Raw genomic sequence first — 288,358 nt, forward strand, 5'->3', positions numbered from 1 at the left:
ATGGCGGGCAGCACACCAGTTGGGGCCTGTGGTCACCAGCAACAATACAGTTTATTCGAAACTATGCTCAGCACCCTGAAGTGTCGCGCACTTACAAATACTGTTTCTGCACAACTGACAGCCCTCACAGGACCGGTGGCGCGGCACTGCTTTCAGCACCGCAGAAGGACAAAACCCCGTCCTAGCTCATTCCCGCCCATATTATCTGGAGGAAGTGGCCTTTTATTTATTTATTTATTGCCTGATTAATTTACTTCTCACTTCCTTCCCACTCAGAGGTGGTATTTAGGCTATCCTGGGTTGACCAGCTGTCTTGGGTACGAAAGTATTTCCTCATTCATTAATTCAATTGACTGTCACTCCCAGTGAAATGGGCTTCATTGCCCCCACTATAAAGATGGAGAAACTGAGAATCTTCAAGAACACATAGCAGGGACTTCCCTGGTGGTCTAGTGGTAGAGAATCTGCCTTACAATTCAGGGAACACGGGTTTGATCCCTGGTCAGGGAACTAAGATCCCACAGGCAGCAGGGCAACTAAGGCCACCTGCCACAACTACTGAGCTCGCCTGCCTCAACTAGAACCCGCGCCACAAACTACAGAGCCCACGCACTCTGGAACCCACGTGCCACAGCTACAGAGCGCATGCGCCCTGGAGCCTGCGCACAACAACCAGAGAGAGAAAACCCGCATGCCACAACAAGAGAGAAGCCTGCACGCCACAACCAAAGATCCCGCATGCCTCAACGAAGGTCCCACGTGCTGCAGCTAAGACCCGACACAGCCAAAAATTTTAAAAATAAATAATAAATAAATAAATCTTAAAAAAAAAATTGATCACATAACAGCACCGAGAGTGGAACCCAGGATTCTTTCAATCCCAGGCTGAAGCCTCTCCAGGAGAATGTAATGGCAGAAATGGGGCCCAAACCCAGGGCTTTCTCCTCTTAAACCTCAGATTGGAGGGAAGGGGGCAAAGGCAAGGGGACAGGGAGAGATCGGAGACTAGAAGAGACAGGAGAAAACAAGAGACTCTGCTTGCGGGCTGCAGAGGAACAAGGTCAGGGTGGGACAGCAGCTCTGCCACTAACCCACTGACTGACCTTGAGGAATCCTTTTTTCTTATAGTCTGGGACAGGGTTAAACCCTGTAACCTCTGAGGTTCCTTCAAGGACAGACCTCCAGGGATTTAATGAGTTTGAAAAGGCTCATGCTGTAATAGCTCTGCTCAAAACCCTCTAATGGCCTTGTTTATCACAGAAATCTTGACGTCTCTGGTTTGCATTCAAGGTCCCAGCCTCACCTCCTGCACATGCCAGACATCATTCGCCCCATGTCCTCTCCCTGAACATGCCCTAGCTTCATCCCGTCCTTACCCTTCCCAGTGCTTCCCCCTCCAGATGCATGCCTTCCCCTTTGTCTAGCTGAGTCTTCCATTGGCCAAGGTCCAGTCTGCATCCCCCACAGGAAGAAATGCCTGCTGCCTTCTCCCGATCTCTGAGCCTCTGTTGGCCCATTACTGTCTACCCAGCGCTGTGCTAAGAACTTTACTTATCCCACTTAATCCTCAGAACTACCAAGCCGTATAGGGTAGAATAGTGTTGTTATAAGTATGGGCTCTCATTTTGAATCCTGCCAACTGCTAGCTGTGTGACCTTAGATAAGTTACTTAACTTTTCTGTGCCTGAGCTTCCTTATCTGTAAACTAAAGATAATACCTCCATCACAAGATTATTGTGAGGATTAAATGACTTGCTACACGGAAATCACTTAGAACATTGCCTGGCACATAGTAAATAGTAATACACAGTAAATACATAGCCATATACATGTTGGCTATTATTATTACTGTTATTATTATTTACAGATAAGTAAACAGATGCTCTGAGAGGTTAAGTATCTTCCCCACTGTCTCACAAGACAGTGGTAGAGCCGTGATACGTTTGACTCCAGAGCCGATGCTCTTGGCATAATACCTAAGCACATCTAGTTCAACCCACCCAGCTTAGGAAACTAAGACCCAGAGAGGATGAGTGAATTCCTCAGTCACAGAGCCAACCATGACAGAACTAGATCCAGGACCTCTGACTCCCAGCTCAGGGCTCTCCCCAAATACCAGACTGTCCCATTTGTATTTCTTACATCACTTAAAATGTACTTTACAGTTTATGAATCCCATTTACATCCATGTCTCATATAATTCACGCAACAACCCCTGAGGCCGCTATTATTTTTTATTTATTTATTTTATTTCTGGCTGCATTGGGTCTTCCTTCCTGTGTGCGTGTTTTCTCTAGTTGCAGCGAGCGGGGGCTACTCTTCTTTGTGGTGCATGGGCCTCTCATTACGGCTTCTCTTGTTGTGGAGCACAGGCTCTAGGTGCTTTGCGGGCTCAGTAGTTGTGGCTTGTGGGCTCTAGAGCACAGGCTCAGTAGTTGTGGTACACGGGCTTAGTTGCTCCACAGCATGCGGAATCTTCCTGGACCGGGGCTTAGAACCCGTGTCCCCTGCATTGGCAGGCGGATTCGTAACCACTGAGCCACCAGGGAAGCTCGAGGCCACTATTATTACCTTCCTTCTTTTACACATAGGAAACTGAAGCTCACAGAGATGAAGTAACCTGTTCAACATGGCACAGGGAAGCAGGGCAAACGCTGGATGTGAAAGCGCGAATCCTCAGCCCATATTTCTCCTCTGTGTAATTCTGCCTCTTTTCTGCTTTGCGATCCAAGTGCAAACAGCAGACACTGTGGAAGCTAAGAGCTTAGTGGAGGCACAAGGTAAACGAAAACTATTCCAGGAAATAGTCTCTAGGAATTCACCAGGGCGGGTGGCTGCTGTCACTCACTTCACTCCGGGGAACGCTCTAGGAGATAGTGAGCTTCCCATCCCTGGAGGCAATTAAACAAGCATCTAGTGATCACGTGGTTGCCAAGAGGCAAATATCACTGTTATTTCCATGGCCCAAATGAGGCTCAGAAGGTGAACGTCATGTTAAGGATTTCAGTCAAGAAAGACGACCTTTTAAAAGTTCCCCCCAAGCAGGGGATCTCACACTGTCCCCTGCCTCTGACCCAAGCTCCCTGGAGAGTCCCCAGCCTCCCCTTGACCCAGGGAGGCCAGCCTCCCTTTCCTCCTTGAGAGGTGTCACTTGAGCACCATGGCTCTGTCAGTGGTAACAGCCATAAGATTTGTCCTTTTAATCCAGAATCAATAACAAATTTCATTTAAAAATAAATTAAACCAGGCATTGGGAATCACTCACCACGTGGGCCAGGGCGCTATATAGCGTCGTCTAAATGGCCCCCTTCTGCTCATCTATCATGCCAAGAGGGGGGAAATACCTAAGCTGCCTGATTCATGGAGAAACTACCTGAATGTATCATCTCCTAACAATGAGCAATTGAGCCCCGAGTTGCCCCTTTTAACACACCAATAACATGTGCAGCGCGGCTGCATGAGAGCTTATCGGAGACCCCACGGTCGCTGGCTGGGAGGGAGCCCATTTATACGGGGGAACAATGGCTTCAGTATGTAACCGCCTAATTTCCAGAATGCATTACTGAGCTCAGAGGAGCAATGGAATTCTATTAAACTCTTATCTGTCATGGGAGGGTATGAAACCTGCGGGGAAATCCAGACTTAGCAGAGACATGCCCGGAAAGGACTAGGGCTGACCCTGGGAGGGGGTGAGCAAACCCAGAGGGGAAGAGGGGGCAGGCGGGGCCCTGCATGGGTAAAAATATGTGCGTTAATAGAGCTCTGGTTTCCAGCGATTATGTTTACATCAGCGAATAAAACTTGGCAATAAAACATCGGAGCTGTGTCTCAGACAGCACTTCCTTTAACAGCCTGGTGTATTTCACTCATTATAACAGGAGGCAAGGAGCTTGAGGTGTCCCGATTTCTCCCCCTTTAATTAAATTTCCTAAATTACTGCCCAAAATTTGGATAAAGCAAAAGACTTACAGCTCTCCTAATCTCCATCACGGCTCCCATCCCATCATTGTGGTGGCCCTGACTGTACCAAGATCCAATATTATTAAACTGAAATACTGTGGGCATTGCCTGCCTGGGCTCTGGTTTGTAAAAGGAGATGCAGCCTCAGGAGAAAAATTGGCCCAGGCTCAGAAAAGAGGCCTGGGTTCTGGGACCGACTTTGCTATCATCTTGCTGTGTGACCTTGGGCAAGTTACTTCCCCTCTTTGAGCTCGATGAGTTCCCTTTTTCTGCAAACATTCATCTGGAGGCTTTTAGAGTTGATTGGGGTCTGGGGTACCCTTTTGAATGCACACTGGGGTGACTTAGGGAGCTTTAAAAAAATAATAATGTTCAGACCACACCCCAGAGATTCTGACCCAACTGCTTTGGGTGAGGCTAGGCCTGGTATCAGGCTTTTTCAAAATTTCCCAGGTGATCCCAGCGCACAGCTGGGGTTGAGCACCACTGGCCTAGACACAGAGTTATGAGATGTTAGTGGACTTCAGATTCTCTGGGGAGGCTGGTTGTGTCTGCAGAGTCCCAGGCCCCACTCCTGGGGGTTCTCTTCCAGTATGGCTGGGGGAGATATCAGGGAATCTGCCGGCTTACCAAGCTCTCAGGTGTACCTCGTGTAGGGATCCAGTGGGCCACAGTGAGGACCCCGACAGGATGGGAGGACAGGGGCTCCTCCTCTTCTGGTCCTTGAATTGGGTCCAGCCAGCCTCTTGGGGCAAGAAGGCCACCTGCCCCAGCTCTCATGTGCAGGGCAGCACAGGGGGCCGAGCTGTGACCCCCTCCCATCCAGGTCTGGGACGCTCTTCTCCTCTGATGACTGATTTCTTTATCCGTTCTCCCACAAGCTGGGCAGGAGCCGTGAGTGCCCTCTACAGTCAGGCCATGTCTCTGTCACATGAGCCTCCAGGTTTCCTTCTGCCCAGGTGGCTCACCCATGATGCAGACCCAGATCCTCCCATCTTCGTGGATTCTGAAACTTCATCTGCACTCTGCCTCCCTCAGAACTCATGGGCCAATTAGGAAGCCCCTAGCTAGGCTGAGGGCCATGCCTGGGCCAGAAGCCAGAGACAGGGGGAGGTCTTCCAGGCTGGCCCCTGTCCCTTCTAGGCTGAGTAACCCCGTGAAGACCTGCGGGGCCACTCGGAGGTTTTCTTTCTGGATTGCAGCCTGGGTGGACCACGTAGAGTGAAGACATCATCTAAAACCTAGAATTTAAAATAACTCTATTTTTTAACAGAGAAGGGTCATCAAGGATCAACCACGGTTGCCCCATTGTATAGATGGGGAAACTGAGGCCCAGAGAGGGGTAAGGACAAGCCTAGGGTCTCACAGGGAGGAAATGACAGAGCCAGGCCAAGGGCCCAGGTCTCCTGACTCCAGCTGGAGTCTTTCCTCCACATGTCATGAGGAGAGCAGACAGAACCCATCATCAACTTTGCAGCCAGGCAGCTACTCCAGAGGCATCCCACTCTGGGGTTTCCCAAAGGGGACACCTCTCTGAGGTCCAGAGAACCCCCCTAGGCCTTGGCTCTCAGGTTTGAACCCAAGCCCATAAATTGCACTCTACCAAGGCCAGTGAAACGTGCACGAGCTGTGTATCTGTGCTGTCCCAGCAAGGGGCCTAATGATAAGCCCCATCAAGGGCAATTAACTGCATCCGAAAGACGGGGTTCCTAGGGCCCTTCACCCTGCCAACTGGGTGCTTAGTAAACACGACAGGACAGCAGGGTCTCTGCCAATTTCGAGGCTCTGCTGTGGGAGTGTTTTTAAAATCCTAAAATGACGTTAATGGTGTGGTTAATGCCAGTCTAAATATTCCATGGCTGTGAGTAATTAGCTAGACCAACACTGTCCAGTAGAAATCAAATGCGAGCCTGCATGTGTAATTTAAATTTTTCGGGAATTCCCTGGTGGCCCAGTGGCTAGGATTCCTCGCTTTCACTGCCGAGGGCCCGGTTCAATCCCTGGTTGGGGAACTAGGATTCTGTAAGCCGCGTGGCGCAGCCAAAAAAATAAATAAATAAAAATAGCTTCTAGGGGCTTCCCTGGTGGAGCAGTGGTTGAGAGTCCGCCTGCCAATGCAGGGGACACGGGTTCGTGCCCCGGTCCGGGAAGATCCCACATGCCGCGGAGCGGCTGGGCCCGTGAGCCATGGCCGCTGAGCCTGCGCGTCCGGAGCCTGTGCTCCGCAACGGGAGAGGCCACAGCAATGAGAGGCCCGCGTACAGCGAAGGAAAAAAAAAAAAAAAGCTTCTAGTAGCCACAATAAAGAAATGTAAAAAGAAACAGGTGAAGTTAATTTAATAATATATTTGATGTAACACCCAAATATTGTCATTTCAACACATGATCAATATAAAACATTATTCATGAGCTATTTTACATTCCTTTTGCGTATAAGTCATCAGAATCTGGTGCGTATCTCACACTGATGGCACATCTCAATTCGGACTGGCCGCATGTCCGGTGTTCGGTAGCCACATGTGGTTCTTGACTACCCTAGCAGACAACAAAGAGCTGAACCACTCCAGGGGGAGGCTGGGGTGTCTCCACAGACCCCACACAGAGGGAGGGAACAGGAACCTAGTGAGCACATACTATATGCCAGGCACTGGGACTGATGTCACTAAATCCCCACGACGAATCTGAAATGCAGGTGGTGTTCACCCTGTCTTATAGCTGGGACAACTGAGGCTCAGAGAGGTGAAGTGACTGGGCTGAAGTCACACAGGGGCTGGGACCAAGGTCCGCTGCCCGAGACTTCTGCTGAGGCTCAGCGAGGTGGCCTTACATGAGCCTGAATCCTCAGGAGTTATTTCCCTCTCGTTTCCCCCTCAGACATCTTTTTGAGATTTCTGGCTGCCGAGCAAAGGGAGCCTGTGGAAGGGGTTTGGCCAGCCTCGTCCTGAGCTTTGGAGAGGGAGCAGGGCACCAGCGCCAGGGTGGCAGCAACGACAGAACCCGTATCACGATTTTAATTAACTAATTAGTTGTACAACTAGCTGTTTAGTGTCTGTCTCCCCTCCTCGACTGTGAGCTCTTATAAGGAAAAAACAGTGTGATCTTTATTCCCCACTACATCCTCAAGGCCAAACAGCCTGCCCCAGCCAGCTGCACCTGGTAGGTTCTGAGGTCGCTTCTTCTGCAACCTCCTCCATCACAAGGAGCTCCAGAGGAGGCTCCTTCCACCTCTGAAGGGCATGATCTGTTTGAAAAGGCAGCCCCAGGCCTGGGCTCAAGCTCCTGCTGGGCCATTTACTTACATGTGGCTTTGGACAAGTCACTTAAACCTCCTGAATCTCAATTTCCTCACCTGTAAAATGGGAATAAAAGAGCCCATTTCATGGGTTGTTTTAGGACCAGAGGGAAAGGCACATGGGACGCACTTTGTTCTCTGCTGTGTCTGTGTCAGTTACCACTGGTGCCTTTATTAATATCATGGGACTTAAGTCACAACCACAGGTGGGCCCTCGGTGGACCCTCTGGGCCAGAGAAGAGGGCTCTGTGCCTCTTAGATGTTTGAAGACAGGGACCAGGCCCGCATGTTTTCTTGTCTGTGCCCAGGTGTCCCCAGCCCACTCTACCGCCTGAGTGCCTTTGCTTGTTTTCTTTCCTTCTTTCCTTTCAAGCGTGTCTGGAGTGCCTGCCATGTGTTCTGCACCAGAGCCAGACCTGAGGGGTCCTGAGGCTGCTGACTCTCTTCACAGTGCTCATCTTGTCACTCAGGCCGAGACCGGGTGCTCACCACACCTCACAGGACCCACCATGATCTGGGCCTGTCACTCGTCACCTCTCTGCCCTTATCTTCCTTGGTGTCCCCTCGCCTCCCCTGCTCTAGTCACACTGGCCTCCTTGCTGCTCCTCAAATATTCCTGGAACACTCCTGCCTCAGGACCTTTGCATTTGATGTTCGTGTTCCGCGGAACACGGTCCTTTCAGACCCCCAGCCTCTGATCAAATGTTGTCCTGACCATGTAATATAAAACTGCGGTCCCTGCCCCTCTGAAGCCCCTTACATTTCTGTTTTTCTGAACTCTGACCATTATCTGCCGCATTACATGTTTATTTCTTGACTCTCTGTTGCCCTCACTACAATGGAAACCTCATGAGAACAAGGGCAGTGGCTGTCTTGTTCTCCAGCCTGGATCCTGGCACAGAGTGGGTGTTCAAGAACTAACTATTGAATGAACACACAAATGTGGTTTTTGAAACTTGTTTGTGCCGGTCTCCCCCAGGGACTGGGATGTCCTCGAGGGAGGGGCCGAGCTGGTTTTGCTCATCACTTTGTTCCTGCAGGGCCAAGCACACAGTGGGCCCTCAGTTGCTACCGGCCGTGTGGAACTGGACACACCACACTCCGGGAAGGGTTATGACTTCTGTGTTACCATGACTGGCAGCCGTCGTTTGCTGAGGGTCTAGAATGTGCCAGGTCATACGTCAAGCGCTTACCTGTTTTTTCATTAAATCCTCACAATACTGAAAGGTAGATATTTCATGCCCATTTTACAGATGAGGAAACTGAGTCCCGAGAGGTACCCAAGGTCTTCTAGCTGGCAAGTGCAGATCCGGGGTCCAGCTTGGCTCTTCCTGACTCCAAATAGGAAATAACACTCCCTGCGTTGGCCCCTCTGGGCACTGAGCTGAGTGCGATGTTCACTGTCCTCCTCGCAGCCACAGTGGCCCCGTGAGGTCCCACCACTGACATCCTTGTGTAATGATGAGCAGCCTGAGACTTTGAGGGATCAGACGTGTGCTGAAGATGACACAGCTTGTGGCCACCGGGTGACCTGTCTCTAGGGCCTGAGCTCTTAATCGCAAGAAGGGTGTTGTTTGGGGCCAAAATCTCTGTTGACTGGAGGGGAGAGGGTCAGCCTGGCCCACTCCTGATGATGTTGGGATTTTGTCCCCCATCAGGTGGACCTGGGAGTCCGGCACACCAGGCCCTAATCAGGCCCTCTTCCCCTGCATTCTAAGTCACCCCTAGTAGCCATCCTCTCTCTGCACTACAGCTTTTCCCATCTCGAAAATGGGAGGGTATAGCTTGATCATCACTGCAGAGCCCTTCCAGCTCAATACCATAGAAGGAAATGAGGGATAATGACTTGACCAAGATATACAAGGTTTCCAACATAGATCTTTAGACACCTGGGCCATTGTTCTCTGCCCTGAAGAAAATGCCCTTTAAAGCCAGAGCTGTAGTGTTAAACCAAAGGAATGACATTCTAATGGTGAAATTTCAGGCAAGGTTGGGGGTAGGGACAAGTCTTGACCAACTTGACCCAAGCTGCTGGGCCTGGGTGGGGGGAGAGTGTTTTCCCCAGGGGTCCCTGCTGAAGTGAACACATCATCGGGCATCCTGGGTCTCTCATATTAATGATCTATTGGGAGAATCCGGATGGAGGTGCCGGGTAATTATATTTAAACAGCTGGAACTTGCTCCAGAGTTTCATGCCACTTGCCAAGGCCTGTAAATCATGCCACAGCAGCTCAGGGAGGGGATAAATTCCCCTCTAATTCAGGAACACCTCCAGCTGTGATCTTGAACGCAGCACAGCACCTTGCGGCGGGGGTGGCTCTCAGAGCCTCCCCACCCCCAGGGGAAGGCAGCCTTCCAGGAGCAGAAGTAGGCGAGGGACACAGGAGGCTGAGCAGAAGCCCATGATCCTGGAGGTGCAGCCCTCCTACCCCCCAGGAGAAACCTGGTTAAGAGCCACAAGGCAGCTTCAGAGGCTCTGAAGAGTTCCCAGGACTATGGGCATGTTTTCATTTTTCTGTCCATCCATCCATCCATCCAATTTTGATCATCCATCCAACATCTCCTCTTTGCTAGTGCGGTGTGTGCAGTAGTGAAAGGTCACCCACTGGCTTCAAATCCTACCCTGTGTGACCTTGGGAGGGTCTCTTCACCTCTCTGAGCCTCAGTTTCCTCGTCTGTGTACCTCCCCTCCCCCAACCGTAGGGCTGTTGCAAGAGCAGATGAGACAGAATCTCAGCATTCATTTTACCAACAGGCACTGTGCCTATGGCTTTAAATATATCATCGCATTTAAACCACCCAGGGAGGGAGGCCAGGATTACCCCCATTTCACGATGGAGAAACGGAGACTGGAGGGGGTAAAGAAACTTGCCCAGAGCCACACGCTGACTTATTCTCGCTAACTTCTACCCACGTTCACCGCACTTTTCTTTCCATACTCCCGTCCACCCCTTTCCCCCAAACCCCACCTGTTTCAACACCCTTGAGGGTGGAGGTCCGAAGGGACATACACTCACAACCCACGTGCAGGGCTGTGTGCAGTAGAACAAACACTGGCCTCGTTTGAAGCCAGACAGAGGCAGGCTTGAAGTTGGTCTCACCCCATCCCAGCTGTGTGATCCTGAGAAAGCTACTCAACCTCTCTGAGCCTCAGTTTCCTGATCTCTAGAGTGGAGATAGTGATCCCTATCTTACTGGGTTTCATAAAAATTAAGTGAGATAAGCATGAAAAGCCCTTCTTCAGCACACAGTAGAGGCGCAATAAATGTTAGCTCTTGATTTGTCTGTCCTCACTCTCTCTAGGATAATCTATAGCTGTCAGGGTCTCTGGATGTCATCTTATTGCCCTACTTCATTGTACAGGTGGGGAAACTGAGGCCCAGGGAAGGGCAGAGACTTCTGAGACCACACATCCCATGAATAGGGAGAAAGAGGCCTGCATCCGGGGCGCCACCCCACTCCATCACAATCCTCCACCCTGTGCCCCACTGGCCACTCATGCCCGGAGGAAGCAGAAGCCCCAGCACTGAGCAGGCTGGAAGGCCTGTGTCCTCAAGGAGGCCACCTCCGGCCACGGGTCAAGTGTGTGTCCTTTGGGCCCCTGTTCCACCTTGGTCTCAGTGTCCAATATTCAATTGCTGTTCCTGCTTCCCTGGTCCCTAGAAAGGTAGTTTCTAAAGGTCACTGTTCTTTTCTCCCGTGCTCCTTTCCCCTCAACCAGATGTGGTATGCAAGGCCCCACTACCTCTAAGCAGGGGCTCTGTCCCACTCCCCACACCCACCCCGATGAGGCTGGGAAGGCCCCGTTGATCTCTCAAGAGGCAGCTGGCTCTGGGTTTGGATCCCGACTCTGCCTCTTCTGGGCTGTGTGACCTTGGGCCCTTTCCCTCTCTGAGCCTCTGTTTCCTCATCTGTAAAATGGGAATAAAAACCAAGCTTAGCACATAGGATCGTTGTCTAGCTAAACACCCATCACTCACTGCAGCACCTGGTGGATGGTGGCTCAGGCTCAGGAAAGGTGGCTGTGAGGCCTGACTGCCCGTGTTGCTGGTCTGGTTCAGTGGACGTTCTCCCGATGGGCTCAGCTCGGGTCTGGAGGAGTCTGAGGAATGAGGAAAGCTGACAGTCAGGCCTCAAGGCCCTCGGGAGGCTTCCAGCTCCACTGACACCAGTAGGGTGAGGCCAGTGACCAGGCCACGTGGCCACTGGTAGCATTGACAGGAGGGTACAGCCAAGGGAAGGGATGGCCTGCCCTGCTCTGTCCAGCCCTGGTCTCCCCCCACCCTCCCCCAACCCTCCCACCCCTTTTAAGAGGGACACTGACCCACTGGCAGGGAAGGAGGTGTCAGGACCGGGCGGGCCTGCAGACCACATATTTTCACCTGGGTGAGTTCATCAGCCTCTGGGGGACTCAAGTCTGGCTCTGGTTCTGGTCAGCCCTCCGGTATTCCCCTGCCTAGAGCCCATCTCCTCTTGAATGGCTCTTCAAACCCAACATGCCCCATCCCCACCCGAAGTTCTATCTTTCCCCTCCAGCCTGGCCCTCATCTGGGCTTCCCATCTCAGGAGCGGCCCCCGTCCATCCACCTATCCTGTCCCTGAGATGGGATCCATGCCCAAGCCCCCTGTCCCGCCCCACCCCGGAGTGAACATCTCCTGATCAGCCTCAGCTTAGCACGTAGGGGGGCCTCGGTGAATCTCGCTGACTGAATGAGCGAGGGAAATAATGGATAAATAAATGAAGAGCTGACTCTTCAGCCTGGGGAGCAAAAGATGTGGGGCACGGGGTGGGGGATGGCATTGCAGCCACAGGGGAGCCCGGGCCCTGCACTGACACCCCCTCCCTGTGTCACTCTGGGGTTTTGCTCTCTACGCCTCAGTTTCCCCAGAAGAATGAGGCAGTTGGGTGAGGTGACGTCTAACGTGGAGGGTAGCAGGGGGTTATGAAGGAAGTGGGCAAGTGGCCGAGCTGGGACCTGGAGGTAGGACTGGAGGGAGTTTGACCAGGTCCACATAAGGACAAATGTTCCCACAGTCAGAGCTGTCCTGCTGCTGGACCGGCTGCCTCATGAGGAAGTGAGCTCACCATTGCTGGAGGTATGTAAGCAGGAGGTGCTGTGGGGAAAGACCCCCGCACTGCCTGGGCAGTTGGACACATGACCAGGCACACAGCCTGGAATTGGGAAAGACACAGACTCTAGAGGTCAGTCTCAGCTCCATCCTTATTAGCCGTGTGACCTTGGGCAAGCTGGTTTAGCTCTGAATCTCCAAGGGCACCTAATCTAGACAACAGAGATACAGCCTTGACCTTGCAAGGTTTTGAGAAGCTGCACAGGGCCTGGAGTCATGTAAGTGTTTGGAAAGTGCCGGCATCTTCCCCAGCCCAGCCTGCACATCGAGGATGCAACTTCTGGCCGTTCACAGGACAAACTAGCTGCTTCATTCCAAGCCCAGCAAGGGCCTGGGCCCCATTTACAGGGTCTCACGGAGTGCTCACCTGGGCCCTCGTGCCCAGGTGGCCCTGGCCTTGACCCTGGAGCCTAGGAGAAAGGGCAGCCTTGAGTGGGCCCCTCACCACGCTGGGTGCCCCCTCCAGGTCCATGGGCCTGTGAATTTTTTCCTCTACCCGCCTCTCCCGTCGCCTCCGTGCAGGGAGGCCCTACCTTTCCACGCCTCCCAATCACGGCAAACTGCCTCATCAATCATGTTCTCTCTAATTAACTTCTAATTTACCTCTTTAGTCAAATCTGTTTACAATCAGAGACAAGAAAACATGCAGCAGCTCCAGGTGCGGACGTGGGACCAGCTCCAGAGAGGCAGAGGATCAATCGGCCCTTGACCGGGGTGGGAGCCCAATAAGGGGTCTACAAGGCAGGGTCAGGGGTACCACTTGGCCCAGTGCCCTGGCCCCCAGCAGCCTGGCATCCAACACCAGCCCCGCATCCCCCAGAGGGCTTTCCTGCTGGGGCCCCCAGCCGCAGATCGCCAGCCGCCACCTGCCCTCCCCACCCTTGTGTTCCCCTCTCTCTGGTTTTTCTGCCTCACTAGGTGGGGAGCGCCCCATGGGCATGCATCCTGCCCCTCACTGGCTGTGTGGCCTCAGAGGATGACTGGACAACTCTGAGCTTCTGTTTCCAGGTTTGCAAAGTGAGGGGTAAAGTCACATCACCCAACTTGCTGGCGGCAGCCTGGCCAGCCGTGCCTAGACACTGAGCTCCGGGTGGAAGGAACACAGGCCTTGTTTGTTTGGTTTTTGTTTCTGTATTTTGGATGTTTTAAATTTAAAAAAATTTGAACTAATGTCCAACTTACAGAAAAGTTGCAAGCATGGTATGTGATATGCTATTACCTCCAAATTTCAGTGTGCATTTTCTAAAACAAAGACGTATTCTTACATAACCACAATATAACCACAGGGATAGGGACATTTGTGTGGAAACATCACTGTGTCTAATCTCAGCCAGGGCCTGAGTTTTAAACCCACTGCATCACTTGCTGGCTGTGTGACTCTGGCCAAGCCACAGGGCCCCTCCTAGGCCCCGCTTCCACATCTAAAGCAGGCGGTCAAGGTAACAATCTTATCTCTATCTTGCAGGGTTGCTGTCGGTGTGGATACAACGAGCCGCTGGGTGATGGGTGGGAAGCAATGTGGTAGAGGGGGTGCAGGTACTGCCCCCCCCCCCCGTGTTCAAGGCAGAAAGGGAGGCTAAGGGGGACCTGTAACCTGTTCTAGGTCACACGACATGAAGGCCAGAGTCAGAGCCCTGGAAGAGCCTGGCCTGGAAGAGGCCGAACCCTGGGATGGGGGACCCAAGACTCAGACAGCCCAGTGACTTAGGCCCTTTGACCTACGTTAAGGTGGAAAGTAGGGAATTCCCTGGTGGTCCAGTGGCTAGGACTCGGCGCTTTCCCTGCTGGGGCTCGGGTTCCATCCCTGATCGGGGAACTAAGCTCCCACAAGCCACATGGCACAGCCAGAAATAAAGGTAGAATGTGAACATCAGGGAGGCAGTTGAGGGCTGATGATTATTAATGGTGCACCAATAATACCAACAGTAACCAATGAACAAGTCACCTTGGAGGAGGCCTCTCACGGGGGCTGCGGGAGATGGAGGGCGGGGCGAGGATGCCCTGACGGTGCACCAGGCCAGTACATGGGACTCTCGGAGAGGCCTGGGAGCCATCGAGGATGCGGGGCCTGATGGGGGGACACCTGCTTGGCCCTGGCTCCCAGCCTGTCCTCTCACAGGAGACCCCCTCCTCCTCATTCACATGTACACCCACTCAGGGGTTCATTCTGTTCACACTCGCTGTTCTCTCTGACTGGAACATTCCTCCAGCTCTGCCCTTGGCTGCCCTGCTCACCTTTCACGTCTCAGCTGGAACATCACCTCCTATGAAAGGCCCTCCAGAACCATCTTATCTCAAGTAGAACCTCGCCACTCCCATACAACACACTCTCTAATTTGCTCTTTTTTTTTTTTTTTTTTTGCGGTACGTGGGCCTCTCACTGTTGTGGCCTCTCCCGTTGTGGAGCACAGGCTCCGGACGCACAGGCTCAGTGGCCATGGCTCACGGGCCCAGCCGCTCTGCAGCATGTGGGATCCTCCCAGACCGGGGCACGAACCCGTGTCCCCTGCATCAGCAGGCAGACTCTCAACCACTGTGACACCAGGGAAGCCCTGCTCTTTTTTTTTTTTTTTTTTTTTTTTACGGTACGCGGGCCTCTCACTGTTGTGGCCTCTCCCGTTGCGGAGCACAGGCTCCGGACGCACAGGCTCAGTGGCCACGGCTCGCGGGCCCAGCCGCTCCGCGGCATGTGGGATCCTCCCGGACCAGGGCACGAACCCACGTCCCCTGCATCGGCAGGCGGACTCTCAACAACTGCGCCACCAGGGAAGCCCCCTGCTCTTTTTTAAAAAAAATAAATTTATTTATTTATTTTTGACGGCGTTGGGTCTTCGTTGCTGCACGCGGACTTTCTCTAGTTGTGGCGAGCGGGGGCTACTCTTCGTTGCGGTGTGCGGGCTTCTCACTGCGGTCGCTTCTCTTGCTGCAGAGCATGGGCTCTAGGCGTGCGGGCTTCAGTAGTTGTGGCACTCGGGCTCAGTAGTTATGGCTCACGGGCTCTAGAGCACAGGCTCAGTAGTTGTGGCGCATGGGCTTAGTTGCTCCACGGCATGTGGGATCTTCCTGGACCAGGGCTCGAACCCGTGTCCCCTGCATTGACAGGCAGATTCTTAACCACTGTGCCACCAGGGAAGTCCCTCTAATTTGCTCTTTACCTCATTACCTTATTTTCTTCATCTCACCTATTTCTATCTGAAATCGTATCATTTCATTCTTCTTCTTTTGATTGGTTTAGCTTGCTCTGTGCCTGTCTCCTTCCACTCATGAGTTCCTTGACAGCAGGGATCTTTGGGCTTCCCTGGTGGTCCAGTGGTTAAGACTTTCCGCTTCGACTGCAGGAGGCACAGATTCGGTCCCTGGTTGAAGAATTAAGATCCCACATGCTGTGTGGCCAAAAAGAAATAAAGAGTAGAGAGCTTTGTTTTGCTCCTTTCCATCTCCCCAGAGTGCGGCAGAAACACAAAGCTCAACAAATATGGTGGAATGAACTTTGAATTCACCTGTTCGTTAGTATCCGCCTTGTGCCTGTCCATGTGGGGGATGCAGAAATGGAATTAGACCGATGTTCTGCCCTCACATGCTCACAATCCTGCCCAGTATGTAAACGCAGGATCTCAGCAAAGCCCAGCCCCCTGTACCTAACACTACTGACGGGATAAAACCTCCTGGGGCAGCCCTCTTGGGGGGGTTGGCCAGATGAGGGGCAGTGCGCCTGGGGCAGCATCCAGACAGAGCCCTGGGTCCTGTCTAGGTCAGAGCACTGGGGCCAGGCCAGTGTGGGCTCCAGCCCAGCTCTGCCCAATCTCACCCGGCCCCGATGGCCCTGGCTGGAGACCTGAAATGACACCGGCTGTCTGTGAGGCTCTGGAGGAAGCTCTGAGAGGGGGAACGGCTCCAGTCCAGCGTGCACAAGCTCCAGTTTGTCTCTTTGTCTTTTGGGGTGTGTGTGTGTGAACCCCGGCTGGGGAGCCCCTTCCTCGGGAGCAGGCATCTTATTCAAGGACTGGGAGATGCTTCCTGTCTGGAAGCCTCAGGGATATGATGGCTTCAGGTGACGGAGAGGGCACCTCAGCTGTCTCCCTGCACTGTTTGTTCATATTTCTATTCCCTGCCTGTGTTCCTCGTTTCCGCCCATGTAAGTAGGTGTCCAGGGGTGTCTCTGATTCTGCTCCGATAGAATTTGCCTTGTTTAATCAGTAACAGGATGGCTGCCTCTGACAGCTGTTTTTCCCAGAAAAAACAATGCTATTAGGGATGGGGTGAGTTAGGAAGCAGCAAGAATGGGGCCTCTTGGCTTAAGTTCACCTTAGCCACAGATTTGTGGGCGACCCCGGTGCCTGTCACTTCCTGTCCCTGGACCTCAGTCTGCCCATCTGTAAAACGAGGGGAGTCAGACTCTGTGACCCCTCAGCGGGGACTTTGAGATGCAAGGGCTGGAGGTGGTGCCACAGTGGAGGGTGGGCTGAGTTCGTGGAGCATCCCTCACTCAGATGCCGGAGGAGAAGAGGCATTTAAACCCAAGGTGGCATTTTTATCGCTGTGTTCTTAATTGTAATTGCCATTTAATTAGATTAATGATAATTAATAATACTAATAATGTACTGTCCTTAGTCTGGGACAATGACATTGCAGACCCACCGTCCCAAAGTGGAGCTGGACTGCATTGAACCTTTCTCCTCCTCTTCTCTCCCCCCCAACCCTCTTTCTCCAACTTTGTCTCCCTTTTCACCCGTGCTCGGCACACTGGGTTGTGACCATCGCTTGTCACGATGGTCTCCCTATTAGACCACGAAGTGCTCCAGAGAGCTGGGGACCGGTCCAGGCATCTCATGCCCTGCTCCACCCCGCAAAACATAGAGGAATCCTCCCAGAGAGGGGACTGATACCTACTCGATGGCAGGAAGGGTAAGTGGGCGGGTGTGTGGATGGATGGTTGGAAAGATGGATAAATGCATTAATGAATGGCTTTAGTCTCGGGCCAGGGAGGTGACAGTGCTATCCGACCCCCAGAGGGGACCCACCTCTGCTCTCAGCCCCCTTCTCCCTGACCGAGCCCGGCCCGCTAGAACTCCATAATAGCTCTCAGATACATCTCCTCCTCTCCATCCTCAAGGTCATGGCCCGGCTGAAGCCACCAGCACGCTTGCCTAGACAGCAGTACCAGCCGCTGCCTGGCTCTCACAGCCTCCTGATCTACCCCTTTCTATCCATTATGTGCAAGAACGGAGCATCCTTCAGACTCATATACATATGTGACCTGCCTCTCTCTGGTTCAGAACACTTCCAGGGCCCCTCTGGGCCTTCCGAAAAGAGTACAAACGCTTGGCCTTGGCATTGGAGCATTCCTAATCTGGCTCCTGCCCACCTCCCTGTCGCCGTCTCTACTACTGCCCCGCCCGCCTCCCTGCCCGCTGCTCTGGCCACCCTGGAGCGGGCACACTTCCTCCAACACGCTTTCCCTCTCTGGGCCTTTGCCATGCTCTTCCCTTGGCAACCTCTCCCCTCCTGCCCCGCTCCCTCCTCTCCACCCAATTCTCCACCCTTCACAGTTGAATTCAGATGCCACCTCCTCCACGAAGCCCTCCATGATGCCCCAGGGAGAATGAGCTACTCTGCTTGCCCACAAGTGTTTTTGTGGGTCTTTGACAGTATCCTCCCCCTACTCCCCACTTGCTTTCCAGGTAGAATCCCCATTTCCCACAAGAATGTGGAGATGTATTTTATTAACCCTTCTTGGGTTTTGAGTTCAAGTCTCAGCTCTCACCCGCAATAGCCTGTGACCGTCCAGCCTCTTCCTCTTTCTGACATTTGATTTTCCCATCTATAAAACGGGGACAGCAGCTTGCCCTTCACAGGGCTGTGGTGACAACTAACTGGATTTGGGTCTGTAAGGTCCCCAGCTCAGAGCTGGACTCTTTCCTGCCTCCCCGCCTCTGCCTGCTCATTTCTGTTCCTGGAAGCCCCTCCTGTCTTCTTACCTGCGGAATTTCCACTCTCCCTTTTATTCCTGGGCCAGAGCAGCCTCCTCCAGGAAGTGGCGGGGACCTTCCCAGACATAATTCAGTTCAGATGTTCCCACTGCTTCCCACCCTGACTCAAGACGCTTTTGTGGCTGCCGCTCTGACCACTGTGAGCCCAGGCTGGGCGCTGGCCCCTCCCGACAGTGGGCCAGAGGGACAGGAGGGGAACAGATCCTGTCCCACACGGTGGCGCTTCCTCCATGCAGGCGGCCAGAGTCTCAGTCTCCACCCTTCCCTCCATCATTCATCCTCTCATCCTCCCTCCCCTCAACCATTCCCTCCCTCCCTCCTTGACTCAGTCATCATACTCCACGCATGTCTCTTCTCTGCGTAAAATCCTCCGATGGCTTCCCGTTGCATGTGGGAGACAATCCAAACTCCTTACTGTGGCTGGCAAGGCCCTGTACGGTCTGCTCCCAGCCCCACTCTGCAAACTCATCTCCTCTCACTCTCCTCCTCATTCTCATGGCGCATCTGGCCGTTCCTCAATAGGTGAACCACACTCCTGCCCCACGGCCTTTGCGCTTGCTACTTCCTCTGTCGAGAATCTTATTCCCAATTCCCCCCGGCAGCTGCTCTGTTCAGCAGTCCTGTCTCAACTCCAACATTACCTCCTCAGAAAGGCTGACCATCCAGACCAGAGTAGCTACCCTTCCTTCCAGTCACTCTTTTATTTTCTTTATAGCTCCTAAGCACCATCTCAGGCTGCCTTGCTGGTTTATATCTTGCTGTTTACTTCTGTCTCCCCTGCTTGGAAGGCAGCAGGGCAAGGAGCATGTCTGCCTGTTTGCTCTCTATTCCCACGGGGTCCAGCACAGAGAAAGTGCTCAGAAATTATTTGCTGAAGAAATGTTGCAGGAGCACCACCTGGGTGGCAGGCCCTGCGCTGGGCACAGCAGAGCGGAAATGGATGAAACGCGGCTCCCACCCTCAGTCAGTTCATAGGGCAGGTGGGGAGAAGTGGGCTCAGGGAAAGCTCACTGGGGGTCTGGGGAGAGCAGAGAGGGGGTGGAAGAGGCGCTGGGGGGGCTCAGGGCTGAGGGCAGAGTGTGTGGGGTTCTCGGCACCTCTGCTTATCACGCTCTGGCTGATGGGGTTATATCTGCCTCTGTCTCTCCCGTGAGGCTGGGAGCCCCCCAAGGGCAGGACTTATGCTCCTGCTTCCCAGATAGGGAGCCAGTCTCAAGGAATGAGTAGGGTCAACAGGGGTTTGGGGAAGTGGGAAGTGGGGCAGGTTACAGAGAAGGAAGGGCGTGGACAAGGGCCTGGGGTCGGGGACATCAGTGTGGGCTGTAAGCAGTGGCTGGACAGTAGCTCAGGCCCACGCATGGCACTCCGGTTCAATTCCCCAATCCCTTAAAGAGCACTTGTTGGGACTTCCCTGGTGGCGCAGTGGTTAAGAATCCACCTGCCAACCTAGAAAAATGGTACAGATGAACCGGTTTGCAGGACAGAAATAGAGACGCAGATGTAGAGAACAAACGTATGGACACCAAGGGGGGGAAGTGGTGGGTGGTGGTGGTGGGATGAATTGGGAGATTGGGATTGACATATATACACCAGTATGTATAAAATAGACTACTAATAAGAACCTGCTGTATAAAAAATAAATTAAATTAAATTAAAAAAAAAATCCGTCTGCCAATGCAGGGGACATGGGTTCGAGCCCTGGTCCAGGAAGATCCCACATGTTGCAGAGCAACCAAGCCCGTGCGCCACAGCTACTGAGCCTGCACTCTAGAGCCCGCAAGCCACAACTACTGAAGCCTATGCACCTAGAGCCCGTGCTCCGCAACAAGAGAAGCCACCGCAAGGAGAAGCTCACACGTGGAAATGAAGAGTAGCCCCCGCTTGCCGCAACTAGAGAAAGTCTGCAAGCAGAAATGAAGACCCAAAGCAGCCAAAAAAAAAGCACTTGTATAAAATACATTGCTCACTCTTTGTTCCTAAAGGACCTTGGCTTGGGTGTTTGCTGATGGATGGATTGATGCCCTCATGGGTTTTCTCCTTCATTCTGGAAGGTGTAAACAAAGATGAGTCAGCTCCCAGTCCAGTGGGGAAGGTGAACAAGAACATCCAATAAGATAAGGGTATCAAGGAGGATGATATGACCACTGATCAGCACATTATAGGTGCTCAAGCGCTTCTTGTGTATCAGCTTGTTGCTGGTCTAGACAGTGAGTAGTATTGTATAGTATGATCGCCCCATTTTATAGATGAGGAAACTGAGTTAGGCAGGTGAAGTGACTCACCCAGGGTCACACAGCTGGGGAGAAGCAGGATTAAATTTGAACCCAGGTAGCCTGTCTCCAGCATCCATGCCCTGTGTTCACTGGCCTTGTGGGTCCACGAAGCCAGCCTGCTGAAATTTGTTTGTGCATCTTTTAATCTTTCCCAATTACAGAGAGACTTTTGCTTGCAGCTGCTAAAAGCAAGAACCTGTCCTCAGGCCTTGCTCCCGAGAGGGCTGGAGCAAGGTTGGGGGTAGGGGAAGGCAGCTGGCACAGGCCGTGTCCTGCCATGGCCACTTAACGAGCTTAACTGAAACCACAGGCCCGGGCAGGCTGCCGGCTGGGTCTGTTCATTTGGCCAGGCTTCCTGGCCTTACACCCACTGGCTGGGGGAGGGTGGCACTGGGGCCAAAGGAGGGGCCTGAGGATCTCCAGTTGTTTAAGTGCTGGCAGCCATGGCCAGCATCAGTGACACGGTTGTGTGACCTTGGGCAAATTCCTTGATCTCTCTGTACTTCCTTTTCTTATTTGTAAAATGGAGGTGAGCGTGGCACCTAGGAGGATGCTACAGGGATGCAGCAAGGTGCTGGGGACAGTGGCCTTCAGTTCAGAGACCACCCGGCATGTAGTAGGCACTCAGCAAAATTTCCACCCCAGTCCTTCAAAGGCCTCAAGAAAACAATTTCAGCCCTACCATGCTTGAATAAAGCAGAAAAAGCCTGCGGTGAGAGGCTGGAGAACTGGACTCTCATCTGGCTGTCTCTAACTGAAGGGGTGACCTGGACCCTAGCTCTCTCTGGGCCTCAGTGTTCTCATCTGCAAAATGGTATAACGATAGTCTCCACATCGCACGAATGTGGGGAGGATTCGAGGAGGCAGGCATTTCGTTGGCGCTATCGTGGAGCTGGCACTAGGGTGGTTTTGGATGGCTGGATCTGCAGATCCTGTGTGATTTTAGGACAGTCACCTACTTTCTTGGTGCCTCTGTTCTCTCATTTGTAAAACATCTGACCCCAAGTTCTGCTTCCCCCCAGCTCTGTCGTTCCAGGAGTTCAGCAGTGTTGATCACTGCTTCCTCTGAAACCCACCTAATCTGCTTTAGATGAGGAGAGAGTAAAGTCCTCGTGTCCAGGGGAGGGGGGAAAAGTGGGGGCCAGAATTTTTGTGCCCATTTCCCAGCTAAGGAGAGTGAAGCCCCTGGATTTTAACGGCAAGATACATGTCCCTGCCCACTGCTCCCTCTTGCCTGTTCGAGCTGTGGGGCTGGCGCAGGGAAGGACAAGACTCCATGGGCCCCAGGAAGGCCTGGGGAGAGGGTTCTGGGTCTGGATTCTCCAGGGCGTGGAGCTGCGTCCGCTCAGAGTGGAGGCAGGGCCTGAGGGTGGGTGGGCACGTTGATTGCAGTCATTCCTCTCTCCCTGCAGCGCCTGCTTCTGATGAAGTTTTACGGCAGGTGGAAATGATATGACTCCGCAAGCCCTAAAAGCACTTCTATTTATTCATTAGAGATATTTGTTACTGAGCAGCCCTGTGGTGGCCCCACCTGACTCCTGCCGGGCCGTGAACTTGCTCCCACTCCTCAGTGCTGGGGGAAGCCTCCACAGGGCAGGGGGCCCCTCCCTATAGAGTGACCGGCTGGCTCTGCCTCAGCCGCATCCCTAACCCCCTGTCTCTAACCCACTACCTCTTCCCGGTCCAAAGCGCCAGTATCTCCTCTTCTTGGGTCTCCTGCTTCCATGCTGGGCTCCGCAGTGTGAGCTCCATCAAGCCATCAAAGGGATCTTTTCAAAACCAGATCACAACCCTTCCATGCTCAAAACCCCTCAGTGGCCCTCCAGGCCCGGCAAGACCTGGCCCCTGCCCACCTCTCTGGCCTTATCCTCCACCAGCCCTGCCTCACGCATGGGTCCACAGTGGCTTCTTTCGGCTATTTTCTGGAGAATGACGGTGCTCTCTCTCTGCCTCAGGACCTTTGCACCCGTGCCTTTGCTTAGAACCCTCTTCCCAGCTCTTGGGCTGCCCAGCTCCTTGACATCATTCAGAGCTTAGCTCAAAGGCACCTCATTGAGGAGGACTTCGCAGACCACCCATCCTCAGGGTCCCCCATTAACTAGTCTCTATCACTTTGCACTGAGTTCGCTCCTTGACAGGAATCACTCTACGTATTTGTTTACTTGTTTATTGTCCTTCAGTCTGTCCCACTAGGAAGAGGACGTGAGCTCCTGGAGAGCAGGGACAATGTCTGTTTTGTTTCCAGCTCTGGTGGGTGTTCAGTAAATGGTGCGGGGGAGGTGGGTGATGAACTCCCAGGCACCATGAGCTGGTCACAGGTGTGGAGTTCCCCGGGCTGGGCCCTCAGAGACCCTGTCAGTCCCCAGATGAAGGAGAGCTGAGATTCCGAGAGGGTGAGGCTCATGTCTCACAGAGGGTGGGCTGGGGGCTCCTGCCCCTTGTCCCCTGCCGTCCTCCATCTGGGTGTTTCCTGGGTGGGCGGGCTTGCTGAGGCCTCAGGGGCTGGAGCTGGGCTGGAACCTTCCTCAGCTGTGGCCAGACCACGGCCTGGTTTCTGAAGACCCGCCTCTGGTGATTCTTCCCCAGCTGCTCTCTAGGGCTTTAGAGCAGAGCCTCTTCCCAGGGGCTGTGGGAAGCCTCCTCCCGCTGCCTTAGGGGTGGTGGCCTTGCTCCTTGCTCAGCTAATATCAGTGTATCTGGGTCCTGGGCACTTTCTGCATGACCTGCGAGGCCGGATCTTGCTTGAGGGGTCAGAACGGAGGCTTCATCACCATCCAATGGGATCTGTTTCTCCATCACTCAGGGACTGTGGAGATTTAACTAGAACAAGCTGTGACTCTGGACAAACGTGACCCCCGAACTCCTAGGAAATCACCACGTATGTAGTTCTGTCAGGTTCTGCCACAGCCAGAAGCTCACTCAGCCCCGGCCTCGCTGACCTCAGGGTAGCCAGGGCCTATCCAGCGAGGTAACTGTGAAAACCCCCTCATCTCCAAAGGCCCCCTGCATTGTCATGGCCCCGTTCCTTTACCTGCGCAGCTCCCTCTGCCTCGAATGACTTTCTATTGATGCCTCTTGGGTGTTGAGACTCACGGCCATCCTAAGGACCCCGTGAAAGTCACTCAAGACACAGTTATGGTGCTGGGTCCCGTCTCTCCCAATCTCTCCTGCTAGGTTTGGGGGCCCCTCTCTGCCCCTCACCTCTGTTGAAGCCCATCATCGCTCTCTCGTGACACCCTGTTCGGCTACTGTGGGGGGTGGTTCACACTGCCTTTCAATCTAGGGGGCACAGTTCCAGAGCCCAGAATGGGGCCTGGCACAGAGTGGGCGCTCAGCAAACGCTTCCCGGGAGGTGAATGGCAGGAGGCAACGTGGGACGCGGAGCGAGGAGCAGGGAGGTGCTGCGTGAGGGGTGTGAACTGGTGGGTGGGCAGAGGAGGCGATGATGCGAACGGCAGGCAAGGAGCCTCGCTCCAAGCGTGCCTGTAAGTGGCTTCTCCTCCTCGCTGCTGCGGTGGGAAAGCCTAACCTTCTTCCAGGGAAGAGCAGCCAGGGAGCCTGGCCCCGGGGCCCTCACGCAGGTGAGTGTTGCAGCCACTGCTCAGATGTGGCGTGAGAGACACAGGGAGAAAGCAGGGACCCTGCAGGGCCGCTGGGGGCTTCAGTCATGAGGCTGAGCCGGCTGCTTCTCGGGGGCTTCTGCTTCCAGTGCGATAGGGCGGAGCCCCTCCTCTGCCACGTAGTTGGGGGACAGTGTGGCTCTGGGATCAAGAGTGTGGGCTTTGAAACCACTTTGCTGTTCCCCTCCCAGCTCCGTCACTTTGTAAGCCACTGACCCTCTCGATCTGCTTTCCTCATCTGTGAAATGGATTGATAATAAAAGTACCTACACCTCACGAACGAGGGTTAAATGTGCTAATTTGACGAGCTTATAGCAAGAGCTTCAATGAGTATCAGCTAATATGGCACACACTCAATAAATCCATTCTTCCGAAACACCGAATGACTTCACTCATAAGAGAAATGCAAATTAAGACAGTAAACTCCATTCCCCGATCACAGAGGCAGAGATGAAGACGGCTAACACGGCCACGGAGGGTGTGGGGCAGCCCTCACATACACCACTGATGGAAGGAGGGCAACGTGACAATATGCATCACGGTGAAAATTGCACATCCCCTCTGACTTAGCAATTCTGCTTGGGAATTTAAACTCACACATGTGTGAAATGACGTTCTGTACAAGGATGTTCACTGCGGCATTGTAATAGCCAAAGATCGAAGACAACCTAAATGTCCATTAACGGGATTAACTGAATTATGGTACCGCTCTGCAATGGAGCTCGGCTATTAAAGGAGTAGGGGGGGGACTCTGTGCGTTGGGTAGATGTAGAGTGAAAAGCAAGGTGCAGACCAGAGACCAGCAGATGCCACCGTTTGTATTGACTATATCTTATTCACTTGAAGACACTGAAGACTGCCTCCGAAAGGATACTCCAGCTCATTAGCACTGGCTGCTTCTGGGGAGGGGCCTGGGTGGACCGGAGACGCAGCTGGCAGGGAGACTTATGCACTGAATCTCCTTATGTACCTTCTGAAGTTTATGCCAAGGGCACGTGTTATCTTACAAGGGAAAGGGGACTGGAGGAGCGCTTGCCATTTTCTCGGCACAGATAACGAAGGCCCACCTCTGTGATACCAACCACTCTCCACGTGTACCGGGGAGCAAGACAGATTGAAAAATGTGGCTCCACTTTTATCTCTACTGTGGAGTAAGAAAATCTAATCAAGAAGTTTTTGCCTTTAGGAAAGCGAGTCTGGTCTCCCTGTTGGCACTAAATTGACGCTTTGGTAATGGCAGGAGATGCCACCTGGGCACTGGTGCTGCTGTGAGGGTGACTGAAGGTTGCCTTCCAGCTTCCCTGACGATGCATTTCCCCCAGATAAAGAAGGAATGCAGCCTGCATGCAAATCTCTCTAAATTAGACACGGCCCATCTTGACGCCGCTGAACTCAGGCCGACCGCCGCGAGCGGAGCAGCAAGCCGCAGAGGAGGAGGAAGATGAAACCCTCATTTCCCGCAGGAAGGAATTCTGGCTAACAGTGCTGAAAGGCTATTTTAGTGCCGTGTTTACATAGGAAAAGGAACACCACCTGGCTGGGGTGCCATGTCCCGGACTCAGCTATGGACACAAGGGTGGACACGAAGGGGCTTTGTTTGAAGGGGAGAGCTTGGGAAGCCCATGAGTGGCAGAGGCAGAAGTCGCGTTCAGAACCACAGGGCAAATGGGGCCTTTATTCGAGCCCAAGAAGTCCTCCTGGAGGGGTGGGGCTGCTTGGTGAGGCAGAATCTCAGTCATGAGCAGACGCAAGAGGTAGGACCACACCCCTCGAGCCTGAGGGTGAGCAAGATTGATGATGAGGATCCTTCCCTTGTTCTTAAAGCTTTCTCAGCCTTGAGTGGCGGGTTGTTAAAGTTAGCTGAGTTTAGAGATTTCTCCTCGTCCCGTCTCCTTGGTCTCCCAACCCCTGGAACCGTACACTCTTTCTGAATCCTAAGGGATTGTACCTCACATTCCCCCCAAACCCTCCCATCACAAAACTGATGGAAAAGGGGACCTCATCCTCATTTGAAAGTGAAGGTGTGAGTTCAAACTTGCTTTTAGTACAGGGATTTATTGGAAAAACAAACTCTAAGGAGGCATCTAACATAGGAAGCAGGGCAAAGTGGGGAGGGGTGGCGCAGTGGTTGGGAATCTGCCTGCCAATGCAGGGGACACGGGTTCGAGCCCTGGTCTGGGAAGATCCCACATGCCACGGAGCAACTAGGCCCATGAGCCACAACTACTGAGCCTGCGCGTCTGGAGCCTGTGCTCCGCAACAAGAGAGGCCGCGACAGTGAGAGGCCCGTGCACCGCGATGAAGAGTGGCCCCCGCTTGCCACAACTAGAGAAAGCCCTCGCACAGAAACGAAGACCCAACACAGCAAAAATAAATAAATTAATTCATACTATATTGCTTGCAATTATATAATACTATCTTGTCTCACATTTTGAAAAAACAAAAAACAAAAAAAACAAAGTGGAGGGGACTGTAGCTGAGGGGGTCAGTGGCCTGAAGCCCTACCCACCTTCTCCTCTATGTTGGCTTCTGATGCACTTGTGGGAAGCCTGGGGCTCAGGTAGAACACAGCTGGGAAACTGCTGGACAGAACTTCTCTGGATGGATAATCAGGTGACAGCAGTTGCTTCCGGGTGGGAGATGGGAAGGGAGACTCCTCTCTGCATACCTATTGTTAAAATTTGAACTTCTGTACCATGTACAAGCATTACCTGGGTAAAAACAAAATTTAAAAAGAAAATAAAGCTGAAGGACTAATGATCTAAGTACAAACCTTAATTCAAAAAATTTAAGATTCTGAACTTATTTATGAAACAGAAACGGACTCATAGACATAGAGAACAGACTTGTCGTTGCCGAGGGGGAGGAGGGGTGGGGGAGGGATGGGTTGGGAGTTGGGGATTAGCAGAAGCTCACTATTATATATAGGATGGATAAACAAGGTCCGACTGTATAGCACAGGGAACAATCATTTTGCTGTACACCAGAAACTAACACAACATTGTAAATCAACTATATTTCAATAAAAATAAATTTAAAAAAATTTAAGATTCTATAGGTTACATTTGTTGTGAATTCATTAAATCCTATATGAACAGTGGAACAGATCGAAGTGGACTGTATCAGTCAGGGACCTGTGATTGTCTCCTGAACAGAGGCAGCTCAAGGGAGAGCAGAGCACGGGCTCTGGAGTCAGACCTCGCTTTGAATGCCGGCTCCATGCGTACTGGTCCCAGGGTCTTGCACAAGTTACTAACTCTCTGGGACCTCTCTTTCGGCTTCAATAAACCGGGGATAATGATGCCAGCAGGGCTGCTGTGCAGGTTAGAGAGAACGGACGTAAAGTGAGTAGCACATAGCAGGTGTTTGATACATGGTCGCTATTATAATTACAGAAAAGTGAAATTAAAAAATAACTAAATCCATATGTGACTGTAGGGCAACTCTGACTCTGTAATGGGCCCTGGAGCAGGCTCAAGATGCCTCCCTGGGGAGTGCTTACCTCATGGTAATAACAGGCACACTGTCCATCTTCCCGCCAGGCTGGACGTGAGCACCGAGAGGGTAGGGCCTGCCTCACTCACTGCTCCATCACCAGCCCAATCCGGGGTGATACAGGTGCCATCTTATTACGAGTCCCCTTGGGGGGCTGCCTGGGATGGCGAACAGTTTCTCCTGGCATGTCAACTCTGGCCAGATGGTAGTGGCCGCCTGGAGCCCTGTCCCTGGGGGCTCACTGAGCAGCCAGAGCTGCTCTGACTGAATGGTGGCCACGGGCACAGCACAGAGCATGCGGTGTCCCTCGCAGCTGGCCTGCTGACCCTGGCTAAACACTTCATTCTAAGTCGGTTGCCCTCCCACTCCTCACTCAACGAGGACTCTATGCTCTGTGACAGAATAAAAACACGCTAAAGGACGCTGACTTCTGTAGACGAGGAGACCAGCTTTCTCACAGTCCCTGTAAAAGGGGTGAGACTGCAATTCTGAAGCCACAGACATGTGAGGGAAGGACAAAAGAAATCACCAAATGGGTATTATTACCCCCACTCTGCAGATGAAGGAAGTGAGGTTCAAGAAGGTGAAGTCACTTATCCAAACCGCCACAGCTGGTTAACAATGCAGCTGGATTTGGACGCCCTGTCTGCTCTAAAGTGGTAGCTCTCACCCTGACGCTAGGAACCACCTGGGCGCTTAGGACAGTTCCAGGGCCTGGGCCTCACTGGACATTCCGATTTCATCATTCTGGGGCAGGGCTCAACACTGATATGTATTTTTAAGCCCCCTTCCAACCAGAGTGACTCGGACATGTGCCCGGGGTTCAGACCGCTGCTCTGAGGACTGTGTGCTCTGCGGGCGGCCTTGCAGTGCCAGGAAGCCCTCCCTAGGGTGCTTCTGCACGAGCCATGTACCTCGTGTTACACGCCAGGCTCTTCGTGTCAGGGCTGGAAGCCCCAGAGAGGTCCCCAGTCCATGCCTTCCCCTTCCCAGCTGCAGATGGGCAGCCTCACCGCAACCCCCAGGGCAGCCACAGTGGCCACTTTATCACTCATCTGCTCTCAGAGCCTCAGTTTCCTCACTGGAAGGGGGAGGCCAACCACTAAGCTTCCTCAGACGCGTTCCGTGAGCACTGCTGGGAAAGGTGTTGGGTAAAGGTTAGAAGGTACAGAGAACACCAGCCCAGGAATACCAAAACTAGCTTTTATTTGTCCAAAAGTCACATCGAGCTCCGTAAAAACTGTTTCTGGGGGAGGCCCAGAGAGAGTCCCTGCTGCCCAGGGCCAGGGGCCGCTAGAAGTTCTCCAGCAAGCCCAGGATGCGCTTCTGCTCGCTGTCCCGGAACTCCGGGCTCCGGCCATCCCCGATGTTCTCCGCATACTCTGGGGAGACAAAGGCAGGGTTAGGCATGAATCTGAGGCGTGGGGTCCTTCGTGGCCGGGTCACATCATGCCTCTCCCTGAACCCCAGCTCCCGTGGGGTGTGTGCTGCTCTAATGCCTCCAGTGGCAGCCACGGTGGCAGTTGTGTGCAAACTCCTTGGTCTTGCATTCAAGGCCCACGGGGGAAAGGGCCCAACTCCCCTGTCCCTGCCTGCATTCCCCTCCTAGCTGCAGCCTTTCTTCACTTAACACACACAGTGGATGCTATTATGGGCAGGTGCTGCCCAGACCCAGTGGTTCTCAGAGCGGGAACCCCAACCAACAGCAGCAACATCACGCAGGAACTTGTTAGAAATGCACATCTGGGGACTTCCCTGGCGGTGCAGTGGTGAGAACTTGGCACTTTCACTGCCGGGGCCTGGGTTCAATCCCTGGTCGGGGAACTAAGATCTCACAAGCTGCGTGGCGCAGCCAAAAAAAAAGAAATGTAGAGTTGGGTCCAATTCAGACCTACTTATTAGGAAGCCCTGAGGACGGGGCCCAGCAGTCTGTGAACAAGCCCTCCAGGCGGTGCTCATGCTGCTCACATTTGAGAACCACTATCTGAGGCAACGGGGATAAAGTCCTGATCAAAACAGGACAGGTGAAAATCTCTGCACTTGTGGAGCCTACTTTCTAGTGGGGGAGACAAACCGAAAGGTAAATAAAATATATAGGGTGGCTGTCAGAAGGCCTCAGAGATGGGGGATTTGATTAAAGACCTGAAGCAGGTGTGTGGGGGAATATCTGGGAGCGAGTGGCAGAGGGGCAAGCAGAGCAGGGGCTGAGAGGGGAGCATGCCTGGACCCTCTGCGGTGAGCAAGGAGCTCAGAGCCGGGGAGGGGCGGGGCACAGGTCGTGTCGGGCCACCGTAAGGACTTTGGACTTTCCCCTGAGATGAGAAGTTATAAGAGCGTTTTAAGCAGAGGAATGACATGATTTGACTTTAGCCAGCTCACTCTAGCTGCTGTGTGGAAGACACCCTTAAGGTGGCAAGGGCAGAAGGAAGGAGATGTGATTTGACTGGTGGTTTGATCCAAGGAGGTCATGGTAGAGGTGAGAAGTCTTCAGATTTTAGATGTATTCTGAAGGTGGATCCAGCAGGATTTACTGAGAGACTGGAAATGGGGCGTGAGAGAAAGAGATGTGGATAGTGAAGTTGCTAAGAAATACGACAGGGTAGTGGAGAGGGTGACAGGGAGCTTGGAATTCCTCCAGGGAATAAGGGGAACAGGTGTCTGCACCACGAAGGGGGGGGCTGGGGTACAGTCCACTGACATGAGATTGAAACAAATGGGTGTTTTTTGGAAAGAGGGAGGGAGAAAGAATGGTCTAGAGACGCCCAGGAGGAGCGTGGAAGGCCCCTCCTCCGTCTCCAGTGGTAAAAGGCATGTGGCAGAAAGTAGGTATCACTTGAGAGGACCCATCCCCGGTAGAGACAGTTTTAGTTAGAGCAGGAAGACAAAGGAAATACGCCTAAAGAGGATGGGAATACAGGACATGATGTTGATGACAGAACATAATCAAAGAGTTGTAAGGTGGGTAAACATATGGTCCCGTTTCCCCTGTTATCCCAACAGAGTACTTAACACACCTCCATTTTATTCTCAAAAGTGTCCTGGCCCCCCCAGATTATGTGGTCAGCTGGTTTTAGGAGGCGGGAAGGGGTGCGATATGGCACAGAAACGATGTGTGGAGCTTAGGGATGAGAGTGCAGGGCCTGTGTGGTGAGGGGGGCCCTGGGTTTCCTGTGGTGGCTCCCAGAGCACCGTGGACGGGGACGGGGGACGGAGAGCCAAATCCTCTGTGCGCTGACCGTGCCCTGCCCCCGCCCTCAGACAGGAGATGGTGCAACACTGTGGGCTGTGTTTGTATCCTGACTCTGACTCACAATCCTAGGTGGCCTTGCGTGGTCTCCCCCTCAGCAAATGCATGTAAAGAGCCTATAATAACAGATGTTCAAGATACGCTAGCTCCCTCCCTGAGCCTGCTTTGCTCAGGCCAGCAACATCTCTCTCGGGGAAACACCACACATCCTTCAAGGACACCTTCTCCGCAAAGCCCCGCCCGCTCACCTCTGACTCCTGTTCCTGTCCTCAGGCCTCTGTCTCCACCGCAGGCCTGACTTCTAGATCATCTTCTACTTGTCCCCTCTCTCCCTCTAGACTGACAGCTTCATGAAGGTAGGGGCTTTCGCCTTACTTTCAGCTAAATTCCCAGCAGAGCTTGGCTGAGAGCCAACTACCAGTCTGGTGCTGTGAATAAGCTCTCAAAGCAGTGGCTCAGGAATGAGTGCCTGCGGGTCTGCCCCCAGCTCCCTGCCTGGGGTGGCCTGAAATGGAACAACAGAAAACTCTCTCGCAAGAGGCTTCTGCATAATAAAACATCTGCTCATCCAAATCAGACAAAGAGTGGGGAAAGGGAAGAAAGACTGCAAACCCTCCCCTACCTCCCATCCCCCACCATGATGGAGAAATACCTTGCCCCTGCCACTTCTTCATTTTTCCTCCATCCTCTTTATTACTTTGGACATGTGCCGGAAAACGGGACTTGGGATTCAGACATGTGCCAGTTGTGTGTCTCCCCCTGGAGATCATCCTCTTCTGTTAGGCCCATCCATCACCTCCAACAGCAAACGGCTGTGATCCCTTCTATTAAGTCTCCTTAAAGGGAGGGCTGGGGTGATGGGAGAACAGAAACTGGGCTGCGGGAGAAGGCTAGGGGCTGTATGTAAGTGGTATCTCTTACTCACATGTGAATGATCTAGTCGCTGCCCCAGGAGAGAGAGAAATGACCATTATAGCATTTAATACCCTCAGAGGCATGGTCTGAAAGCAAGAGTCTTAATGGACTGAACTAACACTTTGTTCTCCTAATGTATTCTCAGACCCAGGAGAGAGGGAAGTGGAGAAACAGTCTGATCCTTTGGGGCAGTGATTTTTTTCCAAGTAAAGCCAACCTCCCTGGAGGGACCTAATCTCTTTCTAGGGATGCGCAGAATAGAGGCCCAAAGTTTGTATCAATCCCCTGCTGAATCACCCCTCCAAAGGCCTTAGAAAAACACATGCCACCGCTGTACACAGAGCACCCACCCAATGGACATGTCTCCTCTGTTGCTCCACATGCGGGGAAGGAGGAAACAGTCAGATTACCTGCTCTCTGGAGATGGGCTGTGAAGGAAGTTAGTAGGATCTGGAAGAGGGGCTATTCTATACAGAGTGGAATGGGACCTCACATGTGGTGAACACTGTTTACGTGCCAGACATTTATCTATATTGTCTCATATAATCTTTGCAGCAATCCTATAAGGCAAAGAGCACCATCTCTGTTTAGAGATGAGGAAACTGAGGCATATTAGAGAACTGAAGCAACCTGCCCAAGTCTAGGATGGTAGTGGAACTGATATTCAAACCAAGAACATGTGTCAGAAGTGAAAAAGGCACGTCAAAAGCCATGGGGGTGGGGCTGGGGAGCCGGTCCCCAAAGTGGCATCCTCTTACCTAGGCAGTTATCTTACCCTGCCTGTTCCCCATCCTTTGGGGAAAAAATCTCCAAAGCAGCCCAGCCGTGGCAGGGCGTCTGGCTACAACGTCCTCACGAAAGGTAAGGCTCTTCAGCGCTTTGTGACCACCTAGAGGGGTGGGATAGGGAGGGTGAGAGGGAGACGCAAGAGGGAGGAGATATGCGGATATATGTATATGTATAGCTGATTCACTTTGTTATAAAGCAGAAACTAACACACCATTGTAAAGCAATTATACTCCAATAAAGATGTTAAAAAAAAAAAAAAAGGTAAGGCTCTGGAGAGAATGTCCTGGAGTGAAGGGGCCTCAGCAGCCAGAACAGATGTGGAGTGGGCTGCTGGGGCCATGCTCCCTCATGCCAGGTCACTGAGTGTCAGGGCTGGCAGGCCTCTCAGAAATGTACTGCAACTGGATGGACAGGTGACCGGCCAGGGTCCCGCAGCAAGCCAGCCACAGGGCCAGGCCCACCGGGTGCTCTCCCACTGGCCGTGGCAGCTGGTACCAACAGTGTGTACCTCACCTCTCACCCTCTACCCCCTACCCCAACTCATTCTTTGTTTCCAGAGTAGAATCCTATTTGGAGCAAACCTTGGTGGTGCCAGCTTCCTCTGGTTATTAAAGCTGCTGCAGCAGTTTATAAATATTGAACAGATTCCTCCCAGAGGTCTCGGGAAAGAGTCCTCTTTGCTCTGTGCGCACGCGCGCGCACGTGCGTGTGTGTGTGTGTGTGTGTGTGTGTGTGTGTGTGTGTGTAAGAAAGGGAGAGAATGCAGGAAAAAGAGAGACGCTAGATGAAGGGAGAACTTCAGGGTAGGGGAGAGGGAGAGGGGAGACAGGAAGAGCGTGAGTCGGGCTGGAGAGTGAGAAAGACGGTGTACACATAGACTCCCTTCTCGACTTCCCGAGCATTTTCAAATGCTCTTACAATAAAGGCTTTGATGGAGATCAAAAACAGGCAGCAGTGCTGAACGCATAAATATCAAAGCAAACTTTAGACAGCAGGATTACTATTCAGACATGGAATGCAAGCTGTTTTGTTTTTGGTAAGAGGAAGAGGGAGGGACACCCGGGCTGGCGGATGGGGAAGGACTGTCTCTGAGGACGGAGACTGGGACCAGCGCTCACAAGCCTGGTTCAGATCCCTGGACCTTAAGCCTTAAACACTCACCCTTGAAAAAGTGCAGGAGGAAGGGTGAGTGGGGAGAAGAGGAACGCCAATATTTTTACACTGAAAACGCTTGAAGACATAGAAATAATCACAAAATAGAAACTGGGAAAGTAAAATCCTTGAGGTCTAACAGAGAGTCCTTAACAACAAGGATGAGTGTGGAGGGACTAATGTCACTTCTCTAGGAGGAGGATGTTGTGCTGGGGCTGCAACTGGGGATATAAGCTTCATCAGGGATCTGATTAAAAGGAAACCTACTTAAAGGAGGAGGAGAAGGAAACTTACCCTTTGCTTACAGCGCTAACAGGGTCACATCCCTATAGACCATTTTCCCACAGACCTTTCAGCTGCTTGAAAAAGCACCACCTACCCCTTCCAACCCCACCAGGCCCTGAGGAGTATGGCCTGGGTGCTGGTCCATGGGCTTTCCTGCCAGCACTGGTGAAAGGATTAGGCCAAGGAAGGGAAGAAAGGAACCTGCATTTACTGAGCAAGTATTCTGTCCCAGGCCCCCAACTGCATCTCAACCTCAGCCTTCCTTGGGGCAGTATTCACTTTCGGTTTGTTTCTTACAGAGGAGTAAAGGAAGGCTCAAAAAACCGGTTATCTACTAACTTACCCCAAGTTACAGAGAGCCAGAATTCTTGCTGGCCTGTACTTCTCAGCTCTGCTTATTCCTGCGTGAGCTGGGATGTGAATCACAACGGTGACGGTAGCTACCATTATCAGGCACTTATTACGTGCCAACATGTAGGCACTTTACCTGCAGCACCTCATCTAATTCCCACAGCAACCTTTTGAGGCAGATTACCCTCATCTTATAGACACTGTGGCTTAGGGAGACGGCAAGTAGCTGCCTAAGGTTAAACAGCCCCTCCGGGGTCCCTTCCTGCCTCCCAACCCTAGAGGCCACAGCAGCCATGGCCTGGTGCAAGTCACACACATCAACGTGTCACCGGAAGAGAAACTCTATCAGCTTCTGCAGCTTTCAAATCACAGAGGCAAAGCCCAGGTTACCAAGAGCTGAAATCAATATGGAAATACGTGTTTATGAGCTTCTGAGAGAAGACTTCAAGCCATAAAGAACACAAGCAAATCAAAGGGCCGGGAGCCAATCTCTGAAAGCGTTCTGAAGTCTTTGGCTCAGTCTTTTCGCCACCAGTGACAAGAGTTTTGAGTCAGTAATCCTCTAAGCTTTCCTCTGCCAAACAGCCCAGCACCACCTGATCTTCCAACAACTTTCACCAGTGACTAAAACATCCAGGAGACTCACCAGAGGCTTCCATGCTAACCCCTGGCACAAGTATTTATACGAAGAAGTACTCCCAGGTCACAGTGCCTACTCCATATCCAAGGAGAGGACCACTCAGTGCACATCTGCATCTGCATATGGAGGTCCTTCACGGGCTTCAGGAAGCCATCTCCCTACTTACAGTCATCAACCTCCCAGGAATGGAATATACAAGGGTGGCTGCCAGGGGCTGGGGGAGGAGGGAATGGGGAGTAAGTGTTTCATGGGTACAGAGTTTCGGTTTTGCAGGATGAAAATAAGTTCTATGGACAGGGGGTGGTGATAGCTGCAATGGTTAAAATGGTGACTCCTATGCATATTTTAGCACAATTAAAAAAAAACACCCCAAGCACCTCCTCCTCTGTGCAGCCTCTCTGGATCTTCAAGCTCCTTTTTAATCTCCAGCAGAATTAACTGTGCTTTCTTGAGTCTCACTCCATACCTTAGCACTGACTTCAATCTGCTTTGTGTTGTGCTTATTTATTTCACATGTGACGGCACTGAATTGCCCTGGGGACAGGGCCTCCTAAGTGTCTCACTCATCTAAGGAGCCCACCTAGTGCCCTGTGATGCCAGTGGGTACTCTGTAAAGGTGGATGCCCTGAATTTTCTTTCTTAAAATGCAGTAGGAGTGTATCAGCCAATTGGTACAGTTAGAGCTCTCCTTTCTGCCAGATGGAAGACCGACTGAGTCTGGATCCAGTTTCCAGCACTAATAGTGACTTGGGTAACATCCCTTAACCTTAACCACAAGTCTTGGTTACCTTATCTGCAAAATGGAGACTGTAATCCTGCTTTTAGGACCGTCGTGAGAACCAGAGAACATACATTAAAAGCCTGGCACAGAGGACGTGCTCAGGAGAGACCACTCTACCTACTGGTCCCGGATTTCTGGAACAGCACAAAGAAGCCTGAAGCACCACCTCAGCAGTACCCTCAATAAGCATTAGCTGAGCCCCTTCTCTGCGCCAGGCGTGGGCCAGGCACCAGAAGGGAAAAGCCAGGACGACCGTCACTGCCCTTTCAGAGCGCGTGGTCCTTCTCTGGCACAGAGACCACCGTCCCCTAGGCGGGCACCAGAGGCCTTAGGCCAGAGCTGCTGCGAGTTCAGGGAAAGCTGGACTTTGGGAGCACTGAGTAAGCAGTCTGCAAACCAAGGGACTTTAGTGAGCCATCAATTTTCCCCAGCTCTCTTGGCACCCCCAACAGAAAAGGAGGGAGGAAGATCGTGAGAAAGGGGACTGAAATATAACGGGAAGAGTCCCCTGCTGGGCTTGCCTCATCAGCGTTTTCCTGAGACCTCAAGGGATACATCAGCTGTCATCCTGCCAGCAAAACTTAGGAAATATATAGGACATAAAATCAAAGAAAGAAGCTTGCATCTAATTAGCACGTTAAAAAAAAAAAAAAAAGGAAGCAACCCAAACTGAAAAACAAAATTAAAATCAAAGAGGACAGACTGATGAGCTGGCTTTCTTTGTGAGGCTTTGTTTTTTCGTGCATTGTGATGGAACGAAGGGTGGAGGCAGGAGGGGGAGGGCGCGAAGGCTTTTAAGAGGTGGGCCTGAACAGAGCCCAGATGCCACCCCTATCCAGCCCTGCGGTAGCCTCACCCCTTTGCAACCCCAGCACTGCTCGGAGCTTGTTCACTGCACCACTTTCAGGGGCTGCTGAGAGGCAGCCTGTGGCACAGCTCCACCGCCCAACACCGCAGGCAGATGGGCTTCCTGGGGCCAGCGTGAGCCCTTTATTATAACCTTAACCTTCCATCTGGAGAGAACACTTTCTTTTGTTTGTTTTCAGTGGTCAGCGTCCTGTGAGGACTTCTTTGACCTGGGCAATGAATGACATCTAATCTCCTGGCTTTATATATCACCTCCATACTACTGACTTCAAATTGTCCAAACAAGCACCTCTCCCGCCCCAATGAGAATGTCTACTCTCTGCTGGCCAACAAAGGGATGCAGGAGCTACCCGTAACCCAAACTCACCATGTACCCAACAGAACTCGAGAGACTTGCCCAGCAATACTCCCAATCCCACCCAATGCTCCAGCCTCCCTCACCCCTGCTTGGCCTCCACTGATGTGGCAGAGTCCGTATGAAGGCCACTGATGTCCTGTGTTGGACGTTTGCTCCTTCTGCCTGGGACATGCCTTTCCCTCTGGGACACCATTCCCAGTCCTGGGACCAGCCGCTCCTCCCCTGGGATTCCTTGGTATGGCCTGTGCCTCCATTACTGCCCCCTTATCACTCCCTTAACGCTGTTCACAACTTTAACACAGCACCTAGCACATCATAGTTAGTTTTGAGTGTCTCTCCCAGCTAGACCATGAACCCTCAAGAATAGGGATCTTGCTTATTTATTCTTCCTTGTATCTCTAGTACTGGATACAGAGCTTGGCACCCAGCAATGCCAGCTGAGTAGTTGTTGGAGTGTGTATTTCACTTAGCTTGATTATGGTTGGTCATTTCTACATCTATGTTCCCCAGAAGACTATAAGCTCCATGAGGGCAGGTGCTGTGTGACACCTTAGTAGCACAGTATTAGCACTGTGCCGAGCCCTGAGGAGAGTCGCAGTAAACGTTTGCCAATTTAAATTCATGCAAGAGTAGGGTTTAATTCAACAATGTTTAAAATATTCACCGGATGTCCATTATGTGCCTGGCATTGCTCTAGGTGCTGAGGAGACACAGAGAACGAGCCAATGTCCCTACGTCACGGAGCTTACATTTTAATGTATGAGACACACAAACCAAGGAAACAAAGACATAAATAAAAGTAATTACAGACTGTGATAAGGGCTAGGAAGGAAATAAACTGGGTGCTATGATGGGAAATAACACATGGAGAGAAGTGGATTGATTCAGGATGGAGACTGGAGGCAGACGTGGCAGCTTTACTAATGGATTGGCTGTGAAGGGTGATGGCGAGAGAGCTGAAGGGCCGGACCTGGGTCTGGGAGGAGGGATCTGAGAGTCTGAACAGAGCGGGAAAAGAAAGCAACAGGGGAGAGGAACAAGAGTGGTGGGAATGAACGCAGCATCTGTGCAGGCTGCTCACCTGCTCACCTGCCCAGACAATCAACAAATGTCTGTTCAGCACCCAGTATGCGCCCAGTGCTTTAACAGGTACTTGGGGAATAAACTGGGATCTGAGGGAGACAGAGCCTGGCTCACAGCAACTGGAAATCCTGAATAACCTCAGGTATATGTGTTAGGATCTCTGAAAGAAAAGCATCCACCTACTATGTGTCAGCACCTGTTAAAAACACTTTTCCTTTCTCAGATCACTGTTTTGATCCCAGGAATGGAGGTGCAGGGAGAAGCCTAAATGCAGGGGAGTAGAGCTGAGAGTAATAAAAAGTTCTAATTGAACATGTGGGCGTTGAAAGTAAATGCCATTTAAAGGCTGGGGTTGCAAATCACCACAGCTGCACATTAGGGAGGAGGTGGCATGACACTCTGAGCAGTAACTCATGTGAATGTGACACTGAGAAAGAGGGAGCACCCATGATGCCACTGTGGAAGATGCTAGGCCCAGGCTCATGAACAATTTCCCCCTTTCCTCTTTCTGAGGGAGAAGACAATAAATTCCAATGCCTTGAAGGCTCCATCTACAAAATGGGCACGACGGATTTACCATCCCCACCCTCCTGGGAGGGCTGTGCTGATCATGTGATTTCCAGTCCTATGCTTTCACTCACACTGTTCCTTTGTTTTGGAATGTCTAAGACCCAGCTCAATGTTACTATTCCCACAAGGCTTCCCAAGGGGCTTTAGCCGTGCCTCACTTATAATGCTGCTAATGATAATCATCATCATAATAGTTCATAATACTCATAATAGCTAACATTTGCCAAGAACTTATTAACTTGAGATATTTTCCATATATCATCTCATTTAATCCTTTTACCTAATCTATGAGGTCCCAGAGCAGTTGGATACCTTGCCCAAGGTATCACAGTAAACAGCAGAGCCAGGATTCTGTTTCAGGAGCCAGATCCCAGAGCCCATGGCTCTTAACTTCTCTTCACTTTATTATATGTATCATTTATCTCCACATTTCATCTCCCACATGTAACAGGAGTTATAAGCCACTTACAGGCAAACCCTCTGAGTAAATCTAGCCTAATCTCTCATCTTAGAAGTGGGCAGGACAAGGGTCAGAGAGAGAGAGATGATGTGCCTGCAGTTACGTCCATCACGACTCTCTCTCTGAACTCTGGCATTATCAGTACTATAAAAGCCAATATAGGCTTCTAGCCGCCATGTGTGTTAGTCTGTGCTAAGTGGCTCGAGGGTGGAACTGCACCACTGAGCTGATTGAGAGCATGCTCACCGACTGGAGGCCCCTTGGGAGCCACTCCAGCTGAGTCGGGCCCAGCCAAAGATACAACAGCATTTGAGAGACCCGTTGGGGTAGGTGAAGGAAATTCGCCCAAGCACTTTCTGTGTGCCAGGCACTACACTGGATGGATCATGTAAGTATCTTGTGAACCTTTGCAAAATTTCTTCTAGATCATGCTCACACAGCTGGCGGAAGGCAGCGCTAGCACTGGAAAGCAGGCATGCTTTTTCTACTACACCACACTGCCTCAGATTCACTTCCTTCTGCCTTAATTCCAGGTAGTTCTTGTTAGTTCCTTGTTTTTTTCCCCTAAGAAAGCAATTTCCTTCCACTACATGCAGCTTGGAACTAGATTTTTTTGTTTATTTCTTGTTTGGTGTTTTTTTGTTTTGTTTTTAAATTTCCAACACCTAGTGCTCCTTGTTTGTTACGTGTTTTTAAAATTCTGGAACTAGAGGGTTAGAGGCAGAGAATAACTAGGTTAGTCTTGGGTATTCTGACAAGATGACCTGGACACACACTGAACTGGACAACACACTTAAGCCTTCAGTGCAGAGAATGTTATGCACCAAATTCCAGGGATATTGACAGAGACAGAAAGCATCGTCTAATTTCCCTGGAGCCGCAGACACAAGCAACGTGCAACTCACCCTTGATGATGTGCCTGACAATTTTGATGGAGCTTCCACGCATATTTAGGATTTGGTGAACCCTCTGGCGAATCTAATAAGGAAGGGGAAGAGTGGAAAGAGAAAGAAAAAGCATCATTTGCCCTGGTAGACATCAGAATACGTCATATTGAAAGTATTCACCTCACCCCCTAAAAGAGAGGGCCCACATAGAGTGAAGGAATTCAAGGAGAGTGTGATTCGCTCCATTCTACCTAAGCAGGTGGCAAGCAAGGAGTCAGGGAAGGAAGGGCCCATCCAGGGGCAGCCCCCTCCTACCTGGGGCACGTTGGCATTGCAGATCTCTGCCATGATGTAGCAGATGTGCTGGAGAACAAAAAGTCCTGCATCCAAGCGCCGGAGGTAGAACTCATCCTCAATGTCATTGTCTATGATTTCTCCACGCCGGACCATGTCCTAGAAATGAATGAACGTTTGGGAATAAAAGCCACACAGTGAGTGAAGGAGGAAAGAATAGGTTTCCAGTCCACCCATAATACACAGAAGAGTAGTAATTACAACTACAACAACAAAAGAAAACCACTCTGCCTCGATTTGCCTCCTGCTTCTCCCATTACTCTAAAGTATCTTATGTTCTCTTGTTGGCCCAGGGAGTCAAGATTAAAGTCCATTTTTCCTATACAGTTACTCAGGGCCAAAATGATCTCATCAACATATTCAACCTGAAAAAATAAGCTGATGGGGACACAAATCTATTCATCTGCTTCTACTCATTCTTTATTCTTTCGTTCCAGCCTCCATAAATAACCTCTCTACAGATATACTTAACTCTCCTTCCCTTCCAAATCAAGTTAACCTAGGGAAGAGAGCTGCTTTCTCTACGATTCTGTCTTGGTATCTTGGTGATGGCACAGGTACCCAATCTGTGTGTCCCTTTTGGCTTACATTTTGTTAGATGCAAAATGCTGCCCATCTTTCCATTTCATTCCACAAGTTCAATACTCCCTCAAGGCCAAAGTCCTAATGAGTGATGTGAGTCTCTTTCCTAAACTTTTGTAACCCCAGACCTATCAGACTTGCTGTCCCCAGATCTATTCCTCTCTAGTAGATTCTTTAAAAAAAACAAAAACAGCTTTATTGAGATACAATTGACATACCATACAATTAGTATAGTCAGAGTTGTGTAACCACCATCACAATCATTGTAGAGTATTTTCATTCCCCTCCACCTCCAAAGTCCCTCATCCAGTGGATTACCACCACCTTTGCCAAGAGGGCTCTTCTTCCCAACTCAGGGACTTTAGGGCCTTCCTTCCTAGGGATTCTGGGGTATCTCTCAAGCCAACGCTATTTTTAAGCTACCTCTCCTACAGAGCCTTAAAGCTAAAAACTCCTCCTTTCCAAAATTCCTGACAGCACCCTTGCAGGTCACTCCACGACACGACCTCTTCTGGCACGTCATATTCACACTGATTTCAGTTATCATCAGCTCCCTGTTTCTATAACTCCCTTTATTTCATGAGGGTGAACTGTGAGCTCTGTGAAAGTGGGGACTGAATTTTGTCTTTACACCCCCAGCTCAGTAAACATCCATGCAGTGAATGAAAGGAAAAAGACATCTCCGTTTTAGGCTGTCATCTCTCAGGGGTCAGAACTGGAGGAGGGACTCATTCTACACGACTAGCGACTGGTCTAAGAAGACAGGTGCTTGAATACATGCTTTTGATGACGACAATCCATTTCTTAATTCCGTCAGTGTTTTATGGCCATGGTTCCCTCTGCCAACTCAGGCTCCTGTCACTGACAGAAGCCCTTGGGACCCTGCTTTCCACTCTCCCAAACTCGAAGGACTTACCACTGTGGTCATCAATCTCCAACCAGCATCCTTCAGAGACTATTTAGATGCAGATAACATGCTTCTTTATTTGCCCAGGGGGCCAGCCTGCAGCTACACAAGGCTACTTTTCATCTCACTCCCAAAGGCCTCTGTCTGAGAGGCAATAGAGGGTTCTAGATTTGCCAGGCCTTGTACTGCTCAGTAAATCACCACCACTAATTCATAGCTTTGTTTAGTAGCAAATTCCTTGGTAATCTGGTAATAGTGCTAACGTTCATGAGGTAGTCATGGAGCACTGGACTGACGTCCAAGGAGTTTACAAGTAGAAGGGCCTCTTTAGTTTCTCATTTGCTCATAATCATAACTTCCTGCTCCGGAACTCCTAAGTGTTCAGAAGCTGGGGGCCCAGGAAGGAAAATTACTCTTGACTTTCACTCATGCAAAAAGCATTTGCTGTTAATACTTCACATTTCTATAATGCTGCAGAGTTTAAAGTGTTATTATGTATATGGTCCTTATTACCAAATTTAAAGAGAGCAGGGAAGGGATTATTAATCCCACTGTACAAATTAGAATCCAAGGCACACAGAGGTTAAGTAAGTTGCTCATAATTACCAGTTACTAGAATATGGACTCCCCGGGGGCAGGAATCCTGTCTAATTCACCTCTGAGGTGGAAATGAGTAACATGAAGCACAGTGTTCAGATCTGGACCCTGCTAAGTGCCTAGTGGCAAGAACACCTTCCTAAGCATTGAGTTAAGGCAGAAAAGGAATGAAAATGGAGGTAAGGGGATGCCCTGGTCTTAGTCACCAAGAAGCTGACTGTCTATCCGGGAAGGTCACAGTAACACAGAAAATGACCAAAAAGTAAAGGGATACAGCGCACCCACAAATTTAAAGTAATTACAAGTGGTGGGTGCTAATCAGGGCTGGTTAAGATGTTAGGGCATTGGGAAGAAGTGACTTAGGTAAGGTTTCAAGGATCCTGACTGGCAGACATAGCAGGATGAATGCCTTAAGAATGAAGGCCTTCCTGTGGTCCGAAGCCTTATGCAAATGCCTTATGCAGTTCATACTTTCTGCTCACTAGCCCCCGACCCATACACACAGCACAAACAGGCCTGCCCTCCCTTTTCTGGCCCCTTCACTTTTGCTTGTAATGTTGGTACTCTTCCCAATCCCCAATCTCTATCATAATGTATTTAAAGTCTAAAACATGATACTCCTTACAAAACTTCTCCTGAGAGCTTTAAAAACGTCTCAGTGTTTTCTAACTTGCTGTGATTTTTCAATCCTCAAACCCCCCAAGTTTTGGATTTGTACCTCTTTTATGGCACCTCCCATGCCCTGTCCTGCAATAGTTATTCAGACGTGTGCCTCTTTCCCGTGTAGGTTCCTTGAAAGCAAGAGTTGTAAAGTTTTAAATCATCTTTGTACCCTAGAAAGCACCTTGCATGGTACTTTTTTGCATAGCAGACTCTTGAAAAGCATTTGTGAAACAGGATTGGAAAAATGCAGGTAGAAGTTCAGCTGTATTAATGAGCTGTGTGTGCTAAGACTTCTGTGGATGGGGTAGGAGGGGAAACATTAGGAAATGGGGAGGGACAGTGCCTTGGAGGGCTAGCTGGTGGGAGGCTTGAATGTTGGCCAGAGAAGTGAGATATGATGAGCTGCTGACTACACTGTGCAGGAAAGTGAATGAGAATGTGCCAACACCTCTATGATGGACACATCGGCTTAAAGTGTTGAGAGGCAGGCAGAGTGTACAGCTCGGAGGCCACAGTATCAGCCTATGTGAGAAGTATATCAGATGGGGAAGAGAAGAGGGGAGGGGAGGGGAGCAGAGGAGAGGACAGAGACCAAACCCTTAGAGGTTTCCAAACATGGGAACTTGGAGAGAAACATATTCATTCATCTACCTGGTAAAGATTGCCTGAACACCTAACTATGGGCCAGGTATTACATGACGTACCAGGGGCGGCAAAGATAAATAAGACAGTCTACATAATCAAGGAGATTAAAGTCTAATGAGGTTAACAAATATGAACAAACTTCTTTTTAAAATGTAGTGATGGCTATTATGAAGGACCTCTCAAACTGTACTGAGTGCCATGGGACTCCAGAAGAAGGACAGACTAAGTTTGTTTTGAGGAGTCAGGAGAGTTCAAGGGAAATCTAACATTTGAGCTGGATTCTGAAGGAATTTGACAAGCTGGAAAGAACATTCTAAACAGAGGGAACAATAGCATGGGTCAACTCGGCTAGGGTGGAAGAGAACAAGAGCGGAATATCACTGCCATTAAGAGAGAGAAAGAAGAGAAAGAAGGGAGTGTTTCTTTGCTTATTAGATCCTAGCTACCGGCAGATCATAGTTTTTGATTGATTACTACATACCAGGCGTTGTGTGACGCAGTCTAAATAATAGCCATTGCTACCACCATCTACCCACCTTGGAGGAGCAGCTAATGTTTACTGGGGGCTTATTATAGTGCCAAGCGCTTTACCTATACTGATTCCTTTACTTCTCACAAATATTACGCGGTAGGGATTGTTACCCCCATTTCAGATGAGGAAACTGACTCAGGCAGAGCAACCTGCCTAAGGCTAGTGGGTAGGAGAACTGGGATTCAAATCCAAGAATGTGCTCTTTTCCTACTACCATGGTTGTGTAGGTATACGTTTTAGAGCTGTTTGGAGAACAAAGGAAGATACTAAATAACAGAAAGGCTTAAGAAATAGAGTTTAGCAAAATTAAATTTCTCCAATTACATCAGAAGTGCCCCTGGCGATTTTTTCTTTTTCATACTCTTCCCCACAATCTGATCTTCTTTTAACCAGACATAATGTACCTTCCCATTTCTCTAAATACTGTCATGTGGAAAGGATTGGACCCAAGAGAACATTGACAAATTCTATTTTTTCCTCTTTCCTCAGAACTTCAAGACTCTAACAACGTTCAATTCGACATTCTACTTTTAGACACAAGGCCACATGATTTGAAAGTGAAATTTTCCAATGTAGATCTGAGATATGATTACAGTTCATCTCCAAGAGAGGCATCACCATCACCGCACTGAACAGGCACAAAGATGAAACACAGACTGGCTTCTAAGACAAAGTTTGTGCCCTGACAGATTTAGAAGCATCACAGAAACCAGCACACAGGGAAGGTGACTGCTGTCAGGATAGTCCCTAATCTAGCCTGTTACAACTCTGTGGCATGGAATATTTACTGCTGAGTGGATTCACGGAAGCTGAGCACAAATGTTTACTCCATGTTTAAAGGGAAATTTAAAAAAGCAGGGTGATTATGTATTATTCTGATGGAAAATAAGGAAGTTTGCGTACAGTTCTTTTAGGCTTCTCAAGTTCTGGTCTGTTTTAGAAAGAAGTAGGATGGTATGTCACCTTTATTATCCACCCGTCTCACAATGTGTGAACAGAGTCAACTTCTTATAAATGGATTAATGCATTTTTGGCTCTTTTTCTCCGTTTCTAAGACACTAGATAAAAATTTGATCTTGAGATAAGGACTTGATATGGTTCTTTGGATTTCTGTGCGTGAGGAAGACCTAGACATCTTAAAGAACTAAGCAAATGGGATCAGATCCCAACTCTAATACTAACTTACTAGTGTCTGTAGGCAAGTCATTTAATTTTTCTTGGCTTTGCCTTCTTTGCTTGGAAATTAGAAGCCTAAGCTGGATCAGGGAAGGGAAATAGGGTTCCTGAGTGCCAACTCTACTTCACTGTCATGGCTGTAGATTACCATATTGGAAAAGCGTTGTGCAGCCAAGTTGGAGCTTAGTAGAGGAAGAACACTGCAATCAGTCAGCACTGTTTACACCAATCACAGGTTGGAGAGTGTAGGGGTGCTGACCTCTGTCTTCCCTGATCAGGCCTTCTTGAAGGTTCCTTTTAGCTTTGATAACCTGTGGCAAATCTAGGACTGAAGCACCTTCATAACCAGATGCAGTGAGTTTCTGCCTGCATATGGGTAAATGGACAGACGGGAGCTGTTGACTGACAGTGCTCCTAGACAGTCAGAAGAGCCACTGGAGACATGCCTCAAGTAGAAGACACAAACTGGCACCTCAACAGGACATGTTTAGTACTGACAATTAGCTCGTCCTCTCATCAATAAATTAAACTTCCCTATAAGAAAGAGACAACCCCTGGATCTGCTATTATATTAGACAGGCTATTTTAAAACAATTTGGGCAGGCAAATCAAGTGCTCTTAAAATGGGAATATGGGAGAGGATTGGGAAGATGGCGGAAGAGTAAGACGTGGAGATCACCTTTCTCCCCACAGATACATCAGAAATACATCTACACGTGGAACAACTCCTACAGAACACCTACTGAACGCGGGCAGAAGACCTCAGACCTCCCAAAAGGCAAGAAACTCCCCACGTACCTGGGTAGGGCAAAAGAAAAAAGAATAAACGGAGACAAAAGGATAGAGACGGGACCTGCACCAGTGGGAGGGAGCCGTGAAGGAGGAAAGGTTTCCACACACTAGAAGCCCCTTCGCGGGCGGAGACTGCGGGTGGCGGAGGGGAGAAACTTCGGCGCTGCGGAGGAGAGTGCAGCCACAGGGGTGCAGAGGGCAAAGCGGAGAGATTCCCGCACAGAGGATCGGTGCCGACCGGCACTCACCAGCCCGAGAGGCTTGTCTGCTCACCCGCCGGGGCAGGCGGGGCTGGGAGCTGAGGCTCGGGCTTCGGTAGGTCGGGGTCAGAGCGCAGGGAGAGGACTGGCGGCGTGAACACAGCCTGAAGGGGTTAGTGCACCACGGCTAGCCGGGAGGGAGTCCGGGAAAAAGTCTGGACCTGCCGAAGAGGCAAGAGACTTTTTCTTCCCTCTCTGTTTCCTGGTGCACGAGGAGAGGGGATTATGAGCGCTGCTTAAAGGAGCTCCAGAGACGGGCTCGAGCCGCGGTTATCAGCGCGGACCCCAGAGACGGGCAGGAGACACTAAGGCTGCTGCTGCCACCAAGAAGCCTGTGTGCGAGCACAGGTCACTCTCCACACCCCGCTTCCGGGGAGCCTATGCAGCCCGCCACTGCCAAGGTCCCGGGATCCAAGGACAACTTTCCCAGGAATTCACCTCAGGCTGGTGCAACGTCATGCCGGCCTCTGTCGCCCGCAGGCTCGCCCCGCACTCCGTACCCCTCCCTCCCCCGCGCCTGAGTGAGCCAGAGCCCCGGAATCAGCTGCTCCTTTAACCCCGTCCTGTCTGAGCGAAGAACAGATGCCCTCCAGCGACCTACACGCAGAGGTGGGGCCAAATCCAAAGCTGAACCCCGGGAGCTGTGTGAACAAAGAAGAGAAAGGGAAATTTCTCCCAGCAGCCTCAGAAGCAGCGGATTAAAGCTCCACAGTCAACTTGATGTACCTTGCATCTGTGGAATACATGAATAGACAAGGAATCATCCCAAATGGAGGAGGTGGATTTTGGGAGCAAGATATATTATTTTTTCCCCTTTTCCTCTTTTTGTCAGTGTGTATTGTGTATGCTTCTGTGTGAGATTTTGTCTGTATAGCTTTGCTTTCACCATTTGTCCTAGGGTTCTGTCTGTCTGCTTTTTTTTTTTTTACTTTAAACAAAAATTTTTTTCTTAAAATTTTTTTTTATTTTAATAACTTTATTTTATTTTACCTTACTTTATTTTATCCTCTTTCTTTCTTTCTTTCTACTTTTTCTCCCTTTTATTCTGAGCCGTGTGGATGAAAGGCTCTTGGTGCTGCAGCCAGGAGTCAGTGCTGTGCCTCTGAGGTGGGAGAGCCAACTTCAGGACACTGGTCCACAAGAGACCTGCCAGCTCCACGTAATATCAAACGGCAAAAATCTCCTAGAGATCTCCATCTCAACACCAACACCCAGCTTCACTCAACAACAAGCAAGCTACAGTGCTGGACACAATATGACAAACAACTAGCAAGACAGGAACACAACCCCACCAATTAGCAGAGGGGCTGCCTAAAATCATAATAAGTCCACAGACACCCCAAAAAACACCACCAGACGTGGACCGCCCACCAGAAAGACAAGAAAAGATCCAGCCTCATCCACTGGAACACAGGCACTAGTCCCCTCCACCAGGAAGCCTACACAACCCACTGAACCAACTTTAGCCACTGGGGACAGACACCAAAAACAATGGGAACTACCAACCTGTAGCCTGCAAAAAGGAGACCCCAAACACAGTAAGATAAGCAAAATGAGAAGACAGAAAAACACACAGCAGATGAAGGAGCAAGATAAAAACGTACCAGACCTAACAAATGAAGAGGAAATAGGCAGTGTACCTGAAAAAGAATTCAGAATAATGATAGTAAAGATGATCCAAAATCTTGGAAATAGAATGGAGAAAATACAAGAAACATTTAACAAGGACCTAGAAGAACTAAAGATGAAACAAGCAACGATGAACAACACAATAAATGAAATTAAAAATACTCTAGATGGGATCAATAGCAGAATAACTGAGGCAGAAGAACGGAGAAGTGACCTGGAAGATAAAATAGTGGAAATAACTACTGCAGAGCAGAATAAAGAAAAAAGAATGAAAAGAACTGAGGACAGTCTCAGAGATCTCTGGGACAACATTAAACACACCAACATTTGAATTATAGGGGTTCCAGAAGAAGAAGAGAAAAAGAAAGGGACTGAGAAAATATTTGAAGAGATTATAGTTGAAAACTTCCCTAATATGGGAAAGGAAATAGTTAATCAAGTCCAGGAAGCACAGAGAGTCCCATACAGGATAAATCCAAGGAGAAACACGCCAAGACACATATTAATCAAACTGTCAAAAATTAAATACAAAGAAAACATATTAAAAGCAGCAAGGGAAAAACAACAAATAACACACAAGGGAATCCCCATAAGGTTAACACCTGATCTTTCGGCAGAAACTCTGCAAGCCAGAAGGGACTGGCAGGACATATTTAAAGTGATGAAGGAGAAAAACCTACAACCAAGATTACTCTACCCAGCAAGGATCTCATTCAGATTTGATGGAGAAATTAAAACCTTTACAGACAAGCAAAAGCTGAGAGAGTTCAGCACCATCAAACCAGCTTTACAACAAACTAAAGGATCTTCTCTAGGCAAGAAACACAAGAGAAGGAAAAGACCTACAATAACAAACCCAAAACAATTAAGAAAATGGGAATAGGAACATCCATATCGATAATTACCTTAAACGTAAATGGATTAAATGCTCCCACCAAAAGACACAGACTGGCTGAATGGATACAAAAACAAGACCCATATATATGCTGTCTACAAGAGATCCACTTCAGACCTAGAGACACATACAGACTGAAAGTGAGGGGATGGAAAAAGATATTCCATGCAAATGGAAACCAAAAGAAAGCTGGAGTAGCAATTCTCATATCAGACAAAATAGGCTTTAAAATAAAGACTATTAGAAGAGACAAAGAAGGACAATACATAATGATCAATGGATTGATCCAAGAAGAAGATATAACAATTGTAAATATTTATGCACCCAACATAGGAGCACCTCAATACATAAGGCAAATACTAACAGCCATAAAAGGGGAAATCGACAGTAACACATTCATAGTAGGGGACTTTAACACCCCACTTTCACCAATGGACAGATCATCCAAAATGAAAATAAATAAGGAAACACAAGCTTTAAATGATACATTAAACAAGATGGACTTAATTGATATTTATAGGAAATTCCATCCAAAAACAACAGAATACACATTTTTCTCAGGTGCTCATGGAACATTCTCCAGGATAGATCATATCTTAGGTGACAAATCAAGCCTTGGTAAATTTAAGAAAATTGAAATTGTATCAAGTATCTTTTCCGACCACAATGCTATGAGACTAGATATCAACTACGGGAAAAGATCTGTAAAAAATACAAACACATGGAAGCTAAACAATACACTACTTAATAACAAAGTGATCCCTGAAGAAATCAAAGAGGAAATCAAAAAATACCTAGAAACAAATGATAATGGAGACACGATGACCCAAAACCTATGGGATGCAGCAAAAGCAGTTCTAAGAGGGAAGTTTATAGCAATACAATCCTACCTTAAGAAACAGGAAACATCTCGAATAAACAACCTAACCTTGCACCTAAAGCAATTAGAGAAAGAAGAACAAAAAAACCCCGAAGTTAGGAGAAGGAAAGAAATCATAAAAATCAGATCAGAAATAAATGAAAAAGAAATGAAGGAAACGATAGCAAAGAGCTATAAAACTAAAAGCTGGTTCTTTGAGAAGATAAACAAAATTGATAAACCATTAGCCAGACTCATCAAGAAAAAAAGGGAGTAGACTCAAATCAATAGAATTAGAAATGAAAAAGAAGTAACAACTGACACTGCAGAAATACAAAAGATCATGAGAGATTACTACAAGCAACTCTATGCCAATAAAATGGAAAACCTGGAAGAAATGGACAAATTCTTACAAATGCACAACCTGCCAAGACTGAATCAGGAAGAAATAGAAAATATGAACAGATGAATCACAAGCACTGAAATTGAAACTGTGATTTAACATCTTCCAACAAACAAAAGGCCAGGCCCAAATGGATTCACAGGCGAATTCTATCAAACATTTAGAGAAGAGCTAATACCTGTCCTTCTCAAACTCTTCCAAAATATAGCAGAGGGAGGAACACTCCCAAACTCATTCTACGAGGCCACCATCACCCTGATACCAAAACCAGATAAGGATGTCACAAAGATGAACAAGGATGTTCACTGATGAACATAGATGCAAAAATCCTCAACAAAATACTAGCAAACAGAATCCAACAGCACATTAAAAGGATCATACACCATGATCAAGTGGGGTTTATTCCAGGAATGCAAGGATTCTTCAATATACGCGAATCAATCAACATGATACACCATATTAACAAATTGAAGGAGAAAAACCATACGATCATCTCAATAGATGCAGAGAAAGCTTTCGAGAAAATTCAACACCAATTTATGATAAAAACCCTCCAGAAAGTAGGCATAGAGGGAACTTTCCTCAACATAATAAAGGCCATATATGACAAACCCACAGCCAACATCATCCTCAATGGTGAAAAACTGAAAGCATTTCCACTAAGATCAGGAACAAGACAAGGTTGCCCACTCTCACCACTCTTATTCAACATAGTTTTGGAAGTTTTAGCCACAGCAATCAGAGAAGAAAAGGAAATAAAAGGAATCCAAATCGGACAAGAAGTAAAGCTGTCACTGTTTGCAGATGACATGATACTATACATAGAGAATCCTAAAGATGCTACCAGAAAACTACTAGAGCTAATCAATGAATTTGGTAAAGTAGCAGGATACAAAATTAATGCACAGAAATCTCTGGCATTCCTATACACTAATGATGAAAAATCTGAAAGTGAAATCAAGAAAACACTCCCATTTACCACTGCAACAAAAAGAATAAAATATCTAGGAATAAACCTAGCTAAGGAGACAAAAGGCCTCTATGCAGAAAATTATAAGACACTGATGAAAGAAATTAAAGATGATACAAATAGATGGAGAGATATACCATGTTCTTGGATTGGAAGAATCAACATTGTGAAAATGACTCTACTACCCAAAGCAATCTACAGATTCAATGCAATCCCTATCAAACTACCACTGGCATTTTTCACAGAACTAGAACAAAAAATTTCACAATTTGTATGGAAACACAAAAGACCCCGAGTAGCCAAAGCAATCTTGAGAACGAAAAATGGAGCTGGAGGAATCAGGCTCCCTGACTTCAGACTATACTACAAAGCTACAGTAATCAAGACAGTATGGTACTGGCACAAAAAGAGAAATATAGATCAATGGAACAGGATAGAAAGGCCAGAGATAAACCCACACACATATGGTCACCTTATCTTTGATAAGGGAGGCAGGAATGTACAGTGGAGAAAGGACAGCCTCTTCAATAAGTGATGCTGGGAAAACTGGACAGGTACATATAAAAGTATGAGATTAGATCACTCCTTAACACCATACACAAAAATAAGCTCAAAATGGATTAGAGACCTAAATGTAAGGCCAGAAACTATCAAACTCTTAGAGGAAAACATAGGCAGAACACTCTATGACATAAATCACAGCAAGATCCTTTTTGACTCACCTCCTAGAGAAATGGAAATAAAACCAAAAATAAACAAACGGTACCTAATGAAACTTCAAAGCTTTTGCACAGCAAAGGAAACCATAAACAAGACCAAAAGACAACCCTCAGAATGGGAGAAAATATTTGCAAATGAAGCAACTGACAAAGGATTAATCTCCAAAATTTACAAGCAGCTCGTGCAGCTCAATAACAAAAAAACAAACAACCCAATCCAAAAATGGGCAGAAGACCTAAATAGACATTTCTCCAAAGAAGATATACAGGTTGCCAACAAACACATGGAAGAATGCTCAACATCATTAATCATAGAGAAATGCAAATCAAAACTACAGTGAGATATCATCTCACACCAGTCAGAATGGCCATAAGCAAAAAATCTAGCAACAATAAATGCTGGAGAGGGTGTGCAGAAAAGGGAACACTCTTGCACTGCTGGTGGGAATGTGAATTGGTACAGCCACTATGGAGAACAGTATGGAGGTTCCTTAAAAAACTACAAATAGAACTACCATATGACCCAGCAATCCCACTACTGGGCATATACCCTGAGAAAACCATAATTCAAAAAGAGTCATGTACCAAAATGTTCATTGCAGCTCTACTTACAATAGCCCGGAGATGGAAACAACCTAAGTGTCCATCATCGGATGAATAGATAAAGAAGATGTGGCACATATATACAATGGAATATTACTCAGCCATAAAAATAAATGAAATTGAGCCATTTGTAACGAGGTGGATGGACCTAGAGTCTGTCATACAGAGTGAAGTAAGTCAGAAAGAGAAAGAGAAATACCGTATGCTAACACATATATACGGAATTTAAGGAAAAAAATGTCATGAAGAACCTAGGGGTAAGACAGGAATAAAGACACAGACCACAAGAATAAAAACACAGTCCACAAGAATGGACTTGAGGATTTGGGGAGGGGGAAGGGTAAGCTGGGACAAAGTGAGAGAGTGGCATGGACATATATACACATATATACATATATATTTTACCAAATGTAAAATAGATAGCTAGTGGGAAGCAGCCGCATAGCACAGGGAGATCAGCTCGGTGCTTTGTGACCGCCTAGAGGGGTGGGACAGGGAGGGTGGGAGGAAGGGAGATGCAAGAGGGAAGAGATATGGGAACATATGTATATGTATAACTGATTATAAAGCAGAAACTAACACACCATTGTAAAGCAATTATACTCCAATAAAGATGTAAAAGAAAATGGGAATATGATTAATAGAGATTAAAGAGAAATTCCAAAAAATCAGTAACCTCCTTAAGTATTGTAAAGATATCGTATTTTACAAAATTTCAAAGTGAAAATCTATATATACATTGAATTGTATTTGAAATACGACAATTTCAAATACAAGAGAGTTAAGATTTAAAGGATGTCTTCCACAAATTAATTCATTCAACTCTCACATTTGAGAAGAGTGAAGGTGACCGTTTTCTCTGTGAAGCAATGACAACTCAACATCCACACACAGCATTTTTTACTTTTCAAAGCTGCGGATCTGCATTAACCTCACTTGTTGTATATGCCTGGTGTTGGGTATGTACAGCAAACACCATTTTCAGATCTCACAGATGGAAAAATTGAGATAGATGCCAAATGACTGTCACTGAGTTTCGGTTAGAGACTTGACTGGAACATGATTTCCTACTCCAAAACCTTTTTCTGTTAGTCCTTTCAGTCTGACAAGGGATGGGCAGCAAAAATTGAATAATAACAGCACAATTTCCTGAGTCCTTACTGTCTGCCAGGCACTGTGCTAATAAGCACTTTCATGGATTTCTCATTTTTCCTTAAACCCCAAGAGGTAAGAATCATTACTGTTTTCACTTTCAAATGAGAAACTGAGGCTTAGAAGAGTTGGAGAACTCTCCAAAGGTCACAACGCTCAGAGCTGAGTTAAGTGCTGGAGACAGGATAAAAACCCACACACGTCTGGCTCCAATCCTGTGAGCACTTCCATAGTTCAAAGAAGGAAAAAGTCTTTGTTTTATAGACTTTTTCTGGTATTAGCATATGAGCATATGAGTTCTTTATGCCATATCTGGGAACTACTGCAAACCAGCAGCATTAAATGTAAGGTCATCTGGCTCCTTTGCCTGTCTTTTCCTTATAAATTGAAGAAACTTTAAAAAAAAAAAGAGGGGGTGGGAATCTATAGCTAGACCAGCAAATTCCACATGCAACTTGGGAGAGTTAAACCAAAAAAAAAAGACACTCTGAAAGGTTTTATTTTGTTCATTCCATAAGAGAGGGCTAGAATAAAAAACTTAGATGGTAATTCAGTGAATAGCTCATTAAATAGAACAGATTGCAATTCACAGCAGCATAAGCCTGTTTGGGGGCTGCTAAAATAAACAGCTTCGTCTCCAAAGACACACAAGGAGGTGGTACGTGTGGCATCAAGGTGCCATTTCTGCAGGGCTGTGTGTGTGTGTTCTAACCCTCCTCCAGCCACATCCTCACTTTAAATGTTCATCTGTCTTCGGGAGCACTACCAAATCACTACCTTTCCAGGTGCCTCTCTCTCTCTCCGCAGGCAAGTCGCAAGCCTCCAAATGAGCATGTGGATGCTACTCCTAATCTGCCCCTGACAGGCAGCGAGCTGCCCCTCGCTGATGGAAGGAGACAGTCATAAAAGAAGCTGCTATGAAGCCAACAGGAATCCCTCTTTTCTTAATAAGAGAGGACATGACTCAGAAACCCAGCAGGGGTCACAGTTACTGTCTGTAGTCATGGGCAGGAATTGCCCCACCATTGAGAAAAGGCCAATTTCCTTTTTTCTTCCAAAGCAAAGGGAGAGATAGGTATGTGGAGTTGGGGGAGGCACAAGCAACAGCAAAACAGAATCTTCCTCCAAGAGCTTCTGAAATAGGGCAGACTGTTAGAGAAGGATCCTAGGACTGCAGGTCACTTTCAGCAGGGGAAACAGAGGCTGGAGAATTAGTAAAAGGGATTTTTTTTTGAGAATATACAGCTAACTGATAGCAGTTCTAATAAGAATCCAAGGATATCAGGCCAGAGTTTGCCCACAAAGGGAAAACTATGTGTTAGGCCACAGCCTTAACACATGAGCATGTGCCAGGTTTTTACAAACTATCTCATAATCTTCAAAATGACCCTCTAATAAAACTATCATGAAAACTAATACACATACACACACAGGGCAAGGCATTTCCCCAAAGAACAGAATTTATGTGTGGCAGAGCTGGGATTTAACCTTTGGCTGTATGACCCCTGGGTTCATGTTCCTTCTATGGTACCATGATGCCTCCATCACAGGTAGGCCATCCATTTCCAAATTCACTAAAAATAAACAAACAAACAACTAGACTATTAGACTATTCATCTGAATTTTCACAACATATAAGCCAGCCTTGAGAGAACCAGGGCTTCTGTGAAGTTGGGAGACTGTGGACCCCACTGAGAGAGGACAGAGAGGATGAGAAAAGCAAAACAGAGTGCTCAAGGCTACACTGCAAGGTAAGAGTCAGAGGTGGGGGGCCAGAACTTCTCCTCCAATGGTAGGAAGGATGACTGTGATCGGGCAGGGCACGGGCAGGGAGGCAGGAGAGAGCGGGTGAAGGGGCATATGGCTAAATCTGCATCTAGGAAACAGGCAAGCAGGACAGGGAAAAACACCATAGCATCCCCTGCCCCACACCTCTGGCTTCTACTGACTGTCAGCTGTCTTCTGCCAAGTTCATAGACTGAGAAGTTTGGGAACCACTGTTTCAAGAACAGCTGAGAGGAACTCTCAGCAGGACTCCCTTTTCTTAGGCTTGCCCAGGAGCTTCCAGCAGTTAGCAGAAGACTTGACAGCAGTCTCACACTTCCACTGTCTACACACCTACCAGTGCTTTACGATCACCAATCCCACTCATTCATTCCTGCGCTTTACCCCCTTTGTACAAATCCTTAAATGAGTTTCAAATGCTAAGGAAATAGTCAAAGTCTGTTTCAGACATCACGGCCTGTGGATACTGTTTCATTACAAGGAGTCCCTCTTTCTCTTTCCAGGATAAAGCCTGGGATGATTTAACTGTGGCAAAATTAGCATAGAATTTGTAAGTCATTATGGTGCAAAGTATGTGGCGAGAACACTTTATTGAATAAACGTGCTGAGAATAATTTTCCTAGGAACTAAAAAAAGGAAAACCTCTCTTCAAGGCTCTCCTCCTTCTTTTAAAATCCCTGCCAGTATCTATATAATTATGTCTTACTTCTGACACTCAGAAGCCTGGCATTTCTGTACATTTAACCAACAGAAGCCAGAAGGAACCCATGAGAAGTCAGGATATCTTCCCAACAACAGGGACCTTGGCATTTTCTGGGCTTTTTTTTGCTTGGGGAGTCAGGTGAAATCTGCTGAGACAAGCACCCTGGGTATTTATAGATCACAGAGAACTGCTGCTCACTAGAAGAGTCTTAAGAATTACATGACCTTTAAAAGGTTAACCAGGAAGCCCAAGGGTATGTTCAGATACACTGTGGCCCTGAAGTCACATGGACACTGAATATAACGTGAAAGCATTGGGCGACTGCCCAAGACGTGAAACTCTTTCCTAGTTACAGATTATTGTAGGTAATGCGACTTGAACTGAGTAGGTATACAATTATCAGTTTGTCCTGTAGACTCTTCTAAATAGGAGTATCTTTCTGTGTTTAATATAGCTACAGGTATGCCACAGAATTTACAGTTGTAAAAAATATTTTTTTGATGATGGGGCTATTCAGAGAAAACAAAAATTAGGGTTAAAATGAGAGTTTAGATGTAATGTAGAAAACTCAGGACCCTCTATCTTCCTTAATACCCATGGACAAATATTAATTTTATTTCATGAGTAGTTGTCCTTCATTTACTGCATGTTAATCACTATGTAGGTCCTAAGAATATGATGAACAAGAGATTAGAGTCGTAGAGACAGAGAGTAAACAAACATATAAAATAATTACAGGTTACGAAGAAGCACTGGCATGGGGACACTACTTTACATACGGGTGTCACTGAAAAGCTCTCTGAGGGGGTGACATTTAGGCTGAGACCTGAAAGTAGAAGGAGGCACCAGCGTGAGAAGAGGCAGGACAGGGGGAGAAGCAAATGCAAAGGCTATACAGCTGGAAGTTAACGCACAGCAGCAGGAGAGGAAGTGGGAGAAGTAGAGGGGACTCAGATCACACAAAATCTTGCAGCATTAGGGAAGGAAGAAAATCATGTGTGCAGAGAGGTGGTGGTAGAAACAGTGCTCACAGAGAAAAGAAAACTAAAGGTTCTCTGGCCACCTCTACAGGCCAGGACCTGTGGAATCAGCTTTCACGTGTGTTATAGCTATGTCACCAAATTCCTAAATATGTAATTCCTCACAGACCCACAGGTTGGGACGTATACCTCAAAAACAAAACACCAGAAAGGAAGAAAATAAAGCTGGGGAAGTTAGGCTATTTGTCCGCAGTTGGAGAACCAGAAGAAGCCTGGCTCTAAAGCCCATGCTCCCCCCTCACACCTTCTGCCCTGGAGTATAACTTATCACTCGCCCCAAAACTTAACTTGGCTTCCCACTGCCCTTCCTTTGCTCCTGTTCGTCTCTAGTCTGGAAATGGCTTATATGTCTCCTCCGTTTAAGGTTCAGCTTGAATTCTGCCTCATCCACAAAACTGTCAGGGGTGACTCGAGGTGCAGATGGCTTCCCCCCTGCTCCTTGGATTCTTCCAGCCCTCAGCAGCAGCAGCAGTACTCCTGGGGCCCATTCTTCTTTTGACACTTCCACCTGTGTTCACCCCAGCCAGTGCCTAGCTTACTGCCTTGCACAGAGCAGGTGCCTGTCATCTGCCAAATGACTGGATTCTTTTCAGTGAATTTTGGTCAGCTGCAAACCATGGACACTTGCACCGCGCCCGTGGGAATCTGAAGTTTGCAGGGAAGATGGTGGCTCCGAGACACTAAAAATGTCAATACTTGATCCCCCTTCTCTTGGTCAATACCTGACCCTGTTATTTAAGGTGTTTTTTGTTGCAGACTTGGCAGAGTATATGAGATATTTATTCATTATGGATATGACAGTCAACGTTATCAAATGCCTGAGAAAAAAGTATTCAATTCAGGTCAACAAATATTTGCTGAATTCCCAGTAGGTGTAGGACATCCAAGTTTAATGGGGGTGGGTGGGGTGAGGCAACAAATCGTTTAAGAGAGACTTAAGAGAGTAGGCTGCATGAAGGAGAGACGAAATGAGGTGGTTTGTTCCAGGTCACTTCATACCTGTGAGGCGGCTTCATCTGGCAGGATGAGCCTGAGTGCTGGCAGAGAGCGCTGCTCACAAACACGTCCCTCCCCCCCGCACCCCGCCACGACTCTCCCAGCAACACTGAGGCTGCTGAGCACTAATAGCGTTGGAACGTTTGCCAGTGCCCAGCAAAACAGCCTTGGCATCAAGGAGACAGGTGTTTGTCAGGGAATGGCGGGGCCCTGCGCCTGTGCAGACAGAAGCCCCGTGAATGCTGGCGAGAGTGGCTGCAGCCATTACTCTCCGTCAGTGCTAATCAATTTCACACCCTCTTCAATGCTGGTAATAGATAATCTTGTAGGAAGCAGCCCAAGTTTCTTCTTTTTCTTTTTTTTTTTAACATCTTTATTGAAGTATAATTGCTTTACAATGGTGTGTTAGTTTCTGCTTTATAACAAAGTGAATCAGCTATACATATACATATATCCCCCTATCTCCTCCCTCTTGCGTCTCCCTCCCTCCCACCCTCCCTATCCCACCCTTCTAGGTGGTCACAAATCACCGAGCTGATCTCCCTGTGCTATGCGGCTGCTTCCCACTAGCTATCTATTTTACGTTTGGTAGTGTATATATGTCCATGCCACTCTCTCACTTTGTCCCAGCTTACCCTTCCCCCTCCCCGTATCCTCAAGTCCATTCTGTAGTAGGTCTGTGTCTTTATTCCCGTCTTACCCCTAGGTTCTTCCTGACCTTTTTTTTTTTTCTTAGATTCCTGCTCCCTGATGCCCAACAGCTTCCTCTGGTCTCTCTCAAAAAACAAAACAAAAGAAAACAACACCCTCCCCCCCCCCAAAAAAAACAAACAAAAACCAAAGTCTATTCCAGGTTCACCTCAGATGAAGCATCTGATGGTGCCAATGCTCTGGTCTGCTAGGACAACTCCTTCTGGGTTATCTGGTAAGGAGGATGCTCTTAGGAAAAGGACTGCCTGGCATACTTAAAAGTTACATGGGAATTCCAAAAGAAGCTAGGAAAATCTAACAACAGCAGTAGCTTTTACTTATTGAGCAAAGTAAATACATAGTTTATGCTTAGTCTTCATGATAGCACTGAAAGGGAGGTGTTATGGCCATTTTACAGATGAGAAAATCCCAGCTCGGAGAGGTCAACTCATTTGCCCAAGGTCTCAGAGCTAGGAAGCAGCAGAGCTCAAATTCAAATCCAGGCTTATCTGACCCCCTACCTCATGCGCACCTTTCTACTAGGCTGCTGCTGGCATTCCATGAAGACAGTCGCTGATCAACCTCTCATTGTGCTTTTAACCCATTTCATTTTCAAAAAATGGCAGTTACCAAAGTATGCTCACCTGAATCTGAGGGAAAACGTTAAGTTGGAGGGGATTTGAGAGACCGCCTTTGCTGATGCCACATTATGGCTAAGAATCTGGGGCTACACAAGGCGCAGTGACAAGGTGTGGCGAGGCAGTGATTGTGAGGTGCATGCCCGCACTAAAATCCTAGCCCTCGGACTCCCAGGTGCGCCTTCAACCAGCCCTAAAAATCTCCTTCAGCAGATAACTTGGGGAATTCCGTCAGCAGGAGTTCTAATTGTCCCATGGCTGTTTCCCTACAAAAGTCTAGGGAAAGTTCAATTTGTTTCTGATTATCATTCAGTCAAAGATGAAGAATATATACTTTGGCACTTTAACAATCACTAAGTGTCGACCATGTACAAGTTACTGTGAATGGAGGAAAAAAGGGAAGAGGAAAGTTTAATCAAAGAATAAAATAAAGGGGGTGAGGTGTGTGGAATGAAGGGACTGTGTGTGGAACATGCTGGTATCTGAAGTCCAGCCTCAGAATTCAGAGTCTCTGCCATTTACCCTGTAATAGTATCACCACATTAAAGAAGAAAGTCCCAGTCAATCAATTCAATCAATCAACAAACATCTGAGGACTTACTAGGTTTAGAGAGCACAGGGAAATCACAAGAATGATACATATGGTTACCTATCTACTGGTATTCATAAATGAAGGTATAGTTTGTGAAAGGGAATGGGTGGCTTAGAAGGGCACAGACAACAAGGTCACTGTTTTCTCCAAGCTCTAGTCTCTCACCCTGGCCTGAGGCACAACTTGAGGGAAGATGCTAGTATAATTCCCAATGTACACAGCTCTGCCTCATGGCTGGCCTGCCCCAACACAGACGGGAGGGGTGCTGAAGCAGGTTCTCCCACCAGTGAGGCTCAAAAGCCTCCAGTGTGTCTTTAAGGCAAGAAGAGTGAAAAGAAAATAGAGTGATATAGCAAATCCAGATCACGAAGAAAATGGGCTCTACTACAGACTTTGAAAAAAGCAAAAAAAGGATCACTGTGCAACATGACCATAGACTGAGGGTACTTCCCTGGTGGTGCAGTGGTTAAGAATCTGCCTGCCAATGCAGGGGACATGGGTTTGATCCCTGGTCCGGGAAGATCCCACATGCCATAGAGCAACTAAGCCCGTGCACCACAACTACTGAGCCTGTGCTCTAGAGCCCACGAGCCACAACTACTGAGCCTGTGTGCCACAACTACTGAGCCCGAGTGCCCTAGAGCCCACGTGCTGCAACTACTGAGCCCACGTGCTGCAACTACTGAAGCCCGTGCTCCTCCACAAGAGAAGCCACCGCAATGAGAAGCCCGCGCACCACAACGAAGAGTAGCCCCTGCTCGCCGCAAGTAGAGAAAGCCCACACGCAGCAACAAAGACCCAACGCAGCCAAAAACAAAAAGAGAGAATACAAATCAGACATTAACCAATATGAAAACCTGCCCCGATTAAAGGGACAGATGAGAAATCAACTGAGGACAGAGATAGCAGAGAACAAAAAGAAGCAGATGAAAAATACAGGAGGTAGGATAACACCCTAGGTAAGTATGGCTTGTCAAGAAAAAACATCTAGCAGGTTTCATCTCCCTCAGCAACCACCTCATCAGACAATGCGGCTCAGTCACTCTGACCTGGTTTGCAGGCCGTGCTGCAGAGCTTTGAGCTCCCTTCTCTAGGTCTCCAGGTTTCATCCGCAAATGCGGGAACTGTATTCAATGACCTCACAGTTTCCTTCCAGTGCCTCCCTATGACTACAGAAGCCAGCAAGTGTGTGTGCCAGGACACCCTCTGCCACTGTGGTACCACGTCACAGCACTGTGCTTTGGTCAGATTTTCGAAGAGAAGCTCTTATCAAGGGTACTTGTGCTACCACCCAGACTCCCAGGTCAGACCGGGATCAATTGTACACATCCATCCTCTTCAGGGACTTCACTCCTGTTAAAAGGGCAGTGATAACCACTGGCGGACTGTCATCTGCTCAGCTCTTACGACATGTTAGGTAGCACAGAAAGGTAGATGGCACCTTTGCCCTTGCCTGTCCTGTGGGGAGATACGAGGTGCACAAGGGACCCAATGGAGTGCAAGTCAATAGCTGGCAAAAGACAGGCAGGGATACATACGTGTTTTTCCCCTTCAATCTTCTTGTCGGCCACCTGCATTGCATCCAGATATTTAAAATGCAATTCCATCAGCCTGTCAACCTGAAAGAGAGATACTTCACAGGCATGAGTGAGAAAGAAAGAGTATACCAAGGCAAGAGAACACGGGAGCTCCTATTCGTCTTACTGTCACTCCCCACAAAGGGAGAGCCACTCTACCACTTCTCACTCTGGATATGAGCTTTGCTGTGGAACACATCAGGAAGGGATCAAACGGCTCGGGCAGAACAAAGCAAACACTTAGCATGGATGCAGTTTGAACACAGGCCATTCCCGAAGGACACTATGCATTCCCAGCCCTTCTAGGTCTCCCCTGAATTCACGTTGTTAAAAACAAACAAATAAATAAAAATTCAAGTCCCATCTTGCACAGAGAAGAAGCATGAAGTTACATACTTGATATTCACTTAGAACTATACAGAAATTTCTTTTTTCAAACTGAAACCTTTCATGTTCAGATTCTGCCCCAGAGCTGATCTTTTTTTAAAAACGGTCTAAGTAAAATCTCTTTAGTTGCTTTTCAGTCAGAAGAGAGTGCAAGAAAAACTCCTTCACAACTTAAAAAAAGCCCCTGACTTTTGCTTAGCAATAACCTAAAAATCAGTTTCAAACTTAGCAAAAGTCATGCTTCAAACATGGCCTGAGGAATACTGAGTGGGCTTGAAAGTTTCATTTTTTTCCCTAAGACTTCCAAAAGATTGAAGGAACACTGTGAAGCCAGCCTAAACTTCTAACCTCTCTTTTTACTGGGTTGGCACCACTATGGTTCTTGGCAACCCTGGTATTTACCCAGGAGCTTGTATTGATTAATAGTAGATGTTGCTTCAACACAGCATCAGACAGTCAGGAAGACTGTGCCCAAACCTTCCCTGGTTAACAATGATGACCCTAAGATCTTATATATTTCAGTTTACAAAGTATTCTCATATCCACTATTTCCTTAAACATTAGGAAAACCTGATAAGGCAGGCAGGGAAGATAGAGAGCAGCCCTAATTTTAAAGATGAGGAAGCTGATGCACAGACATTAGATAATGTCACCAGGGTGACATGATTGCTAAGATGTTCTGTGTCCTAACCCAATGGCCTCTTCTTCCTTTTTTTTCTTTTTTTGCAAACAACAATTGCACTTATTTGTATTACTTACATGGTAACAAATGGTTTCATTGCATATTAAGAATTTTTAAAGCACTGACCTAATCTTTTCCTCCTCATCTTAATGATCCATAATGGTACACTGTTGCGTACAGAAATGGTTTCAAAATACTTGGGGTCAAGGGTGATGCATTAGGAGATGAGAGGCAGAAAAACCTTTGAGATCCAAACCAATGGAGCCCAGATGCTGGAGAAGATATTTTAGGGCAGGAACACTTAACCCAGCACTCCTCAGATCGCATCAGGGAGATAGTGATTCTATTCCCGCTGGTCCCAGTCCCATCTTTACAGTCCAACAAGCACCCACCTTCTCACTGTCATTTTCAGTGAATTTATTCAGAAGCCGGGTCCGCTGCTGTCCTCTCAGGTTCCGCAGGAGGGAAGCCAGGATCGAACAGACATGCTCTGTGTTGGGAAGGAGAAAAGAGAACATGCTGTGATCAGAGCAGTAATTATTACCTCTCTTCAAGCCTGGTCTGGTTCTATTGAAGGAGGAATAAGTAGGTCTTCCCTGACTGCTGCTATTGCTTAATAAGACAAGAACCTAAATTGTGTCAATGGAAAACTGAACTGATTTTCACATACGGTGCAAGAAACATATTCAAAAGGGATTATATCCCCAAAGACAACTTGAGCAAGTGAATGAAAACTAAGTTAGAATTTCTGTTCTGCCTATAATTAATTGAGTTTTATTGTCTGCAACAGAACCTCAAACTAATCCCCCCATTTACAGAAATAACCGGTAAATAGAGTATGAATACTAACCATGAGGTGAGCACATAACGAACAAATAAGACATGTTCTACCATATTCTCAAATTACCTTATAACTTCCCCAGGTAAATATCTGAGAATTAAATAAGAAATACGAAAGGGTCCCAGTGCTATCACTTACATTCTGGTGCACCTAAAATCCCTACCTCAAGTTTAAAGACAGCAGGACAGTAAGGACTTCAAAAGGATAACAATGTTTTTTCAGTCCACATAACCTATAGGCTTTTATTATGAGATACTATTCTTCTAGCCAGGGAAGAAAAGGGTAATTGAAGGGTATATCATAGGCTTCAGCTGTAAAGAGGTTCTTTTCTTTAAAAAGGATTTTTAAAAACCAAGGATAATGACGTTGAAAAGGAGATGGCAGAGTAAAGTTTGTTTTGAAATAAAATGCTCACAGTGTGGGCAACAAATATTCTGTTTGAAAACTGACTGAACATCTTCATATGCCAAAGTTTGAGTTCTCAAAAAGTCATTTTCCTCACTTGTATCAGAGAAGCATTCCTCACTACTTCATTTCCCCAATCTCTTAATGCTAGAGTTATTCAGTCTTTAGACTTCTATTTCTACCTCCTACTCCTTCTTCTATCTACTTTCACCTCCCTGGGGATCTCATCTAGTCCCACAGCTTTAAAGACCATTTACGTGCTGACAACTCCCAAACTTGTGTCTATAGGCCAGTCCTGTTTTCTGAACACAGGCTCATGAATTCACCTGTCTACCTGCTCTCTCCACTTGGTTGTCTAGCAGGACTGAACATGGTTTTGGAACCAAGCTCCTGACCTCCCTCCTCAGGCCTGTCCCCAGTTTGTTCCACTGAGTTAATGGCAACAAGGTCCTCCAGTTTCTCAAGCCAAAAACAGTGGCGATATCCTTGATTCTCTTCTTTCTCACATGTCCCACAGAAACCTTATCAGCTGTAGTTTCAAATTACACCCAGGACTCCATGTCTTCTTCCTGCTACCCCCACTGCCATTACACTGGTCCACAGCACCATCACCTCTTGCTTGGAATACTCAGCAGCCTGCTTGTGGGGCTCTCTGCTTCCACCCTTGCTGGCTTTGGCCTGATCTCCATAGAGCAGTCAGAATGATCCTTTAGGTTAAAACCTAAGTCAGACCCTATCATTCTTCTGTGTAAAACCCTCTAATGGCTCCCCACTCACTCAGACTAAATGCTGTTTCTAACGTCAGACAGGCTTCTGCCCTGGGGCCTCTGTACTTACTGTTTTCCTTGCCTGAGATGCTCCTCACCAGACTATCTGCATGGCTCAATCCTCAAATCTAGCTTTACTCAACTGTCATCTTCTCAATGAGGCTTTTTCTTGACCACACTATTTAAAAATGCAGTGCTCCAACACCACCGATTTCCAAGTCTTAACTGCTTTATTTTTCTCTTCAGCATGCATTATCTTCTAAAATACTGTATAATTAATTATTTGTTTTGTTCACTGCCACCCTTCAATTAGAATATAAGCTCCTTGAAGGAAGGGATTTTAGTTTGCTTTGTTCATTGGTATATCCCTGGTCCCACAACAATGTCTAGCACATAGTAGGTGCTTTAGAAATACCTGCTGAACAAATGGGAAGAAAGCAGGCTCTCAATACAAGTTTTTGGTGGTGGTGGTGGTGGTGGTGGGACCAGACAAACAAATCACTCTTGAACTCTGGGTATTTTTCAAATGCCTTTGAATAGCTTTCACCTTTTGTATATAGTGCCTATCCCAAGTTCAGAGTAATAGCACCCTTGCATTGGTAATATGCTCTCAAACCATCAGTTACAAAACGGTCCTTAAAGATATTTTGCATTTGGGAGTAAGTGGATGACTTTTTCTTAGGGAGCCATCAGTTTGAATAAAATATCTCTAGTCAGTAGATTCACTTTTTTAAGTATAAATTTTTTCTTAAAATATGCTGTGGAGAGAGGTATTATACCTTCTCAAGACCCCAAGTTCTCCCCAATATCTTTCTTCTAACTTCCGATGTAAAGCTGGGATTGAGCTGGTATAAGCTCCACCTTGATAAAAAGGAAGGGGCACGGAACAGGAGTAGGGTGAGATGAGGGCAGAAAGTGGCGAGTGGACAGCATGGGACCTGTCTTCACAGGAAGGCAAAAACCATCATGAACCTAGGGTAAGGAACCAAGACAGCTCAGCTCAGGGTGACAAAGTATAATAAGAAGGGACGTCTTTGGAGGCTCACATCAGGCAAAAACAACAAAAAAAACAAACTTCTGTGTATGTCAAGGAGAGAAGATTAGAGGAAGGAAGAGTGGGGGACATAATCAGTTCTGCAATCTTGGGCCAAGCAACTGGATGTGGCTCTGATCTCTTCAAGCTGGTGAACAGGCCATAAAAAATGCAGTGAATTTTAACAGGCTTAGTTTTGAAACTTTGAAATTACTCAGCATGACAACTGCTAACAACTTCCATGTATATATGAGACAATCTGACAACCATAGAGAAAGAAAAAAAAAAATCAGCCAGAGAGTTCTCATAGATTATCTAGGCCAAATCTCTTATTGTACCTATAGAAAAATCAAGGCCCGGAGAGAAGTGACTTGTCCACACAGCTAATGGGTGAAAGAGGTAGAACCCAAATTTCAGATTACTCACTCAATCATTCACTGACCGCTTACCTCTGTGCCTGGCAAGCACTTGGTTATCAGGGCCTCCAAACAACATAGTATCCCTAACCTTAAGGAGCTCTGTGTTTAGTGGGGAAAACAAAACAATAATTACAGTGCAGTGTGACAAGTTCCATCACTGAGGTAGGCAGAGGGGATCTGGGGAGCACAGACAAGGTATAGCTGACCTAGAGGAATTCCCACTGGAGCTAACAAACAACTGAAAATCTTAAAACAAAACGAAACTAAAAAGCCATGGCTGACAACTAGATAGAGAAGATAGAGCACTCCAGGCAGAAGGAACAATATATGCAAAGGCCGGTTTGGATGGCGTATCACATACACATGCAGGAGGAGAGGCCAGTCAGGTGGGGAAAGGCTGGAGAAAAAAGCGACAAGTTTCCACCAATGAATTTTAAGCTGTAGACAGATAAGACTAGATATGAGTTTAGACCAATCCTTGGCTGCTAGATTCCTTTTAGAGATCAAGATAATGTTTCTCTTTCCTGATAAATTTTTTGTGCTTTTTACCTGAGTTACCTCTTTGCCTTGGCTGTTAAGAAGCTCAAAGGTGAGTCCATGCTCAACCACAGGAGTCAATTTCTTTCACTACTTTATTATTGACTCTCTCCATCCTCCACCAATGGATTTTAAAATAAAAGGAATGGATGCATATGGTAAAAACCAAACTATACAAAAAGATATGAATGTCCTCAACAAATATTTATTGAGCACGTACTAATATTTTTCTTTTCCCATACTCCTCTCACTACCCTGTTCATCTCTCCCAAAGGACAAAAAACTACTAGTATCTTGTGTACACCTACAGGAGGGGAAAAAAATATATATACATACATACACACATGTATGTATATATACATACATGTGTGTAAATATACACACACATATATTCTCTACTATATTTTTCCATATCAGCACATACTTTTTTTTTAATGGCGGTCAGGAATTCCACTGAACTTATTTATCATAATTTAACTAATGCCCCAGTCATGGATATTAGGTGGGTTCCAGTTTTGGGTTGTTTGTTGTTTTTGCTATTAGAAACAATGCTGCAATGAACGTCCATGTATACGTATTCTGGCACGTACACCTTTATTTCTGGCATGGATACACTTTTGCACATATATTCTTATGGCAAATTCCTAGAAGTGGAAGTGGTGAGTCAAAAGCTATTGACATATAAAATGTTGAAAGACAATGACAAATTGTCTTCCAATAAGGTTGTACCAATTAACTTCCACTCTCAGTATGTGTATGTGTGTGTATCTATGTGTTTTGTACATACAAAAAGCTTTGATGATTACCTTTTACATGTGGGAAGCATGTAACTTAGTAGGAAAAGCTTACATTTTGGAGTCAGACAACATAGGTTCAAATCTAAGCTCCTACCACTTGCTTAAGGGCATGTCCTTAGGTAAATTAACCAGAATGTGCTGGGAAATACCTACATGCACATACACATATATCATACATACACACTGAGAGTGGAAGTATAATTTTACATACATAGTGTAAAAGAATATCTGTTTTCCCATATCCTCACTCAGATTGGATATTATCCAACTTAGAAATTATGACAACCTTGTAGGTGAAAAATGGGATCTTCTTTCGATTAGCATGTCCTTATTTTTATTATGAATAAGGTCAAACACCTTTTCTGATGTTTACTGACCATTTGTATTGCTCTCTGTGTGAACTGCCCGGCCTTATCCTTTGCCCATTTTGATTTCTATGAACTCTTTGTAAATTAAGAATATTACCCTTTTGTCTTCTACACTGCAAATATTTCCCCCAGTTTGACATCTGTCTTTTGACAAATTCTTACTCAAAGCTAAGATTTAGTATCACCATATTGTTTTGCTGTAAGTTGCTTCAAATTCCGGTATGCAAGTAAGCAGGGTACAATAATAACTGTCACCAATTTATTGTGTATCAATAACAGTAGGCTTGAGTCTGTACACAATTTTCTCATTGAATCTTCACTACTAAGCTATGCAAAAGGTACTATTCTCATTTCTGATTTATTATGCAGAATCCAAGTGTCACAGAGGTTAATCAATTTACTTAGTAGGTCATGTCCTTGAGAGAGTGATGGGAACTTAGGTTTGAACCCATGTTGTCTGGCTCCAAAATGGAAGCTTTTCCTGCTAGGTTACAGGCTCCCACATATAAAAGGTAACCATCAAAGCTTTTAAAGAAGAAACTTTTATGATAAAAGAGATCAGAAACTAAACCATGTAAAACCTGAAAATGTGCTTCATGGGGGGGCTCACTGTGTCCAAAAGACAGGCACTATGTAAATGTGGATTAACAAAAAAGTCAATAGTTTTAACGAGAGGAAAGTGAAGCGAAAGGCCATATGGAGGTAAGACATGAATAACACCCTTCTTTTCTCTCTTACTGAATTACCCTTTCCAGAAGCAATTTCTAGCAGAGTCCAAATAAAGAAGTGACTTTGAGTTCTGGGCAGTTCCACAAATACTAAACCAAAACTTCTCAATAATTCTCCCACTTAATCTTCCTGATTAAAATGGATGAGGAGTTGCAAGAGAATGTTCTTTTATTTTTTTGGGGGGGTGGGGGGGCCACGCTGCGCGGCTTGCGCAATCTTAGTTCCCCGACCAAGGATTGAACCCAGGCCCTGGCAGTGAGAGCGCAGAGTCCAAACCACTGGACCGTCAGGGAATTCCCAAGAGAATGTTCTTTATATACCTCAACAAGATGGGATGTGGGGTGCTGGTGGCACAGAGAGAGTGTCAGGAGCTGTAATTTTCAAAGAGGAAAATATAATATAGAGGAAACTCATTTTTTCTGGAACTAGATCATATTAGCATGTATTTCCACAGCTCATCCCAGCCTGGAACAGGAGACACCTTGATCAATTGCAGTGGTATACTAAGAACAAATGACATATACCTATTAGTTTGGGATTTTAAGTAAAGGACAGGTTGTCATAGGCAGACCTGAATCTGCCTATATTCTTTGCATCTCTCTCTCTGGGTGCTGTGGCTGGTCGTAGGTCACTGGTGCCTGCCAGATAGGATAACACTTCATTCACCCTAAGTTTTGCACATACACATGAGTGCAAACACACACACACACACACACACACTTTCATTAGCCACTAATAAATGTAGCTTCCCTAGGAACAGATTTCAGCCCAAGGTGGTGTCAATTTCTCACGCACCAGGAGATGGGGAGAGCTACTGGCACAGAGAGCAGGGGAGACAACAGGTTTATCTGCTGGCCAACACCACTCAGCTGCTCTGTCATTTCGACAGGCTAAAATGGAGGTGAAGGATGGCTATGGAGCTGTCAATATAGACAGGGTGGATGTGGTGGCCCCACTGCAGAGAACAACCTCTAAGGCAGGACCCAGGAAGAGCAGAACATACGCACGCACACGCACACACATTAAAGGAATCCACAAGGCGCAGGGAGGGGAAGGTCACGCAAATCTACACTTTGAAGTCACTAGGTAAGGAGGCAGGGGTCTTGGTGGAGAATTAGAGAGCCAGTATTGAAACTGTCTGCCAGTGTGAGTCCTTTCCTGCTGGGTGCCTTGCTCAACAGTCAGACAACTGACTGCCTCAGACACTAAGTAGTGAAACTGCCTAGAGGAGTGGTTCTGGCCCATTCTTCCCCCAGCTCAAATCCCTTCAGGGCCTCTCCACAGTGATTAGCAATGGGTTAGACCCCCCTGGATATATGCAATGGGGGCTAAAACTTTGATTCTCTAGAGTCAATCAGAATTCTGTAATTTTCAGAGCTGAAAGGAGAATTAGAAATCTTTGTTTCAACTCCTCTGAGATTTCGAGTACAGAAACAAAAGCCCTGATAAAGGATGTGATTTGCTGCTTCCAGTCAAAAGTACCCTTCTAGGCCACTGAAATCTAGATCTGCAATTTGTCCCCCCACTCCTTATTTTTTCCTTCTTAAAATCATGACAAACACTTTTGAGAATCTGATGAACCCTTATGCATGCCATTCCCTCCCGTATATATAGATACAAATGCCACATTTCCATGAAGTTTCAGAGCGTTCCCATCTCTTAGGGATGGCCAAGATCTAGTATACCCAGATCAGAGGTCTTTCCAGAATGGCACAACCAGACTGTGGCAATCACTCTAACCAGCCTCCTGCAGTATGTGCCACTTTTGTAAAGAATGAGATGGAAGTGCATTTCCCATCCTCATCCTTAAAAAAGTATGGTCCAAATCCCAATAGGCTAACGTCACCTCTCTCTGTGAGGAGAGTTATTCATCCAGACGGGCCTATAAACAACTAGGCCCATCAGTGTCCTACTGCTGAGAGGTACACTGAGAGGACTAACTCCAGGGACCTCCTCCAGAAGCGCTAAGTGAATTAATTGATTATGTGGGGTTTCAGGATCAGACAGACTTGGATTCAAATCTTGCCTCTGACACTCACTAGCTGGTTAAACTAAACCACTGGCATACTGTTTAATCTCTGAGCCTCAGTTCTCTTATTTGTAAAATGCAGCTGTCCCTTCTATTAAATCCATTGCATCAAATGAGATATGTACACAGTAGGCACTCAACAGACATTAGTTTGAGATCTGCTGCATTGAAAAAGAGCATCACAAGAGATTCTCTCACTGAGGCACCTGCCAGAGATCACCTTCCGCACTGCATCCTGATCACATGTTGGCAACTGAACATGTTTCAGTCGGCCTGGGCTAGTCTAACTAGCCCCTGCTGAGATAAATAGGAACTTAGATGGCTTGACTTTCTCAGCTGGTAGGGCTATTTTCTACAACTCGAGATTTGTTCTAACTCTAAAATGGAACAAGGCCAACTTCACTCAGAATCTTTAATCCCACAATAAATTAAAATAAAGACCTTATGTGTGGTTGCCTATAAAGCCAAATAATACAAGATTCTGGGAGACCTGCAAACAGCCCTGAGGTGGGCAGTGGCTATTTATCAGTAAGCTGAAGGACACAGCACATCTAAGCAGAGATGGTCCTTGCCTTTTGATCTTGCTGCAAGAACTGAAAACACAACACATGATCTGCAGAGGAAATGAAAAAGACACTCTCCTTTATGAGTTTTATAACCACAGGACAAGTAATTACAGGGCACCAAGTGGTACATACACCAGCCATTCCTTTACTCAAACTTCTGAGTACCTACTGTGTGCCAGGCAATGTACTAAGTACTGGGACCGTAGAGATGAAAGAAGATGGCCCACTCTAGAGAAGCTCATCCTCATTATCTTATGGGCAAGGCTGGAGGTGTTACACTGGCAAGTAAAATGTCTGTGAGCTCACAACCCCAAGTTTTCTATGGCAAAGCTGGTAGACAGAAGCTAGAATTTTGGGTTCTAGGAGCACATTTAATTCTTGAAGCACATATTTGGACCACATTCTCGAATCCTGGGACAAATGGACTACTATTTATATTAGCAAGTCTCCCAAGGTGAGGACTGGGGTGGAGGTAGGGAACAGAGGGAAGATGGTGACAAGGTGCACAGTAATAATTCCCAAATGTGACTTCCTCATCCTTCTGTGCCTCTGGATTTCAGAGGTGTCCCACTTGCATCTCTGTTGGAGTTTTGGTCCCACGAGGCAGGGGAAGATTATATTTACCAGAAAGGAAAAGGAGGCATTAACCAGCTGAGCTGGGCCACAGGACTATCTTTGGGACAGGAACTGACACTGATTTATTCATTTATTCATAAGATAGAATCCTACAACATATAAGATACAGTGTTTGGGGACTGAGACAATCAGACAATCCTGCCCGCTAGGTGACTGAGGTATACTATGTCTAAAATTACTTGACAGAAAGTGATAGTGAGTGGGGAAGGGGCAGAAACTACTAATGAGGCAAATACTCTTCCAGTGAGGATATCTGGGAAGGCTGGTAGGCAAGATGGCCCTTGAGCGGAGCCTTGAAGAACAGAAGCAGGTAAGAGAAGAGCCTCGGCAGGAGAAGGGGCAATGGGAACAACATTATTCCAAACAGATGGACAAGCGTGAAGCAAAGGCATTAAGTTGAAACGTACAGGGTACAGGCAATGAACTGGGAGGAGACCAGTGTGGTGGGAGGGAAGGGGGACAAAAGGTGATTAGGTTGGAAAGGTGGGGAAGGGGTACAGATAATGGATAAATGTACATGCTGGACTATGGAAAGTGGACCCTAACCAACACCCCAATGGCCTGGCATTTAAATACTGGCCCAGCATGGCTCATTGGGGAATGAATTCAGGGCTGATCTGCCCACCCAGCTTCAGAGCCTGCACCTCCTTCCAGCAGCCCAAATGGTTAAGAAAGATATGGGTCAGCCAGAGTTCTATTCTTAGGATGGAATGGTCCCTGTACTTCAACCAGCAGGCCCATGTCATGGCAAGATCTTGCAGGGCCACTTTAAAATTCAAGGCCATGCTGAAGAGCTGCCTTTGTTTAAGGCCATTAGCTCTTTTGTTTTAATGAAATCACACAGAAGTGATCTTCCCTCATTTCTAAAATGAAAGCCATCTCTGTTTTATTGCTGAACCTTGCTGCCCACCTCCCCCTGAGCTCCCCCAGATGGAGAGACATCCTGCTTTCTGGTAAGACTCTAGATGCAAACAGGATGTTTAAAATACCCTAATTAGATCGATCTTGACTTCAGCACTGGTGTGTTGGAATACAGATTAATCTGTTCCATGCCTGGCACTGGCAGCTGAAGCAGCAGGAGGCCCTGTCAAATAAAGCCATAACATCACACTGCTCTGCCTTTATTATTATTTTTTCCCTTTTTACATTTCATTATAATGGACATCTGCCTAGCAGGGGATGTGGTAACCCAAGAAGAGTCATGCATGTGCACTCAGCCACTCCAGGTGAATACTGATGCAAGTCAAACACTCTTTTCAAGACAGATGGATCTGTGTTAAGCATCTATATATAGTCCCTTTTAACACATACACAAAATACATATATGCCTATTCTTCACAAACATTTACTGAACCCTGGCAGGCACTGGGCTAGAGACTGGAGACATAAAGAGGCAAAATTTATTGTAAACCTATTATGTGCCTATGTGTGCTCTGCATGTATTACTTTATTTAATTCTCACAACAATCCTCTGAACCATGTTTATTATCCTCCCCATTTTACAGATAAGAGACTAGAGACTCAGCTAGGAAAAGAACTTTGCCTCCCAGGGTTTCACAGCTAATTAGAAAGTAACCTCATTAGTTCCACTATAATAAAACTTGATTATTTTCCTCAAGAGTTAAAAAATACCCAATAAGCATATTAAAAAAGCATTCAGCCTCAGTAGTAATACAAATAAAATCATGAGATAGTTTCATTTGATAAAAGTTTTCAAAATACCTGACGCCTGGAAGGCTGTGGGGAGCTCCCGTAAACTCTCCTACACTGCTGGCCCTGTGAGTACTGATGACGCAGTACTGAAACCGCTTTTGCTATGTGAACCTCCCCAACAGATGGTAAGCTCCTCCAAGGCATGGTCCATCTTATTCACTGACACACCTCAGTGTCTAGCCTTGTGCCAGACATTCAACTAATACTGAATTTGACATCCTAACTAAACAGCGTGGTAAGCGAGATGTGAACTTGGAATACAAATGATGAGACTCCTGAAGGCCATTTTTCCAAAAAGTAGTTTTTAGTATGTTTGTTGTTTGCAATTTTGAATGCATTTTCCATTGAAACAGGCCCACTGAAACCCATTTAACCTGAAATACAGCCAAAATTAATTCAGTATTCTCATTTTTCAGTTGCAGTGAGATTCTACAAAGTGTCTAAGCATCTACTGGGTACAAAGCAATATGACAGGTGTTGCTTTTTAAAAATTTAGTTCCACTTCCCCATGGAATTTCTTTCCTTCCTTTCAGAGTTCCAGTAGCACTATGGATTTAAGAAAGTGTTTAAGTGCTAGCTTAACTAATTTACGGATTTGAATCTGTGGGAAAATGGGCCTTACAGCAAGAAAGGGAGATGTATGCCCAAGAAATGCTTCTTTCTGCTACACAATTATTCTCCAAGAACTCAGAGTGAAACAAAAACAAAAACAGAGGGATGTGGCATCTAATTCTCCCAACTCAGGGCTTGAGCTGAAAGCATGAAGTTCCCTAGAAGTCTAATGTTCATATATCAGGGAAGGCCCATATCTTAGATGGGCTGAAGGAGAGGTCCATGGAACTCTAAGTGTCTGCCACGTGCGTACGCAACTGTCTCCTTGGAAAATGATTCCAATCTGTAGTTTTCTATGGCTCCTACAAGGTGCTTTGTCAGTGAAACCAACCCTATCACTCCAGCAGAGGCAGTGTGGATTGGGGAATGATACTGGTTCTGGGGAGTACCACTCTGAGATGGCCTAGACAAGCGCTGCCCAAGAAAGGTGTTCTATACCAAGTGGCAGCATCCTGACTGGTAGAGACTGCCAGCTACCTACCCAATTTCTCTTCTTATTTCTTACTAATAGAACCTATATTTACTTGGTAATATGCCCAGCTTAAAAAAACAAACAATAACAAACAAACCACCACTTCCCTTATAGCTAGGTATGACTGTGTGACTAACTTTGGGTCAAGACTTAAGATGAACTGGTATTTGGGACTTCCAGGAACGGCCACGACCCCTTCTGCCCTGCTCCCTTCCCCTTTTGCTCTTCTGTGGATTCGAATGTAGACATAGTAACTAAAACTCTAGGAACCACCTAAGACCATGAGGCAATCCTGAAAACGGAAGCCAGGCATTTTATAGGTGCCTGGGGCGCATTAACAAGCAAGCAAACATCCCTGGCCCTGTGATAAGGAAGAGAATGACAGAAGGAAGCTGGGCTCGGCCGACACTGTGAAAGTGCCAGTCCAGTCCTGCTGACCTCGGGGCTGACTTTACATGCGACAGAAATAAACCTCAATGTGTTCTATTTTGTTTAAACCACTGTGATTTCGAGTCTCTGTTACTAGCAACCAACTGCAATTCCTAACTGATATACTAATTCAGTAAGTTCTTTTCCAGGAAGTCCAAAGACAGACTGCATCCTGAGAGTCAGGTATTTACCCCAAGAAAGCTGAGTGTGCAGTCTCACTCATTTTTGGAACCAGCCACACATCCCAGTGGGGAAAATCCTAGAACCAGGAGTAACTGCTGGTGAAAGGTACATTCCCCTCTTTTCATCTGTCTTGAAGGATCTCCTCAGGACACTTTTCCATTATATTCTGGAGAACCTGGCTGGAAGGACTGATACAACTTTTTTTTTTTTTTAATTAAAAAAGTTAACCCTCATCCTTGTAATGGCAGAAACGCATGCCTGGAGTTTCAGCACCTTTGTTTCCTCTCTGCATTCCCAGCAATACTCACATAAGCAGCACTCACACCCAGCAGTATTTTGAAGAACTGGTATGAGACGGCTCAGATGCGTGGTTTCTGACTCACCAGCCAGAGTCCTTTAGTGAGCCCCCCTGATGAAGCCACCTGAATGTCAGGTGTGGCTGGTTAGAGTTTACTTTCCTTTAGCACATCACTTAGGAATATTTCATCTAAATTAAACTGACTCTGTGGCCTAGAAGCTCTTTCAGGTTTAAAAAGGTAAATTATACAGTTACCACTCCTCTCCCCACCCACGCCCTACAAAAAACATTAAAAAATCTTTAGATCCTAAAATGAGACAATCACTATGAGTATTTGTAATGTGGCTTTATTTTTTTAAAGAGTCCTTTTCAATGGTTAGCTTACTGTATTCTCAAATAAGCCTAAAAGGTTAGGAAAGCACAGCAGAACCCTGTCATAACATGGATTTGGATATACTTGAGGTTAAACCTAAGTGCCAGAATTCTCCCACATTCTCCCCTTCCTCAGTGATTTCTTCGCTATTCCAATTTCCCACTTTCCAAGTATCAACCTGCCTTGGCTCAGGAGAGCTGATCATCACAGCCCCAAAGCAAGGGAGGTATTTTCACACTCCTCTGAAAGCCATCCCTGGATGCCTGCTTCAGATCAGAAATTCAGTTTAGGGGGAACAAAAAAGAAAGAAAGAAAAACCTGTTTCCAGGGCCTTCAGGGAATGATCTAAACCTACCTCTGCACGACTTTCATCTTATTCACCAGTCCTGCCTTTGCACTCTTCAAACAGCCACCGCTCCAACTCCTATTCTTCCCACATTTAGCAGTAAAGTCCTCTTTTAAGCTGCTGCAGCCTCACCAACTGTTGGGCTCCACACACTCTTCCTTCAGACTCCAGGGCTTCGCTGATTTCCACAGAAACCAGAAAAACCTGCTCGCAGACCCAAGGTGGCCTTATGTTCATTTTCTTGAAGTCTGACTTCTTAACCCTTTTTCCATCAGCCAGTAATACAGCAGTGAAAGTACAGAAGGAATTTCAGTGCTGCACTAACACAGTTCTTTCATTTCCATTGTGAGACTAATGAACTAAACCATTCTATAATCTTGCACACACAAAAACTACCGGGAAAACACGCAGTCATCTCTGCGAAGTTGCTTCAGGATCATATTCTAACACGTATTAGACTCATAATAGGGAGGAGATAAAGGAACCTGGCTAATCCTAAAAAACACACGGCATCTGGGAAGACAGAGTCCATATTGTGTTTTACGAACAAGATATAATCAACAATTAGCAGATATACGGAGTACTTTGCCATCATCATTTTCTCACAAGCTAATTTTTCCATATACTCAGTGCAACCATTTTACAGTTGTACAAATAAAGAACTAAGGGTCTGAGAGATTTACGTGCCTTTCCCGACGGGTCTTCCTCCCTTCTTCCCTCCCTCCCTTCCTTTCTTCCTTCCTCCCCTCCCTCCCTTCCTTCCTTTCTTCCTTCCTTTCTCTCTCTTTCTCTCTTCTTTTTTGCCTGCTCAGCTTGTGGGATCTCAGTTCCCGAACCAGGGACTGAACCCGGGCCACGGCAGTGAAACCCGAAGTCCTAACCACTAGGCCACAAGGGAACTCCCCAATGGGTCTTTCTTAAGAGGAAAAAAACCATTTATTAGTGTTACATGCCAGGTTACTGTGCTAGGTGCTTCACATACTCTTTCTCATTCTATGTTCATGACCACACTTGGAGTGAATTATTCTCCCCATTTTACAGATGAGAAAAAGTAAGGCCCAGAGAGGTTATATGTTTTATCCAAGTTCTCAGAGCAAGTAAGAGCCAGAGGCTGATCTGACCAGTTTTCTCTCCACTGCCCCAAATCTGCCTTTTTAGTGGTAAACTAAATTTACTAGCACCCAAATTTCTGGGGTACTTCTTAGAAAACTGAGCTGTAAAAAATAAGCAGGGAGCCCATTTTGAACATAGCTATAAATTGAATGTCAATGTCGCTTGCTTTATACAAAGCAGATGGTTTCTGGAAAAAACTGACTTCGAAGTAATTTCTCTGAAACAAATCCTACTTGTTTACCACTGTGGAATCCAAGATGCATTCCCAAAGAAAGAATTCCCCAGCCTGCTTCATCATCACTGTCCCTGCTGGCAGTGGTATCCCAGAACTCCCCTCAGCCTGGCTTCTTGCTTTCCCTTGCTCAGTGAGACACCCCCACGAGGACTACAGGAAGTCTTCCTGCTCCTGGAAAGCCTCTGACCTCACCCTGGTAGCTCCTGGAAACTGTGTGTAAGATAGTAGCACACATGTTGGCACAGGGATTGGAAAACTGAGATTTTATTCTCCAGCATGACATGAATAAGTACAGTAATAATCAGAAAGGCACTCTTCCTTTCTGGCACCATTAGGTATTCAACAAATAATGGCTGAAGAAAACTTTAGAGTGAATGAACTCATGGAAGACGTCAGTCGAGGATTTCTTTGAAAGGCCACCTTACAAAGGTTTTCACAGACTTCCTAAATGACTCCTAGCTCTGGGCAAACACCTCAAGATGACCTCCTAAGTCATCAAGCTATGCTCAGATGTGGGCACCTCTCATTTTAAAGCTTAATCCTGAATTTACTACTTGCAAAATGTCTTCTGTAGCCTGGAACTTTGACAGAGATAAGACATGCTGGGAATACACATTTCCAGAATTACTTCTTAAATAAAGGCCATGTTGGAAGGAGAAGGGAAGAGGGCTAACATTTGTTAAGCACCTACTATATGCCACAATGAATCTGAGAGATAACTTACTGAGCTCACTGGGCAGGATGTGGGTCTCCTTCTACCACTGTTTTATTGCTTCAGGGCACGTCTCATGCTTCTGTTGCACAGTTTTGTTGCTAAGCAAACCTGCTTTCTTGAGTGATCAAGGGGTCGCCTATACTTTTTCTCTACTTACAGTCCCCTAGTGGGATTAACTATTTAATCACCTCCTTTGTCCCTTCACCCTGTCCCTTTCAGTTTTATAGATCCCTGCTACTCAGTGTGGTCAGAGGACCAGCAGCAGCGGCACCACCTGGGGCTGGTTATCAACACACAACTTCAGGCCTCACCCTAGACCTACTGGAGCAGACTGTGTTTTTAAAAGATCCCCAGGTAATCTGTTGGCAATATAAACACTGAGAAGCACTGTTGAAGATGCAGTATATCTGAGATCAATGAAGTTAATTAATGTGCCTAATGTGATATTGTGATTTATAATGAGAACTATTATATTTGCTCCTTGTCTCCATTTCTGGCAAAGAGCTCCTAAAACCCGTGGAATTTTCTAAGTGATGAAAGCTACAACGGTGTCTCTTGTTATGTTAATGTTATGTTGCTAGGAGAACCAACCAAGAGATTAGAGTGATTGGAGGATTGCAACTTTCAGTCCCAACCCCAGATCTGGGAGGGGAGAGGGGCTAATAGATCGAATCAATCACTAATGGCCAATGATTTAATCAATCACGCCTATGTAATGAAGGCTCCATAAAAACCCCAAAAGGATGGGGTGTGGAGAGCTATCGAGGTGCTGGGAGAGCGGCGTGCCTACAGGGGGGGCATGGAGGTTCTGCACCCTATCCCCATGCCTTGCCCTATTCATATCTTACATTTGGCTGTTCCTGAGTTATATCTTTTTATAATATACCGGTAAGTAAAGTGTTTCTCTGAGTTCTGTGAGCTGCACAGAACCCAAGGAGCAGGTCTTGGAAACTTCTGGTTTATAACCAATTAATTGATCAGAAGTACTGATAACAACCTGGGCTTTCGAATGGTGTCCAAAAGGAGTGGGAGTGGGGCAGTTGTAGGACTGAGCCCTCAACCTGTGGAAAATGCTCCTTTCTCCAGGTCTATAATGTCAGAATTGTACTGAATTCTAAGACAGCCTGCTGATGTTCGAGAACTATTTGTTGGTATGCAGAAACCACCCTCACCTTCACGTTGGAAACTGAGTCTCAGAACACCTAATTTAGTTACACAACTGGTATAAGCTGGGATTTGAACTCCAGTCTGCATGTTCTACACGATTTTCCCCCTACGCTATTAAGAACTATGCAAAGCTTACAGCTTAGAAAAACACATCTAACTTAGTATAAAACATATAGAAAAAACTTTATAACAAGATTCATTATTTCAAAAATTTAGGTTGATGTTATAAAAAATGTTCACATCCCACATTACAAATATGCCCCCCCCCGCCAAATTCACATCTTACATAATACAAAAAAACTTGGTAATAGAGCTTTTCTGCCCTGCCTTGCCAGTATTATAAAATTTCCTGTTTTATTTCTAGAAATAACTAAAGGTTGCTTTGGTGATGATTAAAAGTCATTTAACTCTGGTTTTCAGTTGTCTCTTTAAGAGACTAAAGCATAGGATCAAGAACATAGGCTTTAGGTTCTAGCAGACATTAATTTAACCTGTGCACGATTTGAGAAAGTGCTTAACTTCTTGGGGGCTGTTTCCTCAGTAATAAACCAGGCTAATGATACTCCACAAAGGGCTGATGTTAGGGATAATGACATCATGGATATATTGGAACCCAGCAAATACTCAATAAATGTGAGACACCACCACAGCCATCATTGTCAACAGTAACCTCAGACTGGCTGGCACATCATCAGGAAAATCAGCCTGCTAACGAGAAAAGCAAACACTGTTATCCCACGAGTTTGCCAGCCAGCAGGCATACTTAACAGAGACATGACTTATTAGTAATCGATACTTTTAAGAAAGTTGTAGGCATGTTTTTAGTGATCATCAAAATGATACGCTTAATTTATTTTATGGTAACCCTGCAGCAAATATGGAACAAATTAACCATCATTTCTTTCTACGTTGGAGCCAGAGACAAGGAAGAAAAGTGTTACAAGGAAACAATTGTAAGGAATGTAGAAGAGACAAGGGAAAAACACTAAATGTAATACACACCACAACCATATTGTACGTATGCATAATCTTATAGTATATAAAAACACTTCCCCATACACCATCTTATCCAATTCTCACACACTGTGAAATATTATTATCTCCCTCTTTAAGGGTGGGGAAACTGAGGTTCGGAGAGTAAATGACTTACCGAAGTCACAGAGCCTATGGTAGAAACACAAATCCAAACCTTCTGAACCCAGCCCAGGGCTCCTTTCTAATAGGCTACTTAAGGGATTTAAAGCTACTACTGGCAAACAGAGGTGCTCAGCTGCAGAAAATCACCCCATGATGGTTACAGCAAGGTTCTCCAACTGCATCCCCAGGGTGACCTCCCCAGCTCAACACATAGATCCTTTAATAAACCTGAATCTTAAAGAGAAAAGAGATGCTTCACTTTAACCTGATACCTGAGAATAATTTGTTTGGGGATCCTTTGTTTGGCTACCAGAAAAGAGTAGTCAACATCTTTTCAACCTCCTTCTTATGCTAATTATATTTCATCAGCATCTGGACACCCATAAGCAAAATCAATCTGACTATAAAAGCAAGCCAAAGACATTTTCTTACCATAAGAGAAACAAACAAGTAAGATTGCAACATGATTAAATACACAGAGCACTTCCCCAGCAACCTGCAAGCTGCTGTGTATAAAAATCACATCCAATATCACAAAAGTCCAGGAAGGTGGACACTAACAAATATCTCACACATGTAACTGTATTCTTTATGAGCAGTGAAATGTATACAGGTTTATTTTCAGTTTATCTCCTTCTACCTTATATCTACTGTTAGATGCCAACATGTCTAACACATTAAAATATTCACACATTAAAAAAAAAATTTGAAAGGCATCTTCACTTCCCTTATACTATAACCAAGTGAACTCAGACATATTAGCCTTCAGTCCACACCTCCTTTCCTTACCATCCTGAAGTCCTAGCACATTAACAATACTTGGAAGAGGCAACATCACCATCCAAGTGCAGCTTACCTTTCCAAACTGCTATCACCTCTACAACCTAATCATTTAACCTGAAATCTATCCTGCCTTCTAAAAATATACAGTCCAGTTTCCTAATTGTATTGAAAGACTCATCCCTGTCAAATATGCCCAAGACACACTGAGTAAAAACAGCAGGTTACAAAACAGCATATACACCATGGATCCACTTATACAAAATTATATGCACATATATCCAACCCCCACCCATAACACAGATGTTTGAATGGGTAGTGTCCACGATGTTTCTAGTCATTAACTCTGGGTGGTGAGATTGGGGGTGATTTTAACCTTCCCACCCTTCTTTTCCACAATGCTTGACTTTTCTACATTAGGTTAATTATTCACACTCAGAAAAAGCAATAAAGATATTTTTAACAAGCCTTCCCCTAAGACCCGCCATGTCAACAATCTTCTCTTGGCCCAGAGAGAAAGTAAAAAGTATGCTTGCCAAGGCTTATGCTCTGAGCATTCTGGCTAGTGGGTCTCAGCACTAGCTGAGCAACAGGCTCTGGAGCTTTTAAAAAATACAGATGTTTGGCGTTCCGATGCTCAGAATTCCTGGAGGTGGGGCCCAGGCATGGGTATTCTGTCAAAGCTCTTCAACTGATAATCATCAGTGAGGGTTGAAAACTATGGATTCATGTCTCATTCTCAAGGGGGCCAACAGAGGGAGAAAATAGGCCAGAGTGCTGAGTAAAGTGTTTAAAGGCAGGCAACTGCAAAGTAAGCAGATGGGAATGTTTAGGAACAGAAATTGAAGCCTGAAGCAGTGCTGAGCTTCAGGCCTGAGAGGCCACTGAGAAGAGAGTAGACTATCAGTGGACAGATACACCCTAAAGTCGGAAGCCAAGAAGAGGTGAACAAAGTGTGGCAGGGCAAAATGTTTGGAATTGAGAGAGTTTATGCAGTACTGGGTGCAGGACTACCGATGACTTAAAAGAAATCAAATACGAAAAGACACCAAGCAGTTTAAATTAGGCCCACTACTACTAAGCAACACTGATTTATGATTAAAAGAAGAATTAGAAGAGTGCTGCATATGATTTAATTTTCAGAAACCTTGGAAAAATCTTAGCTTAAAATCCTAGTAAGGCCATGCACTAGCTGTGTCTTCAGAAAATGACAATTTCTTTATACCTCAGTGTTCTCACCTGTAAAATGTAGGTAATAATCCATGGCTCACAGGGTTCTTGTGAGGATTAGGTGAAATGATATAGTGAATGCTTTCACCTGATAGGTTTTTGCTTATCAGAGTACTCAACAAAAAGGCCCCCAGTGGTAACATTAGGAAGCATATCATAGTAAAGATTACGTGTTGAATTTTAATAAACCAGGTTATTATAAACCAGGTTTAATAAACCAGTTAATTACTGCCTAGCCCCTAAGTTACTTCCCCATTTTGGCACCACCTAATGCTACAGAAATAACCTAAAAAGGTTTGGCTATTTCTCAACTGCTGCTTCAACATTCCTGGTATTTGTTTTACTTCTGTAAAGGAGATACACTGCACACTAAACTATTTCTATAAAACTTAATCAAGATTATAAATGAAAACTAACAGAGTTATATTGACAAAATAATAAATGTAACAGTGGAAAACTCTATATCCAAAACAAGAATTCAGCTAATGCTACCACTAAAGAACTAAGTTTCTACCTGGAAAAATGAAAAACGCAAAAGAAAAACCGTGATAGATGTTTCTCCTTCATCCTTTCCACCCAGGCCTTCAATATCAAAATTGAGTTTGTGCTAAATTAGCTGAAATAGTCAAAATAATTAAAATTATTACTCTACCTATGATCTATAAAAATTTGGGGGAGTCCTTTTTTTACTATAACACAATAAAATAACTGTAAGAACAGCAATAACTATTAACATTAATGAATGCTTACCATGTACTAGGTACTGCCCTAAGCACTGTACATATATTAACTCAGTCAATCCTCACAACAGCTCCTCAGGGTCCTTCAAGGTCTGGCTCCTGCTTAACTAATCTAATCTTCTGGCTCCATGCTCTTTTTACCAAGGGCTGGTGCCAGACTGGTCTCAGAGGGTACTCACGGCAAGCTTAATAAAACTACATATCCACCAGCATTATGCAGACTGGTGGAACCAGAAACTCTGAGAACATGTCCCAGAAGGCTCCATTTTAAACGAATTCCCAGATGGTTCTGAGGGGCAGCTAGTTTGAGGCTCACTGTGGTCTGTGCCTCCCACCTTTTATTTTATACACGCTGCTTTTTTCACTTGATATTCCTTCACGTGGCTAACTCACACTTAAGGTTTCGCTCAAGAGCCACATTTCTAAGGTGGAGTTGTTTCTAACCTCCACCTGTTCTCTCACCACCTAGGTTAGATTAGGAGCCCCTGCTCCGTGCTCTCTTCTACCACTTTACCTTGTAATATAAATACAGGTTTCCATGTCTCCCTAGCTGCACTGTGAGCTTGTTCACCTTCCGTCTACAACACCAAGCCTGGCACAAAGAAGGGGCTAGTGGTCTGTTTAATGAAAGAATGAATGAAGCCTCACTGACCTACCTTTAGGGCTCTTATCCATAGGAACAGACCCTCTGCAAGAGCATCAAACTGAAATAGAAGGGTATAGGACCTCACTCAAGGTGATGAATTTTGACAGGACCAGCACAATCAGGATTATAACTGAGGGTCCAGATTAGTAGGCCATCATGATAAACTGGCTGTCCCATCTCTTGGAAGCTCCTGTTATGACCCAGCCTCTCCACATATGCAGTCCTGGTGCACAACTGGGCTTCACACCCATGAAAGCCAAGGAGTTTTGCTCCCTACACATAAACATGAAAACTGAGAGAGGTAAGGATGACTATTTTTGAAAGGAGGCTGACATGCAGCAACTATTTTACCATTTATTAAATGTCCACTTGCTAGAGACTATGTAGGATGCTCATGATCATTATTCTTCACACAACAATTTGAGAAAGGCTTTACCTGCCTTGTTGATTGAAGAGGAATTCAAAGTCCAGAAAGAATAACTTGTCTAAGGCCACCAGCTATTTTGGGGGTAGAGCTGGGATTGAAGCCAGGTTTGTCTCCTACAAAGACAATCCTCCTCCCCCTACACTGTGCTGCCTCTGGATACCAACCAGAAGACCACTGGAGCCACCCTGGTGTTAGAAGAAGCTTTAGAAGCAAACCTAGGCTCAAATTCTGCTTTTGTCACTCACTTGCTAGAAGGTATTTGGTAATTAACAAACTCTTTGAGACTCATCTATAAAAAAATGATAGAAATGCCTAATTCATAAAGTATATACACCTGTAAAGCCCTCAGTATACTCGTAGATGCTCAATAAAATGTGAGTTGGCCACTAACCTCCTCCCACAAAAGAGAAGAGCAGTTTTCCAGGATGGTAAATACATCCTTTGTTTCACCATCTTCCTCAGTGGCAAACAACTATGCTGTGCTCTACTTGGGAAAGGCCCGTGGGTTAATCCTTATATGACTGGAACCAGTTAGCAAACCAGATGTGTAACACTCAAAATCATCCCCTCAAGCCTGATGAGAGGAACCCTAAGTCCAAACACATTGCTTATTTCAGCATCCTTATATTTTGTCATCTGAGGTCAGGAATGAGACAAGCAGCTGGAGGGAGAAAAAAGAAATTGATCCAGGAACTATTCAGTTATAAGGTTTTCAGATAGCGACAAAAAACAACAGCCAGACATTTCCATCCTTGTTTAACATAAAGTCCCTGGTAGCAGATGGCTTAATGCTACTCTTAAAATTAAATACCATTTACTCTTCACTTGTTCATTATTCTGAGCACTACAGCCAACTCTTTGGGATTTTTAAGATTGGGGAATACAAAAGGAGGGAGCGAAATCTTTGAATTCTCTGTTTACATGATGTAGAGAAGTGGGGACCTGGGGATCCCTAGTACATCCTCTATGGGAGAGGTTTTTGTCTTACATTCCACATAATACTGGCATGTTTACGGTCTACCCCTATGAATGGCAGATCCAGGGAGAAAAAGGATTTTTTTCTGTGGGTACTTCGAAAATTACCAATAAAGTAGAAGGAAGAGGAACACAAAAGGGAAATCTATCCTCAACCCAGCCACTAATATTAATGAAGCAGGCACTATGCTAATCATTTGATCTGCTTTATTTCATTTAATCCTCGCATAGCAGCCTTATGAAATAGATTCCAATATTATCCCAAATTTACAATTGAGGAAATACAGGCTCAGGGAGGTTAAGCTACTTTTCCAAAGTCATAGAGCTAGTAAATGGCAGAACCAAGACACCAACCCAAGTCTTGTCCTGTGCATGTGGGGAATATTAGAGTTAAGCATGGTGTGTTGATTTCTGCCTTGGGTGCCATTTACCAGGACAGGAAAAGCAGAAGAGACTTGGGTGATGAAGGAATGAGTAAAGTTTTGAATGAGCTGAATTTGAGTATCCGGTGCAGTTGTCTTCTGGTTAATTAGTTGTGCTGATTAGAGCTTGTACGAGAGACAAGGCTGAAGAGTTGGGAATCAGTGGCAAAGAGATAGAGGTTAAAGCTACAGGTAGTAGATGAGATCAAGGAGAGTATGGGGAGTAAAAAAAAGAACTGGGGGAAGACACCGCCAATCCAGACAGACAAAGATGAATGCTTGAGGGACAGGCTGAGGCAAAGGATCTGGAGATTCGGAACACTGGGAAAGAGCAGCTCCCCCCAGGACAGGCATTCAGTTTTATTCCTGTCACATGTTAGGTCTGTTAAATTTTGAACATAGTAGGAGCCCCAGTAAAAGTTGGCCCCAAACGATGCCATGTCATTACCACAGCCCACCATGGACACATTAAAAATATTTCTTTTTTGCTTATGTTGGCTAAACTCCCTTCTTTTCTGACTGCAGGAAAGGTTTTGCTATTTCCCTCTCCTAAGCCTGGTAGGTGGTGGGAGCTCTGGTCTGCAATTCCTCAGTTAGGAGTCCAAGAAGCACCAGGCAACTGTATACCTCCTGACTTGAGGAGTCCACGAGAATCACCTACAATTGTCTGCAGATGACAGAAAAGTATTCTTTAAAGCAGTGACCTGTTATCAACTGCTGTCACTGTTGATGAGGTAAAATGTGTGCATATGCCTAGCATGCACACACACACCTACACACTGCTTGGTAGCTCACCCCCTTAAAGCTCATAATAGCCTCTAGGGGAACCATGCTGAAACAGTGCAATTAACTAGAACTGCTATAAACTCAGTAACTCACCTACCTAATGAAGCAATACAAGGAAAATTGGACCTATTTTAATAAGAATTTTTAAAAGAGACAAGAAGTAAAGGTCAAATGCCACTTCTGGATCCCAGCTCTTTTCTTCCTCCCTCATATTCTGAAGCAGTTAATTCCAAGGAGACAATATATACTGTGCTATTCTTTATAAAACCAAGGAGGCAGCCAATCATGCTACTGCACCCAAGGGCAAATTTTTTCCTTCTAACCCATCCCCCAAGCTAAGTGCCTCCCCTGATCTATTTCAGAAGGTTTTATTATGCAAAACTGAATGGATTTCAATTTTAATTCTTTTCCTTCTCCACCCCAACTCACAAAAGAAGAACTACATTACCCACAACTCTAGGTTATAAGGGTGGTTTCTGCTTCTTCCCTCCTCTCTAGAGTCAGCTTAATCTAGAGACTGTCCTCTCTCAAAGCTCTTTTCTTGGCTTTAGGAACACGTTGTTTTTATGCCGCTCCACTATTTAGCATATCATGACTCCTGACATTCCCGTCAAGAATGAGTTTGCCCATTCTCATGCAGCAATCATACAGCGATTAGATCGATTAGACCGCAGGCCAATAAAACCCACACTCTCCCAAGCCTCCCATACCCAAGGTGTAGGCAGTCTCTTTGCCTGGCTTCCCAGTGACGTCTTAGAAGAACGGGTATGTGTGACTAAGGTCAGGGTGGGCAGAACTGGAGACAGATTTAGTAGAGGAGAGAACTTACACTTCTTGAAGTGCCTACTCCATTCTAGAGTCTGCGCTAAGTTAATATCTGTCACCTCACCTGACCCTCACAACCACCCTATGTGGTAGATCTAGCATTTTACCTAAGGCTCAAGTAAGGCTCGGAGAGCTTAAGAATTAACCCAAGATCACGTGGTTGACAAGCAGTGGATCATTCTGTACCACACCAGGCTATACTGCTACCATCGGAGTTTGGGGAAGATTCTAAGAGATGACAGGGGCTGAGACTGGACCAGGATGAACTTAACCCTGATATGTGACAAGCCCCTGAATCTGACAAGAAAGGGAAGCTTACAGGGCAGCCCTCCAGAGGTTCTGGATGGGCAAGCTGATTCCCAGCCCATAGTCCTTTATTAGGAGTTGCTGGATTACCAAAAGAAGCTTGTCACAGGGTGGCCTCACCTATAAGGAAGTTCCATCCATAACATGTCTCCTAAAGGCACAGCTCTAAAGGAGGGGGGAGGAGTTCTGCCATAATTTCTAAGCCCATGAGACAAGGAAAAACTTAAGGCTAGGAACCCACTTGTTTTGCTTCCAGACAAGCTGGTCACCCCAGGTGTACGACCAACAACTGTCAACTGTATTGACTCAACCTTGCAAGGTTCTGGGGAGAGCCCCAAATCCATGTCTGTCTTTAATGAGCAGTCTTTTAGGGAAGCAGTTATCCATTCATGCAGTCAGTAAATATACACTGTGTATCCACCACATGCCAAGCACGGGACTAGGCCCTGGGACGCAGAGGTGACAAGACTATTGGTTCTATAATCTTAAGGGCTATGAAGTCAAAGTCCTGGGTCCAAGAGTCCACTTAATAGGAGGTTCTATTCAAGCCTAGGAGCTCATGTTAAGTTTCCCTGAGAAAGTGACATCAAAACTAAGGACTAGGGCTTCCCTGGTGGTGCAGTGGTTGAGAGTCCGCCTGCCGATGCAGGGGACACGGGTTCGTGCCCCGGTCCAGGAGGATCCCACATGCCGCGGAGCGGCTGGGCCCGTGAGCCATGGCTGCTGGGCCTGTGCGTCCGGAGCCTGTGCTCCGCAACGGGAGAGGCCACAACAGTGAGAGGCCTGCGTACTGCAAAAAAAAAAACAAACACTAAGGACTTGAAGGATGACTATAAGGCAGGCGAGCAGACAGGTCAGAGAAAATTGTTACAGATGGAGGCAAGAGCATGGTAGAAACCTGGGGCTGGGCATGTTTGCAAATACTTCTGATGGTCTGAGCTACCGTGCTCTAGCTTACCACTCAAACCTGGTCTACTTCCTTCAGAAAGGTCAGCACATGGACAGCAACCCAGAAGACAGGACAAAGAAACCTTGCACAAGGTGCCCCTGCTTTGCCCTGCCTCCATCCTCACCCCACCACCATGGCCAGGAGCAGAAGCTGGGGTGGGAGAAGGGCCGGGACTGTGTTTTCTCCTTGGGGGTTACTCTTTGGGTGCCGCTGTATTCAGGATGCAGAGCTCATCCTCACCAGCCATTACAGTCCAAACGTGCCTTCCAGGAGCTGTCTTCCCAATCCACTGCCCTCACTAATATAATGTTATCAAATTCCTAATGTGGGTACTCTAAAGCAAATGTACTGCTACCAGCATGCCACCAGGCACATTTTTCAGAAGGAAAACAGCTACTCACTGAATCTGTCATTTCTCTTCTCAGCGCCATGCACACAGAGCAAGAGCCTGCTAAGGGCTGTTTCCCTCCACTTTCTTCAAGCATGCTCAAAATGTACCATCAAGCCTCTCAATACAACCCAGCAGGTCAGCCACCCACAGTCCTCAAGGAGTTTCCTGGATTATAGGACAAAGCCTTGACAACTAGGGCCTGTGCCTCAGGATCTTAAGGTACAGATATCAGAGCTTCTAATTCACTAGTCTAGTTTCCGCATCTTACAGAGCAGGAAGGAAAACGCAGTTGAGAGAAGTTAAGCAAAGGGTCTAAAGTCACACAGCTATTTAGCTGTAGAACCGCAGCTTGGTTCCTTTCTTAGCTGACTTCCTTATCTTAAAAAACAAGGATACCACCATCTACTTCATGGGTAAGGCCCAACTAAGATAGCATATAATGCAGCAGCACTAGGAATGTGGCAGGTTTTCAATGAATAGTGACTGTCTCCAAAATTTTATCTCCTCGATCTCCAATACCACCCATTCCCTCTCCCATGGCCTCATTTTGCTGAATTTCCATTGAGGAAAGAAAAAAGATCAGCAGTAGGCTTAACATGTTCAGAGCTGGTGTTTGGTCAGTATCTGGTTTGAGGTGAACTGAACTCTCTACGTGTTCTCACATCTCTAGTCCATAGTTCTTCCCCTGCCAGACTTCCTGCTGTCTCTGGAGAGCTGCTTTCATCAGAGAAGATATCACTGGAGGTGACCACTGAAGGCATCACCTTCACCTTTAGCCACTCCAAGTTGGTACAGACTAAGTCAAGTCAATTTGAGAAGTGATAGACAGGAACTCCCAGACTTTTACCTAGGAGGGTAAGGAATGAAAAAGATCCTGCAGATACCTATGCCGTTCTACTAATCATGATGAAAAAAAATCAAAACATGGGATAGATGTTAACTTCTGACAAGACAACCAAATTAGCCAGCCAATCAGCCCAGGTCCTCATCCTTCACACACACCACCTCCTCGTCCCCCTCTTAGCACCCTCCCCATACTTTAAAATAACCACCCAACCATGTAAATTCCCTGGTGCAAGTATCTGTTAACCTCCAACAGAACTGTCAGTGCTCATAAATCCAGGGCCTTCCAGATTGCACTGCGGCTATTTACTGGGGAGAGAGATGCAGCAGGCCACTAGACAACAGCAGGAAGAGAATGGCCTAGCAGTAACTACTCTGCTTACAGCACCGCAAGTCATGGCATTTTGCTGGGAGTATGCACCATCAGGGAGGAGAAACATAAAAAGGGGAACCTGGGCTGTAAATAGTTTATTTTGGCAATTCCTAATGGTGGCTGAATCACACTTTAATACAGAAATACATGAAAGCACTACTCTGGCGGTGACATGTGTTACCACCTCATTACTCTTTTCAAAAGGGTCTTCCATCAGAGAGACTCCTCGCTACAAATTATAGTGAAGAAAACAAAACCTTCACACACAGACTTATTCACAGGCCAGAAGGGAATGGAACCACTAGGATTCAAACAAGCAGAGAACCAGTGCAACAAAGGCCATCAGTGATCAGGGGTCTCTGGGTTGCTTTTCCATGCATAGAAAATAAGCAAATAAAAAAGAAAAAGTTAGCACACTTCCGCCTAAGAGTCAACTCCTCAGCTGCATGACAGAGTTTTTCAAAGTAGCTCTCATTGCCCCCCATTTCTCCTAATGTATCTTCATTAGGCTGACTTCTCCAGTGAACCTTACCTTCATGCTCCTTCTCAGTGGTTCCCACTTTCTTGATCTTCCTGGGAGATTTCATAAAAAGGGGAAAGATGGTTCGTAAGCCAAGAATATCAACAAACTTATGGCAATTGTCTGTGCCCTCGGGTCCAATCATGGCATGGTCCAGCACTTTCAGGGCACTGCTCCGGGAGATCTTCTTTTCTCTGGGAACAAAAGAGGTTTTCATGAGTGTGTTCTAGTCTTAAAAAAAAAAAAAAAAAGTGTATTTACTGCAATACTCATTACAACGGAAAGAAGAAAAATAAAAACAAAACAATGTCCACCAGTAAAAAAATTATTACATTATAGTATATCTACATGGAATATTACACACTTTGTTAACAATTAGGAGAGTATGTGGTAGAATGAACAAGTTCTTACGGTCAGAATGATAAGCACAAAAGATAATATTCAAAATTCTGTATGAAGCATTATCTCAATTATGTAAAATATATGCATTAAAGGAGACTGGAAAGAAATAGATCAAGATACGAACATGTTCAAGGTGGTAGGATTATGGATCACCTATTCTTCCTTTTTCTTTCTTTTTAACAGCTTTATCAAGATATAATTCACATACCATACAACACACCCATTTAAAATGTACAATTCAATGAATTCTAGAATATTCACAGATATGTGCCACCATCACCATAGTCAACTATAGAACATTTTCATCACCCTGACAAGAGATCCTCTACCCTTAAGCTACCATCCCTCTACCTTCCCCATTCCATCCTAGCCCTAAACAATCACTGATCTACTTTCTGTCTCTATGGATTTGCCTACTCTGGACTTTTCAATTTAAATGGTATCATACAATACTTAGTCTTTTGTGACTGACTTCTTTCACCTAGTATAATGTTTTCAAGGTTCATCTATGTTGTAGCATGTATCAGTAGTTCATTCTTTTCTATGCTTGAATAATAGTCCACTGTATGGAAATGTCACCATTTATCTATCCATTCATCCATCATGGACATTTGGCGTGTTTTTACCTTTTGGCTAGTATGAATAATGCTGCTATCAACATTCATGCACGTGTTTTTGTATGGATATATGTTTTCATTTCTCTTTGGTATATGTATACCTAGGAGTGAAACTGCTAGGGAATATGGTACGCTATGTTTAAACCTGTTGAGGAACCATCAGACTTTTCCAAAGTGGGGCTACATCATTTAAAATTCCCATTGGCAGCATATAAGTGTTCTGATTTCTCCACATCTTTATCAACACTTATCATCTGACTTTTTGGTTCTAGACACCCTAGTGGGTGTGAAATGGTATCTCACTCTGGTTTTAATTTGCATTTCCCTGATAACTAATGATGTCAAGCACCTTTTCATGTACTTATTGGCCATTCGTATATCCTCTTTGAAAAAATGTCTATTCAGATACTTTGCCCATTTTTAAATTAGCTTAACTATCTTTATTATTGAGTTGTATGAGTTCTTTATTCTGGATACAAGTCCCTTAACAGGTAAATGATTTGTAAATACTTTCTTCCATTCTAGGCGATATCTTTTCACTTTCTTGACAGTGCCCTTTGAGGCACAAAACTTATTTTTTTCTTCTGCTGTTTGTGCTTTTGGTGTCATAGCTAAGAAACAATTGCCAGGGAATTCCCTGGTGGTCCAGTGGTTAGGACTTGGTGCTTTCACTGCAGTGGCCTGGGTTCAATCCCTGGTCGGGGAACTAAGATCCTGGAAGCCATGTTGTGCAGTCAGAAAAAAGGAAACCACTGCCAAACCCAGTGTCATGACGATTGACACCTATGTTTTCTTCTAAGAGTTTACTAGTTTTAGTTCTTACATTTGGATCTTTATTTATTTTAATTTTTGTATGCACTATTAAAGTGTTAATGATGACAAAGCATGCTATCCTGGGTCAGAATAGCCAGCCAGGATTGGGTCCCAGTGAGCGGAGGAAAGGAGAGTAGATAAAAAGCTTGCTGACAGTGCCCTTTGGTGCTAGACCATACTGGTATACCTGAGACTGTTCCATTTTTAGCACTGAAAAGAAAGTACAACATCCTGGGAAACCCCTCAGTCCTGGGCAAACTGAGATAGTTGGCCATCCTACTTGGTGTCAACCTCAAAAGATCAAGGATGTATTGTGAATATTCCTACCTTTATTCCCCTTGCTATGGGGGATAAACAAATCAATCAAAACAATCCAAGATACTCACAAATGACATTCAACCCAACTACTGAGTTTAACAGAAAAAAAAAAAAAGGCTTGTACTAAGCACTTGCCTCCATACAGCAGGCACTACACTAGCTGCTAGGAATTATAAGCTCCCTGTCTTTAGCCGATTTAAGAACAGGTAAATAAAAATAATTTCAAGAGCCCAAAGCTGGGGCTTCCCTGGTGGCGCAGTGGTTGAGAGTCCGCCTGCTGATGCAGGGGACACGGGTTCGTGCCCCGGTCTGGGAAGATCCCACATGCCGTGGAGCGACTGGGCCCGTGAGCCATGGCCGCTGAGCCTGCGCGTCCACAGCCTGTGCTCTGCAACGGGAGATGCCACAACAGTGAGAAGCCCGCGTACCGCAAAAAAAAAAAAAAAAAAAAAAAGCCCAAAGCAATGGAAATTTAACTCCAAGGAGGTGAGAGGTAGAGATAATTAACTTTATCAAAGAGAAATCTGTGAAGGTGTCAAATGAAAGGTGACATCTGAACTGAGTCTGAAATATGAGTGTTTGTCAGGCAGAGAAGGGAGAGCCATGACATTGGTGGCAGTGGTGGGTAAGCGACCCAAAGGTATAGGAGGCCTGTAAGAACATGCCACTTGGGGTAACTGGAAGTAGCTCTCAATGACCAGGGGTTGGGCTTCCCTGGTGGCGCAGTGGTTGAGAGTCCGCCTGCCGATGCAGGGGACACGGGTTCGTGCCCTGGTCCGGAAGGATCCCACATGCCGCGGAGCGGCTGGGCCCGTGAGCTATGGCTTCTAAGCCTGCGCATCCGGAGTCTGTGCTCCGCAACGGAAGAGGCCACAACAGTGAGAGGCCCGCGTACGGCAAAAAAAAAAAAAAAAAAAAAAAAAAAAAAAAAGACCAGGGGTTAAGAAGATGACTAAGGGGAGGTGGGCAGGAACAGGTCATGACAGGCCCTAGATGTGCTGCCAGGGAACCTGGGCTCCATGCTGTTGACATTGAGAAGCCATGAAATGTTCAAGAAAAGGAGGACTCTACACAGATAGATTTTAGAAAGCTTAACCTGGCAGTAGTGTGATGAAGGGACTGGAGTGACAGAGCTTGGGGTCAGTAAGCATATATAAGAGAATATGACAAGAGCGTAAGTGAAAACGACAGAGTTCTGATAACTGCAGTGGTGTGAGAAAGGCATATTTGTGAGACATGAAACCTTAAATATCTGGAGCAGGGTAAATAAATTTCTAAATTCAATAGGAAGGGTATTTTTTGCACCAAGATGAAATTCTAAAAGGAGAGTAGACAAATAATATATATGTTTTCACTGCAGCTGGACTTGAGCACCCTACTCTACAAACTTAAATTTACAAAGGTTATGGCTAGGGCAGATAACCATGTGAGCAGAAATTAGGAAACTGAAATACAATATCCTTACTGTTTAGTCACTCAGAAAAAGTCCTCTTGAAATGAATTACAGTCATGTAACAGGGCACCTTCCGTTACCATGCAGCATACATTCAAACATTTCACATATAACAGAATTGTTTGAAATGCTAAAGGTAAATGATGCTGGTTTCGCCAAGTCTCTTTTTTTCCCTGCCTAAGCAAATTCAACAAACAAAAGATCTTAAAAGTAAAACCCTTCTTCAGGTAAGCAGTGTAAGACACGTTTAAAGGGGGCAGTAATTGCATATTGATCAGGCAAGCTGGATGGAGGTGAAGGTTGGAATACTCACTGGGCTCAAGTTCAGGCTTTTAGCAATCAATAGCTGTTTGGCCTTTCTTGGGTTGACTTTATTTGAAATATTTATTCTACTCGAGGACAAGCAGTTTATCTTAGTCTTGGCTGGGTTCATCAGGTTGTTGATCATGCCAGGACCAATGTGAACGCTGGCCTCTATAACATGGGTGGTTGTGGGAAATGACTGAGTCACCTACTGCTCCCTCTTCTGCCCAGGTGAGCCTTCTGATGAGAAGGGAAGGTGAGGAGTGGGAAGTTTCCGTTGTTGCTTTAATTAGCTTATTCTTCTTTATTTTACAGAAATACTTTTGTAATGAACATGCATTCTGAGTATAATTTTTTTGCTCTTTCATCAAATATAATATTTATGAGGCATCTAATAGGTGCCAGTTATTAAGCTGAGGATGTAGAGAGAGGCACAGCTCATGCTTCTGAGGAGCTCAGTTCACAGGGGAGACAGACGTGCAGACAATGAAGAGCCAAGTACTACAATGGAGGTGTACACAAAGTAGAACATGAATGCAGGAAGGAGGGCTGACTATGATTCAGGGAGGCTTCACAAAGCAGATGATGCCTGAACCAAGCTTCACTGGATGTCTTTCCCAGACAGGCAAAAAAGATAAGCGTATTTCAAGCAGAAGGAAACAGCAGCACATGCAAAGGCATGAGTAAGCATGGAACATTCAGGGAAGTGGTGCATGGTACTGCTAGAATATAAAGAGCACGAGGGGCAGCAGCAAAAAATGAAGCCTGCTGGGCTTCCATGGTGGCGCAGTGGTTGAGAGTCCACCTGCCGATGCAGGGGACACGGGTTCATGCCCCAGTCTGGGAAGATCCCACATGCCGCAGAGCGGCTGGGCCCGTGAGCCATGGCCGCTGAGCCTGTGGGTCCGGAGCCTGTGCTCCACAATGGGAGATGCCACAACAGTGAGAGGCCCGCGTACCGCAAAAAAAAAAAAAAAAAAAAGAATCCTGCTGATTTTGTGTATTGGAAAGATCACACTTGCCACAGTGGGTTGGACAGTATGGGGGGAGGAGAGGGGGGGAAGAAGCAGAAGAAAGAGGGGAAATGCATTAGAGGTAGAGACACTGATAAGAAAGGCAAAGTAACAGACTATGAGTGAAAAGAGTTGAGTTAGAGTGAACCTGAGGTGCCTGTGAGACATGGCAGTGATGTTCAGCTTAGACTTGTGGGTCTGAAGTCCAGGAATGAGATTAAAAACAGAAGGAAATATATAAGAATAATTATATCTATGGTTAGTAATTGAACCTATGATGTGAAGATTACCCTGAGAGGGGGCAGAAAATATGCAGAAAAGAGGGATTAAACCTTGGGGAAAACTTATTTGAAGGACAAGTAAAAGAGGTAAAGTCTACTCCCTCCCCGGCCAAAAGAGACTGAGGGATTAAGGAGGGAAAAAAAGTGACAGGCATTCTTTAAAAAATACTGTGAACCATAAACTTATTCTGGTAAAAAATTTGGATAATGACATATGAGATCATTTTTGTTTGCTTTACAATGTACATGATTAAGTTCCTTTTAGCTCCCAAAATATAATATCACTTTCCGGGGTCCAGGACTTCTATGAATTTGGCAGTAAGATCAATATGACTAAGTTCATAGCTGCTCTCAAACTACAGTGCCAAAGAACACTGGTGCTATGGCAGTGCTAAGAGATATTCCACCACTAAAATAGAATAATGGTGGTCTTCTATATTGCTTGATACATTTTTTCAATTGTTATTCCTATCCATTTTTTATAAACTACTGGTACCAACCATTACTTGACTGCCTATGCCAGAAAACGAAACAAATATGTAGAAAACAGAGGTAAGATTTTTGTTTCTGCACTACAGTGAGCTAGATATGCAGAGAAACCTCACACAGAATGGCTGAGCAGACAGTGAAGTAAGATAAATAATCAGTGACCAAAAAACCAAGACTCTAGAGAGCACACGCTGGCAGGTTGGCAAATTTTATGAAAAGGGTCAGACAGAAAATATTTTAGGTTTCACGGGCCACGTATGGTCTCTGTGGCATCTTTGTGTTTGTGTTAAAATATTTATAACGCTTTTAAGGTATAAAAACCAGCTTACTGGCCATAAAAAAACAGGTCTCAGCCAGATTTGGTCTACAGGTCTTTAGTTGCCAAACTCTAATAAAGAGGATCAACAAAGTCCAATCTGGTTCTTTAGAAAGACCAATAAAATTGACAAACCTCTAGCAAGAATGATCAAGAAAAAAAGAAAAAGCACAAAAAAACAATAATGGTAATCAATAGAAAGGGAGAAAACTACAGATACAGCAGACATTAAGAACAACAGAACAAAGGAATAATTCTATGCCATAAACTTGGAAAACAGGTGAGATGGACAATTCCTAGGAAAATATATTTTCCCCAGCTCAAGAAAAACAAAAAAATCTGAATGGAGAGCTAGTTAAAAATCTCCCAAAGAAAACTCAAGGTCCAGAAGGTATCACTATCAAGTTATACTAAGCATTCAAGAGCAAAATAGTTCCAATTTTACTTAAACTCATATAGAAAACAGAAAAATAAGGAAAATTATTCAACTCATTTAATAAGGCTAAAACAAACAATTAACAACCTCTGACAGCAAAACTTTTCTGAGAGAGTAAAATTACAGGCCAAGCTCATTCATACATATAGGTATAATATTCATAAATAATATACAGAATCCTAGAAAACATAAAAAAGATGGGCTCATTCCAGGAATGCAAGGTTAGTTCAATATCAGAATATTCATTAATGCAATTTTCACTATATTAATATTAAAAGATTATTTCAATAAATGTAGGAAAAGCATTTGATAAAATTGATTGATCAATTATGTGAAATCTGTGACAATTAGAGAAGCTTCCTTAATCTGATAAATGCTATCTCCAAAAAACTTAGAGCAAATATTATACTCAATGGCAAAATGCATTTCCTTTAACAACAGGAACAAGACAAGTTTGCCCTTTATCACTACTCATACTCAATGCTACACTAGAGGTCATAGCTAGTAAAATTTAAACACACACACACACACACACACACACAAGTTAACAAATTACTAAAAAGAAATATGATAGAAAATAATCTTGTTTCCAACTATTAACCACTACTCTCTAAAAGAGGCATATACCCAGTGGTTTGAAACTAAAAGTTCAGCTAGCTCTCCAGAAAAAAAGTGCTGATTTGTTGTGTTTGCCAATTTACGTGGCAAACATCCCATCATAGTATATTTCAAGTCACCAACATGATCACTAAACACAGTGTTGGAAAGAGAGGTGTACAAGCAGCTTTCACGAGCCTATATGAGCCAGCTCTAACACATCACTGCTTATACACCCTCCTCCCACCACAGACATCAGGTTTGGCCATGTGACTTTTAATGGCCAATTAGATGTGAGTGTAAGTAATATATGTGTCTTTAGAGAAGTTTTCAGATTTATTGCATTATCCAGTCTTTTCCCTCTGCCATGAGAGAGTCATGTCCCATTAAACACTGCTCCTTCAGCCTGAATCCTGAAATAAAGATGTGAAGCAGAGCTTCGGATGGCCAGTGATAGATGTATCAGGAGTAAAAAACAAACATTTGCCATTGAGAGTCCCTGAGATTTGGGGATTGTTATTGCAACAAAAGCTGACCAATACATGACACAGCAAAGTTGTTAATAAAAGATCAAAACACAAAAGTTAACTGCATTACTATCTACCAGCAATAAATGGTAAGAAAATATAGTTTAGAATGTATTTTTTTTTCAGTATATAATATACTGTTAGACTTCCACTTTGGGTCAAGATGGAGTAACAGGGACTGGATTTACATCCCCTCCCATGCCTAAAACAAAAAAAATGAAAGGATAAAATATGCAAAACAATGGTTTTCAGATACTTTACATCAGGTAGCACAGGAAGTAATCCCTGAGAGAGGGAAACACATGCAATGAGCCCAGTTGGCTGGTAGGAGAGAATTTCTATGCCTCAGGGCAGGGAGGAGGCACAGTGAGGAGTCTGGGGAGACCACTGTGGCTGGAGTTCACAGAGCAGGGTACCAGAAACAAGAGCTGCACAGAGATCTGCAGAGGGTTGCCGCTGAGTCTTCAGTTCAGTATTGATTAGAATATGCATGAGGAAACTAACCAAAGCTGTAGAAAAGAAGCACCTTAAAGAAGAAGGGGGAAACAATCCCTAGAGCTCACAGGGGCCAGGAATAGTTTGTGTTCCCACCAGTTGCCGTGGAAAAGCTTGGTGAATTCCCAGTGCAGCAGATAAAGTACTCAGAAGGGTACTGCTTTAGTAATGAGTTAAATTTGCCATAGACGAAATGCTAGTCTGGTCCCACCTCATAGTAAGCTTAAAAGTAAGCCTCAAAAGGAACAACTATTTCCAATTAATTTAACTAGAACCTAGAACAAAGTTCAAGAATATTTACTAATAACACTGTAAATCAATTATACTCCAATAAAATTTAAAAATAAAATAAAAATAAAGAAGCACACACATACACCAACACACCCACACAGGAATATTTATAAGTATACCAAAAAGAAATCCAAATTCACAAAATCTAAATTTCAGTAAAAAAAAATTAAGCATTCAGACATTCAAAGAGATAGGAAAACATTAACCATAAAGAGAAAAAAAAATCATTAGTAAAAATAATAGAAATGACAGAATTAGAAGACAAGGACGTTAAAACAGTTATTATAACTACATATGATATGTTCAAGAAGATAGAGAAAAGCTTAAGCATGTTAACTAGAAACAGGGAAGATATAAAAAAGGCCTAAGCTGAACATCTAGAGAAGAAAAATACAACGTCTGATGAAAAACACACTGGATGAGATTAACTGCAGATTACACACTGTAGAAGAGTAAGCTCAAATACATAACATTAGAAACTATCTAAAAGAAAACAGAAAGAAAAAAAAGACTGAAAAAATGAATAGATCACCAGTGAGCTATACTTAGCCTAATATACAGTTCACCCTTGAACAACATGGGGATTGGGACACCAACCCTGTGCACAGTCAAAAATCTACGTATCTTATACTTGGCCCCCCATAGCTGTGGTTCCTCCACATACACAGTTCCTCTGTATCCACAGACTCAACCAACAGTAGATTATGTAGTACTGTAGTATTTACTATTGAAAAAAAATCTGTGTATAAGTCGATCCATGTAGTTCAAACGTGTGCTGTTCAAGGGCCAACTGTACATGTAACTGGAGTTCCTGAAAGGAGGATGGGGGCAAAAAAAACTATTTGAAAGTATGATGATTGAAAATTTTCCATATTTGATGAAAACTATAAACTCACAGATCCAAGAAGCTCAATGAACACCAAACACAAGAGACATGAAGAAAACAACACCAAGGGACATCATAAATTATTCAAAATCAATGATAAAGAGAAAATCCTATAAACATCCAGAAAAAAAGACACATTACATACAGAAGAACATATAAGAATGAAAGCAGACCTCTCATTGCAAACTAAGCAATCCAGAAGACAGTGCAGCAACACTCAGAGTACTGAAAGAAAAAAAAAAAGCCTATTAACCTAGAATGCTATATCTGGTGAAAATATCATTAAAGGTGAAGGCAAGTAATTTTTCAGACATACACAAGTTGACAGAAATCATCAACAATAGACCAGCACTACAAGAGATGTTGAAGGAAATCATTTGGGAAGAAAAAAACTGATACAAGATGGAAATCTGGATCTACACAATGGAATGAAGAGCCCTGGCAATGGCAAATATGTGGGTAGATACAAAAGACTTTCTTCTTACTTTAAAAAAAATCTCTTTAAAAGATAATTGACCACTTCCGGACTTCCCTGGTGATCCAGTGGTTAAGAATCTGCCTTCCAATGCAGGGGACATGGGTTCGATCTCTGGTTGGAGAACTAAGATCCCACATGCCGCGGGGCAACTAAGCCCGTGTGTTGCACCTATGGAGCCCGTGCACTCTGGAGCCTGTGCACCACAATTAGAGAGAAGCCTGTGAGCCACAATGAAAGATCCCGCGTGCTGCAATGAAGATCCCACATGCCACAGCCTAATTAATTAATTAACTAATTAAAAAAAAAACCCAAGGGACTTCCCTGGTGGCGCAGTGGTTAAGAATCCGCCTGCCAATGCAGGGGACATGGGTTCAAGCCCTGGTCCGGGAAGATCCCACATGCCTCGGAGCAATTAAGCCCATGTGCCACAACTACTGAGCCCACGTGCTGCAACTACCAAAGCCCACGTGCCTAGAGCCAATGCTCCACAACAAGAGAAGCCACCACAATGAGAAGCCCGTGCACCGCAACAAAGAGTAGCCCCCACTCGCCGCAACTAGAGAAAGCCCGCGCGTAGCAACGAAGACCCAATGCAGCCAAGAATAAAAAAAAAAAAAAAAAAAACCCAAAAGATAATTGACCACTTAAAGAAAAAGAGCAACAGTATATAATGGGGTTTATACCATATGTAGAAGTAAAACGTGTGACAACAGGAGCACAAAAATCAGGAGGGAGAAATGGAAACGTAGAGTTGTAAGGTTCTTACACTATAGCTGAAATGATATAACACTACTTGAAGACAGACTGTGAAGAGTTAAAGATGTACCCTATAAACCATAAAACAACCATTATAAAGGCAAAGAGGAAGAGCTAATAAGCCACGTAAGAAAATAGTATGGAATAATAAAAAAATACCGTGAATCTAAAAGAAGGCAGACAAAGCAAAAATGGGAACCAGAAAAAGAGATGGGAAAAATAAAAACAACCCACAAGATTTAAACTTAACTATAAACCACCACGTTAACAATCACATTAAAAGATATACTATACCAACACTAATTAAGAGAAAGCTGTGGTGGCTATATTAATAGCAAAGTAAATGTCCACCCAAAGATTTGTACATGAATATTAATAGTAGCTTTGTTCTTAAAAGCAAAAAAACTGAAAATCTAAATGGCCATCAACAACTGAATAAACAAACTGTGATATATTCAGAAAATGGAATACTACCCAACAAAGAAATAGGGACAAACTATTGATACACATGGCAGAATCTCAAAATAATTATAGTGAGTTAAACAGGCCCAACTAAAAAAAGAGTAAATACTATAATTCCATTCACACAAAATTCTAGAAAATGCAAACTAACCTATAATGGACAGAAAGCAAATCAATAGTTGCCTGAAAACACTGAAATAGGGGAGAGGGGTTATGGGTTACTAAGGGGCACAAGGAAACATTCGGATATGATAAATATGTTTGTTATCATGCTTGTGATGATGGCAGGATGAGTCTAAGCTGATGGAAGGGCTCAAAGATAGGTCCTACACCATTTCCTGCCAGGTAATCTTGGTTCAGTTTAATCTGCCTTCTCTGCCACAGCACTTTCCCATTTATAGAGGTAACACCAGCCTGGAGGGCTGCTGGAACCATTACTTTGTACTTTTGAAGCATCTTTCTGATTCCTAGAGATCAGGTACAGACTCCTATTACTCATCTAAGTGAGAATGGCAATATTCAGTGAGTGGGGAAAGGGATGTTTGCTGGACAAACAACAGCAAGATCTGTGTGTGCAACTTGGAGCAAAAACTGGCTACAGCCCCATTAGGAAGCACAGCTGAATTCTAAAAGATCTGCATTATCATTTTGCTCTTGCAGTTGAATCTGGAGACTGAAGGTCAGAAGAAAAGGTTCTAGAATTTAAAGGCACCACCACCACCGCCACAGCAACAACAAAACCTTTTGTAAAAGATCACAAGAATAAAACTGCGATAGAGTTTGGATCTTCACATGTTCATTAGGAACAAAACCAATAAAGAACAAAACCAAGGGAATAAAATTTCAAGGTTAAAAACAATTCCCCAGGCTGGCCTACCTACCTATATGCTTTGGTACAAACTTACAGCCCAGAATTGGGCCTGCAAAGACTTACTTTGCAAATGGTATACCATCACCACTTTATTTGTTTTCTTTGTCAGAGACAATTTTCTTTAGATTAAGGAAAATCTTACTAAAAAAAAAAACTCATAGGAAAAAAGAATTGATGGCTTCTGAAATGGATGTATCTATGTACCCTTCTCTTTCCTTTCCTTTTTTTTTTTTTGCCTATACAGTTAATAACCAGAATGGGTTCACTGTATTTCTGTTACACAACCCCAAGCTGCAATTGTACACACCCCTTGGGATCACGGTGGTCTCTTCTTTTTCTAAATGGAACAGGGTTTTACAAGAGAAGTAATAAGCTTCATGTCAACATTTCCAAGGAAACTGACAATGTAGTTTTTCTGTCTCCCACTGGCTTTGTTGTTTCTTAAAGAACACTGAACCATTTGATACAAGGACATACTGTTAAAAAGTGGTTTGTGGAGGCAAGAAGCAAACATTTGGAGTACAGTCTATAATTAAGCCCAGTATACTGAAATCTTCTATTTGTAGGAAAATCTTACCAAAGATAGGCATCTGTAACCAAGTACAAAGAAATGGCAAACCAGTCCCCATCCAGGGGCAATGAGGGCATTTTTTTTTTTTGCATTCTTTTTTTTTTAACATCTTTATTGGGGTATAATTGCTTTACAATGGTGTGTTAGTTTCTGCTTTATAACAAAGTGAATCAGTTATACATATACATATGTTCCCATATCTCTTCCCTCTTGCGTCTCCCTCCCTCCCACCCTCCCTATCCCACCCCTCCAGGCTGTCACAAAGCACCGAGCCAATATCCCTGTGCCATGCGGCTGCTTCAATGAGGGCATTTTTATAGCTCTACCCTCATTTCCTGCCAAATTCTAAAATGGCTATACCCCCATAGGTATAATCTAGTCTTATTAATACCACTTGGTTCATGTTCATATCTGAACTCTCCTGCTGCTAGCCAAAGATCAGCCAAATATCCTCTCTGTACCCTAACTCTTGACTACCAAACGAAAAGAATGAGACCAAAATGCCTGACACACACAGGGACTCTGGCTCTCCCTTTCAGTACACAGTTCTCCACTGCCTAAGAGGCCCTGCAGGTCCCACCCTCACCTCATCTTTTCTCTTTCCTTATCAAAACGCTACAGCCAAATGAGAGATCTTTTTTTTTTTTGAGTTCCTATACTCTAGGACGGCTACCTGCTGCTTTTTCCACAGCATGAGTTCCATTTTAAAATATCACCTCAGCAATCTTTTCTCTTTTTCCAAAATGTCTTCATCTATCCTTTGGCAGAGAGAGAGAAAAAAACAAACAAAAAAAATAGCCCTTTTTTCCTTATTGATTCTGTCAGGCACTGTGAAATCCAGGCACTCTTAACACAGGAATGAAAAGAAGTCACCTGACAACTAAACTGACACTGGGGTGGAAGGGTAAACCAGAGGGGAAAAGCTTGTGAGGTAAGGGGTACTAGACCTCTGAACAGTCCCCAGAAACAAAAGCTGAAACTCAACTACAAATCTACATGAAGGACTTCTTTGAAACTTGAGTAGAAAGGTTATAAGAAATGAATAACCAAACCATAACCCTGAAACACCTAGGAGTATGATGGAAGAAGAGTTGAAAGGGTGAAGTATTCCCAAGGGGGATAAACTGAAGTGCGGGCACTTGAGTTGGCTTCTGCTCTGAAGCCCAGCATGGCCACAGGCCAAAGAGGGCAGTGAGCCCAGGCCTAGAGCTGATGCCTGGCTTCCCTGGAACCTTGAAGATCAGGCTCACAACCATCGTGTAGACTGTTTTATGTTCTTCACACACTAAAAAATTTCACATGGGAAAATAGGACTAAATATCTCTTGGCAGAAAATTGTGTTCTCAGCGACATGACTTTTAATAAGTCACTCCTCATTCTTTGGGCCTATCTATGGGGTCTGCCAGCAATTCTATGACCCAATGACTCTAAACAGCAAAAATATTTCTCAGATTTTTCTTATTCATTTAGAAAATATTTACTGGGAGCCTAATGTATACTGTTGCTAGATTCTGGGGATATAAAATGGAAAACCTGGTCTCTGCTCTCAAGAGTCTTATAGTGGGCTTCCCTGGTGGCACAGTGGTTAAGAAGCCACCTGCCAATGCAGGGGACATGGGTTCAAGCCCTGGTCCAGGAAGATCCCACATGCCGGGGAGCAGCTAAGCCCGTGAGCCACAACTACTGAGCCTGCATGCTACAACTACTGAAGCCCGTGCACCTAGAGCCTGTGCTCAGCAGCAAGAGAAGCCACTGCAATGAGAAGCCTGTGCACTGCAACAAAGAGTAGCCCCTGCTCGCCGCAACTAGAGAAAGCCCACGTGCAGCAGCGAAAACCCAATGCAGCCAAGAATAAATGATATATATATAAATAAATTTATATAAATAAATTTATATATAAATTTAAATTTATTTATATAAAAATAAATATATATATAAATATATATAAATAAATTTATATATAAAATAAATATAAAATATATATTTATTTTATATAAATATAAAAATATATAAATATAAATTTATACAAATTTATATAATATAAATATATAAAATTTATATTATATAAATATAAATTTATAAATATAAATTTACATAAATATAAAATAAAAATAAAAAATATATATATAAAATAAATTTATATATATATATAAAAAAGTCTTATAGTACAGCCAGAGACAAACAGATGTTACACACAGTGGTAAGTGCTCCCACAGAGGTACGCAAGGGATACCACAACCTAATCTCTACAATCTAGAGGGTGAGTAGGGGTGTAAGGACAGGCCTAGGAGAAGTGATACAGGGGCAGAAGCTTCTTAAAGAAGTTTAGCCTAAACATCAAGGGTGAATCACCCAGAGAATACAGCAATGTGTTAAGGAATCTAAAGTAGTTTGGTTTAGACAGTAGAATGTAAATGTGTGGAAAAGGGAGAATGAGAAGACATGGTCACAGGAGAATTAGGCAGAGACCAGATCCTGAAGGGACTTGGTAGCATTTCGAACGTTCATAAACAAATAAATAAAGCTTCACTTTTTAAAAAGTAAATTTCACTAACAGAAAAGAAATAGAATAATTTCCACATTTTCACAGAAGAAGGAAAAGGATGAAAGAACTAAAAGACAAGACAAAATAAAATAAAACCATGAAGGAAATCATCAGAACAAAATAAACAGAAGAGGGACTTCCCTGGTGGCACAGTGGTTAAGAATCTGCCTGCCAGTGCAGGGACACGGGTTTGATCCCACACACCGCAGAGCAACTAAGCCCGTGCGCAACAACTACTGAGCCTGTGCTCTAGAGCCTGTCACAACTACTGAGCCTGTGCACCACAACTACTGAAGCCTGCATGCCCTAGAGCCTGCAAGCCACAGCTACTGAGCCCACACGCTCTTGGGTCCATGCGCCACAACTACTGAGCCTGTGTGCCACAACTACTGAAGCCCATGTGCCTAGAGCTTGTGCGCCGCAACAAGAGAAGCCACTGCAATGAGAAGCCTGCGCACCGCAACAAAAGAGTAGCCCCCACTCGCAGCAACTAGAGAAAGCCTGCGCACAGCAATGAAGACCCAACACAGCCAAAAAACGCCACTATGTTTAAAAATAAATAAATAAACACACAAACAGAAGAAAAGGGCCAAACATAATAGTCATTGTAATAGAAACAAGTACATCAAATTCATCTACTTAAAAAAAAACTCCCGCATTGGACTAAAAAACCAAGAAACAGCTATATGCTCTTAACAAGAGTCACATATAATATAAAATGACATAAAAAGTTAAAGAGGACCTTCTCACGCCTGTGGCCAGGGCTAAGAAAAGCTCCCTCCAGGGCTGACCTTCTCATGCCAGCTGCCAGGCGCTAAAGCTGGATCTATCACTCCCGTGGCCTCTGGCTTTCCCATGCACCTGTCGCCACCAGAGCCCTTGTGACCCAGGCAGTCATGCCACCTCCGCACACTGTCCTCACCAGGGCAGACCCAAGTGCTCCAGGGCAGCCTCAGGAGCAGACTCCTGTGGGTGGCTCACATGCAGAGGTGAGGCTAAAACCACAGTTGAGCCCCAGGGCAGGGCGACTAAGGAAGAGGAACAAAAGTCTTCCTGTGAAGCTGCACAAGCCTCAGATTAAGTCCTCGTGATCAGCTTGGTAAACCCTGCATCTACAGAATACCTGGATGGACAATGAGTGTTCCCACAAATGAAACCGGTCTAGCTCTAGCAGCTGCAGACTAGTACGTACAGGAGGTGGGCCAGGTCAGAGCCTGAGCTGCCCCCAGAGTGCCCACAGTGGGACCAGAGACCTAACTAGAGGTTGTGGAGGGCCTCCTGGGGAGCCAAGTGCTGGCTGTGACTCATGGTGGGGGGCAAGGATGCTGAAAGCTGAGACCCAGGAAAATATAATGATTACTATTTTTTAAAATGTTTTGGTCTGTTGTTTTATTATTATTGTTTTTATTTTTATTTGAGTTTTTAAAAACTTCTAAAATATATTTTAATTTTTTAATATTTCTTTCTACATTACTTTTTGTTCTGTGTTTTTTCCTTTTCTTTTTTTTCCCTTTGTTCTGTTTTGTTTAAATCTTTTTTGCTTTGTTCTATTTGTTCTTATCTTTATCTTTTAAAAATTAACTTTGTGTGCTTGTTTTGTTTTCTTTGCTTTTTCCTTCAGTTTGCATTCTGCTCTTGTTTGGTTTTTATTTTTTTGTCAATTTTGTTTTTAATTGTTTGATTTCATTTTGGGGTTCTTTTGTTTGTCTGCTTGTTCTCTTGTTTTTTGTTTACCGTGTTTTTGTTTCTTTTTTTGTACGTTTTGTGTTTGTTTCTTTGTTTTTGTTTGGTTCTGCTTTTACCATCTGTCTGGGGCTTTGTCTGTTTCTTCATTTGTTTGTTTGTTCTTAGTTGTTGTTGTTGTTTGCTTGTTTTTATCTTTGCTCTGTCTTTAGTTTTCATTTGTGTTCTTCCTGCCCTTTTTTTTTTCCCCACCCTATTACTGCCAAGCCATGTGGCTTGTGGGGTCTTGGTTCCCAGGCCAGGTTTGGGGCCTGAGCCTCTGGTGTGGGAGCGCTGAGTCCAGTACACTGGAATGCCAGAGAATTCCCAGTCCCAGGCAATATTAAATGGCAAGAGGTCTCCTGGAGGTCTACATCTCAACTCCAAGACCCAGCTGCACCCAAATGCCTGCAGGCTCCAGTGCTGAATGCCCCACACCAAACAAGCAAGACAGGAACACAAACCCATGCATCAGCAGACAGGCTGCGTAAAGTCGTACTAAGCCCACAGACACCCCAAGGACACACCAAGTGATGTGGCCCTGCCCATCTGCGTGATGAGATCCAGCTCCACCCACCAGAACGAAGGCACCAGTTCCTCCCACAAGGAAGCCTACACAAACCACTGAACCAACTTCGCCCACTGGGGGCAGACACCAGAAGCAAGAGGAACTACGACCCTGCAACCTGCAGAAAGGAGACCCCAAACACAGTAAGTTAGACAAAATAAGAAGACAGAGAAATATATTGCAGATGAAGGAGCAAGATAAAAACCCACAAGACAAAAGAAATGAAGAGGAAATAGGCAAGCTACCTGAAAAAGAATTCAGAGTAGTGACAGTAAAGATAATCCAAAATCTCAGAAAGAGAATGGACAAAATACAAGAAACATTTAATAAGGACCCAGAAGAACTAAAGAACAAACAAACAGTGATGAACAACACAATAACTGAAATTAAAAATACACTAGAAGGAATCAATTGCAGAATAACTGAGGCACAAGAATGGATAAGTGAGCTGGAAGAAAGAATGGTGCAAACAACTGCTGCAGAGCAGAATAAAGAAAAGAGAATGAAAAGAATTGAAGACAGTCTCAGAGACCTCTGGGACAACATTAAACGTTCCAACATTCAAATTATAGGGGACTCAGAAGAAGGAGACAAAGAGAACGGGTCTGAGAAAATATGTGAAGAGACTGTAGTCAAAAACTTCCCTAACATGGGAAAGGAAATAGTCAATCAAGTCCAGGAAGCTCAGAGAAACAGGAAATATGAATAGACCAATCACAAGTAATGAAATTGAAACTATGATTTAAAATCTTCCAACAAACAAAAGTTCAGGACCAGAGGACTTCACAGGAGAATTCTATCAAACATTTAGAAAAGAGCTAACACCAATCTTTCACAAACTCTTCCGAAATATTAGAGGGAGGAACACTCCCAAACTCATCTATGAGGCCACCATCACCCTAATAGCAAAACCAGACAATTTATCACAAAAAAAGAAAATTACAGGCCAATATCACCAATGAACATAGAGGCAAAAATCAGGCAAACCGAATCCAACAACACATTAAAAAATCATACACCATGATCAAGTGTGATTTTTCCCAGGGATGCAAGGATTCTTCAATATATGCAAATCAATCAATGTGATACACCATATTAACAAATTGAAGAATAAAAACCATACAATCATCTCAATAGATGCAGAAAAGGTTTTCAACAAAATTCAACACCGATTTATGATAAAAACTCTCCAGAAAGTGGGCATAGAGGGACCCTACCTCAAAATAATAAAGGCCATATACGACAAACCCACAGCAAACATCATTCTCAATGGTGAAAAACTGAAAGTGTTTCCTCTAAAATCAGGAACAAGACAAGGGTGCCCACTCTCGCTACTATTATTTAACATAGTTTTGGAGCCTTAGCCACAGCAATCAGAGAAAAAAAGAAATAAAAGGAATCCAAATTGGCAAAGAAGAAGAAAAACTGTCACTGTTTTCAGATGACATGATACTATACATAGAAAATCCTAAAGATGCTACCAGAGGGCTTCCCTGGTGGCGCAGTGGTTGAGAGTCCACCTGCCGATGCAGGCGACACAGGTTCATGCCCCGGTCCGGGAAGATCCCACATGCCACGGAGCGGCTAGGCCCATGAGCCATGGCGGCTGGGCCTGCGTGTCCGGAGCCTGTGCTCCACAACGGGAGAGGCAACAACAGTGAGAGGCCCGCATACCACAAAAAAAAAAAAAAAAAAGATGCTACCAGAAAACTACAAGAGATAATCAATGAATTTAGTAAAGTCGTAGGATACAAAATTAAGGCACAGAAATCTCTTCATTCCTATACACTAACAACAAAAGATCAGAAAGAGAAATTAAGGAAACAATTCCATTTACCACTGCAACAAAAAGAATAAAATACCTAGGAATAAACCTACCTAAGGAGGCAAAAGACCTGTACACAGAAAACTATACAACAGTGACAAGCCTCTTAGATAGCCTCATCCACCAGATGGCAGACAGCAGAAGCAAGAAGAACTACAATTCTGCAGCCTGGGGAAGGAAAACTACATTCACAGAAAGATAGACAAAATGAAAAGGCAGAGGACTTTGTACCAGATGAAGGAACAAGATAAAACCCCAGAAAAACAACTAAATAACGTGGAGATAGGCAACCTTCCAGAAAAAGAATTCAGAGTAGTGATAGTGAAGATGATCCAGGACCTTGGAAAAAGAATGGAGGCAAAGATCGAGAAGATGCAAGAAATGTTTAACAAAGATCTAGAAGAATTAAAGAACAAACAAACAGAGATGAACAACACAATAACTGAAATGAAAAATACACCAGAAGGAATCAGTAGCAGAAAAACTGAGGCAGAAGAATGGATAAATGACCTGGAAGACAGAATGGTGGAATTCACTGCTGTGGAACAGAATAAAGAAAAAACAATGAAAAGAAATGAAGACAGCCTAAGAGACCTCTGGGACAACATTAAACCCAACAACATTCACATTATAGGGGTCCAGAAGGAAAAGAGAGAGAGAAAGGACCCGAGAAAATATTTGAAGAGATTATAGTCGAAAACTTCCCTAACATGGGAAAGGAGATTGCCACCCAAGTCCAGGAAGTGCAGAGAGTCCCATACAGGATAAACCCAAGGAGAAACATGCGGAGACACACAGTAATCAAATTGGCAAAAACTGAAGACAAAGAAAAATTACTGAAAGCAGCAACGGATAAACAACAAATAACATACAAGGGAACCCCCATAAGGTTAGCACTTGATTTCTCAGCAGAAACTCTACAAGCCAGAATGGAGTGGCAGGATATATTTAAAGTGATGAAAGGGAATAACCTACAACCAAGAGTACTCTACCCGGCAAAGATCTCATTCAGATTTGATGGAGAAATCAAAAGCTTTACAGAGAAGCAAAAGCTAAGAGAATTCAGGACCAGCAAACCAGCTCTACAACAAATGCTAAAGGAATTTCTCTAAGTGGGAAACACAAGTGAAGGAAAGGACCTACAAAAACAAACCCATAACAATTAAGAAAATGGTAATAGGAACATATATATCAATAATTACCTTAAATGTGAATGGATTAAATACTCCAACCAAAAGACACAGGCTCACTGAATGGATACAAAAACAAGACCCATATATATGTTGTCTACAAGAGACCCATTTCAGACCTATGGACACATACAGACTGAAAGTGAGGGGATGGAAAAAGATATTCCATGCAAATGGAAATCAAATGAAAGCTGGAGTAGCAATACTCATATGAGATGAAATAGACTTTAAATAAAGAATGTTACAAGAGACAAAGAAGGACACTACATAATGATCAAGTGATCAATCCAAGAAGAAGATATAACAATTATAAATATATACGTACCCAACATAGGAGGACCTCAATATATAAGGCAACTGCTAACAGCTATAAAAGAGGAAATAGACAGTAACACAATAATAGTGGGGGACTTTAACACCTCACTAACACCAATGGACAGATCATCCAAAGAGAAAAGTAATAAGGAAACACAAGCTTTAAATCACAAAATAGACCAGATAGATTTAATTGACATTTATAGGACACTCCATCCAAAAACAGCAGATTACACTTTCTTCTCAAGTACACATGGAACAGTCTCCAGGATAGATCACATCCTGGGTCACAATTCAAGCCTCAGTAAATTTAAGAAAATTGAAATCACATCAAGCATCTTTTCTGACCACAACAATAAGAGATCAGAAATCAATTACAGGGAAAAAAACGTAAAAAACACAAACACATGAAGGCTAAACAATATGTTACTAAATAACCAAGAGATCACTGAAGAAATCAAAACATACCTAGAGATAAATTACAACAAAAACATGACAATCCAAAATCTATGGGATGCAGCAAAAGCAGCTGCAAGAGGGCAGTTTATAGCAATACAAGCCTACCTCAAGAAACAAGAAAAATCTCAAATAAACAATCTAACATCCTAAAGGAACTAGAGGAAGAAGAACAAACAAAACCCAAAGTTAGTAGAAGGAAAGAAATCATAAAGATCAGAGCAGAAATAAATGAAATAGAAACAAAGAAAACAACAGTAAAGATCAATAAAACTAAAAGCTGGTTCTTTGAGAAGATAAAATTGATAAAGCATTAGCCAGACTCATCAAGAAAAAGAGGGAGAGGACTCAAATCAATAAAATTAGAAATGAGGGCTTCCCTGGTGGCGCAGTGGTTAAGAGTCCACCTGTCGATACAGGGGACGCAGGTTCGTGCCCCGGTCTGGGAGAATCCCACATGCCATGGAGCGGCTGGGCCTGTGACCTATGGCCGCTGAGCCTGCGCGTCCAGAGCCTGTGCTCTGCAATGGGAGAGGCCACAACAGTGAGAGGCCCACGTACCGCAAAAAAAAAAAAAAAAAAAAAAAATAGAAATGAAGAAGGAGAAGTTACAACAGACACCACAGAAATTCAAAGCATCTTAAGACACTACTAAAAAAAACTCTATGCCAATAAAATGGACAACCTGGAAGAAATGGACACATTCTTAGAAAGGTATAACCTTCCAAGACTGAACCAGGAAGAAATAGAAAATATGAACAGACCAATCACAAGTAATGAAATTGAAACTCTGATTTAAAATCTGCCAACAAACAGAAGTCCAGGACCAGATGGCTTCACAGATGAATTCTATCAAACATTTAGAGAAGAGTTAACACCCATCCTTCTCAAACTCTTCCAAAAAATGGCAGAGAAAGGAACACTCCCAAACTCATTCTATGAGGCCACCATCACCCTGACACCAAAACCAGACAAACATACTAAAAAAAAAGAAAACTACAGACCAATATCACTGATGAATACAGATGCAAAAATCCTCAACAAATATTAGCAAATAGACTCCAACAACACATTAAAAGGATCATACACCATGATCAAGTGGGATTTATCCCAGGGATGCAAGCATTCTGCAGTATATGCAAATCAATCAATGTGATACACCATATTAACAAACTGAAGAATAAAAACCATATGATCATCTCAATAGATGCAGAAAAAGCTTTTGACAAAATTCAACACCCATTTATGATAAAAAACTCTCCAGAAAGTGGGCACAGAGGGACTTACCTCAACATAATAAAGGTCATATACAACAATGCCACAGCAAACATTATTCTCAATGGTGAAAAACTGAAAGCATTTCCTCTAAGATCAGGAACAAGACAAGGATGTCCGCTTTCGCCACTATTATTCAACAGTTTTTGAAGTCCTAACCACAGCGATCAGAGAAGAAAAAGGAATACAATTTGGAAAAGAAGTAAAACTGTCACTGTTTGCAGATGACATGATACTATACATAGAGAATCCTAAAGATGCCACCAGAAAACTACTAGAGCTAATCAATGAATTTGGTAAAGTTACAGGATACAAAATTAATGCACATAAATCTCTTGCATTCCTTACAGTAATGATGAAAAGCCGGAAAGAGAAATTAAAGGAACACTCCCATTTACCATGACAACAAAAAGAATAAAATACCTAGGAATAAACCTACCTAGGAAGAAAAAAGACCTGTATGCAGAAAACTGTAAGACACTGTTGAAAGAAATTAAAGATGATACCAACAGATGGAGAGATATACCATGTTCTTGGATTGGAAGAATCAATATTGTGAAAAAGACAATACTACCCAAAGCAATCTACAGATTCAATGCAATCCCTATCAAATTACCAATGGCGTTTTTTACAGAACTAGAAAAAAAAATCTTAAAATTTGTATGCAGACACAAAAGACCCTGAATAGCCAAAGCAGTCATGAGGGAAAAATATGGAGCTGGAGGAATCAGACTCCCTGACTTCGGGCTATACTACAAAGTTACAGTAATCAAGACAGTATGGTACTGGCACAAAAACAGAAATATAGATCAATGGAACAGGATAGAAAGCCCAGAGATAAACCCATGCACCTATGCTCAAGTAATCTATGACAAAGGAGGCAAGGATATATAATGGAGGAAAGACAGTCTCTTCAATAAGAGATGCTGGGAAAACTGGACAGCTACATGTAAAAGAATGAAATTAGAACACTCCCTAACACCATACACAAAAATAAACTCAAAATGGATCAGAGGCCTAAATGTAAGACCAGACACTATAAAACTCTTAGAGGAAAACAAAGGAAGAACACTGTGACATAAATCACAGCAAGATCTTTTTTGATCCACCTCCTAGAGGAATGGAAATAAAACCAAAAATAAACAAATGGGACCCACTGAAACTTAAAAGCTTTTGCAAAGCAAAGGAAACTACAAACAAGACGAAAAGACAACCCTGAGAATGGGAGTAAATATTTGCAAACGAATCAATGGACGAAGGATTAATCTCCAAAATATATAAACAGCTCATGCAGCTCAATATTAGAAAAACAAACAACCCAATCAGAAAAATGGGCAGAAGACCTAAATATAGACATTTCTCCAAAGAAGACATGCAAATGGCCAAGAATCACATGAAAAGCTGCTCAACATCACTAATTATTAGAGAAATGCAAATCAAAACTACAGTGAGGTATCACCTCACACCATTTAGAATGGGCATCTGGGGATGGTGGTGTGCTGAACTGGGTGACTGGGATTGACATGTATACACTGATGTGTATAAAATTGATGACTAATAAGAACCTGCTGTATAAAAAAATAAATAAAATAAAATTCAAAAATTTTAAAAGAATAAATAAATAAAGAATGGGCATCATTAGAAAATCTACAAACAAGAAATGCTGGAGAGGGTGTGGAGAAAAGGGAACCCTCTTGCACTGTTGGTGGGAATGTAAATTGATACAGCCACTATGGAGAACAGTATGGAGGTTCCTTAAAAAACTAAAAACAGAATTACCATATGACCCAGCAAACCCATTACTGGGCATATACCCAGAGAAAACCATAATTCAAAAAGACACATGCACCCCAATGTTCACTGCAGCACTATTTACAATAGCCAAGTCATGGAAGCACCCTAAATGCCCATCGACAGGCGAATGGATAAAGAAGATGTGGTACATATATACAATGGAATATTACTCAGCCATAAAAAGGAACAAAATTGGGTCATTTGTAGAGATGTGGATGAATCTAGAGACTGTCATACAGAGTGAAGTAAGTAAGACAGAGAAAAACAAATACTGCATATTAACGCATATTTGTGGAACTTAGAAAAATGGTACAGATGAACTGGTTTACAGGGCAGAAATTGAGACACAGATGTAGAGAACAAATGTATGGACACCGAGGGGGGGAAAGCAGCGGCGGGTCGGGGTGGTGGTGTGATGAATTGGGAGATTGGGATTGACATGTATACACTGATGTGTATAAAATGGATAACTAATATGAACCTGCTGTATAAAAAAATTAAATTAAATTAAAAAATTAAAAAAAAAACTATAAGATACTGATGAACAAAATGAAAGATGACATAAACAGATGGAGAGATATACCATGTTCTTGGATTGGAAGAATCAATACTGTGAAAATGACTATACTACCCAAAGCAATCTACAGATTCAATGCAATCCCTATCAACTTATCAATGGCATTTTTCACAGAACTAGAACAAAAAATTTTACAATTTGTATGGAAACACAAAAGACATCGAATAGCAAAAGCAATCTTGAGAAACAAAAATGGAGCTGGAGGAATCAGGCTCCCTGACTTCGGACTATACTACAAAGCTATAGTAGTCAAGACAGTATAGTACTGGCACAGAAAAAGAACTATAGACCAATGGAACAGGATAGAAAGTCCAGAGATAAACCCACACACCTGTGGTCACCTAATCTATGACAAAGAAAGCCAGAATATACAATGGAGCAAAGACAGCCTCTTCAATAAGTGGTGCTGGGAAAACTGGACAGCTACATGTAAAAGAATGAAATTAGAACACTCCCTAACACTATACACAAAAGTAAACTCAAAATGGATTAAAGACCTAAATGTAAGGCCAAACACTATAAAACTCTTAGGGGAAAATATAGGCAGAACACTCCTTGACATAAATCGCAGCAAGATCTTTTTTGACCCACCTCCTAGAGTAATGAGAATAAAAATAGAAATAAACAAATGGGACCTCATTAAACTTAAAAGCTTTTGCACAGTGAAGGAAATCATAAACAATACAAAAAGACAACCCTCAGAATGGGAGAAAATATTTGCAAATGAATCAACTGACAAAGGATTAATGTCCAAAATACACAAACAGCTCACGCAGCTCAATATCAAAAAAATAAATAACCCAGTTAAAAAATGGGCAGAAGACCTAAAGAGACATTTCTCCAAAGAAGACATACAGATGGCCAACAAACACATGAAAAGATGCGCAACATCAGTAATTATTAGAGAAATGCAAATCAAAACTACAATGAGGTATCCCTCACACCTGTCAGAATGGCCACCATCAAAAAATCTACAAACAATAAATGCTGGAGAGGGTGTGGAGAAAAGGGAACCCTCATGCATTGTTGGTGGGAATGCAAATTGATACAGCCACTATGGAGAATAGTATGGAGATTCCTTAAAAAACTAAAAATAGAACTACCACATGACCTAGCATATACCCAGAGAAAACCATAATTCAAAAAGACACATGCACCCCAATGTTCATTGCAGCACTATTTACAATAGCCAGGACATGGAAGCAATGCAACCTAAATGTCCATCAACAGAGGAATGGATAAAGAAGTTGTGGTACATATATACAATGGAATATTACTCAGCCATAAAAAGGAATGAAACTGGGTCATTTGTAGAGACATGGATGGACCTAGAGACTGTCATACAGAGTGAAGTAAGTCAGAAAGAGAAAAAGAAATACTGTATATTAATGCATGTATGTGAAGCCTAGAAAAATGGTACAGATGAACTGGTTTGCAGGGCAGAAATGTAGAGAACAAACGTATGGACACCAAGGGGGGAAAGTGGTGGTGCGGGGGTGGTGGTGGGATGAATTGGGAGATTGAGATTGACATATATACACTAATATGTATAAAATGGATAACTAATAAGAACCTGCTGTATAAAAAAATAAATAAAATTTAAAAAAAGGATTATAAAAGAGACATAAAGAGGTGAAAATGAAAAAGATGAAATGAAATGGAAGATATAGAAAAGAATGATACAAGGACAACATATTAATAAACTTGAAAGTCTATGAAATTGAAAATTTCTAGTAAAATATAAAGTATCAAATTGTCTTTAAAAATCAGAGCATTGATGAAAGAAATCAAAGACCTAAATAAATGAAGAAATATACGATGTTCATGGATTGGAAGACTCATTATTGCAAAGATGTCCATCCTCCCCAAAAGAACCCATAGATTCAATATGATACCAATCAAAACCCCAGCAGAGTTTTTCTAGAAATTAACAGGCTGATTCTAAAATTTATACAGAAAGACAAAGAAAGTAAAGAACTAGAATAGTTAAAACAATCTTTAAAAAGACATTAAGTCTAAGGATTCACACCATGTAATTTCAAGACTTAACCATAAAGTCAAAATAGGGTTGTGTTGGCAAAAAGATAGATACACAGATCAACAGAGCAGAATAGAAAGCACAGAAATAGACCCACACATATATAATTGATTTCTGACAAAGGTGTAAAGGCAATTAAACAGAATGTGGACAGTCTTTGCAATAAATGGTGCCAGAACTGGACATCTATATACAAAAATAATAAATAAAACCAAGAACCTCAATTCATATCTAACACTATATATAAAAATTAACTTAAAATGGATCACAGACCTATAAATGCCTAAAACTGAAAGTTGTAAAAGAAAATATGAAAGGAACAGTTTGAGACCTTGGGTTAGACAAACACAGTTTATATACCATACCAAAAGCACGATTTAAAAAATATTTTTTACAAATTAGACTTTATCAAAGTAAAACTTTTGCTCTTTAAAAGATACTGCTAAAAAATGAAAAGGCAAGCCACAGACTAGGAAAACAATATTTCTAAAACATGTATCTGACAAAGACTTCTACCTAGAGTAAAGAACACTTAAAACTCAATGAGACAACCCAAATAAAATTTAGACAAAAGGTCTGAACAAAGGTTTGACTTTAACAAAAGGTATAAGAAAGGTCAATATGAACATGAAAAGATGCTCAACAACCTGAGTAATCAGTTATATGCAGATTAAAGCCACAATACATACTCACTCAAATGGCTAAAACTAAAATCTGACGATACCAGGTATTAAGGAGGATACAGAGCAACTGGAGTTCTCATGCCTTGCTGGTAGGGATATAAAATGATACAATCATTTTGGGAAACAACTTGGTAGTTTCTAATAGTAAATTTTTATTTAATATATAACTCACTCATTCCACTCCCAAGTATTTAACCAAGAGAAATGAAAATATATGTTTATCCAAAGACTTTTAAGCAGCTTTATTCACAGCAGCAAAACAATGGAAACAACCCAAGTGTCTAGAACAGGTGAATAAATAAACAAACCGATATGCTGGAATGCAGAAATATAATCGAATACTACTAAGCTTAAAAAAAGAATCACACTACTAATACATGCAAAATAAATGAACCTCAAAAACAACGTGTTGAGTTAAATAAGCTAAACAAAACACATACTGTATGATTCTATTTATATGAAATTCTAGAATGGCAATGTTTGACTGGGGTCAAAGGTGGATTGGTGGGAACTGATTGCAAAAGTGATCAAGGAGATTTTGGAGGGTGATAAAAATGATCTACATATGCATTGTCCGATATCATAGCCACTAGCCACATGTAGCCACTGAACATCTGAAATATAGCTAAATGTCAGATTTAAATTGAGGAGCTAAAATTTAAATTTAATTTAAATAAATTTAAGTTTAGAAATTGATACTTGATTCAGTTATTGGGAAACAGTTAAGTATGTTTAGAGAAACCTAAGTATGGGAATCTACTTTTTCAACTGTAAATTTTATGAAATCTAACTACAAATCAAGTACTGTAATGAAAATTTAGCATTGAATTCAGATGTTAATGTAAAATACACACTGGATTTTAAAGACTTAGTAGGAAAAAATAATGCAAAATGGCTTAATAATGTTTTTATTGATTACATGTTGAATTGATTTATAATATACAGCATTAAATAAAACCTATTATTTTGTTTCTTTTAAACTTTTTACTGTGGCTACTACAAAATATAAAACTATGTATTGCCAACTGAAAGTTGTCACTTGCCATCTGCCTCTACAAGGATTAGGTCACTAACCACAGCAGTCGCTGACCTTCAACACACCCTGAAAGGAGTTCAGGGTGGAGATATCAGGAATGAGGCACTCTGTGCTCTGGCAAGAACTGGCAGAACAGGCCTCCAGAGAGTTATTTTCAGAAGACTTTTTGTTGTTGTTGAAGTATAGTTGATTTACAATGTCGTGTTAGATGCAGGTGTACAGCAAAGTGATTCAGCTCCATTACAGATTCTTTTCCATTATAGGTTATTCCAAAATATCATATATAGTTCCCTGTGCTATACATTAGGTCCTTGTTGTTTATCTATTTTATATATAGTAGTGCGTATGTGTTAATCCCAAACTCCTAATTTATCCCTCCTCCCAACCCTTTCCCCTTTGGTAACCATAAGTTTGTTTTCTATGTCTGTGAGTCTATTTACGTTTTGTAAATAAGTTCATTTGCACCATTTTTTTAGATTCTACATATAAGTGACATCATATGATATCTGTCTTTCTCTGACTGACTTCACTTAGTATGATAATCTCTAGGTCCATCCATGTTGCTGCAAATGGCAATATTTTATTCTCTTTTATGGCTGAATAATATTCCATTGTGTATATATATATATATATATATATATATATATATATATATATACAGCATCTTCTTTATCCATTTATCTCTTGATGGACACTTAAGTTACTTGCATGTCTTGGCTACTGTAAATAATGCTGCTATGAACATTGGAGTGCATGTATCTTTTCAGATTACAGTTTTCCTCTTTTCTAGATGTATGCCCAGGAGTGGGACTACTGGGTCATAAAGTAACTCTATTTTTAGTTTTTTAAGGAACTTCCATACTGTTCTCCATAGTGGCTGCACCAATTTACATTCCTACTAACAGTGTAGGAGAGTTCCCTTTTCTCCACACCCTCTCCGCATTTATTATTATTTTTGTAGACTTCTTGATGATGGCCATTCTGACTGGTGTGAGCTGATGCCTCATTTTAGTTTTGACTTGCATTTCTCTAATAATAGCAATGTTGAACACCTTTTCACGTGCCTGTTGGCTATCTGTATGTCTTCTTTGGAAAAATGTCTATTTAGGTCTTCTGTCCAATTTCTGATTGGGTTGTTTTTTTGATATTGAGCAGTATGAGCCGTTTGTATATTTTGGGAATTAAGCCCTTGTCTGTCACATTGTTTCCAAATATTTTCTCCCATTCCGGAGGTTGTCTTTTCATTTGATTTATGGTTTCCTTTGCTGTGCAAAAGCTTATATGTTTGATTAGGCCCCATTTGTTTATTTTTGCTTTTATTTCTTTTGCCTTGGGAGACTGACCTAAGAAAACATTGTTATGATTTATGTCAGAGAATGTTTTGCCTATGTTCTCTTCCAGGAGTTTTATGGTGTCGTGTCTTATATTTAAGTCTTTAAGCCATATTGAGTTTATTTTTGTGTATGGTGGAAGGGCAGGAGAAGATTTTATAAGCCTAATTTCTTGTAACCTCTCATATCTAGAAAAACAGTAAAATCATTAATCTGCTCCTTGCAACTAGCAGCAACCCTCTGCTGAAATGTGTGCTTGATTGCACACATTCCCCTTCACCAAAATCATATATGTACGGACCTCCCCCCTTACCTCTTCAGAACAGTCCCTCAGAGCTATCTGAGAGGCTGTCTCCCAGGCTATAGTTCTCATTTTGCCCCAAATAGAACTTAACTCACAACTCTCACGTTGTGCATTCTTTTCAGTCGGCAGTATCTTGCATCTTCATTGTGGTGAAAACAAAGGTATATACATTTGTCAAAATTAAAATTAGTGTTTGACTGCATATAAATTATGCCTCAATAAAGGTGATAAAAGTATTAAATTGGGTAGTACTGGGTTGGCCAAAAAGTTCATTCGGGTTTTGCTGTAAGATGGTACGGAAAACCCGAACGAACTTTTTGGCCAACCCAATATATATATGTATGTGTGATAATTTGTGCATATAAATGTATAAATGACTATCTTGTTGGTGACCTTTCCTTATCAATAATCAGAAACATTAAAAAAAATTCTGTGGACATGCAAAATTAACTGTTCCTCTCAATAGTTAACACATTTAATTATATTATGGTTATTTAATGTTGGCCTCCATCACTAGCAACTGAGTTTCTTGAAGGCAGGAATCCTGTCTTGTCCATGTCCGTATAAGCCTAGCACTTAACATAGTAAGTTAACATAGCACTTTACCAATGTTTTAAGAACTGCAGAACTGTCCCAGCCAATTTATATATATAGTCTAATATCCACAAAGATCCCTGCAAATTTGGCATTATTACTCCCATTTTTCATATGAAAAAAGTGAGGGTCAGAGGACAGAAAGCTTAGAGTAACTCACCAAATATCCAGAACTAGTAAGTGAAAGAACTATGTTCCAAACCCACATTTGCCTCAACTCCAAAGCCCACTCTTCCACACTACACCATACTGCCACCTCTCCAGGTGGGCATTTCATAACTGTTTGATGAACGTCTAAATCAAAATAAAGATTAGTATTTAGGGGCAATGGAAGCACAGAAATTTTCCTGAACTTCTAGTGTTACAGCTTCATAGTCTTTGAATGGGTTCCCTTGAGACAGAGCAACTTGGCAGCTCTTGCTAGAAGATCAGGAAGGATGAATCTAGTAGGAAAAAAAAATTCCCTCCCAATTAAACTTTCCACTTGGGAGTCTGAAGAAGAAAAATAACACAGAACAAAGAGCATGGGAAAGAGAAAAAAAGAAATGCTGAATCTGCTAATATAGTTAATTAATGTGAAAGAATTAATCTAATAGTAACTTCAGCATTCAAATATGAAAAGTTAGGAGATCCTACAAAGGTACAGTTCCTAAGTCTTTTGGAGCTCCTTTTTAATTAGGCTCCCAGAATCTCAGCATTCCTGTCTGAATAATCCATATTTCTGGTTATTTATTCAGCTCCCCACTGCTGCACATTTACAAGCCATATGCTACAGGAATACAACACCTCATATTTGCACTCAAACATCCAAAGACACTGGCAGTTCAGACCTTTAAGAAGCTTAGAGAAAAGTCCCTGCAGAGTATAGTTTTAAGGTTAGAAGGTCCAGGAAGCCAAATGCATCTTCTTTATATGCTATTTGCTTGAGAGAAGGTGGGTCATTTCAACAAAAGGACAAGCAATTAGAAGGGTAAAGGAGATAAACAAACAAAAGACTCAAGAGAGTAAAGCTAGCAAAAATCTGCTGAACACTAAAGGTCTCTGAATAATTCCAATGCTCCTCTCTGCACTTTAAAATAAATTTTAAAAAACAATTCCACAAAGGAAGATTCTTCAATCAATCTAAGGTCTAGTACACATTGGACAAACCAAAAGGTCTACTGTGCCCCTGGGCCTACACAAGCCTTTAAAGAGGAGAGGTTTTAGTAACATACACCTTGATAATCTTAAAGACAAAAATAGTTTAAACACAAAAATTTGTAGAATTTGTCATTGGAGAATTTTTTATAACAACAAAACATTGGAAATACCCTCAATTATCAATAACAAAGTAAGACTAAGTTATATTCCCTTAGAGTGCATTATTCAGTTATTGAAAACTCTCATGAAGGTTATGTCAAAACATGGGAAACAGCATGTTAAGTTCAAACAAACAAACAAAAACAGTATAGAAACTTACATGTGTGGTAGGCCTAAAAAGCTGTTAAAGAGAAAATAATTATGGGAAAAAAGACTACAAGGAATATGCACCCAAAGTTGGGCTGTGTTCAAGTGACAGAGCTGTTTTTTAGCTTCTTGGAGGCAGGAATCCTGTCCTCCAATTCTGTATAAGCCAAGCACTTAACAATAGTACCTTATCAGTCCTACTACTAACAGTAGTTTTGCATGTCTATATTCTAAGCTATCAAATTTATTAAAAAATTTTTTCAATGAAATATATTAACAGAATTTTCAGTGTACCTGAATATGTTTCAAGACAGCAGACTCTGGCTCAATTTCATAAAGAATAATCCCATGATTATAGTCTCTCGCATCTCTCAACTGAAAAAACTGACCATTGATACTACAACTCCTTCTCTGGTTACCCCTTCACACCATTTCTCTATTTCCCTTCCAAGCCAGATTTCTCAAAAGAATTATCCATAACAAGCTATCTCCCATTTACTTCCAACTTTAGGATTCTGTGAATTATACTAACATGATATTTACTATAAATATTTTAAGAAATTAAAGCATAAATAAGATATACAAGAAAGCACTATAAAGAAAAGTTGTAGAAATGTCTTGCACATTTTCATATCTCCTATGCTAGCCACATAGCACATGCGCAATGCATTATTGAAAATAACACATAATGAAAAATATGTATAAGTGAAAAATATGAATTATATTCTGCTGTCAATAATAAAAATACGGACAAACATATGGCACAGACAGGTCTATGTGGAATATACAGAAAACTGGGCTAAGTTTAGAAATTAACATAGGGTATGTTGAGAAGTTAACGACTAGATTTCCCAAAACCAACACACTATAAGAAGGAGCAAAAAAACCATTTCCCTTTGATGGAGTGGTCCTATTCCCAAATGACCTAACCACAGGGCACAAACAGACTGAAATATACTTTTTATTCATCCAATCTAACTTTAGAAAAGACCATACACACACTTGAAGACTTTACTGTTTTATATATCTAGGAAACTCAATGGAATAAAAGGCCATAGCTACATGTTCTTGAATCCAGGCTAACAGTGAGGAGTTCGGCAAAAAAAGATGGAGAGCTAGGAGATAATAGGAGATAAGAAGCATACCTTAGCATGAGATTCATCAGTTGAAGACCCTCACCCTTCAGGAAGCGCTCACGATTGGAACTGAGCATTAGGCAGGAACAGAGTGAATCAAACAGATTCTCCATCATCTCCTGCTCCTCGGCTGTGCTAGGATTGTGTCTTTTAAACACCTGTCAAGTAAAGATATCAGAAAGCACAGAACCATAAGAGAATGTCTTTTCATCAACCAGCATTCAACAGTTTCCAAAGCCCATCTACTCCAAAAACCCTACAACTGAGGAAACAGAAGCTTACCAAACAAAATTCTCATCAGTTTCCATTATAGAGAAACTGGGCTTTCTGACGCACAGGTTAAATAAACGGCTATCAGTTCATGCAAAAAACCAGAACACTCAACTGACCACTGAGTCCATGAATAATTGATAGTTCCAAGGAGGCAATTTAACAAAAACCAACAAAACCTTTTCATTGTGAAATATATTAACATGTAGAAAACTCTATAAAAGACAAGTACAGCTAAATGCATAAGGTGAACACCCCTGAAGCCAGCATTCAGATCAAGAAACAACTTTGCCAGCTACCCCCCAAAGCCCTCCACTTGTGCTACCCAACCACATTTCTTCCCCTTCTAAAAGAAACCACAGTCCTGAAGGGCAAATCTTGGCTCAATATAAGGAACAGTTTCCTAACCATCAGGGCTACTGAACTGCCTCATAGACTAGTTGTGGCTCTAAATCATGGGAACAGTGAAAAGCAGTTTTATCTTTGCCGGAAATACATGGCATGTTAAGAGGAAAGCCTTTTAACAGTGTATGCATACCCATACAGTCTACTACAAAATGATCAATAATCTTGCGGGAACAGGACTAAGTACTTTCCCAGAATTGGGAGATTCACATTTCAAAGCTCTATTTTTTGGGGTGGAGGCCAAGCCACTCAGGCTGCTGGCACCAAGACGAAAGCTGTATGCAAACTGACATCTCAGACACTCCCAACACGCTTAAGATTTTATCCAAATGATCTATTTTCAGTCCTGGTTTTGGAATAGCACAGATGAGATTTGTTAGAAAAAAAAATCTTAACAGTATTTTCAGAATGCCAGCAGAACAACATTTCAACAGGATTTACATTTCTTACAACGAGCAAATGGCAATTTCTAATTTCTTTTTCCAGCCTCCAGTGCCACATCCTTCCCTATCCTCCTCTCTGACCTCTATCCCACTGCACTGGAACTTGTACTCCTGAAGCTTACTTATCTGGATCCTAAATGAACAGACTCCAATTTAGTGGCAGACTGACGGGAAAGCAAGTGAATAATCTTGGGAGTGGGTCAACTAAAAATAATTTGGTATTCTTGGCTCAAGAATATACACTTAAGCAGGAAGTACACCTCTTTTGGATTGATAAATATCAGAAGGCTGAGAAAGTCCACACCAGATGCACAGTGATATCTGGCCATAAAGAGCAAATGACTAAGAAAAGGAGGCAAACCATGTACCTCCAATGTGACCTCAAACCTGCCAACACATTCCATATGGCTTGCATCACATGGCTTATTCCTTCCAACAATTTCCAGCTCCACCTCCCATTTAAAGCAAGCCATGGATCTTCACGGCAGACAGGAAGCATAAGAATTACTCACGGATAACTGCTGAAGAAGCACATCGATTCCATCCAGCTCCCCAAGCAATTCCCTGTTTTCTAAAAGGGGAAAAAAATAGAAGGAGAAAAAAAAAATGAAGCTAACTGTCAGATTTTACAGCCGTCTAACACTGATACATCAGCAAACAAAATCAATACAGCTTGACAGAGTACAAAAGCTGCACAGAGAGCGAGAGGGAGAGCAAGGGGATGCCAAAGGCAAGAGAGCTTGCTGTCATGATCTGAAACAAGCCTGGCTCCTATCCTAACAGAATATCAATACCGAGAGGGAGCCTCACCATCATTGTCCTGGAGCAATATGGCCAGCACTTCACTACAATACAGTTTGTTGGCATCAAAAGGCATCTTTGCCTGTTGGGAAATAGGAGAAATGAGAAAAACGTTAAGGGGCCTTGCTTCCTTCCCCAGGACAAATTTTTTCACAAGTACTAGGATCTGAGTTAGAGAGAAGCAGAAGTTAGAAAGGGAAAGGGCAGGTTAAGGGTAAAAAAGGTCTGCCTCTGCTCTCAAGAGACCAGACTCAAGCACTGCATAGTAAAACCATAAACAGCAGATGTACACAACAGCTCTCACACTCCTAAAGCCCAGGTGCAAATGTCACCTCCTCTGTGAAGCCTTCCCAGATTCCCCATTTTGAGTCTAGGGACTATTGTCTAGCACATAATACATACTCAAATGTGAACTGGGTAAATGATTGAAAGTTTTGAACATTTAAGACTAAAATTCATCATGAAGCTTCATTCACAAGTTACAATCATAAAATTAGGCTGTAAATTAGCTGATAGATGATCAGAGAAGCTGAAAAGAAAGCAAGCTCTTGTTTTGATTAGTTGAATGTCTTTACAACAAAGTAGTTCCTTTTGGATTTTTTTTAAATGCTTAAAATTTAATTTGAAATCATAAACCTAACTGCTCATGGGCCATAATCTGCCTACTATTTAAAAAGGAAACCATATTAAATATGCAGAAATATGTTAATATTTTAACACCCAAATTATTACCCACAATTCTTTCCCTGCTGCATGCTCTGCTACCTGGAGTTGCAGAGGGGACACATCTACTGCAGAGCCTATTTTTCATGGTCATCCACATTGTTGCCCCAGTAGTGCGACTCAAGTGCCTCATCATTAACAATGCCCCTTGGATAAAGGTACACAGAGAGGAGCGCAAGCCTCATCGATGTGTTTTTATTTACCGTACCCTTGATCCTTAAAATGCAGGCACAAAGACCACGACTGTTAATCAGCAGCAGCCTTGCTACCTATCCAGGTTTTAGAACCAACATATAATTACTGTACCTGGAAAGGACAGGGGAAGTGTTTATACTGAAGCTAATACCTCCATCCCCTTAGTGCCATTCACAGTTCTGTTTGGACACTGATTTTGCACTTAAGAAGGAAGAGTGGCCCCTAATGAAGCAACACACAGCATCTTTTCAGTTCTCTCTGCATGTCTTCCCCATCAAGCCTAAATGCACCCCATAGGGTTTCAGAAGGCTGACCGGGTATGACCCATCTTAGGTTAAAAGATCTGTAAATACAAGGTCTTATGTGTGCTGACTGCAAGTTATGCTCCCTGAACAAGCTTAAGGCCTTGTTTCAAGAAATTCAGTACAACAGCCAGGGTTTAAATGCAATCTGTGGCGTTTTTCACTTTAAGAAAAATAGTTTTATACAAATCAAAATACAGAAGTGAAAAGCCAAGGGGTGAGCATGTCTATTAGAATGAAGGATTCGCTAATAAAATCACTTACTCAAATGATTTAAGTTCAAGTATTGCTAGTTTAAATTATTTAAGCCACACCAACTTATACGCAGCTTTTTAAGGGTTAGGATTCTTGTTGCAAACAAGATACACTCAACTGAAAGAAGCCAAAAGACATCAGGCCACTAGAGCAATAGCCTTTCTGTGGTTCCAATGCCTCTTGTCTTTTATTTGATTTTATAAACTCCTGTCTCTAAGGTAGGAGAGAGGTTTCCTCTTTTTTTCCAACAAATATTTATTGGGCACCTGCTATATGCAAGACACAAAATTGAACGTGACAGCAAACAGAGGTGAATTTGACATGAAACTGGTCCATTGTTACGTCATTTAAAAAATTACACTGAATTAAAGTTAATTTTATCAAGTAATACATTTACGTTAAAAAAAATAAATAAAAGGACATGAACCTGGGATGAGACATACCTAGATTTAACTCATAAGCATGTACTACCTACGTGACACTAAGTCTGCAGTTCCCAAACTGTGTGCCAAGGTACCTGGGACATCATATTGAATTCAGAGGGGATTGCAAGGATTTACAGGATTTACAAGGAAAGCACAGTGACATCTCACATCTGCTGATTAGTGAGCACGTTAACCACTAGCTTCAGGTGCATTTCTTTTTTTTTTTTTAACATCTTTATTAGAGTATAATTGCTTTACAATGGTGTGTCAGTTTCTGCTTTATAACAAAGTGAATCAGTTATACATATACGTATGTCCCCATATCTCTTCCCTCTCGCGTCTCCCTCCCTCCCACCCTCCCTATCCCACCCCCCCATCCCACCCCTCTAGGTGGTCACAAAGCACTGAGCTAATCTTCCTGTGCTACGTGGCTGCTTCCCACTAGCTAGCTATTTTACGTTTGGTAGTGTATATATGTCCATGCCACTCTCTCACTTTGTCTCAGCTTACCCTTCCCCCTCCCCATATCCTCAAGTCCATTCTCTAGTAGGTCTGCATCTTTATTCCCGTCTTGCCCCTAGGTTCTTCTGACCATTTTCTTTTTTTTTTTTAGACTCCATGTATATGTGTTAGCATACGGTATTTGTTTTTCTCTTTCTGACTTACTTCACTCTGTATGACAGTCTCTAGGTCCATCTACCTCACTACAAATAACTCAGTTTCGTTCCCTTTTATGGCTGAGTAATATCCCATTGTACATATGTGCCATGTCTTCTTTATCCATTCATCTGTTGATGGACACTTAGGTTGCTTCTGTGTCCTGGCTATTGTAAATAGAGCTGCAATGAACATTTTGGTACATGTCTCTTTTTGAATTATGTACATTTCTTTTGATGACATCTTTTCTTTGTGAAGTTGGGTTTGAGTGGTTGCTGTGATAAAAGAACTATGTGAAAATCAGTGTGGAACAGGAATGAAGATGGTTGTGTTCAATCTGATTCCAAGGTTTTAGAAGTTGTGTAGTACAACTACACAAGAGGCACACACATCTACTGGTAAGTAATTGTGGTATTTAAGAATGAAATAAAAAATATATTTTATTTTAATTCATGCATATTATTTTTTTGAACGGCTACTAAAGTCTTAGGACATAAATATGTATTAAATTTGTTTGGACCTAACTACTTTAAATGGGACTGGTAGGTCCTCTTTGGCATAGAACCCTGTAAAAACAAAATTACTGAGATACTCATGGCACCATAAATTAAGAATGGTCATCTATGACCGAAGTAACATTTCCTGGTCTCAAGTTTCTTTATCTGTAAAATGGAAACAATAAAATAACATCTTGTTTGGAGAGTTACTCTGAGAATTAAATAATATGGAAGTACCTAATACATAATAGTTGCTATAAGTTTTTCTGATGATTGGGATCAGAAATATCCAGGTTAGAATCTCAGTTCTAACAGTTACCAGCTATGTGATCTTGGCCAAACTACTCTGCCTCTCTAACCTGATTGATATCTCTTACGTTGAGTGAAACTGGGCTAGATGGGAAAGCAGGAGACTAATCTTTCATGCCTAGCCAAAAACAAAAGTCGCCATGGAAGTTTTATTTCTGTTTAAATCTCAGCCAGAGATGACAGCCTCCAAGCCTGCAAAATACTAAACTGCCAAATTACAAGGACATTTAGTCAAAATCAGGAGGAAGGAGAATTTATTTAGCAGGTATAGCCTCTTGGATTTTGCAAAGCTAGTCAACGGGAGTTGGAGCTTTGGGGGCTCTCTTCTATCCAGGAGCCTGATGATCCTAAATCTTTCAGCTGTCAGAGTAATTACAGAGTCAAGCATAGGTTTGTACTCAGCATGTACTGGCCTTGAATAAAATTAAACTTCACCTTTTTTGGAGCTGCTGCTTTTTTGGAAAGTACAAGACATTTATGCTACCACCCACAGCCAGAAGCTGCAGATTATTTCTGCAGCTCACCTCCGGTACCTGGAACACATGGGGCAGGTTCAGACACAGCTACAGCCCTGGACAATAGTCAAAGCAGATTGTGCCCTACAAAAATCCCATCTCCTGGTCATAAGAGGCTAAGGACTTAGCATCAACCAGTTGTACATGTAGTATAACATAGCCAATTCTCAATTCATTAGCTCAAGTGCCAAACATTGCAACTGTTTTTGAAGCAATGATTTAATTGGGAAACAAAAAGGAATCTCAATTTTGTTTCCTTGAAAAAGCAAAAAGTTTTGGTGTTATTTTCAATAGTACACAATATGCTAATAAGTTTGTATTCCCCATTAAAAAGTGAACTATGGTGCAGTGTCTCTCATACTACTGTTATCTGCTTACCTGTTAAACCATTTAATGTAATCCTCGGCAATGGGTTTTATCCTTATTAGCAGCACAAATGAGTGAGGTTTCATTTAGTGAATGAAGAAATCCATGAATATCTCTGTATACTGCTAGGCTACCAGTACATAAAGGAGACTCACCAATGTGCCACTCACTTAGTTACTCAAGGACTACTGAATAAACAGGGGATGATCAGTTAAATAGCAGGGTTTTATCAAGCAATGTAAACATAAGTACTCTAGGATGAGGGTTCTCAGACTTCAGCATGCATCAGAATCACCTGGAAGGCTTGTTAAAACACAGATTGCTGGCTCCACCCCAAGCTGGGCAGATTTAATGAGTCTGGGGTGGGTTCAAGAATTTGCATTTCCAACAAGTTACCAGGTAATTTTGATGCTCCCCATTGGGAACCACACCCTGAGAACAATCCGGAGGAGATACACATATGATGGAGTCCCAGTCCTTGCTCTTAAGGAGTTTAAGGACATTGGGAGAAAGACAAGGAGCACACAGAAAAAGAGGAAAGTCTGCCAGGTGAGGAAGAAAAGATGCTCCATGAGGGTAAGGGTCACACAGTTATAGGCATATGTTACAACCCAGATCTGCTAACTCCCAGAAGAGAACCAGTAGAAAAAAAATAAAATGATTGATATTCAGGAAAGAAAGAGGGCAATATGGGCTGGGGGCAAAGTAGTGCTATGGAAAGGGTGCATGAAGAAAGTCTGGAGGCTTGGGTTTTAATTCTAGCTCTATCTCTAACTAGCTGCATGAATTTGGGCAAGGCACTTAATCTCTACAGGTCTTAATTTTTAATTTTTTATCTGCAACAGAACTTATAAAATTCCTTTCAGTTCAAAAAATGATGGAGGCAATGTGGAAGAGTAGAGATTTAAGTTGGTTAATGAAGGTGGTGTATAATTTAGAATTACATAGGCAGGAGTCATTCCTGGGGATGAAGGTGGTGTATAATTTAGAATTATATAGGCAGGAGTCATTCCTGGGGGATGGGGGGAACATGAACAAAGACAGACACAGAGGTCAACACTGTTGACCCTTGTTGACCTTTGCAAAGGGGGTAGGTACAAGAGATGTCTGAACAGTAACAAGGCCAGTGTTTCAAAACTGAGAAATGAAAGGAAAAAGGAAAGAAAAGAAAGATCAGGCCACGTTAAAGGGCCTTGAAAAGTAGGCAGAGATGGTGGGATCTGACGCAGAGGGCAGTAGCATCACTCTAGGAAGGTTCTTGAATAGGGAATGGCATAATGAAAATGGAGTCTTAAATTAGTTTGGGAGCAGTGCGGAACAAAAATGCTCACATTTCTAGAGACCAGTGGATCTTAGTGAGGGCTGTACATTTATAATCACAGGTGGAACTTCTCTAAAATACACCGAAGACAGAGGCTTGAGACAGTAAGTCTGGGAATCTGTATTTTTAAAAGTTCTACTGGTGAAAGTAAGGATCTGGGTCCAGCACTCATTCTGATTCACCATGATATTTATGAGGGTGAAGATTAAAATAAGCACTTTCCTAGATTATGAGAAATAAGAGCAAGGCATTGGTTTTTTTTTTTTTTTTTTTTTTTTTTTGTGGTACGCGGGCCTCTCACTGCTGTGGCCTCTCCCGTTGCGGAGCACAGGCTCCGGACGCGCAGGCTCAGCGGCCATGGCTCACGGGCCCAGCCGCTCCGCGGCATGTGGGATCTTCCCGGACCGGGGCACGAACCCGTATCCCCTGCATCGGCAGGCGGACTCTCAACCACTGCGCCACCAGGGAAGCCCAAGGCATTGGTTTTAAAGACATGCCTTCTTACTGGCCTCGCCCTTAAGCAGAACCTTTCATTAATGTTCTGGGCAGCACAGGATTTTTCTAAGGGTATTTGCTTACTAGTAAAATAACCAAATAGCATTTTAATGTTTAGATACCCCAAAACCTTGAAAAACTGTTTCAGAGACAGCAACACGGCTATTTATGCCTTGAGGATTGCATAAACACTATGCCTAAAAAGGCAAGAGTCAAAAGCTTGCAAGACTACCAAATGGACCTCTTTATTACCCTCATAAGGGTAATGGTATCCAAGCCAAACACCCAAAGGTCTCGATTTCCCTTCCTGTTACTAATCCAAAAAAAGACTGGCAAGTTTAAACACCTTTCAAAAGGCAGAAGAGGCCTTACATTCTGGTTTAATGAAGAATCCTTGATTCAGTATCAAGTCTCAAGTAACTGGGAAAAATTGGTCCTGATTTCAAAAGACAAAAACTATTGGATTATTTTGTATATTTTAAGGTTAAGGCCCCAACCTATGGCCACCCCATCAACAATTCAGGTCTCTGCCATCTATCCTACCCCCTTAACTACGTGTTTTACTTTCCTCTCCCCTACTCCTCACCCCCAAAATGTCTCAAGGCTTTGGAGAATAAAGATTTGTTGAATAATGAGGGAAGAAGAAACCGAGGGAGATGTGAAGGTAATTACATGCGGAAACCAAAGGACATCAAAACTCATGAGAGGAGGTTGGAAGGAAGCTGCAACCTTCTTTGAGAAAAGGAAGCTGCAAAAATGACAATGAATGAATTAACCAGACCTGATTTTTCCTGAAAGGAAAGGCGAGGGCGAGGGTGTGTGTGTGGGTAGGAAGTTGCAGTCTACTGAACTATGCCTTAAGTTTATCCTCTGCCAGCAAATGTGCCCATACCCACTGATGATAATATACAGCAGGCCAGCTGAATATCCTCAAGTCATGTTATGTAAGTCTATGTTACAGATTTAATGGGAACAAAGGATTAAATAAGAAGGATTGGGGAAGACCTAGACTGTCAGAGAGGGAGGGAACCATGGGGGCATATGATACCTTAGGCAGAATCTTCTTCCTTAGCCCTACCAAGACAGCGGGGGACAAATTGGACCTGATGCACCTCAGACTTTCTGCCTCTCTATGACACTCTGAAGCACAGCAAGGCCAGGACTACTTAAAGAATCATACCAGCTACAAACACGTCTTCCTCTTTCTCACTGAAAAGTTGGGAACCCTTGCTTGCCGAGATTATTTCAGTAGCACATAGGCAGTTCCAAACTGCCTTCCATCATACCTTTGGTTAACACTATCCTGAGAGAAGCTCTTACCTCTCCCTTTCCTCATTTACTCTCTGTGACAGCACTAAATGTTAAAAAGATGGTCAAAAGGACTATGCTAGGAAGGAAAGAGAATGAATAATCCAACAGAAATATGAACAAAGGATATAAATAGGAAGCTAAAAGAGATGAATACAAATGGCTAATAAAAAACTGAAAGCCAATACACTGTCCTCGATTTTAAAATTCCAAATTAAAATGAAATACACATTTTCACTTATCAGTTTGACAAAATTTTAAGTTTGGTAATACCCAATGTAGGTAAGGGAAACAGACCCGCTCAACTATTAGATTTTGCAATATCTACCAAAAATGTTAATGTGCATACCCTTTGACCTATCAATTCTATTTCTAGGAACTTATCCTACAAATAAACTAACACTAGCGTTCAAGGGGGAAAAAAATGTGCATGTGTACATGGGAATATTCACTGCAGCATTGTTTTAACAGTGAAAAACTATTATAAACAGGAGAATGGTTAAATTGACTTTGGTACAACCGTAAAATGGAACACTAGGCAGCCATTAGTTCAGCGAAAAGATCAACTTGCAAAAGAAAATAATATATCATTCTATTTGTGAAACACACACAAACACACTCACATACTCCTATTTACACAGAAAATTTCTGGAAGGATAGATAAAATATTGTTAACAGAGGCTGTCTCTGAGAAGTGGAACTAGAAGGAATCAGCAGAGAACTTTTCAGTATAAACCTTCTGTACCACATGAATTTGTGTTGACAACATGTTTATATTATTTTCAGGGGCATTAAAGGGTACTTTTAAAACAAACAAAAGAAGAGAAGCAAAGAAAGAGGCAAGAGTTGCCAAAAGATTCCCAAACTAGATCACATAGCCTAGGAGTAACAATCTATGCCGATGACCCAGCATGAGCTGTGCCCAGAGCAAAGAGAGGTTTGAGCTACAGTCCCACAAAGCCAAACTTACCTTCAGCCTCTTCAGCAGCCACTGCAGAAGACCCTGCTGGGCAGCCTCTGTGCACATCTCAGGCCGGAACTCAGCCATGTTCTCCACAATAGCTGAAGGGAGACAGACACCAGTAATTTGGGAGGGCAACTTTGTTTCCATCTTCAACGAGCTTGCTTCCCAAGACAGACATTTTATTCCTCTTTCCACTTCCCTGTATTCCTCCCAGCCAGATGCTGTGTTGTCATTTTCAGATTAACCAGGGAGATGCTATGATTTTTTTTTTCTTCACGTTATGTTACAAGTAAAACTCATAACTGAATGTGATGGAATTCAATAAAGGAATAGAGAAACATTTTCTGTGTTAACAGGGAACAACACTACAGCAGTGTGAATATCTGCCTAAGAAGGCCCTCTTAATCTCACTGTACTAGAGTCCCTGAGACCTGTGACTAAAGAAACAGGGGGCTCGGCAGAAGCCTTAAGGAAAAATCAGGGGATGAATTCAGAGCCTCTTCCTCTCCTGATTCATCCATTTTCAGATCTCTTTCTCTGGATACTGCAAGGGAAGCAAGCATGATCTTAACTGAACAAAATAATGTGCATAGAGGGGAAAGACCATGCTGGCAGAGGTAACCGTCAGGTACTCAGGAGCAAACATAACTGGTACTGCTATCTCCTACAACAACCAAATTACTGTTTAAGGGAAAACTTTTAAATGAGGAGGCAAAAAAAGTGACTGTATGATTATGATGCTAAAAAAAGGACATTAAAAAAACAAAACCCAAACCTGTAGTCTCATTCTATAGCATCCAGTGCTTTCCTTCCTTCAGGGCTCCATCCGCTCCCCATCCCAGGATATGTTATTATCTATCATAAAGCAGATCGGAGTTCTGTGCTCTTTAAGCACAACGCCCAGCGGGTCTGAGTCTTGAAGAGAAAGGGCTGAAGAAAGCACTACACCTCCTATCTGCTTCCTCACTCATGCCAGCCTCACCAATGGCAAGTTAAAGAATGACCAGGCAGCCCCTCAGGGAATGGATACAAAGCTGTGGGAGCAGAGTAGCAATGAGACCCCTGAGAGATGAAGATCATTTTAATAGCTTAATTACTTTCTCACATTTTCTAAGAAATCAGCTCATTCATTTTAATCTCCAATGCCTTTATCTTATTCTGCTTACACTTTAGGTGGCTTTCTATTGTCCACTAGGATAAAATCCAAACATCCTGCCAGGGTTTAGAAGGTCTTCCATAATCTGGACAAACTTACTCCTCCGGTCCCATCTCCCACCACACCTATCTCACACTGCCACAGTACATTTCTAGTCTTCCCCCAAAGCCCTTGCCCATTCATGGCTTTACAAATGATACTGCCCTGCCCGTCTCACATTTCTCCATCAAAATGCCCCTGTCAGGACTTCCCTGGTGGCACAGTGGTTAAGAATCCGCCTGCCAATGCAAGGGACACGGGTTCGATCCTTGGTCTGGGAAGATCCCACATGTTGCGGAGCAACTAAGCCCGTGCGCCACAACTACTGAGCCTGTGCGCCTAGAGCCTGTGCTCCACAAGAGAAGCCACCGCAATGAGAAGCCTGCACATCGCAACGAAGAGTATCCCCCGCTCGCCGCAACTAGAGAAAGCCCGCACACAGCAATGAAGATCCAACGCAGCCAAAAATAAATAAATAAATGAATAATTAAAAAAAAATGCACCTGTCTTCATATTCAGCCCTAATCAGCTACCTGCTCCTACCCAGCAACTTGGAGACCCTTCCTCTTCACTTCCATAGTGCTCCCCACTATTATACCATTTGTCACCCTGTATTACCTTTCCTTTCTGTTCAAGACTTTCCCATCACTCTGCCTCTTAAGAAGAACTGTGCCTAATTCATCTTTGTGCCTAGAACAGTGCCTGACAAACATCGGATGGTTAATAAGGGAAAGAGGGATGAACCTCCTGAGCTGTTGGTAAGGGACCAAGTTGAAAGTAGACAGATCTTCATAGACTGCCAGGCCAGTGCTTTTTCCATTACATCAGGCTCTTTTTATTAACTGTCAGTTAAGACTGCTGATACTCTTTCTACTCAGCAGAATTCAGCATTAGGCTAACAGATGGCAATGCCAAATTCTGGCTCTAGACTACAGCCAACCCCCAAATCACAGACTGTTGTGTTCTCTCTTCTCTTACTCCCTAGGTGCCATGTCTTCCTCCTTCTTTATGATAATCTTCACAGTAGAGAGTATAAAACTATAAGAGAAATCTGTGCTAGACACAAAGGAGCTGGGAGAAAATCTAATCTCATTAAAATTTCTACTTCTGCTGGGCCTTGTTCATTTCTCAAGCTCTGCTTACAGATATGTCACCTTTGGTTTTATAAAACAGTGACCAGTGATAAAGAGGACTACCCAAAAGCATGATTTTAAATAGGCTATTGGTTCAGCAACTTTGCAGGGGGAAAGACTGGAGAGACTCAAGGAGAAAGGAGGAGGAGGGTAAATATTGCAGAGGAATCCACTTAAATGAACATATGATAAAGGGGCAGCCAAGTTAACAGCAATATTTCAACTCACAGTTTACATGGCAAAGTACACATAAGAAGTGAAAGAAATACTCTTTTTCAAATAAAATGTCCTATAAAGGTACAAGCATACCTTGGAGGTATTGTGGGTTTGATTCCAGACCACTGCAATAAAGCGAATATCACAATAAAGCAAATCACATGAATATTTTGGTTTCCTATTATATATAAAAGTTATGTTTACACTATACTGTATATAGTCTATTAGGTATGCAATAGCATTATGTCTAAAAGAATGTACGTACCTTAATTTAAAAATACTGTATTAGTATATAATGCTAACTATCATCTGACAATGCAGGGTTGCCATAAACTTTCAATTTGTAAAAATGTAATATCTGCAAAGCACGATAAAGTGCAATAAAATGAGGTATGCCTGTATACAGTTGTTCAAAAGTTTGTAGTTCCACTGAAGGGAAATGTGAAGAAGAACCAACAGAAGGGGATTCAAAAATGGTAAAATATACACTTTCCAAAGCAAATAAAAAAGAATTCATCCTGCATAGACTTCATCCTAACTTTTGGAGGCAAAGGCAAAGGCCTGCTCAAAGAAGCCAGCAGTTTTTGTCCAGGAATGATTCTGCTTTTATTACCGCAAGCCAAACCAAAGCAGCAGTTATATGAAATCTACACAAGGGTCTTCATTTGGGAGCAGAAAAAAGGAAAACCCTCCTGCTGTTGACTCTGTAACGAAGGAGGAAGGAAATGAGTACCAAACCCCAAAACAAACACAAAGAAACTCAGAAGATGCTGGCACCCTTCCCCTTACCCAGAGTGTTGTGGACGCCATCTGCCTCTTCTTTCACAGACTCATCCAGACGCTCCAGATTCTGCACAAGCAGTGCCACCACTTGCCCGTCCACCTTCAGCAACAGGGGAGCAAAAGGAGAATGGGATACATGTCACAAACAGTCTCCAAAATGTTGTCATTCCCATACTCCTCTACTGAATGAACAAAGTAAACAACCTGCCACTTATGGTTTACAGTACGCTCTCCCATCCCAATACCTCTTTTGAGGTTTGAAGTGACCCTGAGGCAAAGAAGGGGCAGGCATCACTATCCCTAACTTTAGATTGAAGCTTAAGGGAACAAGGTAAAATTCAAGGTTACATATTTAACTGAGTGACATACTAGCACTTGAACCTAGGCCTCTGAAATCAAGTCCTGTGCTCTTTCTACTTCTATGCGGTATTTAAACACCTTACAAAAATGCCATCTTAAGTCAAGTCACAAGTTCATTCAAGTCAAAAGCACATTTCTAGACCACAGCACCAAGAGATATTCAGTTGGGAAGTTTACTTGCCATATTTACACTAACATCAAAATTTAGGGTTAAACTCAAAACATTCCTAAGTTTCTACATCAAGCTTTTATGAAACTATTACTTTCGAAGAACTTCTGACTCCTTCTCGAAAAGAATATTAACAGAATAAAATACCTTATGTTTGTATTACACATAATGCATAAGAAAGCAATTACATTTCTCTTATTTAATTTGATTCACATAACACTTATAGGAAAATTTTAGTAGCCACATGATATAGATGATATTTAAGAGATTAATGACTTAGCCAAGACCACACAGCTACTAAGCAGTGGCAGCAGAAGCAAAAACCAAGCTTCCTTCTTAGGTGAAATAATGCTTACACTGCTTCACACTACCTTCTGGCACAATGTGTGCCCTTACAGAGACTGCCTTGGGGAACCCTGAGGCACACCAAGGAAGATAACTAAGGAAACACCTAATAACCAGGAAGTGATTATCTATCTGGTAATACATTTCTAAGTCATAGCCAATAAGTAAACCTATACTGGAAGATAAGATCTACTGCATACCCACGATATATCCTCTCTCTCATCACCTCAGTTTCTTCACTTAGAAAATGGGAAAAAGTCATAAAGATTAAATGAAATTATATGGCATACTTTACCCTGGGTCTGGTTCAAAAATTAAGTAGAGAGTTTGAATCTAGCCCTTTACTTCTTCTGATACCTGATTATGCACTGTTCATATCTCCCACGGGCTAAGAAAAACTCAAATTCTTTGAAGGCAGGCACTGCACCATCATTTATCTTGGTACACTCCTCAAAGTCAAGTGCAATACTATACATTCAGTAATTTTGCTAAATTTAAATAAACTGACAAAACACTCTACTTTGTGTACTGTAGTCATATTTTTGGTTTTTGTTTTTTTCTTTTTGCGGTACGCGGGCCTCTCACTGCTGTGGCCTCTCCCGTTGCGGAGCACAGGCTCCGGATGCGCAGGCCCAGCGGCCATGGCTCACGGGCCCAGCCGCTCCGTGGCACGTGGGATCTTCCCGGACCGGGGCACGAACCCATGTCCCCTGCATTGGCAGGTGGACTCTCAACCACTGCGCCACCAGGGAAGCCCTGTAGTCATATTTTTATATACACTGCTCCATTTACTCTCATGTAATCCTCACAACTTTTACAGGTGAGAAAAACAAAGGTCCAGAGAGGTTAATTAGCCTGGTCAAAGTCACAAAGCTTGTGGCAGAAGTGACCAACTCCGAGACTATTTTTTCCCATCATATCCTGTCACTTCAATGAGGGGAAAAGAAAGGAGAGGAAAGAAAGGAGAGAGAAGGAAATGATCTCATTCAACTGATGCCTCCTGAACACTTGTGTATAAGGCACTCTATGGACAATTCAAACTGAGCCTGAGGATGGAACAATGGCAAGAGGGACAGACCTTCAAAGAAGGCCTCTTTACTCTTTCTGGGTGAGACTTAAGGGAAGCATCTGGATGGGGGAAAAGCTGAAGTTGTTGACTAATTTGGGATACCTGAATCACGAATGAAGCAGATTTTTCTAGGCTCTCCTTTATGCCCTGGTGTGAGAAGCAATGAAAGACACTAACTAGTTGCAGATTGGAGGGGATACTGATGCTAGAATTGAGAACTCCTGTAAATACGAGAAAGAGCTGTTTCCCTCTCTTGTATCAAGGAGATATACAGTCTTGCTCTCAAATCTCACAGCCAGAAAAAGCTTCACCAAAGAAATCCACTGCAATATTTTCCTTAATTAATTGGACAATTTGGGTATGTGAGAGAAAACAGAAAAACATCTGGGGGAAAAACATGAACCATATCACAGTTTGTGTTTCCCTAAATCACCCTGACTGACTTATAATCTCCCTGAATCTTAGAGCAGCGGACACTGCAACTCCGTTGGGTATCACACTGCTTGTCGGTTCTGCAAACAGCCTCACCGGTTTCAACTGCTTATTGATGCTTTATGTGCATTATCCCCCCGTCCCCTTTCCTTGATTCTTAGTTATGTTACCCATGGTCTGCTGTCCGGAGAGTGGTGGGGACAGTGGCAGTAAGCAACACATTCAAATCCCAGAACTGAATGGTTATTGGTAATGGGTGTCTGGCTAGAGGAAATCTTTTTTTCTTGCTACAAAAATCTAACTTCTAACAGACAGCCTTTTTAAGCTTGCAAAGTGTGAAACTTTATGTTTAGCTGGGTTAAATGCAATTTTATCTGAATGCAGCAGGGTCAAAGCAGTCAAAATACATTTAGCTGAGAAAACCCTCAGGAAAACATTTATATTATGCATAGCTCCAGATATCATCTAGTAAGAAGCACAAATTAGCATTCTGTCCCTCTAAACTCTTGGGTCTACCACCTTCCTGCCCGTTTTGGACCTGTGACTAACTCTGAAACTAAAACCAAATCCTGCTTAGGGATTAAAGCATCAGCTAGAGTAACCCTGGCCTTGGAAATCATGACTGTCTTAAGCTTGATGTTTTCTGATAAGTCATTGGCTTTTTCCACTTGTTACCAGGTCTCCCAAACAATACTCCACCAGGTCCTACTGAGACAGGGTTCAAGGGCATGATCAGTCATATTTTTCCACTTGACCAGAGAGGGTAGATACAAGAGAAGATGAGGAAATAAAAAACGGATAGAAGAGGGGAGATGAGAGCGTTTGAAGGATTCCTTTTCTATCTTGCACAATCTGCCAACAAGGTTTCTCAAGAGTTTGACTGGAGCTTTTCTACCTACTATGAGTTCTGGAAATTTCATATTTAAAAAACAATAATAAACCCTCCCCCTGCCCTACACACACACCCACTGAATCTTGATCAAGCAATAAGTTTTGAAAATACACATAGTAATATGGTCATAATGTAAAACTTAGGCCTGCTGCAACCTAATATATTCTAGCTTCCACTCTTGCCCCTCCAACCCATTAGCGACACAGCTCCCAAGAGTGGTCTTTCTAAAATGTTAGGTCAGACTATGTTACTACTCCCCTGCACACTGGCAATCCCACCCGAACTTACTACAAGGCCTACAAAGCCCAGTGTGGTCTGGCCCTGACGGTGCTCTCTCCCTTCACCCCAGCTGTGCTCCAACAATACCGGCCTTTTTTTTGTTCCTTGAGTATGTCAAACTCATTCCTTGCCCTTGGTCATTCTGAATGGCTGGCTTCTTCTCATCACCCAGAACTCAGGCCTTTCCTGACTATCTAATTTGATGTGACTCTCCAGTTGCTCTACAGGACATCATTCTATGTTAATTCTCTATGTAACAAGGAGTCATTACCTGTTTTCTCGTTTACTTATTTACTGTTTCTCCCGACACTAGAATACGAGCTCCACAAAAACAGACTTTGTCAGTCTTGCTCACTGCTACATAAGCAATTCTTAGAATCCAGAACACACTAAGCATTCAATAAACAATTAGTGAAATGAATGACCAAATGAATTCTGCTTGAGAACAAATACAGATGAAGGTGAGGACGTGAATAGAAATAGGAAGGGATAAAAGTGGTAGCATCCAGAAACTTACATAAGTACCCTTAGAACCACCAAAAACCTGCCAACTTCAGCCTCACCTGAGCAGCACAAATGCATTGCCACCAGCTCAAGCTTCAAAATTTACGTAGGGTTAATTGAGGGCAAGAATGGGTATAGGGCAATCTCCTGGCTCTCCACATCAAAGCCACATTGTGAAACTATAGTAAGTGGTGGCTCCCAGCCACATTTCCACCTCCTCTGGCTGTGACCCCTCCAAGCACCCTCACATTGAAGCCTCCCTACAGGGGCCATGGCCAATACCTACAGCTCTGCCGCCCCTCCTGGTTCTTCCCCATCAGAAGGGATGGCTCTCTCCTCCTCATTTCCAAAGAAGCTTGCATCTCTCACAGTCATTCTTAATGCTCTGCCTTGTATTATCATCATTACTTATTTCATCCTCTTTTTTTTTTTTAAACTAAATATCTATCCCCCCATGTCTCATTTAGGTCCACACCCTTCAGATGTTTTTGGGTATTTGTTCAAAATGTTTTTTGAACATTTGCTGAAATGAAAAAAAATGTTTGTTGAAGTCAACAAACATTCACAAACATTTCACTGTGTGGCATGTGATATATATCATTTTAACTTGACATTTACTAAGTACTTAATATGTCCCAGACATTTATACCTTCATTTAGACAATGGCTAACATTTATTGGGTGTTTACTCTGTGCCAGACACTGTTCTAAAGATCTACTAAGTATCTCATTTATTCCTCACTTCAGCTCTACGCAATAGGCACTACTGTTATCCCCATTTTACAGAAGAATGAACTGAGTACAGAGAGGATAGGTAACTTTCTCAAGGTCACACAGATGGTCCCCTAAGTGACAAAGCCACCAGTTTGGCCACTCCCCTGATCGGGATCACATCTCAGGGAAGACAAACTTAAAAACAGTGCCAGAATATACACAGTGGTAGGGGAACACAAATTCTGCTGAAGTGATGAGTCTGAAAAAGACTCAGGAGAGATAAGGGTTAAGTGAGGCTTTAAAGAATGAGTAGTATTCCAGATAGCCCAGGGGAAGCAAGCCTTGCCAAGCTGAGGGCAGATGTGAGCAAAGCATGGGATTGCCAAGCGCATGGCAAATTTTGGGACTACTGAGTAGGGAAATGACTGTAATCTAATCATGACTCTCAAGGAGTCCAATGTCCTCTTAAGAGAGGCATGCCAGAGAACTGCCATCAAAGCAAATACCCTGTGTTCCCGCTCTTCAGAAAAGACTGTATTTCCCAGGCTACCCAATCAACTTGTTACAAAGCACAAATATTTGCCTTCTGCATAAGTAATAGCAGTGGATATAAACCAAAACTTAAACCCCAAAGATCCCTGAGAATACCAGGACAGCACTCTCTCCCCACAGATGTGCTATTCTATTGCTTAGGACTTCCAAATGAGAAAATGACCAAGGCAATAACTGCAAACTGAACATCACAATAAATTCTACTACATGTTCTCTAGCCTCTGCTCATTCAATTCCAGGCCTCCAATACTGGCCCCAAATTAAGACTACGAAGACAACTCAGCCCTTGTAATATGAGAATACTTATCAAACTTCTTCCTGAATGCAGCACAAGGGTAGAAAAAAAACAGATGAAGACCACCTGCCAGTTCTGCTCTCTGATATTTACTGATGGCTCCTGACTGGCGGCAGATAAGCAAATAATATATGGGAGTCTAGAAATGTTCAATTGTTTGTGATTCACACCAGCCCCACCAGTATAAAGCTGTAAGAGTCAAAAGCTTAAAATAATATAATAAGAAAGAAACTAAACAAAACAAACAGAAGACCCTGTATAGCAGCTACCTAATGGCTCCCCAGACTGAGGATGAACTGTCTCTTCCCAAACAAACAATAAAATCTGCAAGATCCAGCTTTCATTGGTGGGCTTGGCAACACAGAAAACACAAAGGGGGCTTTTGTGTGAATTGCTGTTTCTGGGTACGTTTTACAGGCAGCAGACCAGCTAGCTGTTCCTCTCTTGTTTCCTCTATTCACACAGGCAAAGGATGATAATTAAAATCAGCCCAGAGTCCAGGCAGGAAGGCTCACTCAGGGCCACTGTAATTAACCTCTGAAAGGTAAGACTACACAAATGACACTGTGGGGACATGGAGAAGGAGCAAGTGCCACAGCCTTCCTTCAGATGCTCCTCCAATCAAAAGGACACCCCGACATCACCCTTTTCTGTCTGCACAGTGGTTCAAAGGAAAAATAAAGGTCCTGAATTCTACGAAAGTGGCAGTTTGCTCTAGGAAGGAGCTTGAAAGAAAAACGGCCATAGAAATTTTCATCATACTCAGTCACAACTGGCCCTGCTGGACTCCAGCCTCGCTCTCTGTAAGAGACAGTCCTTCATATCCAGTGGGTTCACAGCCCCTTCATTCACACCAAATGGTAGCTGTGAGCAAGGCACATGGGAAATTTCTCGTGTCAAGAACCTCAAGACAGAAAGCGTGAGGAGGGGGTGGGGAGTGTAGCAGTGGGGTCTCAGAATCATTTGGGGCCCTCGTCCCAGCCATTCTGATTCAGCAGGTCTTGGATGGGGCCAGAAAGCAGCCTAACAAGCACCCCAGGTGCTTCTAATACAAGTGGCTACATGGACCTTTGATAAACTGCAAACTGCATCAAAACCAGTACTTATTAACATTCTTAACCAGAGAGAAAAGACCAGACAGCAGAAGACAACAGAAAGGATGGAAAATCAACAGAAACTTGAGGAGGGAGATAGCTTGGTGGGTGGACAGAGCTCCACAGGCAGTATCAGGGTAAGAGGCTGGAGTAGAGTCACTCCTGCCACTGGCCAGCTGTGGGGCCCTGGGGCCCTCTCCCATGCCTGGTAAGAGGGAAACTGGTGCTGTGGGACAGGACTGCAGTGGGAATCCCAACATGCAGAAGCTCATCTTTGCTGTTACAGGGACTGGCTGAGAATGATGCAGTGGAAGGCTTCACTTCTGCACCTGGGCTTCCTCAAGGGTAGAGTGAGTTGATGAGATTACATCACTTCACCTCACATATAAATTCTTCGGATTGGCTGTTTCCTGGAATAATACCTGAAGAAGATTCTGAGGCCTTGCCTAGGCTCCACAAAAAGGAACACAGAAATCAGCTGACCCTGTCTTCTGCAGTCAGTGGCCGCTACTTGGACCTGGATGAGCTAGAAGGTTTGTTCTTGTTTTTTTTTTTTTTTTTTTAAAAATCTGATGAGTTGAAACTGAAAAAGCCTGGTGTTTTTTTTTGTTTTTTGGTTTTTTTTTGCGGTATGCGGGCCTCTCACTGTTGTGGCCTCTCCCGCCGCGGAGCACAGGCTCCGGACGCGCAGGTCCAGCGGCCATGGCTCACGGGCCCAGCCGCTCCGCGGCATGCGGGATCCTCCCGGACCGGGGCACGAACCCATGTCCCCTGCATCGGCAGGCAGACTCCCAACCACTGCGCCACCAGGGAAGCCCTGTTCTTGTTTTTAAACGTTCTCCGATTCCCTATCTGTACAACAAATAATAATGATACCTGTCTTTACTAGCACTTGGGATTATAAAGCCCAGAGAAGAAAAGAAACTCTTTGCTGCAAAAACTCTTTGTAAAAAGGTCAGAAGCAACACAGTGAGGGCAGGCGTGCAGGAATGTGGAGTCAAAGAGAACACAGGTTCAAATCCCAGCCGTGTGACCACAGGCAGGTTGTTTTGCCTCTCTAAGCCTCAGCTTCATGGCTATAAATGGGAATTATAGCAGTAATACCCTTCTGAGAGGTTACAGTGAGGATTAAATAAAGTGTAAAAAACAAGAAAACGCCTGCCTACAGCACATATTTAATAAATACTAGGACTCTACAACCCCTGCCCTAACACAGTTCCAAAGAATAAAGTACCCCACATGTTGCACTTCACTTTCCTACCCTCCTCATTCAGTCCCGCCTTGCCACTCACGGGCCCAGCCACTCCGCGGCATGTGGGATCTTCCTGCTCTGGGGCACGAACCCGTGTCCCCTGCATCGGCAGGTGGACTCTCAACCACTGTGCCACCAGGGAAGCTCTGGCTTGTTTTTTTTTGCACTTTACTTTCTTCCTCTCCTCATTCAGTCCCGCCTTGCCACAGAGCTCTTCCTGACACCCAGCCCGTGCCACTCACAGAGACAATGGTGGGGAGGATGCCAACACCGTACACACACCTGCAAAACCCCAGAGGGACACGTAACTTACCAGAGCGTCAATGAGTACTTCTGCTCCTTCTTCACTCTCATGGAGGGTGTCTATGTCTGTTAATTCCTGAAGCAAATCAACCACAGCTATGGATACATGTGAAAAACGTTAAGGGTAACACATACATATGAAAACCCAACTGACATTTTATTAGAATATTTGGTTCCCTTCCACTTCCTGGCCAATCGCTTCATCACCATTTACCTTTGATACACTCTAGTTTTATTAACATCTCTTCAACAAGGTTCTACTCACAGTGGGTGTTCAATAAATGTTGGTAACTGCTTCACTTAGTTCCTTTCCTTATGCTGCCTTCCTGGCAACTTATTCCATAGGTTCAGTGCATTTTCATAAATTTCAAAACTTCAAATAGATCACTTGGGAGGTCACTTTTCCAGTGAGAAAAAGGCCAACACACTTAACCTTACCTCATAATTTAAATTCTTGGAACTCAGTATAATCTTAACTATCTTCTACACTTCACCTTCAAAGACAGTAATGATTTCTTCTGAGATAAGATGGCTGGTGTTCACCAAGGAGTCTTCAGAAATCAGGGCGTGACAAAATAGGTTTAAAATGTAGAGGGAAGGATTTTCGTTGGACTGTGCTAGACCCCACCAACCTCCCTTCCTCTTAAATACCATGTTGCTTTGGACATAAAAGGAAGGTGAACAATGATGATTAAACACAAGGCAAAAAGAGAGAGACAGGGACATACAGGAGAAAGAAAACATGAAGGAGAGAAAAGAGGAGTTATGTTTGGAAACTGGAAGCCCAAACTAAACTAAGTTTCCCTTCCTTCACCTTGGACGCACACACACACACACACACACACACACACACACACACGCACGCACGCACATGCGCGCGCGCACACACACACACCACTTGCTCTGTCAACCAGCATTTACTGAATGCTTATGATGAGTAAAGCACTGTGATAGTGACAAAGGCAAATCTATTCACTCTGGGCCTCAGTTTCCTCATTGATAAAATGAGGAAGTTAAGGTAACTAAAGACATTTAAAAAAATTATATACCACAGGCAATTACCAACATGTAACAAATGAGGAATACAGACAACTTGAACTGCACACATCCTGAAAAAGGAGCAAACTGAACTGGGAAATAAGGAAAGATTTGCTAGAAGACGACTGGTCAGAAAACAGGCCACTAAATAGATGAGGGCAGGTAGGCTAGAAAGCAAAACATCAGGAATATAGACAGAGAGATTAGAATGTACAAAGGTATATGAAGAGGAGAAGAAAGAGGATTAGGGACGGGGGGAGGGGAGAAAGTGATAACTAGACTCATATGAAGAAAATAATATCTTGAAGGAATAATATAATAGCTGTGTGCAGGATGCACTAAAGCACTGTGAGTGTTGGGTTTGGGGGTGGGTAGATGGGGGGTTGGGGAAAAGCCAGGCCTGAAGGAGGAAGACCTGCTCCGAAGCTACAACACACGAAAGAGTCCAGAAGTGAGATGACAAGGGTCAGAATCAGGGCAGTTTCAATGCAAACTGGAAAGAAAAAATAAAAAGAAAGATACAGGACATATTAACAAGAATGATAGGACCTGCTAACTGCCAACTGATGTTACAGGTATTTTATGAACATCTTTTGCTAAAAGAAAAATTATTCAAAGGTTTGTTTTATTTATCTATACCTGACCAGCTGACCATCATGAATAAGTAATTAAGCTTTCCGTGTCTTATTCTTTCACACTTTAAAGTAATATATATGCAAAACTTGGGTGTGCTATGAAATTCTATGTGTATAATGAGATTAAAGGTCTTTGGATAAAACTCCTTCATGCGTATAGTATATAGTCTTTATTAACAAAGTAACCAGAAAGCTCTTGACACAAAGACCACGTATCAAACATGATGTATAGTAAACTAAAACATGTAAATTGTTTGAATTAAAAAACAAAACAGCCTAACCAAACTAAGCTCTAGAAATTCTGAGTAGTAGGAATTAGTAGTTCTCCCTCTCTAAACACTGCTGTAGATGCCATCATAATAACTACCATTTTTAAAAAGTCATCATTATGCCAAGCACTGTGCTACTGAATTCTCACAGCAGCATTATAAGTGTGATCCCCATTTTACAGATAAGAAAGCGAAAGCTCAGAGTGGTTAAGTAACTTATCTAAAGGTCACTGCAATAGTAAGGGAGAATGTTAGGTCCACCTGATTCCAAAAACAATACCTTTGCCCGTACTCTTCATATTAATGCACAGGGGAGTATAAACCAGGTTTGAAAACAGCTAGATTCAGGTAAATTCTAGCTATTGACCCTACTATAATAACAGAGAAAAGGACTGTCACTTACTTCATCATAAATTATTAAAATCCCAGGAAAAAGAACAAAATGCTAACAACTCCTCATTCTCCTCATCTGAGAAGCTCCCATATTTATTCTCTTGAAAAGTTCTTACATACGAGATGTAAAATTCTTATTTATCCACCTGCTTATTTAATATGCATGATGACATTTCATCCATCCATTTATCCATCCATCCATCCATCCATCCACCATACAGTCAGATGTCTATAGGACAAGGATGTGAATTGGGCATGCAATAAGTACTATCATTACATCCCCTGAATAACATCATGCCCCACTAAGTACTTAATAACTATGATTAATTAAACATTAGCCTCAAGAGACAGGTGGGGCATATATGAAAGAACAATAGATGAAGAGTCAGAGCAAACTCGAGGACGGGGGTCATATCATATTTATCTTTGCTTCGTATCTTTAGTGAACCAAACTGTCCCCAAATTGTTAATACTATGGAATCTTGCTCAAGCTCCTTTATTTCCTTACAGCTTAGTTTCCTCATCTGTTAAGAGGTGATAATGATCTCTGCCCAGCCTATCTCGCCCAGTAGCTATAAGGAATAAATGACATCATGTATGTCAAAGGGTAAGTAAATCCAAGTACTGAGAAAATAAGAAAGCACAATAATAAAGATTGTTGTTAGTCAATTCTTCCCACAGAATGGCCAAACGCTCACTATTGCCTTCATTTTTTTCTAAAACCTCTAAAATCTAAAATTTAAGCTAACAACAGCATGATCCTCCCTTTCTGGGTCACAATGGGTTGGAAGATCTAATTTTATATTTCAGCTATGCCACAGAAATTCAGATTGATCAAGTCCTTTTTCAACCTCTAAGGTCTTATGGGACAGTATCATATTTTTCTTTGATTATTCTTATACCATGCTCACAAATGGGTCACATTAAACCTGGGGGAAGAAAGGAAAAGAAAATTTGGCAATGGTGATCGTTTTATATAGGAACAGAATAAATGTCTAACTTTTACCAAGAAAAGTCATTTCTTATAATGGTCCAGTAGATATCTCCTTGCCTACTACACTCCTGCCTCAGTTGAGAAGTCAAATAAGAAATCACTTAGCAGCTACCAGGTCTGGTAAACAACTCATCAATCCTACCACTAACTGATTTTACATAAATTCTCAACTTTCACCAAACAGCATTTCAGCAAGGCAGTAATGAGTCCATAATTGTAATCATCAACTCCCGAGTAATATAATATGATCCAGAAGATAGAGGTCATTTGAAGACCAGGAAGAGGAATAAGAAGCGAAACTAAAGATAAACAGATGAACTCTAAGTCTTAATGAGAAAATTCAGCATGGTCTGCCACCCATCCGGCGTTTCTTCACAAGCAGACTCTGGGGATGGGTGATAGGTTTTTCCACTGTAGTTACAATTTCATTTCACAAGGTAAAAGGCTCTCCCATCCAAGTGCAATAGGAAAACAGAGAGCCTGTCTTTGTGAATTACTAAAACACAGTTTTTGATAGCCTATTTTGTCATGTCAGGTAGAAAGGCCACCCCACTCACTCCCTCTGCACCTGTCCACTGCTAGGGCAATAAGCCAGTACAATAAGAGGCGAAGTAGAAAAGACCAGCTAGGTACAAAATGGCCCACAACACAATGGCTTTTAGAAAAAGAGGCGTGTTTGCTTTTATTTTGGCTTTAGATATTTGATTTTTTGGCCTCATCTCCTGTAGAGTCTTGGGACAGAAACGGGGCATCAATTTCATTAATCTCCAGTGAGATGTGACCACAAGGAACAAAATTATTAAAAGAAAAAAAAGATAAAGAGGAACAAAATATATTAAGCAGATGGCTTTTTTTAAAAGTCCTTTCAAAAATGCTTCTTTAAGAAAAATGACCAGTCTGGATTCACAGTATGTAACTGATTTAATGGAACAAATCTGGGGTTTTTTAGAAGTCTTTTTTTCTTTTATTCCTAGATTAGAAGAGTGATTAGATATAGCTCAATTAATGCTGATGAATTTCTAAACAGACAAAACTGTCTTTTTCTCCTTTTAAAATAATAGCACAGAACTACCTAGAATGAATCTAGATTCTTAATTTTACCCCAATCCTTAATCAAAATAATATGAGGGAAAAAAATGTCCTCATTCAACATTTATTAAGTACCTACTAAATGTCAGTGGGCACTGTTAGGCCACAGGGGAAATGTCCAAAGCAGGCTACAACCACCCTAGCCTTCCAAGGACATGGAATTCACCTAAAACTCATAAGCAAGATCAAAAGTTACATTAAGAGGTCCTTTTCCTAGATTGCCATTTTGGCACTCTTCTCCTAATCTGACTTACTTCAGAGCATACTTAAATGGCTCCAAAAAAATGGGTGGTTTATCAGTACAGATTATCAGGGAAGTTAGACTACCAATCAGGAAAAGAAGTAAATTCTTTTCAGTGTAATTTTTTTAAAAAATAAATTTATTTATTTATTTTTGGCTTCACTGGGTCTTTGCTGCTGCATGCAGGCTTTCTCTAGCTGCGGCGGGCAGGGGCTACTCTTCATTGCCGTGCGCAGGCTTCTCATTGCGGTGGCTTCTCCTGTTGAGGAGCACATGCTCTAGGCGCGTGGGCTTCAGCAGTTGGGGCTCCCGGGCTCTAGAGCGCAGGCTCAGTATTTGTGGTACCCGGGTTTAGTTGCTCCGCGGCACGTGGGATCCTCCTGGACCAGGGCTTGAACCCGTGTCCCCTGCATTGGCAGGCGGATTCTTAACCGCTGCACCACCAGGGAAGTCCCTTCAGTGTAATTTTGATTCTAGAAATATCAAGACAAGAATAGCTCCTAGCAGAACAACAGCTTGACATATAAAGTCTTGTTAGACAGTGCTTGCAGGAAAGCACTGGAGCAATAGCCAACTCCCTCCCAGTCCAATTAGAAAAAAGCCCTTAGGGGGTGCAAACCCTTCCCAGCCCTACTCCTGCTCATTAGCACTGGGGCTCGAACACAAGGCACCCCTGACTACTGTACACACCCTCTGGGATAATATGGTGTGTCGCATAGACCCAAACTGCTCAAGTGCAATTGATCCCTGCTGGTCTAAAAAAAACCTGTCTGCCCTTTATTTTCCAATTCCCACAATAATTCTTCACAAAATCCAACGGGACAACTTTGCAAGTTCTCCTGGCTTTCTAGAGTTTGAGAAAACTAAGCAGTAATTTAGAAAAGAATAGTGCTAACGACCACTCCCTATTTCAGACAAAACAGAGCTGTCCCATCAGGACCAATGATCTACTCTGTAATTAACAAAACAAAGCTCTCCCTTCCTGCATATTAGCATGCAACCAACTGTACTGATGCCCTAAGTTAACAGTACAATGAGACCTCATTTTTCTGAATCACAAACGGGTGGAGAGAAAGCAGATTTGAAAAAATCTGGTTTATATTATTCAATAGTTTTTATTAAAGAATAGGGCACTTAGCTGAGAAGCAGTGGTCATGATTTTAAAAATAAATAAAGCCATGGACCTGATATTCCTATAAGTTTGTAGTGACTACGTGAGCACATCAGCTTCCAGCGCGTGAGGAATGGCAATTTCCATTGCCACGGTAGGAATCATGAAAATAAACTTGAAATGAACACTAATCTCCACATCTATCAAAAGCTTACCCATCTCCAATGCCCAGTTCCCTAATCACTGCCAAACCAGAGATGACCTACGTTTTCTCAGAACACCAATGGTACTTCCTGAGCATGACACTCCAAGGGCACTCACCACACCTAGTAATGTGAGTGTTTTTGTATCAACTAGAGTTTTTTTTTTTAATTAATTAATTAATTAATTTTTGGCTGCATTGGGTCTTCGTTGCTGCGCCCAGGCTTTTCTCTAGCTGCGGCGAGAGGGGTCTACTCTTCGTTGCGGTGCGCGGGCTTATCATTGCGGTGGCTTCTCCTTGCGGAGCACGGGCTCTAGGCGCGTGGGCTTCAGTAGTTGTGGCACACAGCCTCAGCAGTTGTGGCTTACGGGCTCTAGAGCGCAGGCTCAGTAGTTGTGGTGCACGGGCTTAGTTGCTCCGCAGCATGTAGGATCTTCCCGGACCAGGTCTCGAACCCGTGTCCCCTGCATTGGCAGGCAGATTCTTAACCACTGCGCCACCAGGGAAGTCCTCAACTAGAGTTATTATTTGTTTCCCTGATAGCACCCAACAGAGCTTATCATACAAAGGAGAAACCCGGTAAATGCCATGATCTGCCATAAGGACTTTAGAAAGGATTCCACTGACTCTTCCCTCAAATTAAGAACACAGCAAATGACATATAAAAATAAGATATTTATGGATTTGCTGCCCTAATTTTTTTTTTCTTTTGCTGATAGCAGAAGAGGTGATTAGCCACCAACTGGGGTTCTATCTTCCTCTTGTTTTATTCCTCCTTGGTCCTTTAGGCAAATTGAGTAAATTTGGTTTAAACTGGGCCACAGAACTGACTGTTTAGCAATACCTTAAGAAAATATCTTTAGGGACTTCCCTGGTGGCGCAGTGGTTAAGAATCCACCTGCCAATGCAGGGGACACGGGTTCGAGCCCTGGTCCGGGAAGATACCATGTGCCACGGAGCAACTAAGCCTGTGCGCCACAACTACTGAGCCTGCGCTCTACAGCCCACAAGCCACAGCTACTGAGCCCACGTGCCACAACTATTGAAGCCCGTGTGCCTAGAGCCCACGCTCTGCAACAAGAGAAGCCACTGCAATGAGGAGCCCGCGCACCGCAATGAGGAGCCTGCGCACCGCAACGAAGGGTAGTCCCCCCTCACTGCAACTAGAGAAAGCCTGAGTGCAGCAATGAAGACACAACACAGCCAAAATTAAAAATAAATTAATTTATAATAAATAAATAAATAAAATAAAAAACCTTTAAATGTACCTCTGATTTTATTTTTCTGTAGAAACACTCCAAAAGGGTCACAAAAAAAAGGGCTCTGAACATGTTTAAATGATTTATTTTAAAGGAAAAATTGTTTTAAAAAGCAATATTTCTAAAAGGCAGCAGCTGTTGAATCCCACCTTGTGTTCCCTCCTAATGCATTCAGAGTGACTCTTCAATCCATGTGAGGGGTGTGCCCCTCCCTCTCTGCCCCTCACCCCCAGAGGTGCTCTTCACGGACCAGAATTCCTCTCCACAGCCAACTGATGGCTGAGCTCCAGCCTCTCAAGGGGGGAGATGAGGCACAGAAGTGCTGACAAGCCCTCACCAGCAGCAGTGATGCAGAGCGCCAGAATAAACTCTGAAGCTGCTTCTCACGGTTGAAAGGATGAGGCACAAGCTGTTTTCTCACATCCTCTGGCTCTTAAGGTTACAACAAACCAGCCTCTGATCCAATTAAAGTCCCTATAGTTTATGTTTTCTCAGAGAAGGACAAAGCAAAGATGACCTGCGCTTGCTGGGACCATAACCAGCCATGTATGGTCTTGGTTGATAAATGAAGAGTTAAAATGATTAAAAATTTAAGTCCTGACTGCCACGAAATTGTTTATTCATGGTAAGGTGTTTCGGGCAGTTACAGCTGTACAACAGTAAATTGTTAACAACCGTTTCCCGAAGAAAAATTTCCATTATAGATCACAGATACGACAAGAAGCAGAGTGCAATGCTACTGGGAGATCAACATTCCAACTGATAGAGGATATGTTAGATGCAAGTCAAGAGGGCCTACCCTTTCTTGAAACCACTTTCAAGAAAAACGGTACTTTGAGGAGGAATACATTTACCCTAATTGCTGCATCTAATTAAAATGAGGTAATTTTAAAAATTTCAAATGCACTTTAAACTTGATGTAGGGCATAATTTAAAAATTAGATTTAAAAAAATATCATTAGGGCAGCAGGGTGAAGGCTAGCAGACAAGAAGGGGAAAAAACAGTTTAGCTCTCAGAAAACAGGAGGGAAATGGCAGTCTGTCAAAGTTATTATAGGGGGGACTTGTTTTTTTCCCTTCTTAAAGACCAGAACGTAACAACTTGGAACATCTGTGCCATTGTGTTTCCCAAACATCCCGATGTCAAGCACACTTCTTGTGTCAGTCTTCTCCCCAGCAGGAACCAGGTTGGTGAATCAGCAAAGTGTCAGCATCTTCAGAAAGCTGCCACTATTATTTTGAGTTAGCAAGAATAAAAGAAGAATAAGAGTTGTGTTTCCAGAAACAAAATAGGTGATTGCTGTATTAATACACAAGGTAACAGGTGACTATACAACTCTGTCAGGGATGTAGTAAATCCTACAGGGAAAAGACTCAAGGTGCATTAGAAATGACACTGGACTGGAAATCAGGGGCCTGGAGTGCCAGCCTCAACCTCAAAAGCTAGTGGTCCAACATCTAGACCTTAGACTTGTTACTAACTAAACAAATAAGGCCCTGGACTAAGTCAACTCTAAGGTCTGTTTGGATTCTGAAAAGCTACCATTCTTAGGTGAACTGAAATGTGAAGTCACAATTAGAACTCTTGGTTACTAACTCTGTGAGGACCAGTTAGTACCTTGAATAGGGCTATTTGTACGCTAGATACTCAATATGTTTACTGACGGATACTGCTTGAGCATCAGTGCAGCCTATGGTTCCTGGGGGTCTAGCACAGTGCCTGATAAGCACTCAAAGCCATGTCTACCAAATGAATTCATGAGACCCATACCAAGCTCACCCAGAGACAAGCTAATTGACTAGGGTCCTCGTACAACCCAGAACCTCCCGGTGATGAGTATGGGGAATATACTCATCAATCTAGGGACTGACAGAAATTCTCAATACTGCCTAACATTCCATGAATTATCAGAAATGGCTTAAAAGATCACCCTTCAAGAAGCCTGCATTAAGATTATTCACTGATTTATTTCTATGAGAATTATCAGGCAGGAAAGAACCTAGTCAGACATGCTCTCAGGAGAGAGATTACCAGAAAGATGAAAATAACATGAAGCAGCAGCAGATTTCCCATGAATATCACTCAAGCAGACTAACTACATTTGTCTCTTACCTTCGGAAATCTATATTCAAACAGAACAACTATTGGAAGAGAATTTGCTTTAATGACCGTAACCCCAACCACAGGTACATCAAAAACCTTTTCCACTAAAGCTGTTTCACATCTGATAGCAAAGACAAAGTATAAAAAGGTTTAAGTCATGATTCAGCTTCAGTTAAAAGTAACATTTACTAAATACCTACTATGTATCAGAAACTGCTTAGCACTTATATGAACTCCTTTGATCCTCTCGATAACACTGAAAGGCAAAAGTTTATATATATATATATATATATATGAATGTTTATATTTTTTTCCAGTAAATGCCATCTACGAATATACACAGTATCATTCCCACAGAAGAGTCTATAGCATTTAAGTCTTGAAAACAAGGTGACAACTGAATTCACAATTTTTAGATCCTTCGGTAATTTAATGTTCTATGCCCTTAAGTCTGTTAGACCTTAAGGTATCCAGGTCTGGTTACGTCCCAGTGACATAACTCATCTACTTTTGCAGATGAGAATACTAAGGGCTGGAGGGGCACCAAATTTCATACAGGGAATCAAACTTAGACTGTCTGTTTAGGTCTAACGCTGTCAACAAATACTAAATGTTATTGTGCACCCAGCCTCTTTTAAGGAATTGGGAATATAGCAGTAGACAAAGTAGATAAAAATTCCTGTCTTCCTGGACATTCGAATGTGAGACTAGAGGAGGGTTCAACTCCACTGGGCCATCTGTTAGCAAAATGATGTGCAGATCAACAGATGTAAATCCTGTCTGGTTTTGCCTATATAATGGGCCCCCAAATCAAGATCCTGAAAAATTAATGCTGTTAATGTATGAACAGGATACATCACGATGAATTCTAACACTAATAAGAGCAAGTAGGACAATTAAGGGTTGCCCAAGATTTATTAATAGATAAAAACCAGACTTTCGAATGAGTAAAGAGCAGCGTGTGATTCAAGATGGGAGAAAATTAAAATGGAAATAGAAAACCAAACGTGACAGCAGACATCAGCAGAGACAGACAGGAGAAGAGAGTAAACAGCATTCCCCCACCACATCTGCCTTCCTACTGAGGACAGATCTGAAAGGATATCTGTATTATCATGTCCAAGCAACCCGAGGAGAGACTGAACAGCATTCAGCTCTACCAGAAGGTGGTACAGGTCTGGCATGGTGGCCACCACGTGCATCTCCTGAATGATGTCATTTAGGTCCAGCTCAGATTCCATAAACCTAGGAAGGGAAAACAAGACAGCATTATTGAAAGGGAAGGGGTACAATCAGTACTGAGGAGCAAATAGCAACATAATCCAGACAGAGAGACAATCTGTCAAAGTGTCTACAACAGACCAACCAAGAAGTATGCTCGTCCAAAAATCATACTGTCACACAATTTCCTTGGGAAATCGATTTCCTCATTACAAAAATCAATCTCGGATTCAGATCTCACTACAGGGTTCCCCTTACTCGTGCAGTCACAAGTTGCCTTTTAGAGGCTTCGAAAGCATTTTGCAGCATCAGATGCTCTAACCGCCCACCAGTCCTGTGGATTAGCGACCATTACCCCTTGGAATGGCAATTCACTCTGTTGTCCTGAACATAGTTATCCTACTGATCCAAAAAGGGCTTCTCTTACCTACCACTTCAGATCAAGAGCCAATTATTCCCCTTACCTAAAGGAAAGTACAGGGATTCTGCTGCCATCCAGAAATACCTTCCCCTCCCCCACACCCCTTCCAATGAGCTGATTAAGAGAAAGATCCCAAAGTAAAGTCTGGCATCCTGTAATCACCACCATACCTTAAGTAGCAAGATACTTCACTCACATTTCCACACCTGAACCTTTCCGCAAACCTATGCCCAGGCACAAAGAACAGAACTGCTTTGCATTCACCTCTGCATGCCCTCCCCCAGTGTTTGACATAGAAGAAATGCCCGCTAAGCCTTTGATGAACAAGACAGGAAGGTTTGTTCTGAAAAGGAAATGAGCTAATCCATGTAAAGCAACTGAAAAAATAACTGGCTGAGAGGAATCAGTGGTTAAACACACTCTGGAGCCAGACTGCCTGGCTCTGAACCTCACTTCGCCACTTACTTAGCCTCTCTTTGCCTCAGTTTCTTCATCTGTATAATAAATGGGATAATAAAGTTACCTATCTCATAGGCTACTGTAAAAAGTAAATGAACAAATACACATAAAGCACTTAAAAAATGTCTGACATGCAAAAAGCACTGTACATTTGCTCTCATTTCTATTACTACTACTAACACATATAATATGTCTATCTTCCCTTCCAGAAAGTAAGCTTCTTAAAGACAGGAATTATATCTTTTGTCTCTATGTATCCACAGATGCCTGCTTAACTGAATTGAGGCCACAAAGAAAAGGAACATAAGCAGGGACTCCTGAACCTCCAGATGCTGAGGAGCTGGGCAAATACCACCTCCCCAGAACTCTGGAGATTCTGTAAGAACAAAATCTGGAGACTGTAATTTTTTAAAACATGTCCATAATTTAGACAATATCTTACCACTGTTTTTCTCCATTACCATTTTTAATCATAACATTTATGTAGTTTTTTCTGATTATAAAACACCACTTTTTGTAGAAAACTGGGAAAAGGAAAGAAGAGCCCTCAAAAAGTAAACCGAAATCATCTATAATCTTATTAACCAGAAATAACCATTGATAATACTCTGGTATGTTTAAGTCATTTTTCTCAACTCATAGCCTTCCCCCTGCCTAAAAGTAGCCTACACAGTATACAGTTCTATATATAATTTTTGCTGTTGTTGTTAACATAGTCTGAACAATTCCTCTTATCATTAAACATTCTTCTACAGCAGGAAAAGCCAGTATCCAATAGGGCTGTCAGTCCTTCTTCTCCCTTGGCAAAATCCCTCACTGAGCACAGCATCTCCCCCGCTGAGCCCAGACATGGCTTCAGAATCCTTCTCAACATAGTGTTCCAAGAAAAGGCTACCAATCAATCATGGAGAGGGAACAGATTAGGCCTATCTGAAAGTCCTATTCTAAATAATACATTTTAAAAAGCTACATGGTGTTTCCTTGTGTAGATGTTCCATAATTTATTTTACCAATCCCCCTTTGTCAGACATTCAGATGGTTTCCAATTTTTTCCTTTATAACAAATGACACTAAGATGCATGTATTCATAACTATCGTGTGAGGATAATTCCCAGGAAGGAAAGTACCAAGTCAAAGAGTATGCATAATTTAACAGGTTTTGATATATTCTGCCAGAAAGGCACCAATAGTGTATGAACTCCCTGTTTCCCCTCACCCTCTTCAAAAAAATATTATCTGTTTAAAATCTCCTAATTGAGATGGGAAATGTAACTTTTTAAAATTTTGCTTTTCTGATACCACCATGGTAAAAATTTTGTTAATGTTTACTAGCTATTTGTATTTCTTCTTTGCCCATTTTTATATCAGGGTGTTCATTTTATTATTGATTTATAAGCACTCTATATATTAATGAAATTAATCTCTGTGATATATTGTAAAAAAAAAGAAAAACCCAGAGAAAAATATTTGTCCTTTAACTTGTACATTGTGCTTTTTGACATAAAGGCTTTTAATTACCTTTGCCTTATGAACTCTATTTTACCTGTATGCTGAGCAAGGTTTTTTCTATGCTAAGATCAGATATATGGTGTACTTTTATGTTTATACATTTTTAAATGTTTAGGAGTAATAAAACTAAAATTTATTTCAGTGTATAATATAGGGCAAAGATCTAACTTTATACTCTGCAAATGTCTGGCCAATTGCTCCAATACTATAATCTATCTCTTTTCCACAAATTTGAAGAAATGCCACCTCTATCATACACTAAATTTTAATGTGTACTCTAATCTGTTTATGGGCTTTTCACTCCATTTCATTGATATGTCTGCAAATTCCTGAGCCAGGACCATACTTTCATAGTGTTACAATATATTTTATATCTGTTACTGCAAAACACTCCTATGTTAGCTTTCTTTTTGAATGCTTCCTTGTCTATTCTCACCTGCTTATTATTCCAAGTAAACTTCAAAATTATTTTTGTCAGACCCCCCCATACCACTTTTTTTTTTAATTCTCCTTCCACAGTGCTTACAAATAGATTACCTTTTAAATCACTAGTTCCCCATCACCTAAAGTGTGGAAACCAAATCAGAATCATGACATGGAAGGGCTGGTGCAGACTTCAGATATTCCACGGGGCAGTAGATCTGTTTAATCTTTGAATCTAATGGGCTCAGCAAACCTCTAAGGCTTATTTGCCTTACATGGGTAGTATAAAACAGAACAAAACAAAAAATCTGATTTCTTGAGAGTAACTTGACAAAAGATTTTTGCAGCTCACTGGGAAGAATTAGCAAGGGAGACTGGGCACTAACTAGTAATAAACAAAATCATCTTGCATACAAGGAAGAGATTTGGGGACTTGAGTGATAATTAGTGAATGAATGTCAGCCTGGAGAGAAGCTTCTGGTGGTATCCTGCAGGGCTCCCTCCTTAGGTCTGTTTAGATCAACTATATTATTTTATTGTTATGTTTTGATCAACAACTTGGGTGAAGATATATAAAAGGCAAACTTAACAAATGTCATATAACACAAAGCTTATAGTAAACACAGCAGCTGACAGAATCAATTCAAAAAGTTTCTGACAGGCAATGATGATAGGCCAAATCTAACAGGAGAAAAATTACCTAGGGTCTACGTGGAGAACGCATTGAACCAAAAAGTCAAGGACAAATACATGGGGCAGGAAAGACACAGTGTAGTAAGAGGACATGTGTAGAAAGGACCTGATGGTTTTACTCAACTGTAACCACAATACAAATCAGACCACCAAACAGTTCTGCCAGGACAGAGACTATTTCTCAGTCATCTCTGGACACCTAGCACTGGGCACACTCCCTGGTCCACTGCAGAAGTTCAGCAGATGCCTTCCAAATGAAGGAGCAGAGGAAAGTAGCTGCCACAAATGCTGTTATGGTTTTAGGCTGCTTAAAAGAAGACAAGATAGTTATGCCGATTAGATGACCATAAAAGTCTGTGACATCTGTTATGGGAACCATACTTTAGGAGGGATATGGAAACTAATTTGGGGAAGCAACTGAGGTTATAAGGAGTCTAGATATCCTCTCACAGGAGGATTTGTTGAAATTCTTTTTCATTCGGAGTTGAAATCTTAAGAGTCAGAGCTGCCAAATGATGAAATAGGTTTCTCTGGGAAGTTAGATCTTTGTCACTGGGGGTAATTAATAAAAGGTGATATAAAAAAATCAATGATGAGAAGGGAGAAACGGACTGTACCTTTCAGTCCCTTCCAACTTTGAAATCCTTCTTCCAAATATGCAATCTTAATCAAATATCTTTAAGTTTAGAAAGTCAGAAAATTATCACAACAAAACGAGCAGAAAGTCAACTGTGAGCAGGGAAACAGCATAAAAATACCACTGGGGTCCCATGTGACATGAGTAACGAGATATAGTGGGAAATGCCTGGACGTAGGAATGAAATTGACCTGGGTTACACCCCAGCAACATTATTTACTGGCTGTGTAACCATTAGCAGTGTGTCAATAAGTATGTATGGGCACATACTAGGTGCCAGTCACTGTGCTAGGTACTGAGGATATAACAGATAGCAAAATAATCCCAGTTGCCGTCCTCACCAAACTCCTAGCCTAGCACAAATATAAATAATCTATTACATACAATTCATTGTAAGGATATCCAGCGTTGCCCAAGAAAATTGCCATTGGAACACAGAGCACTGGGCTCCAGCCTTGTCAAGGGAGACAGAATATTAACTAACCTATCTCTAAAACTCAACTTCCTTGATCTTCCTATCTGAATTATAGTGAGGATTAAAAGAGATAATAAAATGCCTAACAAGTGTTAGCATGTAGTAGTCAATGAATCTAGATACCCTCAAGTTTGCTACACTATAACAAAGAAAATTCTCTTTTTGCTGACAAAAGTACAAGCCTACTCATTTAAAATCACACACTACAGTATTTGCAGACGGCTGCCTAGGGATTAGGTATACCTTCAGCAACAGATGACTCACAGCTGGGGGGAGAGGATCAAGCTAGAGGTCAACGGGAAAGCAATAGAGCAACATATTAAAACAGTAACCCAGGCTGAGATGGGGTCACTGATTCCATCTGGTAGGATGGAGAATATTCTGCTAGCTTGCCCATGTACATTTGCTTCAGACCAGCAGGATGTTCTCCCTCAACCACAAAAGTGAATTTTAGCAAGTGATCAGCAATGTTCAAAAACACTATAAGAACAACAGAAACCAACGAGTCCTCCTGCAATCACAAAACCAGCTGTAAGTGCACAGACAACATGATGCTTCCTTCACCTGGCTAAATCAGCAGTTCTCAAAGTGTGGTCCTGGGACTGCAGGTGGTGGCTGGAGATCCTTTCAGGGGTTTATAAGATCAAAACTATTTTTACAACAACTCCAAAACATTATTTGCCTTTTTCACTCTCATTCTCTCAGGAGTGTATGGTGGAGTTTCTCAGACAACTATACAACAATGTGATGATACCATTGCCCTAATGGCTAATGAAATGTGTACTTGAATATTCTAGAATTTTCTTAGATAAGTACTTTGGGGTACTCAATAATTTAAGGGCGCAAAGGGCTCCCGAGACTAAAAAATTTGAGGACCACTAAACTAAATAATTCTGCCCCTGCAAAAATGAAGAGAAAAACTACTAAAGGACTTACTAGGGAAACAGCACACTCTACCAGATGTGATGTTTGGGAGAAAGATCACACAGTGCAAAGTAGAGGCTGCATAAGAGAAGTGTCAATTGAATCTGAAATGCAGCCAAATGAAGAGAGGCAGTTTTTGGTATGCAATCAAAATGACAATTGCATATATGGGAAAATAAATTTGAATGTTTCTGATCTCAACCGGAAAGTTTCATTCAAATATGCTCTAGCAATTTTCATTTTAATTGCACCTTGCTGGTCTAGAGAATTATAAAAGACACTGCACCAGTAAGAATTCAAGAACTCAAGGTTAAAACACAATGTAGTTTCCTAACTGCTTTTGGACGTAAAAAAAAAAATGTTCTTTATGTATAATTTCAATTTTCAAATGTTTAGATTTTAAAACTAAAATAGTATATAAATTTTGTGTGAATGGAAAACACTGTTGATATTTTTAAATAAAACAACATTTTCTTAAAACCAGTTCATGAATTGTAACAATATAGCATCTGTCGTACCTAAGATGTAGATGGTGAACATAAGCTGCAGAAACTTGCTGCTCTAAAATGACAAGTATACCTACCAAGCGGGCAAAGGTAATACTGCCATTCCAAGAAGTAAATTGGATTTCTTAAATTTCCAGTGTCATCAACTTGTGGCATAGCTGCCTCATAATGTATCCTTGGGTTCCAAGCAATAGGGATGTAGTAAATATGACATCAACTATATAAGATCTCTCTTGTTTACTGAGTGCCTACAGTATGGCAGGTACCGTGCTAGGTACTACAGAGACAAACAATACACACCAACTAAAAGGAACACAGAGTCTAATGCAGGAAGACCGCTGAGTAAAGAAATAACAATAAAACAAATGGCAAAGATGTTGAGAGATCAAATTCATTGTGGGCAAGAACGTAGGGAAAGAGACCTGCTGGTGACAGAACTAAAGGATATGGTGGGGAATTTGGCAGTAGCTATCAAAGTTTAAAACGCACATGCCCTTCAATCTGGGAATTCAACATTTAGATGTGTATCCTATAGAAATACATGTACACTAAGACACATGTACACAGAGGTTCACTACAGCATTGTTCATAAAAGCCAATATTTAAAATAACCAAATGTCCATCTATAGAAACATAATAAATAAATCATGGTATCTCCAAACCATGAAATGCTATGCACCAGGCACAAAATATAAGGTAAATATGCATGCACCAACATTGAAAGATCTTCCATTATGTGACCAAAAAAATCAAGGTGCAGAATATGTACAGTATGATTTAGGTAGGAGAAAAATATTTGCATATTTATATATATGTAAATAAGTGTACAGAAAACAATCAAAAAGGATACTCACAGAAGTGTTCACAGGCGCTATCTCTAAGTAGAGGAATGGAAAGGGGATCAGTGCAGTGAAGGACAGCTTTCATTTTTCATTCTACTATGCACTATTGGTATTTTTTACGATGACAATCTATTCATGTATTACTTATATAATCAAACACACACACACACACACACACACACACACACACACACACACAGCAGTATGACAAGTGCAATTACTGCTGCATGACAGAGGTCAGCACAAAAACTGATAAGACTCTGGTGTGGGGAAAGCTGAGCTCTGATCTAGCTACTCCTACTGTCAAAGGGGGCTGTGGCCCAAGTCCAGTAACCGGGTTCTCCCCTCTCCACCTCCTCATCCACAGTACAGAGAGAAGGTAGTGGACCACATTAGCCTTACCAAGTTGCCATGACAACAGGATGCCCTCTGATAACTCTGTGGCTTTGTTCCTGCTAGTCACATTGCCTGGCATGCCTTTCCATGTTTTCTGCCTAACTAAAATCAAAATCATTCTTCAAGGCCCAGCTCAAATACCACCTCTTCTGTGAAGCCTTCAATAGCCCCTGATGTGGTATTCACTGCTTCTCCTCTTTGCTCCCACAGTACTTTGCTTGTATTTCTTTTAAAGTATACTTCCTTCTACCATGCATTTATAGTCAGTCTCCCTAGTAACCTTTAAACTTGAGTGCAAAGACTATACTATTCAACTCCTAATTGCCTAGGGGCCTTAGGCATATTAAGATTCATTAAAAGTGTATGTCCTAGGAGGGAGGGAGGAAGGGAGGAAAAGAGAGATTTAGGACATTAAAATCTGTATAAATATGAGAATCCATTTACTTAGGATTCAAAACTGATGCAAAGTTATCAGACTCCTCATTATAGCACTTCAGTGCACTGAGGAGCTGGTGTAGTAACAACCATATTAACTATCATTTCATGAGCACTTACTATGTGCCAGATACTGAGCTAAACACTTGCCATTATTCTCATTTATTCTTCACAACCACCCTGTGAGGAAGGTACTATTTCTTTATACAGATGAGACACCTGAGGCTAAGAAAGGAGAAATGACTTACTCAAGGTCATGTGGGAGTCACACCCATATTTGTCTAACCCCAAAGCCTTTGACATTTCTCAACAGTAAAGCTATCACTAATGGCAGCCATGGTCAGTCTTCCTGGGGCCTTGAGAAGAGTAATGCAAAAAAGAGTTAATATAACAGGCCTGATCCTTAGAAGGGCCTGGTCCTAGGCTGGCAGCTGGGAACCTGGCTTTTGAAACAATTCCTAAGTGATAAGGTTGCTTTGCCCATCTGGGGCACTGAACATCTGCTTTCCTTCTGTGAGTCTGGAATTTTGGTAGCTGTTGCTGGCAGAGAATGCTATGATCTGTCTTCAATAAATACCCTGGTCTCAGAGTCTCAAATGGGCTTTCCTAACAGAAACACTGCACATGTGATGATGTATTTCACTGCTGGAAAAAGGAGCAGGTCTGTTGACCCCTCCCAGTGGAAGGGAGAAAACACAGGAAGCCTGTACATGAATTTCTCCAAACTGCCTGATGTGTCTTTTCCCCTTGCTGATCATATTGTGTATCCTTGAGTACCACTGACTCCGAGTCCTGTGAGTACTTTTAGTGATTTCCCAAACATGTGGGTCATCCTGGGAACACAAAATACACAAAGAGCAAAACAAAATAGCAAACAAAACATCTCAGAGGAGAAAGGGCAAAAACAGCAAAACAGAGACTTACTTCTCTGGATTGTCTGGAAACTTGATCCGCAACTCTTGGTTTTTGTATGATCTTTTTTCAAATGTAAGGATCATCTTCTTCACCGAGCTTTCATCCAATGGCTCTTCCTGGGGTAAAGAGACAAATGCAACAATTTCAGTCCAAAGGGATTTCTTATTCACTAATCACTACTTCTTTCCCGTGGCTCTTACATGTCATTCTGCCCCTCACCTTTCTGGATTAACTGTACAGTAAATACTTTATCTCCCCCATTAGAATGAGGGTTAAGGGTGTACATCACATGCTACTTTGTATCATCACTCTGTGTGTCTCACATCTAGCACAGGAAGTTCAACTTAAGGTATTAAAGACTCACTCATTCAACAAATATTTCTTGAGCATACTGTATGGCATGGAGTAAGCAACGATACTAAGTGAATATTGTTTAATATTTATTTCGTCCTTCTCTTCTGTTGTACAGGTAAGATAACATTTAGAAGTTTAAAGAACTTGTTCAAGGTCAAACCCTGAGTCAGTGGCAGTGCCCCTCAATCTTTTCCCAACACCGGGGGTCAGCAAACTATGGTCCATACGTCAAATTCAACGTATAGCCTATTTTTGTACACCCATAAGAATGGTTGTTAATTAGCAATAGTCACTGCTTTGTGTTTCTTATATTATACATTACTGTATCTAGTCCTTACTAGCTACTGAGAAGGGTATCAGACAGGTACCTGGAATCCCGATACAGCAACAAGAATTTAGTAACCTCGCTCAGAGGAAGCATAAAAAAACTAGCAGACCATACAGAATATTCTTACTTCATACACTGGAATAATACCTACAAAGGTAAATAAAGTGAATTTTTGAAAACAGAATCATTCGCCCCCCCAAAAAAAAAATCTACACTAAAGTTTCAGAAATGTTTTTTCCTCAGTTTAGTTCCCAGTTTAAAGTAATGTGCTGCAGTGCACTCTGCCTCTCTAACACTCTCCCAACTCCTAGCTTCGTAACTTTGTAGTCATTGACCAAAACTCACACCTAAAAGCAATAAAGAAACTGCTATTAAGAGAACCAGAAGGGCTTCCCTGGTGGCGCAGTGGTTGAGAGTCTGCCTGCTGATGCAGGGGACGCGGGTTTGTGCCCTGGTCCGGGAAGATCCCATATGCCGCGGAGCGGCTGGGCCCGTGAGCCATGGCCTCTAAGCCTGTGCGTCCGGAGCCTGTGCTCCGCAACGGGAGAGGCCAAAACAGTGAGAGGCCCGCGTACCGCAAAAAAAAAAAAAAAAATGGAGAACCAGAAATAGATCCTTTTGGAAATCACTGAATCATCTCATAATTTTTTAAGTACCTAAAAATGTTAGCTATGAAAGCACTGAATCATCTCATAATTTTTTAAGTACCTAAAAATGTTAGCTATTAAATTTAGATTTTGGCATATTGAGGTTCTTTTTTAAATTTACTTATTTTATTTTTGGCTGTGTTGGGTCTTCATTGCTGTGTGCAGGTTTTCTCTAGTTGCGGTGAGCGGGGGTTACTCTTTGTTGCGGAGCACAGTCTCTAGGTGCACAGGCCCCAGTAGTTGTGGCTCGCAGGTTCTAAAGCACAGGCTCAGCAGTTGTGGAGCACGGGCCCAGTTGCTCCGTGGCATGTGGGATCTTTTTGGACCAGGGCTCGAACCCATGTCCCCTGCATTGGCAGGCGGATTCTTAACCACTGCGCCACCAGGGAAGCCCCGACATATTGAGTTTTAAGTGGGAGATACCTATACATTCATTTTGGGCATGACACCTTTCTTAGATTTTATCAGTGACTCCTGGACCCTGAGGTACTCTGTTGGAACCCCACCCGCTCCCCAGTGTCTACAGCTTTAAGGAGAGGTACCCTGACTTGGTAAAAAAACTGAAGTCAGTGCCCTGACTCAGTCAGGACTCAGAGCTTAGCTTCACTACTTACTACCCACGTGGCAATGTTACTTTGCTGAATATAATCTTCAAACCCTCACCAAGTCTAATTGATTCTACCTCATAAATGAATTCATCCACTTGGCATTTAGAATAAAGTCCCAAATCCTTCACATGACCTGTATAAGGAAGGCCTGGCAGGATTTGGCCCAGTAATCTCTCCAACCCCAAACCTCTGTTAGTGGCCCATGTCTGCTTATTCACTGTTGACTCTCCAGTGCCCATGATAGGGCCTGGCACACAGGAGACATCCAATGAAGATCTGTTGAAGGAAGGAAGGAAGGAAGGCAGGGAGAAAGGGGAAAACTACTTTAGGTCATCATAGAGATGACCTAAAGACATGAGGTACATAAAATTGTTTTATAAACTATATGACACTCTATTAATATAAGCTGTTATTGTAACTATTAGCATGATTGTTAATGTACCCAACTTATCACTGGGATTTAACTAAAATAATTTAAATTGCTAGGAAAGGGTTAAATCACTTTCAAGCAATCTCAGTACCTACAGCTTTTCTTTCCCTTAGCTAACATCCTGCCAACCCTGTAGGAAAAAACTTTATTAGTGTTAATAATACAGCTCTCCTAGGATTCCCAAAGTCTTAGCCTCTCCAGGGTTTGGCCTTCCCTCCTTTAATTTCTCTCCAACACTGGGGGAAAACCGAATTATCAGTCTTAGTCATCAGCCACAGCAGTATCTCTAATAGCTCAACGTCAGAAACCAGAGGGAGATTTCAGAAAGATGAATGCTGGTGATGTAGCACAAAAAGGACAATAATATTTTACAAGTTCACCTGACTTTACAGGGGCAAACATCACTTGCTTTTCATCAAATGGGACTTTGGTGGCAGTGAGAAAATAACTCCTGGACTTGTGGCCTTCCATGCGTCATTTTTACAAAGCGACCTCTTTTTCCCTATCCCTTAACAGAAGGGCTGGTCCCACATCCCATTTCTGTGTTCCAGGCTAGAAACCTTATACCCATGACAGCTACTATCCTAATCCTCCAGCACCAGCCTTGCCCGACACGGGAATTATACCTGCCAATTAACTGCTGCTGCAGGGCTAACAGATTGATCAGAAGCTAGTAAGGAGGGAGGGAGAGAGGGAGGATGTGCTACACACACTGTTTGTCTAAGGCTGGCAGGGCTGCTGCCCTCAGAGAGGAAATCCAAGACTGTTTCTCACCACAGATTTCCAAAGTGTCACCATCTCTTAAGGGCAGACCACCGAATTACCACTGGTAGAAATCCTAATGAGGAGAGAGTTACTGTCATAACACAATAAAGACCTTTTTGGAATATGAATCAATTTTTTTTTCTTCTCAGATTCACACTCCAGCTTCATTTTTTAAATCCAAACTTAGCATCAAGTCTTTGAGGAAACCAAAAAACAGCTGGCTGTTAAGAATCTAATTCATACTGAACAAAATGTCAGAGTGAAATTACATACAAGTTAACACTTAAGGATTTAAAGAGACACAAAGGTAAGGTCACATTATTTTTAATCACTGATATTTTACCTCTATTCTTTTCAGCTTCATTCATTTATTCATTCCATAAATACTTGTTAAGGGCCTACACCAAGTTCTAGGCATTGCTCTGAATGCTAGAGATACAGCTGTGAACAAAACAGAGCCAGTCCCTGTTTTCAACAGAGGTTGGGGAGAGGACAACAAATGAGTAAAATAACAAACAGGAATTTCAGATCATGATAAGTGCTGTGAAGACAGTATACAGAATAAAGTGATAAGAGAATAAGAGAACGACTTGCAGGGCTACCTCAGAGACAGGAACGACTTCCCTGAGGAAGAAACACCTGAACTGAGACCTGAATGAGAAGAAACCAGTCATGTAAAAAGCATCAGGGGAAGAAAAGCATGCCAGCAGAGGACACAGAAGTAAAAAGGTTCAGAGACAGGAGTCAGTGCAAAGGCCCTAAGGCACCTTGAGGAACAGCAAATAGAAAGGGCCTTGGGTATCTCTTTCCCTAAACCATATTTTTTCAGTCACATCTAAATACCTAATCCCCTAACTGCGCCTTTAATTTCTTCAACTTCATTGCTTTGCGAAGGCCATCTCAACTGCCTGAAAAGCCCTTCCTCCACTTGTTTGACAAAATTCTACTCCTCTTTCAAAGACTATTGACTGTACTTAAAAATGAGTGCCCTCTATGTGTCCTCAGTACTGGCTAGGAAGCCTCTCTGACCCTCCTCAGTCCATACTAATTGCCCCACAGTTCAGTGCTTGGGCCTCGATTATAATATATAATCCAGAATAATTTAAAAACTCTATCTGTAATGTTCTTTACAGTTTGTAAGATGCTTTCCCAACTCCATTATTCCACTTAACCTTCATGTCAACACTGTGAAATAAGTATTCTTAACCCCATTTTACAGATTAAGCTGGGAAGTTCAGGGAAATTAAGCATTTAGCACTGAATTACACTCTACAGATGCTGTGTCAGGGCCGAGCATCTGAGCTCCAAGCCCAGCTCTGCCACCTTACCTCTTCCTCTTCCTCCTCACCCTCTCTGTCAATGATTTGAAGCAGCCGTTTTTTGTCATCATCTGCTTCTTCTACCACAGTCATTTCCTCCTCCCGAAAGCGGCCACGCTCTCGAGTACCAGCTTGTCTCCGACGCATCTTCAGCTCTTCCTCTTCATCATCCCGGGGACGTTTTGTGCCCCTGTTGGGCTAAGGAAGAGAAAAAAGAAACACAGGATTTTAGAGCTGGAAAATATGTATAAGGGCATACATACCAAGCATTCTAAAAGTTTTCAGAATTCCCTGACTGAAAAACACCAGAGCATACAATTTCTCCCACAGAATGAAGTAAAGCTCTAAGTGGTTATTTTTCAGACCTGCAACGATTCTATAAATACATGATTACAGTCACCTACAAGGTAGCTGGTTTTTGTTACAAGTATTTTTCAATATGTAAAGTTTAGCACTTCACAGAAGTTCCTGTATATACAGAAATCACGGGGAACAAGGCTACTTTGAGAAGGGAACGCTGGGTTAAGCTCAATTTACTAGTTAGGATTCAGTCCCCAACACCAGTCCCTTAGTACCTGGTTTTAATTCAGATTTAAAAAAGATTATAGTCACTCACAAGTAATTCAAACAGAGAATATTACATACACAACTTCCAAGGGTCTACAACATTCTAAATTCCTACTTTCCAGCAGAGTAGAGTAAGGCCCAGAGGTCAAGTATTACCCAAGGTCACAAAGCCAGGAGCAGCACTGAAAATAGAACGGCACTTCCGGACTCCTAGTCCAGGGCTTTTCCCACCGCACTGTTAGGGTCTCATTCTCCCTCTGACAATGCAATCCATGGAGGAGTTTTTACAATTGCTTGCCATTCAGCTGGAATAAAACAGGGCACTACTGAAATGGGCCTCAGAACTGAGGAAAAAGAGCACCGCACTAGATATCAAACAGCCCAATATCTCCATTCAGCTCGAGTTACTACTGTGCAACTTTGGGCACATCATTTAACCTCTCTAAGCCTTACTTTCCTCATCTGCAAGTGGAGATTATTACCCTTTTCTCCCTGTGAACTTCAGAAAAGATGTTTTTGTGTGTATTTAAAAAATTTTTTTCAGCTTTATTGGGATATAACTGACAAATAATTTGTGCAAGTTTAAGGTGTACAACATGATGATTTGATTCATACATATTTTGTGAAATGATACCACAATAAGGTTAGTTAATACCTCTATCACCTCACATAATTACCTTTCCCCACCACCACTGATGGTGAGAACATTTAAGATCTCAGCAACTTTCAAGTATACGATACAGTATTATTAACTACAGTCACTCTGCTATACATTAGGTCCCCAGAACTTATTTACCTTATAACTGGAAGTTTGTCCCAAACAGTGGCAAACTGTAGTGAAAGAACACTAAACAATACTAAACAAATATATAAAATTATTACTATGAGTTAATTAATCCAAATGATTCTGTCTTCCCCAACACAAAACATTTGTGTTAGGCTCTTCAACGAGCTTTTCTTTATCTGTTACAATAACTGCACACACCAACAGTGTGCTAGGTACAATGTGGTATGTCACTACCGAAGTGAAGAAAATGCTACATTCACTGCCAGCCTGCTAAGTTGCTTTTGGTGATAACAGACAAATTTCTATTATACATGATACACATCTCACTCACCCTGTGACTTATAACCCACACTGTTACTGAACTCTGCTACCCGAGTGGTACAAAGGCATTCCCCTCTATATTCATGTACCCTGCTGATTCCACATACCAGGTGCTTCAGTAAGTCTAAGCATACGACATTGCTTAGAAAACTCACATTAGACAATTCGGTTTGTGGGGTACCACCTGCTATTTTTCACTCTGTTCCTGAGTCTCCCTGGGATGGATTAAAATTTCATATGATCACACTCTATTTCCATAAATATAAAAATTACAAAAATCTGTTGTCATCATTACTAGTCTACACGTTTAAAAAAAAGAAGAAGAAAAAGAAAAAGGAAATCAACATGCCAGTAACCAAAGAGTACAAAAAAAGGAGGTGGTGGTTTTCATGTGAGGAGAAGGAGGTAGCTTGCTCCTAAAGGAGGGCAGGCTTCAAACTAGGTAGCGCCACAGCAGGTAAGGAACTTCAGCCCTCTGGGAGCACTAATTCTTTCAGGCTCCTAAAACAAGCCCTGCTGCGGTTCTGATTAGTGTGAGCCTATTGCAGCAGCCAAATCAAAGCATGAGCTCCACAGTCCTCCATGGAGAGGAGATTTCTGGACTGTTTATCTCAGCGCAGAGAAAAAAGGCAGTGGACCACAATTAAAAGGAGAAAGCTAAATACTGCCACAGTTAAGAAATGCAAAAAAAAGAACAATGGCAATGTCTCTTTTGAACACATCTTCCAATCCACTTCTGTAAAACAAACATTTCAGAGGTCCGGGAGGAGTTTCATTTTTACCACTAATAATTTCCACTGAAATAGCACTTTCCTTCTGCAGAACTTAAAGCACTCCTTTTAATCTTCACCCCATCTCTGGGGATGAGAAGTAGTTAACAGTTCTATTTTATAAGCAGGGAGACAGGATGCCTGAGATCCTTTAATAAACTCTTGCAAAGACAACCTGGTGCCTTCTAAAAGTTGAAACTGATCTCTGGGAAGTTTGCCAATTTCCATGATTCCAGGACCCTAGCTGAGACAGATCTGAGGGACTTTCAGGCAAGAACATATAAACATAAGTCATACAAGATGTTAGGCAAGTTAAAATAATATTTGTTAAACCATTCATTCAACAAATAATTTATTAAAGAATTCCAAGGCTTGAAGGATCCTCAAGTAATCAGCCTGGCCTAGTACCAGTCCCAGGCTTCCATTAGGGTAATGTCTAAATAGGGACACAGGGATAGACAGGGCTAGAACGGATTCTTGAGACAAGAATAGCTTTGCTAATCTTTGTGAATAGTCTAAGCACATTCCTAAGAGGGCAACCTTTAGGTTTAGCCACTGTATCTCCAATTTCCTTCCCCCTCATACAGGGTATTCGGCTTTAGCTCCCCTCATGGAGGACAACTCTGTAGCAGAGCACAGCAGAACCCATCCCACTGGGATGCTTTGACATGGTTCCTCGACAAACATAACAGCTCCCACCTCCCTCTCCAACAGATGGATAAGCCTCCCAAAGGCCCGATATATTTTATTTCAGCATTTTTCTCTCCCAAGGCAAAATTTTAAAAACTTCTGTTCTTTACTTCTCTACTCAACTCTCAATTCTTTTTCAGATACTAACCCTCCAAATAGAGAAGTTCCTACTCATTTCTGAAATTTGACCATTCTGAGTAATAAAGGTTAAAATTCATTTCTTTAACAAATATATAATAAGTGCCAACTATATATAAGGCACTGTGCTGGGGACTGGGGACACATGGCATAAAGACAAACATTGCTTTGTTATCAAGGGGCTTAACAATCTAGGACATAGCAGTCCAATCAAAATATAATACAAGCCATAGATATAATTTAAAATTGTTTTAGCAGCCAAACAAAAAAAGAAACAGATGAAATTAATTTCAATAATATATTTTATTTAATCCAATATATCTAAAATATTACCTTTTCAACATGTAATCAATATAAAAAATTACTAATGAAGTATTTTACTTTTTTTTTTTTTAATACTAAGTCTTTGGAATTTGGTAGATGTATTTTACACTCGTGGTGTATCTCAACACAGAACCAGCCCTATTTCATGTGCCCAACAGCCATGTGCAGCGAGTGGCTACCATACTAGACATCCCAGGTTTAGGGAATTTTCATCTGAGGGGTTCCTGTTCCCTGATAATGTCAAAATGAAATTGGATTTCTGGCAACACTGAATGAAATAGGGACTCATATTCAGCTGAAGTCCTATTTGTAAAAGACCCCCATTAAAATCTGTGAAGCTAACAACACCCTGCCCCAGAAATAAACTTCTAGATTATATTTACCAGTATTCACCACTGAGAGAGTGATCAGTTATACAAAACAAAGCAAGAATATGTAAGTGGGGAAGAACCTAGGAACTGCCGAACTGATTTCACTACAGAAGAGACAAAGGACTCTGGATCCAGAAAGGCAGCACTCACAGCCTGTCAGAGAGGTCATCAGCTCAGGCCTGAGCTCTCCTTGCATTTTACACAACCAATCCCAAGAGGATTAAGCCAGTCTTACCAGTCACCTTTGGAGATTAATTTGTTTTGGTATCTGAAAGGTGTTTGGAATCCCTCAAGATGAAGGAATGACAAAAGAAATTGTTCTTAATAAAGTCATTTCTCTGCTTCTGCTGCCCACAGCAGAAAAATGATTAACTCTTAACTTCTGATGTACTAGAATATCAGCCTTTTAAGGATTTTTACAATCTTCTACATTCCCTGCCTTATTCCCAATAGGTGGCGAGCGGAATAAATGCTCACTAAGCATTTGCCACCATCCAACCACACAGCTGGTACCCTTTCTAGGATACACAAAGGATTCCCACTTGCTCAAAGCTTATAGGAAGCTCCAAGAATATACATATAATATGTCTTTACTTTCCAAAAATCTTGATGCCTTGTGTGTGTTTGTGTGTGTATGATGGATGATATATATACCCATCCCCCTAGAAATAGAAATCAAGACATCTCCATGAAAGCTTTGAAAGAATTAAAAAATTAAATAAGCAATCTGCCTAGACTAGTCCCTGCATACCCAGACAATATCCAACCTAAGCTTTAGGTTTCATTTCTCTCCCCCCCCCACCTTTTTAATTAAAAAGCAGTGAGAAGCTGTAGCTATAATGAGGGGCTGTGGGAAAATGCAGTTATATTGGGCTCAAAGTAATGTACCATAGGAAGAGGCTACATCACCAGAACGAATCCTAAATTAAAACTCCACTATGAAACCAACCCCATTTCCTCTGAGCATGCAATCTATATTATCGCATTTATGGTCTGTCTCGACCTCAATTAGACTTGGGGGTGGGGGAGAAGAAAGGGGACTTCTATAATATGCAATAATGGTATCATTATGATAAATTATGAAAACACACAGTGCAATTATTAATGTGAAGAGCACATTTGTACCAGGCTATAACAATGTAGATGTATACTGCAGGGGGACATCTATAGCTCAATATTCCATGTTACCTGGCTAAGAAGTGGAGTAATTTTCATAAAATGTACTTTCATGTTAATGGAAGAAAAATATGTTCACTTTTATTAAGGAAATGGAAAAATTCAAAGGAAATCTTCTATTAACTTTATAATAAACCAGGAATTCTTCACCTAGCATCAAGAAGGTCACATATCTTCAGAAAAGGGCCTTCCAAGTGGGGGCATAAAGTGCTGTTTCCTAAATATGAAACAATGGGAAAGACTCAAATGTGAGCTGAAAGAGATAATCTAGTTTATCCCTCTTTTCACAGAAATAGGGAAACCTGAGCTTGGTGGGTTTAAGCACCTTGTCTGTGGTAGGCAATAATATAAGCCTTCTAATTCCCAATATAATTTGTTTCCTCCTTCGCTATACTAACTAGTCATTCCTAACCTGTGTGCAATGGTGATATCCTGTTTGGAGAATGAATTTTGGAGTCAGATTTTCCTAAATTCAAATCCTAGTCCCTCTACTTAGCAGCCCTGGGAAGTAACTTACCCACTCCAGGCTTGAGTTTTCTCAATCTATAAACTAGGAACAACCCGCACTTTCACACAGACGTTTTATATATATATATATGTATGTACATAAAGGCCAATGTTTCTAAAGTGCTAAACACAGTTTAGCCCACAGAAGACAATACGTGTATCTCTCCTGGACACATCTGACTTAAAATCAAAGAACCTCAAGGTTGGAGAGGGTGTTGACCATTAACAGGTGTTAAAACAAGGATCCCATTTTTAACATCAAAATATTTGACAGACCCCACCCCAGCTGCACTTTTTTAGTATCCAGTAATTGAGAAAATACACAATGACAACAAACAAATACATTTCTATGTATTTGGTAATACTTTTCATTGAATTTGTGTTTTTAACTCCCACATTTACGAGAGAGAAGAGAAGACATGGAGAAACAGAAAAAGAGAGACTGATTAATTTTGAGAGAGATTTTGAGAGATTGAGATTCATTCTACAGAAAATGCTTGAGTATATCTGGATTCAAAACCTCTTGCAATAATTCTGAGTCACTAGAGACAATCCAGACTTTAGGAATCCAGATTTAATCCAGATTTAACTCAATTATCTTTCTGAGGTTTGAAAACCCTTTAAAATATTTCTGCTAGGCACAGGCTGGGGTTTCCTAACACTTTCGGTGACCAGAAACTTAACCTCCTCCTAAACTGCACTCCCTCCATCTCTGGATCACTCAGAGAGTTCATTCAATTAAGGGGAAACATTTCAACTTAATAATTTTCTTCCCCAGTCCATAATCTTTCTCCTTAAAGCAATATAAAATAGGTTTAATCTCACTCTCACATTAAAAAAAAAACACTTTATATCATTTTAAGACAGTAATCCTATTTCATTCTTCCTCTCTCATTGCCTTTTTTCAGAATAAACACTTTCAATATGAGATGGGAAGAATGTATGCAACATAGTTAAGGGAGGTGTACACATAATTAAATTCCTTCCTACCTTTATTTGGGGATTTCATAATTTCAAAGCTTTCTGATACCTCTTCAGGTGATTAGACATATGGAATGTCACAAACCCAAGCTTGTGGACGGATTGCTTTAACCAATACGAAGTGTTCAGAAATCATCTGCTGTTAACCTCACCTGATTACATTTTGTCAGAATAAAAAGGAGTTTTCAAACACTCATTTTTACCAGATGGTAGTGAGTGGCCTGACCCAGAAGTTACAGATGAGCTGCAGTAATGAGTTTTCCCTTGCCTTTGCTGGCTGCACATTCACTGGTGACATTTTACAACTAGGGCTTCTGGCTCAATCAATATTTGCAGGCATGAAACCTGCCAAAGTTAACATCAGGGCTCCCTTGCAAATTTGCTTAAGGCATCAGAACTGAAAAAGCTCACAATCTCTAATGCTGCAACTATCATCAGCCAAAGTTCATAATTAGGGATCAGAGTCATCAGAGACAGAAAATTCTACCCACTCAAAGGGTTGTTGTGATCGTTAAAACATCTTACAAAGAGGTTTTGTGTAAGCTATAAAGTGCTATGTCAATGTAAGGGAATATCATTATCATGTTTTTAAGAAATATCTGAGTGTCTAGAACAAAAAAATAGCACAATTTGTATGGAAACACAAAAGACCCCGAATAGCCAAAGCAATCTTGAGAAAGAAAAACGGAGCTGGAGGAATCAGGCTCCTGACTTCAAACTATACTACAAAGCTACAGTAATCAAGACAGTATGGTACTGGCACAAAAACAGAAATATAGATCAATGGAACAGGATAGTAAGCCCAGAGATAAACCCACGCACATATGGTCACCTTACCTTTCATAAAGGAGGCAAGAATATACAGTGGAGAAAAGACAGTCTCTTCAATAAGAGATGCTGGGAAAACTGGACAGCTACATGTAAAAGAATGAAATTAGAACACTCCCTAACACCATACACAAAAATAAACTCAAAATGGATTAAAGACCTAAATGTAAGGCCAGACACTATTAAACTCTTAGAAGGAAAACATAGGCAGAACACTCCATGACATAAATCACAGCAAGATCCTTTTTGACCCACCTCCTAGAGGAATGGAAATAAAAACAAAAATAAACAAATGGGACCTAATGAAACTTAAGAGCTTTTGCACAGCAAAGGAAACCATAAACAAGACAAAAAGACAACCCTCAGAATGGGAGAAAATATTTGCAAACGAATCAACAGACAAAGGATTAATCTCCAAAATATATAAACAGCTCATGCAGCTCAATATTAAAGAAACAAACAACCCAATCCAAAAATGGGCAGAAGACCTAAATAGACATTTCTCCAAAGAAGATATACAGATGGGCAAGAGGCACATGAAAAGCTGCTCAACATCACTAATTATTAGAGAAATGCAAATCAAAACTACAATGAGGTATCACCTCACACTGGTCAGAATGGCCATCATCAAAAAATCTACAAACAACAAATGCTGGAGAGGGTGTGGAGAAAAGGGAACCCTCTTGCACTCTTGGTGGGAATGTAAATTGATACAGCCACTATGGAAAACAGTATGGAGGTTCCTTAAAAAACTAAAAATAAAACTACCATATGACCCAGCAATCCCACTACTGGGCATATACCCTGAGAAAGCTGTAATTCAAGAAGAGTCATGTACCACAATGTTCACTGCAGTTCTATTTACAATAGCCAGGACATGGAAGCAACCTAAGTGTCCATCAACAGATGAATGGATAAAGAAGATGTGGCACATATATACAACAGAATGTTATTCAGCCATAAAAAGAAACAAAATTTATTTGTAGTGAGGTGGATGGACCTAGAGTCTGTCATACAGAGTGAAGTAAGTCAAAAAGAGAAAAACAAATACCGTATGCTAACACATATATATGGAATCTAAAACAAAAAAAGAAAAAAATGGTCATGAAGAACCTAGGGGCAAGATGGGAATAAAGACGCAGACCTACTAGAGAATGGACTTGAGGATATGGGGAGGGGGAAGGGTAAGCTGGGACAAAGTGAGAGAGTGGCATGGACATATATACACTACCAAATGTAAAATAGATAGCTAGTGGGAAGCAGCCGCATAGCACAGGGAGATCAGCTCAGGGAGATCAGCTCGGTGCTTTGTGACGACCTAGAGGGGTGGGATAGGGAGGGAGGGAGGGAGACGCAAGAGGGGATGGGGATGTATGTATATGTATAACTGATTCACTTTGTTATAAAGCAGAAACTAACATACCATTGTAAAGCAATTATACTCCAATAAAGATGTTAAGAAAATAAATGCTCAATAAATATGTATTGATTAAAAAAAAAGAAATATCTGAGTGGCAATTCCAGATATTCATATATAATTATATATTATGCCTATACAAGAATCACGGCAATATGCCACCTTTTTTTTCTGGAAGAAAAACCAGGTACCAAAAATTCCTCAAAATCTCCAAGCAAAGTCATTGCAAATACTAAACAGAACCCTCATGTACTTATTAATTCCCAATTTAAAAAATTACAGGTACTAAGAGTACAGTAATTACTGGAGAATGTGGGTTTTACCAATGTCCACGGTGGGGGCGGAGGTGAGGGGGAATCAATGTATCAAAAATTAACATTACCAAAGATCTCACTTATGATCTATAATCTGACTGGCTGACAAGTAACATGAATATGATTTATAACTTAAATCACTAGTCACGAAGACACTACTTAATCAATTTTTCCTGCCAAAAAAATTCTTACTCCTTGTTAAAGCCTGAATATATATCCATCTCGTTTCCAAAGGGTGTGTAGATTTCTTTTTTGGAAGTACAAACTATTCTTTAGCATTCATGATTTACTTTGACATTTTCTCTGATTAATTCTACAGCTGCAACAGTAAGCTGAATATTGATTCTGTTTCTTTATCAAGCCTAACAGAGGCAGATACTTGTAAAATCATTGTAAGGTAAACTACCTCCATTTTAACAGACATTATGAATGTTTTGTCAGCTACATCAGAACCATGATCATTCACTCATTCACTCAGGAAGTGTTTACTGAGCTAACAGAACCTGAACATCACTCTACTAGGTGTTGGAGGGAATATTAGACATCAAAACAAGAACAACAGAACTGCACTGACCTAAAAAAAGCAACACAGTATACAATGCAAAGAGCAGTGGACCAATAATCATAAAAATCTGGGTGCTAGTGAATCACTTAAAAGTCACATGACCTTAGATAAGTCATCTGACTTACCAGCACTGCATTTAAAAAATGCTCTGCCCTTGCTCTGCTACCTCACAGGATTGTCTTTAGTAAGATAAGGGAGAATAAGATTAAATAAAATAAAGATACAGCACTTTAAAGAAAAAAGAGCCTAGGATTCAATTTCTTTTAATGACAGCTAACTGCAAAGTCCTATATATACAATAGACTTTTCAGCTTTTGACAAGGAATAGAATCACAACTATGATTTCAAAAGAAAAAATACTGAGTAGCCCATAAGCATGTAAAAAGGGACTCAGTCTCATTAGAAATCAGGGAAATGCATATAAAAACCAGGAAATATCATCTGGTTGGCAAAAATAAAAAAATTAAAATCTGGCAATATCATGTGTTAGTGAGGATATAGAGAAACAAATTAAAACATGCTGATAGAAGAGTAAATGAGTACAGAGCTAATTGGTGATACCTAGTAACACTGAAGATGCATATATTCTATGACTATCCCAGCAGTTCTACTCCTAGGTATACACATTAGAGAAATTCTCAGACATATGAACAAGGACATATTTAAAGAATGTTCACTGGAGCATATTTGTAATAAGAAAAAAAATTTCAATGATCACTGGATGCATATATAAGCAGTAATCATTAAAAAAAATGACTGGGAATAATAATCAACAAATTCAGGATAGTGATGGCTTCTAAGAAGGGTAATAAAGAAGTTGGATTAAGGACGGCTACACAATGAAATGGGATTAGGGAAGGGTACACAGGACACTTCAACTGTATTTATAATATTTTATTTCTTAAAAAATGATCTGAAATAAACTAGGCAAAATGGTATGGTTATGCACATACTTAGGGGGGGAAAAAAAGGAGACCACTAGAAGCTAGCAGGGAATCATGCAGAACAAGTCATGCCCAACTGGTTGTAGTCCCTTGATATGGTTTCTGCTGATTAAGGTTAAGGGTTTACAATACCTACAGAGTACCTTTATCTCAACAAGATCTTTCACAAAGTCACTCAAGTGGGCAGATGGAGAAATGTGGGTGAATGGTAGTATAGAGAGATAGATTCATAATAGGTTAAACCAAAAGAGTATGAGCAGTATAAAGTCCCTTGTTTAAATTCAAAATAGCAAATAAAGTCCCTGCCAGAGGAAATATGACTTAAAAATAATTCATTCAGGAAAGAGCTGATGGTTTTAGTTAATGTCATTTTCAACAGGATGGCCAACTTTAATTTTTTAAAAATCTAAGGCATATTAAGGGTGCACTATTAGAAGCATAACATCTAATTCGACTACAGTCCCGTAGCGCTGAGTTAGCTACCACACTTGAAAAGAGGCATTACAATCTCAATATTGCATGAGCAGGATAGTACAGGGTCTGGAAACCTTGCCATAGAAAAAAACCAATAAGGGAATGAGAGAAGAGTTAGGGAGGGACCCAAGAGTCACCTTCGGTTACTCAAATGATGCCTTGGAATGGAGTAAGCACGTATAGTGCTACCATGAAGAGCAGACCACCTTCCTTTCCCCTTTTGTTCCAGCTAGAAAAACCCTACTCAGCCTTAAACTCCAGCTCAAAGGCCACCTTCTCTAGGAGTCATCCAAATGCTCCAGTAAGACCTCTGAGCTTCCTCAGCAATGTATCACATCAACACACAACACGTGCATTAATAAATCTCCATCTCCTCTACTAAGTCATATGCTAGGTCCTCAAGGGTAGGTGCCCTGAGATCTGACCCTTGCTGCTAACACCTCAGCACCCCACAGTGCCCAGCTCATAGCAGGTACTTAACCCACATTGCTAAATCAATGAGAGACAAGGGAAGAGGGCAGATAAACCAATGAACTATCCAAGAATCATAATTCACTATTAGCAAATGTATACAATGTATGCATATTCTCAGAATTTCTTGGATCATTAGATTACTGCAACCAGGCAGAATTCATCTGTTCTATGTGTTCTATCTACATATTTAATCATTTTATGCCACCCTGGGCTACATAGCTTAGTAAATTTTCTAATGATGGCACCAAGTGATATTCAGAGGGTAAGAAGAGTAAAACTCAGATTCAGACAAAGTGTATCCATACAACCTCATAATTTACAGATGAATAAACTAAGACTCAAGGATGAGCCTGAAGCCATAGAGCTGGGTCTGGAATCTAACTCTCACTTTTACAGCAGCAGTATACACAACCCCCCAGTCAGCTTTCCCTAGTCACAACTTCAGAAACTATCATCTAAAGGCATAATTTGCATCATCTCTCCCTGCTGCCATCATCGTTCAACCAACACCAAAATCCCTCCTGCCACTTTTCTGCCCATGCCGTTAGCCAGGAAAGCTCTTTTCTGTAGTTGCTTCTTGCCTGTTTGGAAGCTCACTGACCAGAAGCGCTTACTGTCATCTGTCTATATGGAGATTTTGGTAAAACTCCCTCCGCCAGATCATCTGGGGAACCCACAATGAGCCCAGGGGTTACCCACCTTGAACACCAGTCCACTTTGAATCTTTAAACATTAAATAACAAATTAATATGGCAAAGCTATTTTAAATTATTTAAACTATTTCCAAAGGCTCAGACACAAGAAATTCACTTTATTATTTAAATATCTAACATAAAGGTTAGATATTTTATAAGTGCATGTCACAGAGGCTGGGGGAGGTGGAGTATGCATTCAGCAACCAGCAGACCCACACAATGGCTTTGCAAGTTACATGGCACATCTGTTACATGTAATCGTGATGACAGAGACGTCTCCAGCCAGTGGACTACTGCCTCTAGCAATGCACAATTCCATTAACACTAAAGTGGGGAAGAAAATCTTTAACTACTTTTTCTATAAGTTGCCTCTAAGGTCATTGCCAAGACTCAAAACTGCATTCCTCTTTCAAACAGCAGGAGTGATTGTGGTGGGGAGGCAGGGCAGTGTATACTAGCAAGAAGACAGACAGGAAAGAAAAAAGTGGAGATATTTTGAGAAAATGGGAAGGGGCGGAATATTCAGAGCATACTGAATGGCCTGGGAATAAATGAGTGAGAACCAGATCATATGTGAGAAACGAGTCATGTTATTTATTTACAAAATCTAGGTCTTTCACAGTTGCTTATTAATTCCTTAAGGGTTCCAACATGGTTTTGATCTCTAGAGCCTAGGACGTCAGCTATTACCATTATTCCTTTTAAAGCTTACAACTTATCCACATAAGTCTGTTACATAATAGCTGCCACATTTATTTCAAGGAAGACAGAACTCACATGAAACTTTACCCTGAGTATCTTGTTAAAAAGAGTATTTTTCAACATTATGGGTAATACTTTAAAGTCTGAAAATGTAGCACGATTTTACAACACAATTTCCAGCACTAGAGTGCCGACTTACCTATCTCTCTCGGCTTGAATGAAGTATCTAGTGTTATGGCATCTGTACATGCCTGTTGATGAGTCCATCAAAAACAATGAAAAGAGATGGCTTCATGTCTGTTTTCTTCTAAGATGCATTTTATTTTCCTCAATCCAAAGGTTTTACTATTTCTAGAAGCTTTACAAACCACTAGAGTTAGCAAAATACCTCTGTTCCCAATAAAGACAAGGATGGTAAATGAATTATTCTTAGAGTCAGAAATATTTCCTCCGCCCAGAAAACAGAAGGCACCCTGATCACCTGGCCATGTGGAATATGATCAAAAGGAATTCTTTGGTAGCCTTTGGTAGAATTTGGTAGGAATTCTTTGGTAGACACTGCAATACCTGGTAGCCTCTTGCCCAGCTACGAATCCCCTCTACAAGCTCTATCTCCACCACAACTCTCTCAGGAAGGCTATAAAATTGACTTCAAAGTGATTTCAAACTAATAACTGCTCACTCCAAGAACATTTTAGGGTACTCAATTTCCTAGCAATAGCATCTAATAGACCAGATAAGCCAAAACACACACCTCGCTGGGTGGGAAGAAACTCTACCAAGGGTTAAGATAATTAAGTAAGTGTCTTATACAGAAACAAATTAAATAAATAGTAGAATAAAATAATTGTTTTGAACCATCTCTTTCCTTTTTAAAGTTTTCTTTGAAGCTTGGTAGGCTTTTGGCATCAAAAAAACTTAAGAATTGACTGCCTTTAAAAAAATTACCTTAAAACAGTGTAAAGACAACTTTTTTTTTTGCATCATGCAAAGACAACATTACATGTTATAATACCTTTACTTTTTTTTATAAAGGAAAGCAAAGTGAATTTTCATAAGCATGTTTCCTCTGTGGGTGAATCTCTAGTTGGTTACAAGGCAAACTACCCATTAGCTGTCAATTTAGAATGATTCTAGAAAGCTAGCCCCAGAGCTCCACCAGTATCTTTTCAACAACCTCTTAATCTTGTTTATAACACCTGTGTTAAAGCAGCCTGACATCAATCCTACTCACTTGTCTCAGACTGAAATTACTTAGAAACTTGAGAATTCAGGTAAACATATTAAATATCAGAGAGTCACTGATTGAAAACGCTGTACACAAGGGAATTCGGTCACCTCTTTTAAACAAAGCTGCATAAATAAGCCAGGATGGGCCTCAATAGGCAAAGTCAGATATAAATCTTACAAAGAGCTTCTCAGGAGGCACTGAGGTCAGAGAATCGCAGGATTTAAAGAAACCATGAAGAATTCTTCCTACGGCTTCCTCACCAAGCGATTATCCAAGCTTTATAACAACGACCATTAACTGTGTGCTTATTATATACCTGGAAATTAACATTTCATTATCTTTTCAATCCTCACACAACTCTGCCAGGTAGGTAATACCATTCCCTGTTTCTTCAAGTGAGGAAACCAAGGCTCAGGTAGTGGCTTGCTTAGCGAACTGCCTAAGGTCAAAGAGCTAGAAAATAGTGGAGACAGGACTCAAATAGTCCATCTAAGCCCAAAGCTCTTGCTCTTACCGGGGCACCATACTACCTACGACCATGTGATTGGGAAATCACCCCACCTTAACTGGTTTCTGTGCTTACTACTAATCTGTTTCCCAAGGCTACTTAAACCTAAGTGTACTTTTAGCAGCTCTACCACTTTCTGTTTTAGAAACCCATGTGTGTCCCAGGCCTGTACAAAACATAATGTACATAAGAAATGATGGTAAAGTAGTCCCATTTATAGGGGAGCATGGTGCAGGGAGGAGAAAATGGATTTTAGTGGTCAGACACTTAACTTTGTTGTTACCAGTGTGTGACCTTGGTCAAATCACCACACACTGAGATCATCCTTGGAAAAAGCTCTCACAGCGAGGAAGTGCCTAACCCAGAAAAAGTACTTAATAAATGTTTAAGAAAAAAAATCAAATGGAAATGCGTGTGCCAGATATAACCAACATGAAATAAAAACTAACCTTGTTAGTTTTATCTTTTGCCTATAAGGTTGGGTAAAGAGAAAACAGCAATTATGTCTCACAATAGAGTTGGTATAAATCTGGCTAATAAATGATTAATCTCTTGTTTTGGAGTCAGAGAGCTCTGGTCTTTAAAACAACTCCAGTCAACTCTCGGGTTATTAAAGTACTGGAATCGGACTTTTATCAAGATCATCAACTGCTATTTAAGACAAGTTTCACCCAACCCACTGTCTCCTATGACTAGGGCCACTATCATTCACAAACACAGCTTAATCTCCTCTCCATCAAGATGTAAGAGACAAGAAAGAGAAGACAACTGTGGAGGTGCTAAGAGTTAACATAAAAAGATACCTGGAAGAAACCCAAATTCAGCCACCTAATCATTGATTCACTGCTTCATTCATTCATCCCTTGTTCCTTCCTTTCTTCAGTCAAGAGACATTCATTGAGTATTTACAGCAGGTACTGAGCTGGTCACTGCCCTAGAGGAACTCAAAGTCCAATGGGAAGAAAGATATGTAATCAAATAATTCCAATACAAAATTGTTGGGAAAGGCAGTCTCATGCATGCAGTATTTCAAACCCCACTCAGTCACATAAAAACGGGCCTTGGGCCTCAATACTTCTGTACAAGAGATAAGGAGCCCATACAGCCTATGCCTGGCTTATCACTTTGTATAGGAATATCTTTCCCTGTTTCAGGCTCAGCAAGTGTTCCTTTGTTCTGCTTAAGCATGTACGTCAATGGCCCTTAGTCATGCCACTAGCTTTCAGGTCTGGGTCCTCCTGCTGCTGCAAGAAAGAGGGATGCACATAGGCTAACTGTCCAGCATTGGAAGGGTGAGGGCCCTGCTAGCCACAAGGGACTGAGTACACTACTGGAGCTGATCTTGCTTTGTCTCTTCTCTATGTGAGTAAAGCATTGTTCCATCCCGTGCTTGACTGTGTTGTGTTTTCCTTGGCAACTTCAATACCAAGATGCAATGGACAGTGTTTGAAGTGCTCCCCTGGGATTGGTAACTGATGCACGGTGTTCTGCTTCCCTGGATTTGATAACCAGGGCACGGTGTTCTACTGGACAAGAATGATATATATGGTAGACAGGAGGCAAGTACAAGGTAGGGTGATGGTAGCATTCTACTCTCTAGCGTGTTTCTTTTTTTAAGCTACCTTCATCCATTGGAGCCCTCTATTAGGAAAAAGATTCTACCACCTACTTCTTGAGTGTCTTTGGGCAAGTCACTAAACCTCTGTGAACTAACTTTCCTCACCTACACAATGGGAATAAGAATACTAACTTCTCAGGGTTGCCTTTTGGGTGAGACAGAACAACATATCAAATCAAATAGCACAATGTCTGGCTCTCAGTAGGCTTCAATACCTGGCAGTTCCCAGCCTTCTGTTTTGTTCTTTTGGCTTGGTGACATAGGGAGGAGAAAACACATATTCTTTTATCTCGTTAAAAGTATGACAATTCCTACAAGCTCCTCTTTGAGGTGTTTTTCATTCACTGCAAATCAGGAACATACTAAACCTATAAGTAACCCCTTCTCCCACAAACGCAAAGATAATCTGTCAATTGAAGGCATATCTGCCATTAATGCAGAGGCAATACTTCAAGCCCAGCGGCATACCTACCTCCTGATATTATCCTGTTAGGCTTGGTGTCATGCTCCTGAAAAAAAGCTATACTCACTGCACTCAGCAATCAAAGTGCCTCTGCCTCACACAAGATGAACCATGGCTAAAAATTGCTTTCTTTAATTAAAATAAGACTTCCTCAACCTCAGCACAACTAGAATGTGGAGCCCAATATCAGACTGTCAACCAGTCTCCATCTTGCTCTAATGGTGGTTTGAAGCACACAGAAAAGTAGAGGGAAAATTACTAATTTAAACAAAATGTTTAATCCTCTAATTATGGGACAGGATCCAGGAATATGGAAAGTGATTTACAATCTTCATTATGGAATCCCCACCAACCACTAGCACAAGTCATGTCAGCCAGAAGGCAAATGCCATCTCTTTTTCCGCCACTGGGCCTTCTGTGTCCTTATAAGTTCTGTGGGGATGGAAGAAGAAATCTTTGGAAAAAGAAAAAAATGAGGTACAAGAATCAGAATTTCTGTCTCTCCAAGTTCACTATGCTGAATGAGGTGTAAGGATTCCCCCAGTGAGAAGCCAGGGAGATAATATTCAGTGACTACATTGGCAGGCTAAGCAGACTGAGGGCCTTTGAAACTCTCAAGTCTTGTAAAAACTGCCCAACTCAAGTGGTGCTTAAGTAATTCTTTTTATTTGCTGAGAAGTCCTGTCATCCTCCTCTCATCAGTGGTAAGAGATGCACAGAAAATTAGGTGGTGCCCAGCAACGGCACCTCTGGTCAGAAGGAAATCTGTTCCTCTGCAGATATGCTTGTACCATTGCTAATTTGTGTTAATCTCTGCCCTTTCAGATCTCTATGTGCTAACTCAGGAAAAAAAAGTCCCTACCAACTAACTCTGACAAGTCTGATGGCAGAACTCCCACTGGAGAATCAGCAGACAGCAAAGGCAGGCAATTATTCCCCTTCATTAGAGAGAGTTCTTTTTAATTTTTTTTTTTTAATTTTTGAAAACAACAAGTAGCCATTCACAGGCACTGCTCACTGCAGTCACTTATACAACTGGCAGAAACTGAAATCCCCCCCAATCCAACTAAAAAAGATGTCCTGGAAGTAACCAGAAATGACTATGCCCCTTTAATTACCTACCCACTGTAATGTAAAACCAGACATAGAGAGGATGGCCACAGCAGATCTGGGCAAAACAGTGGTGATATTTAATCATCAGTCCAGACCATGTGCAACTGTTTTGCAGAAGCACATGAAGTTTATGGATTCCAAAGCTTCCTACGAGTTACCAGGTGCTGAGGGTCAGCTGCACTGTCCTCAGGTCCACCAGAGGCTGCTTTCTTCATTCTCTCCAGGCCAGGGTGCTCAACAAAAGGCACCAAGCCCACATTTTCTGTGCCAAGCCTGGCACTAGGAGAGTGTTGCTTCTTGATTAAGCCAGAACCCAGATTAAATGTTTAGAACTGGGAAATTCTGAAAACAACCTAGGCGGGAAAGCAATTATTCTAGGGAGAGCACAGCTTCAGCTGCGGCCCTCCACAGCACAAAGGTGAGTTCTATCCCCTTTGAACGACTAAGCTGGCCAGATTTGCTCCCCTACAATCTATTCTCCATTTGGCAGAGGCAGTGATCTTTTAAAACTTAACCAAACTGTGTCAGTCCACAGCTTAAAACCCCTAATGGTTTCCCAATGTACCAACAATAACATCTAAACATTTTAGGGCTTCCCATCCTCCCCACAGCAGACCTCTCCGTCCTTATCTCTGTCCCTGCCTCACTCGTCATGCTCTATGCCATACTGCCTCAAACATGACAAGCTTGGTCCCACCTTAGGACTTTTGTAGTGGTTTTCCCCTTGGCTTACATTGCTGTTCCCACAGCTCTTCATGTGGCTGGATCCTTCTCATTATTCATTCTCAGCTCAAATGTTACCTCCTCAGAGAGGCCTTCTGGAACCTTCTGATGATCCCCAATCATTCAATTACATCAGCCCATTTTTCCCTTCATATCTCTGTTTAAAATATCTTGTTTTTGTTTCTCTAGTACTATTTGTTTGCCAGTTTAGGTGTTCTTATTTATTTGTATTTGTTTTTCTTATATATTTTCTGTCTTGCCTCCCTGGGTATAAGTTCTATAAAGACAAGGGACAGCAACTGTCTTGTGTATCACTCTATTCCTGATGCCTAGTATAACATCCTGCATTTAGTAGGCATTTAATAAATTTGTTGAATAATTTAAAAATGAAAGGCTCGATACGGATTACTAATCTGAATGAAGTTTACTAGCCCTTGAAAATCTGGACTGGCTCACAGCCTGACGGTGAGCATGTGTCATAATGCCCTAGAAACATACAAAACACCAGCAGAGAACTGATGTACTATTAATGGTTAAGTCTATTAAAGATTCCAAAAGTAATTTTAAACTTAGTTACTCTTAACTGGGGGGGGGTCAAATAAAAATGTAATTAATCCTCAATTTTATGTACTAACAGAATAAGCACATGAATAATGCCAAAGTGTTCAATAATTGATCATACCTGCCTTTGGAATATAGTCAGACACAGTCAGAGAGAAGCATCATAATACCCTGTGCTTGACTTCAAATCCTTCTCAGTTCAGTCACTGACTTTGGACACTGCTGGGTAGTTGAAGGGAAGTCTAAGGAGCCAAAGTAGACAATCTGCTTACAGGAAACTGATCATCTAAAATGAGTTAAGAGATGAAAATGCACTGTGGTAGTCTCACTAGATCTTTCACTGAACTCAGGATGAAGGTAATCTAGTTTGTTCACCAACCCACAGTGGAGCTGGGGTTCCAAAGTTTAGGCCAACACACTTTCAGATCACTCACTCCTGGAACTCTGTGGAAAAGAAAATGTTCTTGAACTATTCAGCTGAAATACTAGAATCAGATGGCTGGCCCTGGAGAAGCTAAGAGTATTCCTGCTATACTTTCTCCTAATTCCATTTTCCCTACAGCTATACAAGACTCAGACCAAAACCAATCACTTCCTTCAGGAACATTAAAGGAAAAAAAGAAAAAGAAAGGAGTAATTTGTAAATGAGATTCCTGGCACTAGAAAGGAGGAAAACTGAGATATCTTAGTAATATTAAAGCGACCTGGGGAAAAGAATTACTGTGTTGATGACATAATCCTTGATATCAATGTCTGCTAACTGTGGTAGAATACGGTTATACTTTAATCTATTGAGAACAGTTCTATACTGTGGAATGTGTGCGTGACAAACTGTTCTCATTTCCTTTTATAGCATTCTAAACCTTAATCTCCAAGACACCAGTGACCTTGGGAATACTAAGGCAGCTTCGCAGAATTCGAGAAAAATATTTTTTCCTTTTGCTATACCATATGTGTTTTTATAATTATATCAATAGTAAAAATTGACAGCTAGCATGTACTGGGCACTTACCATGTGTCAGGCACTATACTACTTAGCACTACCCACACTGTCTCATTTAATCCTGTATCTTTAAAAAAAAGATGGTAAAGTGGAGATTTTTTAAAAGATGGTGGGGCAGAGACAGACACTATTATATAATCTGCATTTTAAAGATGAAGGCCTGAGGCTTAAAGAGTTTAATTAAGTGACCCAAGGTCACATAGCTACCAAGTAGCAGAGGTGGGATTCAAACACAGGCAGCAGTCTGCCTGACCCAGAATTATTGTTCGTCCACTACACTAAACATTAAAAGACGTCTAAAATGGGCACACTCAGAGGGGCATGTATTTTGAATTATTTTCTCCAACAGTGCTAACAAGCTATCTTGAACCATCCACATTCTCCAATGTAGTCATTTATACATGTGAAAACTTCTCTATTGGGGTCTTATAAATGCAACCCCCCAATTTAAACAGTGACACCTAGTGAGAGACTGAAGAAAGGTATGGCTGTCTTCCTCAAATTCACCTCCAAAATTAGGCATCTCAATAAGACCTATCTCCAAGGAAGCTGAAATAGGTAGGACTGGAGTCTAGACCAGAGAAGGGTGTTCTGTTGGCACACAGAGGAAATAAATCCACATTCATCATGCCAATATGAGATCCACAAAGAAAAAAATGAAGACAAACTAGAAAGCTAATTATTTGACAAAGTCCCAAGAGTCTAAACTAAGATGGTGGCAACTGAAATAGAAAAGAAGGGATGGAGAAAGGCTCCTGAAGAAGCAACAACTCCCCTGCAAAGCCTTCCCAAATTCCCAACGGCAGGGCTGCTCCTGCCTCTATGCCACCACATCTTGCTCATGCAATGGCACTGTGTACTGGATTATCAATTCTCAAATCTGTGGGATGCTCCCCCTTAGACTGTAAGCTCCATGAGAGCAAGAACTGTGACTTATGCATTTTCAGATCCTAACACCCTCCTGACTCCTGAGAAAAGAGGTAGCCCTTTGCTCAAGAGTTTGTATTTTCTATGAGGAAAAGAACTTTGCCTTTCAACTTTAAGCCCCTTCATCTTTGAGAACTAGCTCCAGGGCTTTTTTCAAGTCTGCTGGACAGCTACACCCTTGACTAAAAAGCAGAATTGGGGGTAGGTGATAAGGGGGCGGGTGGAGAGATGCAGAGAATTATACCAGAGCATACGGTCAGAATGTTCAGTAGTCACATGAAACCTAAATCAGGACTAGTGAGCTAAGAGTTTACATAAAGATGCTGAAAGACAAAAGAATGGATGATTCCTCTAAGATGAGGAACCAGGTTATAGAATAAAATTCTAGTGAAGAGGCTCTAAACAAACACATGAAAGGATGCTCAACATCACTAATCATTAGAGAAATGCAAATCAAAACTACAATGAGGTATCACCTCGCACTAGTCAGAATGGCCATTATCAAAACATCTACAAACAACAAATGCTGGAGAGGGTGTGGAGAAAAGGGAACCCTCTTGCACTGTTGGTGGGAATGTAAGTTGATACAGCCACTATGGAGAACAGTATGGAGGTTCCTTAAAAAACTAAAAATAAGGCTTCCCTGGTGATGCAGTGGTTGAGAGTCCGCCTGCTGACGCAGAGGACACGGGTTCGGGCCCCGGTCCGGGAAGATCCCACATGCTGCGGAGCAGCTAGGCCCGTGAGCCATGGCCACTGAGCCTGTGCGTCCGGAGCCTGTGCTCCCCAACGGGAGAGGCCACAACAGTTAGAGGTCTGCGTACCGCAAAAAAAAAAAAAAAAAAAAAACACTAAAACTAGAACTACAATATGACCCAGCAATCCCACTACTGGGCATATACCCTGAGAAAACCATAATTTAAAAAGAGTCATGTACCACAATGTTCATTGTAGTTCTATTTACAATAGTCAGGACATGGAAGCAACCTAAGTGTCCACTGACAGATGAATGGGTAAAGAAGATGTGGCACACATATACAATGGAATATTACTCAGCCATAAAGAGAAATGTAATTGAGTTATTTGTAGTGAGGTGGATGGACCTAGAGACTCTGTCATGCAGAGTGAAGTAAGTCAGAAAGAGAAAAACAAATACTGTATGCTAACACATATATATGGAATCTAAAAAAAAAAAAATGTTCTGAAGAACCTAGGGGCAGGACAAGAATAAAGACGCAGACGAAGAGAATGGATTTGAGGACACAGGGAGGGGGAAGGGTAAGCTGGGACGAAGTGAGAGAGTGGCACGGACATATATACACTACCAAATGTAACATAGATAGCTAGTGGGAAGCCGCTGCATAGCACAGGGAGATCAGCTCGGTGCTTTGTGACCACCTAGAGGGGTGGGACAGGAAGGGTGGGAGGGAGACGCAAGAAGGAGGAGATATGGGGATATATGTATATGTATAGCTGATTCACTTTGTTATAAAGCAGAAACTAACACACCATTGTAAAGCAATTATACTCCAAGAAAGATGTTAAAAAAAAAATGAGGCTCTAGAGGTTATCATACTAAGTGAAGTAAATCAAAGACAATACTATATGATATCACTTATATGTAGAATATAAAATATGATACAAATGAACTTATTTACAAAACAGAAACAGACTCACAGACATAGAAAACAAATTTATGGTTACCAAAGGGGAAAGGGTGTGGGGAAGGGATAAATAAGAAGTTTGGGATTAGCAGATACAAACTATTATATATAAAATAGATACACAACAAGGTCCTCTGTACAACACAGGGAAGGACAATTCAGTAACTGAGGTAACGGATTTGAATCCAACTTTCTTGAAGTCTAACATGAAAGCAAAGAGATACAAGCCAGCAAGCAGACAAGATATTAGAACAAAAGCTTTCCAAAAGAGCATATTTGAAGGCACATACTGGTTCATTCACTCAATCATTAAACAATGATTTATTAGGCATCAACTAGCGGAGAGACACTCTCTAGGTGCTGGTCCCTGCCTCTCAGTTCACTGCCTAGGGTGCAAGGGGGCACATAAATACAATGTATTTTGTGAGTATGAAAAGAACTCATCACGGGAAAAAGAGAAGATAAGGTTGCAAAGGGAGGAAGTGAACTTAAGAAAAAATGTCACTCAGAAGATGAAACAGAAAACACCCTGAAGTGGGAATATCAATAAGAATAGCAATTTATTTGTTACTTATAGTCCCACTAACAATAAGTAACTTCAGAAAGCACTAGTCTAAACTGTCATGCCAAAAGAGCCTATTTCATGATGCTGTAAAGTGACATCATGATTATGACAATATTCGCAGAGTTAGAGGTAAAATGGGGTTACCAAAGAATGAAAGATATATTTGAGCACAAGTGTCCAGGCTTCCAATAATGTTTCTTATACACACACCATCGACAAAAAAACAGAACAGAAAAGCTCAGTTATAAGCTACAACACAACCCTAAGAAAAAAAAGCAGATAATAAGAAGTACAAACAATAAACACATGCAAGGGAAAAATGCTTATTAAAGCAAATGAACTAACACTTTATATACCTACTGTATTAATGAGAAAAAATTAAATTATGACAACTTGTAGTATCGAGATTGCAGTAAAACTGGAACACACACTATTGTTAGCACTGTAAACTGATAAAGGATTACTTCCACATGAGCACTGTGTATTGCCTGACATACCTGCAGCTGAGGCAACCCCATCATCTCCTGCCACTCCGCTCCATTCACTCAATGCTCTGAACATTTCACTCCCATGCTTTTGCTGTCACTAATCCTAGTCAAGAATGACTCTCCTCAGCCTCCTTCAGTACCCACAGAATTTCTATTCATTCATCAGGGCTGAGATTCCAATGTCATCTCCTTTTCCTCAATGACCAAACCAAATCCATTCCCAGCAATACATCCCCTCTCCAGGCACATCCAATCGTTCCTTCCATTGTACTCCCATAATACTTTATTCATACAGTTAGTTGTTGAAAGGTCTGTCTCGCTCCTTAACTATGAATTCTTTAAGGTCCAAGACCATATCTTAATCATTTTAGCCCATGCAATACTTCGCACAGGAGATGATGGCACGTGATAATTACTAACGACAGATGTGAGGGGAAAAATGCCACATGAATAAAGAAGTTCACTGCAATATTATCTCCAAGAACAAAATCTGGAAAGCACCTAAGTACTCGATTATAGAGGAGCAATTTAGGGAAAAATGGTTGGTCTATCACTTGAGCAAAAAGTATGTAAACATTAAAAACAACATGAAGACTATGTAGAAACACAAAATATTTCTGGCAATGTTAAATTAAAGCACAGAACACAAAACAGTGTGTATACAATGGTTATAGCCATGCAAAATACATAAGGACTGTGGGAATATAAAAATATTTTATTGGATTAGGGTAGTAGTTTCCCTTTTCTTGAATACTTTAATACTATTCCTGTCAGATTATTGTCATTAAAATTTTTTACTTCAAAAGAAAGAAATAAGATGGGAAAAGGAGAAAGATTATAGATTCCAATAAGCCCCTGCAATCCAAGGAAATGCTATATTACTGACTGATAGGTGACAAGAGGAGTGGGTGTCTGCAATATTGCCAAAACCAAGGGTCCCTGACCCCAATCTGCCTCAAAAAGAATACTTCTCATGTCACAAAATAAGTCATTCCCAATGAGCCAAACTGCACTAAATGTGAATTCTTTATTGCAAAACTTCAAAGGTAAGAACTTTTTCCAGACATCTGTGGAATCAGTATTAATGAGAATGCCCTGGAGTTCATATATGTGCCTACGCAGCAGAAACTTCTCAGCCAAGGAACTGCTGGGCACACTTCTTGATGAGATGTCTAAGCCCAAAGGCATCAAAAAAGTACATTTCCATATTGGGAACATAACTGGTTTCCTCTTTAAGACTTTTTCCACCACCACCTGTCCACATTGTAATTCTCCTGTCTTTTCAAATGAATAGTTAACATATGTCAAGGATATAAGGCATATACTGAGGCACTTGCTGCCTAACTCTATTACTAGAAGAACCAATCTCAGCAGAAAATTGGAATCTTCCCACCAAGTTGCTCCAAAAGTGAAATTTAGAAGGCATCCAAAACAACGTCAAATACTTTTAATAAACGTTTTTGGCATTACATATTTTCTTTATTTACCTTAGTCTCTGAATTTTAGGAAAAGAAAGAACCAGAAGTCATATAGCTCAATCTCCTCATTTTACAGTGATTAAAAAAATGATGTACAGAGAAGGGAAGTGACTTATCCTGAATCACCCAGATAAATAATGATAAAGGTAGGATTAAAACTCAAATCTCCCAGATTTTCAGCCCCAATTCATTCTTCTGCATCAAGCTTTTCTTATCCCTTGAAATCTCTGGAGCTCTTCGCCTAAATAATCAGTATCACAGAATTTTAAAGCTAGAAGGGACCTCAGAGAAACTTACCTAATCCCCTCATTAGGCATATAAGGAAACTGAGGCCCAGAAAGATTAAGTGATTTGCTCTCAATATCTGAGATGGCAGGGGCAAAGTATAACTTAAGCTCAAAATACTGCGAACTAATGGCCATGAGAAGGGAGGTGAATGTCTCAGAGAAGATTTTAAGAGGAATGTAGATCATTCTAGACCAGGGGTGGGTCTCAAAGTGTGGTCCCTGGACCAGCAGCTTAAGCATCACCTGGAATCTTGTTAGAAATGCAAATTCTAAGGTCCCATGGGAGACTTACTGAATCAAACTCTGGGGGTGGGGATGTTCAAATCAGACCACCTTTGTCCCTGAGAAATGAACTTTAGTGGTCATATCGAGTCTACTTTGTAAATGACAAGTATAATCAAAAGCACTTAAGATTTATGCATTCTTCTATACATATACCATACTTCAACTTTAAAAGTTTTTAAAATTGGAAAACTAGATTTGGGTATTCGGTTGGTTCCAGTTCTGGCTCTGCTCCTTACTGGCTGTTTCATCTTGGGCCGGTAACTGACCTCTCTAGCTTGAGTTTCCTTTTCTATAAAATAGGCATGCCACCTACCTCAAAGGGCATGCTGAGAATTAATGTAAGAACATATCTGAAAGCACTTTAGTTCAGCACAGCACAGTGTTTAGGAACTCCAACTCTGAGGCAGGCACTTTTTTGTACCTCAGTTCCCCCATCTGTACAACAGGGATTTAAAACAGTACCTTCTTCATAGGGTTGTTATAAGGATTTAGAGAAATGATGCAGGCATGCAATGCATCTTTCACGTCTATAAAAAGTTAGTTTTCAAAGAGCTTTTGCATCCATTAACTCAGGTAATCCTCATGACTTTCTACAAGAGGATGGGAGCATTTATTATGGACTAGATTCTAGACTGTACCATCTTTTAGGAACAGGAAAAGTGGGCACTGATCTTACAGACAGAAAAGTGCGTGAGTAGCGCACGTGGGGAATGAACAGAGCTGGAAATAAGATCAGGATTCTGGTTTCGACTCTTGTCACTACCTTGGCCCACAACCTCAGGGACGTCCCTTACCGAAATGGAGTTCACTTTTCATTTATAAATATGTGGGCTGAATGAGGTTATCTGTAAGATTTCTCAAAATAAAATTCAAATTCCTTATCGGGGCCCACAGGAAGGCCTACATAGTCTGTCATCTGCCTACTTCTCCAACCTTATCGCTTATCATTCCCCTGCTCATTCACCAAGTTCCAGTTACATCAGTCCTCTTCCTGATCCTCTAACAGGCTGCACCAGCTTCTATTTTAACAACTCACAGCCTGTGTACCTGCTATTCATTCCCTCTGCCTTGATTATTCTGCGCTTTTCACGATTGGCTCCTTCTCAACCATCGGTCCTTTAATGTTCGTTCCTCAAAGTCCTTCCTAGACCATATTATCTAAAATAATAGGTCCTGTCTCCTGCTCCCAGCGGTTATCTTTAGCAGCTCTGTCCAATAAAAATATATTGAGGGCCACAAACAAGCCACATATGTAACTTTAAATTTTCTAGTAGCCACATTTAAAAAGTTTTTAAGAAGATGATATTAATTTTAATAATTTTCTTTAAGCCAACATATCCTAAGTATTATCATTTCAGCATGGAATCAATATAAAAATTAATATATTTTACAGTCACTTTTTTCATACTAAATCTTGAAAATCCAGTGTGTATTTTACAGGTGTAGCGGATCTCAATTCTAACTAGCCACATTTCAAGTGTTCAAGAGTAACATGTGACCAGTGGCTACCACACCAAACAGCACAGCTCTGTAGTATACCCTGTGTATCCTTCAAAGCACTTACCACGATCTGAATTTCTCATTTGTTTATCTTGTTACTTCCCCACCAGATTATAAGCTCCACAAAAGCAAGAACCTTGTCTGTTTTGTTCAATGTTGTATGCTCAGTAGATGCAGTACATATTCAATAGATATTTGTTGAGCAAATGAATGAACCTCTTCTAGCTTTAATATTCTATGACTCAGTGGGCTCATATGTAGGCCAAACAGGCATATAACCACTCATTCAACAACGCTCCTATTTCCTTTCTTCTTTCACATCCTATTACTGTCTTAAAAAGGAAATCACCTGGCTATATACCTCCCATTGCTTACAAGTTCTTTCCCACGATGTCTAGTTTCCAAGGTCAGTTCTATGTATACCGGCTGAGGGAATTGCATGAATATAATTGCTAACGTTTTTCAAACGTTTACTCTTTGACAAGCATTGGGCTAAACACTTTACATTTCACAGCAGCTTCAAAACAGACTTATATGATAGCTACTTTCTTGCCCCCATTTACAAGATGAGAAAACTGAGGCATAGAGAGGGTAAGTATTCTGCTCAAGGTTACAGTAGCCAGTTAGCAGCAAAACAGAGATTCCAAGCCATGGGGCTTCAGACTCATGGCTCTTAATCCCTTATTCTCTACTGCAGAGCTGTCCAATGGAAATGTAAGGCCTGCTATACATGTAACTTTAGTAGTGACACAAAAAGGCCAGCAGCTACATTAAAAAGTCAAATAGGTAAAACTTATTTTGAATATATTTTATTTCACCCATTACCCATATATGATTAATATATGGGTAATGGGTGAAATATATCTGCCTAATCACTATGATCAATAGTCAAAGTAATCGACAGAATCATGTAATCAATATAAAAATTTTACTTTTTTAATACTGATTCTTCATTCCAGTGTGACTTGACACTTAGAGTACTTCTCAATTCAGACTAGTCCCATTTCAAGCGTTCGATAGCCATATGTGGCTAGTGGCTACCATACTGAACATTTAGGAAGTCAAAGGTGGGGGTAAAACGTTGAGGTGGGGGTAAAACGTTGAGCTGGGAGCCAAAAGATCTCATCTCTAATCCCAGCTCTTACTTGTTGAGTGACTTTGGACAAGTCCTTTCTACCTTCTGGGCCACTGTTTCCCCACAAGTACTCTGAGCAAGTGGGACAAGAAGATTCCGAGGTACCCATCCCATGCTGGAATGTCAAACATCTGTCAGTAACTGCAATTAACATGGGTCCGGCTTTCCATACTTTAAAATCAGCTTTCACATCCATTGGCTGATACAGTCCTGAAACAAACCTAATAGGTAGCTATCACTGTCTCCACTTTATACATACAAAAGCTGAGGCTCGAAGAGGGCGACAGGACTTGTCCCAAAGCCACAGAGCCGGTCAGTAGAGAAGCTGGGGCTCAAATGCAAGAAGGGTCAGTGCTCTCCCACCACGACCACCAACTCAATAACTGGAGAAGAGAGTTTAAGGGGGATGGTTGTGAAGATAGTTTGGGGCCTTCAGAATAGCTGAAGTGAGCCAGGCCCCAGGGCAGGGTGAGAAGGAGCCCAGCCTTTAGTTGAGAAGGGGCCCGGGCCTTGGGAAGAAATAAACTGAAAGAGCCCAGGAGAAATTCGAGGGAGTTACGTGAAATCAGAGGCTAGGACCCGGGTGACAGGAAACGTGAGGGGACCCGGGACTGAGGTGGGAGAAAGTGAGATGAAGGGACTCTGGTCCTGCGACTCCTGCCCGGGTGAGAGGACGGTCCCCCCAGCCCTCCTCGTCCGTCATACCTGGTAGCTCAGAAGTTCGCCAACGTCCATGATTCCAGGTTCAGTCAACACCGTCTACTCTGATTCCCTGCACTCACGACCAAACCGCGGTCCCCACATGGGCGGCTCCAGCCACACGGCTGTAAAGCGCCTTGAGCAGGGGCCGCAGAGCCAATGAGCTAAAAGTGCTCGCGTCGCGCGAGCCGGCCACACTGCGGTAAACGTGTGGCTTTATGGCCACACTACCGTAAAGCGCGCTGCATTTGACAGCACTACTTCCTCCCGGAGCCTGAAGGAGGCGGGGAAAGGGGGCGGAGACTTGATGAGGTGGGGGCGGAGACTTGATGAGGTCGGTGCGGTGAGAGAAAAGATGAAAGGAAGCAAGGTTTATCGCGCGCCTCTGGCGTGCAGGGTGTTTCTCTTGCGCTCTCATAATCCATTCAGTGACTAGGCAGTTTTATCCCTCATTTTATCCTCAATTCGCAGATAAGGAAACTGAGGCATTGAACTGCACTGTCCAGTACTATACCCACTAACCACGTGTGGCTACTGAGGGCTTGAGCTATGGCTAGTCTGAATTAAAATGTGCTGTAATTGTAAATAAAATACCCATCGGATTTCTAAGACTTCTGTTGATTACATGTTGAAATAATATTTGGGGTATATTGGGTCAAATAAAATATAAAATTAATTTCACCCATTTCTTTTTACTTTTTTAAATGTGGGTAGTAGAAAATGAAAGTTACACGTGTAGCTCCCTTTGTAGCTTCCATTGTATTTCTGTTGGACAGTGCTGGCTCAGAAAATGTATTGTCCAAGTCCATATAACTATTATTGCCTTCAAAACTGTTGGTGATCACACTTCCCTGTCTGGACTTCTGTTTATTCATCTGTGCAAAGGCCAGAAACTGGATGATCTTGTTTCTACCCAGGAGATGTAAAAAGATTTTCTGTAGGAGAAAGTTGCCCATCATCGGAAGAGAACAATTCAGAGTGCATCTGAGCTCCTGGGATTTAAATAAGTCTCTGTCTTCAACGGGGGCTAAGCCTCTGCCTTAGCCCCCTTGGCCATTAGCCCCCTGTTTTACATGTTCATGATATTTGTCTTAGTTTGTTCAGGCTGCTATGAAAAAACTACACTGGCTAGCTTATAAACAACAGAAATTTATTTCTCACAGCTCTAGGGGCTGAGAAGTCCTAGATCAAGGCGCTGGCAGGTTCCTTGTCTGGTGAGGGCCTGCTTTACTGTTCACAGACAATGTCTTCTCACTGTGTCCTCATATGGCAGAAGGGGGTGAGGGAGTTTTCTCCCACCTCTTATATAAAACCATTCATGAGGACTCTACCCTTAGGACCTACTCACCTCCCCAAAGCCTCACTTCCTAATACCATCACCTTGGGAGTTAGGATTTCAGTTTATGAATTTGGGGGGAACACAAACATTCAGACCATCATAATATTTATAATCATCTTCCCCCTCCCACCTCCACTGTCTCCAATGATAACAGAAATTACTTTTATTCCTCAAACTGCCAAATCCTCTCCTCTTCTGCCTAGCCACTAACCTCACACCTCGACCAACTCTTTCTCATCCTTCAGGTCTCAAATGTCACTTTCGTAGAGTAATCTTCCTCTACTCACCTTCGGTCCAAGTAAGGAAACTCTGCTCATTATTCTCTTTCCTAGCACCTCCTCTACTGAACATGTATCTCAATCTGTGCTTAACGGTTAATTACTTGTTTATTGACAGCCTCATCTACTGGACATAGGCTCAATGAGAGCAGGAACTGTGTATGTCATGTTCACCATTATATCCTACAACAAAAACCCTAATACAGTGCCTGGTACAGGGGGAGGTTCCACAAATGGGCCTCATGGGTCACGGTAAGGAGATTGGATTTTCTGCTAAGAGGAAGATATTGAAAGGTTTTAAGCTGGGGAGTTTTGTGATTGGGTTCATGGTTTTTAAGAATCACCCATGCAATCTGCTTTGAACCGAGTTATTTGAGTGTCTTTTCCCCTCCTACTGAGCTGTGAGTGTAGACTGTGCCTCATTCAGGGAGGCAGGCTAGAGTACCAATGACGGGAGTGTACCCTTTGGAACTGTGTACCCTTTAGAACTATGTCCTAGTTCTTGGTATCTGGAGCCAGCCTATAAGACAGGCGTGCAAGATACTATGGTTAAACTTTCAGGAAATTTGCGAGCCAATTGACATCAGGCTGGTTGCTTGAAATCTGCCATGGAGGGGGTATTTACATTATGGAAATCAACATATGCTACAAATCAGGGTTATTGGTTTTTCAGAGAGCTGGTTGTTAAACATTTACCAACACACCACTGATTATGATTCTAGCCAAAGTTCCACCACAACTACCTGTGTGCCCTTGGGCAAGTTACTTTCTCTCTCTCCAAGTTGCAGTCTCCTCATATGTAAGGTGACTTACTCATTCATGCAACAAGTATTTACTGAGTGCCTACTCAATGCCAGACACAATTCTAGGCTCTGAGGATATCGAAGTTTATAAAGAGAAAAGTTCCTGCCCTCTTGGAACCCACACTCTAGTTGGGGAGAAGATGTTAATGAGGAAGATATTGTTATCATCTTCATTTTACAGATGTGGAAACAGAGGCAAGTGACTATGTGCCTGATTGCCTCCCCTGCAAAATGGAGATTCAACTGGATTTACATCATAAGATTATGGGGAATTTATATGAGATGCTGCATGCAAAGCACTTAGCTTGGTGCCTGGCACAGAAAAATAATCAATATTTGACCTTAATAATACGAGGAGTTGAGTGGGAATGGGGGAGAGGGAGGGTGGAGAGGGGAAAAATGAGCTCAACCCTTATACCCTTTCCCTAGCAGGCATTCAGTCATGTCTGTGTGTTTGTGGATACCAGGCCTTAAAATATACAATCATAAGGCAAAACCCTATGAGAACCAGGTTTGGGGAGCATCCTGCAATAAGGATAATGTAGTTGCCAGGGAAGGTTTCCCAGAGGAGGTGCCATTTGGACTGGGGTTTAAAGGATGAGAAGAGTTTGCCGATAGGACATGGGGAAAGATGGGGGATCTGGGCAGAAGAAACAGCATGAGCAAAGACAAGGAGCTGGACAGGGCTTAGGGTGCGTGGAGGAAATGGTGGAAAGTAAGGCAGGAGAGGGTGGCTGGGGAAGATCATAGACTTGCCACACTTAGCACATAAAAATACGACATCCAGTTAGGTCTGAATTTCAGTTAATGAAAATTTTTAGTATAAATATGTCCCATGCAATATTTAGTAACATTCTGAAAGCTTTTGGTTGCTTATCTGAAATCCAGATTTAGCTGGGCATCCTGTATTTTATCTAGCAATCCTCACCATGGAGGATCTTGAATACCACATTAAGATATTTCGATTTTATCTTGATGGGAAAGGTCTATTAATAATTCCTTGGGAACCTCCCCGGGGATGAAGGTTGGGGACCTCATCCTTCAGGTCTCAGCTCAATGTCACCACATCACAGGCAACTTCGTTGACTATGAGATCTATGACAGTCCCTCCCTCCCCACAAGGTTCTCCATCAACATTCCTGACCATTACCTTCAGAACACTTGGGACTTGTGTTTCTCTATTTATCTTCTTTTCGCTCAGTGAGGGTCTGTTTTCCCTTCCGTATTCTAAGCTCCAGAAAGCCAATATTGCTGCATTGCTCACCATGGTAACCTTAGAACCTAACACAACACCTAGCACTCAACTGGCACTCCCTAAAGTTGTTGATTTAATAGATGAGCCAGGGAATCCCTGGCAGTCCAGTGGTTAGGACTCCGCGCTTCCACTGACGGGTGCCCAGTTTCGATCCTTGGTCACGCAAGCTGCGTGGTGCAGGCAAAACAAAAAATAAACAAACAAACAAAAAATCAGAGGCTGAGAAGGAAGACTGTTCCCTTCCGATGACTAAACAGCTAATCTATATAATGGGCATTAATTTTAAAAATAGGTAAGCCAATCAATCGACTAACTGATTGATACATTCCTGGCAATAATATTATCAAATACCTTTAAATCCTCACCCCTCCTAACAAAATGCTATTCCAATTTTAAAGATGAGGAAGTGAAATTTCAGAAGAGCTTTGTTTATGCTAAGTGAGCTAAGTCAGACAGAAAAAAAAGAAATACCATGTGATTTCACTTATATGTGGAATCTAAAACAAAACAAAACAATGGAAATAGAGAACAGATTGATGGTTGCCTGAGGCAGAGGGTGGGGAGTGGGCAAAATGGGTGAAAGGGATCAAAAGGTATACATTTCCAGTTATAAAATGAATTAGTCATGGGCTAGTAATGTATAGCATGATGGCTATAATTAATAATACTGTATGCATGTTTGAAAGTATCTATAAGAGTGGATCTTGAAAGTTCTCATCACAAGAATAAATAATTTTTATAACAAAGTATGATGATGGATGTTACCTGGACTCATTGTGGTGATCATTTTGCAACACATACAGATAATGAATCATTACACTGAACGCTAACATAATGTGATGTAAATTATGCCTGAAAAAAACTAAGGGAAAAAAAGAAGAGCTATGTGCTATGCACCACGTAGTCCAAAAACATGTGATATTGATGATGATTTGAGAGTGGCATCCACGAGAGAGATTGCAGAAGGGCGCCACCCTAGAGACCAACTGCTGGGCTGTAACCTTTTAAAAAAGATCTTACGTGGAAGAATTATCCCTTCTAGAAATTTTTAAATAGCTGTGGGCTGCCTAGTTTCCTTAAACCTCAAGCTTTAGATGCTCCAAGATGTAATCAGAGTCGCTTCTTCCATCTTTCATTGCCCCAGTAAATTATTCGTGGGAACAGTCTCTAAGAAAATATCTTCAGAAAAACACTCATAAAGTATATTTATCACCAATATTGAGCTCCTACGCTGCCACCATGGACTGATCGGAAACACATGACAGTGCCGAAGAAATCCAGGCTCCTCCATTTAGGCACTGATTGAGGAGGGGAAGAGTTGCAGGGTAGGCAGTGGAAAGGGAGATATATTTTTCTGGAGAGCAGAATGCAATTATGCAATTTCTGGGGTTCAAGAGGAGTCCCTGTTCCCTCTGCCTCTCACTCCCCAAATCCAGGTCTCCAGGTCCTCTCTAATGTTTTTAAATAGTGAAAACTGAAATGTAGAGTGTTTAGTTACTTGCCCACAGTCGTAGTATAAGTAATTGGCAATATTCCAATCCAAGCCTGTCTGGCTATGCACTACACAGTAGGGATTTGGGCTCAGCTAACCTTTCAAACAGTACTGACAGTTATGATCCAGGCACAGCTGATTATTGAATGCTGAAGAGTAATTATCTCTCCCAGCAGGCACTGGTCTCAATTAGACACAAGGAGAATTTACGTTCTTAGATACACCGTGAGCCAAGTAAGAACTCAATAGTCCGGGATATGCAATGAAAAGGAATTATTTGGGTTTTTTTTTTTTGAAGTATGATAATAGAATTGAACTACACTGTCCTAATCTTTTAAAGATACATACTGAAATCCATGTATGAAATAATATTATGACTGGAATTTGCTTCAAAATTATCCAAGGTGGGATAGGTGTGGGTGTGGGTAGAAGCATGGATGAGAGGGTTATTGGTGAGTTGATAATTGTTGAAGCTGGGTGATGGGTGCATGGGAGCTCATTTTATTACTCTCCTGGCAACAGAATGTTGGCAGCAGTTCCAGGCACAATAACATCAAAAAGAATAAAAAGGATTATCTTTTCCTGAGGCTTTCTCTTAGGAGGGAAGGAGAAGGAAGAAAGGATGCCGGTAGGGACCAACTTCGTCTATTGCACAAAAAAGGATTCTCCAGTCAAGTATGTAGGGCTGGAAAAGCCATGAATGCCAGTACTCACAATGGTTGGTAAGAATGTAATGAGTCTCATAAACACTTAATTCTGAGGGGATCCCCTCATCAATGCCCCACACAAATGAGCCTCATGAGTCACACCTTCCACGGAGGCTTTCATAATAAGGGCTGGAGGGAATTCTTTCTGCGATCACTAGTAGGGGTCAGTGAAAGGACATTGGTCAAGACCACTTCTATCTTAGGAAGTAAGCAAACTCTTTGCCAGCGAGCTGAATCAGCTGTTTATTACCCAGCCTTAGCACTAAGGACGTGGATTAGTTATCTATTGCTGTGTAACACGTTACCTAAAAATGTCGTGGCTTAAAACAACGAACATTAATTATCTCACACAGTTTGTGTGGATCAGGAATTTTGGAAGCAGCTTAGCAGGATAGTCAAGGTCTCTCTTGAGATTAAAGTCAGGAGGTCAGTCACTTCCGAGAAGGGTCAGTCACATGCCCAGCAGGTTGATGCTGCCTGATGGCCAGAGACCTCCATTCCCTACCACGTGAATCTATTTGGCCACCCAAGTGTTCTCATACCATGATGGCTGGTGTCCCCAGAGCAAGTGATCCAAGAGAGATCAAGGTGGAAGCCACAATGTTTTTTTGTGACCTAGTCTCAGAAGTCATAGTTCATCATTTCTGCAATATCCTGTGGGTTGCACGAGTCAGAACTATTCTTCGTGGGAGGGGACTACACAGGGCATGGATGCCAGGAAGCGAGACTCATTGGGTCCATCTTGGAAGTGGAGCCTCCAATGTCAGTCAAGCTTTCAGATGATGCATCTCACATCTTCACTGCAACCTCATGAGACGTGGGGCACCAGAATTGTCCATCTAATCGGGTCCTAAGTTCCTCATCCACAGAAAGAGTGAGATAATAAATGCTTTGGTATTTTAACCTCCTGAGTTTTTCAGTAATTTGCTATGCAGAAATAGATACACAAAATTGAAGCAGGTTAGGTGCCAAAGAGTGGCATTCCCAGCATTGACTGCCACTGTGACCTACTGATAAACTGAGCATCTGATTAATACCGATTAGACTCCCCAAACCATTCCTGGCAGATATCAATGAAGGCAGAGAATGGCCCCGCACCCCAGGTCTACTGGAGGGGCAGCTGCTAAGTTTACAACTTCTCTTAGAGGATCACAATGCATGTTAGTATATTAAAAGCTCCAAGCAAGTCTTGCAGGGGAAAACCTGTTTAACTGTTTTACTCAATGTTTTCCAAGCCTATTTGACTACAGAAACCATTTTTCATGGAACATCTGTGGAAACACACCTTAAGAAAAACTGCTCTATGTCAACCTCCTCAGAAGTTTCAGAAAATCCTCCACTCACAGTGAAATCTCAAATTTTTACTTTGAAAAATAGCTATGCATATCCATATATATATTTAGTCCCTCAGACTCTAAGCCCTATTAGATATGCTGGGACACGCCCCTTCTCTGAATCTTACATGAAAAAGATGCAAAGGCTTTGTGACGTTAATGATGATGCTCTCTGAGTAGTAGGCTATGAGTGGCTTTAATTTTCTTCTTTTGGTTTACTTCTATTTTCTCAATTTCTATCCTGAACAAGTATTACAGAAGTAAATAATAAAGTAAATATATAAGATATATAAGTATCTATAAAGGTAATAAAATAAAACCATTTTTAATCTCCATGCTATTTATTAAAGTTATTTGTAATGCCACACCTTGGGTTTTGTAAAATTACATAGATCTGTTCGTTTTGGATGCACACTGTTCCCCTCCCTGCAACACACCTCTAATCATCCTGTTTCTCTCCATGATAAATAACCACTGTTGGTATTTTAGGAATAGGTTTTTAGAGAGCTTGTTACATTTTCTATTTATATTTATGTTATATGTTTCTGTTTATACCACCGCCTTATTCCAGAAAGGATTTAAGGTGACTTAAGAAGATACATAAAACACAGCAAGGTAACATAACTTAAAAGAAGGTGTAAGAAAAAAGGAAAACATGGAGAAGAGCATACCATGGAGATAGAAAGGAAGCTAATACAAAACCACACAGAGTCCTGCTGGCTTGCTCCAGGGAGGTCACTAGCTGGTTTTAAGTAGCTAACTAGTAAATATGGAAACAGAAACTTGTCCATTAATTAATTGGTCCCTCCTACTCCAACCAGCTCATCTAGCAGTTTCCAAATTTTGCTCCTGTGGAATACTTCTATGAACTGGACCCAGCTGTTCTAAAATCCAGTTGTGGAGAACTGTTGGTTGTAGGCCGATTCATGGAGGGAAGGGTTAATAGGTAGAATTGCCTTCACTGGTAATTTTCCTCCAGCGCATGTCCTCTGACTTCAGCACCTGCTTCTACTTTTTATGGCAGAGCCCAGTACAAGATGGTATTTGATTTTAACACAAAATTATTGGACTTCCCTGGTGGTCCAGTGGTTAAGAATCCACCTGCCAGTGCAGGGGACACAGGTTCAATCCCTGGTCTGGGAAGATCCCACATGCCGCAGAGCAACTAAGCCTGTGAGCCACAACTACTGAGCCCACATGCCACAACTATTGAAGCCCGCACGCCTAGAGCCCGTGCTCCACGACAAGAGGAGTCACCGCAATGAGAAGCCCGCGCACCGCAATGAAGAGTAACCCCGCTCGCGGCAACTAGAGAAAGGCCGCGCGCAGCAGTGAAGACCCAGGGCAGCCAATAAATAAATAAATAAAGCAACATCCAAGCTGTCCTTTAAAAAAAAAAAACCACACACAAAATTATATAATTACTCATTTAAAACATTAATTTGTCACTATTTCATGATATTTTGCAGGAAGGACGATGATTTCAAGGTATTTCTCCACCATCTGAAAAAGTTGGGGAAGGCCAGGTTTGGGGAAGGTGCTATCTACAAGAATTCAATTGAGTGGCCTTGCTCTGACCACTGGAACAAGCTTCGCACCTCTGTGGAGCAGGTGCCAGAGGTGCCAGAGAATTAACAGCCCACCCCATCCTCCCACTCCAGAATAGCCCTCAGCCTGCTAGGACTTAGTAGATAAATGCCCAGCTCCCTCACTCCTCAGGTGGGATAACTGAGCTACGTGTTTTTCACTGGCTCCCAGAGGTCCTGCCGGTGGTTCCTGGAGTCACTCCCCTAATAAACTCAGTATATCTGAATTCTTATCTCAGGCTTTTGGGAGATCCCAAATAAGACAGTGTATCATAAAGACATAGAGCACAGCAGGGCAGGATGGGTACTCCAGTCGTACAGGCAGGAGATGCTTGGGGCTTGGACTGAGTGACACTGGGCATGGAGAAAAGTGGAGGGGAAATCAGCAGGACCAAGATATACACTGGATGAGCAGGAAAAGGAAGAGGGCGATGGGGAGGCTGCCTCCTGGGCTTTGTCGTCCCTAGAAGGGAGGGCAAGGGGAAAGGTCGAGAATACATATGTTAATAATTTTGTGCGTGTCGCAGAACAGCTTGAAACCATCAGATTTTCTGGAACTCTCTGCTGTCTTCTTGCCCTGCCTTGACTCATCAGACTCTAGAACAACCTAGCTGCCATCGTCGGGGGAAGCCTGTGTTTTCTCCTTCAGGGCAGGATCCAATAACAGTGTTCTCATTCCAATAAAGGAGGCTGGCGCACAGGGACAAAATATTGAATTAAAAACAATACCAGAGCCGCTGAACTCGCGCCACCCCTGAACTGCCTGTGCGTGCCTTTGCTCTGCAAATTGGTAACGGGAGCCCCAGGGAAATACTGTCCAAGAGAGTAAGGAGGAGGGAAGGTGGGGGAAGTAGAGTCAACTCTTAGCGACAGTTGGCTGAGCCAGCTCCCAGGAGCAAGGAGTCAGCTGCCAGAAACCCGGCCCTGAGCTGCAGGCTCTGGTCTTGGTCCTGTCTCCATGAAGCTACCTTCAGGGAGGAACTCAGATCCTCTGAGATCAGGCATTCTTGGGTTTGCAGCCTGCCTCCACCATACTGCTTGACTCTGTGACCTTGGGTAAGTCCTTAGATACTCTGAACTTCAATTTGTTGTTGGTGGTGTTTCAAGGCCCAGCACATGCCAGTACTGTGCTTAGCACTTATTTAATCCTAACAACGACTCTATTCCCATTTTACAGTTGATGGAACCAAGGCTCAGAGGAGTTAAGTAACTTGCCCAGGGTCACACAGCCAGGTGTAGCCAGAATTCAGATAAAGCGATGTGAACCTTGCACATGCCCTGTTAACCATCACATGTTACTCTCCTTCAGATAAGAAATCTCCTATTTTCAAGGTGTTGGGGGATCCCCATGCCACTGGAGGGAGAGGGCTCTCTCTGTTCTTAATATAGCATCTAGTCTCACACATTGTTATGTTCTCTCTCTCTCCCTTCCCACCCCCAAGCTCTTCATTTCTCTCCTCCAGCCCTTCACTAGCCCAAATTACAAATTCCTCCCCTTGGCCCTTAGCCAGCAGTTTCCCATAACCATATCATCACCTTTTAGCCACCTCACTTGACATCTTAGCGCCTGCTCACATCTATGCCCTAAGGGGGCTCACCTGCCTCCAAGGAAGCTTATCAAGGTATCTCCCCAACCCAAATAGTTGTTTTCAGGAAGAATTCTGATGCCCACGGTTTCAGTGAACAATGTGCCTCCACCATGTTTCAAAGCCTGAAGCTCAGATGGGGTCCGGAACGGAGCTAGGGGTTTGGACATTATAAGTGTACTGGGGCTGTCGAGGCTGTGTCATAGAAGTGAATGGGGCCTCCCAGGGACAGTGAGTGGAGTAAGAGGACAGAAGCCCTGCCAGGGCCTCAGGGACAAGGTTGGAAATGAAAAGAAGGAGGTGGTTGCACAAATCCATCTTCAGGGCAGAGACCCTGAAACGTGAAGGGCAAGCCAGGCCCTGGGCAGCCCAGGGGCTTGAGAAGGTGTCAGGCAGCAGTCTTGTCATTGGGACAGAAATTCAACTTGAACTAATCAAGGCAGAAAGGAGAATGTGCTGGCTCCTGGTATCTAAGAAAGATTGGCTACTCCAGATTGAGGCCAGGCAGTGGGCCCTTGGGTCTCAGCAAATCAGGCACATGGGCTCAGAGGCTGCCAGGACTGTCTCTCCATTCATTTCTGCTTCCCTTGTTCTCTCACATTGCATCCTGACTCCTTCCATATAATGGGAAGCATGACTATCTGTAGCCTCCAGATCTAAATCCCACAACTTGTACCTTGGAAAGAGATTGGCTTTGCCTCTAGGTTTAAAAATCCAATGGAAGTTTTCTGATTGGTTTAGCTCTAGTCCACTGTCCACCTATGATCCAATCAACTATGGCCAGAGTGGTGGAGCCAAGTTAAAATATGCCCACTCCTTCGGGAACCATATGGATGGATAGAGGAAGGAGGGAAGCGGGGGTGGGGTGTGGGGAAGGGGAGCAGGTATGGCAGGATGAAAGTAGGCCCAATATAGCAATGGAAATCCTTGACATCAGGAACTAGTGACATCAGCATTAAGTCCAAGGGGTGCCTCTCAGCAATGAAAACCGCAACGGGGGGAAGCCAGAGAGTCAAACAGATCAAGGAGGGAAAGCGAAGGCTCAAGCCAAGCCAGAGAGAACCAAACACTGTGGGGCAGGCCAAGGGCTTAGCTTTACTGTCTGCTGGCTATGTGCTGGGTAAGGCCCAGGCTGGGATGGAGATGCTGTCCATCTGGGGCTGACCTATGGCCACAGAACCTCAATCCCACCTGCTATAACTCCTGCCAGAGAGTGTCTTGATCCAGCAACTGCCATGACCTGACCCCAGTACCTCCCTTCTCCTCCTCCAGATTCAGGAATGCAATTCTAAGACCTCAAAACCTACATAACCACCAGCGTTATGGGAACTGGATTTGGGCGAATAGAGATCAGATGAGTCTAGTCTTAGGATGAGTACGGGGAGAGCGTAGAGGCTTTCACAGAGGCAAAAAATTCAGTAATGACCATAGCAACAGCCAGCACCAGTATGAAACAGCGAATAGTTATTACATACCCTGCACTTGTGCTAAGCAGCCCTTTTCGTGCATTACTTCATTTTACCATCAAAGTCCTAAGATGTGAGTATTCTCCTCCCCAGGAACGGAAGCTCACAGACATTAACTGATTGGTCCGAGGTCACACAGCTAGGTAGCAGCCAAGCTGGGACTTGAATTGTCTCCATCTGACTGCAAAGCCTGTACCTTAAGCTGCTCCAAGCCTGAGTGGTGAAAACAACCACCTGGCTTGGCATCCTTTTTACTTCTTGCGTCAGTCAGAACGCTTTGGGCTGCAAAAATGAAACCACCAACTTAGTTGATTAGCAATGAAAAAAATGCATCAACTCAAAGATTAAGTTCAAAATTTTGATGGCTGTAGGAGTCATGAATTCAGCAGCTCAATGATGTCCCTTCCATCTTCCCATGGTGTCATCATTAGCGTGTTGGTTCATCCACCTGGTCACAAGATGGCTGCTACACCTCCAGGCATCACGTACAGACATGACCACAACCTGCAAAAGAAGAGGTACTTTCTCTTTCTGAGCAAGAAAACCTCTCCCAGAAGCCCTTGAGGAAACATTCCTTATACCTTATTGGCCAGAATTGTTCCCACTCCTGTTTCCAAACCAATCATTCACAGGGGAAATGGAAACTTCATGAATGGTTTGATAGAGCCCATGGCCATTTGTAGGAGGATGGATTACCCCCCAAAATCAAGGCTCTGTTAGAAAGGAGAATGAAGGCAGTGCACAGTTTGGGGTAAACAAACAAAAATGTATGCTACTCCTCTCTTTTTTCTTCCCAATCTCCAAAATTCTCTTTCTCTACCGGTTAACATTTTATTCACCCCTCAAGAATCAACTCAAATATTTCTTCTCGGCAGTCTTCCCTGACTTTTCCCCATCAGATTAATCGCTCTCTTTACTATGCTTTCAAGGAACTTGACACATGCTACTTATGTGGTCTTTACTACATCCTTATGCGGAGAGGTCAGGCTTTGGAGCAACTGGACCCAAGTTCATATCCCAAGTCTGCCACTTCCTTCACAGGGAACTTTGGGTATATTACTTCCTCTCTTCAAGCCTCAGCTTCCTTGTCTGTAAAGTACACATTCCTTTTTAGGCAGTTTTGAGGATTAAGGCAGGTAATGTGTCTGGGATTATTCAGTAATCTCCTTGGAAGGAAGAAAGGGAGGAAGAAAAGAAACTATCAGGCCGGACTAAGCAAAACTCAACTCTCAGCAAGAAAAGCAAAACTCATTCCAAGTTGCCAACCGCACGGCCCCTTTCCCCTGAAGTTCCCCTCCCCCTCGTTCTCCCAGGAAAGTCGTTTTTCATCCCCAAAGTCATTTGGTTTAGAGAGAAGGGGGAGATGCAGTGGCAGGGTCTGTATTGTGCCTGCCCTGTCGCCATCCATCACCTGGCCGACAGGAACTCACCTCCCACAAATAAAATTATGACAAGCGTCCCCGACCCATCTTTCAGCCGTCGCCTCCCTGTTTCCATCATCTCTGACATTATAAGCCATCAGCCAAGCTGTTTGTCACGCCTCTGACAGGGCCTTGGCATCGCAGGCAGGAGGGCTGTGCTAAGGTACGGCTGGACTCAAGGGTGGGTGTCCCACCCGCACCTGCCACTGGTGATCTCGAGCTATTTCACACGTGCTCTCAGAAAGCGTTTCTCCCGGGAGGGAGAGAGGCAGGGGTCCAGATGTGGAGCAGAACTGGAGGGGAACGTTCATTCATTTATCCAAATTATTTAGCAAACATTAAGGAATATCGCTACTGTCCTGACCCTGTGTTAGGCACAGCTACAGCCACAGAGAGAAATTATGCACAGGCCTTGCTCTTGAGCAGTGCCCAGTGCAGTGGGGGAGTGGAGAACAAGCCGTTTCAACAGACAGTGCCCGCACAACTGTGGCAAAGGCAGTCTAAGGATTATGGGCGCACAGAGAAGGGTAGGAACATAGGGAAGGCTTCCTGGAGGAGGTGGCATTTGAGCTGAGACCTGCAGGATAAGAAGAAAAGACATGTGAGGGTACAGTGTGAGCAACTCCTTAAAAGGTTCCCTTTCTTTCTTCTCTGCAGGTTTGTCTACTCATACCCCAAAGGGCAGAGTGGAGTGGAGATCTGGGGAAGAGAATCCTATTCCAGGCAAATGGAATGGCATGTACAAAGTTCTGTAGTAGTTTCTTAGGGCTGTCGTAATAAATTACCACACGCTTGGTGACCCAAAATGACCAAAGTTTATTCTTTCACAGTTCCAGAGGCCAGAAGTCTAAAACGAAGGGACGGGCAGGGCGGGCACTTTCTGGAGGCTCTGAGAGAGAAGTTGTTTCGTGTCTCTTTCTTAGCTGATGGCTGTTTCAGGCAAGCCTTGCTGTTCCTTGTCTTACAGATGTATCATTCCAATCTCTGTCTGCACATGGCTTCCCCTCTGTGTCTCTGTCTCAAATCTCCTTCTCCTTTCTCTTATAAGAACATGTCACTGGATTTGAAGCCCACTCCAAATCCAGGATGATCTCATCTTGAGATCCTTAAGTTAATTATATCTACAAAGACTCTATTTCCAAATAAGTTCACATTTGCCGGTACCCGGGGTTAGGACTTGAACATACCTATTTTAGGGGGACACCATTCAACCCAGTACAGCCCCAGAGGCCAGAGAGTATTCAGGAGACAGAGAGTGGCTAAATGTGGCTGGAACATTTGAGACTGGGCCAAGTTCAGATCCCATCTCTGCCACTAATGAGCCAGATGACCTAGACCAAAGTCCCTTAACCTCTCTGAGCCTCAGTTTACTCACCTGCAATGTGAATTGCCCCCCGGACCTCTCAGGATGCTGGTGAGGGTGAAATGTAGTCATTCCATTAAAGGGCCAGCTCCTCAATGGGAGTATATCAATAAGGGACCTTCTGGTTGTAAAAGACAGAAGCCAACCCACTGTGGCCTAAGCCAAAGAGAGCTTATTCGCTTACGTAGCTAAAGGGCCCAGGAATATGCCTGCTTCGGGCTCTGCTGGATTCAGGGGCCCAGAGGACATATTCAGGATCCAGTTTCTTTCCACCTAACCTCACTGTCTGTGCCGTCTTGTTTCATTTTCAGGTTTCCCAAGGCCAGCCTTTCACGCTGGCTATCTTCCTTGGGCCCTGCAGATCTGCTCTCTACCCTGGTCCACTCTGCTGTGTGGCGTGGCTTCAGCCTATGGGAAACAATGGCAGGCAATCAGAGGAAGGGAGAAGAAGAAGACAGACTGTTTCTCTTTCCTGGGTTCCTCCCTGTCAGCTCCCTCTACCAAAGGCCCCAGTTCCTGCCAGGCAGAAGCCTCTTGGAGCCACAGCTACTCTCCCTGCATTCCAGTAACCACACAGTGTCCTTGACCTTCAGACCTAGGGGTGCCAAAGGCTCCCCACTGTCTAGCCCAGAGGAACTGCACCACCATCTGCTGGATTCCCTAAACACTGCTGTGATTCCCTAAATACCTTTGTAAATAGCCCCTTGAAAACACTCTCCTGAAATGACAGCTCGAGCGCCTCTGTTTCCTTCAAGGACCCTGCCTGATGCCCCCCGGCAGCTCACGGTTCTGTGTGATCCTCCTCTCCGGGTGGTAAGTAAGCCCCATGTGGTAGACTGTAACATGGGTGGCCCTGGTGAACCATGCCTCCCAGTATTTGCGCCCTTCTGAGTCCCCTTCTACAGTGAACACTGGACTTGGCCACGTGACTGGCTTTGACCAATGGAATGTTAGCGTAGGTGAGGCAAGAAGAGGCTTCAGAAGCACTTGTGCATTTGTGCTTGACGTCTTGGAATGCTCCCTTTTGGAATCCTGATGCCATGCTGTAAGGAATACTAGGGTATCTTGCTGAAGAGGAGACACCATGCAGAAAGATCCAGGAAGATGACCTGCCACATGGGGAAAAAGGCAACACAGGGGAGAACTGAGGTACCCCAACTAATAGTCGCCACAAAGGTTCCAGACCCTAAGAGAGATGCCTTTGTAATAAGGGGAGAACAGTGATTTGCCCTAGAGGTGTGAGGTATTTAACTCTAACATCATTTAGAATTGCCAACACCCAGTGATAAAAAGCAGACTGACTTTTAGTTAGTGCTATTATCATTTTTAACCTTTCTGCAAAAAATGCTTCTCCTTATTGCCAGCACCTGGGGTGGACCATGCCCGCCCCCACCCCACACACACCTCTATTGCTCCCTGGCCCTTCCAGTCCAGCCACAGCTGAATGCAGCCACTTGACTGACCCCCGCCAACATCATGTGGAGAGAAGCACCACTGTCAACCTACAGAATCTTGGGAAATAATAAATCATTGCTGCTTTAAGCCACTACGTTTTGGGGTGGTTTGTTACACAGCAATGAATAACGGAAACATACCAGCAGCTCCAGCTCTACATTGTTGCAGGTTCAAGGGCAACTAGAAAGAGCCCTTTCCGGGCACCCCTGCTTAAGTCCTGGAATCACTCTGATTGGTTTCCCCTGGGTCATGTGCCAGCTACGAAATAATTGCCTGACCAGGGGAACGTAATACACTGACTGGCTCAGTCTGGGTCACATGCTTTATCCCGGAGCAGGAGGTGGAGCCACACTTGGACCACTGGACTGACAGTGGGGGATGGAGGGGTTCCTAAGGGAAGATGAGGGAACAGGAGGCTGGCTGCTAAGGACAATTTATGGGGGTAAAACTCGGGGAAGATTATCCTTGGTGCTCCCCATCTAGCTACCAGTTGTGCCTATAAGAAACAGATAGGGGAATCCCCTGGCAGTCCAGTAGTTAGGACTCTGCACTTTTACTGCTGTGGGTCCAGGTTCGATCCCTGGTTGGGGAACTGAGGTCCCGCAAGCTGCGCTGCACAACGAAAAAAAAAAAAAAAAGGATAAAAATGGATCCCCAGTGTACAAGTGTAAAACATCCCCTATGATGCGATAAGAAGACCATAAAACTTTGGCCATGGACAGATCTGGCTTCTCTCACTTTCTTTTTGGAAGCTGCTTTGGGCAAGGTGCTCAACCTCTGTGAACTCATCTGAAAAATAGGTTAGTTAATTCCTGCACAGATGCGTGGTGGGTGTAAGGGGGGGGTTCAATTAGATCCTGGCTGGTGTGGTGGACAAAGAGAGGGGCTGCCCATACACCCCTTCAAGAAAGGGCTTGCTGCCCAGTGGGGGGCGGGGGGCGGCAGCAAACAGCTGTCAGCCCTTCCAGGGCTGCCTCAGCCGCAGACAGCCACCTGGCCTGAGGTCACACCCTTCCCAGGGCAGCCTGTGTTCGGTCAGTGGGGGAGCCAGGGTTTAAATGCTTGATGCAGAACCGCTCTGCCAAAGGAAACCATAAACTAGATGAAAAGACAACCCTCAGAATGGGAGAAAATATTTGCAAATGAAGCAATGGACAAAGGATTAATCTCCAAAATTTACAAGCAGCTCATGCAGCTCAATATCAAAAAAACAAACAACCCAATCCAAAAATGGGCAGAAGACCTAAATAGACATTTCTCCAAAGAAGATATACAGATTGCCAACAAACACATGAAAGAATGCTCAACATCATTAATCATTAGCGAAATGCAAATCAAAACTACAATGAGATATCATCTCACACCAGTCAGAATGGCCATCAGCAAAAAATCTAGCAACAATAAATGCTGGAGAGGGTGTGCAGAAAAGGGAATCCTCTTGCACTGCTGGTGGGAATGTGAATTGGTACAGCCACTATGGAGAACAGTATGGAGGTTCCTTAAAAAACTACAAATAGAACTACCATATGACCCAGCAATCCCACTACTGGGCATATACCCTGTGAAAACCATAATTCAAAAAGAGACATGTACCACAATGTTCATTGCAGCACTATTTACAATAGCTAGGATATGGAAGCAGCATAAGTGTCCATCGACAGAAGAATGGATAAAGAAGATGTGGCACATATATACAATGGAATACGACCCAGCAATCCCACTACTGGGCATATACCCTGAGAAAACCATAATTCAAAAAGAGTCATGTAGCACAATGTTCATTGCAGCTCTATTTACAATAGCCAGGACATGGAAGCAACCTAAGGGTCCATCAACAGATGAATGGATAAAGAAGATGTGGCACAGATATACAATGGAATATTACTCAGCCATAAAAAGAAATGTAATTGAGTTATTTGTAGTGAGGTGGATGGACCTAGAGACTGTCATGCAGAGTGAAGTAAGTCAGAAAGAGAAAAATAAATACCGTATGCTAACACATAAATATGGAATCTAAAAAAAAAAAGTTTCTGAAGAACCTAGGGGCAGGACAGGAATAAAGACGCAGACGTAGAGAATGGACTTGAGGACACGGGGAAGGGGAAGGGGAAGGCGAAGCTGGGATGAAGTGAGAGAGTGGCATGGACTTATATATGCTACCAAATGTCAAATAGATAGCTAGTGGGAAGCAGCTGCATAGCACAGGGAGATCAGCTCGGTGCTTTGTGACCACATAGAGGGGTGGGATAGGGAGGGTGGGAGGGAGACGCAAGAGGGAGGAGATATGGGGATATATGTATATGTATAGCTGATTCACTTTGTTATACAGCAGAAACTAACACAACATTGTAAAGCAATTATACTCCAATAGAGATGTTAAAAGAAGAAAAAAAAGAACACTCTGCCAGTCAGTGTTCATTCCAGAGCCGCCTGCTGGGCTGGCTGAGGGTTTGTAGAACCTGCATCAGTTGATTTCCCCTCTTCCCCGCACCATCCAATCCTGCTTTCTCCCCTTCCTTTTACAGGTGTTGATCCCTAATAAATATCTTGCATCCCAAACTCTGCTTATGGAAATCCCAATCTGTGATAGATGTTTCAAATGCTTAACCCGGCACTCGGCACTTAGTAGTCTGTTGATACAGGTCTACGGAGTGAAAACTGGCTCCTTGCTCAGGAGAATGAGAAACGGAAAACAGTTGGGGCAGGTGACAGAGGCTGGTGTGGGGACTGCCAGGCATTAAGCAGCTGTTGTGGAGGAAGGGGCCTGGGGCTGGCAGAGGCAGCTGCTGCCTCAGAGAGGAGAGGAGGGTCTCTCCAGGGACACCTGCTCCACCCCCATGCATCTGCAGCCCCCTGCTCGCCAAGCAACTGGATCAATTATGAATGAGGCCTAACACATGCTGGCAGGCCTGAAGACAGGCAAGTCAGGGCTCTCCTCCAGGCTGGGCCCAGCCCCACGTGGTCTGTCTGGGGTCCTGAGGCCTGGTGGCCCTTGGAGAGGTGGCAGAGATCACTCAGGTCCTAAAGTAGAAGCCCCCTCCTCTTTTTGTAGAATCTTAAGAGTTCTGGAATCTTGGAAGGGGAGATTCAGTGTTCCAGGACGTCACAGAACTGGAAACAATACTATAGAGTCTTGGAACAAGAAAATCTCTGGTTTAAAGGATCCTGGTATTTTGAGGCCAAAGGGGCCAGGAAGGCTCTTCATCTGAGCGTTTCTCTCTCTGAGAGCTCTGAGTGCAGACCCTAATCGTGTGGCCTGGAAGCACTTACCACCTTCCTCTAGGTGCACAGGAGAAAAAAACAGACCCTACAGGAAGCGGGGAACTTAGACAAGAGGGAGGGTATCATAGCTGGAAAGAACGGTATGTAAGGATGGGATGAGGAACTGTCTTTATGAAAGTGAGGGCTTCAGATGACACAACACAAGTAAATCATCTGACCAACACATTGTAGGTAATAAATGTTACCTCACTTCCCTTTCACTTTTGCTCACAATTCTCTGTTTTCTACATTTCTAAATTATCCACATTCACACTGAGGAGTTTTGGGAAAATACAAGGTTATCTGGAAGGGAGACTCTGAACTGATTCCACCCTCGCCCCGCCCCCCCCAGAAAGAATCACCTATCACAATGCATGGGGACCTGTGCTCAGTACAGGCCAGGACACGCTTCAGTGGGAGCAGGAGGATGGATGACTGATCACAGAAAAAAACCCAGGAGGGGGATATCTGAACAGGGTTTTGAGAGTAAAAGAGGAGTTCACCAGGCAGAGGGGGTGGTGGTGGAAGGAGGGGAATTCCACACACTTTCTGTGCCTGTTAAATGAATTGGTAAGGTCTCCCCTTTCTAATCCATACCTTAGGTACGAATTCAAGCATCTACCCACTCTGACTTTACAAATGGAAAAACTGATGGACACGGGCATATCCAAGCAATCTTCACATCTATTTCCTGTTTCTAAAATCCCCAAGCCAAGAATACAGAGGGAATAACAATGTGTCCCGAGCCCAAGTTAGACCTTGAAATGGAGAGATATTTTCAAGGGTCAGGGCCAAAGTGAAGGCATTTTTGATAAAGCTAAATTTATTTCACTTAAAGGTCTCTCTTTATTCCAAGATCATGCCCTTCCTACTTTGGGGGTGTTGAAAATGGCCTTTCATTTATGAAATTAGGTGACAGTAAATGATCATCGCAGTTTGGATTTTTTTAGTGTTTTCACTTGGCAAAATAAAAAGTTAATAACCCTACACTGGTTCTCAAAACAAAATTTTCTTACATCATACCACTCCCCCAAACCGCAGATTTTCAGAACTGCCGAGTCAGAAGCCATTGGTGGTAGGAGGTTCCATCTCATCATATGGGCTCTTCCTTCTGTCACCTCCCCAGAGTGACCCTTCCTGGCAATCCTGCCTAAAATGGCTCCTCTCCCTCTCCCCATGTTTTCTCTCTGCTCCATCTCCTTGTTTCTTCCATTCAGAACACTTACTCTTTGCAAGCATCTTGTTAATGTGCACACACACTTACTTATAGTGTTTTCTCTATTTGAATGTAAGCAGCACATTCTGTCAGGTCAGGAGCCAGGTCTGTCTTTTTCACACACCCTCCCCAGCACCTAGCACAGTTTTTAGTGTATAGTGGGTGCTGGGGAAGTGTTTTTGGAAGGAAAGAAGAGAGGAAGGAGGAGGGGAGAAAGGAAAGGCCAGGGAGCTTGGGCACTCAGGCTGGAGAACATCAGGCGCAGTAGAAGGTAGAAGATGCTGTGGGGACCCTGTGCCAGAGCCTTTCATCCTACCTTTCAGCCTCGGCCATGGTGAGCACCCACGCACACTGCCGGCATCCTCCCTCAAGTGCCCGCTTAGTCTCTTAGCTTTTCCACCTCAAGGCTTTCTTGGGAGCCCTGATCCCTTGCTCAGCCCACCCATAGGCACAGCCCAGAAGTACAAGGGAGTTCATGCCCCCTGTGGCGATGCTTAACACCTAGAGGGAATGGGAGTTGGTGTATAAGTGCCCCAGCCTCCCCTCCTCGGGGTGAATGATTCTACATAGTACTCAGAGGGTCTTCCCAGGACTGAGCCCCAGTTGTCCACAGCAGCGACCACCTCCTTCCCTGTCTCCCCACTCCCTCACTCCTTGCTGTGCTCACCTCCCAAGTAAATTACAGGTACCAAGTCCTTGTCTCAGGCTCTGCTTTGGGGGAACCCAGTCTAAGACAAGCTGGGTCACTCCCTTGCATCTCAAAACTTCCCTTTTGCTCATTCTCCTCTCTGAACCCCAAGTTCCACCAGCCCTGCTGTTGCCAGGTGACATCTAGAGAATCGCCGCCCCTCCCCCATCCAGCAGACAAGCTGGCAGGTCTTGACCATCTTTCAACCTGGCCCTCATTCTGAGAAGTTTCAATGAAGGGGCTTGGCACGGCACGTGGGGGTCCACATGCCTTGGAGACAGCCAGGGAGGAAAAGGCCTCTCTAAACAAGTCTGTAATGATTAAATCATCTGCCGTCCCTCTGCTCCTCCCTGCCTTTTGTGCTTTGGCTGAGATGTTACCTCCAATCCATTATCTTCCCTTTCTTCTCTCAGCCTCCCCAGCCCTCAGCCACCTCAGCAGGAAGACTGAGCTGGGCTGAAACAGGACAGCCCAATGTGACTACAGAAATTTCTAGTTTACCAAGAACTTTACAGGCTTAGAGCTGTTTATAAAGCCTTTTCTGTTTACAAGATAATTCATTAGTACTATTACTGATGTTGTTTTAATACAAACATGTATTAACCTCAGGGAGAAATTCCCCTTATCTTGCCAAGGAAGAGTAGAGCCTGGCTAGAGAAGTCGTGTAATCGAAATTCATTTCTTTCATTCATTCATTCGTTCATTCTCCTTTTGATGGCTTCTTTGTGTCCAGGCCCTGGGGATACAAGATGAGGCCCTTCCCACCAGGAGCTTGCAGCCTGGTAGGGAAGTATTTGAGTCTGAGTCTAACCAGGAAACACTTGAATACTTACAAAAGAAGAACTTTAGGAAATGGAAGGCGATGGAAGAGCTGAGAAGCCAACTGGACATAGTGAAGGAGCCCAAAGACAAGTAACAGCTGGTGGCTGCCGCCACCCCCGGACCTGAGGGGCGGAAGGCAGATGAAGCGCCCACAAGTATTTGTGGAGCATCTCCTCTGTGCTGGCCGTTGCTAGATGCTGGGGATACAAGGATGACGAGGACGGCCATGGGACTTGCCCCCATGGAGCTGGCGGACTACTGGGAGAAACAGACCCTAAAAAACGTATTAGAAATGATTGTGTGAACACCCATAATGGGCAAGGTGCTGTGACCAAGCCCATACTGGTTGTAAAAGGAGGTGTGTAATAGGAGAACCTAACCTAGTCTGGGGGGCAGGGAAGGCTTCCTGGAGGAGGTGATGGTTAAGCTGAGGGTGAATGATGGACAGGCATTCTTTAGATTCCACATCACAAACTCTCACCTCTACGGGGGCCTGTGATCAAGTGCTTGGCCCTGTTGCATGTCCAGCTTGGGCCAATCTCCCAGCATCCCTCGGAGACCCCACCTCTGGCCATCCATGCATGGACACGCTCTTGGCTGAAATGATGGCCTGGGCCACCACTGGGCTTGACGATACCTCCTAGGCCACCGTTGATGAGAGATTCCTGCCTGGGCTAGAGCACCTGGAATGCATTCAAGCCCAGGACAAGCCAGTGCCTTCAGGAACAGCCTGACCAGCACTGAAGCTTGTTCTCCAGACCCTGCTGGCCGCCTGGAGCCTTGGCAGACAGTCAGGAGGAGGCGTCTGGGAGGAAAAGACAAAGAGAATTTGATTTCCATTTTGCTCCTGGTTCCCCGTTTTCAGTCCAGATGCCTCCAGATCTAATTCCAAATAAATAATTGTACAGAGTAACCCAGGTCCCTTGGTGATTAAGTAAACACACTGAGGCGGTAGAAATTGAATTAGTGCAGTGTGCTCAGCCATTATTACCGGCCTCTTCTCATGAATATTAATGAGGGTTTATTAAGAAATGTAAATGCTGCCTCAGGGGGTGGGAAGATGGGGGGGCGGTCAGGGCAAGAGGACAGACTGTTCAGAAGGCAGCGTGATTGAAGGCATTTTAAAAATTATGTCAGATCTTTCTCTTCCGCACTGTGGCCATGTTTCCGGATGCTTCATTTTTATTAAAAGGAGGATAAAGGAACAAATTTTAATTCGAGGATAAAATTAGCATTTTCCAAGCAGTGTTGGCAGCAGCAAGAACATATTTTGCCAGAAAATGGACATTTGGGCGGGGTGGTGCGGAGTTGGAGGAGTTGTGGCTGATGGACGATTAGTTCTCTCAGTTCATCTCCAGGCAAGGGAGTAAACAAATTAATCTCTGAATGGGGAGCAGCCTGGAAGACGATGGAAGCCTGGAGGATCCAGCAGTGTCTTTGCCGGGAAACCAGAAGGTGTCATCCAGGCCTAGGATGTCCTTTACTGCTGGTTCAGAGAGGTTAGGCACTTGTGTGAGGTCACACAGCGAGGTAGGGCGCTCCGCCTGGGTTCTATGCGCAAGTTGGGGACGGGGCTGCGTCTCTGAGACAAGCTTTGAGCAGAGAGGCAGACTCTCCCCCCACCCTTAACGCTTGACCTCCAGGACCCTCTGGTTGTCTCACCTCTGTGGCTCCAGCTTCTGCCCTCACCATTCCTTCCCAGTCTGTGCTGTCAGGTTCATCTCCCCACTTTCACTATATTCTGTTTCTGCTCTGCAATCTTCAATGGCTCACTATTGCCGTTTGGCTGAAGATTAAACTCCTTCTTCTGACATTTAAGTCCCTCCAGGATCTGACCACAAATCCACTTTTCCAATTTAAGTACCCACTACCCCTCACAGCTGCAATCAGATGCATCTAGGAAAGTGAGAAGGTGAAAAGGATGGAGAAGAAAGGAAGGTGGGAAGACAGGAAAGAAGGGAGAAAGGAAGAGAGGGAAAGAGGAAGGAAGAGAAAACTAGTGTTAAGTACCCAAATGCTCCGGATTTGCTAAATATCTTACCTAATAATAATGGTGATGATGACGATGATTGTAGTAATTGCTATCATCTACTGATGATAGATGCCAGCCCCCGGCTTAACACCACTAATCCTCTCACTGTCACTGTGAGGTAGGTATTGTTATCTACATTTTACAGAGGAGGAAATAGACAACACACACACTGTAAATGACAGAACCAGCCTATTGGACATTGAAATCTGAATTCTTAACTATTGCACCTCCCACATCACCTGACAGTCATTATTATCCCCATTTTACAGTTGAAGACAAGGAGGCTCGGTGAAGTGATTTGTCCTACAAATACCCGAAAGAAACAAACAAGCAGAAACGAGAGGAATCAAAATTCTTTAAGCCGGGCTTGCTCCATTGTCATGAGCACCATTCCTGGAGAATCCAGGTAAAATGCACTGAACAGCCTGGTCCCTGCTTCCCACAGCCAGTGGCATCCGGCACTCCAGAGGAAACTCAAAAGCTCTCAGAGACACAGCCGAGCTGTGCCCCCAGCAATGTCCACCAGATGAAGCCTGCAGGTTGGTCCTCTTGGTTCCCAAAGGTGTCCTCACCCAGGGCCACGAACCCCAAGCCTGTGGAACGAAGCCCAGATGTGGAGTTCAAGCACTCAGCTCCCAATGCTGTGCTCTGCACAAGAAAGAGTGAATCTGATCAAACTCATGCATTTTAACAACTTCAGCATGCCTCGCTCCATGCGATCGCAGGAATAAAGGCTGACAGGTGCAGCTGAGTTAATCAGAGTGGATAATAGAGGAAAAGACAGGAATCACTGGCCAAATTGCAGCAGAGAAAAATGGGGCAAAATCATGAGACGTAAGTCAAAGGTATCCAATTAAAGTGTGATCATGTTTAAAGGGCAAGAACCGCATTCTCAGTCCCTTGGAAGTTCTAGTGCAACACTTACCATGAGGATGTGTGGAACGGTGGTACATGAGATAATTTCTGGCAGTACACAGATGAATACTTTTTTAATTTGAATAGGGACGTTTCACGTGTGTTAGAAAAGATATAACTAGCACATAAAACCTATAACTAGCACATAAAATTTGATGTCTAGAATGAGTCTGAACCTCACCCAAAGAAGCCATTTAATTGCCAGTCAATTAAAAGAAAAAATATTTAAAAAAATAGTATAGATGGAAGAAGAATATGAAAAAAATATGAAGTTGGCACTTATGTGACTGAAGTTTGGGAAACAATATTCTAGTTCTTTATTACTCCAAGGGGGGGGGTCCCTGGGCTAGCAGCAGCAATATCACCTAAGAGTTTGTGAGAAATACAGAATCTCAAGACCCTCCCTAGACCTACAGAAGCAGCATCTGCATTTTAACAAGATTCTCTGGTGATTTATATATCTGTTCATGTATACTTTGTTTTCAAAGCACTGATCTATCTTATTTATCACTGGGAGCAATGAAAACCTTTTAAGACTTGGTCCCAGGGAGAGAGCACTGGACTGGGATTCCATTCCAGCCATGCTCTTTGACTCTGAAGAGTTTAAAATCTTATAATTACAGAAGAGGAGACTGAAGTCCAGAAAAGGCAATTTCAAGATTGCAATGTGTGATTTTTCTCAACTTTGGGACCAGTCCAGGTCTCCAAACATATTGGCTGGTTCAGGAGGAGACTGTTGACAACAAAATTGCTGTCAACAATGTGATGTGACTTTTAAAAAATTGTTTGTTAAAGACATCACAAGGAAAGAAATCTATAGAACAATATATTTTATAAATACAGATGTAAAAATCCTCAATAAAATACTAGCAAAGCAAATCTAGCAATAGATAAAAAAGATTATACACTATGACCAAGTGGGATTTATCCCAGGAGTACAAGGTTGGGTTAATACATGAAAATCAATTAATATAATACACCATAGCAATAGAATAAAGGAAAAAAACCACATGATCATCTCAATAGATGCACGAAAAGCATTTGACAAAATCCAACACCCTTTCATTATTAAAAAAAAAACCACTCAACAAATTATGAATAGAAGAGAACTCCCTCAATCTGATAAAGGCCATCGACAAAAAAAGTACACCTAATGTACTCAATGTGGCCAAATGCGTTTTCTTCCTAAGATCAGGAGCAAGTAAGGAAGCCTGCTCTCACCACTTCTATTCAAGATTATACTGGAGGTTCTAGCCATGGCAATTAGGCAAGAAAAAGAAACAAAAGCATCCAGACTGGAAAGGAGAAGTGAAACCATTTCTAATTGTAGATTACATAATCTTATATATAGAAAATCCTAGGAAATCCATATTTTTAAAAAACTTTTAGAACTAATAAGTGAATTCAGCAAGGTCACAGGATACAAGATCGATTTTCAAAAGTTAATTGTATTTCTATACACTGGCAATGAACAATTCAAAAATGAAATTAATAAAACAATTCCATTTACAATAGCAGCAAAAAGAATTAAATGCTTAGGAATAACTTTAACAAAAGAAGTGCAAAGCTTGTAGTCTGAAAATTACAAAATATTGTTGAAATAAATTAAAGAAGATCTAAATAAATGGAAACATATCACATGTTCATGGATCAGAAGACAATATTTTTAAGATGGCAGTACTCCCCAAACTGAAATACAGATTCAATGCAATTTCTACCAGAATTCCAGCTTTCTTTCTTTCTTTCTTTTGCAGAAAATGGAAAGGTGATTCTAAAAATCATATGGTATCTCAGGGGGCTTCAAATAGCCAAAACAATCTTAAAAAAGAGCAGCAAAATTAGAGGAGTCACACTTTCTGATTTCAAAACTTACTATAAAGCTACAGTAATCAAGACAGCATGGTAGTGGATAGACATAGATCAATGGAGCAGAACTGAGAGTCCAGAAAGAAACCCTTACATTTATGTAAACTGATTTTCAACAAAGGTGCCAATGGGAAGGAATTGTCTTTCCAACAAATGGTGCTGGTACAACTGGATATCCACATCCCAAAGAGTGTAGTTGGACCCCTACCTCACACCATATGCAAAAATTAACTCCAAATGGATTATAGCCCTAAGTATAAGAGCAAAAACTATAAAACTTTAAGAATAAGTCAACCGTAGGAGCAAATCTTCATTACTTTGGCTTGGTCTCTTAGAGCACCAAAAGCACAAGTGACAAAAGAAAAACTAGATAAATTTCATCAAAACCAAAAACATCTGTGCTGTAAATGATACCATCAAGAAAGTGAAAAGACAGCCCATAGAATGGGAGAAAATATTTGCAAATCATATGTCTGATAAGGGACTTGGATCCAGAACATATAAAGAACTCTTACAACTCAATAATAAAATGATAACTAACTCAATTTTTTAAATGGGCAAAGAATCTAAATAGGCATTTCTCCAAAGAAGATATATAAATGGCTAAAAGCACGTGAAAAGATGCCCAACATCACTAGCCACTACAGAAATGCAAATGAAAACGAAGAGGTACAATTTTATACCTACTAGATAGTAACTAAAAATAAAAGAAGAAGAAGAAGAAGAAAGAAAAAAAAAGACTGATAATAACAAGTGCTGGTGAGGATGTGGAGAAATTAGAACCCTCATTCACTGCTAGCGGGAATGTAAAATGGTGCAGCTGCTTTGAAAAACAGTCTGGAGGTTCCTCAAATGTTAAATACAGAGTTACCATATGACCCATTCATTCCAACTCTATGTATACATCTAAGAGAAATGTAAACATATGTTCACACAAAAAAGTGTTCACGAATGTTTATAGCAGCATTATTCATAACAGTTAAAAAGTGGAAACAACCCATATGTCCATCAAGTGGTGAATGGATAAATAAAATGTGATATATGCATACAATGGAATATCATTTGGCAATGAAAAGGAATAAAATACTGATATATTATGCTAAGTGAAAGAAGCCAAAGTACTGCATATTGTATGATTCCATTTATATGAAATGTTTCGAATTGGCAAATCTATCGAGGCAGAAAGTAGACTAATGGTTGCCTCTGTCAGGGTCAGGGGAGGGTTTGTGTGGAATTGGGAAGAAATGAGGGTGACTGCTAATAGGTACAGTATTTCTTTTGGGGGTGATGAAAGTATTCTAAAATTGAAGTGGTGACGGTATCCAATTACTCTGCCAATATACTAAAAACCATTAAGTTGTACTCCTTAAATGGTGAACTGTATGGTGTGGTAACCCCTCAAAGATGTCTGTGTCCTAATCCCTGGAACCTGTGAAAGTTAGGTGACATGGCAAACAAGAATTAAGAATGCAGGTGGGATTAAGGTTGTTGATCAGCTGACTTTAAAATAGAATAGAATAAAATACAAATAAACCAGGGAGATTATCCTGGATTATCCAGTGGGCCCAATGTAATCTCAAGGGACCTTAAACATTGGAAGAGGGAATCTGAGGAGAGAACCAGAGAGATGACATTGTGAGAAGGACTCATCCCAAAGTTCCTGACTTTGAAGATGGAAGAAAGGAACCACAATCCAAGGAATGCAGGCAAGCTCCAGAAACTGGAAAATGTAAGGAAACAGATTCTCCTAGAACCTTCGGAAACACAGCCCTGCTGACACCTTACTCTTAGCCCAGTGAGATCTGTGTCAGACTTCTGATCTACAGAAGAGTAAGATAATACATTTTTGTTAAGTCACTGAATTTGTGGTAATGTGTTGCAGCAGCAGTAGAAAACTAATACATATGGTATGTCAGTTATATCTCGGTAAAACTGTTTTTAGAATGATTATTATCTTAGACTACATAAATAGAAGCATGGTGTCTAGAAGGAGGAAGGTGATGGTCTGCTTGCGATCTAAGTGAGGCAAACTCCATCTGGAGCTCAGCTGTCAAGGCCACACTAGACGAGGAACGTGGGAAAACCAGGGTGGGTCCAGAGAAACGTCACTGCGATGGTGAAAAGACTCAAGATGATGTTGGGATGTTGTGTGAGCCATCATCCCCTGAAGTGGGATGAGTTTAGTGGGGATGAGAAGACAGATCCTGGGACAATGGAGTGTGTTACCTACAGGCAGGGTTCAGATGAAGATGAATTTTCTTCTTCTTTGTTTTAAAAAAATATTTTGTTTCACCCAAATACATGCTTACTTAGAAAAATTAGAAAATACAGTTAAGCAAGGAGAAGGAAAAACCCCACATATTCACATAACATTTTGTTGCAAGTTATTAAGGCTTCTAGATGACCTGCCTGGGAAGGTAAACTGTGTCCGTCTTTTATTGTCATGTTCCCAGAGTAGGTAGATGATCATGGAATGCTTATTGAATGAATACATAATACACACACACACACACACACACACACACACACATTTATAACTTACAGAAATGGGACTTGACTGTACATATTGCTTTATAATCTTCTCTTCCCCCATTACCAATATATTATGAGCTTCCTTCCAGTTCAATAAATACGCATTTACATTAGGGATGTAATAGATACTGCCAGACTGCAAATACAATTCAGGAGGTCTGTGAATTTGAATGGGAAAAAAATTATATCCTTATTTCCACTAACCTGTAGCTGAAGTTTCTCATTTCTTTCAACTTCAATGTAGGTAACAAGACATAGTAGCATTAGCAGTATCCTTGCCATCGGTAGTGATCATAGATATTTTCATAGCAAATTACCATCGTTGCTTGAAATACTGTTTACTCTCATCACTCTTTGGAAATGCCAATGGTTATTACACCTGCCACTAGATCTTGTTAGTGAATGTAATAAAGAAACATGAATACTACTATATCAGAAATTTTAAAATATTTAAATAGCTGTATTTAAATATAATTGGTCTTCTTAGAAAGCTTAAACATCTTATTTTACATGTTTAAAGCCATTATTCTTGAGAAAGGGTCCACGGGCCTCACCTAAAAGGTCCATGGCATAGCAAAGGTTAAGAAACTTTGATGTACACTGTCACATTTTTTCTTAATTTTTATTCTGAAATAATTTTAAATTTACAGAAAAGTTGCAAAAATAGTACATGTACTCCCCACCCAGCTTCTCCTAATGTCAACATGTTACATAATCATAAAATAATTATTGAAAGCAGGAAATTAACATTGGTACAATGTTATTAAGAAATCTTTAAATTGAATTCGAATTTCATTAGCTTTTCCACTAACGTCCTTTTTCTGTTCCAGGACCTAATCCAAGATCCTACATTGTATATAGTTGTCACGTCTCCCTGGTGTCCTCCAATCTGTCATAATTTCTCAGTCTTTCCTTGTCTTTCATGATCTTGACACTTTTTAAAAAGTGTTGGCCAGTTAATTTGGAGACTGTCCATCAGTTTGGATTTGTCTGATATCTTCTCACAATTAGATGGAGAGTTTGCATTTTTGGTAAGAATACCACAAGAGTAATATTGCAACCTTCTCCAGGCATCACATCAGGGGTACATGATGTAGACATGTCTTATTCCTGTACATAATGGCTGCAGCATATCCATTATATATTTAATTGGATGTAACATATAACTTACTTAATTGGTCCCCTTCCAATGGACTTTTAGCTTATTTTCAATTTAGGGCAGTTACAAATATCACTACAATGAAAAAAGAAGTACAGGGCAGGGCAGCCTGAAGGAGCAACCAGCAGTAAGGGGTGGTGATGAGTATCCTGTCCCTGGAGGCATACAACAGCAGAGTGGCACCAGATGCCATTTCCATTTCCCCAGCAAAGAGCATCTGGTGTCCCAGAAGACTGACAAAATGCACAGGGGCAATAACAAAGGATGCTCCCCTCCCTTGGTTCTCCACTCAGGTGCCCCATCAGCAAGGCGAGGCCTCAGCCCAGGTGGAGGGTAAAAAATGCTCCCCAGAATAGACCAGGTCTAGTTAGTATTCTGAGCTCTCTGCTCTACTGATGGCTAATTGTCCCTAAGAGCTGAGATCAGTGGAGGGGAAAATGGAAGGCAGCCTAACCTTTGCTGGGCTCAGGGAGCCAGCCAGCCTCCCAGCAGAAAGGTCTGCACTGCCATTCAGCTCGACCCTCCTTTCTCTGCTATGATTGCTAATGGAGCAGGGTGGCTCAGAGGCCCAGCATCCCGCAGAGGAGTAGCTCTGTGACTTACCCAATCTCAGGAAGTTTGGGGGCTGCAGGGGAGACAGTGCTGAACCTTCTAGTTGCTGGGTTCCTAAAATGTACAAGGTACAACCATTGTGGAAAACTGACAGTATCTGGGAAAGCTAACTGCATACCTAGTCTGTTACTAGGTACATACCCAACAGAGTAAGTGCTCACGTCTACCAAAGGATGTTCATATAAGTTTTATTCACAATCACTAAAACCTGGAAACAACTCAAATGCCTATCAGCAGAATGGATAAACAAATCATGATATATTCATACAATGGAATCCTACACAGCAATAAAATAAAAACAACAAGCTACTGCTACAAGCAACAGCATGGATGAATTCCCAGATGTTGTGTTGACTGAGACACAAGAGGTCATACTGAATGAGTCCGTTTACGTGAAGTTCAAAAACAGGTAAACTATGGTGATAGAAATGAGAATAATGGTTCCCCTTGGAAGGGGGTGGTATTGACTGGGAAGGGGTCCATTGTGAGGGGGCTTCTAAGATGCTGTGCTACATCTCAGTCTGGGCAGGGGTTCTGTGAGTATATACCTAAGTAAAAACTCATCAAATGTATGCTTAAGCTTTTATGGCACATAAGTTATGTTTTAACAACAACATCAACAAAAAGATGGGTGATGGCCAGGGGCAGGCTCTGCTGGCCCAGGGAGGTGGGAGAGGGAGTGACAGGTCCCAGCTTTGTCAGGACTTGCTATGTGAACTGGGCCACCAGATCAAGTGCTTCAGGTTCTTCCACTGGGGAGGGGCTGATGCCGCCCGCTGCCCTTGCCACGTTATTGGGAGGAGAATCTGGGGAGATGTGTCAGAAACCAACTTCTAAATCAAAAACTGATGTGTGTGTTGACTCCTCCAATACGTATTAATCAACTCGGACGTGCAGGCAGATTAGACCCAGTCCTGGCCCTGGCAGGAAGTCTCTGACTAAGCAGGGATAAAGGCAACCAACGCCCAAACAAACAATTAGAACCCACGATGAGGGTTATAGAGAGGCCATCGGGCCTGGAGATGGTAAATAATCAAGAGGTGGAATGGGGATGGCGGGTCAGGAGAGATGACTTAGAAGCAGGGAATTAAAGGACAGGAAGGAGCCGGGCCTGCAGGACAACATTACAGACAGAGGAGTCCTTGATGGCAGAGACCTCGCAGCTGGAAACAGCTGCAGGGGCTCACAGGGAGACCTGTGTGGCCAGGGAGGGCAAGCCAGGGAGTGGGGTTCATGGCAGGGGCAGACCGTGCACAGGGTGGGCAGGGTAAGGGTTTGGGGTTTTACTGGAAGCTTATCGGAAAGACACTGGAGGACTTTTAATCAAGAAATGACATGATCTGATTTGTGATTTTAAAAGATGACTTCAGTAACTAGCTAGGAGCCAAACACAAAAGATGACATACTTGATAATTCTATTTATGTGAAATCCAGAGATCTCCCCAGACTAACCAGTAGTGATGGAAATCAAAATACTGGTCAGCTTTGAGGGTTGTGGTCTTGGAGCTGAAGGATTGGAAATGTCCCATATCTTGATGTAGATGGGAAGTAAGAAAATGCAAAAAGTTGTCACAATATATACGTAAGTTTGGTGCACTTCATGGAGTACAATACTATCTGTATGCTATACCTCAATAGAAAAGCAAAATAAAATTTGAAATTGCTAACATTTTTATTGGCTAACTTTTTTTTTTTTTTTTTGCGGTACACGGGCCTGTCACTGTTGTTGTGGCCTCTCCCATTGCGGAGCACAGGCTCCGGACGCGCAGGCTCAGCGGCCATGGCTCACGGGCCCAGCCGCTCCGTGGCATGTGGGTTCTTCCCGGACCGGGGCACGAACCCGTGTCCCCTGCATCAGCAGGCGGACTCTCAACCACTGCGCCACCAGGGAAGCCCTGGCTAACATTATTTTTTAAAGTAAGGTTTATTGAGATATAATTTCCATGCAATAAAATCCCCCCTTTTAAAGTATGCTGTTGGATGAGTTTTGACAGATGTGTACACCAGCATAACCCACCACCACAATCAAGATATAGAACATTTCCATCCCCCCCAAAGCTGCCTTGTGCCCCTTTGCAGTTGCTTCCCACCCGCCTCACCCCCACCCCCAGCCCTAGCTCCTGGCAACCACTGGTTTCATTTCTGTGCTTACAGGTTGGCCTTTTCCAGATTGTCATTAAATGGAATCATTCAGCATTTAACCTTTTGAGACTGCTTCTTTCACGTAGCAGAATAGTTTTGAGATTCATCCATGTTGTTGTGGATATCAGTAGTTTGTTTCTTTTCATTGCCAAGCCATCTGCCATGTATGGATGTACCACAATTTGTTTATCCATTCACCAATTGATGAGCCTTTGAATTGTTTCCAGTTTGGGTCAGTTATGAATAGAGCTGTTATAAACACTTGCAGATAGGTCTTTGGTGGACCTAGGTTTTCATTTCTCTGGAAGAAATATGTTAGGATTGGGATGTTGGGATATATGATAAACGCATGTTTAATGTTGCAAGACACTGCCACAGTGTTTTTTGAAGTGATTTCCAGGTACTAAATACATTATTTCATTTTCTCCTCAGAATGGGTGAAGAATGTGAGGCCCAGAGAGGCTAAGCAATTTGCCCAAGGCCCCACAGCAAGTAGTTGATAGTGCTGGGCCCCCAGATCCCACACAGGAAAACCCTGCTCTCATGCTCCTCCAGAGGGGCCGCTCTCATGAGCAGGGCCAGTGGGTGAGGGCTGGTTTGCCCAGAGCCAAACTCAGACAAGTTCCAGACTAAAAATTAGGACCGTGACAGAGGAGATGGCAATGGACCATGTAACCCCTCCAAGAAAGAAAATAATGAAAGAAGAAGAAAGAAGAGCCAGGCGACATGAAAGCAGAGAAAATTGCTGGCTACAAGCCAAGTATTAATTCACTTGAAGTCAGCCTTTTCCCTCTGCTCCCAATATCCCTTGGTCCCCTGGCAAGTTTTCAGATTAAAGTGCTGAACACTCCCCTGTCTCCCCTGACCCCGAAACGATGAGGGCGGGCAGGGCTGGGGGTTATGGCCAGAATATTGTCTGGATCCAGCAAGCCAGAACGCCCACCCTACTCCCAACCTCAGACAAAACCTGGACCCTGGCTTGCTGGGAGGTGGCTTCCCCCAGCCCAAGACAGGTCTGACCCCCACAGGGGCACAGGGGGAATGGAGGTTAATGAGATTTTGATGAACCTGCAGTTTTCATTTTGCGAGGGAAAAGGCTCAGACCCTCGCTCATTAAAGGGAACTGACCTGTAAAATGAGTCTGGGGATGAATGGCAGGGCAGGAGGGCCAGCAAGGGAGGAAGGGAGGAGAAGTGGGACCCCAACAGCCTGGTCAACACAATCTAGTCTGATGGGGGAGCAGGCCCAGAGACTGGAAGGGATTTGCCCAAGGACACACAGCAAATCAGACTAGACTTGGGTCCTGAAAAGAGGTGGGGAGAACCGGGGGACAAACAGAAACAGGAAGATGGACAAAGATAGATTGAAAGAAACAAAGAGAGAATTTCATTGACTGCATATTCAATAATAACATCTAACTTTCACTGCAGGCTATGCTAAGTACTTGTCATCCCATTGTCTCATTTAATCCCCACAACTCTAGGAGGTAGGTATTATTATGCCCATATGCGGAAACTGAGGTTCAGAGAAGTTAAGTGACTTGCCCAAGGGCACTCAGCCAGCTAGTTCTACCCGACCCCATGCTTTTAGTCACCTTCCCCTACACCTGGGGAGACCCTGGGTTCCAATTTACACGTGCTGTCCCAGTTTAAGTATTAAAATGCCTCTTTTCATTGTCCAAAGTGACTCAGTTTAAGCCAAATATTATATAACTACCCTACCTAGACTGCATCTTATCAATTGCTTCCTGTGTGACATGTGTAGCCCAGGATCCAACACACAAATAGTCAAACCTAGACACAGACTCTATTTTGTCATGTCTCAGAAATGAGGCAGAGAGCACAGTGGTAAGAAAGTTTAGCTCTGGAGTTAGCCAAACTGAGGCTCAATCCCAGCGATATGACTTTGAATTAGTCACTTGATCTCTCTGGGCCTCAGTTTGCTCATCTGGAAAGTGGGGATAACCATGGCTACTCCACTAAGTTATGGAGGTGATATAAAGAAAGGGGTATAAAGTGCCGGTGCATGTTTGCTGTAATTACATGGCTGATGCAATTACAGGATTTTAATGTAAATTACATAGGATTTTAGCCTATGCCCTTTCTGCTGCACCCTGTGGATTTCCATACTGTGTACTTGGTTTGTGTTTGCTGACCTTTCTCCCACGACTCACTTTGCAGTTCCCTGCCCCAGAGCCTTTGCATATAATGAGGCTTTTTGTTTGCTTGTTTAGCTAAAACTCGTTTGCCAGGCATCATTCTAAGCATATTACATATGCTAATTTATTTAATCCTCACCAGAAGCCTATGTTTACAAATGAGGAAACTGAGACAAGGAGAGGTTAGTCAACTTGTCCAAGATCATACAGCTAGTTACTGACAGAGCTGGGATTTGAACCCAATCAGCCTGGCTTAAGGGTCAACCCTATATAGTACTTCCCTCTGTCCTGAAGGTGCTACCCCACTCCCACTACTGGCCCCTCCTCTGCCTTTGCCTGAATAACTCCTACCGACCCTGCCTTTGCTGAAATATCACCTCCTGCAGGAGACCCTCCATGACTGCTCAGCCTAAATTACATTTCCCACCCCTGCCAGAGGAATAATCACTCACCCTACTCTTTACTGTCTTTCAGAGCTGATTCTTATTCTCTATTTATTTGCTCATTTGTCTCCTGCACTGGACAGTGCATTCCAGGAGGGCAAGGACCATTTTTCTATCCCAAGCATCTAGCAACAGACACATGGTAGGTCTTCAATAAATATTTGTTGAAGGACAGAATAAGGGAAAGGAGGTAAGGGGGGAGATTAGCAGCCCCCTAAGGACAGGAGCTGCCCCTGACAGTGTTTTATTGTCCCAAGAGCCTGGCCCAGGGTCTCCAGGCATACAAGAGGGCTCTCAGTAATTGCTGACTGACTACATCAGCAACGTGGCCGACCCACACCCATTGGGCCCAGGGCTGTGGACAGCCAGATGGAGCAGGGCTGGGACCCAGCTTTCTACAGCCATCAGCCTTTCCTTTCCCCCCACACCTGACCCCTCCCTTCTCCCTTCTTCTTCTCCTTTCTGAGATGAAGCAGTGAAATGATTTTTCTACTTGAGCAGTTTTCAATTTAGATTAAGAAAAATGTGGTTTGCAGTCACTCGGCAAAAGGCCCTGGCAGCCCCGTCCCTTCAGGGACTGGGGGTTTCTCAGCCATTGACAGCAGAGCTGGTTCTGGAGTGGGGGAAATGTGGAGGGGACTTCCCAGTCCCTCTGTGTCTCCTGCTGACATTCATCCTCACAACTTGGCCTCCTCCTGCCTTCTTGGGTAAGGGACCAGGATCTGGAACCAGACGGAAGTGAGTGGGTTCAGGCTCTAACCCATGTATACTGTGTGACCTTAGGCAGGTTCTGTACCTCTCTGAGTCTTCTTGTTTCATCCATAAAGTGGGTCAACGGTAAGCCCTCTAATTTGGTCCCTGCCTCCCACCCAGATCAAAAGGCTCCCTCTTAAGCTTCCAGACTGTAAAGAATAAATAGAAGGACATCACAAGGACGTTTAGCTGGGATATGCCAAGGTGGGCAGACCCTGAGAAACCCCAGGGCCAGATCAGAAAGCAGGAGAGACAGGCTGATGGTAAGGGAGGCTGGACCAGCCCAAGAATAGATGGAAGTTTCCAAGGAGGCCCTCAAGGAGCCAGAGGTTAACTAGGGCCAAAGACAAGGGCATCCATGTGGGGCAGGGGGCAGAGGAGGAAGGAGGCAGAACTCTGGGACCACTTAACTCCTTCCTAATTCTGAAATCTTTATGCCTGGGATAGATTTCGCCCTGTTTGTTAATGTTGCCTTTCAATATGGAAGTGCTTTTGTTCATGTGGGTAAATAAAGGGGGTGTATTAACCCTAGTTAATGGTACCAATTCTGGAGTCAGGCATACCTGGGTCTCATTTCCTGCCCCTCCCCTCAGTAGCTGTGTGATGTTAGGCAAGTTACTGAACTTCTCTGAACCCCTCCAAAATATTCAATACATAATTTTCACACTGCTCTGTTTCTTAGGTTTTGTGGGGTTTTTGGTAAATCAACTTTACTGAGGTGTAACTTACAAATGATACAATGTACCCATTTTAAGTGTACATTTCCCTGAGTTTTGACAAATGTATACACCCATGTAACCACACTATGATCAAGAAACTGAACATCTTTATTATCCTAAAAAAGTTCTTTTGTGTCCCTTCTCAGTCTTTCTGTTGTTTTTAATGTAAAAATAATAGGTTCTCCAGGCCCCATGATAACAAGTCTTGGCATCAAAATAAATATCCCAGGAAGGTTGCGGCACTTGCACTGTGACTCTGCCTACCTGCTCCTCACCCCCACCCTAATACACACACTGTCAGGTAGCCCCAGGGATGCTTGACTCAAGGCCAGCACCACAGGATTCTAGGTGGATTCCCACCCCGCCGACTGCCAGTGGTGAGCCATTAGACAGCCCATCCTCCCTCCACAGACAACCAGCTGGCAGCTGGCCTCTCGGGGCCACTCGCATGTGCCTTTCTAGCTGACACCTCCAGGAGTCATGAGCTGCTCCAGGGAGGGCACATGGCTGCCACCTGTCATCCACCACTGCGTCTTCAGTGCCCTGGAAGGGACTGGTGCACAGTAGGTGCTCAATAACTAGGTGTAGAATGAATGAATAAGAAGGGGGGCTGCCAGCCGGAGGACCCCCTGACAAGGAGTGAGGATCACCGTACACCTAACCAAGTGTTGCCCAAACATCTTCAAGTCCAACTTTCACAAATACCAGGCACTATTATTTAATATTCGTTAAATTGGCTCAATTAGTTTTTATTCTCTTTGTGTTTGCTTTGCCTTAAGCTACCATGAAATCATGGTTTGATTTGATATGTATATGTAACTTTTAATTTTAATATAATTTTTTTTTTGGCTGTGCCGTGCGGCTTGTGGGATCTTATTTCCCTGACTGGGGATAGCAGCCGGGCCCTCAAAAGTGAAAGTGCGGGGCTTCCCTGGTGGCGCAGGGGTTGGGAGTTCGCCTGCCGATGCAGGGGACGCGGGTTCGTGCCCCGGTCCGGGAGGATCCCACATGCCGCGGAGCGGCTGGGCCCGTGAGCCATGGCCGCTGAGCCTGCGCCTCTGGAGCCTGTGCTCCGCAACGGGAGAGGCCCGCGCACCGCAAAAAAAAAAAAAAAGTGAAAGTGCGGAGTCCTAACCACTGGACCGCCAGGGAATTCCCTAATATGATTTTAAACTTTACAGAAAAGTTGTAAAGAACATCCATACAGAGTTTTTTCACCCAGATTCACCAGTAATATACATTTTGCCCCATTTGATTTATCATTCTCTCTCTCACATACAGCAATGCATGCATAAGTATATATACATCTATATGCATAGTTCTGTATTTTTCTAATACACCTTAATGTAAACACTATACTACATTGTATCAAAAAAAAGATACTTGTTGCCCTCATTACCAGGTGCCTCCCTGCAAAGGGTTGTTCCTCCTACCTCATTGCCATCAGGTTTGGCCACATGGCTTGCTTTGCCTAATGAAATGTAAGCAGAACTGTGCGCGTCTTCTCTGAATGGAAGCTTTAAAGCTCTCATGTGGTTCTGCCATTGTTCTTTTCCTGCTGCCATGTAACCAGCAGCATTGTAGGCAGGGGTCACCCCTTTAGCCTGGTCCTCAGAATGATGATACAGGGTAGAATCAAAGCAGACCCGTGGCCGACACGCAGTGTGAACAAAAAATAAAACCTTATTGTTGAAAGCCATTGAGATTTGGGGGAGGGTCATTTGTCACCATAGCACGACATTATTTAAGCTGACTGATATAAATACATCACTCTTAAAATGAAAAATGTTTCTGTACCACCTACAAATACACAGCAAATTCAAAAAATGTCGTGTTGGCCATGGTGACCCCAAATAGCCCATGTAATAAAGAAGGAAACTGAGGCTCATGATGGCTAAGTCGTTTGCCTAAAGTCTCTCGGCTAGGGAAGGTGGGAAAGAAGATTCTGGGTACTGCTGTCTGGGGCTCAGTTAAGGGAGAGGCAATGGAACTGTCCTTTGGCAAAACAGCTCTGTCAGGGATATCTCTCCTGGACAATCTTCTCTCCTTTCAGAACCCCTTTCTTCTGCTCCTTGTGCCCCAAGACCACCAGGAGCCCCTCCTGGCCCCATTCTTCTCACAGCTGAATGCCAGGTGATTCCCTTTAAGGAGTCAGCTGCTAACTAAAGGTGTTAACTGCTAATGAAAGTGCCAGTACTAACTAAGGTATTAGCTAGTAAAGCATTAACACCTCTCGAGGTGTTGGCATATTAATAAGGAGCTTCAGGAAGGCCCAAACGGTATCAAGAATCAGAGGAACAGAGCTCGAAAGGTGGCAGAATAATTTGGTTCTACAATTCTTCCTGCCCCTGTGACAAGCTGGGCCCTGAGCTAAGACCTGCGGCTAACATGTTGCATATACACAAGGCTTTACAGTATACACAACACTCGACAGTCTGCAAAGCACTTAACAGTTTACAAAGCACTTCCTTATCCATCATCTCCCTTGCTCTTCACATCAGCCCAGTGAGGTAAGCTTTGCTATCCCCAATTTGCCAATGAGGGAGCTGAGGTTCAGAGAGGGGGGGTGACTTATTCAAGGTCGCAGGCTGGTGAGTAAGGGGACTGGGCTTGCCTCCAGGACTGTCAGGCTCCCAGCATGGTGATCCTCCCATGGACCGCAAACCCCTAACACAAGTGAAGCAGTAGCAAATGGGAGCCAGAGCATTTCAGCTCACATCTGCCTTCCTCCTGGGCCTATGGTTGACTGGGACCCCAAGGCGTCAGGGCCAAGGCCAGACTATTTCTTGGAATACTCATGCCTATAGGGGCCCTCTTTTCTGCTAACTTCTATTCACCTTTCAACTCCTTTCTCAGCAACACCTCCTCCTGGAAGCCTTCCCAGATGGTCATGGGCAGTCTCTCTTCAAACTCCCAATATATAGGGCATATCTTGATCCTACACATTGCATTAGAATGATCTCTTTACAGATTGGAAAATCTCTGTATCCCTGTGCCAGGCATGCAGCACAGAATGGAGGAAGATGACATAAATGGTTGTTTTTTTGGTTTGGTTGGGTTTGGTTTTTTAGTATGTATGTATGTATGTATGTATGTATGTATTTTGGCTGTGCCGGGTCTTAGTTGTGGCATGCAGACTCTTAGTGGGGGCATGCGGGATCTAGTTCCCCGACCAGGGATCAAGCCAGGGCCCCCCGCAGTGGGAGGGCAGGGTCTTACCCACTGAACCACCAGGGAAGTCTCCATAAATGGTTGTTGAATGAATGAATGACTCCCATGGTTGGTAGAGAGAACTGACGAAAGTGAACACCATTGCCCACCCTCTTAGGAACAGATTTACACAAAATGTGGTCATTTTAAAGTAAAACAAGAGATGAGATATTCTCAATTCCGTAAAACCTGATTAATATTTTGCTATCCAGTAGTAGTAGTTATTTGTATCTTTGTGTGTCTCTGTGTGTGTGAGCATGTGTACAGGCTATAGCGGAAAAAAGAGAGGGAGGTTTCAAGGCCAAATAAGTTTGGAAAGCCCTGGGTTTAAGAGGGGGCTACTGCCAGACTTTTCAGAGCCTTTAAGGGTAACATTTACTGAGCATTTACTATATGCCAGGCACTATGCTAAGTGCTTTACATACATTACCTTATTCCTTTGTAGTCCAATCAATCTGTTAGCTTATATTCTACTAGACTGTAAGCTCCATGAGGACAGAAGTTCGTTTGTTGATTAACTAATTAATTAATTAATTAATTACTATGCCCATTTGGTAGATGAAGGAACTGTCTGACTACAGAGCCTGGGCTCTTAACAACTGACTTGTTACTAGTCTTCAATGTGGTAACTAACGAGCCTGGCAGATCTGCAGGACAGAGTGCTTGCACTTAGCATTTCCATCCTATTTTTTTTTTTTTTTTTTTTTGCCTTACGCGGGCCTCTCACTGTTGTGGCCTCTCCCATTGCGGAGCACAGGCTCTGGACACGCAGGCTCAGCGGCCATGGCTCACGGGCCCAGCCGCTCCGCAGCATGTGGGATCTTCCCGGACCGGGGCACGAATCCATGTCCCCTGCATCGGCAGGCGGACTCTCAACCACTGCGCCACCAGGGAAGCCCCTCCATTCTTGACTTGACTCTGAACCTTTTTTTCAAGAAGTGTCTGGAAGGACAGTATCTTGAGGAACATACTCTATGAAGTAATACTCTAGGCTCTGTAGGCTTTAAGGGCAGGGGCTATCTTTGATTTGTCGCCCCAGACCATAGCACATAGATATTGGAGGGCAGGAGGGAGGGAGAAGTGTTTCTGCTCTTTGTACTTTTTTCAGGAAGGAAGGAAGGAGGGTGCTGAGAGAGAGAGAGAGAGAGAAAGGAAGAAAGAAAGGAAGGAAGGAAGGAGGGAAGGAAGGAAGGGAGAAAATAAATGGATGGGAGGGAGCAAGGATGGGCATATGGATGGGGGGATGGATGGGTGGATAGATCGAGTATACAGGGGCCGCGAGGTGCTGTGCAGTGGATGCCCAATAATTTCTATGTGGGTGCAACAAACTGGTTGGAAGAGGGGCTTGACGCTATATTCGAAGAACAAACTACATAAGTTTGAGAAACTATCAGCTGTCCATGTGAAAGAAAGGAGAAATGGCTAATGGAAATTAGAGCGTTAAAGCCCCACGAAGCCACCCCTTAGCACTCTCACTGCAGGTGTGACTGTAATAGTCTATAATAGCGAGATTCTGAAAATCCATGTCCCTAAGAAGATTCAAAGGTTTTAAGGTTCTGTGTCTCTAAGACCGAGAATTGAAGACACTGTGTCTTTAAGAGCTCTTTATCTCTGCTAACATAGTAAGAGATGTACTATGTGCCAGGCAATGTTCTAAGCACTTTACAAAGAGTAGCGCCTGGAATCTGCCACCCGTGGTGTAGACATTATTATCCTCATAATGAGGCCTGGAGATATGAAGTCATTTGAACCCAAGAAGGCTAGGCAGCATCCGAAGTCCATGCTTTCAACCACCACACGATCTTGCCTCTAGGAACGGAGGATTCTGTGTGGCTAATTTTCAAAGATTCAGTGCTCAAGGCTTGAAGAGTCTGCAGTTCTGTGGCTCTGAGTGTCTCTACAACCAGGAGGCCGAGCCTTCCTCCTGGGGAAGGCATGAAGGAGTCTTCAGAGGCTGAGGGAGAAAGGGGGGCCCTGGCTAGCTCCTGCAAGCACCAGCCCTGCTGATGTCAGGTGCCTGGCTGTCACTCTCCCTGTTAACTTTGGGGGAAAAGCACATCTGTGGTAGATACCAGGCACGAGGGTGTACCGGCCCTCCGCCCGCTCCTGGGCCTGATGGATGGGCTACATGGGGCTCCCCTGACCTGTGTGTGTGCTGTTATCTGTTCGGCCAAGGGAGGCTGTTCATCATGCCGACAGTTTGACAAGGCACACCTGCTGGGCCTGCATCAGCCGAGCTGCCAGCATCCCAGGAGGAGAGAGGAGGGGTTATGGGAGGGGTGGGGCAGGACAGACACAGAGAGGAGAACCGAGGACCCCACGACAGCAACATCCCTAGGCCCAGGATTGACCCAGAGGGTGGCACTGACTGTCGGGTATGATGCTGTTTCTGGTGGTACCATGGATATGCTGTGTGACTGTGGGCTAGTCACTTAACCTCTCTGGGATGCAAAATGAGATTAAGATTTGCCAGAAACCTGAGGCTCCTCTTTTTTACTCCTTCTCCTCATGCTCCATATCCAATCACTAGGTTCTGTTGGTTTTACCTCTGAGTCTGTCATGATCCTGTCCATTTTTCATCATCAGCTCCACTGGGACCACCCTGGTTCAGGTCACCATCTTCTCTTGCCTGGGCTCCCTTCTTCCTTTCCTGCCCCTAAACTCCACTGTCCACACATGAGCCAGAAGGATCTTTATTACAGAATCAGATCATATCACTCCCCTACTTCAAACCCCCCAATGACTTCCTTCACACTTAGAAATAAATCCAGGGTCTTCCCTGGTGGTGCAGTGGTTAAGGATCCGCCTGCCAAAGCAGGGAACACAGGTTCGAGCCCTGGTCAGGGAAGATCCCACATGCCGCGGAGCGACTAAGCCTGCGTGCCACAACTACTGAGGCTGCGCACCTAGAGCCCGTGCTCTGCAGCAAGAGAAGCCACTGCAATGAGAAGCCCGCACACCCCAACGAAGAGTAGCCCCTGCTCACCGCAACTAGAGAAAGCCCGCACAGCAACGAAGACACAATGCAGCCAAAAATAAATAAATTTGTTTTAAAAAATAAAAAAAAGAGAAAGAAATCCAAACTCCTTGCCAGGGCTCTGCAGATTCTGGTCTCCCCTCCTGTCCATCATCACATCGTACCTTCTCGCCCACTTGCTCTTCAAGTGCCAGCTACACTGCCAAGTCCTTTCCCATCTCTTGGTCTTTGCATATGCTGTTCCCTCTGATGGGAAAGCTCTCTCCCCAGTTCCTTGCATGCCCAGCCAGCTCCTTCTCAACCACAGATCTCAGCTAACACCTCCCCAAAGAGGTCTTCCTAGCCTGAAATAATATCCCAGCCTCTAAGTTCACTCTATCACAGCACCAATGTATGCCCTTCCCAGCACTTATTACAACCGTAAACTATGTTGTTTATTTATTTATATATTTATTTATTTTCTGTGTTCCCCACTAGACGGTAAGCTCCAAAAGGTCATGAATTTTTGTCTCATTCACCCCTGTGATCCTGAATGTTTCCTCAGTGCCAGGACAGATAGTGTCCTCCACCCCAGGGTCTCCTTACTAACTATCCCTCTTCTTAGAACCTCTTCTCTCTCTTCTTCCCCTATTTAACTCCTACTCATCCTTTAGATCTATTGAAGAGTGTATTTTCCAAAGATGGTCACATCCTACATGTTGTTCATAAAATATAACCTTGACACTCTCCCCCTTCATTTGGGGTGGGCTTATGACTTGATTATAACCAATAGGATGCAGCAGAAATGACACTAGAACACTTCTGAATAGAGGTTGGGGACACCGACTCTGGAGCCCTGAGCTACCAGGTAAGCAGCATGACTGTCTGGAGGACACCATGCTATGAGGAAGCTCAAGCTGGCCTATGCAGAGAGACCACATGGAGAAGTCCTGAGAGTACATGCAGAGAGAGAAAGGGATACCCAGCAGCCCCCAGGTGCTCCAGCCCCAGCACCAACTGACTGAAACTCCTTGAGACACCCTGAGCCAGAACTGCTCAGTAGAGCCCTTTCCAAACCCCTGAGCCACAGAAACCAGTAGCAACAACAAAATCATTGCTGTTGTTTTAGCCACTAGGTTCAGTTGTCATGCAGCATCAATAACCAGGACAAGATCTCAGCTCAGGTGTCACCTCCTCAGGGAAGCCCTCCCTAACTAAAGGCACTAGGTCAGATCCTCCTAGTTCCATTTTATTTTTCTTCATGACATGCATCACAGTTGGTAATTATGCAGTTATTTATGTGATGGTTGATTTTTGTCTCTCTTTCTTCCACTAAAATATGAGCTTTGCGAAGGGGGAAGGGATCACTGTCTTGATCACTGCTGTGTCCCCAGGACCTTGAATAGCACCTGACACATAATAAGTGCTCAGTAAATACCACTGAATTGATGATTTCACTAAAATATCACATTAGCCCTGAAAAGTGGGCTTTATTCTCTCCATTTCACAGCTAAAGGAACTGAGACTCAGAGATGACAAGTCCCTGCCCAAGGCCACACAGCAGAGCAGGATCCTAGCCTGATTCTCTCTGACCCCGAAGACAGAGCCCATCTCCGGATAGGAAGAGGAATGAGGTACTGGTTTGGGACCCTGGAAGTGGGAGCCAACAGGGACCACAAATGTCGTTTTGTTTTACACTTGGAGGAAGAGAAGCCCAGAGAGGGGAAGGGACTTTCCCAAAGTCACACAGCTCATCGATGTTCAAGTTGGGACAAGATCCAGAGCCCACATTCCTAGCCTAGAGTTCTTCTAGCTACATCCTCAATGCTGCCCTGAAGACTTACCATGCAAGGCCAAGTCTAGACTCCAGGAGGTGACAGAGGCAGGAAAATCAGTTGTCCCTTTAAGGAAAAGAGAACCCGAATTCCTATGTACAAAACAAAGGGGACAAGAAGAGCAATTATATATGGAAATCTACTGTGTGTCAGACAAGCCTAAAAGATATTTCTCTCAACACGCCTATAAGGTATTCTTATCACTGCCTTTCATAAGAGGAAACTGAGGCTCAGAGAGGTTAGAGGACTTACCCAAGTCACCAAGCTTGCCAAGTGGCAGGGTCAGGACTTGAACCCAGATCTGTCTGTCACCAGGACTCCTCCCAGGATGCCATCCTTCCCTGACAAAGAGCTAAGGGAGCCTTGAGGTCCCATAAGAACAGGGAATCAAGGAAGGCTGCATGGGGGAGGGAGTTGGGTCGTGAAGGAAGCAGTGTGATTTCTTTTTTTTTTTTAATATTTTATTTAGTTATTTATTTATTTTGGCTGCGCCTGGTCTTTAGTTGCGGCATGCGGACTCTTAGTTGCAGCATGCGGGATCTAGTTCCCTGACCAGGGATGGAACCTGGGCCCCCTGCATTGGGAACACAGAGTCTCACCCACTGGACCACCAAGGAAGTCCTGCAGTGTGATTTCTAAAGACTGAGCTGGGGAGAGCATTCCAGGTGGAGAAGGGGAGTATGGGAAAACCTAGGGGTGGGACAGGCAGGCAGGTGTGCGGCTGAGGTTGGAGGATCCGGCTGTTCCTGCCCCTCGTCGCCTCTGCAGCCCCCAGTCACCTTCCCTGGCAGCCACCCCCCAGCCCCCAACCTCACAAGAGTGAGGGATGGAAAATAAATGAATCTGTTTATGAAGTCCATAATGTTGCCAGCAAAACAAGGACTCAGCAGAGCAGCTCGGCGCCTCTAATGGGATATTATTTATATCATTTTCCTCCTGGCACTGGAGCCATTACTGCACGGGATGGCGTTCCGTCACCCTCCACTCCCCCAGCGATGTTCCAGTGTCACACTGAGGGATGTGCGCTGCAGTCGTCACGGCTGGACCTGGGGGAGGGGGCGCTGAGTGGGCGATGGGGCAGCCCCCGACTCCCCACCAATGGGATCTAGCTTGTCCTGAGTTGCTCTTGGTGCCAGCCATCCAGCCAGGCATTCAGGATGCTCCCATGGCTCCCCACTGCCCTGCAGATCAAGTCCCATTTCTCCAGTCAACCAGTAAGGCTCTGGGCTTTGGGCCCTTGCCCACCTCTGCAAACTCAGCTCTGGCCACTTGTGCATAAATTCCAGAATCAGGCCGACCTGGTGCCCCAGACCCAGTTTATGCATCTTCTCTGACTGACTCATTCCCACCTGAGCCCTCTTGTTCAATGGCGAGCCCTGCCTCTGCCCTTGCCTCATCGTCTAACCCAGCCGCCTGAGTCTCCTCTGAGTGAGGACCAGCCTTCCCTTCAGCATGGACTCCATCAAGCTTGCCAGGCTGCAGCAGCTGACACTTGGGCCAGCCCAATCTGAGGGAAGCTCGGGCTCTTTCACATTCAGATAAAGAACCACGTGCAGGGCATGGGATCTGGCTTCCCCAGTGGCTTCCCAGAGATGCCAAGTAACAGCACCCCATGGAGTAAACTGGGAATACTCAGTCGGGAGAGAGGATGGAGCCACAGATGAATGGACTCTTCCAAAGAATGGAGGCTCACATGGCTTGTGGATGTGCCACCCCACATGACCTAGCGCCCCGCTGCATTGACTCCAATCTGGGGCCAGCTTGGAAACATATCACTGTGTGTTTCCCTCCTCCTCTACCTCACTTCCCCTTCCCCCTCATTCTTGCTGCCCCAGAATCACACCCCCATGAAGTATGTAAGCTTTGCCTCAGCCTTTGTGTTCAACCCCTACTTCATCACTTCTTGCTGAAGTATCTGAGGAAAGTTAAGGAACCTCTCTGAGCCTCAATCCCCTCAACTACAAACGGAGATAATAATAGTTCCGACCTCACAGAGTTGTTGTAAGTACTCAGTGAATGTCAGGAATGCTTGTTTTTCCTTCTGGGGCATAACTTGTCTTGCATCAGACACTGGTACTTGCCTTTTTCACTGCCAGAAACACTCTTATGACAACCCCATTTATCCTTTGTACTTACCTTAGATATCAGCTCCGGGGAAAACACTTCCTGCTCTCTCTGGAGACTCCTCCAGCCCCCTTTGCTTCCTCTCTGATTTCACTAGACATGGTTCCTACTGTTTTTGCCTCTCTCATTAGACTGAAAACTCCCTGAGGGCAGGGCTGTGTGCTTTGCTTCCCCTCTGATTTCACTAGACATGGTAAGTACTGTTTTTGCCTCTCTCATTAGACTGAAAACTCCCTGAGGGCAGGGCTGTGTGCTTTGCTTCCCTTTGTCCCCCTAGTACTTAACACAGTGCCTGGAATACAGGATGTGCCGGACATAACAGTGTGTGCCACGCGCTTTTCTCGAGTGAATGAATGATCCTACTTCATTCTCGCCACAGCTCTACTTTGTAAGTGTTATCATCTCCATCTCATTTTCTGATTTGTCCATTTCTGCTTTGATCTTTTAAAATTCCTTCCTTCCATTTTTTATGGATCTATTTTCTACTACCTTGAACGGAAGATTTAATTAATTTAATTTTTCAATCTTGCTTTCTAACAAATGCATTAAAAGCTATAAATCTCCCCGTGAATATTTTCTTGTCTGCATGCCACCAGTGGGGATATGACACACTCTCATTGCCTTTCAGTTCTAAATGGCTTGTATTTTATTTCCATTTTAGATAAGGAAATTGAGAGTCAAAGGGGTAAAAAGACTTGCCTGAGGCCACAAAATGAGAAAGGGGAAGAGCTGGGATTTGAACTCAAGACACTGTAGACCCCATTCCGTGTGTGTGTGTGTGTGTGTGTGTGTGTGTCTGTCTGTCTTTGTCCGTCAGTTTTCAATTAAACCTTTATTTTGAGATAATTGTACATTCAAATGAAGTTGGAAGATACAGTACAGAGAGATAACATGCACCCTTTACCAGTTTTCCCCAATGATGACATCTTGCAAAACTATCATACAATATCCCAACCGGGATATGAACATACACTCCGCTGACCTTATTCAGATTTCCCCAGCTTTACTTGTATTCACGTGTGTGTGTGTGTGTGTGTGTGTGTGTGTGTTTCATACAATTTGATCACATGCACCGATGCTCTTTGTATTGCAGGGTGGCACCTCCTAATACATCAGTTTCCTGAGCATCATTTCTGCCAAGCTAAGGCTTTCACACTGTTCCCGGGAACAAAGCCACATTCTGTTAACTGTGTCCTTTCCTTTTCCTCTGGGTCTGAGCCTCAGCTGAGCTTCCCTTCAGGGGCCCAAGTCCTCTACAGTTGACTGTACTTGGAGCCCAGCCCTACGCTTGGAGCTCTGGTGGCGGACAGTCAGTGTCTCTAAAATCCTCCCCTCACTCACCTGTCCACCTCTCATCCTCCCCTCTGGCAGACCATCCCTAAGCCAACCCCTCCCTTTGCAGGTCACTTGTTCGTGGAAGGATGAAACTGGGAGCCTGCCCAGGGCGGTCTGGGGACACCTGAGCAGCCCTGCCCACGTCAACAGTTCTCATGGGAGCTGAGGGTTGGACTTGACCCTCCAGTGAGAGATCTTCTGGTGCCCCCTTGTTTTACAGATGGAGAAACGGTAGCTGGAGCCGCCTTACAGTGCAGCTACTATATACCCGGCCCTTTCACACTCATTACCATGTATTCTCATCGTTTTGCAAAGACGTACAATTTATGGGTGAGGAACTAAGTTTCAGAGAGGGCAGGTGGCTTGCCCTGGACCACAAAACTAATATATTGTGAAGCTGAGATGAAAGCACAGGGTTAGTGTAATTCCGCAGGCAATGAGGTTTCTATTACACTTAATTTTAAGATAGAAGTCGAGAGCATCTCAGACCCTGGAACCAGATTGCCTGTTTCCATCACTTCACTTCTCTTCTCTGAGCCTCAGTGTCCCAATCTGCAAAATGGGAATAAGACTCCCTCAGCAAGGATTAGCCCCATATAAATCTGAATAGAAAACAAGGCCTCCAAGAGGTAAAGTGGCTTCTCCAAAGGTTCTCAGGAAGGGGGTGGCGAGGGTGGGACTTGAATTTCAGTCTGCCTGAATCGGGGACTGAGCAATTTGACCTCCTTGACCCCTTGGCCCTTTGAGGAGTCAGTGGGACCAAGTCTGTAGCCCAGAGAGGTTTAAGTAGGGACTGAGGGAAGCACTGGTTAGATCTGTGGCTTCTGGACAGGGCCTGACTCTTGATGAGACTTTGCCCCCGAGCCATACTCCAGGGGAAGGTCTTCAAAGTGGACAGCAGGCACCTGTTGGCTGCCCAGAGGGTCCCCCTATGCTTAAAGAAGCCAAAGGAAGGCCAGCAAGGAAGCTCGTTGGAGAGGGGTCTCCAGGGACAGAGAGGAGAAGTCAGCTGGGCTGTGACCCAAGGACACTTGGCCGGGCCCAGCCCTGACCCCAGGCAGAGATCTAACCCAAACAAGGCCTTTGCACACAGCTGTCCCTGCCCTGCTTCTCCTCCCCCACCCACTGTGGCATCCCTGTTACCTGGACCAGCAGCCTCCTGCGCATGGAGGGACACTTCGGCGCAGGGATTCGTGCAGCTGTGGGGTTGAATCTCCGCTCTTCCTCCCCACCCCTGACCCCGGAGCTGGCACATCTCTGAGCCTTGGTTTCTGCATCTGTAATTGGAGAGAACAAGTCCCAGCTCACAGAATCCATCACAAAGATGAGCGAGAAGGAACGTAAGGAACGTGGCCCGTAGCAGGTTTCAAGGAATCCAGGAGCATCCCGGGACACCTTCTGCCTGTTTACACACACGCTTAGGGGGAGATACTTTGGAGGATGGAGCCACAGCAGATGGGCCCTGTCTTCAGGAAATCCACGTGCTGGGGAGGAGAGAAGGTTTAAGGCAGAACACTTTGGGTTTGGACCAAACAGTCCTGGGTTTGAATCCTGTGCGACCTTAGGAGAGTTGCTTAACCTCTCTGGACCTGTTTCCTCATCCATACAATGGAGCTCAAAATTCCTCTGATACGGAGCATCCAGTGAGCTAAGGGAGCTGAAGATGCTGTGTGAACTATGAAGTCCCGTCCAGGTGATAATGCTCACATGGGTCAGATATTCCAGAGCAGAGAACTGCAAACACAAGACCTCTTTGGAGTGCTAAGGAAGTAAGAAAAGCGGGCGGGGGAGGAAGGGAGGGTGCTGACCGAGCCCCCACTGAGTACCAGGTTCCTTCTGGAGGCTTCATGTGGAATTCTTATAACTACCCAAGAGAAGAGGCATTTCCCCTGCGAGTGGCGGGCCTGATATAGAGTAGGGACTCATGGGTTATTCCCTTCTCAGCCTTCCCCCCTGTTTCAGGTAAAGGAGCAGACCCAGAAGGGAGAAGTGACTTGCCCAAGGTCATGTCGCTGGTAGGTGGAGGAGCTGGGATTTCCACCCACCAAACTGGGTGGATGACTGGGGTATCTGAGAGTCATAGATATTTCAGGAGGGGAAAGGGGACGTAAACCCTAGGTTTTTCTCCTCTTTCCTTCCCTGGTACCCTCTTGGGGATCGGGGTGGGCATCAGGGTGGGCGTCCCAGGTGGCCAATGCCCATCAGCATGGAGCCTGGGTCTGGGTACCACTGCCAGCCCCCCGCTGCTCCCCTGACATTCTGTTTAAGCTTTAGCATCTCCCATCCGGAATACCAGCCCTCTTGTGGAAGCCCTCTCTGCTTCCTGTCCCCCTAACCCCATCCAGGCCACTTCAGACAGATGTTTTAAATCCCAGTGGCCACACTCCACCCCTGCACAGCCCCCTTCAGTGGCTCCCATACCCCTGGGACAGTGTCCAAACTCATCCCCTCAGCATTGGAGGATTCCCTTGATCTCACCCCCTCCACCTCCCCTCCCTCCTCATCTCCCACCCTCCACACACACACACACACACACACACACACACACACACACACACACACACTCACCAGGAGCCTGCAGCTCCTCCCACACCTCTGTGCCTTTGCTCCTTCTGTCTTCTCCACCAGGAACACTGGGCTCCTGGATGCCCTGATCACATGCTGCTTCCTTGGAGACTATACCCTTGACCTTCCATGTCAGGATCACTTGCTCCTTCCCAGCAGACCCTCAGCATGTGGTTTCTTCCTCTATCAGAGCTCACATAGTAGGAATCGTAGATCAATGGCCACTGTTCACTGAGCACTCCTAGTACCTGAGGCTATGCCAAAGCACATTTCAATGCACGCCCTCACTGACTCCTCACAACGCCTTCGACCATCCCCATTTTACAGATAAGGAAACTGAGGCTCAGAGGTATAGGAAATTCTCCCGAGGTCACACAGGCCAGGTATTCTGACTCCAGAGTCAGTAGTCATAACTCCTCTGTTGTGCCACCTTGCTGTGAGTCTCCCCAATTCAAGGGCACGGATGGGGGCTGTGTGGTTCATTTAGATGCCACCAGCACTTCACCCGGTACCTGCAACTGATAGTTTCATATATTAGCATCAATATGCCTTGAATGAAGTATGAGATAACAAAGAGTGGCCGAGTGCATACGTACGTTCCGCACTTTATTGAGCACCGACTAAGTGCTGGGTGCTGTTTTAGGTGCTAGGAATAGAGCAGTAAGCAAAACACAAAATCTCTGCCCTCAGGGAGTCTGGTGAGAGGAGATAGTCTGCTGGGGAGAAACAGGCGACAAAAAAATAAGTAAATAAATGATCACTATGTCACATGGTGAAAAGGGCTATAGAGAGAAATAAAGTCGGGGGGGTGGTGACAGCATGAACACATGTGCGTCTGTAGTGGAGGACAAGGGTCCCTCTTCTGCGATCCACTGGGAGAAGCTGATGTAAGAGGAGACAGATCTCCATTTGGGGGCTGAAGGGCAGCATGGAGGGGTAGGGCGGGAGAGCCCCTGCGGCCTCGCTGTGACGGTGGCGGCACTAAAAGTAGCAGCGTGACGGGACATGGCCACCCAGTTACTGCCTGCTCGTTGGCCTTATTTATGGCCCACACTGTCTTCACTCCTGCCTTCTAGTGTGGGCTGGAGGGAGGGAGGGGGCACTGCTCTCTGCCTGCCTGGTGCAAGATGACCTTGGGGACAGTGTCCCCCAGGGTCCCTAGAGGAGGGGTGGGTTTTGGAACCTGGGTCACTGCCTTTCATGTGGCAGCCCCAATGCTAGGGTCACATCCTTTAGAAAGCCTCAGACATCTCAGCTTTACTCAAGACGGGGCATGAGAGGAGTCTGACCTTTACTGAGACCTCTGTGCCAGGCATTTCATGCACACAATTTCCCTCAACCCTCACGATCATCCTATTGCTCCATCTTAGGAGAGGAAATTGAGGCTCAGGTAGGTTAATTAATGGGTCCAAGGTCACACAGCAAGTACAAGGCAGATCAGGATCTGAACTCAGGTTGGTCTGATTCAAAGGCCTTCATTAAGAACTCTGGTCCTCAAGGTCACTTTTTATTTCTCTTGCAACTCCTGGCAAAGTACACCGCAAAGCATTAGCAGTCTGCAGACGGAGTAGAGCAGGGTCTCACAGCATCGTGGACTATGAGACCAGAGAAGCTTTGATTTCTAGTCCTGACTGTGCCACATCATAACTCTGAGACTTCAGGCAAGTCTTTTTCCCTCTCTGGGCCTCAGTTTTCCCATCTATACAGTGGACATAATAATAGCTTTCCTCTTGACCTGTTGTTTAAGGGTGGATGAGATGTCAGGCAAGATAGTCTTTGGAGAAGGCACTGTTTAGAGATAGTTCAGTTATGGTGCGGTCAAAATCCAGGAGAGGGTTAAGGAGAAAGGAGCTTTTATTGTTCCAGCAGCAGTGGCAGCATCTTTGCAGCAAATTTCACCTGTTTACAGTCCATTAGAAGCCATTATTGCTGTGTCTGGGGCAAATGCACACCCCTGACCTTGATGCGTGTCTGACAGCCGCAGGCAGCAATCTGGGGAGTAGAATTCATTTCGTGGCACTTGAAGGGCCACAAGGGGCCGAAGGCCTCTTCCAGTGCCTTCCTCCCTCCCAACTCCTCTGAGAGCCAGAAGGCTGAGAAAGGGGCCCTGCCTGGGTTCCAGGTGCTCAGGCATCCCCCAGCCCTCTAGGCAGTCCCCAGATCACCACCCTGAGTTTGCAATCTTAGTAGGGCAATAGTGAGTGAGGAAGAAATAAACAGACAGCTAGGGCTGCAGGGACCTCAGAGAAATTGAGTCCAGGCCTTCCCTTGTGTGTAAGAAAGGAAAGGACGTGCCCAATGTCAGAAGAAGAGAGCCAGAATGAGAACCAGGCTCCTGGCACTAGCCTAGGCTTTGAGATGTTAATGGTGGGAATTTCAGGCAGTGACCAGTGGCAAGTTGGCAGCAAGATTGGGCAGAGAGGAGGATTTTATATCGTGTTGCATAGGCGGCTGCCACCTCTGGCTTCAAGCAAAGCAGACCCTGGGCATGGGTGGCTCCAGGCCAAGCTTTTCCCCCCCAGCTTCTAAAGCTTGCATGAGAGAGGGAGAGAAGCTATAAGAGAAGGTGGGGCAGCGGCACGATGCAAAATCAAGCTTTCTCAAAGCTCCTGCTTTCCTTTTCTGCCCAACTCCCCTTTTCTGTTTTTTTGTTTGTTTGTTTGTTTTGCGGTACGCGGGCCTCTCACTGTCGTGGCCTCTCCTGTTGCGGAGCACAGGCTCCGGATGCGCAGGCTCAGCGGCCATGGCTCACGGGCCCAGCCGCTCCGCGGCATGTGGGATCTTCCCAGACCGGGGCACGAACCCGTGTCCCCTGCATCGGCAGGCGGACTCCCAACCACTGCGCCACCAGGGAAGCCCTGTGTTTTTTTTAAAATAACTTTTCTCCAAAGTATTTATTGCCCCAGACTTTCTCTTCATTCCTCTTCAGCAAACTCTTTTCTCAGAAAAGAATTAAAATCTCATCCGTACTCAAGTGTAAATGATTGACAGCAGCTTTAAGGCAGTGGCAATCCCTCCAATTTTAGTAGGACTGTAAGAAAGAAGTAGGAAGAGAGCCACACATGCCCCCTTCCCCACCTAATTACAACCCCATCTTTCACTGGTAAACTCATCCTTCAGACCTATACTCAAAAGTCTCTCCTCCAGGAAGCCTTCCTTGACCTCCAGGCTGACCTGGGTCCCTCTGTTATACATCCTCACAAAACCGAGTTCCTTCTCTTCAGAGACCTTTGTCTTTTGGTGTGATTATTTGACAACCATCTGTCACTTGCCCTTGACTATGAGGTGCCTACGGGCACCTTTTGCTCTCCAAGGTTTTCTCCAGAGCCTAGTAACGTCTCTGGAACATAGGAGATGCTCGATAAATAACTTCAGAGTGGATACATGAATTATTGAGTGAATGAAACTTGAGGCAGCTAGAAAGTCTGGACTCTGCCTTCATTCCATGAACAACCTCTCAGTGCCCTGAAAGCAGTGATTCTCTCCTAAGACACTGTAGTGGGTCTTTTTGGTACCCCATCCAGACCCCCTTTCCCAGGCAGGCATACCCATCCCCCTGCTGCCGTAGGGTTGGATGCCCCCTCAACAGCTGCTCCCTTCTCTGCAAAATTGCCCTCACTGACCAGGCCACCTCTTCTGGGAGGTGACACCCTCCATCTCCCTCCCAGAGGCAGCTCACAGCCGATGATGGGTGACAATGGGGCATATGCTCCAGAGCCCCCCGTGGATAACCAAAGATGACATCTGTGCTTGTCCTCTTTCCTTTCCCTCTCCTGCTTCCCTCCCTCCTTTACTGGTTTTTCTTAAGGGCACTTCCTCAGTAAATCCTGTGTACTCAATCTTTCTCACACTCTGTTTCCAGGACTCTGACCTGAGACAGGCACTTGTCATCTTCCCTGGGCTCTAGCTTAACAACATCTCCCTACTGGGCAATTAATATTTATTAAGCATCTACTGTGTGCCAGCGTCCATGCTAGATCAAGTACATCTAGCATCTAATCCTCAAAACCACCTGATGAGATGGGTCCTCTTATTACCCCCATGTTATAGAGGAAAACGCTGAGGGTCAGAGAGACTACACAACTTGCTCAGGATCATACAGTTGATAAATGGTGGAACAGGGATTTGAACCCAGCTCTAGCAAGTGAGGTGATGACGGCTACCTATCACTGGACTACGGGGTGACTATAGTTATAATGGCACAGAAAAAAGAGAAATCAACCTTGTCAGGAGTTGTGGAGGATCGTAAAGAAACCTTTCTCTAAGTAGAAAACGTTATAGAGTCTTAAAGAAGATGTAGAGGACGGAGGGCCTGCAAGGCAAAGAGAACAGCACATGCAAAGGCAAGGAGGCAGAGATCGCACGTGTTTCATGTATTGATAGCTCCAGCAAAGAGTGTGAGGTACATTGACGGGTGTACTGCAGGTACAGGCTGGGACCAGATCTTAAAAGGCTTGGGTACTAAAATAAGGAAACTGGACTTTGTCCTAGAGGAAGTTAGATGCCACTGTCGGGTTTTAAGCAGAGGAGGAACATGTATGTTTCTGTTTAGGAAAATTACTCATGTTCAAGATGGAAGATGGATTGGAGAGAAAAACTGGAGCCGGAAAGGCTATTTAGGGGAAAGAAGGCGAGATTGTATTTTAAGGCCATGGGGATACAGAAAAGTAGGTGAATTCAAGAGAGAGGAATCCAGGAGATAAAAATAGCAGGATTGGGGTCTGGACATGGGAGATGAGGAAGAAGAAGGAGTCCGGGATAATGCCCAGGTGTCTGTCATGGGTAGCACCACTTGCTGAAGTGAGGAAAAAAAGGGCAGATTTGGGTAGAAGGATGATGAGCTCTGTTTTGGACATGCCGAATCTGAGGCTTCTCCAGGGGAAATGTTCAGGAGGTAGCAGATAAATGGCCCATCTCTCCTGTAGCTCAGGGGAGAGGTGGGAGGTAAAGTTCTGTATCAGAAACTCTGATTGGCTCTTTGTGACATCATAGAAATGGGGAGTGGGTAGCAAGAGAAGCCCTTGACCATGAAACTATTGAGAGTAACTGGTCTAACCCAGTCTTTCGTGTTAAACTTACTGTCCCAGGTGAGCTTGCCAGAATTGAATTCTTTCAACTTAAGCTCTTTGGACTTTTTCAAATTCTTTAGGATCATGAGCTTCCTGCTGTCAAACATCCCCTCACTTTATCCACTCCTCCCCCACATTGCCTTTCCAAAAAAAGAAAGAAAAAAAAAACAAGAAAACAAACAAACGGTGGAATGGATGATTTGGGAGCTGAAAACCTCCAAATGGGGAGGTTATATCCTCTAGACAGCAGCATCAATCACCACATTTTCATTATTAAGTAACATCGAGGTACACAGGACTGATTCTGCACCTTATCTGAACCTAGCAGCTGTGCCCTAAATTCCAGCCGCGGCGCCTGTCTGCAGGAATTCAGTTGCCTGTGTTTAAAATGAGTGTTAGCATCTATCATTTCCCCACACCAAATGGTTTTGTGTCGGTGGTTGGCAGCACTAATCCGTCACCGGGGTACTCCACTGCCCGGCTCAATACCCTCTTCGTCACTGTTGGGAGGAGAGGAACGAGAGGCCCCCAGGATGGAGGAAATGTCATTGTGAGGACAGTTGCAACATTTGGGACTCTTTCACAAAAAACAGGAGGAAAAACCATTTGTATCTATTACAAGCTCTGACTTCTTATCTCACTGATTCTGGGTAGTCAAGGGTCTTCCATCATCCATTCTTTGGGTCAGTATAAAAGTTGGTGGGACCTTGCCACAGAAGACAGCGGCCTGTGGCTCTGTCCGTGGTGCTGAATAGCTTTGGGGCTGTGATCTTTCGGCTCTCAAGGGTGCAGAATTGCAGCACATGTGATCTGAAGAGGACCTTAGACCATCCAGTCTGGTATGTCTCAACCTCTTTCGGAATTCAAAAACCTTTTAGGACCCTCTAACCAGAAATATATACAAGTCCAAAATTTTGCTCATATATACCAAACTTAGGCTATTATTTCATGGGGTTTATGGACTCCTGGTTAAGAATCTCAGATTAGTTTAAACCCCTCATTTTGTAGATGGAGAGGCTGAGCCCCATGGAGAGGAGGCCATCTGTCAAAGGCTTCAGAGTGAACAGGTAGAATTTTGGGTTGTGTGAATGAATCTCAAGCCAGTGAGATGTAGTTGAAAAAGGAAGGGGTTAAGAGCCAAAAAGATCTGGGTTTGAATTAGCTCCACCACTAATAGTTACTAGCTGTGTGGCTTGGGAAAAGCCCAGTAGATACATTCTCCAAAATTCAGTTTTCTCATCTGTGAAACTAGGTAATAATATCTATTTTGTAGGATTGCAATAAGGTTTAGTGTTAATGGAAGTAAGTAGCAAGTTACATTGGATGCTGTGATGCACACCCAGGTCCCCCTTCAGAACTGAAGGATTTTGTTTGTTTGTTTGTTTTGCAGTACGCGGGCCTCTCACTGCTGTGGTCTCTCCCGTTGTGGAGCACAGGCTCCGGACGCGCAGGCTCAGCGGCCATGGCTCACGGGCCCAGCCGCTCCGCGGCATGTGGGAACTTCCCGGACCGGGGCACGAACCCGTGTCCCCTGCATCAGCAGGCGGACCCTCAACCACTGTGCCACCAGGGAAGCCCCAAGAACTGAAGGATTTTTTCCACCAATGGGGGGTGTCATCATCAGAAAGTCACCAGCTGTCAGTCCCCTACAGGGATTGCCTCAGCTGAAGAGAGCTGCTTCACTCGACATAACACATTTTCCTGGGGCAGGCTACATCAGTAACTGGTTTATATGGAAATGTGAAGGCCCGTCCCAACTCTGGACAGCTGACATGTCATCCTAGCTTCAGAACCATCCATAGGGTTGGCTGAGTCCTCTGTGGAGGCTGTACTGCAGCTCTACTTTCCCCCTGTTCAATCCCAATCCTTTCCCTTCTCATGACAGGTGTTGACCCTAAGAGCACTCCCTAATAAACACCCTGTATACTGAGCTCCATCTCTGAGTCTGCCTCCTGGGAAACCCAGTCTTGATATAGGACTATATCAGATCTTATTGGTTAGCAGGCTCTTGGGTGTTTTCCTGATGTTCTTGTTGCGATTTGAGTTTAGAAGCCAGTGCTCCTGACTCCCAGTCAAGTGCCTTACTGGGCCAAAAAGCTGTCAGTTCCAGTGTTTCCATTGTCCATCCCTCTTCTCTCAGTCTACTGGCTTGGTGCCCCTTGGAAGGAGATGATACGTGGGCTACTGTCATTCTTTCGATCCAGCCCTCTGCCTCCCATTATCAAAATGCCTCAAGTTGACCAGGTAGAGATGCCTGGGCTACTCATGTGCCCCCGCTTCCTGCTCCACCCTGAAGATGCCCCCCTTCCCCTCTCATATCCACTTGGTCCTCAAGAGATACCTGGGCAGTAGCAGCAAGTCTGCAACCAGAAAACTCACATATTCAATATTCAGCCAATGGTTGATGAGCACATGCTGTGCTCTAGGGAAAATCGTGTCTAGTCTTTATCTCAGGGGGCTCCAGGAATAGATAAACTCATTCATTAAGTTGGTTGTTCAACAAATATTTATGAAGTCAAGACCTCTGCTGTGCCCTGGGGAGATACAGTGAACAGGAAAGATGTGATCCCTTCCCTAAAGAGATCACAGCCTAGTGCCTCCCATTCCAATAGGGTTTTCCCAGGGTTTTGTTCTCCCTTAGTTGTCAAGGGCATTTCCTTCTGCTAATCACAATCCTCTGACTTTAATTCAAATTTGTCATGTGGTTATTTTCCCATTCACTGTGTCTTTTATCTCACCTTTGAGGAGACTCTTCCTCACTAGGCCTTGCCTTTCTCTCAGCTTCTCCTTTTTTAAAAACCAGAATCATCTTCTTAGGATAATTCTAGGCTGAATCAGACAGTAAAAAGGCCAAGGTCAGAAGACCATTCACCACAGTGGTTCATTGGCATCACTTGGTGACCAGATGGTGCTTGCTCCTAATCTTTGCCCACCTTCCAGGCCCAAACCCAGAGGGTGGGTGAGACTGCCCATCACTGGTTGGAAGCATCGTTTTCCTTTACGAAGGGCTGTCTTGCTAGGCTTAGTGTCCCTCTGCAAGGAATAATTATACTCCCTTTTATGAAGATTGGAAAACTGAAGCACAAAGCTGAAAAATGACTTCACCAAGGTCATACTACTCTCCTGAGGTTGAAATTCTGCACTGAATTAAAAGTGAGAAACTGACACATGCAAACACACAGTCAGGAAGAGCAAGCGACTGGTGAGAGGAGAGGCGAAGACAGGGACTAAAAAGAAATGTAGAGGGGCGACAGAATGAAGGGGAAGCAGAGGAAATGAGAGAAAGAGAGAGAGAGAATTCAGCCCAAATGACGACTTCTTTGCTTTCCAGAGGCATTTATCTTTCATTTGACCTTATAAGAGTCTATTTGCGTTGAGATTTTAAATTGAGGATTTTTTCTTTTTAAAAAGCATCCCTGCACAGTTAGCACGATTCTACATTAATTTTTATTCATGCCAGTGGCTTCGGTATTTATTCTCCTCCAAAATCACTGAGTTGGAAGGGACAAAGTGAAAGGCATTTGGCTTCATGTTTGTTTGGATTCAGAGCCTGAGGCCCAAGGCATAGGGATGAGGTGGGGTGGGAGCTGGGTGTCGGTACATCAGGCTGGAAACTAGAGGGGGGGGGGTGCCTGACAGTGTTATCAGGTACCCTACTTCAGTCCAAACCACACTGTATGCTGCATTGTCAGCTGTGAAGCCCCTGGGTGAGGGGGCTGATGGAGAGGCCAAAGCCATGAATCCCCTGGAATTCCACTATTCAACATTCTGGAGATGGTGTCTGAACTGGATCTTGAAGCTTATGGCAACTTGAGAGTCAGTGTGGCCAAGAGGTCAACTTTGGGCCTGGGCATCTGACTGCCTGGGTATGTGTCCCAACTTCACCACTTACTGGCTGCATGACCTTCACTTCACCTCTCTGGACCTCAGTTGTCCTCATCTGCAAAATGGGATCAGTAAAAATGGTGACTGCCTAGGGCAAGTGTGAGGATTAAGGAAGTGACTGCTCCTGAAGAGCTTGGCTTAGCGCTTGGCACCAAGCAGGTGCTCAAAAAATGTTTGTAGGTTGAAAGAATATAGTTCATGCACTTGCATAGGAATTCTGCAGGCAGAGGAGGCATGGAAAAGTGACTAAATACAAAGGCTCTGGAAACAGACAGACCTGGGTTCAAATCTGTTGTCTAGTTTCCTGTTGACTAGGAGTCAGACTGCCTGGATTTGTGTCCTGGCTTCACCACTTTATAGCTGTATAACCTTGAACCAGTCAATTTACTTCTCTGAGCCTCTGTTTATTCATAATTAAAATGGGGTTGATAATACTTACTTCATCATGCTGCTGGGAAGACTAAATTGGAACACACATATAAAGGATTTAGCATGGTACCTGGCATACAGTAAGAACTTGACGAACGTTAGTTAAAAACAAAACACACTCTATAGATGGGAATTCACAAAGCAGAGAAATGCAGTGGCGGACTTTGAAAACAGATGGAACCGCAGGTGCAAAGACCCAGAGGCATGAACAAGCACAGGGTGATAAGGAAGCTGACTGAGAACCATAAGTCATGCCTGGAGCAAAGAGTGAGTAGGAAGAACCATAAGTCATGCCTGGAGCAAAGAGTGAGTAGGAAGAGGCAAGCTGTAGATGTGGGCGGGGGTAGTCATGCAGGGTCTTGAATGCCGGCTTAGGGAGCTTTGACTTCTCTAAGGCCACAGGGAGCCACTGAGGGTTTTAAGTAGGGGAGGGACATGGCTATATCTGGACAGACTAAGCCCTTATTCCTTGTGGCTATAATCTATGCGGGGCTTCACAGTCAGGGGGAGATGTCTCACTCTATGGATGGGAAAACCAAGACCCCACACGGGGAAGGGTTTGCCCAGTGCCTAGGATGAGGGTTTGGCAGATTCAAGGCCAGAATCCTGGGCTTCAGCCCAATCATCTTTCTTCCCACCCTCCTGGGCTTGGATGAAGGCGGGAAAGGCCCAGCATCCAGGGACAGCACTGGAGCAAGGAACTGGGTGTTGCATAATAAACCGCGAGGGGGAAAAACCTCAGTGGTAAACAACAACAAGCATTTAATTAGCTTGCAAATCTATGGCTCAGCTGGGGTGGCTCTCCTCTGCCCCCACCTCTTCCCAGGACCAGCAGGCCAGGCTGGGGCATGTTCTAGTGACAATGGCAGGAGAACAACCGCACAAGTGTTTTTCAAGCCTCTGCTCGCTGCACCTCTGCTGACATCCCACTGGCCAAAGCAATGTCAAGTCAGAGTCACAGTGGGAAGTCATTGCAAAGTAACATGGCAAAGAGCAGGGACCTATAACTGGGGAAGTACTGAGGGATGTACAGATTTGGAACCATAACCCAGGCTACCACAGGTGCTTTTGGAGGCTGTCCGGGGATCAGGCTCCCTTCTTGCCCTGAGATGTCCATTTGTCCCTCCAGCCATCCCCCCAAAAAAGAGATGGGGGGAAACCACAGCATTTCCTGAGCACATATGCCAAGTGTCCTGCCACGTGCTCTGCAAGCCCATGGTTCATCATGTACCCCTTCCTCCCCAGCCTCTCGTGTCATGCCCCACTCCCCCACCTGACCCTCCCCAGCTTCACTGTTACTCCAATACACCAAGCACTCTAGGTGCTTCCCCACCTCAGGACCTTAGCCCATGCTGTTCCCTCTGCCACATTCCTCTCTCTCGCCACCTCCATGCCTTCAGATCTCTGAGATACCATCCCTAACCACTGGAGCTGAGTCTCTGGTGATTCTCTATCACCGAAGCTCGTTTATTTTCTTCCTAACCCATCACTGTTTGCAGACTGTGTTATAATTTATTGGTCTAAGGCATGTCTGTCTCTCTCAAGACTGTAAGCACCTTGAGGGACCTTATCACCAGTACCTGTACAGGACCTTCTACGCAGTAAACATTCATTAAATATCTGTTGAAAGAAAGGAAGGAGGGAGGGAGGGGGGAGGAAAGAGAGAGACCATGAGGTAAGAGTTCTTTATGCCCATTTTACAGATCTCAAGAGGCTCAAATAAGTGAAGTTGAAGTCCCTTGCCCATAGGCCCATAGCCACACCTCTAGGAAGCTGTGATATAAACCCAGCCCCGGCAGACTCCCAAGTCTGCTCCTCCCTCTAGACCACTGATGACCAAAGATGACCTTGACCTACAAAATATAGAGTCAATTATGTAGCAAATGCCCCCTGTGCCCAGCACGTAGCTTAAACAATAGAACATCACGGAGACCTTTGATGTTCCCTAAGTTTTCCTCCGGAACTCCATCCTTCCCTCCCTGCCTCTCCAGAGGTAACCATCATGCAGAATTGACTGTTTAGCATTTGTATCCATGTTTTTAATACTTCTACTCTGGTGCGTATGTTTAAACAGTACTGTTTTATACACCTTTAGATTTTATATAAAGAGCGTCGTCTTCTGTGTATCTTTCTGCAACCCACTTTTTTTTCACTTGATATTATGTTGTGAGCTTCATCCTAACAGCTCTATTTCATTCATTTTTGCGGTTGCGTAGCAGTCCCCTGTATGAATAATCCGTGGTTTATTTATCTATTCTCCATATTGATGGACATTTAGGTTGTCCCCAGCTTTCCGCAATGTGGAAACCTTTCATCAAAAGAAATATTTTGTGGAAGCTCAACATAAAAAGCAGATAAAATCAGAAGTGCTTCGTTTGAGTTGAGGAAGGGGCTGTCCTGAGGGCCTAGGATGGGGTTCTGCTGCCAGGAGGTCTGCAAATATTCCTGGGGCTTCCCCCCCCAGGCAGTAGGCAGGCGAGAAGGCAAGAGGAGGCAGGACAGTGAGAAAGAGGTTGACTTTGCCTCTGATTTACATCTGCAGATTCGGAGGAGGGCCAGACATCCTTGCTGAGTCTTTTCTGGGTCAATTCAACCTTCTCCCCAGATGAACACACATGCGCACCCACAGCTTTCCGTGATCCTACGCGTGCACCATGTTTGTTCCCACCTCTGTGTCTTGCTCACACCTCCTGTGTGTCCTCCCTCCCCTCCTCAAATCCTATCATTCAGGTCCCAGCTCCAGTCTCACCTCCTCTATAAAACCTTCCCTGATCGTCCCAGCCTAGGTCATCTCTCCTGGACAGCTCATCACCATCTGTGAGTTGAGACAAGTAAGATTTAGGCCTGTTTGGATATTTGTTCCTGGTAAGTTGAGGCAGATGTATTCCAAGCTGTACACCCAACAGCTTACTAGACTGCTCCAAGTTCAAAACCAAATACCCCAACGTCCCTCCAAAGCTGCTGCTCTTCCCCGCCTTCTGAGATCTCAGGGCCCAGCCCACTACCTGTCCCATGCCCAAGCCCCACACCTGTCCCCTCCCTATGCCCCATAGGCAAGGCACCCCGCCTCCTGGTAGCTTTGCCTCCTATTTCCCCTTGCCCCCCCACATGTCCAAAACCCTAGTCCAGCCACTGCCCTCCGTCTCAGGCTACTACAAACACCTTTTTGTTCTCTCTGCTTCCATGCTGGCAGCCCCATAATCCATTTTCTAGACCTCAACCAAAGAGATCTTTGCAGAATACAAATCAGTGTTGTTGCTTCTCTGTTAAACCCCTACAATGGCTCCCCATTGCTCCTGGGACGGAACCAAACTCCTTCTCGTCACCTGCAAGTCCTGTGTGCTCTGGGCTCTGCTCATCTCTCCAGGTTCATCTTGCTCCCCACTCCGCCTCTCTATCCTGCAACCGCACAAGCCTTCTTGCCCTGCCTCATCTGTGCCTGGTCCCTCCACCCCCATCCCCAGCAGGCCTTGGCCACGCTGTGTCCTTGGCCTGGACCCCTCCTCTCTGTCTCTCTGCCCAGTTAACTCTTACAGCCATCAAGACTCCACTCAAAGTTACCTTCTTGGGTCAAAGTGGGACAGGACGGAAGGAGGCAGGACACACCCTTAAAGAATGACAGAGTCGTTGCAGATACAACATAAACTGGTTAGAACCAACTAGGTCCAAGATGGCAGAAGATTCGACTTCCAGTAGACCTTGAGGCTCATTATACACTCATTGTATCACATTAGCATATGCTAAATGACACGCCCACAGGTGCCAGGACAGTTCCAAGGCTAAACATAAAAGGCCAAAGAGTGGGCGGTGCCCCAATTCCTGGAAATCCCCACCCTTTCCCCAGAATAGTTGGAATAATCCTCCCACTCATTAGCCTATGAAATTACCCAGCCCATAAAAACTAACCACCCCATATTCTGGGGCCTCTTGCTTTCTGAGATGCCCACACTCTGTCTGTGGAGGGTATTTCTCCCTGGGCCATGTGCCTTTCAAGATGGACCGCATTCTGTCTCCGGAATGTGTATCTCTCTAAATAAATCCACTTCTTACCTATCACCTTGCCTCTTGCTGAATTCCTTCCACGTTGAGACATAAAGAAGCTGAGCTTCATTAAGTCCTGAGACCAGGTGTGTGATCTCAATTAAAAGACAGTGGGTTCAAGGGATTTCCCTGGTGGTGCAGTGGTTGGGAGTCCGCCTGCTGATGCGGGGGACGCGGGTTCGTTCCCTGGTCCGGGAGGGTCCCACGTGCCGTGGAGCGGCTAGGCCCGTCAGCCATGGCCGCTGAGCCTGCGCGTCCGGAGCCTGTGCTCCACAACGGGAGAGGCCACAGCAGTGAGAGGCCCGCATACCGCAAAAAAAAAAAATTACGAGAAGAGTACAAAGAATGGCATATCCTCTTAATCAAAATTCCCCAGTTGTCAACAGTTTACCACATTGCTCCACTTCTACACACACACACACACACACACACACACACACACACACACAACATTTTTTTTTCCCAAATTGTTTGAGAGCAGGTTGAAGAAATCACCTCTAAATACCCTAGTGTATGTATCCTCAAACAAAGAACACTGTCTTATGGAACCTCATAACAACCATCTAAATGCGGATGTCAATGCTAGTTCAGTATCATTGTCCAATCCACAGACCACTTTCTGATTTTGTCAGTGGTCCCAACAATGTCTCATTTTCTCTTCTGGTCTAAGACCCCACATAGAACCATCCATTCCATTTAGTTGTTGTGTTGGTGAATTTTATGTGTCGGCTCGACTGGGCTAAGGGATGCACAGATAGCTGGTAAAACTTTATCCCCCCGTGTGTCCGTGAGGGTGTTTCTGGAAGAGATCAGCATTTGAATCTGTAGACGAAGTAAGCGAGATCACCCTCCTGTGGGCCTCATCCAATCCACTGAGGGCCAAACAGAACAAAAAGGTGGAGGAAGAGTGAATTTGCTCCCTCTGCCTCAGCTAGGACACCCATCTTCTCCTCTTGGACATGAACACTCCTGGCTCTCAGGCCTTCAGACTCAAATTGGGACTTACACCATTGGCTCCCCTGATTCTCAGTTGTTGGGCCTGAGCTAGAACCACACCACCAGCTTTCCTGGGCCTCCACTCTGCTTGCAAATGACAGATTTGGGACTTCTCAGTCTCCATAATCATGTAAGCCAATCCTACATAATAAATCTCTGTCTATCTATCTATCTATCTATCATCTATCTATCTATCTATCTATCTATCTATCTATCTATCTATCTATCTATCTATCTTATTCTGTTGGTCTGCTTCTCTGGAAACCCCTGACTAATGCAGTCATCACGTCTCCTTAGCCTCCTTCAATCTGGAGCAGTCCCTCAGTCCTTTCCTAACTCCCGTGACCCCTGGAAGAGGAACAGGCTTTTAGCTTCCACTACGACATCCACCTGACCAGCCACCACCATGAAGGTTGCCAAATGGAGATCCTCTATTTCCATCATTTCTTCTACACTGATGAGTTATCATGCTACCATAAGGGAGAGCTTTCCCTTCTAATCCTATTTGTTTATTTGTTTTGCTTGCTGGGTTTGGGTTTGTTTGTTTTACTATTTACTTATTTGTTTGTATCAGTATGGACTCATGGATTCTTATTTTATTGATGGATCGTCATTTGTTACCATTTGTTATTCATTTTGAGGCTCAAGTTGCCCCAGGTGTCAACGGGAGGCCCTTCATATTGAATCCTGTGATTCTTTAGTGTAAGATGGTATTTAAAAAACAAAATCGGGGACTTTCCTGGTGGCGCAGTGGTTGGGAATCCGCCTGCCAATACAGGGGGCGCGGGGTCGAGCCCTGGTCCGGGAAGATCCCATATGCTGCGGAGCAACTAAGCCCACATGCCACAACTACCGAGCCCGCGTTCTGGAGCCTGCCAGCCACAACTAGAGAAAGCCCACGCACAGCAGCAAACAGCCAAAAATAAATAAGTTAAATAAATAATTTTTTTTTAAATGGGGAATTCCCTGGCAGTCCAGTGGTTACGTCTCTGCACTTTCACCGCCAAGGGCCCGGGTTCCATCCCTGGTCAGGGAACTAAGATCCTTCAAGCCGTGCGGTGCAGCCAAACACACACAGATAAACAAAAAACCCAAAATGACTGAGTGTCATTGCTTACGGGCCCTCTCAACAGAGCTAGGAAATATTATGCCACATACACACACACACCATGTGTAGCTATACATGAATACCTATATCCACATCTATAACTATCTGTAACCATCAGTTCTTGTCAACACCTCCAATTCCAGTCTAATACCTCAAGTTTCTTTCTAGCTTGGGACACCTCATTCCCATCATCCTCAATATATTTACTTGTTTGCTCAGTCCCCCTATATATAAACCATGCCCCGACCATGCTAACCCTGTCCTTGGCCCTGCTGCCTCTTTGGTTCTGCTGTCATCTTATAGCCCCTGGCAATGCTGTCCCCTCCAAGAGAAGGGAAGGAAAGAGAAGGGGGGAAAAGGAGAGGGAGGGAGAGGAGAGAAAGAAGAGGAAGAATCTTCCATTCTCTCCTGAGCTGCTCCAAACAAGCTAAATCTCCCATTATTCCTCCAAAACTGCTTTGGTCAAAGTCACCAATGACCCCCGGACTGCTAAACCCAATGGTTAAGTCTCAGTTCTCATCTTCCTTGCTCCGAAAGTCACGATAGATACAACTGATTATGATCTCTTTCTGGAAACACTTTCTTCACTTGGCTTTGCCTGGTTTTCCTTCCACATCACCGGCTGCTACTTCTTTGTACCTTTTGCCAGCCCCTCCTCAAATCCCCGTCTAGTCAGTTTGGGGACCCCAGGGCTCAGGCTTTTGTCCTCTTCTTTCTTCATCTACCTTCACTGCCTTGGTGATCTCATCCAGTCTCATGGCTTTAAATATCATCTATGCCCTGATGTCTCCCAAGTCATATCTTTATGCAGAACCTCTCTTCCAGACCTTTATAGCTATATTCATTTCCTGGGGCTGTCATAACAAATTACCACCAACTCGTTATTCTCCTACAGTTCTGGAGGCTGGAAGTCCAGGATCAAAGTGTTAGCAGGGTCGGTTCCTTCCGGGGGCTCTGAAGAACATGTTTCCTCCCTCGCTCCTAGCTTCTGGTGATGGCCAGCTCCTTGGCATGCCTTGGCTTCAGATGCATCACTCTGACCTCTGCCTCCATCTTTACATGGTTTTCTCCCTATGTGTCTTCACATCATCTTCACTCTATGTGTTTCTCTGTATCCAAATTTCTCTCATAACACACCGGTCATCGAATTAAGGGCCTGCTCCAATCTAGTATGACTTCATCTTAACTTGATTACACCTGCAAAGACCCTATTTCCAAATAAGGTCATATTCACAGGTTCCAGGTAAACATGAATTTGGGGGAGGGGGACACTATTCAACCCTGTACAATACACCACTCAACACCTCGCTATGGGATGCCTCAATACATTTCAAACTTAAGATGTCCAACCTGAACCCCAATCTTCCCTTTCTGCCCCCAAACCTGCTTCTTCCTCAGCCTTCTCCATCTCATAAGTGGCTGCTTCGTCCTTTCAGTCATGCCGGCCAAAACCCACTGAGTCACCTTTGATTCCTCTTTCTTTCATCCCCCACATTTAATCCAACAGGAAACCCCGCTTGCTCTACCTGTGACATGTGCCTAGAATCTGACCCCTTCTTCACCACCTGCCCCACTACCACTCTGGTCCAAGCCTCCATCATCTCGCACCTGGAAAATCTGTAACAACCTCTTTATCAGGCTCCCAGCTTTCACCATTACTCCCTTTGGTCCACGCTCCCCACACTAGCCAGAGTGATCCACGGGAAACACAAGTCAGACCATGTCACCCTTCTGTATGACGCTCTCCCATGTTAGGTTGCCAGGTAAAATATGGGCTGCCCAGTTAAATCTGAACTCCAGGTAAACAGCAAGTAACTTTTATTGTAAGTATGTCCCATGCGCTATATGGGACAAACTGACGCTAAAAAATAGCTGTTCATTACCTGAAATTCACATTTAACCGGGCATCCTGTATTTTTATTTGGTAAATTAAATGGTCGTATCCCCACGGCTCCCATCTCATTCAGAGAAATACCCAGAGTCCCTACACTGGCCTCCAGGGCGCTGCATGTTCTGGTCCCGCCCCTCACTTCCCATCTTTCTACTTTCTTGCTTTCTCACCCTGCTGCAGCCACACTGGCCTCTTGACCAAACCTGAGAGACACCGACCTTACCCTCACCTCGGGATCTTTGCCTGGTACGCACTTCATCTGAATATTCACACGGCTCGCTCTTCGCCTCCCTCAAATCTTTGCACAAATGCCGCTCAGTAGGGCCTTTGCTGACTACTCGGTTTATTCAGCCTTTCCTGCTTTATTTTCCCCCATAGCCCTTGTCATCAGCTGATATATTTTACTTACTTCTCTTGTTTATTATCTATCCCCTTGATTAGAATGGCAGCACCATGAGGGCAGAGGCGTTTGTCTGTCTTGCTCGTGGCTCTATATACAGAGCCTAGAACAGGACCTGGCCCACGGGGGAGCTCAATAAATATTTGTTTAATGAATGGCCCTCAGTTTCTTCATCTGTAAAATGGAAGTACCTCCCTAAGTCATGGAGTTATTATGACAATCAGATGAGTTAATAAAAATAAAGTGGTGCTTAATAAATGCTCCCCCTGCCCCGCACCGCCTTCTAGGTTCCCTGCCAACTCAGAGATTCCATAAAAGGTCTCTAAAGAGTTCCGTCTACTGTGAGTTGGCTACCCTTAGAGTCGTTGCTGTCCTCCTAGTGGCAACTTCTGGAATTACAGGCACCATGCCCTGGAAGGACTAACCTGTTATTAGGGACCAAGCCCAGCAAATCCCCTTTTTAGGTTAGCAAACATGCTCAGAACTCCTGATCAAGGCTCCCAGGAAAAAAGCAGCCACCAAGTGTCTCAGAGACAGTTGCATCTCTTCCCCAGGCCCACATCTACCTGCTGCAGGCTCCCACTTTCCCCAGCACCTGCCCCTGCTCTTTCCTGGGTCTGGTTTTTAACTCCCTCTCGCCGTCGGCTTTTACCTTCGTTATCCTCTGCCTGCCATGGAAGGGTTAGTTAAGTGTTGGAGCGATGTCATTTACAGCCTCCTGTTGCTAAGCAACGGACCCAAGTGAGCCCTTGATCTTCTTTCTTAACCACTGAAATGTATCTGGTGGAGTGACGGGCGCCCCGGCTGAAGTATTTCATCCCCTGGGAAAAGCTGATGGCCTGATGGCCCTGTCCCTCTTGGGCCCTGGACAGGACTGATCCAGACCTCTGGGTCCCACTGCCCTCAGCCTCCCCTAATTAACCAGCACTGCTCAGGGACTCCTGGGTGTCCAGCCCCAGGGTACATATTCCCGGCAGAAATGAACCAGATCTGGCCCAGCCTTTGAGAGTCTCTCTGTCTCAGTGCACAGAGATTCCCAAGGAGGTCACAACAATCTGGGGTGAGTCAGATTCACTCTGCCTGCCAAGAATGCTCCAGAGAAGATGACTCTTTGAGTCTCAAATGAATAGGAGTTGGCCTGGGACAGCTGGGCGAAAAGGGCTTTCCAGGGGAGGGCACAAGCTATGCAAATGCCTAGAAGCAGGAAAAGCCCTGGCTCCTTTGGGCACCAGCTCATGCCCCAGAGTGGTGGCAACAGAGGGAGGGTCTGCACTCAGCCTCAGCACTTGCTCTGTGATTTCAGCCTTATCCCTGCTCCTCCCTGAACCTCGATTTACATCCCTCAGGATGCAGGGGGTGGGGATTAGATGAAATCAGTGTTTTGCAAAGTACTATGTGCATGCAGCTCGGGGTAGACACTAGGTTTGGGGGTGTTTCAGAATAACACCTTTTTATTTGAATAGTTTTGAACTTACTTTAAAGATATACAACCAGTACATCAAACAACTGATGTGACATAGTGTCTTTAAATACTTTTATTTAAGTTTTTTAAAGCAAGTTATTTTAAAGAAAAGTATTAACTAATAATACAGATGGTACCTAAAGGGTGATCTGGGAATGTTCAAGATTTTGGAAACACTAAAGCAGTCTTCCTAGGCTCTTTCTACCCTGCCGTTCATGCAAGGACTAATACCCAGTGCTCTCGGGCACTCTTTTTTTTTTTTTTTTTTTTTTACATCTTTATTGGAGTATAATTGCTATACAATGGTGTGTTAGTTTCTGCTTTATAACAAAGTGAATCAGTTATACATATGTTCCCATATCTCTTCCCTCTTGCGTCTCCCTCCCTCCCACCCTCTCTATCCCACCCCTCAAGGTGGTCACAAAGCACCAAGCTGATCTCCCTGTGCTATGGGCCTGCTTCCCACTAGCTATCTATTTTATGTTTGGTAGTGATGAATGGATAAAGAAGATGTGGCACATATATACAATGGAATATTACTCAGCCATAAAAGGAAACGAAATTGAGCTATTTGTAATGAGGTGGGTGGACCTAGAGTCTGTCATACAGAGTGAAGTAAGTCAGAAAGAGAAAGACAAATACCGTATGCTAACACATATATATGGAATTTAAGAAAAAAAAAATGTCATGAAGGATCTTGGGCACTCTTAAACCACAGCCCCGGGGGCACGCCAGGTGAGATTGTCACCTTCATTTCACAGATGGGTCACTTAGGCCCAGGGAGGTTACTAAGCAAGTCTGTAGCTAGGAGAGCTGGGCTCTGACATCACTCATGGGTCTCTCCCAGCTCCCACCCCCAGCATATGTGTAAACTGTGAATTTTCCCTGAAAGCATCCAGGAGCCCATCTGCAAAGTCAGACATGCTGGAGAGAGCCCACCACGAGACTTTGGGCCAGTTGTTTCCCCCCTTCCAGACCTTGGTTTTGCCATCTGTAGTACGGGAGTGTGCCCAGTGAGATTGGGTGAGGGTCAAGGTCTTTTCCACCTACAAGTTCTTGGAGTCAGAGTTTCTGAGAGCCCCTGAATGTTCAGGAAACTAGGGAAGGGTGTTGGGGGAAGGAGGTAGATGCCGCATCTCAGGCCTCCTTACTGTGCAAATGGCTCTGAACTGCAAAGGGCCCAGACACGCTTCCCAGCATCGCCTTGGGCAAGACTCCTCCATGGCTCTGAGGGATCTGGCTTGCTTGATCCTGATCTCTGGGGTCCTCTGAGGACACCCTTCCCTCCCTGCTGCCAGATGTGGGTGCCTGCCTGAAAGGGTGACCAACCATTCAGTTTGCCTGGGATGGAGGAGTTCCTGGATTGTGAGACTTTAAGTTTTAAAATCAGGATGGTCCCAGACAAAGGCGGATGAGTTATGTCTCTGCTGCCTCTGCCAGGCCTTGTGCTGAGAGCTTTACTCTCATCTCCTCCTGATGTCCTTGATACAACCCAGAAGGTAGGGCTCATTGTTGCTGTTATTGTCTCATTTTCCAGATGAAAAGAACAGAGGCTCAGAGGGGAAATGACTTGCCAGGGTCAGAGCTGCCAGTGGTAGAGGTGATTTTCAAATCCAAGTCTGGAATATCAGAGGTACAGGTACTTGACATAAATCCTTTCAGTGGTCCAAGAGTCTCAGCATTGGTCATGCCAGGGTGAAGTCAGAGAGGAGGTGGGTCACACGGAACCAATATCAAGGCATGTTCTCTGGTGTCTCTGTGTCTAAAATGACATTGTCTTCTTTTCCATGAAGGTCAGAGACTTGGACTACGGTGCTAACCCCACACCTAACCTGGGTAACCTTGAACAAATCACTTGCCGCTCTGGGCCTCAGTTTTTCCTATCTAGAAAATGGGAGAGTTATCTTGGATTCCCTTTAAGACTATAAAGCTATGAAGGGGGCTTAGAGGTCATCAGATGGAATTGCCTATTCATTTTACAGATGAGGGAAATTGAGGCCCAAAGAAAGAAGAGACTAAGTCTTGTGATTGCGCTTGCCTATGGTAGTAGAGAATGTGGTCAAAACTCAAAGAGATGGGCTTCCCTGGTGGCGCAGTGGTTAAGAATCCGCCTGCCAATGCAGGGGACACAGGTTCAAGCCCTGGTCCGGGAAGATCCCACATACCATGGAGCAACTAAGCCCGTGCGCCACAACTACTGAGCCTGAGCTCTAGAGCCCACGAGCCACAACTACTGAGCCCACGTGCCACATCTACTGAAGCCCACACTCCAGAGCCCGTGCTCTGCAACAAGAGAAGCCACCGCAGTGAGAAGCCCACGCGCCGCAACAAAGAGTAGCCCCTGCTCGCGGCAACTAGAGAAAGCCTGCGCACAGCAGTGAAGACCCAACACAGCCAAAACTAATAAATAAATAAATAAAAATAATAAATAAATTTATATTTAAGAAAAAGTCAAAGAGAAACAGAGTCAACATGAACAGAAATATACAGAGAGGGAGGGAAGAAGAAAGGGAGAGGAAAAGGGGAAGAGGGGGAGAGGGAAAGAAAGAGACAGAGACAGAGAAAGACACACAGAGAGAAACAAAGAGAAGAAACGAGCGAGCATTTGCAGCTGACCTTATTCGGTTTCTGGATCTAGCCATGCCTGAAGTCCACTTGGGCATCCTAGTGATGAAGCCAATAAAGTCCCTCTTTTACTTAAGCCAGCTTGAGATGTGCTTCTCTGATTTACAACCCAAAGAGCCCTAAGTAATGTATACCGGTTCCTTTATCTTTCCATTCAGGGATCTGGGGATATGTGTATTAAGTAATTAATTCATTCATCCATTCAACAAACATTTATTAGCACCCACTATGTAATAAGTACTGTGCAAGGGGCACAGTGTGGATACGGTGATAAACAAGATACAAGGGAGGCCTCAAAGGACTCACAATCCAGTTGGGAAGGCAGATAGGAAAGTAAATTAGTGCAATGAAGTGTGATGGAGTCGCAGAGAGAGAGCGGTGAGGCACCGCAGGGGAGGTGGGGTGCCCAGAGAAACAGGCTAAGAGACAGAAACAACGGCCGGCCCCCGGGACATGATGCTAAATGGTTGGGAGCAGGCTGGGGAGGTGGAAAGGAGTGAGAGAGGCAGAGGGAAGAAGAGGGATCTGAGTGCACAGCCGCAGCCGATTTGAAGATGGATTAGTGCCTCCTCTGTTACTTAGTCCCCAGTGGACCTGGGGGTTTCCGAGATGAGTAAGACAGGATCCTTCCCAGAGTGGCAGGGGAGCCAGAAACCCACAGACAAGAGCACAGGGATAGTATAGAGGCTGGGACTAGAGGTCTGTCCACTGAGATACGGAGGGGGTGGCCAATTCTAACTGGGCGAGGGAATGTCAGACAAATTTTCTTATAAAAATCTATCTAAGTTGGGTCTTGGAAATGAAGGTGAGGTGATCAGGGATGGAGAGTGTATTCCAGGTAGGATTTTAGGGGTAAGGGTGGGCTGGGGCATGCGGCTGTGAACAGAGTAGCCCCAGGCAGACAGACTGAGTGCAAATCCCAGTCTGAGGCTGCTTCGTGTGGGTTTTCCTCAAAGCAGATCCTGAGACAAGAATTTACGTGCGAGCGATGTATCTGGGAGGTGACCCCACAACAGTGAGGGGCGTGAGACCGGGAATGGAAGGGAAGGAAGCCAGTGCAGGGAGTGTTCATGAGTGGGCAGCTGCTGTGGGCAACTGGACCCCAGTCCTGCTGGGGACCCTCGAGAGCGTGGGCAGAACAGGCTGCAGAACTGTCTCTGGTGGGTGGAGCGAGGAAGCTGGAATCCTGCCCTCCCTGAAGTAGGGCTGTCCCAGAGGTTTTAACTCCCTGCATGTCCTACCTGCCCCTGTGTCCACTGTTCGCCAACTGTGTGAACTTAGCCTCTCTGTGCCTTGGTTTTCTGATCTGTAAAATGGGGCTGAAAATGGTACCTCCTGCACAGGAATCATGTGGATGTAAAATGCTTAGCACAGGGCCTTGGAAGTGGCTCAGACAATAGTCACCATTATCATCTTTAGGGAACCGTGAATGGTTCGCAGGGCTGGAATAGAAGGTGGAGGACAGGAAGAAATGAGTCAGGAGGAGGAAGCAGGGATGGAACAGGACTTGTCAAGGGTCTTGATTATCAGTACAGATGTCAAAGTCTGAACCAGAGCTAATGAGGGGAAGGGGCAGGACTTGGAGGCAGACAGAGCAGAAGGAGTTCAGGAAGGCTCACTGAACATGACCTGGGCCGGCCGTTCGTTCACGTTCATTCACAAAGAATGGCTCCATGACTTCCCTGTACAAAGCACTCTCCTGGAAGGTGAGTCCTGGCCTGCAACGATCTCTGAGTTTCTCTTGAGCAGACATAATAAGTTGGGTAAAAGCCATCAGAACGTCCATCAGAACGGGACAAATGAGCTGAGGGACCTCGGGAGGGGAAGCGTTACTTCTGGGAGGAGAGGTCAGGAGATGCTTCTTGCAGGGAGAGGGGGTGGTAAATAGGACATGGGCCTTATGGGAAGGACACAGCTATGGACAGGTGAAGTGAGCAAAGGCCTAGCCTAAGTAGGGGCAGAGAGGTGGGAATTTACAGGCAGCGCGGAAGGAGGGGCACGTGGGTCAGTGTGACTGTACCTCTGACATGCAGACCTCACTGGGTAATCCTCTTTGGAATCAGAGTTCTTTTGTCATGTCCAATTCGAGACTATATTTGACTTTAAGAGTGTGATAGCACATGGTGCTGGTGAGGCTGTGAGGGAAACGGCCCCTCTCCCCTCCAAATGTCAGCAGTGGACATTGTACAAACCCTATAGGGGTAGGTGGGTTGGCTTCCCAGAAGCAGATGAGGATTCCTGTGCACATGACTTATTAAGGGAGTGCTCCCTGGGAAGACCGGAAAGGATGGGGGGGAAGCAAGACAGGGAAGGGAGGAAGCCAAGCAAGATGCATGTATCAGTCACCTATTGCTGCATCACAAATTTCCCTAAATTAGAATCTGAAAGCATCAACGTTTATTATCTCATAGTTTCTGTTAGTCAGGAATCTAGGAATGGCTTAGCTGGATGGTCTAGCTCGGGGTCTCTCAAGAGGGTGCCGTCAAGGTGTTGGCAAGGGCTGCAGGCATCTCAAGGCTTGACTGAGGGAGGATCCACTTCTAAACTCATTCCTGTAAGTGTTGACAGGCCTCAGGTCCTCACTGGATGCTGGCCAGAGACGTCAGCTCCCTGGCACATGGACCACTCTGTAGGGCTGCTCAGAACATGGCAGAGTGAGAGATGTGAAAGAGAGCAGGGGCAAGAGAGAGCTCCCAAAACAGAAGCCACAGTCTTCTTATAACCTACTCTTGGAAGTGATGTCACGTCACAGTCTAGACTCAAAAGGTGGGCCTCACACAAGGGTATAACTACCAGGAGGTGAGCATCTTAGAGGCTGCTTGCCACAGTGAGACTTTAGGCAAAACTCCAGCCTCAGCCTGGTCCCATGGGGAGCTCTGGAGTATAAATTATATGTCAGAGTGTGTCCAGCCTCAAGACATGAGAACTGGGCTTTCATACTACTGGGCCAGTCATTGACTAGTCCCCCCAGGTGGGACTTACATCAGGCATTTCAGTTGTTTTATGGGTAAAGCAGCCCCAGCAGCCTATGGACAGGCCGCTGAAGAAAGTCACAGGTGTGAACTATTAGAAGCAAAGCACACAAAAGTTGGAGCACTTACACCAAACCAGTAAAAGAGATCCAAGGAGATCATGGTAGAGCGCCAACAGTGTCCCCTACAAGGGGATCCTTCGGAAACATTTATCAACATAAATGTTGATAGATCTCACATCTAGAAATTTCTCCTACAAATACACTGAAGAAAGAGCCGAAATATTTATTAGTAGGGTCTGGTTAGGTAAATTATGGCCCATTTACACACTGGATTATTATATAGCTGTTAAAAGAACTAATATGAAAAGATCTCCCAGACACATCATTAAGTGAAAAAAGCAAGGTGTAAAATATTGACTGTGTTGGAGAGAAAGGAATAATTTGTACATATCCGTGCTTGCAAAGGGATGGAAGTTTTCAGGTAAAATAAACAATAAATTATTATCAGTGAGAGTGAAGGCTGGGAGCCTGGGGTGGGAGAGAGACTTTTTCATTCTGTGTCATTGGTAATAACTGAATATTTAACTGTGTGCCTATATTTCTTTTGTAATAATTTTTAAACTAGTTTCCAAATGAAAGAGAGTGAATCTGGAAACTCAAGTCCCTGGAAGCCACATGTATGTTTATGACTCTTCTAGTCGCCTGACCCTGATGCTCTGAGAACCCAAGAGAAGTGGTTTCCACACCACCCAGCGTTGTCACTGGGAAATGTCTGGTTTGGTTCAATGAGATTGTATCATCTATCTAATTTGTTTCTGTTTCGTGTTTTATAATTTACTCCGAAGATTAGATTGTATTTTATATTTCACTCTAAAATTTTTTTTTTTTTTTGGCGGTATGCAGGCCTCTCACTGTTGTGGCCTCTCCCGTCGCGGAGCACAGGCTCCGGACGCGCAGGCCCAGCGGCCATGGCTCACGGGCCCAGCCGCTCCGCGGCATGTGGGATCCTCCCGGACCGGGGCACGAATCCGTGTCCCCTGCATCGGCAGGCGCACTCTCAACCACTGCACCACCAGGGAAGCCCCACTCTAAAATTTTTATAATAGCCGTTGGCCAAAAGCATGAAAGATCTGATTTTGACAGCTTTGTAAATTGCCAGCCTGCACCAGCCTGTTGCTGTCTTGCTCTGTCCAGGTCGTCCTCCCCACAGCCACCTCCAGAGCTCTAAGGAGCAAATCCAATCACACCACTCCCACAGCCGCTGAAAGCTCCCCAGGACCCCCTGCTGCCCTCAGCATAAGTAACAATAACAAGGGCATCCATTGCCTGAGCACTGACCAGGGCCCAAGACCTGCTTTACATGGATTGTCTCTCTGAGTTTTCACAAAGACCCAGGGAGGCAGAGATCATCTGAACCATTTGAAAGGTGAGGAAGTGGAGCCACAGAGAGGTGACGTCATTTTCTGAGTTCACACAGCCAGCATCTGGCTGAGCCCAAATCCAAAATCCTATTTGGCTTAAAGGGCCGGATGTGGGTTGAGAAAAGCACAGTCAGGGCTGGAGAGGTCAGTAGGACCAGATCATGAAGTGTCTTCAGTACCAAGGCTGGGGATAATGGGAACCAAGGAAGGGTCTAGCCCGAATCCTCTAGTCTTTGTTTAGAATGAGCCCTGGTGCCCCCTTAAGGCCTTCATGGTCACTTCCCTCCAAAAAGTGTTTCCTGGTTTTCTAGCCTGTAGGTATTCATTCATTCACTTATTCATTCATTTATTCATTCATTCAACAAATTAATGTGCCAGAAACTGTCAAGTCCAGGGACACAGGCCCACATCAGATACGGTCCTCCCTCTAGAAACGCAGTGTCCATCAGCAGCGACAACTCAGGGGTGCATGTTTTGGGCTGCAGGAGGCCCAGGGGGTTGCAGGAGCACAGAGGAAATACCTATACAGTCTAGGGAATAGAGTCAGGGTCTAGGAAGACTTCCGGAGGAGGCGTTGCCTCACTGAGCTCTGAAAACAGCAGATAATGAGATAAAATGAGGGAGCGTGGTGGGAAAATGGGAAGAAAGAGCAAAAGGCACATCATCTGCAAAGGCCTGGAGGAGAGATGAAGGGAGAGACTTTGAACTGTTTGCTATCCATCCCCGCACTGTGCCTAGAACAGCATTAGGCACATAGTAGATGCTTAAGATCTGTTGAGTAAATAGAGCATGGCACGTTCAGAGAACAGCCAGTGATTCAGGGCAGCTAGACTATAACTTGCAAGGCAAGGAGAAGTCAGGCACAGGCTGGAGGGGTCAGATTAGGAAAGGTCTTGAATGTCAAGTTAAAAATTGTGAGCCATTAAGGGGTTTTAATTAAGGGGGAGGAGATTGCTTGGTTGGATTCGTTTTTGAAAGACCATGATGTGCAAAATAAACTGGAAGGGACAAGCCTGGAGGCAGGCAGACCAGGGTGGAGGCTGGTGCCGTCATTCAGGTAAGAAAAGATGATTTAGAATCTTACCTTCTAACCAGCTACTACACCGTCCACCAGCCTACTCAGGTTTATTGAGAACCCCAGAACCTTGTCCAGATCAGATCCATCTCCAGGTTGGACTTTTAAACAGCACAGAAGGGATCTAGACATCACCTTCCTAGATCCAGGCACTATACTCCTAGTAATGCAGCCAAGGATGGCACTCATGTCCACGTAAGCATGAGGACTTTTTCACGCGTTTCTAGTTAACCGAGGTGTAAACAGAAGCTGCTCTAGGTATTTCAAGCAAAGAGGAAATTGAAAGCATGAAATTTATAACAAAGGTGCTGGGGTGGGGGAGCAGAGGAAAAAAAGCTCACCCGAAGCTGCTGCCACTTGGAGTTGAGTAGCCACAGGTGCTGCCACTGTCACCAGGCAGAAGCCACCACCACGGTCACTACTGAAACTGTTGGCACTGCTGGAGCCCATGTTAGTCAGTGGTCGACTGAAGTTGTCTGTTGCTGCCACTGCTACGTTTAATCTCCTGCTAGGACCTCCCATGAACAGAACCTACTAGCCCCAGCTGACGGAATCATCTGAGAAATGTAGGTTGCAGGCTTCTAGCCCTGTCAATAACAAGAGAGCAGAGAGGGGTGAGGTGGGACTGAGAGCCGACAGGGGTGAGGTGGGACTGAGAGCCGACAGCAAATAGTTGGCCCACAAGACCTCTTCAGCCATCAAAGCTAATAACATAAGAACCCCTCTGATAACATCAAACAGAAGTGGATGGATTTATGTCAGTTATAGCACCAAGGTGGGAGCCAGACAAATCTTTGATATGGGGGAGTCCTTAGGACCAGCGTTTTCTGGCGTTTAAGGAGCAGCAGAACCTTTTCCCAGCTGTGGCTGCCGCATGTATCCCAGAGAGCGGCCCCAGTTGGGGTCGAGAGGGGACGTGTCACCCACACATCCAGCCCCCTCCGCAGCCGGCCCCCTCCTCACCACCGTCCTCCTGCCAAGCCCCTCAGGGGACTTCACATAGCCACCTGACTCTGAGGGACTGACTTGTGTCCAGGTCTTAATTTATAAAGATGACTGAGGGACGGCATGTCATTGAAAGAAGAATTTATTACTTACAATTCCCGGGAGAAGGCAGCACACCACACCAGGGGTCCCCAACCCCTGGGCCGCAGAGGGTACAGGTCTGTGGCCTGTTAGGAAGCCGGCCACACAGCAGGAGGTGAGCGGCGGGTGAGCAAGTGAGGCTCCCCAGCGCTCCCCAGCGCTCGCCTTACCACCTGAAACATCTCACCCCACCGCATCCCCTGCCCCCGTCCGTGGAAAAATTGTCTTCCACGAAACTGGTCCCTGGTGCCAAAAAGGCTGGGGGCTGCTGTACCACACCACACGGGGCTACACGAGGAAGGGCCAGGTTTGGTCAGGAGGCGGGAGCTAGGGGAAGACAGAGGCCACAGCCTTTACTGGGCCTTCTACAGGAAGGGCAGGTGGCCAGAGAAGACAGCTTATGACTGGTTACTTTGAATAATTCCAGTGGGCTTTGGGGCATAGGGGCTGTCCCTAGCTGTCTGGTACTTGGCCCTGGGTGGATTTAGGGCAGGGGAAATACTGGCTTGTTGTGTGAGGTCTAGCTTAAGGAGGTAGTTCAGAGTATGGGCTCTGGATCCCAGAGGAGCTATAAACAACTTTGGCCATAATTTGGCCCTGTGACTAATGGATGCCAAAAAGACAAATTCAGAATCTCAGAAAACGGATTTAGAAGAAAAACCCATTAGAAAACCTCTGATCTTGTCTTGTTTTCACACATACAGCCATTTTACAGATGGGAAAGGGTAAAGGACCTCCCCAAAGTTTCACACTGAGTTTGATTTGAGACGAGGACTTGGGCCACCCGTTGTCTCTCAGTCCATACCCTCTCCCTGACTCCTTCAGGCTGGTAAGTGTTGGGGCGTATCTGCAAGGCTAGATAAATATTTCCCCTTACATGGCTTGCCCTTGCTTCCCCATGCCAGCTGTCTGCACTGAGCCTCCAGCCCTGTCAGCTTTCTTGCCCCTCCCCAAACTAGCCGAGTTCCACTGGGCAGCAGATGCGAAATCACCTCTGCATTGGTGGGTTCTGTATCAACATGTCTCCATCTCTGGGACATCTGAGTCCAAACAAGCAAGCTGCAGGGTCATGCACAATACTGGACCACTGTTCATCAGGCCTTTCCTGCCCACCTCTCCTGGAGAGGTGGTCTTCCCTTGACCCCTTCACACACATGCACAAACGCACGCACACACACACACCCCCACTCCCACTATGTTCTCATCCCTCAGACCTCAGTTGTAACGTCCGTTCCACAGAGAGGCCCCCCTTGACCGCCCCATTAGGAATGCTGTCCTGCAGAATATGTCTCTCCCAGCACCTCTGTTCGTAATAATAAATACTGGTTGGTTGGTTTGTCTCCCCACTGGCGTTTAGCTTCCAGAGGAGGGAACCGTGTCTGTCTGATTTCAACTTCATCTCCTGTGCCTGAAACACATCAGGTGCTCAATAAATGTGTTAAGTGAATGAGGGAATAAATGAATGGGTTGAGTAGATGAATGAGATTGGGGCTCGAAGAGGAGAAAGCATTCGGCACTGGCCGCCAGCTGCTGGAAGAGGCAAGGATAGATTCTGGGCTATTTCCCCTGCTCCCTCCCTCCCCAGGAGCTCAGGCACCAGGGAGGGGATTCAACCTGGGTTGGGGAGGCCCCCTGTCCCCCACTACCCCCCACCCCGCCTGGAGTGTCCCATCCCGTCGGAATCGGAGGGCCCCCTCAGCGTCCCCCCTCCACCAGGAAAGGACGGGGGCGGTCGCTCGGCCCCCCCCCCCCCCGCCCCGGCTCCACACCCCGCGCTGCAGGGGGAGGGAGAGCGCGTATCCCCCGCGCCCACCGATGCAGCAATTTGCAGCCCGACCTCAATTAGCCCCGAGACTAAGCTCGCCAATTACCGCGTCAATCACTGCGCCGGAGGCAGCGGAGGGAAGAAAAGGAGGGGGAAGAGCGAGGGGAGAGGGCCAGGCTGGAGCAGCCCGCTTGCCCTGAACTGGCTGAAACCTGTCTGGGCTCCCAGGGAAGAAGCTGCAGAGTCCCCTTCCCCTCCGAGCCCACCTCAGAGCTCGGGTGACCTCTCTCATCACTATTTTGGACTCCCCCCAGATGGAGGCTGGAGGGCCTCCTCCTACCAATCCCACCCACCTCCCCATGCCGCACTCCGCTCGGCCTCCACCAGCCTCAGTTTCCCCATCCACTAGATTGTAAGCTTCGTGAAAGGGAGCCGGTATCTTGACTGTCTCGCACACCCTAGACACTCGATAGCAAATAAATAGTGACAGAAATAAAAGAGCAGATCTGTTATATGGAAATCAAAATAATACCACAGAAGACAGTTGTGAGCGTAAAGCAAGATGTCTAGAAAATTATGGAGAATTGGTACACGGTGAATGCTTGAGAAATGCTGTTATCATCCATTTAGTCAACAACATCTGAAGGCATCACCTTTGTGCCAGGCTCTATGATTCCATTCCAACAAAGTTCAAGAACAAGCAAACTGCGTCGTTGGTACTAGACGTCAGAAACGTGGTTACGGCCGACCACAAGGGAGGCTGCTGGAGTAATGGAAACATTATCTCAATCTAGGTGGTGGTATACATATGTAAAAGTCATTGAGCTGTACACTTCACGACCTGTATATTTTACTGGGTGTATGTTAGACCTCAATAAAAATTTTTAAATAGAAAAGTAACATATTGGACTTCCCTGGCGGTCCAGTGGTTAAGACTCTGCACTTCCACTGCACGGGGAAGGGGTTCGATCCCTGGTCTGTGAACTAAGATCCCACACGCGGCGCAGCCAAAAAAGAAAGAAAGAAAGAAAGAAAAGTAACATATTCATATCTCTGGGCACCTTACAGCTCTACAAGTCCCCTTCATTTAGCCCACTATCCCACACGAATTTTATATGGAAAATAAGAAGTCTTTTCTTCATCGAGATTCTGAAACACAACTTAAAACAATGTAAGTTAAACATTGGGCATCCCTGGTGGCGCAGTGGTTGAGAGTCCTCCTGCCGATGCAGGGGACACGGGTTCGTGCCCCAGTCCGGGAGGATCCCACATGCCGCGGAGCAGCTGGGCCCGTGAGCCATGGCTGCTGAGCCTGCGCGTCTGGAGCCTGTGCTCCGCAGCGGGAGAGGTCACAACAGTGAGAGGCCCGCATATCGCAAAAAAAAAAAAAAAAAAAAAAAAAAAAAATTAAAATAAGCAAAGACAAGATCACGGGGACCCCAACCATCTCCTTTCGCTGCCTCTGGAAAGCCTTTCTTCCCTGCTGAGCCCTCCAGGTATTCTCACCACCCCTGGGGTACTTTCTCAGAATAAGATGTGAATCAGAATCTGGTAGATTCAACAGAACTGCATCCTCTTAGAACAAAGAACAGTCTGGCATTTGGAATAGAAAAGCCTTGCTTTCCCAGCAACTTTGCAAAAGTGATTTCTAGTATTAATGGGTGGAAACTTCACCTGGATTGACCCCCTTTTCACAGGACTAATTATAGATTTATTAATATTTATGGACCTCTTGTCACAGCCAATAGCTCTTGTTTGAGGACATTAAGCCTTATCTCACTACCTCCAGGAAGGGGCATTTGAAGCCAGCTCTAATTGGGTGACCCACAATCAAGATAGAAGGGGAAAAGTGACAATAGCTCACCTGTTGCCATATATTAAAATACCATCTGCCCAGCTTAATGATTATCTTTAGAATTAATAATATTGCTAGCCCAGGTTTGGGCCCTAATAGCAGGAAATTGTATTAAATACTTTGCTAAGAGCAATCAGCTTTTTGATAAGGCTAATGGCTGTGCCCCTGACTGTTTCTCATCTCTGAGCTCTCTGTTTTCCTTCCCCAGCAGAAGGCCACTTTGTCCATATCACTTGTCATCTAATGTCAGCATCACCTGGTGCTGTCTCCTGATGAGGCTCCCACTGCCTCTCTCACCCTCATCCAATCCATCTTAGGTGCTGCAGTGAGATTTATCTTTGGAAGACGCAGCTCTGGCCCTGTCATGCCCCTACTCTACAATCTTCAGTGGCTCCCCATTGCCTGCTGTATGAACGGGCATCTAGCCCTCCACCATCCAGCCCCAACTGCTCCATGCCTTGTTCCCTTTAAGGACCCAAATCTTTAGACACACTAGACAATCACTTCTCTGTTCCCAGGGCACATGACTGGTTTCTGTGTTATTCAGAGAAGTAACATGGGTTTGGGATTTGGACGACCTAGACTCAGATGCCGGTGCTACCACTTTCTAGTCTGACCTTGTGCAAAATGCTCAACTGCTTCGAGCCTCAATTGCCACATCAGCAAAATAGAGATAAAATGTTGTCTACCTCATATGGCTTGTTATAAGGATTGCATGTGACCAAGTAGGCCAAGTGCTTAGCCCAGGGTCTGGCATCCCTCCAGAACAGGTGTGCAATTAATATTCGCACCCAGCCTTTTTCTAATTCTGCAGCTTTACATCCCTCTACCTGGAGTGCAGAGGAGTGCGGGGCTTCAGAGCTCAAGTAATTGAGAATTTAAATTCAGGCTTGAGTGATCTTGGCAGGTATCTTAATCTCTCTAAGCCTCAGTTTCTTCATCCATGAAATGGGTACAATAGTCCTAACTAATTACCACTATTATGAGCTTTAAATAACATAATGCAGGTAAAACACAATACTATTGGCACATAGTAACTGCTTGATAAACATTAATTACATTGTTGTTGTATTTGCAGTCATCAAAGCACCAGTCCAGTCAAAGTCCTTCTCCTCCAGGAAGCCCTCCCACGCCTCACCTTTTTCTGACTCTCTCTTGTAATGTTTTGTACTTTCCATGGGTCATTTGGATGCCTCCATCTTTCCCTTCTGCCATCTCCCAAGTGCACTGAGTGCTCAGGGACTAAATCATGTCCAGTTCTGCACTCTCTCCCAAGACCCTTGGTACCTGGCATGAAGTTTGGCACAGAGCAGGCACTCAAATGTTGACTCAGTAATGACAATAATTATAGCTAATAAGTACTGAGCGCTCACTACGTGTCAGGCACTGTGATGGGTACTTTAGAGCAATGAATTCTTACAGCCACTAATTTTTAACATTCATAGCAATTAACAAGTAATTCACTCCTATAGCAACTAATAGCAATTCTTTCTTACAATCAGTCTCCATTTGTTTGTCTTCTATTAGTATCTCCAGTTTATTGGACAGGAAACTGAGGTGTAGAGAGGTCATACATACAGTTAGGAAGTGAAGGATTGAGGGGTCAAGTGCAGCCTGAGGGCTGCCTGGAGCCCTTGCCCACCAACAATAGGGAGCTAGAGCCGGCACTATCTCCCTAACTTTTCTCGGGCAACCCTCGTAGGCAGAGCTGTGGTTTTCTTTCCCCAAGGTAGATACCCGTGCTTGCTATGTGCCCATCTCTATGCGAGGGCCTCCCCAACATCATCTCCTTATACTGAGTACTGTTATCTTCATGTTATAATGGTGTCAACCAAGGCTCAGAGAGGTGAAGCCACTTACCTAAGGTCACACAGCTGATAAATGGAGGAGATGGGATTTGAACCCAGGCCCAGGGGGCTCCAGTCTACTTCACGATTGATGGGCTCAATTAGAAGCATGAGGTTTCCCTCCAGTTTTTGCCGGACTACAGCCCTGTCCTGACCTCTATGCCTCTTTCCTGGGACCCTGACACCGTGCTCTGTAGTCTGCAGCCCCTACTCTTGAGAGGCAGGAGGGCTCTGGGTCCTTCTCTATGCCCTCTATACCTTTTCCTCCCCACCAGCTGGTGGTATCATTTTAACACCAACAGAGTTGCCTTCCTGGGGTTCAGACGCTGCCTTGTCTCTGGCCCTTGTTCTTTTGGACTAAGGGCACCTGAGCCCACCTGGTCTCCCTCCTCGAGCCTCAAACATTGGGATTGGGAGTCAGAGGCAGGTGTCCACCTTGTCCTTCCTGGCAACTAATATGTATAACGGCAGAGAAATGAGCAAAGAGCTGGGGGTGGGGGTCTGGGGAGGAAGCATCGGCCTGGGTGAAGCAGGACAGGCTGTCTGAAAAAGAAGATTGTGAGCTGGCCCTGGAAAGGGTGAATTCACCAGGCAGAAGAGGGAAGCCAAAGCCTTGGGGGCAGATGGAGAGGGCAACACAGGGAGGCATAACATTAACACTGTCTTCCAAAAAGAGCAGGAGTGGAGACCGTGGATGGCGGAGGCCAGTGTCAAAGCTGGTGAGGTCAGTCCTTTGGTGGTGGAGTGGGAGGGGGTCTGTGATTCCGGAAAATGTACAGGAACTGAAACTCACCCTTCCATGTGGAGGGGTCAAGGAACAGAGAAGAGCACCCAGACCCCAAGAATAGCTGCCCCATATCACTTTTCCACTCCCTCCCAGCAGCTGTCACCAGGACAGTGATTAGGTGCTGCCGACAGGTGCCAGGTGGACTGTTGGCTGTCGCCAGCGAGGCCTCTGACAGCCGCTCCAGCTGTCTCCCATCAGAGAGAACACACATCTGAGACTAGCCTGATGAGGCTGTCTCTAGACAGGCGGCTGCAGAGGGAGAGAGAGGTGGGATACAGTCTGCTATTACAGGGCACACCCTGGCCAGCTCCCCACTGCCACCCGACAAGAGGCTCTAAGTCACCAGAGAGCCCCTGGGGGCCTTTCTCAGGCTCCTTCGACCTCGCCGGCACATGCCTGTGCACAAACATGAGTACGTACATGTACACATTCACACCTGATCTCGAACAGAAAAGCTGCCATAGGTGCACACATACGCATTCATGCCTGGATTCCTACACACTCAATGAACACGAACACGTGTGCACCACATTCACACGTACACTCAGAGTCTAAATCTGGGTTTTCTCCAAAATAGACTCTAAGACAGAGGTTTGGATGCAAGTCGTTGATTTGGGATCGCAGGAAGCATAGTGCGGAAGACAGGAGACAAGGAAGATGTGTTAATGAATGATTTGCCAGTGGAGGTCCCTGGGGCTCAGTCCTGCTGAGTTGGACACACTCTGGAGCACACTCTGGAATTGTGCATGGAAGTTGGAGTGTTTCCCTGAAACCCCTGTCCCTCATTGGCTGAGTGTTGCCCCTGGGCATTAACTCTCTTCATTTCTAGGCTGAGTACACGCCCTTAGATGGTGACACAAAAAGCCATAAGTGTAAGCGAGAGCTGTCCACGGGAGACCTACAATGCAGGCCAGGAATATGAGTACGGCACTGAAAGTGTCCACTACACACAAGGTATACGACAACACATATGCTGTCAAAAACAAGTAAAAAGGCGGAGGGATAAAAATACATAAAAAGCTATACTACCTGCATTTGTTCTAAGAGGCACATTTTAAACATGCTAACACCCCTGAAACTGGCATACGCCTTACAATTATAATAAGCGGTGATTTTTTTCTCGGCAGTGAAAGCGCGGAGTCCTAACCACTGGACCGCCAGGGAATTCCCTGATTTTTTTTATCTTTTTTTTTTTTAGTACGTAAAATGATGGTACATATTATCATTGATAGAGTCTTAGATTTAATGAAATATGATATCCACATATGTGCTGCCATGTGCCTAGACTATCTCTGGAAGAATACACAAGAAACTGGGGAAACAGCATGGGAAGGATACTAAATTTTATTTTATAACAGCTGTACTGAGATATAATTCACTTGCCAGAAAATTCATCCTTTAAAAGTATACATCCAGTGTTTTTAGTGTATTCACAAAGTTGTGCAACCATCACTACTGTCTAATCCTAGAACATTTTCCTCACCCCCAAAAGAAACCTCATACAAATTAGCAGCGACTCTCCATTCCCTCCTGCTCCCAATCCCAGGTTACCAGTCATCTACTTTTTGTCTCCATGAACTTGCCTATTCTGGATTTTTTGTATAAATAAAATAATACAATATGTGGCCTTTTGTGTCTGGCTTCTTACATTTAGCATAATGTTTTTAAGGTTCATCCATGTCATAATATCTATCAGTACTTCATTGCTTTTCCTGACTTAATAATATTCCATTGTATGGATATACCACCTTTTGTTTAACCATTCATCAGTTGATGGATATTTGTGTTGTTTCCACCTTTTGCTGTTATGGATAAGGTCACTATAAACATGCATGAACAAGTTTTGGTGTGAATATACTTTTTTTTTTTTTTTTTTTTGCAGTACGCAGCTGCTGCTCTGTAGTACGCAGCTGCTGCTCTGCAGTACGGCCCAGCTGCTCTGCGGCATGTGGGATCTTCCCGGACCGGGTCACGAACCCGTGTCCCCTGTATTGGCAGGCAGACTCTCAACCACTGTGCCACCAGGGAAGCCCTGAATATACATTTTTATTTGTCTTGGATATCCACCTAAGAGTGGAATTGCTGGGCCATATGGTAACTTCATGTTTAACGTGGTTTTTTTTTTTTTTTTTTTTTGCAGTACTCGAGCCTCTCACTGTTGTGGCCTCTCCCGTTGCGGAGCACAGGCTCCGGACGTGCAGGCTCAGCGGCCATGGCTCACGGGCCCAGCCACTCTGCGGCATGTGAGATCTTCCCGGACCGGGGCACGAACCCGCGTCCCCTGCATCGGCAGGTGGACTCTCAACCACTGCGCCACCAGGGAAGCCCTATGCAGTTGTCTTTTAAATCAGGTAGGAGAAGAAACAATGTTACAAACAAAATTACATGTACACTGTCATATATTTGCCTATATACTTACCTTTGCTCTTTATTTCTACACTCTTTGTTTCTTCATGCAGACTTGAATTACTATCTAGTGTCCTTTCATTTCAGCCTAAAGGACTCCCTTTAATAATTCTTATAAAACAGGTTAGCTAGTAACACATTCTTTAATTAACAAAAAAATCTGGAAATATTCCCCCTTCCTTTTTGAAGGGTAGTTTTGCTGGATAGAGAATTCTGAAAGTCAGTTCCCCTCTGCAGGATTTGTTGTTGTTGCTGTTTGCTGTAGTCACTGCTGCTGTTTCTTTGCTTAGTGACATTCCTCGACTACTTCTGTAAAGCCTGAATTCTTTGTCATGTGTGGTCATTGACGTCTCTGCTCAGTTAAATTAGTGGTCAGCTAATGATTGGACATTTAAGGCTTTCTTAAATGCTGTGAACCAATAAGTCTCACAGTCTTTGCCACGGGGCTGTGTGTATGTGTTGGGGAATTTAAAACTCTGTCTTCATTCCTGCTTACACAGAGCCTCAGGTCAGACACAGGTAAAAGACTATGGCCTTCTCACATCTTTCCTAGGCATACGCATGCACGTGGACTTCTAGATTCCCAGGAATATGTTAGAAATTTTCAAAGTCCCTCACTCATTCCCTCAATTTTCTTTTAAGATTTTTGCTTAGTCTTTTCTTAGCTCTAACTGAGGTAATGCTGCCTCAGACAGCTGTGATGTTAAACAATTGCCTCTG

At 44.1% G+C, this 288,358-nt stretch overlaps 1 protein-coding gene and 1 long non-coding RNA gene across 2 annotated transcripts; both read right to left on the reverse strand.

Moving 5' to 3' along the window:
* Positions 1 to 11,221: 11,221 nt before the first annotated feature.
* On the reverse strand, positions 11,222 to 26,965 carry LOC132506139 (uncharacterized). The gene is made up of 3 exons (XR_009535725.1): positions 26,775 to 26,965; positions 20,340 to 20,416; positions 11,222 to 11,354 (listed from the first exon to the last, which is right to left on the reverse strand). It is a non-coding gene; the product is annotated as an uncharacterized LOC132506139 (long non-coding RNA).
* A 1,984-nt stretch (positions 26,966 to 28,949) lies between these two features.
* CTNNBL1 (catenin beta like 1) lies at positions 28,950 to 199,252 on the reverse strand. Its single transcript, XM_060123028.1, has 16 exons — positions 199,095 to 199,252; positions 169,805 to 169,993; positions 165,354 to 165,460; positions 156,594 to 156,733; positions 146,164 to 146,261; positions 137,901 to 137,994; positions 134,574 to 134,665; positions 126,245 to 126,317; positions 125,947 to 126,005; positions 124,326 to 124,474; positions 91,119 to 91,300; positions 63,366 to 63,463; positions 61,866 to 61,946; positions 40,461 to 40,598; positions 40,164 to 40,236; positions 28,950 to 29,142 (listed from the first exon to the last, which is right to left on the reverse strand). Exons 1-16 carry the CDS (start codon positions 199,122 to 199,124, stop codon positions 29,054 to 29,056), a joined length of 1,692 nt encoding a protein of 563 aa, XP_059979011.1. The 5' UTR covers positions 199,125 to 199,252; the 3' UTR covers positions 28,950 to 29,053.
* Positions 199,253 to 288,358: the final 89,106 nt, after the last annotated feature.

This window comes from Lagenorhynchus albirostris, chromosome 15, assembly GCF_949774975.1.
Source record: "Lagenorhynchus albirostris chromosome 15, mLagAlb1.1, whole genome shotgun sequence".
Classification (NCBI taxonomy): domain Eukaryota; kingdom Metazoa; phylum Chordata; class Mammalia; order Artiodactyla; family Delphinidae; genus Lagenorhynchus; species Lagenorhynchus albirostris.

Excerpts from the sequence above, each read along its gene's own strand:
- CTNNBL1 (XM_060123028.1), bottom strand. The coding sequence starts at position 199,124 with ATGGACGTTGGCGAACTTCTGAGCTACCAG. Across the intron at positions 165,461-169,804 it reads GTGAGGAGGAAGAGGAAGAG|GAAGAGCCATTGGATGAAAG; the intron begins GTAAGGTGGCAG and ends TCTTTACCCCAG. Across the intron at positions 137,995-146,163 it reads AAGTACTCATTGACGCTCTG|GTGGACGGGCAAGTGGTGGC; the intron begins GTAAGTTACGTG and ends CTGTTGCTGAAG.